This window comes from Anomaloglossus baeobatrachus, chromosome 1 (genome assembly GCF_048569485.1).
Source record: "Anomaloglossus baeobatrachus isolate aAnoBae1 chromosome 1, aAnoBae1.hap1, whole genome shotgun sequence".
Taxonomy (NCBI): Eukaryota; Metazoa; Chordata; class Amphibia; order Anura; family Aromobatidae; genus Anomaloglossus; species Anomaloglossus baeobatrachus.
Window position 1 is genome coordinate 685,589,503 of NC_134353.1, and position 288,358 is coordinate 685,877,860.

The following is a 288,358-nucleotide window of genomic DNA, read 5'->3' on the forward strand; positions in this document are numbered from 1 at the left end:
AAAGATAAGTCGTGTATAACATGTTGGGGTTCTATCAGGAGGTAAGTGCAAATCTGGATATTGGTAATGCAGCTGATGTGATTTATTTAGACTTTGCAAAGGCATTTGATACTGTATCACATAATAGCCTTATACTAAAGCTCCAGAAGCAAGGACTACAGAAACTATATGCAACTGGGTAAGGAAATGGCTAAAAGATAAGAAATAAAGAGTAGTCATACATGGTACATTCTCTCAATGAGCTATAGTGGGGTACCGCAGAGATCGGTAGGACCGATTCTTTTTAATCTCTTTATTAATGACCTTGTGGATGGGATTGATAGTAAAGTGTCAGTCTTTGCTGATGACACCAAACTATGTAGGATATTAAAAACTCACCTTGATAATGCAATATTACAAAACAATCTGGATAACATGTCACAATGAACAGATACTTGGCAAATGAGATTTAATGTTGATAAATATAAAGTAATGCACCGAGGACTGAGTAATCCTATAGCTATGTATACATTAAATGGAAGTAAACTTGGGACTACAGAACAGAAGGACTTGGGTATTCTGATTACAAATAAGCTGAGCAGCAGCACTCAATATGAAGCAGCTAAAGCAAACAAGATTTTAGGGAGTATAAAAAGAGAAATTAGAAGTTAGAGTCAGTTCAAAGGCGAATAACTAGACAACTACAAAGAATGGAAGGCCTCCCATTGGATGAGAGGTTGAAAAAGTTAGATTTGTTTAGCTTAGAAAACAGACATCTCAGAGGAGATCTCATTAAATATGTATAAATACATGTGTGGTCAATATAAAGGACTGGCACATGACTTATTCCTTCCAAAGACAATACTAAGGACCAGGGTGCACTCACTGTGAGTGGAAGAAAAGCGATTCCGACAGCTAAATAGGAAAGGGTTCTTTACAGTTAGAGCAGTCAGACTGTGGAATGCTCTACCACAAGAAGTAGTAATGGCAGATACTATAACAGCTTTTAAAAATGAGTTGGATGATTTCCTCAGTACACACAACATTGTTTGTTGTAAATGACTTAATAACAAAATGTATAATTGGTGGAGGAAGGTTAAACTAGATGAACCTAGGTCTTTTTTAACCTATGTAACTACCGTATTTTTCGGACTATAAGACGCACCTTTTTCCTCCAAATTTTGGAGGAAAGTGGGGGGTGCATCTTCTAGTTTGAATATATGGCACCTGTGGTGGTTTCACATCAGCGGTATTCTGCCGCACTGCCGGATCCGGCACAAATGCAGTACAGTTCAATACAGTTCACTGTCATCGCGGCAAGCTCCAGTCAAATGCTGTTGCATGCTTCGATCACATGATCGCATGTGACTGGAGCTGCTCACCTGTTCGGGTTTTGAACACGTGCACACACACACACACCACACACACACACACACATGAGACAGCACACACACAATCACACTACAGATCGCATCCACACACTCACCACATCCAGGGATATCGCTTGTTTCTCGGCGGCATAAGGACTTATGACGCTGTGCACTGCGTTGACCTTCCAGGACCTGTCCTGCATCACATGGCTGGAAGCACGTGGTATCACAGGATGTGGTGAGTGTGCGCGCGATTGTACCGCTATGTGCAATTTTGTGAGTGTGTATGAGTGTATGCGATCGGATGTGTGTTCTGATGTGTGAGTGTATGTGATCAGATGTGTGTGAGTGTATGCGATCGGATGTGTGTGTGTGTTCTGATGTGTGAGTGTTCTCGTGTGTGTGTTCTGATGTGTGTGTTCTGATTTGTGAGTCGGCCAGACGCAAGGGAAGACGGCGTGCAGCACAGAGATCACAGGGAGGAATGATGCGGAATCTGAGTGTGTGTGTGTGTGTGCGTCTGAGTGTGTGTATATGTATGTGTATATGAGTGTGTTATCTGATGTATGAGTGTATGTTATCTGATGTCTGTGTGTGTGTGTTCAGATGTATATGTGTCGGCCAGACATAGGGGATGATGGCATGCAGCACACCTCCATGGAGCACACACCAGAGATCACAGGGAGATCTGGGAGCCAGACAGACGCTCGGGGCTGGTAAGAATGATGATCCTGGGAAGGAGGGGGGGGGTGTCTGATTTTTGCTTCACATTTTTTTTTCCTATTTTACACTACTAACACCTGGGTGTGTCTTGTGGTCCCCGGTGCGTCTTATAGCCCAAAAAATGCGGTATACAACTATGTAACTATGTAATGTACATTTTACATTTTAATGCCATATATCCCAGACCATAATACAATGTAAAAATAAAAAAAAAATAACTTTATACTCACCGTAATGTTCAACTCTCCAGCCCCTCTGCTCCTCCCCATTGCCTTACAACCAAACGCAATTAGGCTAGGAGTGTTCGTGCAGAAAAACCAAACAGAAGAAATACTCCTAAAAACAATATTTATTAAGGTAAAATATTAAAAATGCTCAAACATACAGAGCATAATAACTCTTATATTATCAAAAGTAGTTTACTGGTCAGGTGAAGTGAGTGGGAGGACAAGAAGGGTACAAAACCAGCTAGTGAGGAAAGGGGCACAGGCAGGGCCGTATTTACCATTAGGCACCCGTGGTCCGGTGCCTAGGGCGGCAGATTGTGAGGGGCGGCACCTTCTGGCAGCAAAATAAAAAAAAAAAAAAAAAAATTTTTTTTTTTTTTTTTTTTTTTTTTTTACATTTTTTTTTTTTGTGGCCGCCGAGCACAGGGAGCTGATTGACCCCGGAACTGCCGGCGCCTGCACTTCCGGGGTCACAGGCGCGCGCCAATCAGCTCCTTCCTCTGTGCTGCGTCCACTGCTGTGTGGACGTCACATGCAGAGCTCACAGCAGGACGCCGCGGAGGACGCCATGATGGAAGCCGGTGTCAGAAGAGGATACTCACGTGAGCCAGGAAGATGGCGGCGGGCACTGGAGCAGGTAAGTGGATTCATAAGGAGCGTGGGAGTGTCTCTAATGCAGACCAGAGATCTGCGCATGCGGGGGGGGAGGCGGCAAAGGCAGATACTGGAGGGAGGCAGAGGCTGAGACTGGGGGGAGGCTGGAGGGAGGCAGAGGCTGAGACTGGGGGGAGGCTGGAGGGAGGCAGAGGCTGAGACTGGGGGGAGGCTGGAGGGAGGCAGAGGCTGAGACTGGAGGGAGGCAGTGGCTGAGACTGGGGGGAGGCTGGAGGGAGGCAGAGGCTGAGACTGGAGAGAGGCAGAGGCTGAGACTGGGGGGAGGCTGGAGGGAGGCAGAGGCTGAGACTGGAGGGAGGCAGAGGCTGAGACTGTGGGGAGGCTGGAGGGAGGCAGAGGCTGAGACTGGGGGAGGCTGGAGGGAGGCAGAGGCAGAGACTGGGGGGGGGCTGGAGGGAGGCAGAGGCAGAGACTGGGGGGAGGCTGGAGGGAGGCAGAGGCTGAGACTGGGGGAGGCTGGAGAGAGGCAGAGGCTGAGACTGGCGGGAGGCTGGAGGGAGGCAGAAGCAGAGACTGGGGGGAGGCTGGAGGGAGGCAGAGTCAGAGACTGGGGGCAGGCTGGAGGGAGGCAGAGGCAGAGACTGGGGGGAGGCTGGAGGGAGGCAGAGGCTGAGACTGGAGGGAGGCTGAGACTGGGGGGAGGCTGGAGGGAGACTGAGGCTGAGACTTAGGGGAGGCTGGAGGGAGGCTGAGGCTGAGACTGGAGGGAGGCTGAGGCTGAGACTGGGGGGAGGCTGGAGGGAGGCAGAGACTGGGGGGAGGCTGGAGGGAGGCAGAGACTGGGGGGAGGCTGGAGGGAGGCTGAGGCTGAGACTGGAGGGAGGCAGAGGCTGAGACTGGAGAGAGGCAGAGGCTGAGACTGGGGGGAGGCTGGAGGGAGGCAGAGGCTGAGACTGGAGAGAGGCAGAGGCTGAGACTGGGGGGAGGTTGGAGGGAGGCAGAGGCTGAGACTGGAGGGAGGCAGAGGCTGAGACTGTGGGGAGGCTGGAGGGAGGCAGAGGCTGAGACTGGGGGAGGCTGGAGGGAGGCAGAGACTGGGGGGAGGCTGGAGGGAGGCAGAGGCAGAGACTGGGAAGAGGCTGGAGGGAGGCAGAGGCTGAGACTGGGGGGAGGCTGGAGAGAGGCAGAGGCTGAGACTGGGGGAGGCTGGAGGGAGGCAGAGGCAGAGACTGGGGGGAGGCTGGAGGGAGGCAGAGGCAGAGACTGGGGGGAGGCTGGAGGGAGGCAGAGGCTGAGACTGGGGGGAGGCTGGAGGGAGGCAGAGGCTGAGACTGTGGGGAGGCTGGAGGGAGGCAGAGGCTGAGACTGGGGGGAGGCTGGAGGGAGACTGAGGCAGAGACTGGGGGGAGGCTGGAGGGAGGCAGAGGCAGAGACTGGGGGGAGGCTGGAGGGAGGCAGAGGCTGAGACTGGGGGGAGGCTGGAGAGAGGCAGAGGCTGAGACTGGGGGGAAGCTGGAGGGAGGCAGAGGCAGAGACTGGGGGGAGGCTGGAGGGAGGCAGAGGCAGAGACTGGGGGGGAGGCTGGAGGGAGGCAGAGGCAGAGACTGGGGGGAGGCTGGAGGGAGGCAGAGTCAGAGACTGGGGGCAGGCTGGAGGGAGGCAGAGGCAGAGACTGGGGGGAGGCTGGAGGGAGGCAGAGGCTGAGACTGGAGGGAGGCTGAGACTGGGGGGAGGCTGGAGGGAGACTGAGGCTGAGACTGGGGGGAGGCTGGAGGGAGGCTGAGACTGAAGGGAGGCTGAGGCTGAGACTGGGGGGAGGCTGGAGGGAGGCAGAGACTGGGGGGAGGCTGGAGGGAGGCAGAGGCAGAGACTGGGGGGAGGCTGGAGGGAGGCTGAGGCTGAGACTGGAGGGAGGCTGAGGCTGAGACTGGAGGGAGGCTGGAGGGAGGCAGAGGCTGAGACTGGGGGGAGGCTGGAGAGAGGCAGAGGCTGAGACTGGGGGAGGCTGGAGGGAGGCAGAGGCAGAGACTGGGGGGAGGCTGGAGGGAGGCAGAAGCTGAGACTGGGGGGAGGCTGGAGGGAGGCAGAGTCAGAGACTGGGGGCAGGCTGGAGGGAGGCAGAGGCAGAGATTGGGGGGAGGCTGGAGGGAGGCAGAGGCTGAGACTGGAGGGAGGCTGAGACTGGGGGGAGGCTGGAGGGAGACTGAGGCTGAGACTTAGGGGAGGCTGGAGGGAGGCTGAGGCTGAGACTGGAGGGAGGCTGAGGCTGAGACTGGGGGGAGGCTGGAGGGAGGCAGAGACTGGGGGGAGGCTGGAGGGAGGCAGAGACTGGGGGGAGGCTGGAGGGAGGCTGAGGCTGAGACTGGAGGGAGGCAGAGGCTGAGACTGGAGAGAGGCAGAGGCTGAGACTGGGGGGAGGCTGGAGGGAGGCAGAGGCTGAGACTGGAGAGAGGCAGAGGCTGAGACTGGGGGGAGGTTGGAGGGAGGCAGAGGCTGAGACTGGAGGGAGGCAGAGGCTGAGACTGTGGGGAGGCTGGAGGGAGGCAGAGGCTGAGACTGGGGGAGGCTGGAGGGAGGCAGAGACTGGGGGGAGGCTGGAGGGAGGCAGAGGCAGAGACTGGGAAGAGGCTGGAGGGAGGCAGAGGCTGAGACTGGGGGGAGGCTGGAGAGAGGCAGAGGCTGAGACTGGGGGAGGCTGGAGGGAGGCAGAGGCAGAGACTGGGGGGAGGCTGGAGGGAGGCAGAGGCAGAGACTGGGGGGAGGCTGGAGGGAGGCAGAGGCTGAGACTGGGGGGAGGCTGGAGGGAGGCAGAGGCTGAGACTGTGGGGAGGCTGGAGGGAGGCAGAGGCTGAGACTGGGGGGAGGCTGGAGGGAGACTAAGGCAGAGACTGGGGGGAGGCTGGAGGGAGGCAGAGGCAGAGACTGGGGGGAGGCTGGAGGGAGGCAGAGGCTGAGACTGGGGGGAGGCTGGAGAGAGGCAGAGGCTGAGACTGGGGGGAAGCTGGAGGGAGGCAGAGGCAGAGACTGGGGGGAGGCTGGAGGGAGGCAGAGGCAGAGACTGGGGGGGAGGCTGGAGGGAGGCAGAGGCAGAGACTGGGGGGAGGCTGGAGGGAGGCAGAGTCAGAGACTGGGGGCAGGCTGGAGGGAGGCAGAGGCAGAGACTGGGGGGAGGCTGGAGGGAGGCAGAGGCTGAGACTGGAGGGAGGCTGAGACTGGGGGGAGGCTGGAGGGAGACTGAGGCTGAGACTGGGGGGAGGCTGGAGGGAGGCTGAGGCTGAGACTGAAGGGAGGCTGAGGCTGAGACTGGGGGGAGGCTGGAGGGAGGCAGAGACTGGGGGGAGGCTGGAGGGAGGCAGAGGCAGAGACTGGGGGGAGGCTGGAGGGAGGCTGAGGCTGAGACTGGAGGGAGGCTGAGGCTGAGACTGGAGGGAGGCTGGAGGGAGGCTGAGGCGGAGACTGGGGCAGGCTGAGGCTGGGGGGAGGCAAAGGCTGAGACTGGGGAAGAGAGGCTGATGCTGAGGGAAGATAGAGGCTGATGCTGGGGGAGAGAGGCTGATGCTGGGGGAGTGGGAGAGAGGGGCTAATGCTAGAGACAGAGGACAAGGGATGAGGGATAGTGCAATGACAAAATCGATTGGGTGGGGGGAGTGTAAGGACTCAGAATAAGAGGGGGCAGCATTGGGAGCTCATTGTGAAGAAGGGGCAGCATGTGTGGGATCAGTATGGAGTGGAGCAATGTAGGGGAGTCAATATCAAGAGTGGGGTAGTGTGTGTGGGGGGGGTCTCAGCATAAGCGTTAGTGTGGTGGTCTTAGCATGAGTGGGGCAACATGAAGGTCTCATTATGGAAAAGAGGAAGGCAGCATTAGGAGCTCATGGAGAGAGACAGCATGCATGGGACATTGTGAGAAGGGGGCAGCATGCATGGGACACTGAGGAGGGGGCAGCATGCATGAGACATTGTGAGAAGGGGGCAGCATGCATGGGACACTGAGGAGGGGGCAGCATGCATGAGACATTGTGAGGAGGGAGCAGCATGCATGGGACATTGTGAGGAAGGAGCAGCATGCATGGGACACTGTGAGGAGGGGGCAGCATGCATGGGACACTGTGAGGAGGGGGCAGCATGCATGGGACATTGTGAGGAGGGAGCATCAAGCATGAGACATTGTGCGGAGGGAGCAGCATTCATGGGACATTGTGAGGAGGGAGCAGCATGCATGGGACATTGTGAGGAGGGAGCAGCATGCATGGGACATTGTGAGGAGGGAGCAGCATGCATGGGACATTGTGAGGCGGGAGCAGCATACATGAGACATTGTGAGGAGGGGGCAGCATGCATGAGACATTGTGAGGAGGGGGCAGCATGCATGGGACATTGTGAGGCGGGAGCAGCATACATGAGACATTGTGAGGAGGGGGCAGCATGCATGAGACATTGTGAGGAGGGAGCAGCATTCATGGGACATTGTGAGGAGGGAGCAGCATGCATGGGACATTGTGAGGCGGGAGCAGCATACATGAGACATTGTGAGGAGGGGGCAGCATGCATGGCACATTGTGAGGAGGGAGCAGCATGCATGGGACATTGTGAGGCGGGAGCAGCATGCATGAGACATTGTGAGGAGGGAGCAGCATTCATGGGACATTGTGAGGAGGGAGCAGCATGCATGGGACATTGTGAGGAGGGGCAGCATGTGTGGGACATTGTGAGGAGGGAGCAGCATGCATGGGACATTGTGAAGAGGGGGCAGCATGCATGGGACATTGTGAGGAGAGAGCAGCATGCATGGGACATTGTGAGGAGGGGGCAGCATGCATGGGACATTGTGAGGAGGGGGCAGCATGCATGGGACATTGTGAGGAGGGGCAGCATGCATAAGACATTGTGAGGAGGGGGCAGCATGCAAGGGACATTGTGAGGAGGGGGCAGCATGCAAGGGACATTGTGAGGAGGGAGCAGCATGCATGGGACATTGTGAGGAGGGGGCCGCATGCATGGGACATTGTGAGGAGGGGGCAGCATGCAAGGGACATTGTGAGGAGGGGGCAGCATTCATGGGACATTGTGAGGAGGGGGCAGCATGCATGGGACATTGTGAGGAGGGGGCAGCAAGCATGGGACATTGTGAGGAGGGAGCAGCATGCATGGGACATTGTGACGAGGGAGCAGCATGCATGGGACATTGTGAGGAGGGGGCAGCATGCATGGGACATTGTGAGGAGGGGGCAGCATGCATGGGACATTGTGAGGAGGGGGCAGCATGCATGGGACATTGTGAGGAGGGGGCAGCATGCATGGGATATTGTGAGGAGGGGGCAGCATGCATGGGACATTGTCCTCACATCATGCTGCTCCCTCCTCACAATGTACAGATCATATTTCATAATCGAGGAAGGTGTGGTGGATATACAGTAGTTTATAAGGGAGGGCAGTGTGGTGTTTATTAGGGGCAGTGTCACAGTCACAGTATATAAGTGGGGACGGTGTGGTGGGAATATTTTATACTCATGCTATGTTTTGATGTGCCTGTGGTGATTCCCATTGGGGGGGGGGGGTTCGTTTCTTATTGATACTTTTTAAAGTGTGCTACAGAGTAGATCTGCCTTAAACAGATGTCGTGTGCGAAAACTCAGTTTTACGTTGTCACTAAGGGGCGCGACCACTTAAAGTGCCTAGGGCAGCACGAAGGCAAAATACAGCCCTGGGCACAGGTTATCTCAACGTTTATAGGTGAGCCCTAGGTAGCATGGCTCCAGATCTTTTAATTGGACATGTGAGTAGCCTATTGTCCTTAGGGATATATAGGGGATGGTCTCTCCCTCCCTTTTAGCTACCTACCAGCGGAGGTGCACCTTAAGGTATTGGGTACCCCCCGCTCCTCGTCGGCTGTCCCTAAGCTGTCCCTTCGACCCGCAAGTCGCAAGAAAACCCACCACCAAGAGTGGAAGTGCAAAATAGTCAATAGGTCATTATCAAATATGGTTACCTAGACAGATTGGTAACCCTGATGCAGCTTATCCTTAAATAAGGGAAGAAAAAGCAGGATTAACTACTGTGTAATATATTTTTTGCATCAAATTTGGGAATCCATACACAGTTCTTTAGTATGCTCCTCATGCAGTAGTAGCCAATTATCACTGTACATATGTATATTCATGCACAGTTAAAAAAGATATTAGATACCAATATACCGATGATGTATAATAATAGCATATAATCCCAGCAGGGAACTTATCTGCTGGGGTCACTGATAACAATCCAAATCCCGACGCGTTTCCCCCCTATATTTATATCTTAGGGGTTCATCAGGGGAAGAAGAACCAAGGATTTCATCATATCCGAACACATCTATTTCATCAGTTTTTATATCTTGGTAAATTTGGCTTTCTTAATATAAGCAGACCGACATCAGTGGCCTAAGATGATGGGCAGGTCGTCTGGCAGATATTCCCAGTTCATGCTCTAGGTACAGTGACCATGGTGTACTGAGACGCAAAAGGCTGATGAACCCCTAAGATATAAATATAGGGGGGAAACGCGTCGGGATTTGGATTGTTATCAGTGACCCCAGCAGATAAGTTCCCTGCTGGGATTATATGCTATTATTATACATCATCGGTATATTGGTATCTAATATCTTTTTTAACTGTGCATGAATATACATATGTACAGTGATAATTGGCTACTACTGCATGAAGAGCATACTAAAGAACTGTGTATGGATTCCCAAATTTGATGCAAAAAATATATTACACAGTAGTTAATCCTGCTTTTTCTTCCCTAATTTAAGGATAAGCTGCATCAGGGTTACCAATCTGTCTAGGCAACCATATTTGATAATGACCTATTGACTATTGACTATTTTGCACTTCCACTCTTGGTGGTGGGTTTTCTTGCGACTTGCGGGTCGAAGGGACAGCTTAGGGACAGCCGACGAGGAGCGGGGGGTACCCAATACCTTAAGGTGCACCTCCGCTGGTAGGTAGCTAAAAGGGAGGGAGAGACCATCCCCTATATATCCCTAAGGACAATAGGCTACTCACATGTCCAATTAAAAGATCTGGAGCCATGCTACCTAGGGCTCACCTATAAACGTTGAGATAACCTGTGCCCCTTTCCTCACTAGCTGGTTTTGTACCCTTCTTGTCCTCCCACTCACTTCACCTGACCAGTAAACTCCTTTTGATAATATAAGAGTTATTATGCTCTGTATGTTTGAGCATTTTTAATATTTTACCTTAATAAATATTGTTTTTAGGAGTATTTTTTCTGTTTGGTTTTTCTCCTCCCCATTGCCCCCTGGTCTTCATTGCATCTTCAGATTGCTACTACATTGAATTCTCTGGCCTAGACAAAAAACTGATGGCACTCCCAAAATGCTGTCTGAACAGGTGAAAAACTGAACATGACATATAATAACAAAAAAGACAGTTGCACTCTGAAATGTTAAAGCATGCAAACAATGAATGCAAGCAAATAGACATGCATTACTTCTTAAGGAAATCTAGGAAAAATTTAGATATTTAGCATACAAAAATGTCCATTTCAATATCTTCCCAGTCACCATGTCAAGGCATATCTTGTTACTAGGAACCTACACTGAACTGAAGCCTCTCTCTGGGTTATAAACCTCCATGTGTATGGGCATGTAGGAACCTGCTACTGAAGAATAAAATTACCTGTGGCTAATGGGGGAGGGGTACGCAGTCAGATGACATGACTCCATAATCTAGACAAAAAGACTGACGGCACTCCCAAAATGCAGTCTGAACAGGTGCAAAACTGAGCATGATATATGATAACAAAAAAAGACGGTTGCACTCTGAAATGTTAAAGCATGCAAACAATGAATACAAGAATATAGAAATGTCTTACTGCATAAAGAAATCTATGTAAAATTGAGATATTTAGCATACGCAGGTGTGTGGCGTAACACATGGGGTTCGTCTGCATCCCCCACATTTTTCACTACCATCTTCATCAGGTCTTTTTATTGTTTGGCAGCAGGTTACTAGTTGCGTCTGCAACACCATAATCTAATCTTAGGTGTTTTTTTTTTCTAGGGGTCCAATCTACCATGTACTATCACCTTGATCAGCCACATGTAATGTTGTTTTCCATTTTGACCCACAGTTTCTTGCCATGCTGTTATTGTTATCATGGGTCCTGTTGTTTGTGATTTTCTTTTTCCAATGGGATTAAAGAGACCTGTTGATGGTACTACATATTTGTGATATTTGTCATTTGCTTGCTTATTGCAATACCATGTATCGTATTGTGAATTTAGTGCATGTTGGGGGATGGCGTGATTTCATACAGTAACACACGTGCTGGAATTTTACCCTGTCTAGGTTTTTTTAAATGTTTTTATATGTTCGTGTTGTCTGGAATTTTGGTGTTTTTTGAATAAAGTATTTCATGATCTCATACATTTGGGGTGATCCCAATTGCTATACTCATATACACCATATTTTGCTTTCTTTTTTCCTATCCACATTGATTGATTTTGACTTCTCACCCTGCATGTTTTAAGAGGGATATGTAGAGATCATGTGTAGTGATGCCCAAATATTTTAGCAACCACGGTCAAAAGAAGACAATCGTGTGCAAGGGGAATTAGTGTCTAAAGCGGTCAACAATGATGAAACATAGTTGCCAACAAGTAATGCTGTTAAGTCAACAAGTCAGGATGAGGATCAGAGTGTGGAAGTGGAAAACAAGGTGGTGGATGATGAAGTCACTCACCCAACTGGGCAAGTTGCCATGCAGTGCATGGACAGCAGTACCGAGGTGGTGGGATCAGCAGCACCATTACTGGCAGGAAAAGGCCGGGGTAGTCGCCAGAGGGAGTGTTATGTTCTTACAACAACTCAAAAAGGGGTAAAGGTAACACACTAAAAAATTGCAACTGACTGTGCTGGTTCCCTTACAGACTAGCGATCCCAACCCTGCAGTCCCTAGGCTTTCCTGCTGGAGTTGGAATAGCCCTAACCACAGACTAAAGGATGGTATCTTGCGCCTATGCTACCTGAATAGCCATAAAGCATTTTATGTTTCTCCTAAGCAGAGATGAGCGATCCTGCCAGAGATTGGATCAATTCAGGATCACCGAATCAGCCTGAGATCGCCAATCAAATCATCTATCCTAGCCGATCCGATGGCCGATCATAGCCAAACCCATTAAATTCAATGAGAGGCAAAAGTGATGTGTTGTAAAATGGTGTAGGAGGGCTGTAAAACAAAGAAAATAAAAAAGGGTTAAAGCAGTACATACTTACAAATCCACCACTGCTGCAGCGCTACTTACAGGGCCGACAATTATCCCTAATGCATATTCACTGCTTACCCCTTCCAAGAGCGTCTCTGATTAGCTACCATTGGACCACGCTTCCACCCTCTGGAATCACAAACACTGTCTGTGTCCTTATACTGGGGATAAATAAATAAATAAAACAATTGGCATAGGGTCCCCCTCTATTGGTAGCAGCACAGATAAAGCCAGGGCTATAGGCTGAAGCCCCCAGCCATGTGCTTATCTTGGCTGTTTATTAAAATAAGACGAATCATTGTGGCTTTTTTAATAAAAATAAATAAATAATTTAAAAAAGAAAACAGCATGACGTTCCCCTAATTTTTATACCCAGCCATGATAAAGGTGAACAGTTCGTGGCTGGTATTTTCAGGCTGGGGAAGCCCATACTTATTGCCCCCTAGCCTAAACATAGCAGCCTGCAGCCACCCATGATTGTCGCATTCATGAGATGTGACAATAATGGCACTTTATTCAACTGTTCCCGATTGCCCTAGTTCCGTGACAATCAGGGTAATAAAAGGTTAATGTCAGTTCACAGCTGCCACTAAGCCTTGGATTAGTGATAAGTAAAGGTCTATGAGACCCCCCACCACTAATCCTATAATTAAAAAGATATAAACATAAACACATAGGAAAATCCTTTATTTAAAAAGATAATTAAAAAAACCTTTCTCTTTCACCAATTTAGTAATCTCCAAAACACTCAGGTCCAACTTAATCCACATGAAGTCCCACTAGGATTCTAGCTCTCCTACATCTAAACTCCTGGCAAAAAAACCTGCATCATTACCGCATCATACCGCATGTTGTAGTGACGCAGTTTTTTGCCAGGTGCTGTAGATTGGGTGCAGGAATATGGTGTAAAAATTTTAGCACCAAATCTGCATCTCTTGCCAAAGAAAACACAGTTTTATGTAAGGAGATGCAGATTTGTGAAGTCAGTGAGAGGTCATTGAGGTCCCCTGAGCTCAGGACAGGTTACCTGCAGTCACATATGGAGTGCCATGGGAACCTCCAGCTCTGCCTGAAGTTACAGCATGCAGACATGGTTTAGTTAGTTCATATGTAGCAGAGCTGGAATCATCGTGGGACTTCTCGTAGATTACGTCAGACCTGGATGTTTTTGGACATTGTTTCTTTTATTTGTTACTTCTGTCATGCGTTTTTTGTGTAGTCGCACTACTAGAACTCTTTCCATCAGTCTCTTTATTTTTTACAACCATGTTTACAACTCCATACATCACCGTACATATTACTCACTTCTACAGATGTGCAAATATCCATCTATCAGCAGTTTACACACTTCCTAGATGTAATCATAGAATCATTAAATGTTTGGAAGGGACCTCTAGTTTCATTATGTCCAACCTCCTACTTAATGCAGGGCTCACTAAGCTATCTCAGTCAGATGTCTGTCCAGCCTTTGTTTGAAGACTTCCATTGAAGAAGAACTCACTGATGGGTTTCCCGAAGACACTGGTCACATCTTTCCCCCGGTATCTAATTATCCCATTCATATATACTATATATTGACAGATGGTAAAGCCCTTTGTGTATTTCCCTAGAAGAAGCTGCATCACATTTATTAATATATTATTAATTTATTTCTGTATTTCTGGGCTCTGGATTCCATATCACGGACCTGATTTAGAACAATTAGAACAGGTGGGAATATAGACTATTCAACTGTAGGAGATTTATATATATATATATATATATATATATATATATACACAGTACAGACCAAAAGTTTGGACACACCTTCTCATTCAAAGAGTTTTCTTTATTTTCAGGACTCTGAAATTTGTAGATTCTCATTGAAGGCATCAAAACTATGAATTAAAACATGTGGAATGAAATCCTTAAAGTGTGAAACAACTGAAAATATGTCTTATATTCTAGGTTCTTCAAAGTACCCACCTTTTGCTTTCATTACTACTTTGCACACTCTTGGCATTCTCTTAATGAGCTTCAAGAGGTAGTCACCGGAGATGCTTAGCACTTCTTGGCCCTTTTGCCTTCACTCTGCGGTCCAGCTCACCCCAAACCATCTCGATTGGTTTCAGGTCTGGTGACTGTGGAGACCAGGTCATCTGGCATAGCCCCCCATCACTCTCCTTCTTAGTAAAATAGCCCTTACACAGCCTGGAGGTGTGTTTGGGGCCATTGCCCTGTTGAAAAATAAATGATGGTCCAACTAAACGCAAACTGGATGGAATAGCATGCCGCTGCAAGATGCTGTGGTAGGCATACTGGTTCTGTATGCCTTCAATTTTGAATAAATCCCCAACAGTGTCACCAGCAAAGCACCCCCACACCATCACACTTCCTCCTCCATGCTTCACGGTGGGAACCAGCCATATAGAGTGCATCAGTTCACCTTTTCTACAAAGACACGGTGGTTGGATCCAAAGATCTCAAATTTGGACTCGTCATCAGACCAAAGCACAGATTTCCACTGGTCTAATGTCCATTCCTTGTGTTCTTTAGGCCAAACAAGTCTCTTCTGCTTGTTGCCTGTCCTTAGCAGTGGTTTGCTAGCAGCTATTTTACCATGAAGGCCGGCTGCACAAAGTCTCCTCTTAACAGTTGTTCTAAAGATGAGAAGGTGTGTTCAAACTTTTGGTCTGTACTGTATATATATATATATATATATATATATATATATATATATATATATATATATAGTGGTTTGGAAAGTATTCAGACTCCTTTAAATTTTTCACTCTTTGTGTCATTGCAGCCATTTGGTGAATTTAAAAAAGTTCTTTTTTTTCTCATTAATGTACATTCTGCCCCCCATGTTGTCAGAAAAAAACAGAAATGTTGAAATTTTTGCAAATGTATTAAACAAGAAAAATTGAAACATCACATGGTCATAAGTAGTCAGACTCTTTGCCCCGTATTGAGTAGAAGCACCCGTTTGAGCTAGTACAGCCATGAGTCTTCTTGGGAATGATGCAACAAGTTTTTCACACCTGGATTTGGGGATCCTCTGCCATTCTTCCTTGCAGATCTTCTCCAGTTCCATCAGGTTGGATGGTGAATGTTGGAAAACAGCTATTTTCAGGTCTCTCCAGAGATGCTCAATTGGGTTTAGGTCAGGGCTCTGGCTGGGCCAGTCAAGAATGGTCACAGATTTGTTCTGAAGCCACTCCTTTGTTATTTTAGCTATGTTATTAGGGTCATTGTCACTGGTGGCGTCACAACATCTCCCTTTTAAATATAATTTCCACTACACTGCCATTTATTAAAATTACACTGCAGGTTGACGGAACCGGGTCCTGTCGTTGTGACATCCACTGAGCAGAACAGAGCCAGCCCGGTAACGAGTAACGGTGCGGGTGTGTCAATTTGGGTTCACGGACAGGATTTCATGCCAGTGACCATGGGTACTGTGTGCCTAGAGACTGTATACTTAGTACTGGTGAACTGAGTGGTCGCCACCAGTAACCACACGGCGCATGCAGAGCAAAGGGGCATGCCATCATGGGCGAAACCCAGAAAAACGCGCAAATAGGAGCCCCGCGGACAGAGCCTGGCAGAGGTTCACTAGGGGGGAGGAACATGTCCAACCCGGAAGGAGATCAGGCTGCTTCTGCAGACGCAGCTGTGGAGCCTGTAATGCCGCTCTCTATGCCGTACATACCATGAGCGGTGTGGTTACCATACTACTCAGGAGACTCGCACATCTTACAGACTTCAAGGAAGGACTGTGTAGTTTGTTTGGCTGTGAGCCAGAAAGTGAGCATCCTAATCGGCCAGTTAACCGGTGCGTCCCAACAGGAGGTAAAGTCCTTGCCGGACACAGATAAAAGAACTATGGCCAGGCCAGGTTAAAGGACACTTTTGATACCCACATGGCAGCAGAGATAAAGATGAAGTTCTTTGGGTGCAAAAAAAGGGTGCAGGACAGTGTTACAGGATTATGCTCTGAACCTTCAGGAGGCGATGAGGGCCATTGAGCAGATGGATCCTGGAAGTGTGCGTGAGGAAGACAGGCTGCTAACCGAGCAGTTTATTGAGGGGCTCTTGTCTAACACCCACTGGACACAGTTGTGCATAATGGCCCTACAAAACCTTGACCTCGACTTTGCACAATTCAAGGATCTGTCCATTCGAGTGCTGCAAGAGTCGTCCCCAACTGACACTACACCCCTCCAGCACCCTGCCATTACGTATACGGAGGAGGTTCCCTCAACCTGGACAACCATGGGGGCAGATAAACAGACCCTGGGTAATGACCCCTTCGCCGATCTAAGGTCCCAGGTTCAAAAACTGACTAAAAGCGTGACCACCCTAACAAAAACTGTGCAACCATTACAGGTGGCCCCGCAGCCCGCAAACATTGAGTTGATCTCTAGTCCGGATGACGTCCCGTGGCAATGGCAGAAGAAGATCCCACCAACCCGGGGAATAGACACTGATCGCTATGACTCATCTAGATGACCAATTTGTCACTGCTGCGACAAGGCAGGTCACTATGCAAGAGACAGTCCCTTAAACAGACAGAATCTGGGGCCAGGGAGCCAACCATCAGGTATGAGAAGATCCAGCTCATCTACTTGGTGGGACAAGTATGTGGGAGGACGACCGGTCCTTTCAATCATGCTGGATGGTTTCAATCATGCTGGATGGCATGACACTGGGTCCCAGGTGACAACAATGCCATATATCCTTTACCAGAGATACTGGGCTGATTCTGACATTACCCATGGCCCAGATAAAGACCTTACCATATTTTCCAGTAATGGTTAGTCCTTGCCTCAAGTGGGGTATAAGAAAGTGATCATTAAGGTGGGGTGAGTAGAATTGAAGGCACAAGGAATGATAATTGTGGATATTGATCGTCGAGAACGTAATCAAATGATGACTGTCGGTACGAATGTAATAGAAAATTGTCTTGCAGAAGTAATTGTCTTGTTACAGCAGGTAGCCGAGACCGCCAGCTCTTGACAGCAGCGTGCTCTGCAAAAGGAAATTAGAGCCCTGATGCAGAGGCAGCAAATAGAACTGTCTGGAGGGGAAATTGGCAGTGTCAGGGTAAGTGACCCCTTCCCCATTGTAATACCCCCAAGAAGTGAAATGTTAATCTGGTGTCGGGTGGCAATAGGCCTCAGGGGTCTAGATTACCAGGCCCTGGTAGAACCTGTATGCTCAGACAGCAGACCCAATGTCCTGAGGGCCAGAGGAGTGGTTGGTGTCTGCAAGGGGAGGTTACTCATCTGTGTTATCTGTGTTCTGAATTGTGGGGAGGAAGAGGTCAAACTACTCTGGTATGCCACTGTGGCTAAGCTGTTCACTGTCAGTAATAACGCAATAAAGACCATGGAACCTTTGACTCCATCTTATCAGGAGGAGGACGGTGCCAAGGGGTAGCTGGAGGATTGGTGTCAAAAGCTACACATAAGCACTGACTCCACACCTTCGCACCAAAAGCATGGGGTATACCGGATATTTCAGGAATATGAGTGGGTCTTTAGCAAACACCCTCTAGATTTCGGGCAGGTAAAAGGGGTTCAACATCAAATCCCCACTGGAAACCATGCCCCTATTAAAGAGAGGTACCGCCCTGTGCCCCCAGCTCATTACCAACGTGCTAAAGAGATGTTATGAGAGATGAAGGAGGCTGGGGTGATCTGGAATAGTTGTAGTCCCTAGGCAGCTCCATTAGTTCTCGTGAGAAAGAGGGATGGCACAATGAGAATGTGTGTTGACTACAGCCAGATTAACAGCACTATACACAAAGATGCCTACCGTTACCCAGAATTGAGGAGTCGCTAGAAGCTTTGAGATCTACTAATTATTTTTCCACCTTAGATCTCTCCATCGGGTACTGACAGGTTCCCGTGGTGAAGACAGACAAGGAGAAGACCACATTCACGACACCCATGGGACTCTGTGAGTTTAACTGCATGCCATTCGGGCTCTGCAACGCACCACAGACGTTCCAGCGGTTAATGGAGTGCTGCCTATGACATAAAAACTTTGAAACAGTCTTACTGTACCTGGATGACGTCATAGTCTACTCGAAGACCAATGAGGACCACCTGCAGCTCATGGCCGAGGTGTTTGAGGCCTTGTCCGGGTTTGGCCTGAAAGTGAAGCCGTCCAAGTGTCACCTGTTGAATCAGAAGGTGCAGTACCTAGGTCAAGTGGCAAGTACTGAAGGTGTTGCACTTGATCCTGAAAAGGTCACAGTCATCAAAGTCTGGCCAAGGCCCACCACAATGAAAAAGATGTGGCAGCTCCTCAGGCTGGTAGGCTATTGCAGGAAGTTCATCAATGGTTTCACCAAAATAGCGGCGCCCCTCCAAGACCTCTTAGTGGGCCAGACCAGGAAGAACAAGAACCAGAGTCCTCCATTTGAGTGGTATAGCCAACAATAGGAAGAAAGAGAAAGTCCAAGCCTACCCTGACTATGGCCAACCGTTTATACTCTACACAGACGCCAGGGATATGGGATTGGGAGCGGTACTGTCTCAGGTACAGGGAGGCAGAGAAAAAGTGATCACCTATGCCAGCAGGAAGCTTCGTCCCACTGAAAGGAATCTTGAGAATTACAGTTCTTTTAAGCTGTAGTTTCTCGCCATAGTCTGGCCTGTCACTGAGCGATTCAACCATTACCTGGCTTCGGTTAAGTTTACAATCTTTACCGACAACAATCCATTGACTCACCTGGGGACCGCGAAGCTAGGTGCGCTGGAACAGCGATGGATGGCATGGCTGTCCAACTATAAATTTACCATCAAATACAGGGCAGGCCACAAGAATGCTAAAGCAGACATGCTTTCCAGGATGCCCCACTTGCCTGATGCAGGAGAAGACCAGGTTGAGCTGATGGAAATAGAGCTGCCAGCCTTCCACCAGCACAGTGTATCCCAGTGCTGGCATCAAGCGAAAGAAAAGCACTTTATCGTACAAGAGGTTTCTTTCAATCCCTTGTCCCACCATAGATGGGAGGAAATGCATGTCAGTGACCGGGCCATCCGCTTAGTCAAAGAGCTGCTGACACACGCTGACTCACGCCCCGGTCAAGATGCTCCACAGGAAGCACAACAGTTATGGAAAGAGAAGGATAAATTGTTCATCTACAAGGGTAAGCTATGTAGAAGATACATCAATCCGCGAACCCACGAACTGGTCGGGCAAATAGTTGTCCCACGGAGAAATGCACCTATGGTCCTAGAAGCGCACCACGATGGAGCAGGAAACTTTGGTTAAAAGAAGCTGGAGGTCTTGCTTCATGACCGTTTCTACTGGGTTGGCATGAAAAAGGCGATTGAGAAATGGTGCCGAGAGTGTGGCCCATGCCACCTCAGGCAGACACACCGCAATAGCCAGAAGGCTCCCCTGCAGCCAATCATCACAAAGCAGCCACTTGAACTGGTAGCCTTGGACCACGTGAAGCTAGCTCCAAGCCGGTCAGGCTATGTCTACGCCCTCACCATTGTAGACCATTACTCCCGATTCCTTGTAGTGGTTCCAGTGAAGGATCAAATAGCCAAGACAACAGCCAAGGCATTCCAAGAATACTTTTGTCGACCCCATGGTTACCCTGAAAGAGTGCTCACTGACCAGGGCCTAGTCTTTGAAACAGAAGTGTTCCAAAAGTTTTGTCACCCGTACAGCTGCAAGAAAATAAGGACAGCGCCGCACCATCCCCAAACCAACAGGTTATGTGAGAAGATGAACCAGATGGGCATAGACCTGTTAAAAACGTCCCTTGAAGAGAGAAATCTGTGGCCAGAGACGTTTCCGGAACTGGTGGACTTGTATATCCCAGTGAACTCCACCAATTGTACCCTAGCCTACTTGCTGCTGGCAAGACCTGGCAAGTTACCCATAGACTTAAGGCCGCTTTACACGCAACGACATCGCTAGCGAGATGTCGTTGGGGTCACGGAATTCGTGACGCACATCCGTTCTCATTAGCGACGTCGTTGCGTGTGACACGTACGTGTGACCGCTAACTATCAAAAATATTCACCTTATCGTTGATCGGAAAAAGAGGTAGAGATCATTCAAAGCATCCTTGGTGACTTTACCAAGACCTGAAGCGGCAGAGACTGAAGACCAACCTGAAGGCCAGTTGGCTTCAGAAACAGATGCCACACCAGCAGAGGAACCAGAGAACCTCCCCCTGGCAGCAGTGAACCTGTCATGCCCATGCTGAGTCAAAGGAGTCGGAGGAGACTGCCCGCATTACAGGTAAGAACTAGCCCTACCCATAATGTAGACATATTAAGCCCGGACAGATCAGTAGACACACCAGACAGTGAGGAGTTACAACCAGTCCTACGTTTTTCACAATGTAGTACCCACGGTCAGATCCCTGTCCATTATCGAGAGTAAGGTCAGTCGAATGTAAAGAAAAAGTTAAGAAATATAAAGTTAATAATTTAATTAGTTTACCTGTTTGAACAGACTGATAAAATGTGGACGGTGAATATCTGAGCTATTTGTAAATAGTTGGCACCCGGTTAGCAGAATTACTTGACCACAGGAGTTAAAACCCTTCTGGCGTGCTGAAGAAATGAAGCGTGCTCCAGAATGCCCTGGGCGAATGTCGCATGCCCAGGGCCTACATTTGGGGTTTGTGGGTGGCGGGTCCCCCATACTGCTGCTTTTACTGCAGGTGACATAGGACTCTTGGAGAGTGCAACACCCTTGACTCCTGAAGAATGTATAAATTGTTAATGTTTTGTTATTGTTTTTGAAAAATGTTTTCCTCAGTCCGGGAGTACTGACTGTAACTAGGGAGGAATGTGGCACCCCAATGGTTTTGTTACCACAGGAATATTGCCCTCCTCACAGGGGGTGATGTTATACATGGAAACAAGAGTGGGGTCTCCCATGACCAGCACTCAATACTTCCTAAATCCAGATCAGGGGGAGCTCAAGAACCCAGTATGAGGGGAGCTTCCCTATGCATTCTGACCTGGAGGAGGGGTTAGTGCACACACACACACACACACACACACACACACACACACACACACACACACACACAGAAGGGAAACTGAAAGAGCAGAACAAGTTATGAGTACACAGAAGACAGTCACTGGGAATGGAGCTGTGCCATAACTTCCTCAGGGCCAAGCGCAGAGGACCGGACACTGGAGTCCAAGGCTGCATGGGTACTGAAGTCCCCGCAGCTGAATCCAAGGGGTAGGAGACTGCAGGTCTTCTGGCCCACAGAGCGTCCGGGGCACAGCAGCATAGTAGAGCCAGGAGCCGTGACCAAAAGAGCAGCACCAGTAAAAGGCTTGCGCTGCCTGCCATATAAGTGAGAACCAGAACAAACACAAGGAAGAGGGTCACAGCGTTGCTTTAAGCTGCAGGGACCCACACATCACAGCGGAAGAAGGAAGGCCTCTAAACCCACCCGGCTAGATCGATCCCTTCAATTGCTTCCAGGCTGATCAGATCTCCATTACCAGGTGAACCAGTCTCCTGGGCCTGTATCATTTACTACCAAGTAAAAGGTAAAGGAAACTACGGCCCCTGTGTTGTCCAGTTATTGCCGGCGTCATCAGTCCTGCACCCCAACGTTAAGTTCCTCCATCATTTGTAAAGACTACTACTCCCAACAGCCCTGGGGTCCAGCTCTACCTGTGGAGAGCCATACCAACTCAGCTGCATCACCACCGACCCCAAGGGAAATGAATAGCGAAACCTATCTTGCCGCACACCAAAGGTGGCGTCACAACATCTCCCTTGTAAATATAATTTCTACCACTACTATTTATTAAAACGACACCGCCGGGGTCATGGAATCGGGCTCTGTCACCGTGATATCCACCGAGCAGAACAGAGCCGGCCTAGTAAAGAGTTACCCCCAGGCCTTGGTGAGTGCATGTCAGATGCTCCACAGGAACACAGAAAATATAGCTCAAAATATTTTAGGTGTGGAGACATGCTTGATTCTTGGCCAGTTCAGCACATTTGCCCTCAGTTTCTTTAACAAGGCAGTGGTCTTCTTGGAGGTGTTTGAGGGCTTTTAATGTTGAAATGCTGTCCTGTGGCTCAGTTTCCAAAGGGAAGAGATCATGTCTGCCTCAGTATGTTACAGTATAGTTTAGCATTCATGGTTCTCTCAATGAACTGTAGCTCCACACAGCCGGCAGCACTCATTCAGGCCCAAAACATGACACTTCCACCACCATGTTTGACTCTAGTCAAGACACATTTGTCTTTGTACTCCTCTCCTAGTTGCCACCACACACGCTTGACGACATTTGAACCAAATAAGTTTATCTTGGCCTAATAAGACCACAGGACATGGTCCAGTAATCCATGTCCTTACTCTGTTTGTCTTCAGCAAACTGTTTGTGAGCTTTCTTATGCATCATCTTTAGAAGAGGCTTTCTTCTAGGACAACAGGCATGAATACCAATTTGATGCAGTGTGCGGTGTATGGTTTACACAGCTATACAAGCTGTACACTGAAAATTTGACATTGTATCAAAGTGACATATCTTCAGTGTTGTCCCATTAAAAAATAAAAAAAAAAAGATATAATACAATATTTACAAATATGTGAGGGGGTGTACTCAATTTTGTGATATTCTGTATATTAGTAATAAGGGAGCATGGAAATGCTTGTGTGCTCATTACTTGAATCGAGCAGGTCGGACACTTGGATGGGCTTAACTCAAGTAACAAATATAATAGAAGTCAATGGGAAACTCGAGCATTTTTTCAACAGACACTCCCAGAATGTTGGGGGGAGGGGCAAGAAACTCACTCTGAAGTTCTGAAATGGATGGAAACACAAATGTAATGGCAACAGCATGAGGAAGATGCCCGGATGCATCACTGACAATGTGGTCAGCGTATTATTCCACTTTTACAGAATGATAATAAAACATACAAAACTGAAGATGAAATTAAATTAACAGGAAATAATGATAGGAAACATTCTTTCCTGTATAATGACTGTATATAAGGCAAATTGAAAAGAGAAAAAAAAAAAAACACCTCCTCCAACGCTTAGGCGGGCTTTACACGTTGCGACATCGCTACCGATATATCGTCTGGGTCACATCATTAGTGACGCACATCCGGTGCCGGTAGCTACATCGCAACATGTATATCCTAGGTGCGACGATGAACGAGCACAGAAGCGTACAATCTCGCTGATCTGTGTAACATCGTTCATTTCCATAATGTCGGTTCGACCGCAGGTATGATGTTGTTTGTCGTTCCTGCAGCTCCACACATTGCTGTGTGTAAGTCCGCAGGAGCGACAAACATCTCCTTACCTGCATCCCGCCGGCAATGCGGAAGGGAGAAGGTGGGCGGGATGTTATGTCCCGCTCATTTCTGCCCCTCCATTTCTATTGGCCGGCCACTTAGTGACGCTGAATGCACCTCCCCCTTGAAGGAAGGATTGTTCGGCAGTCACAGCAACATCGCCGAGCAGGTATGTGTGTGTGAAGCTGCCGTAGCGATAATGTTTGCTACGGCAGCAATCACCACATATCGCATGTGCGATGGGGGTAGGTACTATCGTGCTGGACATCGCTAGCAATTGCTAGCGATGTCGCAACGTGTAAAGCCCGCCTTAGGCAGTGTTCACAGGTAGCGTTTTTGCTGCGTTTTTGCATTTTCTCATTGCTTTCAATGTTGGAAAAACGTTGCAAAAAAAGCTGTATTGACATGCTGCTGCATTCAAAAATGGAGAAGTTATCCATTTCATAAAGGAGAAAAAAAACAATTGTGTGCATTAGATTTATGAAATCTCTTAGCTTTTGCAGGTGCTGAAAAAATCAACTTTTAATTTTTCATAAAACTCATGAAAAAATGCTGCAAAAATGCAACATGTGAACATAACCTTACAAGCTGAAACATTTCTCATTGTATTTGCCTGTTGCCTGTGACTACAGTACATGACATTGAAGAGGGGAAAATAAAACTACACCTGCTAGTAGTCACAATTAAATGTAATTATAAAACTTTAATGTGGTGTGTGTTATATGGTCAAACAGGTCCTGTTTGGTTTATGAAGGAGGCACTCTGAAACACCCAAAGCCTTTGCAGACAATGCAAGAACTGACAAAAATTAGAAGGAAGAGGGACTCCGATACTCGCTGTATTAGACATAAAGGAGGGCCGCCAACATATCCTATTAAATAGTTAGGTAGTGGGACTTCTAGACTTCAAAAGCCTATGTACTATGTGAAAGGGCTGAAAAATATTAGAAAGAAGAACTCCAATACACCCAGAAAGACATGCAGAGGAGGGCCTCAGAATATTTTTTTTCCCATTATTAAGAAGTGAGAGTCCTAGACTAGTAAAGCCTATGCACTCTGTACAAAGTCTGCCAAAATACACTGCAATATACCCTTGAAGAACTGTAGAGGAGGGCCTCAGATTACAATTTTTTCCATTATTAAGAATTGGGACTCCTAGACTAGTAAAGCCTATGCACTATACCTAGCTATAGAATTTATATTGTTCTATCTGCCCGGTTCAATTATGGCATTTTCAGTCATCCACTTTATTTGTAAAACATGTTGCTCACAGTTGATATAGTCACCGCTGGGGTGCCTGTCTGATCACACTTCACATCTGTTCGCCTTGCAAGCAGTATCCGTTAGGGCGGTTGGCAGCTCTATAGGAAACTTTTCTTCTGACCCGCTGCAACTCCTGGAACGCCTCAAGAAAAACATGATCAGCACTCTAAAGGGCCCTTTACACGCTACAATATATCTTACGATGTGTCGGCAGGATCACGTCGTAAGTGACGCACATCCGGCATCGTAAGTTACATTGTAGCATGTAACAGCTACATGCAATTGCGATTGAACGGTAAAACGTTCATCGCATGCACGTCATTCAATTCCTAAAAATTGAACGTCAGGTTGTTCATCGTACCCGGGGTAGCACACATCGCAGTGTGTGACACCCCGGGAACGATTAACAGATCTTAGCTACGTCCTGCGGCTCCCGCCGGCAATGCGGGAGAAAGGAGCTGGGCGGGATGTTTATGTCCCGCTCATCTCCGCTCCTCCGCTTCTATTGGCCGGCTGCCGCGTGACGTCGATGTGACGCCAAAAATACCTTCCACTCCAGGAAATGGATGTTCACCGCCCACATCGAGGTTGTATGGACGGGAAAGTACGTGCGACGGGAGGTTATTCGTTTGTGCGACACGTTCAGCAAATTGAACGTGCAACACATACGATGGGCGCGGTTACGATCGCATACCATATCGCATGCTGGATCGTATGGTGTAAAGCAGGCTTTACACTCCTATATACACTCAACATTTATAAATTTTTACATAGTTACACTACAGTTCAAATGTCTAAGGCCACTTAGATATTTCCTTATTTTTGAAAGAAAAGCAAATTTTTTTTCAATAAAGCTAACATTAAATTAAACAAATACACTCTATACATTGTTAATGTGGTAAATGACTATTCTAGCTTCAAACGTCTGATTTTGAATGCAATATCTACATAGGTGTATAGAGGCCCATTTCCAACAACCACCACTCCAGTGTTCTAATGGTACATTGTGTTAGCTAACTGTGTTAGAAGGCTAATGGTTGTTTAAAAATCCCTTGAAAACCCTTGTGCAAGAATGTTAGCACAGCTGAAAACAGTTTTGCTGATTAGAGAGACTATCAAACTGACCTTCCTTTGAGCTAGTTGAGAATCTGGAGCATTGCATTTGTTGGTTCCATTAAATGCTCAAAATGGCAAGAAAAAGAGAACTTTCATGTGAAACTCGAGAGTCTATTCTTGTTCTTAGAAATGAAGGATATTCCATGCAAGAAATTGCCAAGAAACTGAAGATTTTGTACAACGGTGTGTACTACTTCCTTCAGAAGAGAGCACAAATAGGCTCTAACCAAAGTAGAAAGAGAAGTGGAAGGCCCCGCTGCACAGCTGATCAACAAGACAAGTACATTAGAGTTTGAGAAATCGACGACTCACAGGTCCTCAACTGGCAGCTTCATTAAATATTACCCGCAAAACGCTAGTGTCGACATCTACAGTGAAGAGGCGACTTCGGGATGCTGGCCTTCAGGGCAGAAAAGCAAAGAAAAAGCCATATCTGAGACTGGCTAATAAAAGGAAAAGATTAATATGGGCAAATGAACACAGACATTGGACAGAGGAGAATTGCAAAAAAGTGTTATGGAAAGACGAATCAAAGTTTGAGGTGTTTGGATCACATGGAAGAATATTTGTGAGACACAGAACAACTGAAAAGATGCTGGAAGACAGCCTGACACCATCTGTCAAGCATGGTGGAGGTAATGTGAATAGTCTGGGGTTGCTTTGGTGCTGGTAAAGTGGGAGATTTGTACAAGGTGAAAGGAATTATGAATAAGAAAGGCTATCACTCTAAATGCATACAATGTGAGGGTCACAGGAGAGGCAGTTGGGCTTAAAGTCTGCAATGTGTGCCAGAATTCCAAAATTATAATGCAAGAGGACTGAGTAGTGAATATAATTTACGAAAAAACCTCAAAAACCTAATAAAATTAATTATCTTTATTGAAATATTTTTACAAAGATTATTATAACACCCAGTGTTTACCTTAGAGAGGGAAAGTAGGAACTAGAGATGAGCGAACCGGTCGCGGTTCGGCTCGAGTTCGGTTCGCCAATTGGAGGTTTCGTTTGAGTTCGGTTCGGCGAACCGCTCGAACCGCATAGGAAACAATGGGAGGCAATCACTAACACATAGAAACACCTAGAAAACACCCTCAAAGGTGTCCAAAATTGACAAACAACTCACAACACAACACAAACACATGGGAAAGTGACAAGAACAAATTCTCATGTGAAAACAAAACAGCGTTACGAGGAAAAAGAGGAGGAGACACAGATATATGAGTATATGCAAGGGAACATCGATGCCATTACTGTGCAACTTGAGCCTTGCTCATTTTAGGCTTCCAATCTGGATAAATTGCCTGAGCTCGCCACGTACGCCTTGGGGATCTTGTCATGTCCTGCAGCCAGCGTTCTCTTGGAACCTGTCTTCAGTGCTGCTGGGGGTCTGCTGACAGTTAAGCACACGTGTCTGTCTACTGACAATGTGGACATGGCTCTCAGAGGACTTTTCTTCCCCTGGGACATCCAGGGGAGGCAAAAGGCACGCGTATTTTTGAGAGTGCTTCATGCAAAGAATCTTTTTGATTTTGAAAAGGAGGGTCAACTGATGACAGTCAAGTGGGGTGTGTGTGGCCCAATTAGTGGTAACGAGGGAGACTGTGGTTGGAGTCCCCCTCGCTGTGTTTCTCAAAGAACCAAGATGAACAAGTCATGGCTCTCAGAGGACTTTTCTTTCCCTGGGTCATCCAGGGGAGGCGAAAGGCACGCGTATTTTTGAGAGTGCTTCATGCAAAGCATCTTTTTCATTTTGAAAAGGGGGGTCAACTGATGACAGTCAAGTGGGGTGTGTGTGGCCCAATTAGTGGAAACGAGGGAGACTGTGCTTGGAGTCCCCTCGCTGTTTTTTACATGATTTTCGAAGTGCATGACATGCCTAAGAGGTTTAGTTTCAGCATCTCAAACTTGTTGGCTACAGAAAGGCTGCCTTTACACCCTTTTGTCACCGAGGATTTTCGAGACCTTATGCCTATTTCAGTGCCCCAAGAGCCGATGGCCATTTGCCACTCCTTCTCCAAGAAAGGGGTGCCCGCGCTAACACAGCAGGTCGCACACAACATCACCGCTTCCTTGAGAAACTCTGTGTGTGGCAGGGTGCATTTCACCACAGATACTTGGAACAGTAAGCATGGCCAGGGGCGTTACATGTCTCTGACTGGGCACTGGGTAACTATGGTGTTAGATGGAGAAGTGTCTGCTGTACAAGTCTTTTCGTCCCCACGAGTTGTGTGTTTCAATCATTCCTCTGTATGTACAAGTTCCTCCACTGCTTCTGCCTCATCAACCTCGTGTTGTTCCTGCACCTCAGCCAAAACCCTGTGTGGTCAGGCCACCCTTCCTTGTAACTGCGCCCAAGGAATCCCACACACCTCCTTACTATGCTGGCAGCAGAGCTCCAGGCCATCTGGCGGTCAAATGTTTACTTTGAAATGTAGGGGAAATGTGAGACACCACTGAGGAGTTGTGGACGGTTAGCTCTGTAGAGTGAGACCGAGTTTTATCAATGGTTGTCTCCACTCAACCAGCAGCCAGGGAATGCCGGGTGCGACAATGATGCTAAACAGTCTGCGGCCCTTCTTCAGGGCAATATGACACATGTGCCTTGTATGGCTCACGTGTTGAATCCGAATCTCCAGCAATTTTTAAAACACTATCCCGGCCTACATGTCCTTCTGTCGAGGGCACGGTGTAATGCCTGCCTGGATCGACACACTCAGACAGGCTGTAAAGGATAGAGGGAACCCACTCACCAAGCTGGACCCTCAGAACCCTGAAACCCTTTAACCCCTATACAGTGATTTTGAATGACACAGGGCCCAAGTTGATCAATACCTGTGGAAGGCTGCAGTTCCAGAGAATAATAGTCAGGCAGGCTCAAAACATTAATTGAGGAAGAGGAACAGAATAGGAGGGACAGGACTTAATCAGAAAACAAGCAGAGGTGAAATGCAAATCGGCTAACGAGGTACCTAAACAGCAAGCAGGAAAAGTGGTCAGGTAACAAGCACACAAACTCATAAAACTAAACTGGGGGTAACAGTAACCAGAGGTTCATATCTATGTCTGGCAGTGGTCTTCAGACAGGAGGGTCCTAAAAAAGGGTGTTGTGTCTTCCCATTGGTTGTAGCTGAATGATGGTACTTCATCTGTGAGATACCTACCCACCACCTGCATTCAGCCATTGCTTCTGCATATGTCAAGGTAACGCAGCGCAGAGAGTCAGCATAAGCTCCATCCACCTGCGCCGCTGACGTCGACTCCTCTCCTATCATCAGCACTATGCACGAAAGGAACACGTTGTCACCTTGCGACAGGAGTACAAATTGACATAGCGGACTACGGTGGTGACTTAACAGTCGTGTGCGGCAATGATGCAAACATGGCAGCGTGCCTTCGTCAGGCCAATGTGACACACGTGACTTGTATGGCTCACGTAATTAATCTGATTCTCCAGCAATTTTTAAAACTACATCCTGGCCAACATGGCCTTGTACAGCGGGCACGCTCGCTATGTGCTCACTTCCATCGTTCGCACCCAGTAGCTCAACAACTTTCATCGCTCTTGAAGTCTTAAGGCCTGGCGGTTAAATGTCTGAAATGCGATGTTCCGACATGCAGGAATTTGAATCTGCACCTGTTGCAGCATCTGTGGCAGCACCGCAGAGCCCAGCTGAAATACGTTATGATGTATACCCTGGGCTAACTTGATCCAGAGGTGGTGCAGATCACGCTGCTGGAGTGGTGTCAGATCAAGGACATATGCACCATTCTACACAGTTTACAAATGTTGACACAGATCTTTAACACTGGCGATGACATTCTCAGCGTGACAATTTTGGTCATCTACATGATGGAGCACACTGTAAGCATTATTTGGAGTCAGGTGTTGGTCCAAGAGGAAGGGAGGAAGTACTGGAGGAGTCATATGCAGAAGGGATAACAAGATCTACAAGGTCCAGATGGTCAGCGGCACCTTGGCGGCAGTCATGGTACGGTGGGGGAGAGGGATTATCAAGGGCACATAGTATCAGCAAAACAATTGAGGAAGGTGCAGGAGCCCAGGAAGAAATGGAGGACGAACTGGCGATGGGCATGGAAAACTCAGCAGATTAGTGAGAGCTTGCTCACATTTCGGTTGTGCGAGGTTGTGGGGAGAGGGCAGAGGAAGGAGGCACGTTTCTCACCTCTCCGCCACCAACACACCAAGGACTTGGTCCTCCTGAATGCTCAAGACATATGAGCGCCTTCTTGCTGCACTACCTACAACATGACCCTCGGATTGTACGAATTCCAAGTCATGCTGACTACTGGGTTGCCACACTGTTAGATCCCCGGTACAACACAAAATTTTGCGAAATAACTCCTGCCATAGAAAGGGACGCATGTATGCAGGAGTATCAGCAGAAGGTGTTACGCAATCTTACATCTGCTTTTCCACTAAACACCAGTGGTGCACAGAGTGAATCTCAACACTTTTTCATCGATAGGAGGAAATTGTCTTACTTGTCCACATCTGAGGGACCGAGGGCTGGCTGCTATGCTGAGACGGCGTTGAGTACGGTGTCTCTGCAGAGTTGCATTTTTGGTCATATACAAACTGAGTTGAAAAAGGACAGATGCTGGTGGAAAGGGGAAAAGGTGTGTTGGAAAGGGTAAAAAAGTTTGTGTCCGTGGGTTTGGTGGTTAAGCAACATTAACATTTGCTGAAGAAACGACATCTGGTATGGTGGGACTGGCAGATTTGGATAAGGTGGTATATACTATGCTACCGCTATATAAAAAATATTAAGAAGAAAAGAAAGAGAAAGGTAGATATCCCAATCGCCATTTGGTGTCCACCGTGCTCACAGATGGAAAAGGAGAGGTTGGCAACTGGAAGGTTAGGTAGAGGATACAGAGCAGGTTGACTCTGAAACAAATAGTAGCCTGAAACTAGTTAGACTTTACTCGGATCTGGAGACTGGGAGCCCTGTTAGCGTCACAGGTTCCACACGACCACCCAGCCCCGGAACTCACTGTTAACAACACAGGGGCCATTGGGTACGCTGTCCGTGTGCATAGGGAACACACCTGTGGAAAGCAGGCGCATCAGCAGCAGCAGGCCTGTTTATGCCACTGGGCTGCACTAGCAGGACTGAAAGGACAGGAGCTGTTCTTAAACATTCTGCGTTACCAACTGTGGTGGCGGCCTGCATCGATGCCTTCTCCCTGCCTACCTCTGGCCTAAAGCCGCAATGGGTTCAACACATGGAGGTGTGCTCTTTCGGAGCATAATTAAAGACTGGGCACCTTCTTGTTGGCTATAGCTATATAGTTTTATATTTCGCTATAAAATTTGCGTAGCAAAATGAGCAGTAGGGTGTAATGCAGAGGTGCTAGAAATAGCTTGGCACCAGTGTGGCACAAATGGAGTACAACAGCCACTTTTTGGATGCCACTAACTGGCAGCATTGTTTGCTATTATTATAGCTTATTAAAAACAGATCAGGAGGGTGTAATGCAGAGGTGCTAGAAATAGCTTGCCACCTGTTTGGCACAAATGGAGTACAACAGCCACTTTTTAGATGCCACTAAGTTTCATCAGTGTTTGCTAGCATAATAGCTTAGTAAAAATGAGTTTGAGTGTGCAATGCAGAGGTGCTGCAAATAGATTTGCACTAGTAGGACACTAATGGAAGTCCAACAGCCACTTTTAGGATGCCACTAAGTTTCCTCAGTGTTTGCTAGTATAAGGGCTTAGTAACAATGAGCTTGAGTGTGCAATACAGAGGTGCTGCAAATAGATTTGCACTAGTGGGACACTAATGGAAGTCCAACAGCCACTTTTAGGATGCCACTAAGTTTCCTCATTGTTTGCTAGTATAATGGCTTAAGGGCAGGAGGGTACAGTGGTTGTGGGTAAGTGTAGAGGAAAGGAAGCTTCACTTTCTATCCCTCCTAATGGTGAAATGCAGCAAGGAACTCCCTGACCTTAGCTACACAGACGCTCTTATCTGTAGCTGTTAAAACCTTTTTCCACGGACCTGACTGTCACCTATGGCTCTGAGCCTGCTGTTATTTGCCCTTACAAGGGCTGAAAGAAACTTCTATCCCTATTCTGTATAGCGCTGTGTGTAGAGCATACACAGCAGTATCGGAGACAGGAGCTACGCCAGCGGTGACTGACACCCAGACGCAGAAGGCAGATAATGGCGTCCAGATGGGCAGATGCCCGTATTTATAATGCAGGGACATGTGACATGGACATCCTATCACACATGCCGTTGCTTCTCTGGCTAAACGTTCACTTAGCTGTGTGTGTCTGGGATTGGCTGACATGCTGGCCCGCCCCACTACAAGGAAGGAAGACAAGGAAAAAAAAAAATGGCGATCGCCATTATCCCAGCAGCAGTGATCTGAATGCGTAGTCCCCGCACACTATACGCTGAAATTTCATAACAGTGTGAGTCACAGAGTGACTTACACTATTACAGCGAAAAGCCAGCTAGTAATTAGCTTGGCTTTTTGCTGCTAGAACCGTTCTCGAATGTAACTAGAACTATCGAGCTTTTAGCAAAAAGCTCGAGTTCTAGTTCTATCTAGAACAGCCCCCAAAATCACTCGAACCGCGAACTGGAGAACCACGAACTGCGCTCAACTCTAGTAGGAACCAATCTCTGTGATCCCTAGGAAACCCTAAGGAACCTGTTCCTGCCTGACAACGGAGGGTATGACACCATACGTTTTTGGGCACCTCCTTGTTTGCGCATCGGCTGACCCTCTCTTTTCCCTGCCAATTTAAATGGATCAATTCAGCTGCTTATATGAAGTTCAACACCAGTGTTTATAAAAAACAAAAACACTATGAAAAAGTGCAGGTAACAAAATAGTGGAAATGTCAATACAACCCCAGTTTCAACATGGACAAGGGATAAACAACAAAATGCATGGCCAAAAGATATAAACTATCGTGATTAAAGGCATAATATGCAGTTAAATATCAGAAGCTAAAAACTCATATGCAAATTGGGTATAGATAACCCATATTATCGTCCACTATGGGAAGATAAGATAACCAAGTCTCTCCAAGACTTTATACCTCCCCAGCTTCCTGAGGAACCTTGAATAGAAAAAGGGGAAATGCGTTGAGGCAGGGCGATGTGACATCTTCAAATGGAAGGGTTTTTTTATATAGCATATACTCTTACTTAATGTTGGCAAATTTATCTTATTGTATGGCATTTATACACTGGAGATCAAAATTAGAGAACAATGTATGATCACTTGCTTCTTCAAAAATAATGTAATCTACATTGATCAACATTTGTAGGTTTTTTGTAAGGGGTATACCATGCCACTAAAACAGTGTTTTACAAAAGATACAAAGTATATCAACTTCAAATCTTTTTTTTGCCCTAAACATAATGACCATAATTAGAGAACAGCAATGACTTTAGCACAGAGAAAAATTATAACTAAATTTTCTGAACATAACAAAAGTCACCAATCAGTAGGAAGTGTACAGACCTTTGCTTTGAATGAATTTAGCACATCTGCGGCCAAAGGACATTACTAGTCTCTCACACTGCTCTGGTGTGATCTTGGTCCACTCTTCTTCCAATCTTTCCCACAGTTCTTTAACTGTTGTGGATTTCTTGGCCATAACTTTGTCACCAAGGATTTTCCAGATGTTTTCTATTGGGTTTAGATCAGGACTCTGGGCTGGCTATTTCATTGTTTCAATATTTTCTGTTTCAAACAACTGTTTTACCTGTTTAGCTGTGTGACAGCAGGCATTGTCCTGCCTAAAAATTACTGGCTGATTGAGTGATGAATACAAGTAAGGAGCCATGTGTTGTTGAAGAAGGTTCTGATACACACATGCTTTCCCTCTGCCATGTACTTCAATGGGAGCTCCAACTCCTGATGCATAAAAATTACCAAAACCATGACATTTCCTCCACCACCTTTCACTGACTTCCTAACACACTTTGGGTTCAGTCTTTCCACAGTTTGTCGACAAACATATTGTTTTCCATCAGACCCAAATAAATTAAACTTGCTTTCATCACTAAAATGAACTGTGGACCACTTCTCCTTGGTCCACACAACATGCTCCCCACTAAAGTGAGTCTAGCCTTTTGATTCTTTTTGCTAATGAGAGTTTTGGTCACTTCAGAGAGGGCTTTCAGTCCAAATGCTCTTAAACGTTGTGACACTGTATGACGAGGCAGATCCTTACCCTGTTCAGTGCTGGACTGGTGAGCAATTCCAGCTGTGGTGTTGAAACGATTATCCATGGAGATTCTCCACATTATCCTGTCCTCTCTTGCATTTGTCTTTTGAGGCAGACCAACCTTTTTGAGGGACTTGAAAGAGTTTGTGATGTTGTAAAGAAGCAATATTCTCGAAATCATAGACTTTGAGCAACCTACTTCTTGATAGGATCACCTCTTTGGCCTTCATCCAGACAACCTGCTGCAGGAGGGTTTCAGTCACTTTGGAATAGCACACCTTTTTTGAAAAGTCAGTGCAAACTGGAAAGTTAGGTTGCCAGTTACATAGGGTCAACAGATATTTAAGGAAATGCCAGATGCCAGATTAACACCAATGACTTGTTCTTTTCATTTATCTCATTCACATTTTAAGTATTTGTTTGGAATACATTCAATTTATGAAATTAGCTTAAAATACTGCTAGTTTATGCATGTTAGGATATAATCACATAGAACTACACAATTACCTTAACATTTAAGAAATTGTGTTTTTTCTAATTTTAATCTCTAGAGTATATGCTATGCAAACTGCATTTGCACTGTATTGATTTATTTCAAGTTTTTTCTTGATATTGGTATTCTACCCTCCATCTATATTATTTCCTACATTATTTTTCTCAGGTTTGCATGATTTTGGGGTACACACATATAGAGATAATTATATTATTTATCCAGGGAACTTTGGGATATTTGAGGTCACATTATTACTAATTTGGTCCCTTTATCATTAGCACCATTTTGGATACAAGTGTTATGATTACTTCAGCTTATAAATTATTTTTAATCTGTACATGAATTTTTGTCCATTTTCTCTTGTTTATTGTACTGAAAACTAAATGCGACTCACATCTGAGGGCAGTTTAACAGGGAAAGTGATTACAATTGGTAAGCCTTGTAGGCCCTAAAGTTAGCTAAATAGAAATGAGGAGATCAGGCAACATTTGAATTTACGCGTTCTCCAGGAATTTCCTGAGAAATTCAATTTGCAGAGAAGTTATTCTCTGCAAGTTTAATCTCAAATTAGACATGGCCACCATGAATTTCTAGTAAACAATAAAAAGAAAAACACAACACATAGAATTTATTTTATTAGAAATAAAACAAAAAACATTTAGAGACTCCATCTTTATTATAAAAAATCCTTTGTCTGACATAGTCCACAGGTAGAGCAATGTCAGCTCTGCTTCATTGCTCTGTGCAGACAAGTGTCTTGACAGAGTGAGAAGCAGCCTGACACTGAGGGTATGATTCCACTTGCGTATGACTCTTGCAAGTCTCGCATTGGTATCACCCAGCACAGTGCCCACTCTCCTGCCTGGAGTGCTTCAGTTGCATGGAAATACATGCAGCCAACTCGCTCCTGTAAGGAGAATGTGCGTCATGCTGGGTGAAACCAATGCGAGACTCGCACAGTGACAGTCAAATTTCAATCGAGTCCAAGGCTCATGGACTTGGGTGAACCCTTACGTCACCACGAATATGGCCGAAAAAAGCCAAAAACTGCTGAGTGATGAGCAAAGCAGTATATACCACCTGAAGTTAATGATCGGACCCGGAAGCAGAAGCGGCCGGGAGACAGCGACTGAGTGGTTACGTGTTGCAGGACCTGTAAGTATAATCTTAATGTTTCTTACTAATGTGCTTTTTCTTACAGCCCCTGGACCCAAACTGGACTTGAACTGTAACACGAGCTTCCCAAGAAAACTCGTGTTCGGGATCGTGTGTATGAATACTATGTGTTCGGTACGGACCCCGAACTTTACTGTTCGGGTTCGCCCATCACTAGCTCTAACCTAATGTCTCCTGAGGTCCTCTGGGCAGGTAGTAAAGCCACAGATGGACAAACCGCTGTAAGGCACAGCTTTAGAGGAACATGAAAATAAGAAACACAATCGGCGGTGTTAATAGCACACACACTGAGAGCAGGACCTCTCCTGTTAGCAGCAGAGAAAGTCCCGAGGAGAGCTGTCCATGCACATACGGGCACACCCCAGGACAGCAAGCGCAGCTCAGCTACCACCACTGAGCTGCCACAGAAGGACTGGAGTGGTAGGGCAGAAGCAGAATAACTGGTCCTGACTGTAACTCACCTCGAATCTTGGCGTGACGAGTACTGGATGCCTAACCCTGCCTACCGCATCCAGTATCACACACAGCACTGTCACACACACTACAGTGCTGTAATGGTGCTGAGGCCGCAATATGGGTGGCCCTGCTCTAAGCCAAGCACCAGATGGCAATGGCACCGACAGATAATCAGACATTATTGGCATATTGAAGACAACTTTTTCAAATTTAATACCAGCCTTTGGTATGATTTTTTTCTTTATCCAATGAAAGGTATGTATACTATAATGAAATAAGGGATTATATTTTAAAAGATAAATGTTGATGCAGGATCCATGTATTTGGTCATTACTATGGTATAATGTCACAGAATTACGATAGTGAAAACCTTTAAGCACAATTTGGCTTTTCGTAGTCAAGGTTCAAAATATTTGACTGAACCTAGAAATCTGCATTGCTCAACTTTACAAGACAGTGTATTTAAAAATCTAGAGGTAGCCTTATTTTTATTATCTCTATGTTTGGCTTCAGCATTTGTATTTTGTGAAGTCAAGTGATATGTGAAATTATTTAAATAGCCGGCTCAAATTGGATTGTATAAAGGATGAGCATTGTCTTTCTCTGAAATGTTGACTTTTGCAGTAAAAATTTACATCTCATTAGAATGATACAACTTCTAAATATTTTTCACCACTATAGACATATATTTATTCCAGCATATTTTTTTCTTATCAGCAGTAACATTACTTAGCTTCTTCTTTGCTGTAATTTATGAATACCTTACTCAGAAGCACAAGAACCAGACTTCTTAGTAAACTCTTAACCCAATAAGAAAGGTTACAACATTCCAACACAATGAAGTCACAAAGCAGTAGAGTAGCAGGCTGCTGCCAATCAATTAGATAGTGATAGAGCTAAGACATATTGTGTTTGTGTAGATATATATGTATATATTATATATATATATTTTTTATATATATATATATATATATATATATACATATATATATCACCGAAGTGAAAGCTCACCTTACATTTTCGTAAATATTTTATTTCATCTTTTAATGAGACATCTCTGAAGATAAGACTCATTGATAGAAAGTAAAGTGTACATCTTGTATAACAGTATAAATTTGGTGTGCCCTCTAAATAACTCAACATATAGCAATTAATGTCTAAACCACTGGCAACAAAAGTGAGTTCACACTAAGTGTAAACGACCAAATTGTTCCCAATTAGCCATTTTCCCTCCCCGATGTCAGTGGACTCATAAGTGTTACAAGGTCTCAGGTGTGAATGGGGAGCAGGTGTGTTAATTTGACATTATCAATCACACACTCTCTCATACTGGTCACTGGAAGGTGAACATTGATCCTCATAGCAAAGAATTCTATGACAATCTGAAAAAAAGAATTCTCTGTAGAAGGAATCCTCTGAGAGAAGAGGAGAGTGTTTGATTCTTCTGACCCGGTGTCAGTTTATGGAAATTTGTGATACCTCTGGAAGGAACATTTGGATCGGGGTGAAATGGGTTAGTGAGTTGAGAGGGAGATACCACCACTGGGATACTTTGTCTGAGATGTGTATCCAAACCTGTACAGGCATACTGTGAGTTAAACGGGCTGTGTACCATGAGTGTTCCTTTAAGTTAGAAGAGGCATTATGTGTTACCAGAAATGCCATTTAAAAAACCCTTCTGAACTTTTAAATGGAAAGCATTCCGGTGTGTTAGCTCAAACAGGTAGCTGAGTGAGTAACCCGTAACAACATTTAAATGTTACAGAGTTTTGTGAATTACCTGTAGGTTAAAAATCCTCATTACACCACTCGATGAACTCTTTATAGAGACTAGTTTCCAAAATCGGGTCACTTGTGGGGGGTTTCTGCTGTTTTGACATGTAAGGGGCTCCTTCTCTTCTGTGTTGTGCCATGTGCCGAAACAGCAGTTTTTGGCAATATACAGGTTATCACTGCATTCGGGAAAAAATGCCTAACAAACTATGTGGTCTGTTTTCTCCTATTATCTATTGTGAAAATTACAAATTTGGAGCAAAAGCAACAGTATAATGAAAAAGTTAAAATTTACAATGTGACAACCTAGTTTTATCAAATTCTGTGTAGAAACTGGGGGTTTAAAATGCTCGCTATACACCTGGATATAATCCTTGAGGGGTGAAGTTTCCAAGATGTGGTGACTTATGGAGGGTTTCTCATATTTAGACACCATAGAGGTCCTACAAATGTGACATGGTGCCCAAAATCTATTTCCGACAAATTTGGGTTCCAAAATTCTAATATTGCTCCTTCCCTTCTGAGCCCTCACATTTGTCCAAATATAACTTTTTGACTAGATAAGCGGTATCCACATGCTCATAAGAAAGTAGATAACAAACTGTGCAGGCCACTTTTTTGTGTTATCTCTCACAAAAGTGAGACATACAGTTAGGTCCAGAAATATTTGGACAGTGACACAAGTTTTGTTATTTTAGCTGTTTACAAAAACATGTTCAGAAATACAATTATATATATAATATGGGCTGAAAGTGCACACTCACAGCTGCAATATGAGAGTTTTCACATCCAAATCGGAGAAAGGGTTTAGGAATCATAGCTCTGTAATGCATAGCCTCCTCTTTTTCAAGGGACCAAAAGTAATTGGACAAGGGACTCTAAGGGCTGCAATTAACTCTGAAGGCGTCTCCCTCGTTAACCTGTAATCAATAAAGTAGTTAAAAGGTCTGGGGTTGATTACAGGTGTGTGGTTTTGCATTTGGAAGCTGTTGCTGTGACCAGACAACATGCGGTCTAAGGAACTCTCAATTGAGGTGAAGCAGAACATCTTGAGGCTGAAAAAAAAGAAAAAATCCATCAGAGAGATAGCAGACATGCTTGGAGTAGCAAAATCAACAGTCGGGTACATTCTGAGAAAAAAGGAATTGACTGGTGAGCTTGGGAACTCAAAAAGGCTTGGGCGTCCACGGATGACAACAGTGGTGGATGATCGCCGCATACTTTCTTTGGTGAAGAAGAACCCGTTCACAACATCAACTGAAGTCCAGAACACTCTCAGTGAAGTAGGTGTATCTGTCTCTAAGTCAACAGTAAAGAGAAGACTCCATGAAAGTAAATACAAAGGGTTCACATCTAGATGCAAACCATTCATCAATTCCAAAAATAGACAGGCCAGAGTTAAATTTGCTGAAAAACACCTCATGAAGCCAGCTCAGTTCTGGAAAAGTATTCTATGGACAGATGAGACAAAGATCAACCTGTACCAGAATGATGGGAAGAAAAAAGTTTGGAGAAGAAAGGGAACGGCACATGATCCAAGGCACACCACATCCTCTGTAAAACATGGTGGAGGCAACATGATGGCATGGGCATGCATGGCTTTCAATGGCACTTGGTCACTTGTGTTTATTGATGACATAACGGCAGACAAGAGTAGCCGGATGAATTCTGAAGTGTACTGGGATATACTTTCAGCCCAGATTCAGCCAAATGCCGCAAAGTTGATCGGACGGCGCTTCATAGTACAGATGGACAATGACCCCAAGCATACAGCCAAAGCTACCCAGGAGTTCATGAGTGCAAAAAAGTGGAACATTCTGCAATGGCCAAGTCAATCACCAGATCTTAACCCAATTGAGCATGCATTTCACTTGCTCAAATCGAGACTTAAGACGGAAAGACCCACAAACAAGCAAGACCTGAAGGCTGCGGCTGTAAAGGCCTGGCAAAGCATTAAGAAGGAGGAAACCCAGCGTTTGGTGATGTCCATGGGTTCCAGACTTAAGGCAGTGATTGCCTCCAAAGGATTCGCAACAAAATATTGAAAATAAAAATATTTTGTTTGGGTTTGGTTTATTTGTCCAATTACTTTTGACCTCCTAAAATGTGGAGTGTTTGTAAAGAAATGTGTACAATTCCTACAATTTCTATCAGATATTTTTGTTCAAACCTTCAAATTAAACGTTACAATCTGCACTTGAATTCTGTTGTAGAGGTTTCATTTCAAATCCAATGTGGTGGCATGCAGAGCCCAACTCGCGAAAATTGTGTCACTGTCCAAATATTTCTGGACCTAACTGTATGGGGTTAAACAACATTTTCATGAAAAAAATGAAAATTATTAATATAAGGACCTAATGTTAACTTCTGTGTAGTATTTGTGTGTTAAAAATGTTCACTATTGCCCTGGTTAAAATTCTTGAGTGGTGTACTTTCCAAAATGGAATCGGTTGTTTTGGGTTTGTACTGCTTAAGTACCTTTATGGGCTCAATATAAATGTGACATGTTGCCCGCATTCTATTTCAGCCAAATTTGTGTTCCAAAATTCAAAAGGTGGTCCTTCCCTTCTGAGCCCTGCTGTTTGTCCAAAGAGAGTATCTGACCAGATACTCAACAGAAACTAGGTAACAAAGTGTGCAGTCCACCTTGTCATGCGATCATTTGGCTAAAGCAACATTTAAGAGGTGAAATGATTATTTTTTTCATTCCTATTTGCATTAATTGCTGTGCAGAACCTGAAGGGTTAAAAATAGGGATGATCGAATACCTCAAATATTCGGCTTCGCAAATATTTTCCGAATAGGTTACCGCTATGCGAATATTCGATACGCAATGTAAGTAAACGGGAAGCCCGAATAGTTCTGAATAGTTGTTTTCGGAGTTTCCCATAGACTTATATTGCACATCGAATATTCGCGAATAGTCGAATAGCGGCGATTTATTCGGCAAATATTCGCGAAGCCGAATATTTGAGGTATTCGATCATCCCTCGTTAAAAACTTTCCTGACAGCAGTTTTGACATATTTGAGGAGTGAGGTTTTTAGAAAGCTATCACTTTTGGGGAGTTTACAATATATACGTCCCTCAAACTCCATTTAAATCTGAATAGGTCCCCAAAGACAAACGAGAAATTGCTGTTAAACTTTTAACCCTTCTAATATCCTAACAAAATAAAATAACGTATGAAAAATGATACAGATGTAAAGTAGAAATATATTAAATGATATTTATTAATTATTTGGTGTGACATAACTCTTTGGTTGCAGTGTATAAAAATCGAAAGTTTGAAAATTGCAAAATGATCACAATTGTCGCCACAGTTCTGATATTTTCCCAAATAAATGCAAAAACTATCGACCTAAATTTACCATTAACATAAAGTGCAATGTCTCACGAAAAAACAATCTTAGAAATACTGGGAGTCATTGAAGCGTTGCAGAGTTATTACCTCATTAAGTGTAACATGTCTAATTTCCACAATTTGGCGTGGTCATTAAGGTCAAAATTGGCTCGGTCACAAGGGGGTTAAGAATAAGAATTAAAAAATGCAATCTTAAAGGGGTTTACCACAAACAAAATTAATTTTAAAGTTGATTTTTATCAGCAGATCTTGGAATAATAATAATTTCCACAATTTGATTAAAAAAATGTTCCTGTGGTGAGATAATCTTATAAGTGTGCCCCTGCTATGTACTGTGTAATGGCCGTGTCTGACAGGGGCATGGCCTCATCATATCACAGCTCCTGGGCCAGGGAGGATGCAAAAGAGTATACAGACATTATACCACAGGATCACAGCTGATTCTTTTTGTGAGGTAAAGCATTTCACTGCCGTTTTTTTAAAAAAATGTTTTACCCCAAAGAATTATTTGTGATCCAATGCCATAATGTTTGTATTCTTTTATACTTCCTCCCTAGCCCAGGCGCTGTGGTATGATCAGACCATGTCCCTGTACGGTCAGACACGGCCATTCCAAAGTACATTGCAGGGACAAATATATACGATTATTTCGGCACAGAAAAAAAATTAAATACATCCAATTGCGGAAATCATTATTATTTCAAGGTATATTTATTAAAAATCAACTTTAAAAATAAAATTTGTTTGTAGGAAAACCCCCTTAACTTTATAAACCTTACATGCATTATGTTTCCCAACTTAATGTCTACATTGGTAAAACCATTTATTTATTATGTGGAAAACTTAAAAGCTAATTAATTCCTTTACTGATAACTAAATATATTCTACAGATCTCTAAACAGAATACATTATTTTCAATATGAGGACATATTCAATATTTTTTTAAAAGTTGCTTTTCCACTAGTGATGAGCGAGTATGCTTGTCACTACTCGGTACTCGCACGAGTATCACTGTACTCGGGCTACTTGGCGGGTACCGAGTAATTTCGCGATACTCGTGCTGTACTCGTGGTCTTCATCCCTGCATGTTGGCGCTCTTTTGAGAGCCAGCCCTCATGCAGGGATTGGCTGGCAGACCACTGCAATGCCACAGCCCTGTTAGTTGTGGAATTGCAGTGATTTGCCGGCCCGCACAGCGTGACCGAGCCTTTATACCGGTGGGCGCGCTGTGCTCTGCACACAGCCATCTCATATTCCCTGCTTTCCCCGCCCACAGGCACCTATGATTGGTTGCAATGAGACACGCCCCCACGCTGAGTGACAGGTGTCTCACTGCACCCAATCACAGCAGCCGGTGGGCATGTCTATACTGTGCAGAAAAATAAATAAATAAATAATTAAAAAAAACGGAGTGCGGTCCCCCCATTTTAATACCAGCCAGATAAAGCCATACAGCTGAAGGCTGGTATTCTCAGGATGGGGAGCCCCACATTATGGGGAGCCCCCCAGCCTAACAATATCAGTCAGCAGCCGCCCAGAATTACCGCATAGATTAGATGCGACAGTTCTGGGACTGTACCCGACTCTTCCCGATTTACCCTAGTGCGTTGGCAAATCGGGGTAATAAGGAGTTAAAGGCAGCCCATAGCTGCCACTAAATCCTAGATTAATCATGTCAGGCGTCTCCCCGAGATACCTTCCATGATTAATCTTTAAATTACAGTTAAAAAACACACACACACACGAAAAATCCTTTATTAGAAATAAAAAACAATAACAAAGTCCCTCATCACCAATTTATTAACCCCGACAAAGCCCTCCATGTCCGGCGTAATCCACGGACCTCCAGCGTCGCGTCCAGCTCTGCTGCATGCAGGTGACAGGAGCTGCAGAATACACCGCCGCTCCTGTCAGCTTCACACAGCAACTGAGGTGAGTAGTGCGATCCGCTGCTGTCAGTCAGGTAACTCACGGCCACCGCTGGATCCAGCGGTGGCCGCGATTAACCTCAGTGACAGCTCAGCTGATCTCGATACTCACCTCAGTTGCTGCGTGGAGCTGACCGGTGCGGCGGTGAGTAGCGCGATCAGCTGAGCTGTCACTGAGGTTACCCGTAGCCACCGCTACATCCACCGCTGGATCCAAGTAACCTCAGTGACAGCTCAGCTGATCGCACGGCTGTCTTCAGTTGCTGTGTGAAGCTGACAGGAGCGGCTGTGTATTCTGCAGCTCCTGTCACCTTCATGCAGCACAGCTGGATGCGACGCTGGAGGACTGTGGATTACGCCGGACATAGAGGGTTTGTCGGGGTTAATAAATTGGTGATGAGGGACTTTGTTAGTGTTTTTTATTTCTAATAAAGGATTTTTCGTGTGTGTGTGTTTTTTAACTGTAATTTACAGATTAATCATGGAAGGAATCTCGGGGAGACGCCTGACATGATTAATCTAGGATTTAGTGGCAGCTATGGGCTGCCATTAACTCCTTATTACCCCTATTTGCCAACGCACTAGGGTAAATCGGGAAGAGCCGGGTACAGTCCCAGAACTGTCGCATATAATGTATGCGGCAATTCTGGGCGGCTGCTGACTGATATTGTTAGGCTGGGGGGCTCCCCATAACGTGGAGCTCCCCATCCTGAGAATACCAGCCTTCAGCCGTATGGCTTTATCTGGCTGGTATTAAAATTGAGGGGACCGCACGCCGTTTTTTTTAATTATTTAATTATTTATTTCACTGCACAGTATACACACACCCACCGGCTGCTGTGTTTGGGTGTAGTGAGACACCTGTCACTCAGCGTGGGGGCGTGTCTCACTGCAACCAATCATAGGCGCCGAAAAGCAGGAAAGCAGGGAATACGAGATTGATAAATGAGCGGCCGGCTTTTTCAAAAGAGGAAAAGCCGCCGGAGTTTAGTGAACAGCTGTGCAGCGCCGCGGCAGTGATCGGGGAACGGTAAGTATGAGAGAGGGGGGAGACTGACTGACAGACTTTGAGAGGGGGACAGACAAGACAGAGAGAGACCGACAGACAGACAGAGAGAGATAGACAGAGCGAGACCGACCGAAGGGAGATAGAATGAAAAAAAAAATGACCGACATCGCTAGTAAAAAGCACAAAACATGCGTTTTGGACATCGGAGTGCCACACAATGTTTTTACGTAAAATCTTTCATGTAATAATCTCAAAAAGTAACATACACCAGCTCTATCTCACTATTGGGTATGTGCCCTTAACATTTCCGCCATGAAAATTCATTTTGGTGTCATTTTGGAAGGTTTTCTGGTGAGTCCGTAAAAATGGCGTAAAACTCGGACAAAATTGTTCACAGCTGTGACTTTTGAGTGATAAATGCTTCAAGGGGTCTTCCCCATGCTGTTGCCATGTCATTTGAGCACTCTTCTGAGACTTTTGTGACATTTTTAGGGTTTCTACATGCTGCCGGGGGTCATTTCAGAAAAATACTCGGGTCTCCCATAGGATAACATTGGGCTCGGTGCTCGGGCCGAGTACACGAGTATCTTGGGATGCTCGGCCCAAGCCTCGAGCACCCGAGCTTTTTGGTACTCGCTCATCACTATTTACCACTACTATTTTTTGCCCGAAAAGTGCCGGAAAAAATACAAATTTAGAGCTGCCTGTTAACAGAATTCCTTTCTGCCTAATGGGAATTAGCTGAATGTTCTGTTATTCAACCTTTTGTCCAATAATTGAAACAGTTAACTGATTTCTACACTTCAATATTGTTTTCAATTCAACCCAATTAACCACTTAATCTTGGTCATTCTTAAGGGCCTCAAAGCTTCAGTGCTGTTCTAGCCTGGCTAAAATGAGCTGCTTGGTCACAAAGATAGATTGTTGTAAAAGAGTTACAGAGGCTTGTGTGTGTCAGCCGGACATATGGATGGGGAGCTGGAAGATGGGAAGGATCACCTGAACAGGTTGTGCAGATCCAGGCACCACTCTGATGATTTCAAATTTGAGACTGCAGTACGCATCATCAAAAAAAAAAAATAAAATCTTTATTTTTTATATAGCGCTAACATATTCCGCAGCGCTTTACATACATCAGGAACACTGTCCCCATTGGGGTTCACAATCTAAAGTCCCTATCTGTATGTCTTTGGAGTGTGGGAGGAAACCGGAGTACCTGGAGGAAACCCACGCAAACACGGGGAGAACATACAAACTCCTTGCAGATGGTGTCCTTGGTGAGATTTGAACCCAGGACCCCAGCGCTGCAAGACTGCAGTGCTAACCTCTGCGCTACCATGCCGCCCACATCATCCATGCGCTACCATGCCGCCCCCATTTTATCAAAATGTTACCATTAGATCCTACTGGGGTATATACAGTGCCTACAAGTAGTATTCAACCCCCTGCAAATTTAGCAGGTTTACACATTCGAATTAACTTGGCATTGTGACATTTGGACTGTAGATCAGCCTGGAAGGGTGAAATGCACTGCAGCAAAAAAGAATGTTATTTCTTTTTTTATTTTTTTTTTAAATTGTGAAAAGTTTATTCAGAGGGTCATTTATTATTCAACCCCTCAAACCACCAGAATTCTGTTTGGTTCCCCTAAAGTATTAAGAAGTATTTCAGGCACAAAGAACAATGAGATTCACATGTTTGGATTAATTATCTCTTTTTCCAGCCTTTTCTGACTAATTAAGACCCTCCCCAAACTTGTGAACAGCACTCATACTTGGTCAACATGGGAAAGACAAAGGAGCATTCCAAGGCCATCAGAGACAAGATCGTGGAGGGTCACAAGGCTGGCAAGGGGTACAAAACCCTTTCCAAGGAGTTGGGCCTACCTGTCTCCACTGTTGGGAGCATCATCTGGAAGTGGAAGGCTTATGGAACTACTGTTAGCCTTCCACGGCCTGGACAGCCTTTGAAAGTTTCCACCCGTGCCGAGGCCAGGCTTGTCCAAAGAGTCAAGGCTAACCCAAGGACAACAAGGAAGGAGCTCCGGGAAGATCTCATGGCAGTGGGGACATTGGTTTCAGTCAATACCATAAGTAACGTACTCCACCGCAATGGTCTCCGTTCCAGACGAGCCCGTAAGGTACCTTTACTTTCAAAGCGTCTTGTCAAGGCTCGTCTACAGTTTGCTCATGATCACTTGGAGGACTCTGAGACAGACTGGTTCAAGGTTCTCTGGTCTGATGAGACCAAGATCAAGATCTTTGGTGCCAACCACACACGTGACGTTTGGAGACTGGATGGCACTGCATACGACCCCAAGAATACCATCCCTACAGTCAAGCATGGTGGTGGCAGCATCATGCTGTGGGGCTGTTTCTCAGCCAAGGGGCCTGGCCATCTGGTCCGCATCCATGGGGAGATGGATAGCACGGCCTACCTGGAGATTTTGGCCAAGAACCTCTGCTCCTCCATCAAGGATCTTAAGATGGGTCGTCATTTCATCTTCCAACAAGAAAACGACCCAAAGCACACAGCCAAGAAAACCAAGGCCTGGTTCAAACGGGAAAAAATCAAGGTGTTGCAGTGGCCTAGTCAGTCTCCTGACCTTAACCCAATTGAAAACTTGTGGAAGGAGCTCAAGATTAAAGTCCACATGAGACACCCAAAGAACTTAGATAACTTGGAGAAGATCTGCATGGAGGAGTGGGCCAAGATAAGTCCAGAGACCTGTGCCGGCCTGATCAGGTCTTATAAAAGACGATTATTAGCTGTAATTGCAAACAAGGGTTATTCCACAAAATATTAAACCTAGGGGTTGAATAATAATTGACCCACACTTTTATGTTGAAAATTTGTTAAAATTTAACTGAGCAACATAACTTGTTGGTTTGTAAGATTTATGCATCTGTTAATAAATCCTGCTCTTGTTTGAAGTTTGCAGGCTCTAACTTATTTGCATCTTATCAAACCTGCTAAATCTGCAGGGGGTTGAATACTACTTGTAGGCACTATAGAAGACATAAGAATTTTTAAAATATTATAACTCCAAATCAGATTAACAAAGGTATAAATATGAGCAATGTTGCCAATCAGTAAATTAAGAGCACTGGCACTTTTTTAAATATTGTGTGAAACTATTGGTGGGGCATCTTGAAATGCAAATTTGTAAATGAATTTTTTCAGGTAAATATGATTTTCTAGTCAATTTTACTGGGGAGAGTTTTTTAATTCAGAGTCTTTTGAAATGTCATTATTCCCATGTTATTTATATGCTTTGAAGCAAGTGCAATCTTCAATATGTGGGGCGGACTACTCTGCCCATACACATTAGAATGAACAAGTATAGGTTGAGCATTGACTAAGGCATTTTAAATATAGGCTTTCTAGGCATTTCTTTCAAGTACACGGGAAGGATCCAAATAATTTAGAACTTACTAGAATTGAACAAATTCCACCAAACTGTACAAATAGATTCCAGAGACTGGTTAATAGGGAGTCTTTATGCATTTTTAAATTAGCAACCTTGGCAACCTATGGGTTAAATTAATGTATTGATAATACCTGTTAAATATGATGTACATATATATTTTATTTAATTATTTATTATTGCATTATTGTCAGAATGTAACATTTCATATTGATTATATGGTCTCCGACGGTTTCAAGAAGATGTGGGATTTGGCCTGTAAGGGGTTAACACTAATTGACTTGTACACCTGTTCGATCAACTATAAGAATGTTACTCATTTTGAATGTTTGTTATGCCTGATGAAGAGAGCGGTCTGCTCTAGAAACACCACATTTAAGATAATAAAATCATTATTTTACTTGAGACAGCGCCTCTCCATCGCCAAGTGTTTTACTTTTTCTGCTTGAAAGATAGATTGGTAGGGGAGAAATTAGATAACATGTTTTGTTCTGTACTTTGGGCAGTTTCTGTGTATCTGGCCATTAGCCCAAAAAACACAGCTATAAACAGCATGGTCAGTTGGGATTCTTCTTCTAAATCCCACCTCTCCAATTATTATAGTAACACAATTTACCTAAATATCATATTGGAAGTTAACTACAGTTAAAGGAAATTTGTCAGGTGCAATTTGCACCCAGAACCACGAGCAGTTCTGGGTGCATATTGCTAATCCCTGAATAGCACTCCCAGCCTAAAAGTAGCATAGATAAAAGCATCTTTAGTAAAAATATTTCTAAAGATCCCATATGATATGCTAATGAGGCCAGCGACTGGTTGCAAGGGTGTTAGTTCCCTTGCTAGTTGACCCCCTTAGCATGTAAGCACGTCCCTGGGATGTGTTAACATGCTAATGAATGCGCAGCATCAGAGGATTGTCGCGTTCACCTCTCTGATGCCATCGCATCCAACTCCTGGATTTTGACTCAGTGCGTATGATCCCTGACTTTCAGTCATGCACACTACACGTGTTTGAAGCCTGGACACGTACACCCAGCTTCATAGTACGCATGACCAAAAGTCTGGTATTTTGCGCACTGAGCTGAAATTGAGGAGTTGAGCGCGATGGCAACAGAGAGGTGAGCATGACCATCCTTTGACGCTGCGCATTTATTAGCATGTTAGCACGCCTACAGGGGTGTGATAACATGCTAAGGGGAGAGCCAGAGGAACTAATGCCATTGTGACTAATTGATGACCTCATTAGCATATCATATGGGATCTTTAGAAATACTCTTTCTAAAGATCTCTTTATCTATGCTACTATATACAGGGACAGTTACGCAGGGATTATAGCAATATGCACTCAGAACTGCTCGTGGTTTTGGGTGCATATTGGACCTGACAGGTTGCCTTTAATACAATTCCCCTCAATGCAAGTTTGAGATCCATACAGTTTTTTCAAAACTTTTACTATTTTAATCATGTATATAGTAGCTGATAGGAGTGACTTTTTTGCAAATTACAAATGTTGAAACAAAAGAAATGGGAAATAAGTAATAATGAATACATAAGTTTACCATTCTCTTCTGAGCACAACATAGTACTAACTCTTATATTTCCTCTGGCCAAATGATGGATGGAAGCATAAAGAGACACAGGTGAATTAGAATGAACATGCACAAGCCTGTCAGCCAATACTGCATTTCATAACATCTTCTACCCGCAGCATCCCTATTTCAGCACTTACATTCTCATTCATTGCCATTGTAGAAATAAGAAGAGATAAAGACAGAAACTTGAACAAAGAACATATGCTTAAAGTTAACCACAAAGGCACAACGGAAAGCTGGTTTCTTAATACCTCAGGTCAACATTTGTTTCCAGTTGTGGTCAGGGTAAACCTGTAGGATCAAAACTAATGATTAACGAGAATGTTAAAAAAAACCTTAAGATCAGTGTGGCTTCTGTTAACCCCAGAACCATGGTTCTTAACCTTGCTGATTGTGACCTATGGACTTTAAATAAGCCTTTCTCACTGTAATATTTTTCACCAAATGTTTATCTAAAGTACTAGTTTATATGCATCAGCATCACCATAATGGTTTGACATGAACTATGTAAACAATAAAAAAATATATAAAACATTCTAAAAAAAATATTATAATATAATGAATATTGGGATTATAGGTCCTTGTGCAAGTGCAAATAAATTGCACTTAATGAGCACCAATGATACAAGTCAATTTTGTTATATTTAGTTTAAATATTGCAATTATCATTTAATTTTTCATACATATATACCCTATTTATACAAGAAAATGTGCTTCTGACAAAAAATAATTGTTTTTTCCTGATTGTTTGTTTATTGCATTGTTTATACAATCAATGACAAATTTGCCTAAATTTCATTTATCAGTTGAACATTTAACATATATTTACACTGGACAATGACAGAAAACTAATTTTTGTTGAAACCATCATTCATAAAAACCCAATGTAAGAGACATGTTTTGCCACTTTTAACATGTCATAACCTCTAAAAGCTTTTATTTCAAAGCGAACAGGTGGGGAGTACAACAGAGCTGACAGTGCTCTGAGATGAAGGCTGGAAGAGGTGATTATAATAACTTATACCTTTGATGTAATTTACAAGGTAGTGCAGAGATCATGAATGGGAGCAGGGCTCTGTGTCATTACATGTCTCACACAGAAAAAGATTGTTCTAAGCTTATCTAGGTATGTTATTTTTTTTTTACCCTGCTTGACAACTCTTGCCTAGGACTAGTCAACTGCATACAGTGGAAAAAGTACACCCCCCCAAATTTGAATCTTGTGCAATATGCCTTGTGCTTAGCATAATATAGGATCTACATTTTACAAGCTAATATCTCTGCAACAGAGATGAACTTACCAGACCGTTTTTCTGGTGACTGCAAGACATTTTTTACATTTAAGGGGAGCTGTAAACTGTATTTTCATCTCATCACACACTCATCATGCTCAAAGAATCAACGTGTATAACTTGTGATTTTCTTGCTGCAAAAGGCCCCCCAGGTTTGAGTATTCTCCCTTCTTCCTGAACCTCCCTAACTTTCAACAACAACGACTTTTTTGGGGCCCTTTTTTATTATGCAACCCTGATCTAGTAGCATTTGCTGAAAATAAGCTTATAGCTCTACACCAGAGACCGCATGCGGCAGAGGAATGCTACACTAAGTTTTGGCATTGGGCTACAGACTCAAAAAGGAATGACCAAGCCTTATGGCATCAATTGTGTATTTGACTTTCTGATCAGATGACAGATCTTTTGGTTCAATTTCCAGCACTGGACTCTCTTGATTCAGCCACGTCCCTGGCAATCTGTGTGGATCGGCGCCTTCGGGAGCATAGATGAGATTGCCAGATTGACCCAGTTATACTCTCTGAAATACTGGCCACTGCTACATCTCCAGAGGAACCTACTTAGTTTGGGGACACTCAGTCACATCTGGAGAGGTTTAAGCAGCAAGAGTTAGGCCTTTTTTATTTTGAGGGAAGCTGGACAACAAATTTGTGTCTGCACAAGATGACCACAGTCGGAAAACTCCAGCGCAAACGGGGTTCCGGGATAGCTACCTAGGCGCACAGATATCTTCCTTTCATTTTTCTAAAATATTGCATTCTGTTTGCTTCTCTTATCTTAATAAAAACATGTGGCTTGAAACCTTTAATAATTGTATGTCTGTTGTCAATTTTATTGATGCCAAATCAGCCAAAAAAATGGATCTTCCCTTACTGAAATTATCTGTCCCTAGTAAGGTCATTGCCATTGATAACACATCCCTTTCTGAGGGAGTAATACAGCATCCTCAAGGAAGTATCTCTCCTCATTGGTACCCTGTATAGAGAGTCCATTTTTCATTTTTTTTGTTCCTGAAAAATGTATCCGTAGCTGTAGTCTTGGGCATGTATTGGTTACATAATCATAACCGGTCATTGACTGGCACTTGGGAAATTGTACGTAGGAGTCCTGAGTGTCAAATGAAATTTATGCCCTTATCTGTCATGTCTAAAACCATACCCAGTGATTTACCCTTTGGGTTTTTTCCCTTTCTGAATAAAAAAAATTGCCCCCCACACACATAATTGTCCTATTGATCTTCTATATATTTCCCATCTGCCAAAAGGTACGTTATATAATCTTTCTGATCCAGAATATCAGGCCATGAAAAATTATATAACAGTGTACAAAAGGGATCATCCTCCAACTTCATCACCAGTATGGACAGGTTTCTTTTTGGTGGATAAAAAATATGGTAGTCTAAGTGAAGGAGATGAGTGGAAGATGGCATGCAACGAACCTTAGGGTGTGTTAAGCCTTTTAATCTAAGTAACACTCCAACAGGTTTTTCAAAATTTAATTAATTAAAATTTCAGAGATATGGTGGTCAATTTGTGGCTGTCTATTTAAATTTCTTGGATATTTTTTGAGTATGAATCCCACATCCATCATGTATGTACTTTACTTGAAAGAAGTCACCGTATTTTTTGTTTTATAAGAAACACCGGAGTATAAGACGCACCCCAAATTTAGAGGAAAAAAAGGCTAAAAAAAGAATATGGTTTTTGCCTTATAATCCGGTAGTGTTTTACCTAGTGGGGGAGGCAACGGTGGTGGAGTAAGGTCACAGGAGGCAGAGGCAATGCTGGTGTAGGACGATGCTGCGTTCGTTGCGGTGAGTGTCCCAAATGCTCTCTGAGAGTGCTGTGATGCAGGAGCAATCAGAAACTGTTGGGGGTGTGGGCTTCAAACAAATGGTGCCTGGAGTCAGCGTGTGCGCAGATTGAGCTATAGGCTCAATGACAAGCCGAGATCTCATCTGCGCACGTGCCACTTCTAGGCACCATTTTCCTTAAGTCCGCTGCTGGGAGATCAGTGGACCGGAGACGGTGCGTGCGCAGATGAGATCTTGAGTCGAGAGATCAATCTGCGCATGTAACGACTCCGGGCGCTGTTATTTAAGGCCTGCACTGCTGACAGTATCAGGATGGTCCCTGCCTCACCTCACGCAGTGAGCACAGCCTAACATCAGCATCAGCACTTCCTGCAGCATTACCACCATCCACAAAACAGTGCACAGCCCGTAGCTTTGCCCCTGCCTCCTGTGACCCCTCTTCACCAGTCCCCGGTAAGCTACATTCGGCTTATAAGACACCCCCCCATTTTCTATCCTTCTTAGAAAGAAGGCTCTAAACCTGTTCCTGTATTACATGTGGGAATAGTTGTACCATCTGTCTCTCTGGACTTAGTTGAGTAGATCCGTAGATATAAAGCGTTATTGTCATTCGTTGCCATGGCGAGTTCAGACTTTGTTCACACTTCAGAGTCTGACATGCCAACTAGTGTTTCTGGGTTGCTTAGTCAGAGCTGTGCATTGACTAGTTTTGTGCTCACTGATGATCGGTCTAGCAGAAGTTAATTCCTGCTAGCCTGTGAATTGCTGTTGGGAACACAGGTTACTGAAGACCTATCAAGGCTGCCTCCGCCCTTTAAAAGATGAAGGATCCTGCTCCTCCATGACGAATATAGTGAAATCAATATCGATCTTGGACCATTGTGATTCAGCTGCTGGAGCACTGTTGTATGCTATTGGGATGTGTTGTCGAGATACACTTGTCATTGTGTATTTTCTTCCTGTTCTTTATTTAGCCCCTGTGCACATATTGTCTTTATCTCTGTGATTGTGAGTTTTAGTTCCTCCCTGCCTGTCTATTTGTGTGGGGATTTGTCACTCCAGTCCCAGCCCCCTCCCAGGGTGGGGGAGAGGGAATATAAGATCAGAGCTTCTCAGAAGTTAGGGTTACGCTAGGGTCCAGACTTTGCCACCATCAGGCGTACCTCTGGGATGAGGGATAGTTAGGGTCTCCCCTAGCCTGAGGGTCAGTTTAGGAGTCCTGATTCCCAGTCATTCCATTACTATCATGACAGTTAGCAACAGACAATATTCCTACCCAGAGGTTGTATGTTTATTCCCAGTTTCATCCATGAGACCCACTGTTACGGTTCGGGGTTCTGTTGTGCCTCAAACCGGTCTAGTCCAGTCATTGACTCCCACATTGGGGCCAGTTAACTCTGCAGTGCCACCTGGCTGACGCTTGAGGCATCAGATGGCTAGAGTTTTGAGCCTAAGTGCTCATGCAGCCACACTGAGCATGTGTGTAATGTCATTGATGACAAGACGGCCACTGATTGGTCATCAGTGACATCAGCGATGATGTGGCAGCCCCTGTATGGCTGCAGCCGATGCAATTACCACATGCCATGTGGCCTGGGCCAGGGTGGCGGCTATAAAAGGTCTGTAGCTCCGCCCATCAGGGTACGAGCGTCATTATGCATGCTGACAGCAAAGGCTGTATTCCCGGCTGTCAGAGTGAGTGGGTTCCACCGCCATTTTAGTCTGCAGTGTTTGTGGCAGACTTGTGTGTATGTGTGTTTGCCAGCCCTGGGTACTCAGTGACACTAACTGGGTGGCCTTCATGGTCTGACGTGCCCCTGTACGCACGTGACCGGCTCAGTGGTTACATTCCAGGTTTCCCAGTAATGCTAACTGGGTTACCTTTCGGTTATTGACGTGTTCCTACACACATGACCGTTCTCTGTTGCGTTTTCGTTGGGTTTGACATGTTCCTACACACGTGACCATGTCTTGTGCACCTGTGAGGTTAACAGGGACACGCTACACGTAGGAGTGTGCCTTTACAACATCTCCTTCATTTCCGTTGTGGTTTCCTGTGTTGCTGTAATTCGTCCTTCTGTCCTTAGTGGCTTTAACACCTGCCCAGCGGATGTGGGGCAACGATTGATTTCATATTATTTTTATATTTAATCGACTCCTCCGTAACACCCACAGGAATCCCATGATTCAGTAATTTCAGGCCATCCTGGGAGTAATAATATTGTCCTATTAATAGCCAGGAACTTTTGGTGTCCTACCACCCATTGCTAAGGATTGCAAGGCATATGTTAGGGCATGTAAAGTCTATGCCCTAGCCAAAACACCCCCAACCTGCCTTACTAGACTTCTTCAGTCCCTGCCCATCCTCAAAAGTCCATGTATTCACCTCTCCACCTATGAATTTCAGTACTCACCATTCTATGAAGGGAAAACCACTATTTGGGTGGTGGTTGACAGGTTTAGTAAACTATGTCATTTTCTTTCCCTAGTTGTCTTCCCCAACTCTGAAACCTTAAGTAAACTGTTCATTTAACACATTGTGTGCCTACACGGCATTTCAGAAAATATTGTCTCCAACCAGGGGACTCAGTTTGTATCTAGATTCTGGAAGACATTCAGTAATAAGATTAAGATTGAATTGTTCTTTTCTTCTGCTTACCACCCAGAGGCAAATGGTGAGACTGAATATACCAATCAGAGACTTGAAAATTATCTCCAATGGTTTGTCACTGACCATCAGTCTGAGTGAGTGGAATATTAGTGGTTAGTTGAGTTTTCTTTCAGTAATATTTTTCATGATTCTATTAAGACTTTGCCATTCCTTGTAACTTCAGGTATCACCCTCCTTTTGTTCTTTTTCATCCTCTCAGCTAGATACTCATGAGGCTATAACATTTGTGTATAAGTTAAGTATCTGGTCTGAGGTTAGTGAAAATCTAAAAAGAGTGCAGGTGCAACAGACCTCTTCTGCTACTAAGAGGCGCAAGGATGGACAAGATTTTAAGGTGGGAGACAAGATTTGGCTATCCACAAAGAATATCAAGCTCAAGGTCCCTTGTGCTTTGTTGGGTCCAAGATTCATTGTTCCATATGAAGTCACTGAGGTCATTAACCCCGTAGACTTTCATCTAAAGCTACTACCTTCATTCAGGATACCTAATGTATTCCATAATTCCCTGCTTATGGTTTACCTTTCTCCTGTCTACTATCTTCCTTCTCCCATGCATTATTATCAAGGACAGTCTGGAGAATTAGGTGCAGAAAATTTTGGACTCTCGGGTGGTGAGTGGGTCTTTACAGCATCTTGTGAACTGGAAACTTAAGTGCACAAGGAGAGATCTTGGGTTTTGGCAAGTAACATCAATGTGGTGCACCCCATGGTGTCTTGGAAATACTCATCACTGGACCGGTGAGGGTCAGGGGGTTGTCACGGGTGGCCCTGCCCGGTTTCATTGTGCCGAGGTGTCCAAGCAAGGGAAAGTGGAGAAGGATGAAGGGATTGAGGATATTAGAAGGAGTAGTTGTCTCATGACACCACCTGTGATACGCAGCCAGGGATTAGCCACCGCTGTGGGTGCTGTCCTCCTGGGCGGATAAGGTCGCAGCCAGGATACTTCAGCCTCAGGGAGGATGATGGGGCGGCAGTGGCCATTGGTGCCAGATCGCGGGGTGATGGCGACGGCAATGAGGAGCTGACTCAGTGGTTGCAGTTCAAGGTCTTTTACTCACAGTCCCGTTGTCACCCTTGGAGTGCCAGTCTCTGCCGTGATGGGTCCCAGCCGATCCCGGATAATTCAGAAGTCACCACCGGTGTTCCTACTGTGTGTCCTTTCTGGTCAGGGTCCCTCCAATCCCATGGATGGAATGTGTAACGGACTGTGGGTGTTTCCTGCACTCTCCGCAGACCCTGGAATCCCCTCTAGCTGTGTAGAGCCAGAGGTGAGCTACCTGCTCCAAGCCGCGGGTCTTGCAGTGCTCCGGAAATGTGAGGAAGAAAATGTCTGGACTGAGGTCCTGACTGTGCTCCTTACCCCAAGCTGTGCCCGGGGTTAACTAACTAATTGTGAAGATGCTCCTTGCTTTTCCCCCCATGGTGCCTGCCCACCCACAGGTGTTTGTCCTAGTGACCGAGAAAGTCCCATGCCTCGTGATGGCCACCCTCCTGCCTACCCTAGGCCAATCCCATTGGGAAAGCACCTGACTGTGTGTGGTTTGTAAATGTGGTGAACACCAGCAATTAACCTCTTCCTTACCTGGGATGAGTTCTGCACCTTAAGTGAGATGCAGTACCCTATGGTGGCTAAAGCCTCAGGGGCGCCAAAAATGCCCATAAGTTCATCAGGAAATTCCATCAGTTATTTCCTGATAAACCTGGTTTTAAGGGTCCAAAGGCCCTGGATGTATTGTAACATCCATGTGTGAAACTCACTCATGTCACATTGGCCAGGTCCACCAGCCAGCACGGCATCATTTCCACAGTTGCAGCTGGGCAACCTAAATGTTGCTCAGCTGAAACCTAAACTGGCCAAACTTCTGTCCTTCATTTCTGTAGGTACTTCAGGAGTTAAGAATTAGCTACTGCTAGAGCCATGGGTGGGGTTTTTCCTATTTAAATCCTCAGCTACCTGTCCATGGTTGCTAGATATAGGTTTACTTTTGCCTTGTTGCTGGTTGCTTTATTCTGTTTTTGTGATTATGATGCTTGTGACCCCAGCTTTTTTTTAACCATCCTTTTGTCTGTCGATTTTGCCTAATTCCTGGTTTGAAGTGGCTTTCCTGACCTCCTTAGGTCTGCTAATACTGCAGGCCTGATACCTGGCAGTATGGACCCATAACATATATATTCTGTTGACGAATCATACAAGTGCATAAGAAGCAAAATACAGAAATTTAAAATAGACATACAGTAAATTGAAACCTCTCCAAGATTACATCTCTTTGAGAAGTCCACCAAGTTCATGTGATGTACAATCATATCTGTGCATAGGGTGAAAATCTTTGCCAGGACTAACCCCTCAAAGTCATTATATGTGGCTTTACTTAAATTGTAAACTATCTCCTTTTTATAGGGGCTCACTTTTAAACTTGGTACAACCCCTTTAAGTGCAATTTTTGGTGGTAATCTCAAAGAGGCCACATAATGTTCAATTTAAGTAGCAAGTCACATGCAATAGTATAACCGGCAGAATTCAGTAAGAAAGAATGTGGAATTATTGAAAATAGAGAAGACTATATAAAGGGGTTTCCCTCAAACAATGTTCAAAATGATCTGTTTCTCTATATAGCTCTAAGGCAGATATGTTAATAGCCTCTTCCCTGTGCATGTGTTGGCAAGGAAGAACAGGGAAATCATGTCCTGTACAAATGATTAGTGGAGGCACCATAATTGAGACCTCCAGCAATTAACATTTGGACAGATACAATTTTCGGGAAGCAAAAAGGATTAGAAAATGAATTTCTGATTTTTATAAAAAAAAAATATTGACGTTGTATATCTGACAATTATACTTTTTGGTTGTTAAAACATAATGAAATAAAAATTTGGAATAAAAAGAAAGGGTTTTTTTTAAATTTTACAGAAACTTTCTTATACTTTTCCAAATAGTGGTGCAACTATAGTCCTTTCTCCTTTGGACCCCAGTGCAAACTTTGGAACTTTTGAAATGTAAAGTCCCTTGTAGTAATGTACTCTGTCTGTTGTGAATGTTAGTTATGTCTTGGCTGCTGGGAGGCTCCCTCTGGTGGCCAGGAAGGGTTTGGACAGAGACCAGGTGTGTTGTGCAGTGGGTGTTTCCTTTCCTAACTCTCTGCTTATTTAAGTCCTGGTCTGATTGCAGGCTGTTGCTGGATGTCAGTTGTTCTTTGTATCTCTAGCCTGCTTAATCCTGCTCTACACCACATCCACTCCAGATAAGTTCTTGCTCTTTATTTATTGCCTGGTTCTTTTGCTTATCTGGGTTTGTCATTTGTTGTGGTTGGTTTCAGTTTATTTCCTTCCAGGGATTTTCCCCCTCAGTGGATTGTTGAGGAACTCCCTGCAGTTCTGTGTGGAGTATAGCTCCTTTGGGTCCATGTGTTTATGGCTTGTTGAATTTGTTATAATTCTTGTTTTCTGTTCATTGGTATGACAAGGGCACCTGGTATAGAACGGAGTTCAGATCGAGCGATCTGAGGGCCTTTTTGTACTATCAGGAAGTTGGTATTTTGCAGGTTTTTCTCTGGCTACCATCAGTCCCTTTCCTGTCCTTTCCTATTTTAGTCAGCGGGGGCCTCACCTTTTGCTAATCCTGTCATCTACCTGTGTATTGTGTTTTTCCTATATCACCGCAGTCTTTGAATGTGGGGGGCTAGCTATTCTTGTCTATTTTCTGAGGCAGAGAGTTATTCATCTTTCCTACCTTTAGGATAGTTAGTTCTCCGGCTGGGTTTGCGGTGCACAGGATGTTAGTTCACCCCTCGGCTACTTCTAGTTGTGTTGGTTAGTAAGGGGATGGCGGCCAGATTAGTTGCCAATGCTCTTGTCACCTTTTTGCCAATGATTTGTGGTGATCTTCCATGGTTCCGGATCATAACACTGTCCTATGAAAATGTCCCCGTTCTGACCCCTTCCTGTAATAATATCCCCTGTCCTATTGGTCTCCTTTAACATATATTTAAAAAAATATTCTTACCTTTCAGTGCAGTGTTCTCTTCCTGCTCTATAACTAGCACTGGTAGATGGGCAACGCATGGTAGTGACATAATGTGCTGCCAGCGATGCACCCACCGATGTCAATTGCCATTGGCCTATATTGCCTTTGCAGTGCACTCTCTGCACCACAATACATTTCTCCTGAATGTGTATTCAAGGACACAAATACTCAGCTAGAAATGGCACTGGTGCCATTAGGCTCATGAGTTCATGGGCTCGGTTGCTGTTGCACCAACACTCATCATCCTCTGCAACAGAGATTATTGTAGCACTGTTTCCAAGCATTATGCAAGGATTTTTAGACTGAATTCGATTAGAAAAAGGTGCTGTACCACATGCAACAATCGATAAGAGTGTCTCTGTTTGGCGAAATAAGCATATGCTGTTGCCTGATGTCAGATAACTCATCATGGCTGGAAACAAATATAGTGTTTTTGTTGATATTTTAAAGCCTTTTTTGTGCTAAAAATAAATAATAAATATATTCATTTAACTCATGCTAAATATTTGTTTTAATTATTTTTATAATTTTGGGGATACATACAGTGCCTAGTTTTTTCATTGCCATTTATATAGCATATTTTTGGTTTGTGTTTTTCTTGTTTTGTTATGTTTTTCAAAAAGTAGCATGGTAAGGGTAAAATTTATTCTAGTATTTTGCTGCTTAGTTTGAATTAAATTAGAGTATAAAGTGGACATGGTGTGGTGTGGTAAAGTGGTGATCACTTTAAGGTAAAATAAAAATGCATGCACACAAACATGTTAGATCTGTTCTCAATGCCTAAATTACAGTAGTATTTTGCAGATTTTACTCTTCATGGGAAAGGGACCAATCTTAGTAAATTCTATTATAAGTTAGAACTATACAAATAAAAGGATATACTTATATTAGTGTCAATATAGTTATGGATCAGAACAATGAGAATTGTTTTCTGTATTTTCAGCTGACCGAGGTTTGTACCGAAATGCAGTAAATTCCTCATTCCATTTGTTAAAATATGCATTTTAACAAGTTAATCACTTTTAAGGTACATAAACCAAAATATGTTCTTCTCACTCAAAACTGGTAAAATAACATCAATTTAGTGCTCTAAGGGATTTAGTGTTGTCTTTTTTTTAATTTATTGGCCCCCAACTTAACCTATCCAATATCTCTAAAGGTTATGCCATATTTCCTTTCCTGTTCACCTTTCGTCTTCCCCAGTGCTTTGTTTTTGTCCTTAGTCTCTCTGTGCTGACCTCTGACCTAAGGGATTATACATACCAGTTGCAAAAACAAAGCACAACTTTTCCTGAGATGTGTGAAGAATTGGCTCAAATCCCCAACAATTTGATCATGATCAGCTGAAATAGAATTATACACTTAGGCACATTGCTAGGTCTACTAAGCTATGTTCAGTAGTAAATCAATTGTACATAACAGAGCAATAGGCTTAAGTAGAATACAAAGATGTATACACCCCCTAAGGCACCCCATACACAATTGACAAAGATCAGCAGAACCCAACTGGCCAACAGTCTAATGTTTATGGGGGCTCCTCCAACAAATAATGCAGGTGCAGACAATGATCCAGCCTGTTCATTTCTTGAATTTCAATAGATGAATCTTTTGTTCTTCATAGAGATAAGCCATTGTAAGAGGTCAGGCGGAGAGAACACAGAATGGATCAGCGGAGCCAAACGGTCCTGTGTATGGATGAGTTTAGAGAAAAAGCTGCTGTCCAAAAGCTATCTACTGTGTATTGGGTGCTTTACTTTTTTATTTGGTTAAGGTCTCTAATTTCTCTCTAAATATATTCAGTACAACATTGCAAAATATGATATGTAGCTATCATCGGAACCATTGGGTGCCCACATATAGAAACATATAGCCAAGCCACTTTATGACAGAGTATTAAGAAATCTTTATTTTTGTTTCTTCTGTCTAAAAAAGATTTCTTCTGACTTCACAAATGTAACTCCAAGAAGAAAGGTAGGGTAGAACACGTGTGGGCCAATTTTGCTTTGATAAAGAATTTGTTTATCTACTCAATAACAGTGCCAATTTTTCATTGCGATAACTATGATTATGTGGATGGACACTCATCTCACCTGATTTTATAACCTAACTGTCAGAGTGCTGTGTATATTTTCTTCCTACCATTCGATTGGCAGGTATCCATATTATGTGAATTTCAATAAAATTATAGCCATATGCTCCTTTGCTTTATTTGGATCGCTATTGATCATGGCATTTTGGGGGTTAAACACTGAGGGTTGGTGCATAGGTAGGGAACAACTTCCAGAACATAACATATATGAACGTCAAAGGGGGTTAAGTGGTTAAAGTTGATAAATTTCTCCAAATCTAGTAAACACTTAACAACTATCAAATAACTTTTACTGTATTTAACTTACATTCTACAAAAAAAATATTTTTGCTCTCCATGAAAAGGTTATTGCTTTTCAGTAAATGTTAAGGCCACTTTCCACACTGCAATATCGGTACCGATATCGCCAGCGTGCGTACCCGCCCACATCGGTTGTGCAACATGGGCCAATCGCTGCCCGTGTCGCACATCGCCCGGACCACCTTCCTTGCGACGTCGCTGTGACCGGCGAACCACCTCTTTTCTAAGGGGGCGGTTCATTCAGCGTCATAGCGACGTCACTGCAGCATCACTGAATCGCCACCCAATAGAAGCGGAGGGGCAGTGATGAGCGGGACGTAACATTCCGCCCACCTCCTTCCTTCCGCATTGTGGCCGGGACGCAGGTAAGGTGAGGTTCCTCGTTCCTGTGGTGTCACACGGAGTGATGTGTGCTGCCGCAGGAACGAGGAACAACTTCGTTACTGCTGCAGTAACGATATTTGAGAATAGACCCCCATGTCACCGATGAGCGATTTTTCACGTTTTTGCGACGATGAAAAATCGCTCATAGGTGTCAAATGCAACGGCATCGCTAAAGCGACCCGATGTGCGTCACAAAATCTGTGACCCCAACGACATCACTTGAACCATGTCGTAGCGTGTAAAGCCTGCTTTAAAGCACCATTTCAGCATTGTTTTGTTTCATTTCTGGAGTGGTGCTTTAAATCTACAGTGGCGACCAAAAGTTTTGCATTTTTTTTTAAAGTGTAATTACTTCTGTCTGATTGTAGTGATGCCATTTTCCTGGAGGTGAATTGAAAGTGCATCAAGTTATTATCATTCAAGGCTTTAATTGTGCCCAAAATGCTTTGGAATATATGTATGGTCATTTAATTAAAAAAAGCTGACTGCTAAAAGTTTGGTATATATTATTTACTAGAAGGTGGCCCGATTCTACGCATCGGGTTTCTAGAATTTATGTATTGTGTAGTTCATGTATGATTTTTGTTATATATATATATATATATATATATATATATAGATGTTGTTGTGTGTAGTTACCAAGTGTTTGTGTAGGGCGCTGTACATGTTCTGAGTGTCGCGGGGGGTGAGAGCGGTGTTGTATGTGTGTTGCGTGTGTTGCGTTGTTTGTGGAGCGCTGTGTGTCTGTAGCGTTGTGTGTGTGTGTGTGTGTTGTGCGGTTTGTGTGGGTGTGGTGTGTTTTGGGGGGAGGTATGTTTTGAGCAATGTGTGTGTTGTGCAGTATGTGCATATATTTGTGTGTGCAGCGTTGTCTGTGTGTGTGGGTGTCTGTGTAGGGCGTTGTTTGTGATTCCTAGTGTGTGTGTGTTGTGCAGTGCGCGTGTGTGTGTGTGTTGGGGGGAGGTGTGCACCTCCCATCGTGCTCCATCCCCCATGCTGCGCACCCCCCATCGTGCTGCATCCCCCATGCTGCGCACTCCCAAACGTGCTCCATCCGCCATGCTGCGCACTCCCAAACGTGGTCCATCCGCCATGCTGCGCACTCCCAAACGTGCTCCATCCGCCATACTGCGCACTCCCCATCGTGCTGCATCCCCCATGCTGCGCACTCCCAAACGTGCTCCATCCGCCATGCTGCGCACTCCCCATCGTGCTCTATCCGCCATGCTGCACACTTCCAAACGTGCTCCATCCGCCATGCTGCGCACCCCCTATCATGCTCCATCCGCCATGCTGCGCACTCCCAAACGTGCTCCACCCGCCATGCTGCGCACTCCCAAACGTGCTCCATCCGCCATGCTGCGCACTCCCAAACGTGCTCCATCCGCCATGCTGCGCACTCCCAAACGTGGTCCATCCGCCATGCTGCGCACTCCCAAACGTGCTCCATCCGCCATGCTGCGCACTCCCAAACGTGCTCCATCCGCCATACTGCGCACTCCCCATCGTGCACCATCCGGCATGCTGCGCACTCTCAAACGTGCTCCATCCGCCATGCTGCGCACTCCCAAACGTGCTCCATCCGCCATGCTGCGCACTCCCAAACGTGCTCCATCCGCCATGCTGCGCACTCCCAAACGTGCTCCATCCGCCATGCTGCGCACCCCCCATCATGCTCCATCCGCTTGGGAGTGCGCAGCATGCCGGATGGTGCACGATGGGGAGTGCGCAGTATGGCGAATGGAGCACGTTTGGGAGTGCGCAGTATGGCGGATGGAGCACGTTTGGGAGTGCGCAGCATGGCGGATGGACCACGTTTGGGAGTGCGCAGCATGGCGGGTGGACCACGTTTGGGAGTGCGCAGCATGGCGGATGGACCACGTTTGGGAGTGCGCAGCATGGGTGATGCAGCACGATGGGGAGTGCGCAGTATGGCGGATGGAGCACGTTTGCTCAGCCTCTCTCCTTCCAGCCTCCCTCAGCATCAGCCTCCCCCTCCCAGCCTTCCCCAAGATCAGCCTCTCTGCTCCCAGCCTCCTCCAGCACGCCGTGCTCCTCTGCCGACACTCACCCACACCCGATCGCATCCACTCACCCACACAACCGATCGCATCCACTCACACACACCCGATCGCATACACTCACACACACAGACACTGACGATATTGCACATACGCGCTGATACTCACAACATCCGGGGATATCACATGCTTCTGGCCATGTGATCCTCCGTCAGGTCCTGGAAGCTCACAGCACAATATCGCCGCCGAGAAGCAAGCGATATCCCAGGATGTTGTGAGTATTTGGATGCGATGTGATGTGTGTGTGTGAGTGAGTGTGATCTGATTTGTGTGTGTGTGTGTGCTGTTATGTGTGTGTGCTGTTATGTGTGTGCTGTTATGTGTGTGTGCTGTTATGTGTGTGCTGTTATGTTATGTATGTTCCGCAGCTGCAGGACCTTGATGTGTGGATGCGATGTGATGTGTGTGTGATGTGTGTGTGAGAGTGAGTGGGAGCCGGTGTACACTGGTAACTATGATACACATCGGGTAACTAAGGGACCTTAGTTACCCGATGTGTATAATGGTTACCAGCTTTCACGGCCTCCGTTAAGATCCCAGCATCGCAAGGTTATGTGTGGCGCTGCTGGGATCCTGACGGAGCCGGTGTAGAAGCAAGCGATATCCCAGCATGTTGTGATGTGTGAGGTGTGTGTGAGAGTGAGTGTGATCTGATGTGTGTGTACTCACCTGGGAATCGGAGCCCCGTGTCAGTTGGGCCACAGCGAGCGTGCATTGCGTGAGGGGGGCGGGGCCTGCAGAGAGCCGGGGCGAGAGGCCAATCCGTGTGGGGGGGCGGGGCCATGGCGAGCCCAGCGGCCAATCAGCTTTGTGTCACCGTAAGGACACAATTTCGGAGCATGACAGACAGACAGACAGACAGATAGACAGACAGATAGACAGACAGACAGACAGACAGAATAAGGCAATTATATATATAGATTGATCACAACACAGAGAGTAACTTATTGTCTACAATGCCATAACTTAGTATTTCGTAGCACAACCTCTTGCTTTAATTACTGCACCATGCCAATGGGCATTGAAGCCACTAGGATATTTAAATAATCTTGAGGGATCTTGCTCTATTTCATTTGCAAATCTGCAAACAACTCATCTTTATTGCTATGAGCACAACTCAGTCACCCTAACTCATCGCAAAGGTGCTCTAAAGGGTTTAAATAAGGTGATTGTCTTAGAAATTGCAACAAGTAAATATTTTTCTTTGCTAACCAATTTTTTACTAAATTGGATATGTGCTTAGGATCATTGTCTTGCTAGCATTTCCAGCTCCTGCCCACTTTGGTTTTACCATGTGGCAGCATTGCATTGTCCAGTATATCCTTGTACATAGCAGCATTCACATTTTCCATCAATTCTATGCAAAGTGTCAATGGCAGATACAGAAAAGCTGCCCCAAACCATGACACTGCTACCACCATGTTTTACTGTAGGTGTTTGGCACCTTACATCATTACATTTTCCAATTCGTTGGTATACAGTGTTGGCCAAAAGTATTGGCACCCCTGCAATTCTGTCAGATAATACTCAGTTTCTTCTTGAAAATGATTGCAATCACAAATTCTTTGGTATTATTAACGTCATTTATTTTGCTTGCAATGAAAAACACAAAAGAGAATGAAACAAAAATCAAATCATTGATCATTTCACACTAAACTCCAAAAATGGGCCAGACAAAAGTATTGGCACCCTTAAACCTGCTTTACACGCTGCAATGTATCTTACAATGTGTCGGCGGGGTCATGTCGTAAGTGACGCACATCCGGCATCGTAAGTTACATTGCAGTGTGTGCGATTGCGATTGAATGTTAAAATGTTCATTGCATACACATCGTACCTTTCTCTAGAATTGCACGTCAGATTGTTCATCGTACCCGGGGTAGCACACATTGCAGTGTGTGACACCCCGGGAACGATGAACAGATCTTACCTACGTCCTGCAGCTCCCGGCCCACAATGCGGAAGGAAAGAGGTGGGCGGGATGTTTACGTCCCGCTCAGCTCCACCCCTCAACTTCTATTGGCCGACTGCCGCGTCACGTCGATGTGACACCGAACGTCCCTCCCACTCCAGGAAGTGGACATTCGCCGCCCACATCGAGGTCGTATGGAAGGTAAGTACGTGTGACGGGGGTTAATCATTTGTGCGGCACGTTCAACAAATTGAACGTGCCACATATACGATGGGGGCGTTGCAAATCACATACGATGTATGCGAAATTGCAACGTGTAAAGCAGGATTTAGCCTAATACTTGGTTGAACATCCTTTAGCCAATAATAGCCAAACTGCGAACAACCGCTTCCGGTAACAATCAATGAGTTTCTTACAATGATCTGCTGGAATTTTAGACCATTCTTTTTTGGCAAACTGCTCCAGGTCCCTGAGATTTAAAGGGTGCCTTCTCCAAACTGCCATTTTGAGATCTCTCCACAGGTGTTCTATGGGATTCAGGTCTGGACTCAATGCTGGCCACTTTAGTAGTCTCCAGTGCTTTCTATCAAACCATTTTATAGTGCTTTTTAAAGTCTGTTTTGGGTTATTGTCCTGCTGGAAGACCCATGACCTCTGAGGAAGACCCAGCTTTCTCACACTTGGCCCTACATTATGCTGCAAAATTTGTTGGTAGTCTTCAGTCTTCATAATGCCATGCAGAGGCAGCAAAGCAACCCCAAAACATCAGGGAACTTCCACCATGTTTGACTGTAGGGACCGTGTTCTTTTCTTTGAATGCCTCTTTTCTTTCCTGTAAACTCTATGTTGATGGCTTTTCCCAAAAAGCTCTACTTTTGTCTCATCTGACCAGAGAACATTCTTCCAAAACATTTTAAGCTTTCTCAGGTAAGTAAGACAGTTCTTTGGTCTTTTTTCTTTTCTCCATGCTCAATGTGGTACACACAAGGACACAGGACAGAGGTTGAGTCAATTGCAATCCATGTCAACTGGCTGCAAGTGGGATTTAGTTATTGCCAACAGCTGTTAGGTGCCACAGTTAAGTTACAGGTGCTGTTAATTACACAAATTAGAGAAGCATCACATGATTTTTTAAACAGTGCCAATACTTTTGTCCACCCCCTTTTTTATGTTTGGTGTGGAATTATATCCAATTTAGCTTTATGACAATTTTTTTTTTTTTTCATAGAAGACAATTAAATGAAGATAATAATACCAAAGAATTTGTGATTGCAATTATTTTCAAGAAGAAACTGAGCATTATCTGACAGAATTGCAGGGGTGCCAATACTTTTGGCCAGCACTGTATATAGTGCCAATGCTACACAGAATAAACTTGGATTCATCCAACCACAACACTTTAAACCAATCTGTCCTTTTCACTAGCTTTGTTCTTTGGCAAACGTAAGTCAGACCTTCCAGTAGTTGCAGAGATGAAAGGCTTCTTGACTGGAACTCATGCATTCAAGCCTACTATTCTTAGTTGTCACACCAGTTTGGTGACTCACTTTGACCCCATATTCTTTGTACATTTCATGCAAAATCTGTATAGCATTTTTATGGACATCACATACAGACTTTTTCTTAAAATTAGGAATGAGCGAATGTATTCGCCACTATTCGGTATCCGACGGATAATGGGGTGTTCGCACTATTCACTATCTGATGAATAAAACAGTATCCGCTCCAATACTTTCATTTTCATTTCTGACTTCCTGGTGCCTGTTTTCCAGCCAATGAACACATCTGATGTTGTTTGCCATCACAGTAGCGCCACAGCCATCTTTCTTGTGGTGCTACTGTGATTGGCTTGGCCGCACGGCGTCATCGGAACTAAATAAGCCAGTGATCATTTTGGTCGGTCGGTCTCTCCCATTGTCAGTCGGTCTCTCCCTCTCTCTTTCATACTCACCAATCACCGGTGCGGTGCTGCACAGCTGTCACACTGCTATGGCGGCTTCTCCAGCTTTTGAAAATGCCGGCCACTCATTATTCCATCTCATATTCCCTGCTTCCCCCGCCCACCGGCGCCTATGATTGGTTTCATTCAGACGAGCCCCCACACTGAGTGACAGCTGTCTCATTGCAACCAATCACAGCCGCCAGTGGGCGCATCTATGTAGTGCAGTAAAATAAATAAATAAATAATTTTTAAAAAAACAGCATGCGGTCCCCCCCAATTTTGATACCAGCCAAGATAAAGCCCCACGGCTGAAGGCTGGTATTCTCAGGATGGGGAGCCCCATGTTATGGGGAGCCCCCTAGCCTAAAAATATCAGCCAGCAGCCGCCCGGAATTGCCACATCCATGAGATGTGACAGTCCCGGGACACTACCCGGCTCATCCAGAATTGCCCTGGTGTGGTGGCAATTGGGGTAATAAGGAGTTAATGGCAGCCCATAGCTGCCACTAAGTCCTAGGTTAATCATGGCAGGCGTCTATGAGACACCCCCCATGATTATACAAATCAGGAGGACAAGAGTTTTTTAACATTAACATCTGTGCAGCAACATTTTCCTGATCTACACAGAGACCTGAGAATGGACTTCCGATATGGTGTACTTCTGTGACAATGATATGATATTGCGGGACTGTTATGCTGCTAACATTACATATACTATAGTATCTTTGTTTCATACAATACGGTCGTCTCTGTGCGCGCGCGCCATGCCCGGGGTGGTTCGCTCGTAGCTGCCGCCGTCTGAGCGTCGCGCGCATGCGCGGGAGCCTTGGTGACGCGTCCCCGCTCCCGCGCATGCGCGAGCACGGCGTGACGGCTGGCATCTCGCGCGACTTCCTAGGTCACCTGACGCGCGCGCCGACAATGGGACTTCCGGGTTCGGCATTAATTGTACCGCTACTTAAAGCCTGGTGTCAGGGGGGAATGGTAGGAGATGCCTCTTCCCTGACGAAGATTTAACCAAATCGAAACGTACGTAGGCTCTTCTGAGGCTCCTTTTCCACGGACCCCCCTTTTCCAACTATTCCACCTTCTTATGTGTATGGTTCTGGGGTTACTATCCACATTCGGCCTGCGCAGGGGTCCCTTTGGGACCGGGGGCAATGTGCTTACATGCAACACGAGTATGGCCACATTTTGGCCTTAGGCTATGTTGTACTATAGAAACTTACATGTTATGAATTTGATATGTAACCTTGTCTTTAATCTTATGCATTGCATGTGTGTTTGTGCTAAATGCTATTTTACACTGCAGTAGCTCGCTTGTGCACTAATGTGGTTTGCTTGACACGCAGGCTTTGCATTTTGTCTCCTGTGACTCGCAGTGCATGACTATATGATTATGAACCAACATGGCAGAGATGGTTTGATTATCTACTATTTATAGGGGTTGTCCGTGTACTATTTTTTAACATGTTTTTATGATGTCCCGGATGTTTATCCTCACAGTGTGTTTGAATAAACTTTTGTATCTTTTTGCATCTTAAAAAACTCTTGTCCTCCTGATTTGTATAATATATTGAGTTGGTGCCTGGGGTGGGGATCCAATATTTTTTGGACCCACCTTTCATCCTATAGTATGGTTTTGTGGAGTTTTCTCCCTCTAATTACCCCCCATGATTAACCTGTAAGTGAAAGTAAATAAACACATACACCCAAAAAATTCTTTTATTTTGAATAAAAGACGAAAAAAACACCCTCTTTCACCACTTTATTAAAATCCCCAAATACCCCTCCAGGTCTGGCGTAATCCAAATGAGATCCTACAACGCATCCAGCTCTGCTACATAAAGCTGTCAGGAGCAGCCACAGACCATGACTGCTCTCTGTGAGCTCCACAGAGCAACTGAAGCGAGTCGCGCTGTCAGCAGTGACATCACTCAGGTTACCCGCAGCTACAGCTCTCGGGTGGAGGACTCCAGCTGGCAGCGGGTAACCTGAGTGACATCACTACTGACAGCGTGACTCACTTCAGTCACTCAGGGGATTTGCGGTCACTGGTGAGTCCGTCACCTTTGATTGCAAATCAGACAGCGGCACACAGACAGAGCTGCGTGATGACAATGAAGTCGAGTGAAGTTCATCTGAGTTCATTCTAATTGGGCGGCTCTGTCTCGCAGCCAGCCATGCTTCTATGGGGATGTAGCAGAGCCGAGTGGAGTGGAACCGCACTGTCAAAAATGCATCCAAAATGCATTCAAAATAGATCCAAAATGCAGCCTTCTGGATGTTTTTTGAAACGCACATGCAGTGTAAGGTATGAGGAAGGGAATGTGAATGAGCAGAGCTGCAGTGTAAACCATGGGAAAGGAAATGTGAATGAGCAGAGCTGCAGTGTAAAGCATGGGAAAGGAAACGTGAATGAGCAGAGATGCAGTGTAAAGTATGAGGAAGGGAATGGGAATGAGCAGAGCTTCAGTGTAAAGCATGGGAAAGGAAATGTCAGTGAACAGAGCTGCAGTATAAACCACGGGAAAGGAAATGTGAGCGAACAGAGCTGCAGTGTATAGCATGGGAAAGGAAACATGAATGAGCAGAGCTGCAGTGTAAAGCATGGGAAAGGAAACGAGAATGAGCAGAGCTGCAGTGTAAAGCACAGGAAAGGAAACATGAATGAGCAGAGCTGCAGTGTAAAGCATGGGAAAGGAAATGTGAATGAGCAGAGCTGCAGTGTAAAGCACGGGAAAGGAAACATGAATGAGCAGAGCTGTAGTGTAAAGCATGGGAAAGGAAACGTGTATGAGCAGAGCTGCAGTGTAAAGCATGAGGAAGGAAAAGTGAATGAGCAGAGCTGCAGTGTAAAGCATGAGGAAAGAAATGTGAATGAGCCGAGCTGCAGTGTAAAGGGAAAGAGAGAGAGAGAGAGACCAGGCATGATTCCAGCACAGCCGTTCTCAAAGCAGGAAGCTGATCTCACAGCCGCTCTCTGCTCATGCAGCCAGCATTTATTGTGAAGGAGGAGGGATCGCGGGGATCAACGCTGTGCCAGGTACAGAGACACCGGGGGACACCAGGGAACACTGGGGGCATGGGGGGTGATTTAGCTGGACCCGGGGAGGAGTTTTCTCTTGCATATGTCATGGCAGAGGAAGAGGTTGAATGCGCACTGCCATCTTGGATGATCGGGAGGGGGTTGGAGGTTGAGGGGGGCAGAAATGCAGTCACGCACCTTCTATGGGCTGTGCCCATACTGTTTCTGCCTTTTCCCATCCATTTCAGCCTTTTCCTCAGTCACCACAGGTCGCCGTTAGGTCCAACGTGAAATTATTCAAGTTTCCCATAGACTTACATTGGGAGTCGAATATTCACGAATACGCGAATAGTGGCGAGGTATTCATCGGATATTTGTCGAAGCAGATATTTTGGTATTAGATCATCCCTATTAATAATGTGATCAACTTTGGAGGACGTTTTCCATGGTCGACTCTGAGAACAGATAAATCCCATAACTACCTCTTTTTGGCTTTTTCTCAGAATAATAAGCTTCTTGACATCTGGTGATAAATTTGGCTTTGTCTTTTCCATGTGTTATTTGCTAAACACACACACACACACACACACACACAAAAAAAAAAATAGGCAAAATTGGACAACCCATGACAAAATATGCAAATCATTTGCCGCAGCTAATGTGGAAAACTAACACATAAAGGAATAAAGCAATGTCAAGCACAATTTTCATCCTTAGAGCTTCTGGTTTACTAAAATCACCAGGAATATGGCATCACAACAAGTAGACAGAAGTAATCACACTTTTAATAAAATTGCTAAACTTTTGGTTGCTACTGTAGATAGACAGACAGACAGACAGACAGACAGACAGACAGACAGATAGACAGGCAGATAGATAGATAGATAGATAGATAGATAGATAGAGAAAAGTAAAGGTGAGTTTACCATACGTTTGGTAAAAAAAAATCAAGACATCACAAAACCATGTCTCAGTGGGTGCTGGACAGGATTAGACTGGGGTATCTGGGGCCCACAGGAGGAATTGACCATCTAGGTTGGTTAGGCGATAACTTATTCATTGGTGGAAGCCAACCATTGGAAATTGAACCAATCGGAAGAATGGAGAACTTTTATCCCTGAAAGGGGACTTTTAGCTCCAGTTTTAAATGGAGTGGATGTGTAACCGCAGCTCTGTTTATCTTCTTTTGGGCTGGAAGCAAATGCCAGGTACAGTGCTCGCAGTCACTTAGGTAATGAATGGATCAGTACTAGTCAAGTCAAACATGAGCTCAATTCTAATGGGCGATAGAAGTTGGACATTCTGCCAGTTGATGCCCTTCCCATCAATTGGACCCCCACTAATCAATACCTTATTTATCATTTATCCTTAGACAACATTCACAAGTTCAGCATTTTGGTGGGTTTTTTACCTCAGTATTTGTAGCCAAAACCAGGAGTGGAACAATCAGAGGAAAAATATAATAGAAACCCGGGCACCACTTCCATATTTATCACCCACTCCTGGTTTTGATTACAAATACTGATGTAAAATACTGACCAAATACTGAACGTGTGAATGTGGCCTTAGAAGAGTTTATTTCTTGTTTTCATCAGAGAACCTCTGTAAGTGCATATTGATTACTGTGTAATAGTCATACAGAGTAGGCAAGTGGTCATTTTAACATCACTTTTATGCACCGCTCGCTGAAAAGCGCAGCCTCTGATTGGCTTGCGGTCATTCTACTGACCATGGTTGCTGGCGAGCCCATTCTATATCCAGCATGGGCACCCACCGGGGATGCGAGACCCTCAGGAGTACTGTCCAGTCTCCTGCCGGGTCTTTCCAACACAGGTTCTGGATTCTGCTGGTGAAAATAAGCAATGATGTAGAAAAAAAGAAAAAAAGGATTTTTTTATCACAACAACTGGTAAAATCAAAGTCACTTTATTTGAGATCCATTAAAAAATAAATCCAACATAATAGGAAAAGCATTTTCTAATACATTTCTGAGACACAAGGAACCCTTATATACTTATATATACTTTATAACTAAAGGTTCCTTGTGCGCCAGAAAGTATCAGAAAGTGCTTTACTGATCATGTTGGACTTTGTTTTTAATGGATCTCAAATACTCAAATAAAGCAACTTTGATTTTGCAGATGGTTGTGCTAAAAATACTTTTTCTCTTTTTTTCTGCAAATGTAAAGAAGGTTGACCTGAAATACATTTGTTGGAAGGAAAGAACTGTGACATGCAAAGAGTAATTTGCTATTTATTGACATCTCAGTACCTGCTTTCCGTCTGTACTTGATGACATGTCTGGGGCAACAATATGAACTGGTCAGTTAAAGGTGTTGCAACATGAGTCTCAAGAGAAAATGAACAAATGTTAAACAATATTATCAGCCAGGGTCCGACTTCCCAAAAAATGATGTTTCAATGCCAATGTGTTATCTCAGTTATAATTATTCACCTTTTATTGGCACTGTATATGCACATCAGTAAAAACAAAGCAGTAATTTATGGACTGTATAACACATATTAAAATCAGAATGCTCAAATATCCTTAAAGGGGTTTCCCAGGCTTTGGGCGGAAGTCTGCAGTCACTCTATTTGACTGCAGACTCATGAAGCCTCACAGCGTGCACAGTGTGCACTGTAAGGATTCTCTGGTGCTGGGAGTGAACAATTATAAGTCTTTAACTATGTGATTTGCATACTTGAGGCTACATTCCTGCTAAATGTGTCTGGTCTCAGTCAACTCACTTGTATTAATTGAGGCTATGCATGTCTAGTCGGCATGTGATCACATGTATACAAATCACATACAGACCCTGGAGAATCCTCACTATGTGCACACTGCACATTATGAAAATTAATGAGTTTGCAGTTACATTAAGTTACTGCAAACTTTATCCCCAAGTCTGGACAACCCCTTTAAGAGTAATATGCATGGTGTGTGTATATGCCGACTATTTGCAGCAAATCTGTACTGTATCTTTGGCATCTCATCAGCAAAATCTGTATGTGCAAAAAATATCATCAAGGAAAAAGTTCAGTATTTAAAATGCTTTTTTAGTTTTTTAGCTGCAGACATTCCATATACAGTAGAAAAATCAGCACAAGATATCTGCACATGCACTTATTGTAAAAAAGGAATTGTATTTGAAACTATCCTACTAGCTCCTACTGGTGAAACTTCACAAGTATTTTAAATGAGAAAGGGGTTCAGAACATTGGCCAAGGCTAAAGGCCCCTTTACACGCTGCGATATCGGTACCGATATCGCTAGCGTGGGTACCCGCCCCCATCTGTTGTGTGACATGGGCAAATCGCTGCCCGTGCCGCAAAACATCGCCCAGACCCGTCACACTACTTACCTGCCCGGCGACGTCGCTGTGACCGGCAAACCGCCTCCTTTCTAAGGGGGCGGGTCGTTCAGCGTCACAGCGACGTCACAGCTGCGTCACTGAACCACCGCCCAATAGAAGCGGAGGGGCGGAGATGAGCGAGACGTAACATCCCGGCCACCTCCTTCCTTCAGCATAGCGGCCGGGGGCAGGTAAGGAGAGTTCCTCGTTCCTGCGGTGTCACATGGAGCGATGTGTGCTGCCGCAGGAACGAGGAACAACCTCTTTACTGCTGTAGTAACGATTTTTCTAGAATGGACCCCCATGTCACCGATGAGCGATTCGGCACATTTTTGCAACGATGCAAAATCGCTTATAGGTGTCACACATCGCTAATGCGGCCGGATGTGCGTCACCAATTCCGTGACCCCAACGAGTTTGCATTAGTGATGTCGTAGCGTGTAAAGCCCTCTTAAGTCTATATATTACGTAATGAAAGCACAAAACCACACACAAAGGTGGCATTGTATCCCTGAGGAATCGCATTTTATTGTATCGTACAGGCCTGAACAATCTCCGTGCCATTTACAAGTGCTGCTCAACAATCTGAGTGTTCAGTAAAAATCCTCTTACTCTACCACAGAATCTCAAAAAAAATAGCAAACGAGGAAAAAAGGTACAAAAAGGTTTTTTTTTCTTTTATTTGTTTACACGTCTCCAAGGTCGGGAAAAACACCATTTACACCTCACTGCGATCGAGAAAAGGAAAAAAAACAAAAAACATAGGCAATGGAAAAGGAAAATCCAAGAGAAAAAAAAAAATTCTCACACCTTTATGGTGCCTAAAGTCAGAAGAGACGAGCAGAGAGGAGAATGATGGCTGAGTCCAAACACTTTAAACAAAATAACATAAAAAAGGAACATTTTACAAGAATAGCTAGTAGAGCAGCACAAGAAGTATGAAAACGGCAAGCCAGAGGAGGAGGTGGCAAGGGAATTGGTCAAGTGCACATAGGGATACAGGAAACCACCCAGCTCTGTAGACTGGCATTGTCACTAGAACCACTTAACTGCCACACAGCATCATCAAGTCCATGAGATAATGGAAGGATAGTTTCAAATAAAAACACAAGAAACATGAAAAATTGAAAAAAAAAGGAATTGTAAGGTGAAACTATAATTGAAAGCCCTTTAATTCATAAGAGCATTCAGAAGCATTTGCATGTATTCACAGTCCTGTTATAGAGATTTGCCAGTTTCAGGAAAGTAGACCCTAAAAGTTATCAACTGTCTAAAGTAACAGAGCAAGCGCTCACCTGGTTCAGTGTGAGTGTTTTGGCTGCAGCTGTGAAATCATCTTGATAATGCTCTCCAAGGGTGTATTCAATATCTGAGCTCATCGGTTCATGCTGTCTATATAAGGATAGATACTAAGCTCAGTGATTGGCTACTGTGGGTGATGTGCACTATCAACCTGACATCACCACTAAAAAATACTATGATCCGAATAACGGGGTCAAGACAGTGCTGGACCGGTGTGGGTGAGTGAAGCTCCTTTGTTTTTTATTTTAGGTATTTTGGAGCATTTTTGATCTTGTTTCCACAAAGTGGAAAACCCCATTAAAGGGAAGGTCCACTACTGGGACAACTCCTACTCATTCCCTTTGCTTGCCCCGGTAAAAATAAATAAGCCTACACTTACCTCTGGTAACTATCATGGTTTCAGCGATGTCTGACTCACGTTCTCGGGGCCAATGAGACATTGTTATGACACGCAAGCCCCGAGACCAATCAGAGAACTGCACTGACTTCCTGCTTAAATGTTCAAAGGCGGGGAGAAGGAAGCCGGCGCTCATTGATTTGCAGGTCTTGTGTATCATAACAATGTCATGTGGGCCTCGGGAACGTGGCTTCAGACATCGCTAGAACCACGGCTGCACCAGAGGTGAGTATGCGCTTATTTATTCTATGGGGGCGAACAAGGGGAATGAGTAGGGCCATTTTAAACATATGCATTAATAAGGAAAGTTTTTTGTTTTTACCATTTTTCACTGGTTTGACTTGTGATTGTTTTGCTCATGTTTTTTGAAGTTCCATTTAATTCTTTGGCTGGGCACTGTGGTCCGCACCAGTTAACCCTAGCCATTTTTTATGGACTTTTACCTTCCGTGACTCTATTTGGATATTCGGAGTGACTACACTCATTGTGGTATTTGCTTTGGCTACTTTGGTTATTTAACCCCTCACAGTCAAATCTTCATTTTGGGAATAACTCTTGGTATGGTCAGGTTCTAGTTTAGTAGTTTAGGGAATCCCAGGGAGAGTCATCGGTGAGTGGGGGCACCATTTGTGCTTTTTAGGGTGCTGACCTTGGCAGTAAGGTAGGGCCATCCCTGAGGGACATTCATAGGGCCCTATAGAATTCGTATTTGTATACGCTTACTCCCTTACTGGTCTCCTGTCTGTTACCTTATTTAATGGAATTTTTCTATGATATCCTCACTTATTGTGGTTTTAAAGCATATTAACTAAAAGCTTTAGGAATATTTTTATCTTAATCATACATACCATCTTAGTGAAAAACTAGTGTTTACTTGCCCTTTCATATTTTACATATGTTGCCCAAGAAAATGTTCATTTTAAACATAACTGAAACCATTTTGATTTTAAATGTTTTGTTGGCTGTTACCAGAAATGTCATGTGCTGAGACAACGTGCAAATATGGAAAAAGATTTCTTATTCCTTATCAGGAATTATTACAATTTCACCAAAATGACCAGGGGTCACATTTTCCCAGACACCTAAAGTTAAATTCAAGCAAAGAAGGAAATACCTCATTTCCCACAGACTAGTACATATAAACTTAGACACAATAGGGTCAAGCTAGAGCCTGTTGCAGTGTTATCCTATCAAATCCAGTCTAGTGGATTGTTTTTTTAGTCTTAACTATTCTGTTACAACAGCTGAAAGGACCAAATATATAGAGCAGCTGTAGAATTTCTTCCCTTCTAGAACAAGTACTTCATTGTAAAGAGATCCAATCAACCCCTACGAAGAATACAACATTTTTGAAATCTCTTGAGGAGACGTAAATTCTCCAAAGCCCCCCTCCTTCTTTAAGACTAATTAACTAAATATTTTATTACTTGCTGTTCATGACTCTTAAAACACACATTTTTTGTGGTTGTTAAAGAAAAATGACACCAACCAAAATGTGTTAACTGACTTTAATTAACATGTTGATGTTCTTGAAGCCATTTTTTGTGCAGCTACAAGTATCTAATGAGGACACCAGTAGTACCGATATTATTAGTCAGCATAGAAGCTCTTTTCTACTGTAGATATTTTCTTTCCAATATGATGGTCAATTAAATTTATTAGTCTACTGAGAGCTTCACAATTGATAACATTTAAGGCCGCTTTACACACTGCGATATCGGTACCGATATCGCCAGCGCGTGTACCCGCCCCCATCGGTTTTGCGACACGGGTAAATCTCTGCCCGTGTCACACAACATGGCCCAGACCCGTCACACTACTTACCTTCCCTGTGACGTCGCTGTGACCGGCGAACCGCCTCCTTACTAAGGGGGCGGTTCATTCAGCGTCACAGCGACGTCACAGCAGCGTCACTGAACCGCCGCCCAATAGAAGCGGAGGGGCGGAGATGAGCGGGACGAACATCCCGCCCACCTCCTTCCTTCCGCATAGTGGCCGGGAGGCAGGTAAGGAGAGCTTCCTTGTTCCTGCGGTGTCACACGGAGCGATGTGTGCTGCCGCAGGAACGAGGAACAACTTCGTTACTGCTGCAGTAATGATATTTGAGAATGGACCCCCATGTCACCGATGAGCGATTTTTCACGTTTTTGCGACTATGTAAAATCGCTCATAGGTGTCACACGCAACGGCATTGCTAAAGCGACCGGATGTGCGTCACAAATTCCGTGACCCCAAAGAGATCACTTGAGCGATGTCGTAGCATGTAAAGCCTGCTTTACATTATGTTCCACCTTTTCTGTCTAATTTTTATTGCTTTTAGATGTGCTATGTCATATGCAGCTAATGTTAAAGGCTTGTGTGCCATATTTGTTTATTCACTGTAGACTCACAATGGTTTAAAGCAAAAAGTACTGCTGTTACTCACCCTACGCAGCTCCAACACTTCCCCTTTGCCTCGGCCTTTTTTACAAGATGTAGCAGTTGCTTTACATCTACAGCACACCTGATTGTTGTAGTTAAACACTGGGCTCAATGTCAGATGACATATACCTAGGAATAGCCACTGAGCTCAGTCATCGGCTGCAGTGGTTCCATGCACTATAATTGTGGTTTCCCTGTTGTAATCTGTCAACAAAGTGATGTAGAAGCATTCATATAAGCATATAAATTGTATATCTTTTTTAAAAATTCACCATGGACTGTATTTATCTGTTTTGCAGACAGAAAACACCCAATGCTCATGTTGCAGGCAGGGGTGACTGACCAAGGCAGGGAAGGCTACTAGAGGCGCTCAGATCCAGGATCATGACTGTGGCTCGAGTGGCAGCCGGATCCGGGGCTCGCGCAGCAGCCCACTGCCCACAACGCAATAAAGGGGGTATTTGCAGGGGAAGAGTTTGTCAGTGATGCCACCCGTGGGTTGCGGTGATTTGTTGGTGGCACCGCCGCTGCCTTGGTATGAGATGCCCGGGGCTGATGGAGTGGGGCAGCAGGATGGTATCCCCTCCACGAGTAGGGGAGGTGTTGTCCTGGGGCCCAGGTGTAGGTAGGGTTCAGTGCTGGGGCGCCACCTGCAAACTTGACCGGGTGACACCGGTGTACTCACTGTTTAGAAATAAACCCCACAAGTCCAAGTAGTAAACCAAGTGCCGGATACCGGTAGCCTCCGGAGGGGTGTGCTCGAGTCCCGCACACCGGTTGAAAGGACAGGGGCCCTTCCTCCTGCACTTCAGTGTTTTGTCTCCTGTGTTGATTAGTCCGCATGAAAAGTCCACTCCCTGTGTCTTTGCTGCGGGAGCTGTGGCCCGCGAGATCTGACCCTTGGGGATTTTTGTAGGCACATGCAGACGCCCTATCCCCCACATTGGGCTTCCGTCTCACTCTCTGGGCTTACTGATGGGACAAGACGTGGAATCTTGTCCCCTGCTTGCTACTTGACAAGGGGCTTGAAGCTGTCCTCGCCCTAGGGTCCAGGCACCCCGACTGTGCACGGCCTCCAGACCGGATTCCCGCTGTCGACACTGGTGGGCTACAACCCTGCCCACTTAAGGTCTCCCGCGACCGGATCTCCGTTGCCTGTGGCCATGCTCTACCGTCTACCACCTAGTCAGTTTCAGTAGTCCGGTAGTCTGGGAGCTACAACTCCAGACTACCACTTCACTCCTCTCACTTCCTCTGTCTACTCAGTTCTATCTTCTTCCATCCATATAGCCGAGCAGAAAGGTATAGAAAAATGTGGTAACAATTAAAATATAACCTTTAATAATTATCGTTTTTTTAAAAAAATATATAAACCACACTACATAGATGGTTTGTAAAACCAAACCAGATAGGAGCAGTTGTTTATTGCTCCTAATAATGCCAATACAGGACAATTTCACTAAACAGCGGGGGAGGGGTAAATTCCTCCCTCCGCAGTGATAATTATATAGACAACACAACACACGTTGTCAAACACAATCACAATTGTTCAGCGGGGTCATATAGACAAAAAACCTTACTGATACCTCTCTAGAAAAGAGGAAACCAAAATACTGTTATCCAATATATACAAGGGGGGGGGGGCCAGAATTATAGCCACACATTACCCCTCAATTGGTAACCATCTGACCTTAGATGCTCCAGGACCTCCCAACGCGTTTCATAATTCGCTTATTCCTCAGGGGATTATGGTCATGAGGGAGCTGTAAAAATGAGCACAGATAGTCAGAGTAGTAACTGAACTTGTAAAAAGGATCTAGCACATATAGTAAAAGTAAAAGCCATATACTAATAGACCATAGTTGTAAGGCACCCTAGGCTAATTAGCTCCTCTGGGTGACAGTAAATGCACAACCGTGTAATAAAGAGGTGGACAAGTAGGGGCTAATGGCAAGATAATGGCAAGATAAAGTTATGCAGAGTGGGGTTAACATAAGATGTGCAATTTATAGGACGGGGGTCATTTAACAAGGCCTTATGTTAACTGGAGTATCCATGAAGGTATTTATTACGATATGTGCTAGACAAGATTTGTCCTAAGTTGAAATAAATGGACACCAATGGAATTTACGGCAGGCATCCCCAAGATTGCCACCACTGGACCACGGGGAAGGAGGCGAATGTACACCTAAAATGAGAAAGAGGCTCCTTATTCTGGGAGTTTTGCCCAGTTGGGGGCGTGCACTTAACCTCATTGGGCTAGTTTTGGCCACCCCCATATACTTCTATGACATTTAAGGATGGTTTTTTGAAAGCTCTGTGCTTAATGCCAGGCCCAGACACACCAGGCTGGAGGTCCATTATATTAAAGGTAAAGACAACGTTCTTTTACTATATGTGCTAGATCCTTTTTACAAGTTCAGTTACTACTCTGACTATCTGTGCTCATTTTTACAGCTCCCTCATGACCATAATCCCTTGAGGAATAAGTGAATTATGAAACGCGTTGGGAGGTCCTGGAGCATCTAAGGTCAGATGGTTACCAATTGAGGGGTAATGTGTGGCTATAATTCTGGCCCCCCCCTTGTATATATTGGATAACAGTATTTTGGTTTCCTCTTTTCTAGAGAGGTATCAGTAAGGTTTTTTGTCTATATGACCCCACTGAACAATTGTGATTGTGTTTGACAACGTGTGTTGTGTTGTCTATATAATTATCACTGCGGAGGGAGGAATTTACCCCTCCCCCGCTGTTTAGTGAAATTGTCCTGTATTGGCATTATTAGGAGCAATAAACAACTGCTCCTATCTGGTTTGGTTTTACAAACCATCTATGTAGTGTGGTTTATATATTTTTTTAAAAAAACGATAATTATTAAAGGTTATATTTTAATTGTTACCACATTTTTCTATACCTTTCTGCTCGGCTATATATATGTGAATTGGTGGAGCATACGACACTTATTACCATTATCTATCTTCTTCCATCCCCTGACACCTCAGAACCCCTAGGTGGGTGTAACAATCTGCCTGGCCCAGCCCACTGGTGTGTCCCTAAAGTCCTGGGGGGTGACTAGGCTTTATGGCTGGTGTTAGTACGTGTGTGTGGGTTGTGTTGGTAGGTAAGGAGGAGAGAGTCCTGCATCTGTAGGATGGATGCAGTCTCCTGTGACAACCTGGTTTTCACATTCAAAATACAGATACACTGGTATTTCTTTCTGCATAACATATCTGTTACATCACTGAATATGTTTTAAAAAGGTTGTCTTATGATTATAACTTTAAATTAATTCCTAAAAGAGCTCATTAGCTCTAGGGATTTGTAATATCGACACAATAATGATGACATTCTGATATCTTGAACTGTTAAAGGAGTTGTCACCTACTAGTAAAACCTCTTCTAATTTCACGTGTCCCCAATTAAAATAAAAAAGGTCACCTCCGGTGGTGCGTAGTTCCAGCGCTGTTTGGGCTTAGGTTCCCAGGGTTCACGTGAGGTTGTGACATCACTCAAGACCTCAGCCCAATCACCGCCGGTTTTTCTCTTGCCACCTTGAGATATATAAGTCAATCAACAGGAAGTGGGGGCAGCCGCAACGCTCACTATCACATGTGTTCAAGTGACATGCTTGATTCCCCGCCACGCATGTTTTGTGTCTGTTTTTCAGTTGCTAAACATGCCTGCAAATCATGGTAAGGCCACATCACATCATCGGGTTTTAAATGAGGCCTGGGGGTGCAATGCTTGGTGCACAGCAGTTCAGTGAGAGTTGATGTAGGAGGGAGAGCTTAGATTAAAGCAGGAATAGGCAAGTTTGTACACTTGCACCCTTTAGTGCCATTCATGTGGCACTAAAGAGTATTTTTAACCTGTTTTAAAGTAATAATTAAAATAAATCATTTTAAAAAATGATGCAAGATCATCCCTATTTTCGATAACCAGCCAAGGTAAAGCAGACAGCTACAGGCTTCATCCCGCAGCCCATGGGTTAATAATGGAGAGGTATCTATCATAGACCCCCATTACTAACCCAATAAGTGTACAGTAAAGAAACACATGCAGGAAAAAATAGATTATTTGAATAAAGACTCCCCCACAATTCTGGCGCTTTGCCCCGGCTCTTTCAGATTTCCTTGGTGATGTGGCAATCAGGGTAATATTTTGAGATGTCAGCTGTGATTTGCCAACTGGCATCAAGACCAGGGGTTACTAATGGAGACTCATCCATCAGACACCCCCATTACTAATCCAGTTAGAGTAAAGTAAAAAAAAAACACACAGGAAAACTCTGTTTTATCTGAATAAAGACTACTCCACAATATCCCTCATTCACCAATTATTTTTTTTTCAAATATTCTGACATAAGCCATGATGCTGTGATCCAGCAACGTCCCCCGAATCCGTACTCTAACTTATAGAGCCTCTTTCTCTGAACAATAGTTGATAGAATGGGGGAGTGTTTATTCAAATTAACTATTTTTTCCTGTATGTGTGTGTTTTTTTTAACTTTACACTTACTGGGTTAGTAATGGGGTTGTCTGATAGACGCCTATCCATTTCTAATTCTTGGGCTTGATGCCAAATGACACCCCAATAAATACTACCCCGGTTGCCTTATTTTTTTTTCAAATTATTGAATTTTTCACTTCTCAACAGCGACTTGGGAGTCAGAGATGCAACCAGGCGTCTTCCCAAATGATGTTCCAATTACACGTCAGTGCTGTTTTTCATCCATTTCAGAGATTTTCCAGCTTTCACATCCCTCCTAGTGGGGGTCTGGTGGAAAATTCTTGAGTTCCCGATAGACTTCTACTATACGCGTTACTCAATTGGAGCCCATCTGAGCATTGGATCTGCTCATTTCGAGTAACAAGCATTCGAGCACTTTAGTGCTACCTCCTCACTTTTAATACTTGTCTGATGTATGCAATGTCCTTAATCAGTGCCTGTAAGTGGATTGCAGGGTTACAGGATGGTTTGAGGCTCCACTCTATGTGACTGAGTAACCTGTGCATTCTGATGACTAGTGATCACTGAAAAAATGATTGAGTTTCCCATAGATTTCTATTATAATTGTGTACTCGAGTCCCACCCAACTGAGCATCCAACTGCTCATTATGATTACCGAGCACCCGAGCATGGTAGTGCTCGCTCATGACAACTGATGACTACTCAGCTGATGCTTTCTCTTAAAGAGGAGAGCACGGTGCATGTGTGGCAAAAGTATTCCTAAGGTGCAATATAAAATAGAAAATGCATGTGCTACAAGTAACACTGCTGCTCGTGCGCAACTGCATGGTGCTCTGTGTTAGCTGTTAGCGATTCACTTGGTAAACCAAGAGTCCCAGATGTGAAGAGGCTAGTAAACTACTGCTAAGAAATGGAATTAAATGTGTAATACAGTTCTTTTACTGAGCTTTATTATGCATTATAAAATATGTTTTCTTTTAAACCATTGGTATAACCCATGATGTCTCATTGTTAAGCAGTTACGGGTTCACCATAGCACATCATAGCACATAGCACATTGCCAGGAATATTTTTCAGGTTTCCTCACTAATAAAAAAAAGATTTTGAATTACTTGTACAACCCGTGAATTTATTATGTACAGAGTCAAAATAGTAAAATAAGGATTAACACCGAAGTAATTATTTCTGCAGGAATACTAGCATGATTTTGACTTTTTTCATTATTATATTTTTAAAGAATCTTCTATATACAGTACAGGCCAAAAGTTTGGACACACCTTCTCATCTCTAGAACAAATATTAAGAGGAGACTTTGTGCAGCAGGCCTTCATGGTAAAATAGCTGCTAGGAAACCACTGCTAAGGACAGACAACAAGCAGAAGAGACTTGTTTGGCTAAAGAACACAAGGAATGGTCATTAGACCAGTGGAAATCTGTGCTTTGGCATGATGAGTCCAAATTTGAGATCTTTGGATTCAACCACCGTGTTTTTGTAGAAAAGGTGAACGGATGCACTCTACATGCCTGGTTCCCACCGTGAAGCATGGAGGAGGAGGTGTAATGGTGTGGGGGTGCTTTGCTAGTGACACTGTTGGGGATTTATTCAAAATTGAAGGCATACTAAACCAGCATGGCTACCACAGCATCTTGCAGCGGCGTGCTATTCCATCCGGTTTGCGTTTAGTTGGACCATCATTTATTTTTCAACAGAGCAATGACCCCAAACACACCTCCAGGCTGTGTAAGGGCTATTTGACTAAGAAGGAGAGTGATGGGGTACTATGCCAGATGACCTGGTCTCCACAGTCACCAGATCTGAACCCAATCGAGATGGTTTGGGGTGAGCTGGATCGCACAGTGAAGGCAAAAGGGCCGACAAGTGGTAAGCATCTCTGGGAACTCCTTCAAGACTGTTGGAAAACCATTTCTGGTGACTACCTCTTGAAGCTCATCAAGAGAATGCCAAGAGTGTGCAAAACAGTAATCAAAGCAAAAGGTGGCTGCTTTGAAGAACCTAGAATATAAGACATATTTTCAGTTGTTTCACACTTTTTTAAGTATTTCATTCCACATGTTTTAATTCATAGTTTGATGCCTTCAATTTGAATCTACAATTTTTAGAGTCATGAAAATAAAGAAAACTCTTTGAATGAGAAGGTGTGTCCAAACTTTTGGTCTGTACTGTATAATGATTTGATCAATGCATGGGGACAGTCCATGTGACTAAAACATGACCACCAGTTTTGTATGTAATTGCAAATGTAATCTGGTAGACATTTGTAATGTATAACACCCTTTTATTAAAAAAAAAAAAGCTAAGACTCCATTAGTCAAACTAGAGCCTCTCTTATTGATTTACCCAGAAAAACTCAATCTGAGGCTGGGTACATTTCATATTTGAGCCCACAACTGGGCAATTGTAATATAAAATGGCCACTGCCATTAATGCCTAGACATCCATCCACTGTATGTACCCATTGTAAAAAAATAAATATATGAATTCTGCGTAGTACACATTTTTGTGCAGCGACTTTCTTTATAGGAAAACACAGTCTGCTACGCTTTCCTATACAGTAAAACAAAAAATGGTAAGAAGATGCATTCCTGCCAGACGGAGGCTGAGATAACACAATGTGAAGTCCTTGAAGAACATTTCAATATACGTAGGGAAAAGTTCCTGTTGTATAATGTAGATTAAGTGCAAAGAGGAGTGTGCTATTGTTGTGGGCAGGGGGACAGACCGTAGCAAGGGCGGAGGGCTGCTCGAGACACTCGGATCCGGTGTTGTTGTGGTGGCTCGAGGGGAAGCTGGATCCAGGCCTGAGCACCCGTCTGTCGCCCGCAAGTAAAAAAGGGGTTTATATATATAGGTGAGGTTTGTCAGTGACGCCACCCGTGGTGTGCGGTGATTGTTGGTGACACTGCCGCTGCCACTGGAGGTGATGCCCGGGACCGATGGAGTGGGGCAGCTGGATGTTATCCCCTCCTCAGGTAAGGGAGGTGTTGTCCCGTGGCCCAATACAGGTGGGATGGTGCTGCGGAGCGCAATTTGCAGGGTCGGACCAGATGGTGTTGGTGTACTCACAGGTCCTGAATAAATTTGCACAGAGTCCAGATGGTAAACCAAATTGCCAATGACCGGTGACCTTCAGCGGTTGTGTTCGGATCCCACACCCTGGTACAGCAGACAGAAGTCCCTTCCTCCTGCACTTAGTGTTTGTGTCCTTTTTGTTAACTACTCCGCATGAAACGGGGAAGTCCACTCCCGGTGATACTTTGTGTTGGGAGCTGTGGCCTGCGAGAACTGACCCGTGGGATCTTAGCAGGCAATTTTGAAGCCCTATCCCCCTCGTTGGAGTTCCGTCTCGCTGTATCTGGGCCTCCTGTTGAACAAGATCTGAAATCTTGTCCCCGGTTGATCAATTAGTAAGGTGCATGAAGCTGTCCTTGCCCTAGGGTCCAGGTACCCTGCCGTGCATGGCTCCAGACTAGATTCTTATTGTCGGTACCGGCGGGCTACAACCCTGCCCCGGTCCACTTAAGGTCTCCCGCTACCGGATCTCCGTCGCCTGTGGCCCTGTCTGCTGACTGCCACCTAGTCCGTTTGTCAGTAGTACAGTAGTCCAGGAGCTCCAACTCCTGACTACCCTGTCACTTTCAACCGTCACTCTCTCTCCGTCTCTCTCCCGACTCTCTCTGATTGACTGACTGACTGCCTGACTGTCTGTCACTGGCCCCTGCCACAACACCTCAGAACCCCTAGGTGGGCATCACCATCTGCTTGGCCCCGCCCACTGGTGTGTCGCAATTGTCATGGTGGGTGACTAGGGTTTGCTGGCTGGTGTTATGTACCTAGATGGAGATTGTGATGGTGATTCAAGGAGGAGGAAATCCTGCACCTAGAAGAGGGGTGCACTCATCTGTGACACCCTGATTTTGTCAGGGCGTCACACTATTAACCTAAGCAGTCCTAAAAATGTGGACTATATGCTTTTCTGATTTGCTGACTTGAGAAAACACTGAAATATATCCTTAACATAATATCCTTCACGATATTTGCCTTACATGTATGGCCCAATTTGGAAGCAGGTGTATGGAGTGGGGTCATGGGGTGAGCTCGCTCAATACTCCATAGGTAATGGTTGTGTGGTATAGCCAAGACCTGCTTCTATCAATCATAGGTGGGGCAAAGTGGGTCGCCAATGGGTTGTTATCACAGCCGGATATGATGAAGACCCCCATGTTGGTCATTACTGAGCTCCCTTGCAACCCAGCCTGTGGTTGGGCTTCAAAGAAGACAGTTATTTTTCCTATATACAGCAATGCTATTGCTGTATATAGCCCAAGCAATCATATGACCAGAGGTCATAGTCCCCTGAAGGGACTAACAAATCTTGTGAAAATGTAAAAAAAGGTTTTTTAAATATATGGAAAAAACATAAAAGTTCAAGTTACTACCCTTTTCCCCTATGAAAAATAATGATAATAAACAACATACACATTCAGAAAAGTCTGATCTATAAAAAAATATAGAAATCATTAACTCCATCGGTAAACAATGTAAATGGAAATAATTGAAGAATGCCAAAATTTAAAAAAAATTTTGGTCACTGCAATACTTATCATATCTATAAATACCTATACCTATCATATCTATCCCAAAACAGTATCAATAAAAATGTTGGCTCGCTTAGCAAAAAATAAGCCATCACATCTCCATTGACTAAAAAATCAAAATGTCACGGGTCTCGTAAAATGGCGACCCAACCCCCAATTTTTTTTTTTTACAAACTCCTGACTTTTTTCACCACTGAAATAATAAAAATGGGCATGTTAGGTACCACACAATGTACACTGTAAATACAACTCCCAAAAAACGTCAGAATTGCGGGTTTTTCCACAATTTCACTGCATTTGCAATTATTTTTCCATTTTCTAGTATACTAAATGAATGGTGCTGTTTTAAAGTACAACTTGTCCTTCAAAAAACAAGCCTTCAGATGTCTATGTGGAAAGAAAAATAAAAAAGTTATAGCTCTGGGAAGAAAGAGAGGAAAAAACAAAAAATACAAAAGCGGAAATTGGCCACGTCGTGAAGGGATTACGAGGTGTACACCTCCTAATGTATCACAAGCATCATACAACTGATGTGCACCTCTGTCTGTGCCTCACCACAAATCTTACCCCAGGTGGATACTGATTTGAGACGTAAGGAATTCCACCGCTATCAAGAATTTGATGAGTGGGGGTTGCCAAACCCCATCCCAACCCAGCTCTGCCCACTTTATCGGAGATGGGTGAAAATGGTGTAAGAGTACCATAATGTGCTACATTTTAGGACAACCTTGCATTGTACCAACATTTTCCAACATTTCAAAGCTTTTATGCCAGCATTCCGGTAAGAAAGCTTTCAGGAATTAGGTCGTATATGTGGGCTACCTAGTAGTGGAAATACTACTAGTGCAACCAGTGCAGCCACACAAAGGCCCAAGAGGTAAGGGGGTGGGAGCAAATTTGCCTTCAAAGAAGGAGAAATTGAGCATTATAATGAGCTTTTGGACTGCAATAGGCCGATATATTGTATTATTCTTGCACAAGGGCCCTTTCTTTGCTAGTGTACGGTAGTGGTGCATGTTTTCTGATCTTTCTTGTATCATATCCTATCTTGAAGGTACAGGGCAGAGGAAATATTCCATATGTTCCACACTTCTTACAACCATCTAATATACACAATGCAAGTAATAAATAGTACAGTTTCAGTAAGGCCGTGCGTTTCCCATAAAGCCTGTGGTCATGTCATAGATTTTACTACACTGAACAGGAAACTGAGAGACGTCCAGGAAAAATATGGCGTCTGTTGAAACAAGAAGTTGCTTTAGTTACAAAACAGAATATATAGCACAAACCATGTCCCAGTGATGTAATCTAAAGAGAATATAATTTTGTATAACACTCAGTGATAGTTTAAATGTTTCTAATGCCATGTTGATGAATACAATTTCTAGTACAAACTTTATATCACTTTCTGATGTTGAACCTGATGATGATAAAAAGATGAGTGGTGGTCACAGGCGCTGCTTATCTCTTCCTGCAGAAACAGTGTGTCACAGGTAGCATTTGTAGGAAGTTCCTGCTAAAACATAAAGCTCCATCTCGCTCTTAAAAGAAATCATTTTTAGCAGCTCTAACACAATACCATAATTCACACACCTTAGAAGTCCCAGATGTTTTTGAAGAGGATAAAAAAAGATTAAAAAATATATAACTTTTTTTTACACATAGGACAATTCTAACCACTGAATAATAGTAAAATACAATGTATAACTTGAAAAAATGTAACATAATTAGGCAAAGTACCCCAAAAGAAAAATGTACAAATAGCAGCAGAACAACTCTACATGAGACTTTCAAATTAATATAAGCATATGGACAGGAGATAAAATTACTTGTTCAGGATCAATACATTCAATTTGAGGTGTTTCTCAATAACAAAGGTACCTCAGGTGTTAAATATTGGGGTCTGAAAAAAGTGCAATACCTAGCTTCCTCAAATAGGCTTCTGTGTGTAGTGTGTGTGTAATAACATGCTCTGCTGTTCATAAGAGAAGGCTCTCTCTGTGGATGGCTTACATGGATCTCAAATGGATGGACATAATAAAAAGAGGCCAACTGGGGAGACTGAGGAAATACTGCAAAGTAATAAATTACTTTATACTCACCTATTAAAACCCTACTGTTCCAGTGGTCCCTGATGATCATTGCTTACTTGTATGTAGTGGTTAACAGATCACTGACTGGCTACAGTGGTTATCTGTGTTGACATGATGTCTTCAATGCAACCAAATGGCGTTTCAGAGAAAAATTGATTAGACGATCTAGCTGGGGACCATAGCCAGAGACCTGACTACTCCGGCCTCACCTCGGATGGCTCTTAAGGCCCAGTCACACTAAACAACTTACCAGCGATCCCAACAACGATACAACCTGATAGGGATCGTTGGTAAGTTGCTAGGAGGTCGCTGGTGAGATGTCACACTAAGCAACGCTCCAGCGATCCTACCAGCAACCTGACCTGGCAGGGATCGCTGGAGCGTCGCTACACGTGGAAGCATGCTGCGCTTGGTAACTAAGGTAAATATCGGGTAACCAACCCGATATTTACCTTGGTTACAAGCGCACACCGCTTAGCGCTGGCTCCCTGCACACCTACCCACAGTACACATCAGGTTAATTACCCGATGCGTACTCTGCTACGTGTGCAGGCAGCAGGGAGCCGGCTTCTGCGGACACTGGTAACCACAGTAAACATCGGGTAACCAAGAAGCCCTTCCCTTGGTTACCCGATATTTACCTTTGTTACCAGCGTCCGCCGCTTTCACACTGCCAGTGCCGGCTCCCTGTTCCCTGCACTCCTAACCACAGTACACATCGGGTTAATTACCCAATGTGTACTCCTGCTACATGTGCAGGGAGCAGGGATCCGGCACTGACAGCTGAGAGCGGCGGACGCTGGTAACGAAGGTAAATATCGGATAGGGAAGGGCTTCTTGGTTACCAAATGTTCACCGTGGTTACCAGAGTCCGCAGAAGCCGGCTCCTGCTGCCTGCACATTTAGTTGTTGCTCTGTCGCTGTCACACACAGCGATGTGTGCTTCACAGCGGGAGAGCAACAACTAAAAAATGGTCAAGGACATTCAGCAACAACCAACGACCTCACAGCAGGGGCCAGGTTGTTGCTGGATGTCACACACAGCAACATCGCTAGCAAGTTGTGCCTCAGCAGCGATGTTGCTAGCGATGTTGCTTAGTGTGACGGTACCTTTACAAGTGCTCGTACAGGTCATAGACAGATCTTTATCTTATGTGCACAGGGGAGAGACCTGTCAATTTTATCTGGCAGTGCTGAGAGAAGCTGGCCGGGACAGCAGCAGTCTTGTCTCCAGCTATGGTCCTAACTGGATCTTCTAATTATATTTATATATATATTAAACATACCTGGCTGCAAATGAGCAACTAGACTGGGATTCATGGTACCTGCAGCTTGGATCAGTTAACAGTTTTCCTTTAAGAGGTAAGTAATGCATTTTTTGTTATTATTTTACTTACATAGCACTATTAATTTCACAGCGCTTTACAGATATGATCATCACTGTGACCTTTGGGGCTCACAATTTACATTCCTTATCACTATGACTTTGGAGTGTGGGAGGAAACCTAAACAAACACAAGGAGAACATACAAACTCCTTGCAGATGTTGGCCTTAAGGCCACGCCTCACTAAGCGACATCGCTAGCGACATTGCTGCTGAGTCACGTTTTTTGTGACGCAAGAGCGATCTTGCTAGCGATGTTGCTGTGTGTGACATCCAGCAACGACCTGGCCCCTGCTGTGATGTCACCGATTGTTGCTGAATGTCCTGGACCATTTTTGGTCGTTGCTCTCCCACTGTGAAGCACAGATCGCTGTGTGTGACAGCGAGAGAGCAACGATCTGAATGTGCAGGGAGCAGGGAGCTGGCTTCTACGGACGCTGGTAACCAAGGTACACATCGGGTAACCAAGCAAAGGCTTTGCTTGGTTACCCGATATTTACCTTGGTTACCAGCGTCCGCAGCTTCTAGAAGCCGGCTCCCTGCACACGTAGCCAAGGTACACATCGGGTAGCTATAAGCAAAGCGCTTTGCTTAGTAACCCGATGTGTACCATGGTTATGAAGCACAGTGTCGTTACACGAGTCGCTGGTGGCTGGTGGCTGATCTCTGATCGCTGTGGAGATCTGCCTGTTTGACAGCTTACCAGCGACCATGTAGCAACGCTCCAGCGATCCCTGCCAGGTCAGCTCGCTGGTGGGATCCCTGGAGCGTCGTTAAGTGTGACGGTACCTTTAGAGGGATTTGAATGCAGGACCTTAAGGCTGCAACACTGCAATGCTAAGCACTGAGCCACCATGCTGCCCAATATAAACTCTCTTAGCTCATTTTGTAATTATTAAAAACAACTCTTTAACACTCAACACTATGTATATCTAATTCTAATAAGAGATAACTAGTCTCTGCAATAGTTAACTTATACCATGGTGAAGGATGTGATGATTTAAATGCTTTGACTGCCCACTGACTTCTAATAGATTAGAAAAAAGAGAAAAGAATATTAATAGGCTATTATTGATATAAAGAGCCGAGCGTCGGAAGCCAGGAGGTATCGTCAGGAGCCAGAGGGGAACAGAGTCAAGATCAGGTAACAAAATATACATCAACGTGAAAATAAAGATCTGATTGCAATATAAGATTAATTTATTGAATTTACGCATTTCTAAAATGTTCTATAACTTGTGGACACTATATATATATATAGTAGTAAGTATGCACGTAAAAGCTAAAGTGTAATACATATAATATGAGAGGGAAATTTACCGTATGTAATCTGCTGTAAGCAAAATGGCACATTCCATCTCTTCATTTACTAAGAATTCTGAGTAAAGGGAAATGCTTGGTTTCTATGGCAAACCAATCATGAATAAATCTAACCTTGTAAATATTTTTATTTTTTTTAAAAATTAATGTGAATTTAAGTAATTATGAATAAATTAATCTTCTGGATGCAAAAATAAATAATTTCAACTAATATATGTATGTGTATCTTGGTCATGAAACATGTACAGTATATGAACCTATGGGATGAAAATGAGCTTTTTGCTGTATTTTATCCTAATATTCATTAATCTGCATATTTCATAATGAAACAAACAAAAGTATCTCATCAGACATTGATGTTTACATGCACGAGCCTAAGGGCATCAATTTAATGGCTTCCGAAGTGCAGTGGACTAAAACTGTACACAGTGGCTGCTTCTAAGCTATTCCTTTGTTGCCATATTGGATAGGCTTCCTGTTGGTTTGTTTGTTTATTAACATATAGGAATGTTATCTGTAGTAATACTCTGAGTCTTCCTTTCTCAAGACAGGAAACCAGAGGAACCTATTGATTAGCATATAAGGTTGGAAAGAGCACAATGATGAGGTTATCAGGCACTTACTGTAGATGTACTTAGCAGGGACATTGCATAGCCTTTATTTGTATACCCACACCACAAAAGGGGTATTTTTGCTTCTAACATAATACTTTCCAGAATAAAGAATGTCAGTCAGTACAGAATCAAATCCTCAGGGGTCAAGTAGGCCAGCTTTGATAAATAACAAGATTAACTAAGTACTTAAGGTTAAAGGTAGAAGTCATGCCCTATTTCTGTATTGTTCACAAGGAAAACTAAAAAAATTTATGGAATCTCCAATCCACAACTAGTAACCCTCCAGGGGAAACAAATGTTTTCTGACCCCTTCCAAGTATGTCTCCTGAAACTATGTTCAACTGTGAAATATATTTTGCACCATTACACCATTAGAGAAATGGCTCACTCAACTGTAAGAAACATGTTTGGGTTCCAAAATATACTGAAAGACAAACATAATTGATACTCTCATTGAATGATCCCTTTTTCTATATATTTCCATAACCCAAGTTCAAGATCAGCTCTGCTCAAGTTTTCAAATGTTAACTCTATATAATACTAAAATAATAATATATGCATGCCCATGATGGCTTTTCTCATGGATTCTGTATGAATCCATGCTGTATCTGTCAGAAATAAAATCATGACATGCTTAATTGGATGCTGTATTATTGAGGCAATTAAGTGCCGTGTTCTACAGAAAATAGTTCCTTGGTAGATATCCACATTGTGTTAATTTTTAGCATATTATCATATTTTGCAGACTATAAGACAAACTTTTTTCCTGTAAACTTTGGAGGAAATTTGGAGGTGCATCTTATAGTCTGGATGTACCTGACTGTGGCTGTGGGGGAGCAGCGGCAAAGGAGTGGGACACAGAAGGCTCGTGTGAAGCTACCACCAGGGGGAGCCTGTACTCTGGCAAGATGTGGAGCCACTACGTGTAGTTTGGTGTAACCCACTAGATGTCACTAGCATCCAAGTAAGGATGCAATAGAATGGTCGTACAAGCCGAGGTCACAGTCGGGAATAAGCAGAGCTTGAGTCACATGAGAGCTTAGGGTTAGAAGCCAGAAGGTATCGTCAGGAGCTGGAGGGGAACAGAGTCAAGATCAGGTAACAAGCCGAAGTTGAAGACTGGAAGGGCAAGTCAGTAGGGCGAGGGAACGGTGATGAAGTCACTAAACTGAGACTTGGTCAGGGAGACAGGGAGGACAGATGAGATGGGGAGGATGGAGGTCAGGTAACAGAGGACTGGGTAGGGGGCAGGATCAGAACAGACCTAGAGGGGCTAGGAGTGCACACTGCAAAGCAGGAACTATAACTGGCGCCATACTGAGGGAAACAGAACCCAGATAAGGCAGCGTGACCCCCAGGAACGAGGCATGACAGGATTGGCTCCTCCTACCAGACCTGACCCCAGAGAATACAGACAGCAGGACCATAAACATATACATTAACTCTGCAAAGCAGAGTCATACGTGGATCGTGACAGCTGGAGCTGGCACTGGGGTGAACACGTGTGCTGGATAATAAAGAAAATTAATATTCATTGCTTCTCATACCCATAATCCAACCAATCTCCTAGCACTAATGTCGGCACAAAGAGGTGGGCGGGATTAAGGGCATGAAGAGTAGTGAATATTCATTCTCTTTAAAAGGGGGCCATGTGATTACCCAGCTGCTTGCTCCCTGCAGTGGCTAGGTGATCATATGTGTCCGCTTTTATAGCGAATGAATAGTCACTGCTAACCCTAATCCTATTATGGCAGCTGACTTTGATATGTAACTGGGGGCGCATGGCAGTGAAGTCATGTGTTGCACCACTTACACTGTGCAGTCAGTTACCGGCATCAGAAGAGGACACCACGCACTGGGGAAGCAGAGGGATGGTGAGTATAATTGTTTATTTTTTTATGTGTGCATCATGATGGGGGACACATGTATCAGGATGAGGGACATATATACCTGGACGGGGGTAAAATTTACCTAAATAGGGATCATAAATGCAAAGTTGAAGGACATATATACCAGAATGAACCAAAGTGGGGATCATATATACCAGGATGGGCCCCGGATGAGGGCCATATATACCAGGCTGGAGACCTATATACCAGGATGAGGGCCATATATAGCAGGATGAGGATCATATAATCCAGGATGGGGCAAGCAGTGGAACATATATACCAGAATTGAATACAAATACACAGGGATGAGGGACACATTTACATGGAAGGGGCCCAGGATGGAGTACATTATTACAGAGCTGGAGGACATTACCCCTATAAAAGTGTCAGCAGTGTCTTATTTTCCTCTTCTAAATCCTAGGTGCTTGTTATAGTCCAGTGCGTTTTATAGTCCGTATTTTATGTATATGTACTGCCCCGGGGCTCGGCCAGCTGCCGAACTGCTCGGATCCATGCTCGTCGGTGGGTGGCTCGAGCTCCTCATGGACCCGGGGGTCACATCACTTGAAAGGGAGTTGCTGGCGCTACGTGAGGGGTGGTGTTCGGTGGAGAGGTCCACGGCCGGGGCCGCGGTTGTTTGGGGGTTAAGTTCGTGACGCCACCCACGGGTTGTGGTAAATGGATGGACACCACCGCTGCCGTTGACTAGGCTCCCGGGGATGGTGTTGCTCAGCTTGGTGTTGACCCCCTCCGTGGGTAGGAGGGTAATGGTCCCGAGGGAGGTGCTGAGGCGGGGGAATGGATGAATGCTGGCGTGTCGGTGCAGAGCGGCACGGTGTGCGGCCCGAAGGCACGGTTCTACTCACTATTACAAACACGCTGGAGTCTCTGGTAAACCAAACAAGATGGTGGATGGTGCCCGCAGCCGGCTGCGCTTTTCCCCTTTTCAGGTTGGTGGTGTCCGCCTTTCTCCTGCACCTCAATTTTGTAGAAAATGATAACTCCTATGCCTGAGCAATGGTAATCCGCTCCCCAACCTGATGTATGCCAGTAGAGCCTGTGTGCCCACAGACGCTGGCCCGTGGGGTCTCGATGCCTGGGCGGTGGCTTTCTACCCCTATCGTTGGGCTGTTGTCTTCAGTCGGGTGTTAGGTGGAAAAGTTTGATGGGATCTATGTAAACCTGTAACCTCCTATACTCTCTTGCTGACCGCTAGGTATACTATAATTTTATTGGATTTATATGAAAAAACGTCGATGGTTTTAAATCTACATTCTGAGGACTGCGCTGGACTTCTTTTTCTCCTTATCGTGCAACCGGGAGCCAAGCCTTCCCTGCGCTGGGTCCAGTCTAACAGTGGTGAACAGCAATTTGGTGAGCTGAACTTTTTTCTTTTTTCAATGGCCTAAAGTCCAGTCCTCAATCAGTTGATTCGACTCGGTCCAGTTGTTTCTGGGCCTCGTACTGGGTCTGGTTACCCCTCCTGGTGCTCCGGTTTCCAATCGGTTCCCCGGTTCAGTACCGGCGGGCCACTACCCAGTCCCGGTCCCTTACGGTTCCACCAGCTGTAATCCCAGCTCCTGCAGGCGGCCACCACCGTCTGCCTCCTTGCCACGGTACCAGGGCTACGACCCCGACACCGGTCAGTGTTAACGCTGCAAGCCTGACACCTCAGGCCTGCTGCACTTGATCTTGACTCTCCCCTTCCCAGTCCAAAACTCAACTACTGTGTGTCCTGTCTCAGGCTCTCTGGACTCCTATGTGGGCGTGGCCAACTGCCTGGCCCCGCCCCCTGGTGTGCCCATTGACCCCTGAGAGAGGTGACAACTGTTTTGTAGGTTGGTTGCTGTCACCTTATTAAGGGGGGGACAAGGTGTTTGTGTAAGGGCCAGGGCGTCACATATACAGTAGTCAGCTTTCCTATTATAGTCTTTTTCTTATACTGGTTGTGGTTTTCACTCTATATTGATAGATTTTTAATATTTTGTTACCATTTTATTGGGACATTAAAAATCTTTAGGTAGACAAACTCATTTTTATCAATGCCCCAGTGTTTAGCACTTTTGTCATTCATGGCAGGGAACTAGAGCTGAAATTCAGCAGAGGAAAATATTTACATGGAGTTTCTGTGTTTTGTTTCCAGTTACATAGTTTCCTCCCACACTCTTAAATTGGTTGTCCGGTTTTCTAATAAAAGGCTATAGTCACTCAATTTGACTGCAGAATTCTGAATCTTTAATGTGTGCACACCATACACTGTCAGGATTCTCCAAAGCTGTCAGTGAGAGCAGTGGGTCAAGTGACAACAAGCATGCAAATTCTCTTGTATTGAGTATTGCTCAGTATGTTTAAGCAGGGCATGACTGCATGTATACAAATCACATACTTGCTGTCATATGAGCAGCAGCTCATGCTGGCAACACCGGAAAATCTTAGTGTGTGGTGTGCACATTGTAAGGATTCAGGAGTCTGCTATCACATAGAATGACTCAAGAACTTTCATCAGAAGACTGGACAACTTTATATATATACTTTAAATGGAAGCGATCATCACAAAATGACCTACAGTTTATAACAGATTTTTGTGTTATATGGTTTCTTAAAAAAAACTTTATTTTTACACACATATATATATATATATATATATATATATATATATATATCACAATCTTTATTTAAAAATTAGATAACTAATCTTTCAATATTCACACTGGTCTCTGGAGATTTTGGATACTCATATTTCCTGTCGTTTCATGGAGGGTTTCAACATACTCATTATCAGCAGGGGCAGGATTACAATGTCAGGCAATAACTCTATATTTATCTAATACTAGCTGTACTACCCGGCTTCGCCTGGGTTAATAACTGTTGTTAACAAAATAGAATGTATTAACATTCCCGGAATAGAATGTATAAATAGAATGTATTAACGCCCGGGATAGTAACTGTCTCTCTGTTTCTCTCCCATTCTCTGTCTGTCTCCCCCTCTGTATATATCTCTCTGTCTCTCTCTATCTCTTTGTCTGTCTGTCTCTTTCCCTGTCTGTTTCTCACTGTCTCTTTCTCCGTCTGTCTCAATCTCTTTCGCTCTCGGGGTCCAGACGTGTGAGTGTGCAAAATTTTGTGGCTGTAGCTGCAACGGTGCAGATGCCAATCCCGGACATACACACATACATACATACATACATACATACATACATACAGACATGCACACATACACACATTCAGCTTTATATATTAGATATAAAGCTGAATGTGTGTATGTATGTGTGTGTGTGTGTATGTCCGGGATTGGCATCTGCACCGTCGCAGCTACAGCCACAAAATTTTGCACACTCACACTTCTGGACCCCGAGAGCGTCATAGGCTATGTTTTGAGGGGAAATTTTAACCCCGCGCTTTACAGTTATTCACCAAAAAACCTGCATCCATTAAAGCAAATGGAGCTGGGAGCCACAGTGCAGCCAGAACTTAAGAAGAATGCACAGCCACGCCCTTAAATGGAATGTTGGCGTTTCACAATGCAGCCAGGGAAAGAGACAGACACAGACAGGGAAAGAGGCAGACACAGACAGTGTAAGAAACAGACAGAGACAGGGTAAGAGACAGACACAAAGAGACAGACACAGACAAAGAGACAAACTGACAGGGAAAGAGACAGACAGGGAAAGAAAGGGAAAGAGAGAGACAGGTTAAGAGACAGACATAGACAGGTAAAGAGACAGACACAGACAAATAGACAGAGACAGACACAGGGAAACAGACAGACAGGGAAAGAGAGGGAAAGAGACAGACAGGGTAAGAGACAGACAAAGAGAAAGACACAGAGAAAGAGACAGAGGGAAAGAGACAGACAGGGAAAGAGAGGGAAAGAGACAGACACAGGGAAAGAGACAGAGGGAAAGAGACAGACAGGGAATGAGAGGGAAAGAGACAGACAGAGAAAGAAACAGACAGGGAAAGTGACAGAGATATATAGACAGACAGGGAAAGAGATAGATAGACAGACAGACAGAGAAAGAGATTGAGACAGATGGAGAAAGAGACAGACAGTCAGAAACAGACAAAGAGCTAGAGAGACAGAGAGATATATACTGAGGGGGAGACAGACATTATAATTACATTTATATCTATTTGTTTTGTAGTTTTTGTGTGCAGAATACATTTTTGTTAATACATTCTATTTTGTTAACAGCAGTTATTAACCCGGGCAAAGCCATGAAGTAGTACAGCAATCTAATATATAAAGCTGAATGTGTGTGTGTATGTATGTATGTATGTCCGGGATTGGCATCTGCACCGTCACAGCTACAGCCACAAAATTTTGCACACTCACACGTCTCGAGAGCGTCATAGGCTATGTTGTGAGGTGTAATTTTAACCCTGCATGTTCCAATTAAAGTAAATGGAGACTGGAACTATAGGTTATTAGTAGGATCTGTGATTGGTTGCTATAGGAACAAAAGACATTCATAGTATTAGAAGCTTATATGTGAGGTAATAAGATATCGGTGGGGAGATGGATAGAGAGAGACAGACAGAGAGACAGACACACAGACAGACAGAGAGAGACAGAGAAACAGACAGGGAAAGAGACAGAGAGCTAGAGACAGACAGGGAAAGAGACAGACAAAGACAAACGGTGAAAGAGACAGACAAAGACAGACGGTGAAAGAGATAGACAGAGACAGATGGGGAAAGAGACAGACAGAGACAGACCTGGAAAGAGACAGACCTGGAAAGAGACAGATGGGGAAAGAGACAGATGGGGAAAGAGACAGACAGACAGGGAAGGAGGAGACAACCAGAAAGACAGGCAAAGATAGATGGTGGAAAGACACAGACCTTAATAGAGACAGACGGGGAAAGAGACAGAGAAATAGAGACAGACAAGGAAAGAGAGAGACAGAGACAGGCAGACAGGGAAAGAGACAGACAGGAAAAGACACAGACAAAGAGACGGGGAGACAGATGGGGAAAGAGACAGACCTGGGAAAGAGACAGACCTAGAAAGAGACTGATGGGGAAAGAAACAGAGAGATAGAGACAGACAAAAAAAGAGACAGACAGAGACAGGCAGACGGGGAAGGAGACAAACAGGGAAAGACACAGACGGGGAAAGAGACAGACGGGGAAAGAGACATACCTGGAAAGAAACAGACCTGGAAAGAGACAGATGGAGTACATTACTTGGCCAATTTAGTTAAATCTGTGTGGAATATCTGTGGTGTTGAAATATATGTTGTGAAATGCTTCTTTTAGCTTAGTTTTTGCCTTTTAATAACTACATTTCTATCTATTTGTTTTGTGGTTTTTGTGTGCAGAATACATTTTTGTTAATACATTCTATTTTGTTAACAACAGTTATTAACCCAGGCGAAGTCGGGTAGTACAGCTAGTATATATATATATATATATATATATATATATATATATATATATATATAAATGTGGCGCCCTGGACAAGCCAGATCGTCACAGGTACTACACCAACACAACCCACACCCCGGCTAGGCACGCCTAAGTCAAACACAAATCCTTGTTGCCTTCCTCCAGGGGCTGATGTCCACACCAGGGGGTGGGCCAGGTGGTTGGTCCCGCCCACCGAGGAGTTCACAGTCCTGGAGGCGGGAAGAGTTTGAGATGAGTTTTGGAGAGTGAAGTGGTAGTAGAGGAGACTGACAGTGTCCTGGTGTGTGGCCCGGGCACATACAGCAAGGTTGGCAGACGGTGGTGACCGTCTGCAGGAGAGACTGATTGAAGTGAACCGTACGGACCGGGGACGGGCGGTGGCCCACCGGTACCGGATCGGGGAGTGAAGAGAAGCCAGCACCATCCGGCAGGGCCTACGGACCCCGACCAGGCTAGGAGTCGCCGTAAAACCGGTCAAATCCGTTAGCGAAGGGAACCTCTGGCGTTTCCCAGCAGTCAAGACCCGATTGAAGGCAACAGCTCACACCGTAGAGGGAAACACAGTCCCCGCCAAGGCTACAGTTCCCAGGGCCACAGCCTGTGGGCAAAAGGGGCTCCCTCAGCATCCATCCAAGCTGGGGAGCGGGTTACCGGTGGGAAGCCATTGGAACCGTACAAACAACACAGGTGCAGGGAAAGGCAGTCACCATCAACCTACCGGGAGTAGAACAACCGCAACTGCCTGTGGGACCCGTTCATCCAGCCGTTTGTTTGACCAAAGACTCCGTGTGAATTACTGGCTGAGTGAGTACCACCGTACCGTGCGGCATAGCGCTGCCCCCGCGACCCTGCACCTCACCAGGCCCTGTAACCCGCCTGTCATCCCCAAACCCTCACCGAGGCCCCGGGACAACCAACCCCCTACCCACGGAGGGGAGAACCAACATCCAAGCTGCTCCCTGTCATCGCTCCTGGGATCCCCGTCCAGAGCAGCTGTGGTGTCACAACTTCACCACAACCGTGGGTGGCGTCACGGACAATATCCCTAAACCACACACCAACCCCCCCTTTCACTCACGGGCAAGGAACGCCGCTTGAGTCCCCGGGATCCTGCCCACCGCTCGAGCCACCACTGAGCAGCAGCAGTAGCAGCCCGACCCGAGCAGTGGGTGAGCGCAGCGTCCCCTCCTCCGCCCGCGACATAAGCAACGGATAATACAGGATGCACAATTCAGAATAGGCAATGTCTCCCTTCAAAATGACCTTCGCACATGCTCATTACATACTTCAATAAAAAAATAAGGTCAGAATGTCTGTCTAATGTATCTGAAAATATTCTTAAACAACAGATAGTTGGAGTCTACAAAAGCCTTAGTAGTCAGTGTGAAAATCACAAGATTTGAGATTAGGAAAAAAGACTTTGGAAAAAAACTAAAATTTTAGGGTGTATAAAAATAGAGATTAGATCCCAAAATCCCAATGTCTTGTTACCCCTCTATAAATCACTTGCAAGGCCACATCTGGAATATGGGATCCAGTTTTGGGCTCCACATTTTAAAAAGCACATTCAGAAGTTAGAATCAGTTCAAAAGCAAAATGGTCACTGTCATTCTAGACGTCTCCTGTGTCTCCCTCCTGCATTTTTAATGTACAGATGACATAAAAAAGGTTTTTAAACAGGGTGGGTTTTTTCCTTCTTTTTGTTGGATGTGTAATTCATTGCTATTCATTTGAGGCGTCAGTATGTCCAGTCTCCTGTTGAGGTATAGTTAGTAGGGATGATTGAATACTTCGATTATTCAGCTTTACGAATATTTTCCGAATACTTCGCTGCTATTCGACTATTCGCGAATACTCGATGCGCAATGTAAGTCTATGGGAAACCCGAATAACAACTATTCGGAACTATTCGGGCTTCCCATAGACTTACATTGCGCATCGAATAGTCGAATAGCGGCGAGATATTCGGAAAATATTCATGAAGCCGAATAATCGAAGTATTCGATCATCCCTAATAGTTAGGCTTTCAGATGATTACTAGTGATGAGCGAGTACGCTTGTCACTACTCGGTACTCGCACGAGTATCACTGTACTCGGGCTACTCGGCGGGTACCGAGTTATTTCGCGATACTCGTGCTTTACTCATGGTCTTCCTCCCTGCATGTTGGCGCTCTTTTGAGAGCCAGCCCTCATGCAGGGATTGTCTGGCAGACCACTGCAATGCCACAGCCCTGTTAGTTGTGGAATTGCAGTGATTGGCCGGCCCGCACTGCGTGACCGAGCCTTTATGCCAGCGGGCGCGCTGTGCTCTGCACACAGCCATCTCGTATTCCCTGCTTTCCTCGCCCACAGGCGCCTATGATTGGTTGCAGTGAGACACGCCCCCACGCTGAGTGACAGGTGTCTCACTGCACCCAATCACAGCAGCCGGTGGGCGTGTGTATACTGTGCAGTGAAATAAATGATTAAATAATTAAAGAAACCGGCGTGCGGTCCCCCCAATTTTAATACCAGCCAGATAAAGCCATACGGCTGAAGGCTGGTATTCTCAGGATGGGGAGCCCCCACGTTATGGGGAGCCCCCCAGCCTAACAATATCAGTCAGCAGCCGCCCAGAATTGCCGCATATATTAGATGCGACAGTTCTGGGACTGTACCCGGCTCTTCCCAATTTGCCCTGATGCGTTGGCAAATCAGGGTAATAAGGAGTTAATGGCAGCCCATAGCTGCCAATAAGTCCTAGATTAATCATGTCAGGCGTCTCCCCGAGAAACCTTCCATGATTAATCTGTAAATTACAGTAAATAAACACACACACCTGAAAAAATCCTTTATTAGAAATAAAAAACACAATCCAATTCCCTCGTAACCAATTTAATAAGCCCCAAAAAGCCCTCCATGTCCGGCGTAATCCACGGACCTGCAGCGTCGCTTCCAGCTCTGCTGCATGGAGGTGACAGGAGCTGCAGCAGACACCGCCGCTCTTGTCAGCTTCACACAGCAACTGAGGTAAGTAGCGCGATCAGCTGCTGCCAGTCAGGTAACTCACGGCCACCGCTGGATCCAGCAGTGGCCGCGGATAAGCTTAGTGACAGCTCAGCTGATCGCGCGGCTGTCTTCATTAGCTGCGTGGAGGTGACAGGAGCGGCGGTGAGTAGCGCGATCAGCTGAGCTGTCACTGAGGTTACCCGCGGCCACCGCTGCATCCACCGCTGGATCCAGGTAACCTCAGTGACAGCTCAGCTGATCGCGCGGCTGTCTTCATTAGCTGCGTGGAGGTGACAGGAGCGGCGGTGTCTGCTGCAGCTCCTGTCACCTTCATGCAGCAGAGCTGGAAGCGACGCTGGAGGTCCGTGGATTACGCAGGACATGGAGGGCTTTTTGGGGCTTATTAAATTGGTTATGAGGGAATTGGTTTGTATTTTTTATTTCTAATAAAGGATTTTTTCAGGTGTGTGTGCTTATTTACTGTCACTTACAGATTAATCATGGAAGGTTTCTCGGGGAGACGCCTGACATGATTAGTCTAGGACTTATTGGCAGCTATGGGCTGCCAATAACTCCTTATTACCCTGATTTGCCAACGCACCAGGGCAAATCGGGAAGAGCCGGGTAAAGTCCCATAACTGTCGCATCTAATGTATGCGGCAATTCTGGGCGGCTGCTGACTGATATTGTTAGGCTGGGGGGCTCCCCATAACATGGAGCTCCCCAGCCTGAGAATACCAGCCTTCAGCCGTATGGCTTTATCTGGCTGGTATTAAAATTGGGGGGACCGCACGCCGTTTTTTTTAATTATTTAATTATTTATTTCACTGCACAGTATACACACGCCCACCGGCTACTGTGATTGGGTGCAGTGAGACACCTGTCACTCAGCGTGGGGGCGCGTCTCACTGCAACCAATCATAGGCGCCGAAAAGCAAGAAAGCAGGGAATACGAGATTGCTTAATGAGCGGCTGGCTTTTTCAAAAGAGGAAAAGCTGCCGGAGTTTAGTGAACAGCTGTGCAGCGCCACGGCAGTGATCGGGGAACGGTAAGTATGAGAGAGGGGGGAGACTGACCGACAGACTATGAGAGGGGGACAGACAAGACAGAGAGAGACCAACAGACAGAGAGACCGACCGACGGACTGATGGAGATAGAATGAAAAAAAAAAAATGACCGACATCGCTAGTAAAAAGCACAAAACGTGTGTTTTGGACATCGGAGTGCCACACAATGTTTTCACGTAAAATCTTTCATGTGATCTCAAAAAGTAACATACACCAGCTCTATCTCACTATTGGGTATGTGCCCTTAACATTTCCGCCATGAAAATTCATTTTGGTGTCATTTTGGAAGGTTTTCTGGTGAGTCCGTAAAAATGGCGTAAAACTCGGACAAAATTGTTCACAGCTGTGACTTTTGAGTGATAAATGCTTCAAGGGGTCTTCCCCATGCTGTTGCCATGTCATTTGAGCACTCTTCTAAGACTTTTGTGACATTTTTAGGGTTTCTACAGGCTGCCGGGGGTCATTTCATAAAAATACTCGGGTCTCCCATAGGATAACATTGGGCTCGGTGCTCGGGGCGAGTACACGAGTATCTTGGGATGCTCGGCCCGAGCCTCGAGCACTCGAGCTTTTTGGTACTCGCTCATCACTAATGATCACCATCAACCAATGCATATAGCAGGTTCCACTAGTTTTAATCTAGGAAGGGGGGGAATATCCCAAATCTCTTTTTTAGATTTCTTTTTAACCCATTAGGATCTACTTATGATAGTGACTAAAAATTCTGCATTAAAAACTGCATCAAAACTTGTGTGCAAGTGTTCTTAAAAATGATAGCTTTCTTTATAATGATGATGATGATTTCTTTATATGCTTGTAGAGGAGCCCATATAGATCTACATTAGATTGCAAGAAATGCAACATAATTCACTTAGTAATTCTGTGGGAATCTATAAAAAGTGACTGGAGCACCGCAAGAGATAAGGTAGTTAAAATGTAAAAAGCGTAACACATTTTGCATTTAATTTGGTCCATTTACAATGACATGTTAGCAATGCAATTACGATATTTTGTAGTATAAACTACGCTTTTAACAGCTTTTAACAGCTTATTTAGCTTTTGAAAATTCGACTCATTTTTTTAAGAGCGGCCTTAACGGTGTGTGCATTTATGTTTTGTTTGTTTTTTTTCATTTATGTAGAAAAATAAAAAAAACACAATTTATTGATGTAGTATGTTTTATTGTCTGAAATATTTGCATCTCTCATTTGTGAATTAAATGCAATTTTATAAATTTAACATTGCAAGAGTTAAAGGAAATGCATATGCCGGTGCCAAGCGCTAATTGTCTCATAACTAAAAAGGGTGTAATTATTCAATTATCGCCCTTCACTTTTGCAACCAATCAATAAGTGCTACTCACATGACTATAGTGCTCACAATGTATTCATTTAATATATAATTATTTTTTTTAAGCAGATTAAATTTACACAGTCCGTTAACACTTAACACCTTTGTAAAAGCCAGTGCCGCGGAATGGAAATCTTCTGTCCGCTAAAACATAATTGTTTTATTTCAACTAACACAAAAAGAAAACATGTCACTTTGTAGCTTCTAATAATAACACAGCCCGCTGCACATCCATCCAGTCATATTGTGTGAGCTAAGCCTTGGAAAGATAACAGAGTAATCTCTTCTTGACTGAACTTCCTAAAGCATTTAACATGTCTAAACTTTGTGGGCAAGTAAAACAGTGGCTTATTTCCACAGCCAAAACCCTATGTTTAGCTAATAAAATGGTACTTTGGGATATATAATGTGACAGTTTTATGCACACGTAAATGAACTCATTGCACATGATGCCATTGAATGAGAGGGAAACAACACAGTAGGTAAACAGTAACTTTACATCAAAGAGTCAACCATCAAGATGCCTGTTCCTAAGTCACAATTATTACTCATTAGTCACCATTAGTCATTTCCTATGTGGCTGCTGAAATGTGAAAGATAAGAACAATTTGCTAGAGCAACAACAAATACCATTGCTACTGCACCGAAATCTTCTTCAATGGTTAGTTACATATTTGATCTTATATAAATATTATAGAATTAAGTATTGCTAATTTAGCAATACTTAATTCTATATTATTTACATAAGATCAGATATGTAACTAATCATTGAAGAGGATATCGGTGCAGAAGCAATGTTAAATTAATGCTGTGGACCAGTCTACCATGCGGGCTAAAATTACATGTCATGCGGTGACATACTACTCTCCATAATGTAGTATTAGCATTAATTTACCCATTATATGTACGTACCTGAAGCTCAAAGCGTATTGGCCTCCAGGCATGGCACAAACTTCATAGATACAATTAATACAGGAGAAACTGAAGTATAAGCACCAGAAAACATTACTTAGAAAACAAATCCTGTTTATTAAAGATAACAAAAGATAACAAATCCAAAAAAAAAAAAGATCCATGGAAAAAAAGTAAAAATTAACTTTAATTGTATTTTTAAAAGTCTATAGTGACACTAGCTATCCATACTGACAAGTTATTATGGCTTAAAGTGAGGACAACATGTTTCAGCGGTAAAGACCCCAGGGAGGCTTTACCGCCAAAGCCGAAACACATTGTCCTCACTTTAAGCCATAATAACTTGTCAGTATGGATATGCCAATGTCATTATAGACTTTTAAAAAGTACAATAAAAGTTATTTTTTACTTTATTGCCATGGATTTCCAGCTAAACCTTTTTTGCCTTTTTGGATCTATACTGTGCGATTTATACTGTGCGGCTGGCTACTTTGCTACCATGCCTGGATCCTGGAAAGATTGCGAGATTCACTCCGGCATACCTTAAGAACGGTGAGCGGTTTCAAGTGTTTTTGTTTTGCATGTTACTAAAACATAGCAAAAATTCAAAACACAAAACTATCCAATATGACAATTGTCCTCCTTGAGCAAGCTGCCAGTCAGGGCAGCAAAGCTTGCGTTGGGGCACACCCCTCCATTGGTGACATAGACTAAAGGGCCATTTACACGCTGCGACATCGCTAACGATATATCGTTGGGGTCACGGTGTTTGTGACGCACATCCGGCGCCGTTAGCGACATCTCAGCGTGTGACACCAAGGAGCGACCTTAAACGATCACAAAAGAGGCAAAAATCGTTTGTCTGTGAGAGGTCGTTCACTTACTATTTATCGTTGTCTGGTCAGTAGTAATGTTGTTTGTCATTCCTGCGGCAGCACACATCGCTATGTGTGACACCGCAGGAATGAGGAACAACATTGCACCTGCGGCTGCCAGTAATGAGGAAAGAAGGGGGTGGGCGGAATGTTACTTCTGCTCATCTCCGCCCCTCCGCTTCTATTGGGTGGCCACATAATGACGTTGCTGTGACGCCGAACGAACCGCCCCCTTAGAAAGGAGGCGGTTCGCTGGCAACAGCGACGTTGCTAGGCAGGTAAGTATGCGTGACAGGTGTAAGCGATGTTGTGCGCCACGGGCAGCGATTTGCCCGTGACGCACAACCGACGAGGGTGGGTACGCTCACTAGCGATATTGGTACCGATATCACAGCGTGTAAAGTACCCTTTACTCTCCCTCACTGCCACGATATGCTATCCTGACAGGCTAACAGCAGTACTTTCTCCTTAGATGTAATGTGCAGATGACATTACTTTTTCTCATGCATACCTGGCGTGAGTAACTCAATACAAGATTGGTCTTCCTTTTTCATTTATATACCATGTGGTTTATTATTTATGCATAGTGATGAGTGAATGTATTTGCTACTATTCACTATTAGCAGATTAGTATGGTATTCGGGCTATTTGTTATATAGTGAGAAATGGCGTATTCGCCTCGCTATATTTGGATGTCCCGCCCAGCATGTTTGCTGCCTGATTTGAAGGCACCAAACATGTTGGGCTTCTTTAGCAATCACAGAAATGCCACAGTCATCTTGGTTGTAGCATTATTGTGATTGGCTGTTCGCCGCCATTTTGTGCATATTACATTGCCAGCGTCTCTCCAAGTGCTTCATACTCACCGATCACGGTGTGGCAAAGCTGTCACACTGGTCCAGCTGCCTCTTTTCTTCTTCCTACCCGCTCGTTAGCCTTATTACATATTCATTGCACCTGCTCATTAGTCTCTTCTCCGTCTCCTCTCACTTCCACTTATGGACTATCTGACCCCTCCTCCCTGGTTGTCGTCTAGTAGACTAGATGGTCTCCACCCCTAGGTGGCCATCCATTGGGTCCAACCGTAATCTGTCACCAGTCTTTGGGAAGGGAAAAACAGGGATTAAAATGTGTTTTGCTATTACCGGCACTGGTCATCTGGGTCCCTGGGGGTAGGCCCTGCATCTTTGACAGGATGCAGTACCTTGCAGCTCCTGATGGCTTCAGGGGTGCTACACAATTTACTAGCATTCTGAATATTTCTGGCACCAGCACATTGAACTCCTGTTACCATTTGGGTTTCAGTCATGGAGGAGTCACCAACGCGGCTTCAGTCACCGCTCTGTGTATTGAGACGGGCAGCTATAACCATGCTTCCTGCACTGACTGACCACTTCCTCTAATGCAAAGAGGCTGTCAGTCAGTGTGGGGGGGGGGGCAGTTTCAGCCTCCACTTTCCACACACAGAGTAGTGACTGAACCCGTGCCAGTGCTCCTCCATAACTGAAACCAGAACGCTTACGAGAGGGTTCAAATTTAATGTGCAGGTGTGGGCAAGTTCAGAACACTATTAACCTACAGATTAACCCTATATCTGCAGGTTAATAGCATTTTTTCCACATGCCAGGTTCTCTTTAATATACATATTGGCAAAACTGCTAGAAATGCTCTATACAAGTCATATTGTGTCACACTGACAGGAATAGTGTATTGCCATTAATGTGCATGGGAAAGCATTATACCAGCGATCAGACTATTAAAAGTTAATGTCCCATAGAGGGACTTGGTAAAAACAAAGTTTTTTTTTTTAAAAAATGTAATACTATTTTTTAAAAATCCCAAAATAAATAATACACTAAATTAAAAAATATTCTACAAAAAATATGTATATTTATGTAAAAACAAAAATAAAGAAAAAAAACTACACAAGCATGGTTTATAAACCTGTCACACCCGTTAACCTTTTCAGAAAACACCATAACAAAAATAAATAAAACAAAGTGATAAAAAAACTATGCTTTATCATCACACTGCCAAAGGCCTAAAACACACTTCCGCATAAGAAACGTCCGTGTGACACGGTCCGTTTTTCGGGTCCGTGTTCCGTTTTTTTGGGGCGTTTCTCTGGTACGTATGGCATCTGTGTGATGGCATATGCGAGCCGTGTGTACGTGTAAAATGTCCGTGTTTGTGTGTAAAATGCCCGTGTATGTGTACGTAGAATGTCCGCGTGGAATGTCCGTTTGTGTGTTGCACAATGTCGTTGATACATGTCGGCTGACAGCAGACAGAGTTGCGCAATGAGAATGAACTCGGGTGAACTTCACCCGACTTCATTGTCATGCCGCGGCTCTGTCTGTGTGCCGCGTACTGATTTTCGGTCACCTGTGAAGGATTCACCAGTGACCGCTAATCCCCCGAGTGACTGAAGTGAGCAGCCCTCTCTCATACTTACCGCTCCCCGATCACCAGCGCGGCGAGGAACAGCTGTGCAGAGAATACGCGGCAACAATTACTTTGAATATGCCGGCCGCTCATTAATCAATCTCGTATTCCTTGCTTTCCCCACCCACAGACGCCTGTGATTGGTTGCAGTTAGACACGCCCCCCACGCTGAGTGACAGCTGTCTCACTGCACCCAATCACAGCAGCCGGTGGGCGTGTCTATACTGTGCAGTAAAATAAATAAATAAATAATTAATAAAACCGGCGTGCGGTCCCCCACAATTTTAATACCAGCCAGATAAAGCCATACAGCTGAAGGCTGGTATTCTCAGGATGGGGAGCCCCACGTTATGGGGAGCCCCCCAGCCTAACAATATCAGTCAGCAGCCGCCCAGAATTGCCGCATACATTAGATGCGACAGTTCTGGGACTGTACCCGGCTCTAAAGCGGGTCCATGCCTGCGTGCTGCCGGCCAGAAACGGACATGTCATCCGTGTAGAAAAGCGCACACACGTACTTACGACACGGTCACACGTTCCATGTGATTTTACGTGTGTGTGCCATCTACCATTGAATAACATGGGTCTCCGTGTGTACGTGTCTCCGGTACGTGCAAATACGTACCGCACACGTACAAATTAAACGGATGTGTGTTGCGGGTCAAAAAAGAAGTGGAATAAAACATGATCAAAAAGTTATATGTTAAAATAAAAGTTTTGGCCAAAAAAAAAAAAAAGCACCATACAGCTCCATCAGAGGAAAAATTCAAAAGCTACAGCTCTCAAAATAATGAAATCCTTACAAGGATTTCAGGATGTAAAGCTTTCACTGCTCATACAAACTGTGACATACTCGGGGTAGCACACATCGCAGTGTGTGACACCCCGGGAACGATGAACAGATCTTACCTGTGTCCCGCGGTTCCTACGGAAGGAAGGAGGTGGGTGGGATGTTTACATCCCGCTCATCTCCGCCCCTCCGCTTCTTTTGGCCGGCTGCCGCGTGACGTCGATGTGACGTCGAACGTCCCTCCCACTCCAGGAAGTGGACGGTCGCCGCTCACATCGATGTCGTGTGGACGGGTAAGTACGTGTGACGGGGTTAATCGTTTGTGGGGCACATTCAACAAAATTGAACGTGCCGCACATAAGATGGGGGCGGTTATGATCGCATATGATATCGTATGCAGAATCGTAACATGTAAAGCAGGCTTTACTTTCAGTGCAGCAAACTCAGTTCAGAAGTTCATTGAGGATCTTTGAATGATCCAATGTTGTCCTAAATGACTGATGATGATAAATATAAGCCACCTGTGTGTAATCAAGTCTCCGTATAAATCCACCTGCTCTGTGATAGTCTCAGTGTTCTGTTTAAAGCGCAGATAGCATCATGAAGACCAAGGAACACAACAGGCAGGTCTGTGATACTATTGTGGAGAAGTTTAAAGCCGGATTTGGTTACAAAAAGATTTCCAAAACTTTAAACATACCAAGGAGCACTGTGCAAGTGATCATATTGAAATGGAAGGAGTATCATACCACTGCAAACCTACAAAGACCCGGCCGTCCATCCAAACTTTCATCTTAAACAAGGAGAAGACTGATCAGAGATGCAGCCAAGAGGCCCATGATCACTCTGGATGAACTGCAGAGATCTACAGCTGAGGTGGGAAAGTCTGTCCATAGTATAACAATCAGTCGTACACCGCACGAATCTGGCCTTTATGGAAGAGTGGCAAAGAGAAAACCATTTCTGAAACATATCCATACAAAGTGTCGTTTAAAGTTTTCCACAAACCACATGGAAGACACACCAAACATGTGGAAGAAGGTGCTCTGGTCACATGAAACCAAAATTGAACTATTTGGGCACAATGCCAAACGATATGTTTGGCGTAAAAGCAACACAGCTCATCACCCAGAACACACCATCCCCACTGTCAAACATGGAGGTGGCAACATCATGGTTTGGGCCTGCTTTTCTTCAGCAGGGACAGGGAAGATGGTTAAAATTGATGGGAAGATGGATGGAGCCAATTGCATGACCATTCTTGAAGAAAACTTGTTGGAGTCTGCAAAAGACCTGAGACTGGGTCAGAGATTTGTCTTCCAACAAGAAAATGATCCCAAACATAAAACAAAATCTACAATGGAATGGTTCCCAAATAAACATATCCAGGTGTTAGAATGGCCAAGTCAAAGTCCAGACCTGAATCCAATTGAGAGTCTGTGGAAAGAGTTGAAAACTGCTGTTCACAAACGCTCTCCATCCAACCTCACTCAGCTCGAGCTATTTGCATAGGAAGAATGGGCAAAAATTTAAATCTCTCGATATGCAAAACTGATAGACACATACCCCAAGCGACTTGCATCTGTAATTGCAGCAAAAGATGGTGCTACAAAGTATTAACTTAAAGGGGACGAATAATATTGCATGCCCCATTTTTCAGTTATTTATTTTTTAAAAAGTTTAAAATAAGCAATAAATTTCGTTCAACTTCACAATTGTGTCCCACTTGTTGTTGATTCTTCACCATAACATTTCAATTTTTATCTTTATGTTTGAAGCCTGAAATGTGGGAAAAGGTTGAAAAATGCAAGGGAGCTGAATACTTTCGCAAGGCACTGTACATGTAAATCTATAAAATACGTGACTCAAATTAAATTCCCGACAGAAGATTCCCTATAATCAGGCAAAGAGAGTCATTTTGGATTCTTTCTGACCTATGGTCTGGCAGTGTTCATCTTTTCAGTGGTGCATCATCCAGTTTTGTACACTTCTGAAAAAGAAACAGCTGAACAGAGGCCAGATGGAGAAACTTTGCTGACTCATTATGGTGAATGGATCCCTCGAAGGTGCCATCTGAATCATGTCTTTCAGAAATTTTGGTGGAAACTTCGATGTGAGTGGTCACTGTGAAGCTCAGGTTAAATGCAGTCTGAAATTTTATGTAGAATGTTCCCAATAAAAGCTTCAGCTCAGTCCACAAAAAAAACACACACCCCCTGACTTGGGTCCATCATCTCTCAATGGAAATGTAGGGGGTTTTCACATTACTGGAAACACAAAGAGTCTGGCACTATGGCTCCCCCAAAAGAGATTCAGCAAAACTTGAGCTTCCAAATGCCCCCCTTCGTTTGGAGCCCCACAGTACGCCTAAACCACATTTACCATCCATGTTTGATATTACTGTACTGAGTCGAGCCCACCTACTTTACAGGGTGTGTGTCTTCAGTAGGACAGGCAGTGTATGATGTGTGGGCATTACAATGTACTAGGCACTACAAAGGAAGATTTTCAATTTTCACTCAACAACATTAAATGCTGTTTGATTCTGGAAAACACCCATGGAATCAAAATCAGTACTACACCTGTAGATAAATTGTGAGAGGAGCGTAATTTCCTAAATGGGGACACTTGAGGGGGATTCTGCTTTTCTGGCACTTAGGGCCAGAAAACACTGATTGTCAATTTGAGTCTAAGCCCACATATAGCCAGATCCCTTCCAGGAGGGGTGGGTTGGGTTTTTTCATTTTTTTTTTGGTGCACACTACATGTGATGATTCTTTTGTTACTCCCAGTGAGTGCCATTCAAACACTGCAAGCGGCTCACACAGGGCTGAGCACCAAGCGTACCTAAGCACAGCGATGCTCATACAAGTGAGTTTTCATGTAAAGCCTGAGAACTCTGATCCCAAACTTTGTTTTTTTATGTTGGTGTTTGGTTTGAAAAAAAACCTTGGGTTCCCTCATCTCTACTTGAGAGGTGTAGTTTCCAAAATGGGGTCACTTTTGCGGGTTTCTGCTATTTTGGCATGTCAGCTGTTTTACAAATGTGACATGACATCTGCAATCTATTTCAGCCAAAATGGCACTCCAAAATTGAAATATTGCTCCTTCCCTTCTGAGTTCTGCTGTATTCCCCAAAAGTGGTTAGCACTGTACTCAGAATGATTTGCACAACAAATTGTATGGTCCTTTTCTCCTGTTACTCTTTTGAAAATAAAAAAAATGGGTCTAAAGCAACATTTTTGTGGCAAAAATATCTTTTAGCATTTCCACAGCTCAATGTTATAGCATTCTGTGAAGAACCTGTGGGGTCAAGGTGCACCATACACCTATAAAAAATTCTGTGAGGGGTCTAGTTTCCAAAATGGCATCCTTTTATAGGGGTTTCTACTGTTAAGGCATGCCAAGGGCTCTGCAAACGCGACATAGCATCCACTATCTATTCCAGACAAATTTTCACTCCAAAAATTGAATGGCGCTGGTTCCCTTCCGAGCGCTGCTGTGCCAGTTGAATTTACACAGCTGATATCAACCTCATTAACCTATTATCTTGATTGCCATTGCACCATGGCAATAGGGAATACCTGGGCAAGGTGCCAAAATCGGTGCATCTAATGTGATGCACCAATTCTGTGACAGCTGTAGGCTACTATTTTTAGGCTGGAAAGCGTCCAATAACCATTGACCTTCCCAGCCTTATATTACCAGCTCACAGCTGTCTGTTTTACCTTGGCTGGTTATAAAAAAATGGAGGGATCCCACCCTTTCTTCTAAATTATTTAATTTTTTACTTCCTAGTAGCAATCTGAGAGCCAAATATGTATTTAGGCATCTTCCCCATTCATTTTTTCAACCTCCTCTGCCTTTTAGTGGGGTCTGCTGGAAAAATTCTCAAGTTCCCCACAGACCTCCATTATACGTGTTACTCGAATGTGAGCATCGGACCCACTCAATTTGAGTAAACGAGCACTTTAATGCTCTCTCATTACTATTTTAAGGGATTTTCACTAGATGGATTATTTGTACTGATTCACCTAACAAAATAATTTGATTGTCACTGAGTGTGCATGACCAGGCTTGCATTACTACCTTTTTTTCGGGGGGGGTTGTTAGTTGCTACACTATTAAGGTCTCTTACAATAATTCGCCATCAGTTTTTAAACAGCGTTTAGTGAAATAATTTCCTGGTTGCAACTGTGCAGCCAGGATCTGATTCATACTGTCCGTGCTTCAAGCAGCTTGAATCCAATGACGGGTTTCCTTTGGCTTTGGAATTGTTAGAAGGACAAACATTGAGCAGCCAAATTGTTAGTGGGTTCCTACTATTTAAGGAACGCAAGACTTTATTTAAAAAATTTTGGAAAAAATTACTTTTGTTATACCTATGGAAATATTTGAGCTAGGTAAGCCTTTATTTTAACATTGTATTATTCATTTACAAAACTTGTAAAATTTTCTTATCAGCGTATTATCTTCCAAATCATTGACTACATTGCTGTTGAATTTATTGCATATATTATTTTCCTATATGCTATGTTTGACTTCAAAATTAAAATAAGTGTATTTTATAGAGCTCGCTGCAGACCCTTTTCCAGTGTGCTGATTATAATTCAGTGAACACATTTTACAACATATTCCATTACTAAGTATAAATCACATTCTTCAAAATTTTCACAATTTTATTCAACATGTTAACACTGTCACTATTAACAAAAGGATATTGTAAAGGTGTCTATTTACAGAATGGTTTCACTGTTACTCAGTCATGTATTGAAAATTTAGTGTGCGTGTCTAAACATTTTTACTGTCTGAACAAAAAAAAAGTTAAAGCCTTGTACAAACTTGTATTCAATTTTCATCAATGGATGACCTTTTTTAATCATGGTTTTTGCCTGTGGGCTTTTTTACATAAAGATAATCTATTAGATTAAAAATATGTCATTTCTGTACATTCAGAAAATACAAAACACGTAGAAATGTAGGAAAAAAGGCGTTTTCTCCTTTTTTCCCTTTACTGCAGCATTTTATTTTTATATTTAACATTTCTCATTACATTTTAAACAGATCATTTTTTTCCTTTATGATAAAATGGAAGCAATGACTAATGCAGACTGATTTAGAGAGAAGCTACCCATTAAAATCAATTTGCCACAGAATGCAATGTTGAAAAACAATACATCTGTCCATTCCATTAAAGGGAACTAACCACCAGGATTTTGCAATATGAAGTAAAGGCAGTGCCATACAGACACTAAATGGGGCTTTACACGGAGCAACATTGCTAGCGATATCGCTAGCGATGGCACCCGTCCCCGTCGTTTGTGCTTCACGGGCAAATCGCTGCCCGATGCACACAATCTCGCTTGTCCGTGTCACACGTACAGCCCTCCCTAACGACAAAACGACTAAAAGGGGGAAGTTCATTCAGCATCACAGCGACGTCACAGAGCGGGCCGCCAATAGAGCGGAGGGGCGGAGAGCAACCACATCTCCATTACTCCCCCCTCGGTGCTCGTTGAGGACACAGGTACGCTGTAGTTCGTCGTTCCCGAGGTGTCACACATAGCAATGTGTGCTGCCACGGGAACGACGAACAACCTGCGTCCTCAACAACCAACGATTTTTTGAAAATGGCCGACGTGTCAACGATGGACGATTTGGTGAGTATTTTCCATATTAACGGCCGCTCATTGATGTCACACACAACGACGTCTCTAGCGATGCCGGATGTGCGTCACGGAATCCGTGACCCCGGCGATATATCGTTAGATACATCGTTGCGTGTAACGGGGCCTTTAGATGCTGAATCCAGGCATATCTGTTGTAGAAAGATCAGATGCTTATTTGCAGAAATATCTTTAATCAAATTTGCAGAAATGCCCTGCTCTTTGATTGATGTGTGCAGCAAAGAACTGGTGGTGATGTTCTTCCAGATCATGATATTTACACCCACAGTGGGCACGATCACATGATTAGTGGGATGACTGTTCCTGGGAAACTAACAACCTCACTACTATTGACCCACTAATTAGCATATTGCCAAAACAGGTATTATTTTTTGAGTGGGCCATATCCACCAATAAATAAGACAATAAAAAGGGCTTCTTAGGAAGGATATAAAGGCAGAAATAAATACATGGTCGTGGCTTGGAAGTCCTGGAGAAGTTGTCAGGTTCCTTTTAATTTAAAGGTAATACTTATTTGTATTTGACAATTTAGATTAATTTGTTTCGAAAAATACCAAATTAACTTTACTGCAGCTACTATTCCAATGTTTTAGGTTGTGTTCACATCTGCATTGGAGAAATTATCAAGACCTTCTGTCTCAAAGTCTACCATATTTGATGGAAAAAGTAGCACCGCAAAATGATAGACACAATGAAGGACTATTGCAAGTCTATGGGTCTCTCTGATGCTGATGATGTATGAGGGGCAAAGAATCCAGCACTAGAGTTGAGCGCGGTTCGCGGTTCGAGGTTCTCCAGTTCGCGGCTCGAGTGATTTTGGGGGCTGTTCTAGATCGAACTAGAACTCGAGCTTTTTGCTAAAGCTCGATAGTTCTAGATACGTTCGAGAACGGTTCTAGCAGCAAAAAGACAAGCTAATTACTAGCTGGCTTTCCGCTGTAATAGTCTAAGTCACTCTGTGACTCACACTATTGTCAAATTTCAGTGTATAGTGTGCGGGAACAGCACATTCAGATCACTGCTGTTTGGATAATGGCCATTTTTTTTTTTTTTTCCTTGTCTTCCTTCCCTAAGCGCGCGCGTGTAGTGGGGAGGGCCAGCATGTCAGCCAATCCCAGACACACACACAGCTAAGTGGACTTTTAGCCAGAGAAGCAACGGCATGTGTGATAGGATGTCCATGTCACATGTCCCTGCATTATAAAAATGAGTATCTGCCCGTCCGGATGCCATTATCTCTTCTGAGTCTGGGTGTCAGTCACGGCTGGCATAGCTCCTGTCTCCGATACTGCTGTGTACGCTCTATACACAGCGCTATACAGAATAGGGATAGAAGTTTCTTTCAGCCCTTGTAAGGGCTAATACCGGCAGGGTCAGAGCCATAGGTGACAGTCAGGGCCGTGAAAACAGATTTTAACAGCTACACAAGATGACAGCGTCTGTGTAGCTAAGATCAGGGATATCCTTGCTGCATTTCCCCATTAGGAGGGATAGAAAGGGAGGCTTCCTTTCCTCTACCCAGACCCACAACCCTGCCACTGTACCCTCCTGCCCTTTGCACACTCAAACTCATTCTTACTAAGCCATTATACTAGCAAACACTGAGGAAACTTAGTGGCATCCTAAACGTGGCTGATGGACTTCTGTATTGTCCCACTAGTGCAAAGATATTTGCAGCACGTCTGCCTGCATTGCACACTCAAACTCATTGTTACTAAGCCATTATACTAGCAAACACTGAGGAAACTTAGTGGCATCCTAAAAGTGGCTGTTGGACTTCTGTATTGTCCCACTAGTGCAAAGATATTTGCAGCACGTCTGCCTGCATTGCACACTCAAACTCATTGTTACTAAGCCATTATACTAGCAAACACTGAGGAAACTTAGTGGCATCCTAAATGTGGCTGTTGGACTTCTGTATTGTCCCACTAGTGCAAAGATATTTGCAGCACGTCTGCCTGCATTGCACACTCAAACTCATTGTTACTAAGCCATTATACTAGCAAACACTGAGGAAACTTAGTGGCATCCTAAAAGTGGCTGTTGAACTTCTGTATTGTCCCACTAGTACAAAGATATTTGCAGCACGTCTGCCTGCATTGCACACTCAAACTCATTTGTTACTAAGCCATTATACTAGCAAACACTGAGGAAACTTAGTGGCATCCTAAACGTGGCTGTTGGACTTCTGTATTGTCCCACTAGTCCAAAGATATTTGCAGCACGTCGGCATCATTGCACACTCAAACTCATTGTTACTAAGCCATTATACTAGCAAACACTGAGGAAACTTAGTGGCATCCTAAACGTGGCTGTTGGACTTCTGTATTGTCCCACTAGTGCAAAGATATTTGCAGCACGTCTGCCTGCATTGCACACTCAAACTCATTGTTACTAAGCCATTATACTAGCAAACACTGAGGAAACTTAGTGGCATCCTAAAAGTGGCTGTTGGACTTCTGTATTGTCCCACTAGTGCAAAGATATTTGCAGCACGTCTGCCTGCATTGCACACTCAAACTCATTTGTTACTAAGCCATTATACTAGCAAACACTGAGGAAACTTAGTGGCATCCTAAACAGGGCTGTTGGACTTCTGTATTGTCCCACTAGTGCAAAGATATTTGCAGCACGTCGGCATCATTGCACACTCAAACTCATTGTTACTAAGCCATTATACTAGCAAACACTGAGGAAACTTAGTGGCATCCTAAACATGGCTGTTGGACTTCTGTATTGTCCCACTAGTGCAAAGATATTTGCAGCACGTCTGCCTGCATTGCACACTCAAACTCATTGTTACTAAGCCATTATACTAGCAAACACTGAGGAAACTTAGTGGCATCCTAAATGTGGCTGTTGGACTTCTGTATTGTCCCACTAGTGCAAAGATATTTGCAGCACGTCTGCCTGCATTGTACACTCAAACTCATTGTTACTAAGCCATTATACTAGCAAACACTGAGGAAACTTAGTGGCATCCTAAACAGGGCTGTTGGCCTTCTGTATTGTCCCACTAGTGCAAAAATATTTGCAGCACGTCTGCCTGCATTGCACACTCAAACTCATTGTTACTAAGCCATTATACTAGCAAACACTGAGGAAACTTAGTGGCATCCTAAACGTGGCTGTTGGACTTCTGTATTGTCCCACTTGTGCAAAGATATTTCAAGCACGTCTGCCTGCATTGCACACTCAAACTCATTGTTACTAAGCCATTATACTAGTAAACACTGAGGAAACTTAGTGGCATCCTAAACGTGGCTGTTGGAATTCTGTATTGTCCCACTAGTGCAAAGATATTTGCAGCACGTCTGCCTGCATTGCACACACAAACTCATTTGTTACTAAGCCATTATACTAGCAAACACTGAGGAAACTTAGTGGCATCCTAAAAGTGGCTGTTGGACTTCTGTATTGTTCCACTAGTGCAAAAATATTTGCAGCACGTCTGCCTGCATTGCACACTCAAACTCATTGTTACTAAGGCATTATACTAGCAAACACTGAGGAAACTTAGTGGCATCCTAAACGTGGCTGTTGGACTTCTGTATTGTCCCACTAGTGCAAAGATATTTGCAGCACGTCTGCCTGCATTGCACACTCAAACTCATTTGTTACTAAGCCATTATACTAGCAAACACTGAGGAAACTTAGTGGCATCCTAAAAGTGGCTGTTGGACTTCTGTATTGTCCCACTAGTGCAAAGATATTTGCAGCACGTCTGACTGCATTGCACACTCAAACTCATTGTTACTAAACCATTATAGTAGCAAACACTGAGGAAACTTAGTGGCATCCTAAAAGTGGCTGTTGGAATTCTGTATTGTCCCACCAGTGCAAAGATATTTGCAGCACGTCTGCCTGCATTGCACACACAAACTCATTTGTTACTAAGCCATTATACTAGCAAACACTGAGGAAACTTAGTGGCATCCTAAACAGGGCTGTTGGACTTCTGTATTGTCCCACTAGTGCAAAGATATTTGCAGCACGTCTGCCTGCATTGCACACTCAAACTCATTTGTTACTAAGCCATTATACTAGCAAACACTGAGGAAACTTAGTGGCATCCTAAACGTGGCTGTTGGACTTCTGTATTGTCCCACTAGTCCAAAGATATTTGCAGCACGTCGGCATCATTGCACACTCAAACTCATTGTTACTAAGCCATTATACTAGCAAACACTGAGGAAACTTAGTGGCATCCTAAACGTGGCTGTTGGACTTCTGTATTGTCCCACTAGTGCAAAGATATTTGCAGCACGTCTGCCTGCATTGCACACTCAAACTCATTGTTACTAAGCCATTATACTAGCAAACACTGAGGAAACTTAGTGGCATCCTAAAAGTGGCTGTTGGACTTCTGTATTGTCCCACTAGTGCAAAGATATTTGCAGCACGTCTGCCTGCATTGCACACTCAAACTCATTTGTTACTAAGCCATTATACTAGCAAACACTGAGGAAACTTAGTGGCATCCTAAACAGGGCTGTTGGACTTCTGTATTGTCCCACTAGTGCAAAGATATTTGCAGCACGTCGGCATCATTGCACACTCAAACTCATTGTTACTAAGCCATTATACTAGCAAACACTGAGGAAACTTAGTGGCATCCTAAACATGGCTGTTGGACTTCTGTATTGTCCCACTAGTGCAAAGATATTTGCAGCACGTCTGCCTGCATTGCACACTCAAACTCATTGTTACTAAGCCATTATACTAGCAAACACTGAGAAAACTTAGTGGCATCCTAAACAGGGCTGTTGGCCTTCTGTATTGTCCCACTAGTGCAAAAATATTTGCAGCACGTCTGCCTGCATTGCACACTCAAACTCATTGTTACTAAGCCATTATACTAGCAAACACTGAGGAAACTTAGTGGCATCCTAAACGTGGATGTTGGACTTCTGTATTGTCCCACTAGTGCAAAGATATTTGCAGCACGTCTGCCTGCATTGCACACTCAAACTCATTTGTTACTAAGCCATTATACTAGCAAACACTGAGGAAACTTAGTGGCATCCTAAAAGTGGCTGTTGGACTTCTGTATTGTCCCACTAGTGCAAAGATATTTGCAGCACGTCTGACTGCATTGCACACTCAAACTCATTGTTACTAAACCATTATAGTAGCAAACACTGAGGAAACTTAGTGGCATCCTAAACAGGGCTGTTGGACTTCTGTATTGTCCCACTTGTGCAAAGATATTTCAAGCACGTCTGCCTGCATTGCACACTCAAACTCATTGTTACTAAGCCATTATACTAGTAAACACTGAGGAAACTTAGTGGCATCCTAAACGTGGCTGTTGGAATTCTGTATTGTCCCACTAGTGCAAAGATATTTGCAGCACGTCTGCCTGCATTGCACACACAAACTCATTTGTTACTAAGCCATTATACTAGCAAACACTGAGGAAACTTAGTGGCATCCTAAAAGTGGCTGTTGGACTTCTGTATTGTTCCACTAGTGCAAAAATATTTGCAGCACGTCTGCCTGCATTGCACACTCAAACTCATTGTTACTAAGGCATTATACTAGCAAACACTGAGGAAACTTAGTGGCATCCTAAACGTGGCTGTTGGACTTCTGTATTGTCCCACTAGTGCAAAGATATTTGCAGCACGTCTGCCTGCATTGCACACTCAAACTCATTTGTTACTAAGCCATTATACTAGCAAACACTGAGGAAACTTAGTGGCATCCTAAAAGTGGCTGTTGGACTTCTGTATTGTCCCACTAGTGCAAAGATATTTGCAGCACGTCTGACTGCATTGCACACTCAAGCTCATTGTTACTAAACCATTATAGTAGCAAACACTGAGGAAACTTAGTGGCATCCTAAAAGTGGCTGTTGGAATTCTGTATTGTCCCACTAGTGCAAAGATATTTGCAGCACGTCTGCCTGCATTGCACACACAAACTCATTTGTTACTAAGCCATTATACTAGCAAACACTGAGGAAACTTAGTGGCATCCTAAACAGGGCTGTTGGACTTCTGTATTGTCCCACTAGTGCAAAGATATTTGCAGCACGTCTGCCTGCATTGCACACTCAAACTCATTTGTTACTAAGCCATTATACTAGCAAACACTGAGGAAACTTAGTGGCATCCTAAACGTGGCTGTTGGACTTCTGTATTGTCCCACTAGTCCAAAGATATTTGCAGCACGTCGGCATCATTGCACACTCAAACTCATTGTTACTAAGCCATTATACTAGCAAACACTGAGGAAACTTAGTGGCATCCTAAACGTGGCTGTTGGACTTCTGTATTGTCCCACTAGTGCAAAGATATTTGCAGCACGTCTGCCTGCATTGCACACTCAAACTCATTGTTACTAAGCCATTATACTAGCAAACACTGAGGAAACTTAGTGGCATCCTAAAAGTGGCTGTTGGACTTCTGTATTGTCCCACTAGTGCAAAGATATTTGCAGCACGTCTGCCTGCATTGCACACTCAAACTCATTTGTTACTAAGCCATTATACTAGCAAACACTGAGGAAACTTAGTGGCATCCTAAACATGGCTGTTGGACTTCTGTATTGTCCCACTAGTGCAAAGATATTTGCAGCACGTCTGCCTGCATTGCACACTCAAACTCATTGTTACTAAGCCATTATACTAGCAAACACTGAGGAAACTTAGTGGCATCCTAAACAGGGCTGTTGGCCTTCTGTATTGTCCCACTAGTGCAAAAATATTTGCAGCACGTCTGCCTGCATTGCACACTCAAACTCATTGTTACTAAGCCATTATACTAGCAAACACTGAGGAAACTTAGTGGCATCCTAAACGTGGCTGTTGGACTTCTGTATTGTCCCACTAGTGCAAAGATATTTGCAGCACGTCTGCCTGCATTGCACACTCAAACTCATTTGTTACTAAGCCATTATACTAGCAAACACTGAGGAAACTTAGTGGCATCCTAAAAGTGGCTGTTGGACTTCTGTATTGTCCCACTAGTGCAAAGATATTTGCAGCACGTCTGACTGCATTGCACACTCAAACTCATTGTTACGAAACCATTATAGTAGCAAACACTGAGGAAACTTAGTGGCATCCTAAACAGGGCTGTTGGACTTCTGTATTGTCCCACTTGTGCAAAGATATTTCAAGCACGTCTGCCTGCATTGCACACTCAAACTCATTGTTACTAAGCCATTATACTAGTAAACACTGAGGAAACTTAGTGGCATCCTAAACGTGGCTGTTGGAATTCTGTATTGTCCCACTAGTGCCAAGATATTTGCAGCACGTCTGCCTGCATTGCACACACAAACTCATTTGTTACTAAGCCATTATACTAGCAAACACTGAGGAAACTTAGTGGCATCCTAAAAGTGGCTGTTGGACTTCTGTATTGTTCCACTAGTGCAAAAATATTTGCAGCACGTCTGCCTGCATTGCACACTCAAACTCATTGTTACTAAGGCATTATACTAGCAAACACTGAGGAAACTTAGTGGCATCCTAAACGTGGCTGTTGGACTTCTGTATTGTCCCACTAGTGCAAAGATATTTGCAGCACGTCTGCCTGCATTGCACACTCAAACTCATTTGTTACTAAGCCATTATACTAGCAAACACTGAGGAAACTTAGTGGCATCCTAAAAGTGGCTGTTGGACTTCTGTATTGTCCCACTAGTGCAAAGATATTTGCAGCACGTCTGACTGCATTGCACACTCAAACTCATTGTTACTAAACCATTATAGTAGCAAACACTTAGGAAACTTAGTGGCATCCTAAACAGGGCTGTTGGACTTCTGTATTGTCCCACTTGTGCAAAGATATTTCAAGCACGTCTGCCTGCATTGCATACTCAAACTCATTGTTACTAAGCCATTATACTAGTAAACACTGAGGAAACTTAGTGGCATCCTAAACGTGGCTGTTGGAATTCTGTATTGTCCCACTAGTGCAAAGATATTTGCAGCACGTCTGCCTGCATTGCACACACAAACTCATTTGTTACTAAGCCATTATACTAGCAAACACTGAGGAAACTTAGTGGCATCCTAAAAGTGGCTGTTGGACTTCTGTATTGTTCCACTAGTGCAAAAATATTTGCAGCATGTCTGCCTGCATTGCACACTCAAACTCATTGTTACTAAGGCATTATACTAGCAAACACTGAGGAAACTTAGTGGCATCCTAAAAGTGTCTGTTGGACTTCTGTATTGTCCCACTAGTGCAAAGATATTTGCAGCACGTCTGACTGCATTGCACACTCAAACTCATTGTTACTAAACCATTATAGTAGCAAACACTGAGGAAACGTAGTGGCATCCTAAACAGGGCTGTTGGACTTCTGTATTGTCCCACTAGTGCACAGATATTTGCAGCACGTCTGCCTGCATTGCACACTCAAACTCATTGTTACTAAGCCATTATACTAGCAAACACTGAGGAAACTTAGTGGCATCCTAAACGTGGCTGTTGGACTTCTGTATTGTCCCACTAGTGCACAGATATTTGCAGCACGTCTGCCTGCATTCCACACTCAAACTCATTGTTACTAAGCCATTATACTAGCAAACACTGAGGAAACTTAGTGGCATCCTAAAAGTGGCTGTTGGAATTCTGTATTGTCCCACTAGTGCAAAGATATTTGCAGCACGTCTGCCTGCATTGCACACACAAACTCATTTGTTACTAAGCCATTATACTAGCAAACACTGAGGAAACTTAGTGGCATCCTAAACAGGGCTGTTGGACTTCTGTATTGTCCCACTAGTGCAAAGATATTTGCAGCACGTCTGCCTGCATTGCACACTCAAACTCATTGTTACTAAGCCATTATACTAGCAAACACTGAGGAAACTTAGTGGCATCCTAAAAGTGGCTGTTGGACTTCTGTATTGTTCCACTGGTGCAAAAATATTTGCAGCACGTCTGCCTGCATTGCACACTCAAACTCATTGTTACTAAGCCATTATACTAGCAAACACTGAGGAAACTTAGCGGCATCCTAAAAGTGGCTGTTGGACTTCTGTATTGTCCCACTAGTGCAAAGATATTTGCAGCACGTCTGACTGCATTGCACACTCAAACTCATTGTTACTAAGCAATTATAGTAGCAAACACTGAGGAAACTTAGTGGCATCCTAAACAGGGCTGTTGGACTTCTGTATTGTCCCACTTGTGCAAAGATATTTCAAGCACGTCTGCCTGCATTGCACACTCAAACTCATTGTTATAATGGATAATGGCGATCGCCATTTTTTTTTTTTTCCTTATCTTCCTTCCCTAAGCGTGCAGGAAATGGTCTGCAGTGATGCCCAGAACCTTTGTGACTCTGACTCAGGCCGTGAGGACCAAGTTTCTGAGCATAATGTTGACCCTTTTTCACAAACTGTAACACCTGTTGTTATAGACAATTAGGAACATACTGATGACGATGAGACGCAGATACCAGATTGGGATGATAACTTAAATATTCGGTCAGGGCAAGAAGAGGCTCGGTCTGAGGGTGAGGGGAGTGCAAACACAACAATTGATGAGGAGGTTCTAGATCCCACCTACTGTCAACCCAAAGTCAGGCACTCGAGGAGGTCAACAGAGGCGGTGAAGGAGGATGCAACCGACGACGAAGTTACCTTGCGCCTTCCTGGACAGAGTCGGAGCACTGGTAGCACGTCTACAACTGCATCCTCAGCCACCACTCTGCCTCTGAGCACTAGTCGGGGGGGCTCAGCAGGTCGCATGCCCTCTAAGCCTTGCCTAGCCTGGTCCTTTTTTGACATAGTAAAAGATTGCTCAAATTATGTGATCTGTAAAATTTGTCGTGATTCTGTTAGTAGAGGGCAAAACCTCAGCAGTTTGCAACTTCTTCCATGAATCGTCACATGAATAAATGTCATATGTCCCAGTGGGAAGCTCACCGTGCTGCAATGCGGCTTAGCGGAGCAAACCATCCACTGCCTGCCCCTTCCAGTGCATCCGCGCGCTCTTCATCTTCTAGGACTGTGGGGACAGCTGTCACACCTGGTTTTCTACGCACAACTTCCACCACTGTAACCGCAACAGGCAGTTTGCTTGGTAGGTCGTCAGTTGGTTTGGTAGGGGAAACATGTACGTGTGTACAGCTCTCTCAGACATCGATAGCACCAACGTTGGATGAAGGCAACATCATGTCTACGCCTGCACTTTCCTTACAAAGCTGCATTTTTCCAGGGACACCCTACTCAACACCGTCTACACACAGGAGCCAGATCTCTGTCCCTCAGATGTGGACAAATAAAAGGCCATTTCCTGCAACCCATGACAAAGCTAAGAGGTTGACTTTATCCCTCTGTAAGCTGTTGGCTACCGAAATGCTGCCTTTCCGCCTGGTGGACACACAGGATTTTAGAGACCTTATGTCTGTCGCTGTGCCCCAGTACCAGATGCCCAGTCGCCACTACTTCTCTAAGAAAGGTGTGCCTGCGCTACACAAGCATGTTGCACACAACATCACCACTTCCTTGAGAAACTCTGTGTGTCAACGGGTGCATTTCACCACCGATACTTGGACCAGTAAGCATGGACAGGGACGTTACATGTCGCTGACTGGGCACTGGGTAACTATGGTGATAGATGGTGAAGGGTCTGCTGCACAAGTCTTGCCGTTCCCACGACTTGTGTGTCAATCCTCTGTCTGTCCAAGTTCCGTCAGTGCTTCTGCCTCCTCCACCTCATCTGGGTCCTCCACCTCCGCCCCAAGCCTGCCTGGTCAGGCCACCAGCGTTCTCTCTGCGCAGAAGGAATCACGCACCCCTCATTACTATGCTGGCAGCAGAGCGCAACGGCATCAGGTGGTCTTTAGCTTGACATGTCTTGGAAATAGGAGTCACACAGCGGCTGAGTTGTGGGCAGCTCTGGAGACTGAGTTTAATAAATGGTTGTCTCCACTCAACCTGCAGCCTGGTAAGGCCATGTGCGACAATGCTGCAAACCTGGGTGCGGCCCTTCGCCTGGGCAAGGTGACACACGTGCCTTGTATGGCTCACGTGTTGAATCTTGTTGTCCAGCAATTTTTAACACACTATCCCGGCCTAGATGGCCTTCTGACCAGGGGCTCGAAAACTGTCTGCTCACTTCCGCCATTCAACCGCCGCAGCTGAGCGACTTGCATCGCTCCAGAAGTCTTTCGGCCTGCCGGTTCATCGCCTGAAATGCGATGTGGCGACACGCTGGAATTCGACTCTCCACATGTTACAGCGACTGTGGCAGCACCGCCGAGCCCTGGTGCAATACGTCATGACGTATAGCCTGGGCCAACGAGATGCAGAGGTGCGGCAGATCACCCTGATGGAGTGGTCTCAGATCAAAGACCTATGCACCCTTCTGCACAGTTTCGACATGGCGACGAATATGTTTAGCGCTGACAATGCCATTATCAGCATGACAATTCCAGTCATTTACATGCTGGAGCACACGCTAAACACTATTCGGAGTCAGGGGGTGGGACAACAGGAAGGGGAGGAACTACAGGAGGATTCATATGCGCAAGGGACAACAACATCACCAAGGTCCAGACGTTCATTATCACCAACACGGCAGGCATGGGACCATGGGGGACAGGGATCAACAAGGGCGCATGGTAGCAGGCGAAATGTTGAGGAAGGTGCAGGAGAACATGAAAAAATGGAGGACGAACTGTCCATGGACATGGAAGACTCAGCGGATGAGGGAGACCTTTGTCAAATTTCAGTTGAAAGAGGTTGGGGGGAGATGTCAGAGGAAGAAAGAACGGTTAGCACCTCTATGCCACAAACACAGCGTGGACTTGGTCCGCATGGCTGCGCAAGACACATGAGTGCCTTCTTGCTGCACTACCTCCAACATGACCCTCGTATTGTCAAAATTAGAAGTGATGATGACTACTGGCTTGCCACACTATTAGATCCCCAGTACAAGTCCAAATTTTGTGACATAATTCCAGCCATAGAAAGGGATGCACGTATGCAGGAGTATCAGCAGAAGCTGTTACTCGATCTTAGCTCGGCTTTTCCACCAAACAACCGTGCAGGTGCAGGGAGTGAATCTCCCAGTTGTAACTTGACAAACATGGGACGGTCTCGTCATCTTCAACAGTCTACCCGTACCTGTAGCACCGTATCTGGTGCTGGTAACAGCAATTGTATTGAATCTTTTCATAATTTTTTTAGACTGTCCTTTGCAAGGCCACCAGAGACGACAAGTCTGACACATAGTCAATGGCTGGAGAGGATGATACAGGAGTATCTCCAAATGAACATCGATGCCATGACTTTGCAAATGGAACCTTGCTCATTTTGGGCTTCTTGAAAAATGGCCAGAGCTCTCAACTTACGCCTTGGAGATTTTGTCGTGTCCAGCTGCCAGCGTTGTCTCTGAACGTGTCTTCAGTGCTGCTGGGTGTGTGCTGACAGATAAGCGCACGCGTCTTACCAGTGACAATGTGGACAGACTAACGATCATCAAAATGAACAAGTCATGGATCCACAAGGAATTTACTACCCCTGTGTCATCCTGGGGAGAGTAAATGACTGTGGATTTGGAATGTGCTTGATGCAAATCAAAACATCCTGTTTGCAACTAGGGCACAAGTGCTGCCACTGATGGGGTGTCTGTGTGGCCCAATTTTTGGAAAAAAAGGGAGACTCCGCTTGGAGTAACCCTTGCTTGCTGTGTTTTTTAAAAGGAGCCAAGATGAACAAGTCATGGTTCAGCAAAGACTTTATCTACCTACCCCAGGGTCATCCTGGGAACGGTTAAGTATGGCGTATTTTTGAATGTGCTTGATGCAAATCTAGCTGTGAAGTGTACAACTGGGGCACAAGTGCTGCCACTGAATGGGTGGGTGTGTGTGGGGCCCAATTTTTGGAAAAAAAGGAGACTCCGCTTGGAGTAACCCTTGCTTGCTGTGTTTTTTAAAAGGAGCCAAGATGAACAAGTCATGGTTCAGCAAAGACTTTATCTACCTACCCCAGGGTCATCCTGGGAACGGTTGAGTATGGCGTATTTTTGAATGTGCTTGATGCAAATCTAGCTGTGAAGTGTACAACTGGGGCACAAGTGCTGCCACTGAATGGGTGGGTGTGTGTGGGGCCCAATTTTTGGAAAAAAAAGGAGACTCCGCTTGGAGTAACCCTTGCTTGCTGTGTTTTTTAAAAGGAGCCAAGATGAACAGAGCTGGGATCAGGAAAGACTTAGCTACCTACCCCGGTGTCATCCTGGGGACGGTTAAGTATGGCGTATTTTTGAATGTGCTTGATGCAAATCTAGCTGTGAAGTGTACAACTGGGGCACAAGTGCTGCCACTGAAGGGGTGGGTGTGTGTGTGTGTGGCCCAATTTTTGGAAAAAAGGGAGAACTCCGCTTGGAGTCACCTTGTGGTGTTTTACATGATTTTAGAAGGACGTGCCATGCCTATATCTGTGTCTCCTCCTCTTTTTCCTTGTCCAGCTCTTTTGTTTTCGCATGAGTATATGTCCTTGTCACTTTCCCATGTGCTTGTGTTGTGTTGTGAGTTGTTTGTCACCTTTTGGACACCTTTGAGGGTGTTTTCTAGGTGTTTTTGTGTTTGTGATTGCCTGCCATTGTTTCCTATGCGGTTCGAGTTCGGTTCGTCGAACGTTCGCCGAACTGAACTCGAACGAGACCTCCGTTCGACGAACCGAACTCGAGCCGAACCGCGGCTGGTTCGCTCATCTCTATCCAGCACTATATACTGGTTTCTGTTTTAAATTAAAACTATAGCTTAGATTTAAACTAAATAATGTGACAAAGTTATATTTATTATTACTCATTATTATCGTGACATTTTATTCCATGGCGTTTTACATGTAAAAAAGGTTATACATAATAAAAAACAAGTACAATACTCATGAACAGTACAAGTCAACGATTGGTACAGGAGGAGATAAATGCAAATAAATAAAAAAATTCCATCTCCTTAGATATTTTATTTTATCAAAAAATGATTAAAAGTTCCATGATGTGATGAAAAATGATCAGATCAAAGCAATGTTTTTCAAATGCTTACAGGTATTCTTTTTCAAAGTTGACAAACAATTGATTAAATGTTACCTATATACAAGAAACCGACCAATAGAATTACAACATACATGTCATATAGGTGAAAGATCAAGTAAAACCAAACAGAGAACACAGAAAATGTTACAAAAATAAAAATACAATGAAAAGGTGTGTTATTTAATAATGAAACATGAACTCTTTATGGGCATTCAGACCATTTGGATAATAATTATTAAGATTAAATATACAAAATGCTTCATGTGTCAAAACATCTCTTCCCCTACCTGGTTTAAACACCCTTTTAATGCCAAAGGCTTTAAAGGAAGCAGTCCAACGTGCATGGAGGAAAATGAAATGCTGGGACGCATGAGAATTAATTTGGTGTAAACTGGAAGGACAAAAATTATCAGTTAGATGTTCTGAGATATGAGTTTTCAACCTCCTAGTAGTACATCCCACCTACATGTTGTTACAAGCATCAAAATAAATAATATAAACCATGTTCTGTATGTTATAATTAAAAAATTGTTGAATTTAATATTGCTGTGTTCCACTAAGATCACTAAAACTGTGGGTGATGGTAGAATGTTGACAAGTTCCACATCAATTAGAACCATATATATATATAGCCCACATGTTCAACTCAGGTTTTAAGTTGTATTTTAGGTGTGAACAAACTAGAAAATAAAATATTGTCTAAAGTGACAGCTTTTATGGCTACAACCAAACTGATTGAAGCAGAGAAGGAAAAGAATCATCATATAAAATGGGTAAATGTTTTAATATGATTTGTTTGATTTTATGCAGTTGAGTATTATACCGCAGGGATAGCACAGGTTTACCAAGTTCGTGGCACATAGTATATGTACTATACAAGATAATATCACTCTTTTCCATAGATTGCATGATTTGGTAGCTCTTTCAAGACACTACTGAGAATAGCCTCTTTTTTAAAGTTTGTTGGAAGAATGTACGTCTTAAGCTGAAAATGAATTCACATTACTACAATTTCATTAATGTGCAAAAATTGTTCCATGGATATGTACTTCACCTTGCATTTGGGCTGACTACTGAGGGCAAACAAAATAGTATTAAATGAGAAAGGTTTTGAAAAAGTAGAAGTTTGAATAGTTCTACCGCACATACCCTCCAGTTGTAAATCAAAGACTGAAATACTGGTAGAATGAACCAGCAAAGTGAAAGACAAATTAGAATGATTATCATTAAGATACTAAACGAAATCTGGTATGGCAGATACATCGCCCCTCAAGATGAAGAGCAAGTCGTCGATGTATCTGTCATACCAGACAACTGTAAGATAAATGGATTGTCACTATAATAGAAATAATTCTCCTCCCAAAATGAAATTATCAGGTTAGCAAGGGAAAATAAATAGTTTACTCCTATTGACACCTTCAGATTGGTGGGGTGAGAGAGTGTTAGAAGCAAGGCCACAAAGAAGGAGGTTTCAGTAATCAAGGCGGGAAATGATGAGGACATTTTTTTTGAAGATTCTTAGTTAAGAAATGTACGGATCCAGGAAATTTTTTTGAGTTGAAGTTGGCAGAAGGTGGAAAAGGCTTGGCTATGTGGTTTGAAGATGAGAGTAGAGTCAAGGGTTACCATGAGGCAGCGAGTTTGCAGGACTAGAGAGAGTAAGCAGCCATTGACTTTGATGGATAGGTCTGAAGAAGGATTGAGTGAGATAGGGAAAAGATGATAAATTCTGTTTTGTCCATGTTACGTTTTAGAAATCAAACAGAGAGGAAGGATGAAATAGCAGATAGACATTATGGGATTCTGGTTAGTAAGGAGGTAATATCAGGTTCAGGTAGCTGGATCTGTATGTCATCAGCATAAAGATGATATTGAAAGCCATGGGACTCTATGAGGTGTCTCAGGCCAAAGGTGTAGATGGAGAAGAACAGGGGTCTTGGAACTGAACCTTGCAGGATTCTGACAGACAGGGGATGAAATTAGGTGGTGTGTTAGTGGAAGATATTCAATATCCATGTATAAAGCAATCCAGGTTATAACCAAATCTGTGATGCCAAGAGATCAGAGAATCTGTAGTAGATAATGGTCTGCTGTGTCAGAGGTAGAGAACAGGTCTAGGAGGAGGACAGAGTAATGTCGCGGGGCTTTGGCAGTTAGTAGATCATTAGTGACTTTACTTGGGGCTGTCTTGGTTGAATAATGCAGTTGGAAGCCAGATTGTAATGGGTTAAAAGGAGCTAGAGGAGAGGTGGTAGGACAGTTCAAGATGGACATGCTGTTTTAGTAGTTTTGAGGCATAGGGGAGTAGTAATATGGGGCATTAGTGAGACACAGAGGATGGGTAAGGCTTTTTAGGATGTGTGTGATTTAGGCATGTTTAAAGCATGAAGTTAATACACCAGTTGTTAGTGATAGGTTGAAGAGATGAGTTAGGCCGACGTCACAAGCTACGATATATCAGGCGATATATCGTCGGGGTTACGGATTCCGTGACGCACATCCGGCATCATTAGAGATATCGTAGCATGGGACAGCTACGAATGACTTTGAACGAGCAAAAATATTTACCTTATCATTGCCTGTTGACACGTCGTTCATTTTCATAATGTCGTTCCTCCTTCTGCGCGCCAGTTGTTTGTCACTTCCGAGGCAGCACACATTGCTCCGTATGACACCCGGGAATGATGAAGACAGCTTACCTGCATCCTGCCGGCAATGAGGAAGGAAGGAGGTGGGCGGGATGTTACATCCCGCTCATCTCCGCCCCTCCGCTTCTATTGGGTGGCCGCTGTGTGATGTCGCTGTGACGCCGAACGTCCCTCCCCCTTTAGAAAGAGTATGTTTGCTGCCCATAGCGACGTCGTCCGGGAGGTAAGTCCATGTGACAGGGGGTTAACGACTTTGTGCGCCACGGGCAACTAATTGCCCGTGATGCACAAACGACGGGGGCGGGTGCGATCGCTCATGCGATCGCACATTAGATCATACCGTGTGAAGCCGGCCTTAGTGTTGGTATGAATACTGGGGTGAGATATGGCATGAGCTAATACAGGATTGGGTCAAGTGCACAGGTGGTAAGATATCCTCTGAAGAGTAGAGAAGAAAGTTTATCTTCTGTAATGGCTGAGAAGCTGGTTTTGGAGGAAGAGGGCTGAGTGATTATGAGGAGGGGCTTTGTGGACTATAGGCAAAAGCTTTCTCTGATATTGTCAATCTTCTGCTTGATGAATGAGGCAAAGTCTTCAACTGAGATCAGAGGAGAGAGCTGGGGATGGAATAGATAATTGAAAGTGTTTATTGTTGTGAGACAGGTAGGATAAGTGATATGAGAAGTAGGTTTCTGTTGCAGCAGTAAGTGTGGACTTGAAATTGGTAAGAAATTGTTTCTATGTTCTGAAGAGCTCATTGGAATGGGATCTCTTCTATCTCGGCTCAGCAATCCTAGAAGCCCTCCTCAGTTATATAGTCAGGCTGGTGTGCCAGGGTTGCCCATTGATTGTGCGAGTTTTTGTATGTGTGACTGGGGTGACCAATTAGAGAGCTGCAGCTATTGTGGTTTTATATAAAGCAGCAGTAGCATATGCATCATGTAAGGAACCTATGTCTACAAGAGGGTGAACAGAATAAAAAAGTGAGTGGAAATCAAGGTGTTTGAGATTTCTACGATAGTGTGTAAGTATGTTTAGTTTTGTAAACTTGGAAAGGAGAGGAAAGAGAATGTGATTAGGCTGTGGGCAGACAGGGGGAGATAAGTTAGAGAACAGAAACGGGTGAAGATTAAATCCAATGTGTGGCCATCTTTGTGAGTTACTGTGGAGGACCATTGAGTGAGGCCAAAGGAGGAAGCGAGTTTTAGAAGCTTATAGACAGCTGAGTGGGAAGTGTTAATGGAGATGTTAAAGTCACCGATGATGATAGAGGGGATGTCAGCGGAAATGAAGTAGTCAGGTGGTGAAGTAGTAAGAAAAGGTGGTTGTGGGTGGCCATGGGGCATGGTAAATTACTTCCATTTGGAGGCTGGAGGGGGGTAGATGGGGCAGAGTGCACCTCAATAGAAGGGAGAGTAATGGAGGGTGGGAGTGGAATTGGAGTAAGGGAGCAGTTATTTGACAGGAGAAAAACAATATCTCTGCCATGCTTGTTGCTGGGGTGGGGGTGGGAGGTCGTGAAAAATGAAATCCACCGTAAGAAAGTGCAGTTGGAGAGGCTGTGTCAGCGTGGTGAGCCAGGTTTTGGTAAAGCCAAGGAAAGAAAGTTTGTTATTGATGAAAAGATCATGAAAGTATGAAAGTTTGTTACAGACAGCCTGAGAATTCAATACAGCTCCTGGTAGAAGGACTGGGCAAGTGGGGGCTGAGTGAAATGGTAAAAAATGAGAAAGGTCGTGGAAGTCAGGGATACATCATGGATGGAAGGTAAAAGTGACTGTGGGAATGAGGTGCTGAAGGCCCAGATTTGCAGAGATATCACCAGCAATGAGGAGAAGGAAAGAGAGTGTTGTTAAGTGAAAAGCAGGAGAGGGCATGAGATGGCTGTGTGTGTTTTGAGACAAAGGATTTTATGCTGAAGATGGATGAGGAGGATGATGTAAGAGATGACCAGTTCATTACAAGGTGAAGGAATTAAAGGGGTTAGTAGGAAGTGAAGGACTATAGGTGTGATACTTCAAAGACACAGAAACATTGTTTACAGTAACTATGTACCCAGTTATCTTCAGTTTCCTTCTGGTTCAATTCTGGTCTAATTCATTATAGTACACTTATACAATGCACTTAGATGATGAATCAACAGCCTAAAGTCTATACAGCCTTGTTACTCACAATATATATGCTTAAAAGTACATTCAGGTGTGAAACAGAGGGGTATGGTCCTGTACTCATCTTAATCAGTTAATCAAAGCTGAGCCAGATGTAGCATGTCATGGGCAGAGTAATCAACCAGGTCATAAAGAAAAAAGAGGCAACGTAGTGGAGTGGGCAGTTTTAGTTTCAAACATACCAGGTACAAGCACTAGAGACAAGGGATAACAGATGTTGAAAAAGCTGGGTAGCAGTTTCAAACATACCTGAGGCAATAGTAGACAAATAAATATGATTAGATGATAATTAGAAAGCAGCAGTGGTTGATGACCAAGTGTATGCCATGTACATCATATTACTTTCTGGTCTACTTCATTATAGTACACTTATGTGATGCACTTAGATGTTGCTCAAGCAGACTAAAGTAAATAAAAGCAATCTAAAAAAGTTATATACTTGTGATTTACTATCCTACTACTGTAAATCCTATTTGGATAGAGTCTTGGGTTTCAGAGATTATAAAACTACAATTTTGTTGAAATTATAATGTTTATAATCCTGGAACTGTTCTCAATTCTGGCCAGCATGTCTTTTTCTATAGTCTTTATAACACCTTCAGTATAAAAGGCTTCAATGTCTTGCCAAAAGTACAAATAAATTGGAATTGAAAAAGCAACATACGTTTAAAGCCACCAGGATTAAAATAAAAAACTTCTTAAAATGTATATGCAAAAAAGGTGGCAAAAAGGAACTTTATTGGCCTATAATTGTGGCAACATTTTGGTTCAAAACCTCAGAGCCTTAAGAAGAAGAAATGTATAGGAATATAAAAGTTGTTATGGCAGGGAGTTTCATTTGTAGGATCTTGTTACAAAAAGAAAGTAAAAAGAGCAATCTTACAATGCCCTTTCATGTTCACAGATGACATAGACATAAACATATCACATTCCCAGGTGCACATAGAATCCATTTTCTTTGGAAACAAGAAAATATCCATGTGTTTTCTTCCATTAAACACTGGACAATCGAAAAGCCTAAACGTAATTTCTCTTTGTACACTTTAGATGTAGTAAGTGTTGGTGGACAGTTATGCTTATGACTATTTTATAATACGGTTCATTAAACACTAAAATCCAATTAGGAGGAAAGTATTAATAAAATTATGGTTAGATTGCCTTTATTGGTGCCAGTAATCCTAATGGTAAAAAGATTGCTATTCAGGGTCATTTCATATTACACAAAGCATCAGTCAGCAGTGATGGGAAGAAAGTTTTGTTAATGTGGTTCACTTTGTGATTTTCTTGCATTGAAACTTTATGATTTTAACATTTGTTTTTGGAAAAGTCAAACTGTAATTTTATACCTGTTAATCTCATAATGATAGAAAGGCATTTGTAGCCCCTAAGGTGCTGTCGTACAGCATCAATTATAATGAAATGAGAGTTTGAATGTCGAATCGAAATATGTTTAACATTAAACTATAACATAATAAATCCCCTTTTATAAAAGCTCTTTCCACAGGAAGATTAAAATGTACATTTCTGTGATAACATGAGCTTGTAACGAGGTTACAGAGACACTGTATACCGATACTGTTTTCGCTTTCACATGTTCAGATGACACCCATGCTTTTTGACATGTATAAGCATATTTATTTACCTTATGCGTTGTTTCCTAGAAGTAAAAATGGGCCTTTTTACTACATATTGGCCTTTGTTATGCATAGTTTCAGTATGTCCTGAGGTGTCCTACATTAAATATCATAAATAGATGTCTTTTTTACTCAATCCAAAAGGGTGGGAACTATCTCTCCTTCTTACATCTGAGACCTAGTCTCCCGGTACTTCCCTGCACATAACCTTCGACTCTCACAAGATCTTCTTCTCTATTCTCCTTGCATCTCCTCTTTCCACAATCGCATGCAAGATTTTTCCCATGCATCTCCCATACTCTGTAATGCTCTGCCACAACATATCTCATATAACATACCATACTCTTGCCTACCTTGACTAGCTTCAAAAGGAACCTGAAGACCTACCTCTTCCAACAAGCCTACAACCTGCCGTAACCCTCAGTCTGATACAGCGCCGCACAACCATCTCTACCCTCACCTACTATATCCTCACCCATCCCATGTATACTGTGAGCTCTCGCAGGCAGGGTCCTCTCTCCTCCTGTACCAGTCTGTGCTTTGTATTGTTCATGATTATTGTACTTGTCCCTATTATGTGTACCCTTTTTACATGTAAAGCACCATGGAGTAAATGGCGCAATAATAATAATAAGAATAATAATACTAATCTCTGTACCTAACTACTGACAGTAGTTCAATTTCAATGACAGATATGGGAATATCTCAGCAGTCAATGTCTATGGAAACATTTACAGCATTCCCAAACTTATGTTTTGTTGATAGATAGGCATTGTTAGAATTGTGTAGCCGCAGCTTATCATGGTAATACTGGAAGTGATATTAAATGTAATTAGCCAACCTAAAAGTATCCCTCAGTCATACAAATCATTCTTCAAGTTCTCTCAGGTAGGCTTTCTCAGGTTGTAAAGCATTAATGTCCTTATAGGATTCATTTGATGTATCTTCTTCATATGTGATTGCAATAGATACATGTAGAATGAAGAACAGTTGAGACGATAGAGCTCTTACATTTTTCAGACATTAATTCAAACAATTGGAAAGGTCAAAATTGAAGAATCTGAGAACAGGTCATCATCTGGATACTCCATCTTAGCATATTGGGATACTGCACTCCCTTAGTAATCTCTCATGATGGAAAGTAACCTGTGATAAATAAAACCATTGGTTTTATTTATAAAGTCAAAGGCTTCTGTCTTAGAAATAACTATTCATTGAGAAAAAAATGTAAATGACCTAAATTACCATTATGACTGTTCAAAACATCTAGCTATTTCTGAACCAGGAAAAATATATCTTTGTACTGTGTTATCCAGTAAATAGAAAAATAGTTAAAACTGAGTCTAAGTGAAAAAGTGATGACAAATAGAAAGTTTTTAAGACTAGTCAGATCCTTCTTCAGAAGTAATATAACAAAATATCTAAAGAGTCACATATATAACAGGACCGTATGGGACTCTTCAGATTTTGTGCTAAGCTATGCATCATGTACAGACCAGCTTAGTTGCAATAACTTTCTATATGTGATAATTAGGGATGATCGAACACCTCAAATATTCGGCTTCGTGAATATACGACGAATAGATCGCCGCTATGCGAATATTCGATGCGCAATGTAAGTCTATGGGAAGCCCGAATAGTTCCGAATAGTTGTCATTCGGGTTTCCTATAGACTTACATTGCGCATCGAATATTCGCAAATAGTCAAATAGTGGCAACCTATTCGGCAAATATTCGTGAAGCTGAATATTTGAGGTATTCGATCATCCCCAGTGATAATGCTTTTTGTTAGCCATTTAAGGTATCAACTACTGGGAACTATCAATTTTTACTCTATTTCTAGCAATTTCTGGTCAACTTATAATTAGCAACTTACTAGAACCAGATTCTAACCATAAGGATCCAACTTAAAAAAAAAGAACATTTAAACGCTAACAAAAAAAATTAATTTCATATTCCTAAAGGCTTAGTCACTCAGAAGAAAGTGTTTGCACCTAGACATGTCACAACTAAAAATCTATTTCCTTATCCTTTTATTCCAATGATTTATACCAATGATGATCAGTCATAAAAAATAGCATACAGTTGATATATATACCCAATGGTGCACATGTCAGGGTTAAATTGGTTTTCTCCCCTAGTCATTGAACTCTTATGGGGACAAAAAGCTTCTCTCTATGTCTGACTATGAATAGCGTATAATCATTTTGAAAGCTTTTTTACTATTTAGGCATAGATTTTCAAGCCCAATCTCTTCCTATTTTTCTATTCCAGAGACATTTTTGAAAGAAAATACCTCTTCAGCTTGATGTGCTTAATGATGTTCACAGGCTTAAATGTAGCTGAGATATATTATTCAAGCCAACTAATACCTTTTAATAGACTCATTTTATGTCTACACTAGTTTAATTTGCTTATAGAAAGAGTGAGGTTGAAGAGAAGAATCCTGACAGTTTGTCCCTCTTGGTAGTAAGTGACATAAGTTCTTTGATGATATCAGACACTATTTCATCAAAAAGTTCTCTAAATACTTTGTTGTCATCCAGCATATCTTGTTATGCATTGTCTCTGTATGCTGTGAACTACATGGGAAGATGACACTTCTTTGAGAGTATTTTGTAACTACGTCTCTTTTCTCTTGGGTGGTGGCATGACATGATGTGACATGATCTTTTTTTTCCAGAGTGACTGCCCTGAAAAATATCTTATGATGTAGAATTCCTTTGATAGATAACTGGAATCACTCACCACTCTATATATGTAATATTTGGATGGGAGTTAAGGTCTTCTCATACTGGCCAATAATTATGTCTAACTATGTCTCTAACTAATTATAGAGATAATTAGCCAGTGTGAAAAAAGATCAATGATGTGATGTTGCCAAAGTTATTGTTATTTTAGACATTTACAATATTTATTACTTTGCACAAATGACAACAGGATGAATGTTGTCATAGTGGAAATGCATTGCTTTTTAAGCCATTATTATCATGTGAAGATCCGAGGTTGTGGGATGTATTAATTACCTAGGAAGGTTAATGATGCAATTATTTTTATTCTTCCATCCACAGTCTTTACAGCAACTACTGGGTAGATGGCCAAAATAAGATGTCCCCAGTCCACGAGATCCCAAACTGGGGCTAGTAGCTACACTGCCCCATACCATGCGATAACCACTGTCTCCCAACTTTGGGTTGGCGCACAACTTTAGTATCTTCCACAAGTAAGGTATGCAGTCTCAGTCTAAGCTTCTACAAACAACGGATAACATGCCCATAGCGCGTGTATCCAGCTCCAGCCAGTAACAACCCTCCTCCTCTTGTCAGAGTCCTAAGTACCCCAAGCCACCCCCTGGGTTCAAGCCCAGCCCCTGTTAAACACCCTCCCCAATGCTCACTGTGCATTGGTGGAAGCATTTTTCTGAGGCTGAGCCCCTTACTACTAGGATGGTGAAAGTATGTTTGAAAATATAGCCGTCATATTATTCTATTAGGAGTTTTCTGTGGGAAAATATCACATAACTTAGAATTTTGTCTTTGCACCACTATTTCCTTGCACCCAGTTAGCCATTCTCTTCTTACCTAACCACCAAGAGATGTGAGGGCAGAGAATGAGACCCTTTATAACATCTCATACAGAAAACTAATTCGGTCAGGTCTAGGAGAGTTATAAATTGTAGGTATGTCCTAATTTTTGCTGTGATGTCCTCTGCAAACAATGGCTTTGTAATTTAATTTGAGTCTTCTTTATTTAGAAGAAAGAAGAAACATCCAGCTCTTCAGGCGAGGAAAGCCATGGTCTTTATTTTAGCATGCAGACAACGGAGGACATGACCAGCACAGCACTACGCGTTTCAGGTGAAACAATCACTCTTACTCATGAACTCATAATTAAGGGTGATTGTTTCACCTGAAATGCGTAGTGCTGTGCTGGTCATGTCCTTCATTGTCTGCATGCTAAAATAAAGACCATAGCTTTCCTCGCCTGAAGAGCTGGATGTTCCTTCTTTCTTCTATTTGCAATATCGGGCTGTGGCAGTGCCTGTCCGTGCTCCAGGGAGAGGCCAGGAGTGAGCGTGTACACGGTGAGCTGATATACATAAATTGGATTACAATCCTTCTTTATTTACCCTTTTTCATTGCCAACAGTTTTTCCTTGTTTTGTATGTCTTTTTGCTATTTTACCATTTTGTAACTCTAAAAAACACCATACTTTTCTTTGAATATTAATTCTAAAATTTAATAAATGTATTCCTTGCAGCTCTAAATGTACCCACAACCTTGAAGAGGGAAATATAGCCTTGTTGTGTGATCCTGTGTATGGAAGAGTGCAAGAAATGAATCAATCAGGTGCTTGGGATAGTTGGCTCTGTATGTATTCTATAATGTCACACAGGGCAGGCTTTTGGTTAGAATATCAAAACGGGGAATAGTAGCAGCAAGAATGCAGCATACGATGATCTTAAAGACATCTGAAGTACAGGTGCTGAGGATGCAATGACACAGAAGAAGGCATCACAGTAGTGTAAGATTTATTACACAAATGGGAGTATGGCACATTACAGAAGAATCAATGCAATAGATCACAGGATAAGAAGGTTGCACATAAAGTATACAGAAACTCATAATAACTGAATAGCTTTTAATAAAGATAACCAAGTTGTATCTACTTTGCCACTATGCAAATGGCAACCACAGGTTAAATTATCATTGGATACCTACAAATGCATCTCACTACGTTAGAATATCATCAAAAAGTTAATTTATTTCAGTAAGTCAATACAAAAAGGGAAACGCATATATTATATAGAGTAATTACAAACAGAGTGATCTATTTCAAGTGTTTATTTCTGTTAATGTTGATGATTATGGCTTACAGCCAATGAAAACCCAAAAGTCATTATCTTAGAAAATGAGAATTTTATATAAGACCAACTGAAAAAATGATTTTAAACTCAGAAATGTTGGCGCTTACTGAAAAATCTGTACAGTAAATGCACTCAATACTTGGTCGGGGCTCCTTTTGCATGAATTACTGCATTAATGCAGCGTGGCATTAAGGGGTTCAGTCTGTGGCACTGCTGAGGTGTTATGGAAGCACAGGTTGATTTGATAGCAGCCTTCAGCTCGTCTACATTGTTGGGTCTGGTGTCTCTCATCTTCCTTTTGACAATACCCCATAGATTCTCTATGGGGTTAGATCAGGCAAGTTTGCTGGCTAATTAAACATAGTAATACTGTGGTTATTAAACCAGGTATTGGTACTTTTGGCAGTGGAGACAGGTGCCAAGTCCTGCTGGAAAATGAAATTTCCATCTAAAAGAAAAATTGTTGGCGAGGGGAAGCATGCAGTGCTCTAAAATTTCCTGTGAGATGGCTGCGCTGACTATGGTCTTGATAAAACACAGTGGGCCTACACCAGCAGATGACATGGCTCCCCAAACTGTTACGGGGGGACCGGCAGATTAGGACCAGGGGGTATATATCCCAATCGCCAGTCGGAGCCTACTGTGCTCCAGATGTCAATGGAGCTGCTGGCACCCTGTGGGTTAGGCGGAGACTATAGAGCTGTTGACTCAGAGATAACCCAGGAGACCTGGGAACCGGTCACATGTGTAGGGACACGTCAAACTGGAGGACAACCCAGTTTTCGTTTCGGTGGAGCGGGCGCTACTCCGACCACGTGTGTAGGGAACATGTCAGGCCGGATGGTAACCAGTTAGCATTGACCGAGAAGACCGCTGTGACAGCGCCCTGTCGGCCACGTGTGTAAGACACGTCAGGCCGAGCGGTCCTTCGATTAGCGTTTATGGTCACCACTCGACTGGCCACGTGTGTGAAGTACACATCAGACCACGTAGTCACACCAGTAGCATTTGACTGGGAAGCCGAGGAGAGAAATAGGGTTCACACACCCAATCCAGGAACACCCTGGTAACTCTACAGGGATTCTGGAATATGCTGTCTGTGCACGTAGTGGGCACAACCGGACAGGTGACGCAGCAGGTATGCTGTCTGTGTGAGTAGAGAACACAACCGGACAAGTAACGCAACAGGTATGCTGTCCATGTGTGTAGGAGGCACAAACGGACAGGTGACACAGCAGCGGCAGTCCAGTTAACGCCACTGGACTGCTATAGCACAACTGGAACGGCAGCAAGGAAGCACAGCGCCTGACCCTGATGTGCCAAGCCACGAATCTTGACGTGACAGGCACCGTTCGCCTAGCCCTACCTACCGCTTCCAACAAAGCTTATGCCACCATGAACTCTAAATGAAGACTGCGCACCTCCATGTTGTCTCCAGCCCCTTTAATAACCTGGGTCCACCCCAAACCTAGGGTGGAACCACCAAGGTCCAATAGCAGAGTGCCATGTCAGCAGCGACGTCACCAGCGGCCTATCCGGAACCGCCACGTCATTGATGACCTCATGGCAGCCACGCCCCAAACACTTCACCAGTCATCATCTGACGACCAATGGTGAGATGCAAGATCATAGGGGCGGGCCTCTGCGAGCCAGTCTGGAGTGGCTACATCATCAGGACACCTGACACTCTCTGCCCTATCAGGACCTGCCACCTCACAGACATGCTCAGTGAGGTCCTTACCGGACCTAGCCTCTGATGCACTAAGTGCCTGAGCATGCTCAGTAGCCTGAACAACAGACTCAGAAATCAGACTATCTGCCTGAGCATGCTCAGTAGGAACATCCCAGAACTTAGACACAGCACGAAGTCCAAGTACCTGTGCAAAGAGGCCGCTAAGATTAATTGTGGGAGCATGCTCAGTAGCCTGAACTGAGGACTTAAGCGGGCTTTACACACTGCGATATCGGTCCCGATATCGCTAGTGTGGATACCCGCCCCCATCTATTGCGCGACACGGGCAAATCGCTGCCCGTGCCGCACAACATCGCCCAGACCCGTCACACATACTTACCTGCCGGCGACGTCGCTGTGACCGGCAAACCGCCTCCTTTCTAAGGGGGCGGTCCGTGCGGCGTCACAGCGACGTCACTGAGCGGCCGCCCAATAGCAGCGGAGGGGCAGAGCTGAGCGGGACGTAACATCCCGCCCACCTCCTTCTTTCCGCATAGCGGCTAGGAGGCAGGTAAGGAGAGCTTCCTCGTTCCTGCGGTATCACACGGAGCAATTTGTGCTGCCGCAGGAATGAGGAACAACCTCGTTACTGCTGCAGTAACGATTTTTGAGAATGGACCCCCATGTCACCGATGAGCGATTTTGCACGTTTTTGCAACGATGCAAAATCGCTCATCGGTGTCACATGCAACGGCATCGCTAATGCGGCCGGATGTGCGTCACCAATTCCGTGACCCCAACGAGTTCGCATTAGCGATGTTGTAGCGTGTAAAGCCCCCTTTAGTCTCAGAAATGACACAATCAGGCTGAGCATGCTCAGTAGGCAAAACACCAGACTTAGACTCTGGCTGGGGTAAATCGGCGCACGCATGCGCACTAGCCGCGTCTCCACACTTAGACGTGGTGGAAGGAGCAGCCAACTGGATGACCCGAGGCACGGCCAAGAACGGCAGCCGGCTCCTGGGTGCAACAGGAACCGCAGCAGGCTGCTTGCGACTATGGTGGCGCCGGTTCGTAACACAAACCATCACTAATTGTGGACACTCCACACTAGACCAAGTAGCTTGGATTGTGGCCTCTCCCCTTTTCCTTCAGACTATGGGACCTTGATTTCCAAATGGAATGCAAAATTTACTTTCATTTTAAAACAACACCTTGGACCACTGAGCAATATCCAGTTCTTTTTCTTCTTGGTCCAGGTAAGACGCTTCTGGCATTGTCTATTGGTCATTAGTGGCTTGACACAAGGAATGCGACAGTTGTAGCCCATGTCTTGGATAACCATGGGTTTTCCCTGCTTTATAATACCAGTCAGCAGCTGTCTGCTTTACCTTTGCTGGTTATCAAAAATAGCGGAGACCCCACATATTTGTTTTCATTCAGTTATTTATTTAATAACAAGTACGGTAAACTACACCTGCAATGCACATAGATATCGATCAGATATATAATTTATACTTTGTCTGTGTAGTTTACTCTACTTGTTAATAAATAAATGAATGAATGAATGAATGAATGAATGAATGGAAAAAATATGGGGTACCCCCTACTTTTGATAACCATCCATGGTAAAACAGACAGCTGGGGGCTGATATTATTAGGCTGGAAAGTTCATGGATATTGGCCCTTTCTCAGCTTATAAAGACAAGCCTGCAGCCATCACAGAATTCGTGCATCTCTTAGATGTGACAATTCTGGCAGTTTACATGGCTCTTCCAATTGCCCTGGTGTGATGGCAATTGGTGTACTATTTGGGGGGCTGATGTCAAATGTGAAATGTCAGCTAGCATTGTGGCCAGGGGTTAATAATGAATAGGTGTCTACCAGATATCCCCATTTCTAACCCATTAATAAAAAGACACACGGTACAAAAATAGTTTATTTGAATAAAGACTCTCCCACACTATCCCTTGTTCACCAATTTATTATTAAAAAGGTTCCCATAAAGTTACTCCATCATACTCCACGTTTCCTGAATGCAGCTCCACCAACTGTGAATAGCAGTAAAGTGCAGCTATTCACAGGCGCCGGGTAGTAATGACAATGCTCATCAGCATTGCCAGGTCTTACTGAGCACAATGTTGAGCCGGCGGCTCTGATGAAAGTTATTGTGACTAACCAGCACCTTTTAACGACTGTACCTTGTTGTTTAATATTTTGTAACATCTACTGGCCCCATGACAATATGTATACCAATTCATTATCAGTATATACAGTACAGACCAAAAGTTTGGACTGGACACACGTTCTCATTCAAAGAGTTTTCTTTATTTTCATGACTCTGAAAATTGTAGATTCACATTAAAGGCATCAAAACTATGAATTAACACATGTGGAATGAAATACTTAACAAAAAAGTGTGAAACAACTGAAAATATGTCTTATTTTCTAGGTTCTTCAAAGTAGCTACCTTTTGCTGTGATTACTGCTTTGCACAGTCTTGGCATTCTCTTGATGAGCTTCAACAGGTAGTCTTGGTCTTCCAACAGTCTTGAAGGAGTTCCCAGAGATGCTTAGCACTTGTTGGCCCTTTTGCCTTCACTCTGCGCTCCATCTCACCCCAAACCATCTCGATTGGGTTCAGGTCTGTTGACTGTGAAGGCCAGGTCATCTGGCTTAGCACCCTATCACTCTCCTTCTTAGTCAGATAGCCCTTACACAGCCTGGAGGTGTGTTTGGGGTCATTAACCTGTTGAAAAATAAAATGATGGTCCAACTAAACGCAAAATGGATGGAATAGCATGCTGCTGCAAGATGCTGTGGTAGCCATGCTGGTTAAGTATGCCCTCAATTTTGAATAAATCCCCAACAGTGTCACTAGCAAAGTGCCCCCACACCATCACAGCTCCTCCTCCATACTTCACGGTGGGAACCAGGCATGTAGAGTTCATCCGTTCACCTTTTCTGCATCACACAAAGACACGGTGGTTGGATCCAAAGATCTCAAATTTGGACTCATCAGACCAAAGCACAGATTTCCACTGATGTAATGTCCATTCCTTGTGTGCTTTAGCCCAAACAAGTCTCTTCTGTTTGTTGCCTGTCCTTAGCAGTGGTTTCCTAGCAGGGATTTTACCATGAAGACCTCTTGCACAAAGTCTCCTTTTAACAGTTGTTCTAAAGATGTCTCTGCTGCTAGAACTCTGTGTGGCATTGACCTGGTCTCTAATCTGAGCTGCTGTTAACCTGTGATTTCTGAGGCTGGTGACTCGGATAAACCTCTGCAGCAGAGGTGACTCTTGGCCTTCCTTTCCTGGGGCGGTCCTCATGTGAGCCAGTTTCTTTGTAGTGTTTGATGGTTTTTGTCACTGCACTTGGGGACGCTTTCAAAGTTTTCCCAATTTTTTGGACTGACTGACCTTCATTTCTTAAAGTAATGATGGCCACTCGTTTTTCTTTACTTAGAATTTGTATTATGGCAATAAAAAAACAGCTAACAGTCTATTCAGTGGGACTATCAGCTGTGTATCCACCAGACTTCTGCACAACACAACTGATGGTCCCAACTCCCAACCCCATTTATAAGGCAAGAAATCCCACTTATTAAACCTAGATAAAAAGAACCTGCAGACAAAAAAGCGCAATAGGGTCTTACCCTGACAGACAGGGGGTGATAAAGGAGATGATCCTACTCACCAAAGATGGTTGTGAAAGGCACAACTCCTGTAACAGCATAAATCCGGATCAAAGGCAGCAATACCCCAAGTGGCTGATAACAGAGAGAAATCGTAGAAAGGAGCTTTGTAAACCGCACCAAAGATCACTGAGGAAATCTTGGATTAATGTAAACTTTTTATTCTTGCACAGGTCTACGCGTTTCAGGAGACTCTGCTCCCTTCCTCAGGACCAAACAGGCATAAGTTACATCATTTGATGTAACTTATGCCTGTTTGGTCCTGAGGAAGGGAGCAGAGTCTCCTGAAACGCGTAGACCTGTGCAAGAATAAAAAGTTTACATTAATGCAAGATTTCATCAGTGATCTTTGGCGCGGTTTACAAAGCCCCTTTCTACACTTATTAAACCTGACAGGGCACATCTGTGAAGTGAAAACCATTTCTGGTGACTACCTCTTGAAGCGCATCAATTTTCATACCTGCACCACTTGAAGATCAATATATGAATGGGTCCAGCTTAAAACATGTAGGCTCAGTGGTTAGCAGTGCAGTTTTGCAGTGCTGGGGCCCTAAGTCCAAATCCCACCAAGCACACCATCTGCAAGGAGTTTGTATGTTCTCCCTCTGTTTGCTTGCGTTTCCTCTGGGTTTTCCAATTTCCTCTATCTATAAATCCCATATAATGCCACATCTTGGATATGAAATGCAGTTTTGGGCTAATCATTTTGAAAAGGATGTTAAAAAGTTAGAATGGGATCAAAGGAGGGCAACTAGATTATTAAATGGGGTGGAAAGTTTCACTTATAATCAGACAGTATAAAGTTGGGCTTGTTTAGCTTTGAAAAAAAGAGAATTAAAAGATTATCTCACTTATTTGTATGAATACATGTGTGGTCAATCGAAAGGACTGGCACATGACTTTTTATTTCCAAGGATCTCATGAAGGATCAGAGGACATTCAATATGTGTGGGGAAAAGATGACTCCAGTATCTAAATAGGAAAGGTTTCCTTACAGATAGAATAGTCAGACTATTGCATGCATTACCAAAAGAAAAAGAAATGGCAGATACTATAAGAGCATTTAAGTAAAAGGGCTGGATTTTGTTTAATAACCAATGGCATTGTGGGTTATAAGTATTCTAATGATAGCTAATGTACAATTGCTCAAGAAAGATTGAACTCAATATACCTATGTGTAGTTATTACGGTAATATACACCTTTTATTGTGTTACTTTTAGAATTTGTTTTATACTTATATTAGGTGAAGAAATCAAATAAAAAATACAGTTAAAAAAACATTTTATATAATGTTTCTTTACTTTTTCATATTCCTAGATAACTTCTGCAATAAATCACTTAGATGCTGCTATTATAACCACTTTACATTACATTATGTGTTACTTTAGTGTTGTCAAAGACATAAAGCAAGATAAAACAAAGATAAACGATAAATACCGTCTTGTGTTTGACCACTACTAAAATACAAAGGACAAAAAAAAATATATCCAGGGATAGATTTTTATATACTTGAACTGCTGGAAATTAGGGACATCATGACAAGACAGATTATATGAGAACATATAATTTGTCATGACCTCTAGTCACATAATAGTCAAGCTGAACATTATTTTCTCTCAAGATATCAGTGCAATACATCTGTTCTAGGAACAAAAGAAACCAAGAGAAAAAGAAAAGATATTGTTGCAGTGTGTGATGAAGAAAGCCATAACATGATAAGAATATGGTATTTACAGTTTTGAAATCACAAGATTTTTTTTTAGCAAATAAAACACTAAATCATAATTTTAGACATTGAATGATTTCTGCCGTTGCTTGACAAAAATAAAGAAGGGAAGTGAAATCATGATCTGATAAATCACATACTTAACCTGATACAGAAGACAGAGTCCTGACCTGTCAACATGTCAACACCGGGGCTTCTAATCTGATTCTGTGTTGGGGAAAGCCAACAGCCTTAAAATAATTGCACAAGTCTCCTGCTTATACTCTGGCAGAAAAGATAATGCTGCTGATCTAAGGTGACACTAAGGGAGTGGGAGAAACACTTTCTTGTCTAACCAGCTGCTGAGGAGATAGTGACTCTACTTCCCAATGGAGTGGCAAACCTCAAAGGAGATAATAACAAGTCAGTAGAAAATATTCCTTTACTGCAAAGATGGTCTAAGAACATTGTACATCTACAGAGGTATCAACACATCACCAAAAGCCTAAAATCAGTGAATTATTTATCACCAGCCATGAATAACATAGTATATGATTTTAACAAACATGGATGAATGACTTGGTGGGTCAAGTCCCAGTTTCTGTTACTCTTTATATATTTTAGTTTCTAAGCTGCATCCCTACAGATGAAATCAAGCTTTTCTTATCATTACATCATAGGCCACTAAATTGGCAGTCTGAACAACCCTCATGTAATACTGTAATGCGGAAGGGTGGGAACAGACCCGCTGCATGCTAGGAAGTGCAATGTGTCGGTCGTACTTGGCGCTAGCCATCACACTGCTGCACACTCTTAAGTGTCGGGGATATACTTCACATGCCTGTCAGTCTTGGTGAGGGGGAACTTTAACAGAGTCCTTCCCAGGAAGCAAAAAGGGCAGTGGCTGGCGACTGGCCACACAATCACAGGTGGGACAGTCACACCAAGAAAATAACTAAACAGAAAAAGGGAAGAAACCTTAGGCTGTTACCACAGCAGAAACAAAAAGGAAGATGAACCCAGCTGTAATCAAAGGAAAGCTGAACCCTACAGCAGGAAATGTACAAGGAAAACCTCAGAGAATCAGCACAAGCCAACCAAGCAAACCACCCACACAACTGCATTAATCAGTAACTAAGGAAGGCAGATTGCAGGTTTAAATTGGCCTCCTAGAACTCCTGTGACTCGCTGAAGCAACGCCCATTCCCTACCTTCTGTGCACAGAACATCAGATGGAGAGGAGGAGAGTGGAATGGAGGGAACTTCCCACCATCTGACTGTGTCAGAGGATACAGCATCCATATCCACTGGCAACAGCTCACATCAGGGGACCCAGCATCCAAGGGCTCCTGAGTGACACCAACACTGGAAGCAGCGGCATCCCACCTCCCAGCGACCCCTAGAGTATGACGTGCACGGTCAGAGCAAGCACTTGTGCAAGCTCCTCCCTTCAATGATAACACCCCAACCCTTGTAGCCAGCGAAGGGTGATAGGTGACTCCCTTGGAGAGCCCGATAGACCAAGTCAGGTAAAGAACCACCAGACCTGACAAATACCATATTTTGCCTGCACCTAGATATGATCAAACTTATTTGCTGCGAATCAACAACAAGTCGAATCTCATGAAATTTGCAGGTTCTGGCAACTTAGAACTATTTGTGATTTGATTCACATAGATCCCCCCAAAAAAAAATAAGCACAATTTTAGACATAGCTAAAGACTGCATTAGCCAGATTGTGGGCGCATGTGAAATGAGGTGTGGCCAAACGGGCTTGTAGTTATCACATTACATGATCTACCATTGGAAAATCAAGAGGAGCTATCATAGGCACTGTATATGAAGAGTACAGGGAAACCAGTTGCCTTTTCACCCTAAAGATAGGAAGTCAGGGTGCACATGTTAGCATTACCAATAGGGATAGAAAGGCCTAAACTTGAGTGTGGTGTACTGCTGAAGTACATAGAAAAAGAAAGTGATCATATAGATAAAATTGCCCCAAATATTGCTAAAAAAATGTTATACAACAGTTAACAAAAAGACCTCAAAAGAAAAAGTGGAAACTGTTCAGGACAAGGAAAAAAATGCCAGTATTTCCTCCAGCAGTTTCTTCTTGAAAAATTTAGAGTATGTTCATACATTAGTATATTCCTCATTTTATGAAGAGTTTTTTTTAGTAGAAATTGAGTAGAATTCTACAAATCCTTCTCAGAAGCTGAAAACTCCTCAAAAACAAGGTTTCTGATTAGTGTCAGCTAAGAAAACTCAGGGGGGATTTTTTGTATAAACACACCCTTGGATTTGACCATTTGTTCCCCATCAGACTTTAAAACATGTCTGGTGGGAAAAAAATAAGTGCATGTCACTTCCTTGAATTGTCTCCCAATGAAATGCACTAAAAACTTAGCAGAGTACAATCAAAAAGCTGCAAAAAAACCTTCTTCTTCGAGTTCAAACTGAGTTTTCTTCAGTTTAAAAAACTCAATTTCCTAAAGTAGTTATAATGAAGTTTTTTTTTAAAAGAAAAGAAAAATTTGGAAGATTTTTTTTCAGAAGCATTTTGCAGCCTTTTGATTGAAGAGTGTCTAGTTTGGAGAGATTTCTTTCATGATCTCCTTAAAGAAGTGACATGCACTTTATTTTTGCCACCGGGTTTTTTACAACCTCTTCAGGAAATAAAATGTAATCAAAACCTCAAAAACTCATGGACAGCAAAGTGTATTTACAATAAAAATCAACTAGGAGAGTTTTTCAGTTTTTTAAACAGTTTTAATAAGGAGTTTGGAGAAGATCTGTTAAAAACTAACCCTCTAATATAAACTTAATGTCATCATACCACAAAAATGCTTCCAAAACTTTTCAAAATTGTATCAGGAAACAAAAATTTCTTCAAAAACCTTCTCAAAGACAGCGATTTCTTAATCAGTTTTGTCTGTTTAAAAATAAATTTCTATATTTTCCGAAATGGGGACTTACGCAGTTACTTTGGCTATGGGGGAAATATTTGTACAACAAACATGGAACGGAAGTTGTTGGGCGATGCTAACTGCACCCGGATGATAGGGACTGTGGTAGCCGGGAGAATGGAACAGTGGTTGCCTGGCAATGTCTGCTGTCTGTCAATGATGGGGACTGTAGTGGCAGAGAGCTGAGTCAGGGCAGGTGTAAAGAATATGGTTGATATCATGACCTGCCAATCATCTGCAAGTCATAGATGTAACACATCTTGACATGCACCTTAAAGTCACCCTAAAAGCCATCCTATTCAGGGTAGATATAGGCTTCCTCCATCTAAAAACAAATGGTGAGGTGATAAAATTAATTAAGTGCATAGTGCAATTCCTCTCTGACAGGATGGAGCCCCTGATGTGAGCCCGAGCTTCACAGACATTCTTCAGAATGACAGGAGACGTAATTCAATAGCGAGTAATGGAATTACCGTATATAGTAGCATTACACTGATCATATTTTTGCGCACACACCTGGGTCCCTATACGTCCTAGTACCCTGTGGTGGGGAGATACGGAGAATGACTAGCAGAAGCCACGTAGGGGAACCATGTTTGGTCTCCAACTGAAAAGGGGACACAGATTGTACGGCACCAGAACCATTTCCTTCGGACCTCCCAGTGGGGAGTTATGACCCATAATAGCTTTTTGGAATCTATCAGCCCAGGATCAAGGGGACGGGAATCAGGGACAAGCAGGGGGTGGAAAGGGAGTGACAGACCAAAGGGGTTAAAAAGTACACACCATTTTTCTTCATTGTTTACTGCCAAGGAGGTCACATCACATGTCTGGCGTTACCAAGAAATCCTCTGGCTTTGTATCGCCTCCATGTGGCTGCCAGCAACCAAGGAATGGGTAACTGATTCACATGTGTGTGCACATAACTCTTGTACTACTACCTTTATTTACATACCTTACTGTAATACCTGTAAATCCATGGTGTATATATTGTTATGTAGTGTGCCCTTAAGGGAGTTAAATATATAATTTAATCCTGGGTTGCTTTTTTATCATGATCCATATTCTCATATTAATATTACATGCTTCCTGAGCTGGTTTATGGTCCAATATAATCTTGTTATTTGACCAAGCTTATATCTAATGAGTACCTGGTGGCAGTACTACTGGACTGGCTGGAATCTGTTTTACTGGGACTAGTGAAAAGGTTTTCCTAGCCTGTCAAGGATGTGAGCGAGTGTGGTGCCACACTGGAGGTTGAGAAGATCTCCCTCTCTCCCTCCCCATGCCTCCCTGTGCCTGTCTGGACAAGGGGTGTCTGTGGAAAACTGGCAAGCTGACCTCGCATATCCCCATGGGGTGCGGAACGTCATGTGTTGGCGAAAGTGACAAGACTGTATCGCATGATCCCAGTGTATGAGAGACTTCAGGGTGGGGCTGCGAGGTATGGTTCGTCACAGCAGGTAACCAAACATGGACTCTGGAAAAATATTCTCAAGTCACCCATTAACTCTTATTGTGCTCAATATTTGAGCTGATCATTTCCGAGCATCCAGCATGCTCAATTTAAGTACCGAACACCCGAGCACTTTTGTGCTTGCTTATTACTAGTCACCCCCTTTACAGAGTAAGTGACGATCACTTTCAGTATTCGATAAAACTTTAGTTAAGCTAGCTATAGTGAACCCTAAGGATAACTCACAAAGAATTGAGTGCAATTATCTATAATAACTCACATCACTGAGTATCACACGGCTAAGCAGGAAGCAATGGCTGGGTCACTCAGAATGCCCACAGGAGTTGGCCTTCACTCTACAGTACTTGACCACGTAGTCTGGTCTGGGGGTTTTGACCTGCAATATCTGGTCTTCTCAGCTTGTCCACGTATTCTGGGCTCTGGATCTTGATCAGTGGCATCTGGTCTTCTCAACTTGACCATGTAGTCTGGGCTCCAGATTTTGAAGAGTGACATTTGTGCTCAGGAGTAGATAAGAGTGATCCTGCCAATGATCAAATCGGCTCAGGATCACCGAGCCCACCTGAGATCACCAATAGGATCAGTGATCCTAGCTGATCTGATCGTTGATCCTAGGCAGACCCATTAAATTCAATGGGAGGCAAAAGTGATGTGTTGAAAAACAGTGTAGGGGGGCTGTAAAAGAAAGAAAATTAAAATGGTTTAAAGCAGTACATACTTACCAAGCCTCCCCAAGGCTGCAGCATTACTTCTAGGGCTGACAATTATACCTCATCAATATTAACTGCTTTCCCCTTACACCAGCGTCACTGATTGGCTGCCATTGCACCACACCCCCACCCTCTGAGACAGTGTCTGTGATTGGTTGGAATCACAAATGCTTTCTGTGTCCTTATACTGGTACTATATAAATAAATAAATAAAACAATTGGTGTTGGGTTCCCCCTTCCAGTATTGATACCAGCACAGATAAAGCCACGGCTACAGGCTGCAGTTCCCAGGCATGCACTTATCTTGGCTATGCATCAAAATAGGAATAACTGCATGTGGCTTTTTTAAAAAAAAAAATATTTAATTAAATAAATAAATAATTTTAAAAAATGGCTTGTGGTCCCCCCTAATTTTGATACCCAACCATGACAAAGCTCGACTGCTGGGGGCTGGTATTCTCAGGCTGGGGAGACCCATGCCTATTGGGCCTCCCCAGTCTAAAAATAGCAGCCTGCAACCACCCAGGATTGTCACATCCATTAGATGTGATAGTCCTAGCACTTTACCCAACTCTTCCCAATTGCCCTGGTGCATTGGCAATCAGGGTAATAAGGGGTTAATGTCAGCTCACAGCTGTCACTAAGCCCTGTATTAGTGATGAGTAGGGGTCTAGGAGACCCCCACTACTATTCTTCTAAGTAAAAAGAAATAAACACAAACACACAGAAAAATGCTTTATTTAAAAAACTTCCCTTTCACCAATTTATTAACCCCCAAAACATTGAGGTTCAAAGTAATCCACATGATGAGAACCCACAACAATTACATCTCTGCTATATCTGAAGGCACGACAAGTGGCCATAGAACAATCATCGCCCGCTGTGAGGTTCAGGCAGAGAATGTGTCTGCACTCGATTTCAACACCAAATTTGCACCTCCTGGAAGAAAACTGCACTGAAACAGTGTCAAAACAGTTTTTCTGCATTTTTTTGCCAAGAGATACAGATTTGGTGCTGAAATTTTTACACCATATTCCTGCACACAATCTACACCTCCTGGCAAAAAAATGGCATCAAACCACATGCGGTAATGATACTTTTTTCCCAGGAGGTGTAGATTGGGTGCAGGAATATGGTGTAAACATTTTAGCACCAAATCTGCATCTCTTGTTAAAACACCCCCAGATTTTGATAGGAGATGCAGGTCTGTGAACTCACTGAGAGTTCATTGAAGTCCCCTGAGGTCAGGTTACCTGCGGTCACAGGTGGAGGGCAATGGGAACCTCCAGCTGTGGCTACAAATTGAAATGATGTTACCACTGCTCGCTGTGGCTCAGTCCCTGCCTGAAGTTAAAGTGTGTGGACATATTTTATTACCGCACGCTGTTTGTTTAGATATAGCAAAGCTGGAATCGTCGTGGGACACAGTTGAAGTGTCACACAGAGATTTTGTCTAACTTTGCCGACTGTCATAGGAGCGTCGAGTCCTGTTCAAATTGCTACTTCTCACACTGCGCCAGAGAGATTCTTTGGTGTAGGCAAGCAAGCAAGAGCTAGTCTTTTCTAGTCTTCTTGTCTGCTCTCTTTGATCATCTGTTATGAGGGACTCTATCACATCTGCTCCCTGAATATATATACTGGCTGGGTCTTTCATCCTATGCCAGCTACAGCATGTCTTAGTTGGTCTGCTGTGGTGTGATGTCCTTGACTTTCTGGAGCTTGTAGTTGTTGTTGCCTTGTGCGGTTGTGGAGTTTATTCCAGTTGTCTTTTGTAGTTTCCTTCCTGATCTTATTTTCTTCTGGAATCTCTTAGTGTCCTATCGTGTGTGTGCGTGTGCGTGTGTGTGCAGTGTGTCACAGTTTTGTTTTTCTCTTGTATGTCTTCATTTGTGTGTTAAATCACACTCTTGCCCCGTCCTTCCCCATCTGGTCAGTAGCAAAGCATGGAATTGAACCTTGTGACATTAAAGCTGGCTATACCTTTTACATTCCAGCATGGACCTGGGTTCTTCCATAGTGAGACAATTGCAGACTTTGTCTCTTCAGGTGGCTGAATTAAATTGGGTGGTGCAGCAGCAAGCTCAGTCTGCCACATTGGAGCAATCTGTCATGGTCGCTGGATCATCTGAACCCAATTTGTCTCTGCCAGAAAGATTCTTGAGAGAGCACAGCCGGTTTGTTACCTTTAAAGAGGCGTGCAAATTATACTTCTGTCTACGTCCCCACTCCTCTGGTAGTGATGCACAGCGGGTGGGAATTGTTGTCTTGCTTTTGAGTGGGGACCAACAAGCATGGGACTTTTCCTTGCTCCCTGATTCATCTTTTTTTTTTACTGTGGATGGATTTTTCTCAGTACTCAGTGCCATCTAGGAAATTAGGGGCCCCCTAGCATGTGGGACAGCATAGGTGTCTCTATCCTTTATTATCCAACAAGTCCCATTGTAACAACAGGCTTAAATATGGTATCAATAGGTCCAATTGCTTCCTCAGCAAGATGGTGAATGCTCCGTTTGGCGCAAACTCCTCCCCTTCTCTGATGTACTGAGCTTTTAGAATTGCTTGCTGCACCACAAGTAGCACCTGACCTGATGTCTCGCTGAATCCTTTCCTTTAAGGAAACAGTTGTGCTGCTCAATAGTTCCAGGTAGTTTTAATGACCAGTAGATGTCGATGTTCTCCCACTGACACTGCTATATTCACTTAAATGTGTCTGCTACTTCTCCAATTTCACTACATTGGCTCTCATAGAGATGCATTGAGACCTTGTGAGGTAATGTTTGACTTTCAGCCAGAAGTTATGGGCACAAGATAGCACCACAGGACCAGAGAGGTGTCAATAAAAGATGAAGCCGCTGTAAGGTGAGTGGGGGCACGAGACAGATTTAAAGCACCATTCCATTTAAAAAAACAAAACGCTGGAGTGATGCTTTAATTAAAAAACTGCACTGGCACTTTCTCTTGCGTTATTAATAAGTGCCAGAAAATCAAGCCCATAAGTCATTTAAAAAAAAAGATAAATTTGACAATCCATTTAAGCAAGGTGAAAACCTTTATGTATATACAGTATGTGACTAGTTGGAGGATAAATATTTGTCCTAAAGCAGAATATTTCTTTTTTTGTCCCAAATTATAAATTAATTTTCTTTTTTTCTTTTTTTTTATTGGATGGCCACTAAATTCATTTTACAGCTGTCCTATGGTCATAATACTTATGACTTTTTAGTACAAAAATATACAGTACATTGGATTCTATTAAAGCAGTGATGTATATACATTTTGTATGGCCACAAAGACATAAAAATGTACATGAAGGATTATTACTGTACGTTTTATATGTCCTTTTATCATTTTTCATTTTTTTTTATATTTTTTAACAATGTTCTTTTAGACTATTCTTTCTTTGTGCCACATTATAACATTTCTGTACCAGAGTACTATGAATATATCATTTCTAAATGCATCATTTTTATCTTTTGGAAATATGTTACATTAACATGAAAAAGAAAACTCAAGCTTAGACCACCCAAGAAATTGGCACATAACTTTTTTGATACAAAATTGGTCACTTTATAGAATAAAAATCTGGACACAATAAGAATAATAAGGATAACAAAGCATTCAAGCAGATATTGTAAAAAGATCTCTTCTGAAACCATCCGTGATTAATCTAAGGCTTGAATTATACCACACGAATGAAAAGCACTCTGTCTAATAGGTTTTTAAGTCAATTCATTGTATTGTTTAGTTTTGGGCTTGCATTTAACCCTTAAAGGGCCTGGAGGATTTTTCATTTTTCACTTTTGTTTATTCCTCTCCATGTTTAAAGAGCCATAACTTTTTTTTTTTTCCATTGATCTAGCCATATAAAGGCATGTTTATTGTGGAATGAGTTATAGTTTTGATAACACCATTCATTTTAACATTTAACATAATATGAAATTGTGAAAAAAAATTCCAAGAGGGATGAAATGGTGAAAAAAACCCACAATTTTTAGGTTTTGTTTTTACTGCATTCATTTTGTAGTAAAAATTACTAGAGATTTTCCAGTTTAGTACAATTAAGGTGAAATGAAATATAAAGGGTTGTTTCTACATTCTAAGAGACCCCCTGCAGACCCGTTGCTTACCCGCGTGTGCCAGCATTAAGGTTTGAACAACAAGCCGAGTCAGCAGCAGCAACAGCTGCTGTTTATTTGACATGATGGACCAAATGTTTTATTTGTCATTGTCCCAACATGATACACTTCAGCAAACAATCAGATTCAGTTGTACTTAGGGTACCTTCACACTTTAGCGATGCAGCAGCGATCCGACCAGCGATCTGACCTGGTCAGGATCGCTGCTGCATCGCTACATGGTCGCTGGTGAGCTGTCAAACAGGCAGATCTCACCAGCGACCAGTGACCAGCCCCCAGCCAGCAGCGACGTGCAAGCGACGCTGCGCTTGGACGGAGCCGGCGTCTGGAAGCTGCGGACACTGGTAACTAAGGTAAACATCGGGTATGGTTACCCGATGTTTACATTAGTTACCAGCGCACACCGCTTAGCTTTGCTCTCCTAGCTACAGTACACATCGGGTTAATTAACCCGATGTGTAATGCAGCTACATGTGCAGAGAGCCGGAGCCGGCAGCACAGGCAGCGTGAGAGATGCGGAGGCTGGTAACTAAGGTAAATATCGGGTAACCACCTTGGTTACCCGATGTTTATCTTGGTTACAGCTTACCGCAGCTGCCAGATGCCGGCTCCTGCTCCCTGCTCGCTTAATTTCGTCGCTCTCTCGCTGTCACACACAGTGATCTGTGTGTCACAGTGGGAGAGCGCCTTTGAAGAAAACGAACCAGGGCTGTGTGTAACGAGCAGCGATCTCGCAGAAGGGCCAGATCGCTGCTCAGTGTCACACACAGCGAGATCGCTAATGAGGTCACTGCTGCGTCACAAAAAACGTGACTCAGCAGCGATCTAGGCAGCGAGCTCGCTGTGTGTGAAGCACCCCTTAGACTATGTCCCTTTTCAAACAGTAACCCTGAGCCCTGATTTCATGGACTTCTGGGTCAGAATATTGGTCAAGTAGCAAGAACAGTTTGGATTACATCAGATCTTCAAGGAGTTTTTTTAAATTAATACATTGGTGAATCAGTCAGTGTGGGGGGACTCTTTATTCAAATAAACATTTTTTTTCCCAGTGTGTGTGTTTTTTTAACTGTACACTTACTAGTTTAGTAATGGTGGGGTCTTATAGACACCTCTTCATTTCTAACCCCATGGTTTGATGCCAGCTGTCAATTCACAGCTGACATCAACCCCAAAAATATTTCACTGATTCCCACTGCACCAAGGGAAATGGTAAGAGCCAGGCAAGGTGCCAGTATTGGCGCATCTAATGGATGTGCCACTTCTAGGGCAGCTGTGGGCCTTCCCAGCCTTATATCAGGCCCTGTTTTACCTTAACTGGTTATCAAAAATAGGGGTGAGCCGACAACATTTTTTAAATTATTTATTTATTTATAAATAATTAAAAAAAAATCAGTGTGGCGTCAACCAGCCAAGGCAAATCAGACAACTGAGAGCTGCAGCAAACAGTTGTCTGTTTTACCTTGGCTTGTTATAAAAAATAAGTGGGACCCCAAATCATTTTTTTTATTTATTCCCTATCCACATTTGTTTGCATGGCAATAGCACTGCTCTTACCCAAATTTTACTTCATTTAACAGTCCCCTAGCCATTACTACGACCATTTTACTGGCATTTTACAGCATCAAAGTTCGGGTCCCCATTGACTTATATGGGGTTTGGGTTCCGGAGTCAAGTTCAGGTCAAGTCCAGGGGACAAACCAAACTTTTAACTAAAATCCGGCTGAAAATTGCTAACTCGAACATCCACGGGTCATCCCTAGTTAAGAAGACAAAATACAGAGGCGCTCCAATGGGTGAATCAGTTCACCTGGGTACAATGGAAATACCTTCTTGCGAAGGCTCACCTGGAATACTTGTGCAGCAGGCTCAACTCTGTTACAAACATAAATTAGCCCAATTGCTGCTTGGTTGCTCAGTCTCCAGACCAGATTCAATGTAATATCAATAAGAAAATTGAAGCAATTTCCAAGCGCTGTCAGTGTAATCTTTAACCTTTATTTCATTGAATAAAGGTTAAAATGTACATGGACAACGCTTGGAGATTGCTTTAATTTTCTTATTGATATTACATCCCTAGTTAAGATTACTTAGACATTAATAAGGCTATCTTTGAATTAAAAGCTCAAAAAGGGTTCTATAAAGTCTTAGGGGTCCTTTGCACACTACGACATCACAAGCCGATGCTGCGATGCCGAGCGCGATAGTCCCCGCCCCCGTCGCAGCTGCGATATCTTGTGATAGCGGCCGTAGCAAATATTATCGCTACAGCAGCTTCACATGCACTTACCTGCCGTGCGACGTCGCTCTGGCCGGCGACCCGCCTCTTTCCTAAGGGGGTGGGTCGTGTGGCGTCACAGCGACGTCACACGGCAAGTGACCAAGAGAAGCGGAGGGGCAGAGATGAGCGGGACGTAAACATCCCGCCCACCTTTTTCCTTCCGCATTGCAGATGGGACGCAGGTAGTAGATGTTCCTCGCTCCTGCGACTTCATACACAGTGATGTGTGCTACCGCAGGAACAAGGAACAACATCATACCGTAGCTGCAGCCAAAATAATGAAAATGACCGACACTACACCGATCATACGATACCGACGCTTTTGCGCTCGGTAATCGTAGTTAAAACGATTTACACACTATGATGTTGAGAGCGATGCCGGAAGTGCGTCACTTTCAATTTGACCCCACCGACATCGCACCTGCGATGTCGTAGTGTGCAAAGGGCCCCTTAGGGGAATTCTGAGTGTTATACACGCATTTTCTGGAAATTGGAGGCTTTGCAGAAATATGATTTGGGGTGAATTAATCAAATTTTAAGGAAAAACTCGGCAAAGCTGAAAAATTTCAGTTTCAAGTAATCTGCTCATTTCTACTTTTTGGTCTGTGTTCCTTAACGTTTACTCCCCAACTTTCATCCAAATCTTCCAGTGCTGCATAGGCCCCACTTGATCATGTGGGGTGTACCATACATCAGTAACTGTACTAAAGACTAGAGATGAGTGAACCGGCCGTGGTTCGGCTCGAGTTCGGTTCGTCGAACGGAGGTCTCGTTCGAGTTCAGTTCGGTGAACATTCGACGAATCGAACTCGAACCGCATAGGAAACAATGGCAGGCAATCACAAACACATAAAAACACCTAGAAAACACCCTCAAAGGTGTCCAAAAGGTGACAAACAACTCACAACACAACACAAACACATGGGAAAGTGACAAGGACATATACTCATGCGAAAACAAAAGAGCTGGACAAGGAAAAAGAGGAGGAGACACAGATATAGGCATGGCACGCCCTTCTAAAATCATGTAAAACACCACAAGGTGACTCCAAGCGGAGTTCTCCCTTTTTTCCAAAAATTGGGCCACACACACACACACACCCACCCCTTCAGTGGCAGCACTTGTGCCCCAGTTGTACACTTCACAGCTAGATTTGCATCAAGCAAATTCAAAAATACGCCATACTTAACCGTCCCCAGGATGACACCGGGGTAGGTAGCTAAGTCTTTCATGATCCCAGCTCTGTTCATCTTGGATCATTTTTAAAAACAATGTAAGCAAGGGTTACTCCAAGCGGAGTCTCCCTTTTTTCCAAAAATTGGGCCACACAGACACCCCATCAGTGGCAGCACTTGTGCCCCAGTTATACACTTTACAGCTAGATTTGCATCAAGCACATTCAAAAATACGCCATTCTTAACCGTCCCCAGGATGACACCAGGGTAGGTAGCAAAGTCTTTGCTGAACCATGACTTGTTCATCTTGGCTCCTTTTTAAAAACACGGCAAGCAAGGGTTACTCCAAGTGGAGTCTCCCTTTTTTCCAAAAATTGGGCCACACAGACACCCCATCAGTGGCAGCACTTGTGCCCCTGTTGCAAACAGGATGTTTTGATTTGCATCAAGCACATTCCAAATCCACAAGCATTTACTCTCCCCAGGATGAAACAGGGGTAGTAAATTCCTTGTGGATCCATGACTTGTTCATTTTGATGAACGTTAGTCTGTCCACATTTTCACTGGACATACGCGTGCGCTTATCTGTCAGCACACACCCAGCAGCACTGAAGACACGTTCAGAGACAACGCTGGCAGCTGGACACGACAAAATCTCCAAGGCGTAAGTTGAGAGCTCTGGCCATTTTTCAAGATTTGAAGCCCAAAATGAGCAAGGCTCCATTTGCAAAGTCATGGCATCGATGTTCATTTGGAGATACTCCTGTATCATCCTCTCCAGCCGTTGACTATGTGTCAGACTTGTTGTCTCTGGTGGCCTTGCAAAGGACGGTCTAAACAAATTATGAAAAGATTCCATAAAATTGCTGTTACCAGCACCAGATACGGTGCTACTGGTACGGGTAGACTGTTGAAGATGACGAGACCGTCCCATGTTTGTCAAGTTACAACTGGGAGATTCACTCCCTGCACCTGCACGGTTGTTTGGTGGAAAAGCCGAGCTAAGAATGAGTAACAGCTTCTCCTGATACTCCTGCATACGTGCGTCCCTTTCTATGGCTGGAATTATGTCACAAAATTTGGACTTGTACCGGGGATCTAATAGTGTGGCAAGCCAGTAATCATCATCACTTCTAATTTTGACAATACGAGGGTCATGTTGGAGGTAGTGCAGCAAGAAGGCGCTCATGTGTCTTGCGCAGCCATGCGGACCAAGTCCACGCTGTGTTTGTGGCATAGAGGTGCTAACCGTTCTTTCTTCCTCTGACATCTCCCCCCAACCTCTTTCAACTGAAATTTGACCAAGGTCTCCCTCATCTGCTGAGTCTTCCATGTCCATGGACAGTTCGTCCTCCATTTCTTCATGTTCTCCTGCACCTTCCTCAACATTTTGCCTGCTACCATGCGCCCTGCGTCTGAGAATGCTGAACACACGTACTTGTTTCCCCTTCCAAACCAACTGACGACCTACCAAGCAAACTGCCTGTTGCAGTTACAGTGGTGGAAGTTGTGCGTGGAAAACCAGGTGTGACAGCTGTCCCCCCAGTCCTAGAAGATGAAGAGCACGCGGATGCACTGGAAGGGGCAGGCGGTGGATGGTTTGCTCCGCTAGGCTGCATTGCAGCACGGTGAGCTTCCCACCGGGACATATGATATTTATTCATGTGACGATTCATGGAAGAAGTTGTCAAACTGCTGAGGTTTTGCCCTCTACTAACAGAATCATGACAAATTTTACAGATCACATAATTTGGGCGATCTTTTGCTATGTCAAAAAAGGACCAGGCTAGGCAAGGCTTAGAGGGCATGCGACCTCCTGATCCACCCCGACTAGTGCTCAGAGGCACAGTGGTGGCTGAGGATGCAGTTGTAGACGTGCTACCAGTACTCCGACTCTGTCCAGGAAGGCGCAAGGTAACTTCGTCGTCAGTTGCATCCTCCTCCACCGTCTCTGTTGACCTCCTCGAGGGCCTGACTGTGGGTTGACAGTAGGTGGGATCTAGAACTTTCTCATCAATTGTTGTGCTTGCACTCCCCTCACCATCAGACCGAGCCTCTTCTTGCCCTGACCGAATATTTAAGTTGTCATCCCAATCTGGTATCTGCATCTCATCATCATCAGTATGTTCCTCATTGTCTATTACCACAGGTGTTTCAGTTTGTGAATAAGGGTCAACATTATGCTCAGAAACTCTGTCATCACGGCCTGAATCTGAGTCACAAAGGTTCTGGGCATCACTGGAGACCATTTCATGGTCTGTACTCACTGTAGCTTGGGAGCAGACCTCTGATTCCCAGGCTATAGTGTGACTGAACAGCTCTGCAGACTCAGCCATCTCAGTTCCACCATACTGTGCAGGGAGGATGGAGACTTCAGAGCTGTGAGAATGCAAGTGTGATTGGGCTAACAACTCAGAGGACTGGTGTTTTTTGGATGCAGTAGTTGAAGTGGCGGAGAGGGCACTTGTTGGACCACTTGAGATCCATTCAAGCATTTTCCTTTTTTGGCCATCATCTACCTTTGTTCCAGTTGTTCATGTCCGTAAAAAAAGGAGCACATCGGATTGTCCATGGTAAGTAGTAGACATCTTACTTTTGCTGGAAGATGGTCTATCTTCAGCAGATGTTAATGGAGCTTTGCCACCTTCCCCACGCCAAACCCTTTTTTTCCTTTTCCAACACGCCTCTTCCCCTTTCCACCAGCATCTGTCATTTTGCCACTCATTTTGATTGCGACAAGATTGTGCACTTAAAATGTGGTAGTAAAAATTGAGAGGTGGTGTAGATTTCAGCGGTGGTCCAGCTTTATTAACAGCAGAATAAACAACAATAATTATCCCTGACAATGCAACTACGGCCCTTAAACTGGCAGCAGTGTTTGCTAGTATAATGGCTTAGTAACAATGGGTTTGAGTGTGCAATGCAGGCAGACGTGCTGCAAATATCTTTGCACTAGTGGGACAATACAGAAGTCCAACAGCCACTTTTAGGATGCCACTAAGTTTACTCAGTGTTTGCTAGTATAATGGCTTAGTAACAATGAGTTTGAGTGTGCAATGCAGGCAGACGTGCTGCAAATATCTTTGCACTAGTGGGACAATACAGAAGTCCAACAGCCACGTTTAGGATGCCACCAAGTTTACTCAGTGTTTGCTAGTATAATGGCTTAGTAAGAATGAGTTTGAGTGTGCAATGCAGGCAGACGTGCTGCAAATATCTTTGCACTAGTGGGACAATAATGAAGTCCAACAGCCACGTTTAGGATGCCACTAAGTTTACTCAGTGTTTGCTAGTATAATGGCTTAGTAACAATGAGTTTGAGTGTGCAAAGGGCAGGAGGGTACAGTGCCAGGGTTGTGGGTCTGGGTACAGGAAAGGAAGCCTCCCTTTCTATCCCTCCTAATGGGGAAATGCAGCGAGGAAATCCCTGACCTTAGCTACAAAGACGCTGTCATCTTGTGTAGCTGTTAAAATCTGTTTTCACTGCCCTGAATGTCACCTATGGCTCTGACCCTGCCGGTATTAGCCCTTAGAAGGGCTGAAAGAAACTTCTATCCCTATTCTGTATAGCGCTGTGTATAGAGCGTACACAGCAGTATCGGAGACAGGAGCTATGCCGGTGGTGACTGACACCCAGACGCAGAAAAGATAATGGCGTTCGGATGGGCGGATACTCGTTTTTATAATGCAGGGACATGTGACATGGACATCTTATCACACATGCCATTGCTTCTCTGGCTAAAAGTCCACTTAGCTGTGTGTGTGTCTGGGATTGGCTGACATGCTGGCCCGCCCCACTACACGCGCGCGCTTACGGAAGGAAGACAAGGAAAAAACAAAAAAAATGGCGATCGCCATTATACAAACAGCAGTGATCTGAATGCGCTGTTCCCGCACACTATACACTGAAATTTCATAATAGTGTGAGTCACAGAGTGACTTACCCTATTACAGCGGAAAGCCAGCTAGTAATTAGCTTGTCTTTTTGCTGCTAGAACCGTTCTCGAACGTATCTAGAACTATCGAGCTTTAGCAAAAAGCTCGAGTTCTAGTTCGATCTAGAACAGCCCCCAAAATCACTCGAGCCGCGAACTGGAGAACCTCGAACCGCGAACCGCGCTCAACTCTACTAAAGATGAACGAGCGAAGACTGATCTCAGGCTAGCAGAGGACCAGGAGGGGAGCTGTAGCAGAAAGGCAAGCGAAGGGCAGGCGTAGTACAAGTTAGTTTCATATTTTAGCATTTTTAAAAAACCTTTCAGTGCTATAAAGAGTTCAGCAAAATGAACAAAACAAATTCAGATTCTTGCACTTCTGATTTTTTTTTTTTAGGTAAATTTGAAGCAAATTTGATTCTTGGCAAATCATTTTACTCATCAAAACGGTATGCTATAGAATAATCTTCGGTTTTGATTTTTTTAGTCTGACAGAAATATTGCAATAATTTTTTATAGCAATACAACAGAGAAATTCGTAAAATTGATAAAACAAAGCATCAGTATGCTAGAGAATTTCTGCTGTTTATGACACCGAGTCAACTGAAATTGTGCATTTAAGTAGTGGTAATGTTTTGTTTCTTCTTTTTTTCTTTTCATTACACAGATGTTTGCAAATAAATACATTGTAAAAGTGTAGATAAAATCCGAAATGTGCCTTGAGAGTTATATGAGGAAGATTTGAACAAGACATAAGAATTTTTACAATATTTGCTTCTGATGTAAATACTGTGAATGGAAAAATGCTGTAAATTCTATCATTAAATTTCAACTATTTTAATACAAAAATAATCAAATAAGAAGCATATGTTTCACTTTTTTACAACCTTAAGAAAAATATACAGTATGGTGCAATACAATGTCCTTTCTAATATACTTTGTTTATATACAGTGCTTTCAATGTCTCCTGTTGCTCTCTAAAGTATAACAAGTTAAAAATAATCAATATTTCATTATTTATGTGTAATGGTATGTTCTACAATAGTCATCAGCTAAGGACAGATACCATGTCTTGTGAAACAGATATATAAGGAACATATACACATATATGTATATCCCCTTAGTAGAAAGAAGGGCAGCAACCACCATGCTTCTGTGCGTGCAAGAGAATTTTTTATTTTTCTTAGTGGAGCAGGTACATCAAGGTAGCGGGGAGGTTAGGAGAGGCAAACGGAGGACAACGGAGGCCGTTTCGCACGCCTGTGCTTTGGTAGGTCCTGTGGATTGTGCACCCGTGGTGTCTGCAGGATTGCGAATGTTTGGGGGATCTAGCGGCACACGGTGCTCTCTTGTTATGAACATATGTGTATATGTATATGCACATACAGTATACACGTATAAGAAGGCCTCTAGCAAAGATGTGCAAATTGATTTGATGGCAATTGAATTTGAGTCAAATTTTTATCAATTTGCTAAATGTGGCAAATTTCAACAATTTCCAATTCATGGGTGGTACCAAAGAAAAAGAGCGCAAAGTGCTACCTATGTGCTCGGAAACTGGGGATAAAGAAATGCCCCATATCGACTGGTGCCTGCCTCCAGTGGGTTCACCAGAGACAGAGAGACAATCCTTCCCAAGAAGCTGATGGGGAATGGGCAGTGGCTCTGAAGAAATAGGGGGAAAATCCAAAAAAGACCCCAGCCCAGATGGTGCAGTCCAAAAAATGGAAACTCCCCCAACAGCATCGGCCAGTGCCATTCTTGTTCTGGAGAATGGAGAGAATGGACAGAACCGAGTTTACCAAAACTTTCCTTGCCCAAGACGACCAGTGGTACAGGTTGCAGGCCTGAAGTTATCACAGCCATCTGGACTGGCAAGAGTGGGTTGCACAGCTGATGGTAAATGCCAAAGAAGGATGCTTCGGAGTTCTGCAAATCTGGAAGAGGGTCTTAGAGGACTGGGACCCCTGGCACAAGCTGGCTGTCACATCAGACATGGTCCAATGATCCAAAGCAGCCCACAGTGACGGTTCCGGGATAATCCCTTATTCGGTGGGAACATGTCTGACAATTGGTGGAGGCCTGGTCAGAAGAGAAGTCAGGAACTTGAGACCTGTTGACAGTTCTTGCGGTGGCCCAGGAGACCAAACTACCAAAATCTACAGTCATGGTGAGTCTTTTCCAGGTCCGGAAACCTTTGCCCTAGAGCATCTTAGTGGAGAAGCCTCCAGCCTTGCACCCTGCAGAAACAAAGTGAGCGCTCTGGTGATTATGAGTAAGAAGAGGTGGAAGGCCTGGATGCGAGGACAGCTGGCACTCCTGGATGGCAGTGTTGTTGATGACCATGTAACCCATGGGGTAATCTGGCACATCAATCAGAAACATGGCTACATGTTCATCTAGGAGGACGGGACTGGAGTAAAAGTGTATGTCAATACCACCTCCGTGTAAAAAGATCCTGCTTTGAACTGGGGGAATCGAGTATGTTTTGTGAAAGAGGATGGGCCCCATGGGTGGTTTTTGGTGGCCATGGTGCACACAATGGTTGAAGGGTGACTTGCAGCGTTGGGGTCCTGGGTTTGAATCCCACCAAGGACAACATCTGCAAGGAGTTTGTATGTTCTCCCGTGTTTGCAAGGGTTTTCTCCGGGCACTATATAAAAATTGAGATTTATATATTTTTTTAAAAGGGATTTCCATGATATATTGCAAACAGAAGATGCGTGCCCCAACAAAGCCCTGCTGTGCACTCACCACTCCAATGGAAAGACTGAGGACAGTATCCCAGTATCAGCCATTGGACCTTGGCAAGGGGCTGGGTTAACGGTTACCTAGGTCTATAAACAGCTGCTAGTCCTGTGGCACAGTTAAAATGTCGGATCTTGATGCCCCCAATGGTGCTTTTGCACCTTAAGTAAGGGACTGTTCTGCATTCCATGGGGACCGGTTGGGAGATCCGGCCCCTGAAGTTGGCATAGAGCAGCCAAAGGTACTGTATTTATTTATCCCCTCTTCCTAAGATGTTTTGCGCTTGTTGTGCTCCCCTCTGCTGGAAATGTTGAACTGTGGGGCAGGTGACAAACTGCTCATGCTCTGCACTGGACACTGCCCTAGCCCCTTCTTGCCCAAGGACCTTGTTTTCGCCCTGAGGACATTGCCCCGTGCCCCATGAACTTTGCCCTTAACACGAGGACATTGCCCTTTTGTCACAAAGACTTTGCCCTTGCCCCCAAGAACTCTGCACCATGGGATCCTACTCAGACTCGATGCTTCAAGTCAGTATATGTTTTAATTGGGGACTTGAATCTGCAAAGAGGGGAGCAGATGGAAAGAATTGCTATTATTTATTTTTTACAAAAAACACCATCTTTCACTAATTTATTAACCCCCAAAAGACCCAGGTCTGACGTAATCCACACGAGGTTCCACACAGATTACAGCTGTGCTACACTTGACCTGACAGCGAGAGGCCATATAACATGACCGCACGATGTAACTTCAGGCAGAGACTGACTCCAGTGATCAGCGGTGACATCATGGTACCCCTCCGGTGTTTGCAGGAAACCTGACCTCAGGGGACCTCCATGAACTCAGATACTTCACCTCAGGTATGTTGTGCTTTAAGCCTTTTGCTTCCTTTTTTTTTTTACAGTGATTACCCTGGCCAATCACAGCCATGCCAATACTTGACATGGGTGTGATGGGGCTGGGAGTGGGTTCACTGCAAAAGAACACTTACCAAACTTTGCCAACTTTTGAGAAAAGTGTACATAAGCCCAAGCCCAAATGAACCGGCCAAGGCTCATATCGAATCTGAAACTGGCCAACATGAACAGAACAGTTTCGCTCATATCTAGTTAAAATCCCCTATATTTCCAGATGAGGGACCTGCGTGGGACTTGTTGTTTTTCTGGATTGACTTGAACCTTTTATTGGGAACATTTTACATGACATATTGTATTAAATTTATCCTGTGCTCTACACTGAGCACTTATATAGCAGTTTCCATCTAAATCTCCGAATGACGGGATTCAGATAACACCCCCAAGGGAAACATTCACTATAATGAGGGAGCAGACTTAGGCTGGGGTCACACGTAGCGACGCACCAACGATCCCACCAGCGATCCAACTTGGCAGGGATCGTTGGTGCGTTGCTACATGGTTGCTGGGGAGCTGTCAATCAGGCAGATCTCACCAGCGACCAGCCACCAGCCACCAGCGACTCCTGTAACAATGCTGCACTTGGTAACCAGGGTAAATTTCAGATAACTAAGCAAAGCGCTTTGCTTGGTTACCCGATATTTACCCTGTTTACCAGCGTACATTGCTTACAGGCTGGATTCCTGTATACGTAGCTAGGGTACACATCAGGTTACTAAGCAAAGCACTTTGCTTAGTTACCCAATATTTACCCTGGCTACGTGTGCAGGGAGCCAGCGCTGGCAACCTGTAAGCAGCATATGCTGGTAACCAGGGTAAATATCGGGTAACCAAGCAAAGTGCTTTGCTTAGTTACCCGATATTTACCCTGGCTACCAGCGTATGCTGCTTACACTGAGTCGGTGCTTGTTGGTCTCCCGCAGTCAAACACGCCGATGCGTGTTGCACAGCGGGAGACCAACGAGCAAAAAATAAACCAGAACAGTGTGTAACGATCAGCGATTTCACAGCAGGGCCAGGTCGCTGCTTAGTGTCACACACAGCAAAATCGCTGATGAGGTCACTGGTACGTCACAAAACCTGTGACTCAGCAGCGATCTCGCTATGTGAGAAGTACCCCTTACTCTGTACTCTATCTCTCCTCTGTTCAGCTGTGCCCTTTTCAGAAGTGCACAAAACTAGTTGACTGCACATTTATGCACCACTAAAATAACGGACACTACTGGATCATAATGGGGAGATAAGGTATGCACACCAGTGACTATGTAAGGGGAATACATGAAATAGCAGAAACTGCTGTGTGAATACTGACTTGAAAAATTCAATAGCTATATGTAAGAGTGAAAATGTGAAAAATGGAATCTGCATTACTGACATGAACATATGAATCAAGAGAAATTTAGCTACTGAATTGATCAATGCAATAGAGCCCCAACACTACGCCAAAGTATTTCTCTACGTTGGGGTCCCTAGTAGCGAAATTTCTCTTGATTCATATGTTCATGGCAGTAATGCAGATTCCATTTTTCACATTTTCACTCTTACATATAGCTATTGAATTTTTCAAGTCAGTATTCACACAGCAGTTTCTGCTATTTCATGTATTCCCCTTACATAGTCACTGGTGTGCATACCTTATCTCCCCATAGTGATTTTTTTTAGGTTTCTGCACCAAGTTCAGACTTAGACTGGTGTTCCAAACGTTATTCCTTATTTGTTAGTAGTTTTTCGTTTGTGAACCCTCCCCAACCACACCTATTGCCAATCCATATCATACGCATAAATAGCCTGGGTCTCAGCTTCCCATACACGGTAAGTTTTTTAACTGCATGAGAGGACACACACAAGCTAAGGACCCCAACGTAGAGAAATACTTTGGCGTAGCGTTGGGGCTCTATTGCATTGATCAATTCAGTAGCTAAATTTCTCTTGATTCATATGTTCATGGCAGTAATGCAGATTCCATTTTTCACATTTTCACTCTTACATATAGCTATTGAATTTTTCAAGTCAGTATTCACACAACAGTTTCTGCTATTTCATGTATTCCCCTTACATAGTCACTGGTGTGCATACCTTATCTCCCCATAGTGATGTTTTTTTAGGTTTTTGCACCCAGTTCAGACTTAGAATGGTGTTCCAAACGTTATTCCTTATTTATTTATTTACCACTGGATCATAGGCAGACACAGACCAAAATAAATCCCTCTACCTCATTATAGGGAATATTCTGTCAGGAGTTTCTTCTGAATCATGTCAAGCCTTTCTGCAATCTTTGGGAGGATGAATAAATAAATAAATCAACAGCAGGTCAAGAATTCCTATTATTTATTTTTTATATCGTTCACCATGCGGTATCAGTGATTTGGCAGCTTTATTCTTCAGGTTGGTGTGATTACAGCGATACTAGAGTTATATAATCTTTTTTATGTTTTTCAACATTGTCACACACCAAAAACACGTTTTTGGCCAAAAAATTATAGTATCACCATATTTTCAGTGCTATAATTTTTCAAGATTTTTGCCGACAGTCATGTAAAGACTTATTTTTTGAAGAACGAGTTGACATTTTTATTGGTGACATATTTGGGCAAATGACATTTTATGGATCATTTTTTTATTCCAATTTTTGTAAGGCAATATGAACATGAAACAGCAATTCAAAAATCTTTTTTTTGTTGTTTTTTTTACTACATTCACTGTTTGGTAAAGTAATAAGTTCGGTTTATTCTTTGGGTCAGTATGATTACAGCAATACTACATTTATATAATTTTTTTATGTTTTGCTGCTTACATACAATAAAAACAACTTCATAGAAAAAATAATTGTTTTTGCATTGCTGCTTTCTGAGAGCTATAGCATTTTTATTTTTCCACTGACTTGTATGCAACTTGTTTTTTGTGGGACAAGATGACGATTTCAAATATATAATTTTTATTTACATTCAACTTTTTGATCACATTTTATTCCACTTTGGGGTGGGGGCAAAATAAAAAAAGCATAATTTTTTGTCACTTTTTTTAACTCTTTTTACTGAAGGAGTTAAATATTGTGACAGTTTTATAGATTGGATGTTTCTGGATGTGGCGATACCAAACACGTAATTTTTATAGTTTATTTTTGTTTTTACATAAATAAACATATTTATTGGTATAATATGTATTGTTTTTGTTCTTTATTTTGTGATTTTTAAATATAGTTTTACATTTTTTTTACTTTGTCCCTTTATGGGACTTTTAACTTTTATTACTCCGATCGCTGGTATAGTGTAATGCAATGCACAAACATGGCAATGCATTACACCTGACCAAGCCAGACCCATGCTTCTGGCTCAATCTAAGGCTATGTTTGCACGTTGCGTTTTTTTCCGCGTTTCTGCAGCGTTTTTAGCAGCAGCGTTTTTGCGCTAAAACGCATGCGTTTTTGATTGCCAGCAAAGTCTATGGGAAAAGCAGAAATCCTGTCTGCACTTTGCTTTTTTTTCTGCAGCGTTTAATTTGCATATTTGTGGTCAAAAACCATGCTGAAAAAGAAGCAGCATGTCAGTTGTTTTTGCCATTTCTGCAGCGTTTCCTTAACATTGGAGTCAATGAGAAATGGCAAAACGCAACCAAAATCACAATTCCTGCGTTTTTCATGCTTTTTACCTGCTTTTCCCCTGCGTTTTTGGCTCCAAAAACGCATGCTTTTCTGGACAAAAATTAATGGGTTCTAATGTTCCTTTACACACACACAATAACCGAAAATTTAAATGTTAAAAAATTAGAAACTTCACCTATTTTTCTGATAAAATGTGCATAACCACTATTTTTTCATTAAAATTGATAATTTCCCATATAGTTTTATTAAAAGTTAATTTTATACTTTTTTTCTCTTTTTTCATTCTTTTTGAGTAATTCAACTTTATTTCTCAGTGTCTTGATCTAAAAAACGCATCTGCAGAAACGCAGGTGAAAACGCAGGTAAAAGCGCTAAAAACGCACTAAAAACGCGGTAAAAATGCATGCGTTTTTAGCGCTAAAAAATGGACAAAAGCCATTTGGTCAAAAACCAAGGGAAGGAAAACGTGCAGAATAAACTGCAGGTACTCCGACGCAACGTGCGCACAACGTGCGCACATAGCCTAACAGGTCACCAACTCACTGTACATCATTTGACCTTCCGCTTTCATGACAGCCCTCAAATCCCCCAAGATCATATCACTAGAGGGTTGAGAGAAATCCCACCCTTTCATAAACTTCTATTTTCTGTGATTGCAATTGATTGCTGCATATGGAAGATAACAAAGGGTTTCCATCATTGGGATCTGATTCAATTAGATTTCGATGATGTTGCCTGTCAGAACTAGAGTTCTGCCTGAAAATATCAGCATTTGCAGCATTCTGGGGGTCATTATCCAAGCCTGACCGCAGACGGTAGAGAAACGTTGGTGCTGCGCAAAGCCCAGGAAGAACCAACATTTATCTACAGTAGGAGGTCAGGAAAAAGTTCAAATTGCTGTTGGTAATAGTCACCCTTCAAATATTAGAGGCCTGAGTAAGTTTGCAAAAGAAGAGTGGTTAAAAATTTCAGCTGAGAGGTGTGTTAAGCTTTGTGAAGGTTATAGTGTGCAATTGATTGCAGTTATTTATTGCAAGGTGAGCAACCAAATATTAAGGTACATTGTTACATAGGTTGAAAAAGGACCTACAGTCAAAACCAGAAGTTTACATACACTAATCATTAAGACACATATGCATGTTTTTCTCACTATCTGACATGAAATCAGAATAAACCTTTCCCATAACAAATATTCCATCATTAAATCTCCAGTATAAGGTTGGAAAGCATTTTACATTTTTTATGATACTCAATTTTTGAAGCTATGAATTTGTCTATTTCTGTTACTACATCTGGCGTCACAGTAAGGGATTAGATTACTATATGCTGTCACCCAGAAAAGTGCTACATCCTAGGACTCCTGTATGACATACACAAGTAAATGGGAAACCCAGCTTCCCATTATCTTTCTTCAGCATTATAATACATCCTGTGACACCTTCCTCAATGTACAAGTTAATAGTTTTTGTCTGTAGGGTTGTTGATCCCTAAAGAGTTCATTCACATAGGCAATCTTGTACATTTTGCTGCTAATGTGTTAAATGAGCTGTTCACTGAACTGATTGATGAGCTCTAGCACAATGGAGAACCCTACATCAAAGAACATACAATGTAGACCTTACATGTATATGTTTACAAGGACACACCATTCTAGTATTTAAAACAAGGTAAAACCTTTCACAATCTTCATGATAACCCTGCACTTCTCTTTAGTTGAAGCTTACAAGGACAGAAGTACAATATATGTTGGAAAACTGAAGGAGAAAAGTATAAGTACTACTTTTGAGGATATATTATTTTTTAATTTTGAAAAAACAGCATTATTTAAAAGAAAAAAAATGAACCAAAATTATTCTTTGCTGTAAAGAATATTTAACACTTGGATATTGATCCCACAAATAATGAAAAATGGGAAGAGAAGCTGGATGCTGCTGGATGCTTTGGGACAGTCTAGGTTCTGATGATACAGAGGCTCTAGAGAAAATCTCTGACTTAATAAATTAGACTTAGTTTCATTTTTATAGTATGTAAACCGCTGTGGAATTAACAGCGCTATATAAATGAATAAATATTATCTATATATATAATTGCCTTATTCTGTCTGTGTGTCTGTCTGTCTTGCTCCAAAATGACATAATTACAGTGACAACCATTGCATTGGCCACTCAGCTCAGCCGCCCGCAGACATTGGCCGCTAGGCTCAGCCCCGCCCCCGCACACATTGGCCACTCGGTTCAGCCCCGCCCCCACACACATTGGCCGCTTGGCTCAGCCCAGGGGTGGGATTCAGCCGGTTCTGTCCGGTTCGGGCAAACCGGTTGTTAAAATAACAGCCGGTTTGCCGAACCGGCAAGAATCAGCGTCGGCGATCCGGTTCCCTGTATTCATTATTATTCATCATCATACGTGTCACGGCGTTCCACTGATGGGAAACAGAAGTGGTGTACTTGTGCAGGACAGGAAATGACTGTGGATGCATGTACATGGTAAGGGATATTTAAGAAATGGCTTATTCTGTAGACAATGTGCCCCTGTTTGTTTGCACACACCACAGGTGTGCTGCAGACTTTATTTTGATCCCTGCCACTGCAGGTTGAAATTACTCCTTATCTCCCCTGATTAACTCTCTGAATAGAGAGGGAAACTTGTTGGGAGGGCTGTATTTGTTTATTGGAACAGCCATCACACTTGGGTGCTGCCCTTGTTAGGGCGGACGTATTTGCATGGGGCACGACAGGGGTTAGTCACTATCTATGTCCTGTTGGACTTGCCAGCATACCTTCTGCCTGGACTACATTACTGGATCAGTATGTACAGTGTACTTACTCATGGAGAAGGATCGGGTGAGATCGGAGACAATTATTTGCACTTTATTATTATGCACTGCACTTTTTCTATGTTTTATGTCGATTTTAGATATAATTACCAACATTAGACACATCAGACTTGGGTAATTCCTCTAAACTATTTTACTACACCTTTCTGTGAATAATATATTTCCTATAAGAACTTATAAATTGATGAACCAACTTGACTTAATCAACTTCTATTCTATATTCCATGTGCTAGAGAGACCAAATCTTTTGCAGAAATATATGAAACCTAATATTACTAAAGAATTCATCAGGTGATAAATGATGCTGGAAAATTATATGACAGAAAATGTGGAGTTAAAATATTTATGGGGAATATGAGATTGTTTTAAAGTAAATCTATGGGGTTTGCTATTTTAGTGATGACAGACCACATTCAACTTTTTCAACAATGTCTTACAAAATTCAGGTGTCATGCTATACAAAGGCTAGAAAGACGCAGTACAGTGTAATCCCCACTAGGTGGCAGCAGAGTAGTGAAGGAGAGACAAGGAAACATTGTAACGGAAAGGCAGCTGAAGTACAGTAGAGTAACTTCAGCAATGTTAACAGGCAAGCCACCAGGGGGCAATAGAGTAGTCAAACAGTCAGAGTCTAGCCAGGAAAGTCAAGTCACTGCAAAGGGAGGATCAATAGCAAAGTCAGAAAACAGAACCGAGGCAGAAGCCGGGAGATCAGAGCAGAGGGAAACACAAACAACAGACAGGAGCAGGAAGACAGGCGGACGAATGGGGGAGGGTCAAAGTCAGGACACAGTAGCAGGGAGGCAGAACAGATCAGGAACACTCACCAGAGTCAGTATACAAGCTGCAAGGCAGAAATATCACTGGCACTGAGCCATAGGTAGAGAGGCAATATACAGTCAGGGCCAGAAATGTTTGGACAGTGACACAAGTTTTGTTATTTTAGCTGTTTACAAAAACATGTTCAGAAATACAATTATATATATAATATGGGCTGAAAGTGCACACTCCCAACTGCAATATGAGAGTTTTCACATCCAAATCGGAGAAAGGGTTTAGGAATCATAGCTCTGTAATGCATAGCCTCCTCTTTTTCAAGGGACCAAAAGTAATTGGACAAGGGACTCTAAGGGCTGCAATTAACTCTGAAGGTGTCTCCCTCGTTAACCTGTAATCAATGAAGTAGTTAAAAGGTCTGGGGTTGATTACAGGTGTGTGGTTTTGCATTTGGAAGCTGTTGCTGTGACCAGACAACATGCGGTCTAAGGAACTCTCAATTGAGGTGAAGCAGAACATCCTGATGCTGAAAAAAAAGAAAAAATCCATCAGAGAGATAGCAGACATGCTTGGAGTATCAAAATCAACAGTCGGGTACATTCTGAGAAAAAAGGAATTGACTGGTGAGCTTGGGAACTCAAAAAGGCCTGGGCGTCCACGGATGACAACAGTGGTGGATGATCGCCGCATACTTTCTTTGGTGAAGAAGAACCCGTTCACAACATCAACTGAAGTCCAGAACACTCTCAGTGAAGTAGGTGTATCTGTCTCTAAGTCAACAGTAAAGAGAAGACTCCATGAAAGTAAATACAAAGGGTTCACATCTAGATGCAAACCATTCATCAATTCCAAAAATAGACAGGCCAGAGTTAAATTTGCTGAAAAACACCTCATGAAGCCAGCTCAGTTCTGGAAAAGTATTCTATGGACAGATGAGACCAAGATCAACCTGTACCAGAATGATGGGAAGAAAAAAGTTTGGAGAAGAAAGGGAACGGCACATGATCCAAGGCACACCACATCCTCTGTAAAACATGGTGGAGGCAACGTGATGGCATGGGCATGCATGGCTTTCAATGGCACTGGGTCACTTGTGTTTATTGATGACATAACAGCAGACAAGAGTAGTCGGATGAATTCTGAAGTGTACCGGGATATACTTTCAGCCCAGATTCAGCCAAATGCCGCAAAGTTGATCGGACGGCGCTTCATAGTACAGATGGACAATGACCCCAAGCATACAGCCAAAGCTACCCAGGAGTTCATGAGTGCAAAAAAGTGGAACATTCTGCAATGGCCAAGTCAATCACCAGATCTTAACCCAATTGAGCATGCATTTCACTTGCTCAAATCCAAACTTAAGACGGAAAGACCCACAAACAAGCAAGACCTGAAGGCTGCGGCTGTAAAGGCCTGGCAAAGCATTAAGAAGGAGGAAACCCAGCGTTTGGTGATGTCCATGGGTTCCAGACTTAAGGCAGTGATTGCCTCCAAAGGATTCGCAACAAAATATTGAAAATAAAAATATTTTGTTTGGGTTTGGTTTATTTGTCCAATTACTTTTGACCTCCTAAAATGTGGAGTGTTTGTAAAGAAATGTGTACAATTCCTACAATTTCTATCAGATATTTTTGTTCAAACCTTCAAATTAATTGTTACAATCTGCACTTGAATTCTGTTGTAGAGATTTCATTTCAAATCCAATGTGGTGGCATGCAAAGCCCAACTCACGAAAATTGTGTCACTGTCCAAAGATTTCTGGACCTAACTGTATAGCGTCCTGGGATCCAGAATGAGGCAAGGGAAGTTAACCCCTGACATGACCAGGCCAAAGCTGGATGTAACCAGCAGCAGGGAAAAGCCAGCCTGGATCATGACATCAGGTAACTGTATCTAATTCTTCCCAATAGGGGGAATGATTTTGTGAAATCTATTTATTACATTTAGATTAATTTGTTAACATAGATTTAACTTGTGTTGACATAGAAGAAGAACATTCTATAATAAAAAGAATATATATTAAATATATCAAGCTCCTCAGGCTTCTATGTGTAGACATAATTTCTCTGCTCATTACATATATGTAAATAAGTAAAATAAAAACAACTATTAAGCGCTTATCTCTCTCCTAAATCACTTGTTCATCTCTGATATTCTATTATGGTTACTAAAATAAATCATCACACTGGAAGATTTTAATTACACTAACCAGGTTTGTGAGGTCATTATTTACCCTGTAACATTTTATTACTGTAACCAGGTTGATGAGTGCTTTATTACTATGTGGCATAATGTCAAAATATCTTGGCTCCTGGTTCAAATTAATTCTGTTATATTACATCTATTACATTTATGTTAACCTCTAAGTTCTAAAAATTAGACAAAAAAATCATTTAAATTACTTTGTAGTTTTTGTTGTTTTTAGATTCATGTATATATTTAAAAGATTATATTTTAGAATTATTAGCATAATTTTAAGTTTATATGTTATTTAATTTTAAAGAGACAGTTATTTATTTTGAATGATGGAAGTGACAAGTAATTATATTAGAAAGAATCAGTGATAAATTGATAAAGTTGAAATAGTAGATATTCATTATCTGGTTTTAATATGAAATTATCAGTAGGTATTTGCTATAAAAATATGAGAGCAGCATAATGTAAAGTTAGACAGCCTGATTCCAGGGATGTGTCACTTGCTCAGCAGCTTGCTGTAGTTTCAATATAATCAGTGTTTTATCAGCAGTATTATTACTGCTAGACTAGGTATTGAACGCAAGTCAGACCAGCTAATTTGTGTAACCCTGCCCTACCGGTGAATGGCAGATTACCGACGGGAAGATGGCAGTCATGGTTGTGGGTGAGTTAAATATAGAACAGCTTTTTGAGCACTGCTAGATCTACAATAGAAAAACAGGATGCACTTCTCAGATTACATAGCAAAAACCTGCTCACAGATTCCCTTTAGGCGAATGGCTGTTTAGCCATAATATCAGAGATATTTTGCAGATTCAGGAGCTGAGCTTGCCTCTATCCAGTAGATTATGGCTGTGATAGACAGTTGGCATCTGCCTTTACCAGAAGACATCAGAATTTGCCTGAGTCCCTGTTGTATTGTCCCTAAGTATTTAATTGCCACTAACAATTAGTGACAATGGTATTTAAATAGCATAATGGCTAGAGTATGGTGCATAGAGTTTGCAAAAAAACACATAAAGGACTCCCAGACTATGAGAAATAAGATTTTCTGGTCTGATGAGACGAAGATAGAACTTTTTGGTGATAATTATATGCAGTATGTGGGAAAAAAACAAGCATTTCTTATCACCTGCCCAATATAATCCCAACAGTGAAACATGGTGGTGGCAGCATCATGCTATAGGGGTGTTTCTCAGCTGCAGGGACAGGACGACTTGTTGCAATTAAAGGAAAGTTGAATGCAGCCAAGCGCAGAGATATCCTGGAAGAAAACCTTTTCCAGAGTGCTCTGGACCTCAGACTTGGCCAAAGGTTTACCTTCCAACAAGACAATGAACCTCAGCACACAGCTAAAATAACAAAGAAGTGGCTTCAGAACAACTCTATGACCATTTTTGACCTGCCCAGCCAGAGCCCTGACCTAAACCCAATTGAGCATTTCTGGAGAGATTAGAAAATTTCTGTCCACCAACATTCACCATCCAACCTGACGGAACTGCAGAGGATCTGCAAGGAAGAATGGCAGAGGATCCCCAATCCAGGTGTGAAAAACGTGTTGCATCGTTCCTAAGAAGACTCATGGCTATTCTAGGTCAAAAGGGGTGCTTCTACTCAATACTGAGAAAGGGTGTGAATACTTATGACCATGTGATATTTCAGTTTTTCTTGTTTAATAAATTTGCAAAAAATTATATATTTCTGGAGGGTTTTTCTGTCAAGATGGGGTGCAGAGTGTACATTAAAGAGAAAAAAAAGAACTTTTTTGAATTTACCAAATGCTGCAATGAAACAAAGAGTGAAAAATTTAACTTTTCAAGGCACTGTAAATTTGGTATCCCATCACATAGTAGTCTTAATTTTTAAATGCTTTTTAAAACACTATGAATTTCAAGTATTCTTCATATTGTTTTTCAAGTATTTTTTGGCTTGGTTTTTTTTTGTAACATTTAAAATATTCTTCTGAAGTTTTTTGACAGTGCTAGAGAAAAGTCTATGGGAAAAAAAATACAGAAAACATGATACTCAAAGCATTTTTCTTTTAAGTTAATGTTATAAATCCCCCAAATGTTTTCTTGTATTGTTACTATATTTCAGTTTCAATTTTTTCTTTTACCCACTGATAGTGTCAATGTGCTAAATGCCATGTGTAGCTTTGACTCACATAGTTTGTTGGGCAATGTTGTACAAGGAATTAAAAAATGCAATCAAAGCAGGGAATGTGATAAAATAACAAAATAATATAGGCACATGCTCAATTCCCTGCTTTTCATGCTCTGGTGGTACTACCAATTGTGAACTGTTCTGCAGTGATAACATACTGATCAAGTGGACTCCATTGAACTTCTTACCCATCAATAACATGCCAGTACTGCTCCTATTATCAATAAGGACAGTGATTATTATTATTATTATTATTATTATTATTATTATTATTATTATAGCACCATCAATTCCATGGCGCTTTACATGTGAAAGGGGTATACATAATAGGGACAAGTACAATAATCATAAACAATACAAGGCACAGACTGGTACAGGAGGATAGAGGTCCCTGCCCACGAGGGCTCACAGTCTGATTCTGATGCTTTATTAGAAAAACGACACTGACTCAAAGTACAATAGACCCAATATAAGACACTGAAAAAAGCAGGTTAATAAGAAATGTTCTCCCCCATCTGAGTTGTACAAAACAGGTACAGCCCAGGAAAACAGATTAAGCGAGTATAGTACTGAGAAACATACGTTGAATGTCCCTGGGGGCTCCCTCCTACCGCTTGCTTGCTCCAGCACTGTCACCCTGACTGGTAAATATACCTCTCCGCTTTCTCCTTCTCCCGCTGGGATCTACAGTTTAGCCATTTCGGCTTTTCCAATTGTTGGGAGGGTATACTCCAGGAGTGTAGAGGCGGTGCATTTTTCAGCGCTGGTCCAAGCCTAGCGCAGCCCACTTCTCCTCACACTGTTGTCATTTGTATGTAGGTCTTATTGTAAAAACACTATTGTATTTATGTACAGTCATATCAAAAAGTTTGGGCACCCCTATTAATGTTAACCTTTTTTCTTTATAACAATTTGGGTTTTTGCAACAGCTATTTCAGTTTCATATATTCATATATCTAATAACTGATGGACTGAGTAATATTTCTGGATTGAAATGAGGTTTATTGTACTAACAGAAAATATGCAATCCGCATTTAAACAAAATTTGATCGGTGCAAAAGTATGGGCACCTCAACATAAAAATGACATTAATATTTTGTAGATCCTCCTTTTGCAAAAATCACAGCCTTTAGTCGCTTCCTGTAGCTTTTAATGAGTTCCTGGATCCTGGATGAAGGTATATTTGACCATTCCTGTTTACAAAACAATTCCAGTTCAGTTAAGCTTGATAGTCGCCGAGCATGGACAGCACGCTTCAAATCATCCCACAGATGTTCAATGATATTCAGGTCTGGGGACTGGGATAGCCTTTGCAGAACATTGTATTTGTTCCTCTACATGAATGCCTGAGTAGATTTGGAGCTTTTTTGTTTGTTTGTTTGTTTGTTTTGGATCATTATCTTGCTGAAATATCCATCCCCTGCGTAACTTCAACTTCGTCACTGATTCTTGCACATTATTGTCAAGAATCTGCTGATACTGAGTTCAATCCATGCGACCCTCAACTTTAACAAGATTCCCGGTGCCGGCATTGGCCACACAGCCCCAAAGCATGATGGAACCTCCACCAAATTTAACTGTGGGTAGCAAGTGCTTTTCTTGGAATGCCGTGTTTTTTTGCCTCCATGCATAACACCTTTTTGTATGACCAAACAACTCAATCTTTGTTTCATCAGTCCACAGGACCTTCTTCCAAAATGTAAATGGCTTGTCCAAATGTGCTTTTGCATACCTCAGGCGACTCTGTTTGTGGCGTGATTGCAGAAACGGCTTCTTTTGCATCACTCTCCCATACAGCTTCTCCTTGTGCAACATGCGCTGTATTGTTGACCGATGCACATTGACACCATCTGCAGCAAGATGATGCTGCAGGTCTTTGGAGGTGGTCTGTGGATTGTCCTTGACTGTTCTCACCATTCTTCTTCTCTGCCTTTCTGATATTTTTCTTGGCCTGCCACTTCTAGGCTTAACAAGAACTGTACCTGTGTTCTTCCATTTCCTTACTATGTTCCTCACAGTGGAAACTGACAGTTTAAATCTCTGAGACAACTTTTTGTATCCTTCCCCTGAACAACTATGTTGAATAATCTTTGTTTTCAGATCAGTTGAGAGTTGTTTTGATGAGCCCATGATGCCACTCTTTATAGGAGATTCAAATAGGAGAACAACTTGCAAGTGGCTACCTTAAATACCTTTTCTCATGATTGGATACACATGCCTATGAAGTTCAAAGCTCAATGAGGTTACAAAACCAATTTAGTGCTTTAGTAAGTCAGTAAAAAGTAGTTAGGAGTGTTCAAATCAAGAAATTGATAAGGGTGCCCATACTTTTGCACTGGTCAAATTTTGTTTAAATGCAGATTGCACATTTTCTGTTAGTACAATAAACCTCATTTTAATCCAGAAATATTACTCAGTCCATCAGTTATTAGATATATGAAACTGAAATAGCTTTTGTAAAAACCCAAATTGTTATAAAGAAAAAAGGTTAACATTAATAGGAGTGTGCAAACTTTTTCATATGACTGTATTTGTATTTTTTTTATTATTCTACATTAATAAAGACTTTTATATTTATCCTGTAAAACTCCTTTCCTCTTTGTTTCAAATGATTGATGGAGTAGGCAGTGAGCCTTTTCTCTTATGGAATTGCATGGCCACATTTATATCATTAAAATGTGCCATAAGTTTTTTGTTTTGTTATTATCAATAAGGACAGTGATTATTATTATTATTATTTATTATTATAGCGCCATCAATTCCATGGCGCTTTACATGTGAAAGGGGTATACATAATGGGGACAAGTACAATAATCATAAACAATACAAGGCACAGACTGGTTCAGGAGGAGAGAGGTCCCTGCCCGCGAGGGCTCACAGTCTGATTTTGATGCTTTATTAGAAAAATGACACTGAGTCAAAGTACAATAGACCCAATATAAGACACTGAAATAAGCAGGTTAATAAGAAATGTTCTCCCCCGTGTGAGTTGTACAAAACAGGTACAGCCCAGGAAAACAGATTTTCACTATTTGAACTATTTTCTACAGAGTACATGTCACAAGTAGGGATGGGCAAACCCCCCGATGTTCGGTGTTCGGGAAACTCAACCGAAAGTTTTGTAAAGTTCGCGTTCGGGTTCTTATATAATGCGAACTTGCGGCCGAATACTGAACTTGGACTTTACAATTATGGGATGGGGCGGGGGGCTGTAAAATAACGAGTATAGTTAATAATAAACATTTTCATTATACTTACAAGTCCCGCGACGCGTCCTGCACTCTATATCCCGCTGCTTCTCCTTCTGAGTACGATCATCGCTGTGCCGCTTGGTAACCAAAGGACCTTTCGTGACGTCATAGCATGTGACCAGTCACGTGTGAATTTTGTATTATTTCATTGGCAAACTGGTCACATGGCTATGACGCCATGCTAGGTCCTGTCAGTGCATCTCGCCGGTACTCGGTACTCGCCCAAGCATCTCCGTACTCGGTATACTCGGCGAGCGCCGTGTACCGGCGAGATGCTCATGCACATGGTTGGTTCCCCATCCCTGCATGTCGGCGCTCTTTACAGAGTCAGCCCACATGCAGGGATTGGCTGCCACAGCCGGTGAATCACGGAGCCCGGAATCAGTTGCTATATTAACCTGCCGGTCAGGTTACTATGGCAACGGTGGCAGCGGTGACATCACCGCATACCAACCCGCAGCCTCTGCTCACTCATTGAGTGATTACACAGCACAGGAGAGGAGCAGCATTCTTCCTCCCCTGTGCTGTCTGATATTGCAGAGCTGCATGGGTTGAAGAAGACAGAAGACCAGGATCGTGGAGGGGTGAGAGGGAGTAATAAAGATGGATTATCTAAGTGTGTCTGTGTATCTATTTCTAATAAAGTGTCTGACTATTTATTTCTAATAAAGTATTTTTTCTCTGTGTGGTGTCTTTTTTTAACCCTTTATTGAAGATTCCTAATGGCCGGGTCAAACTTGCTTGACATTAAGAATCTCTGGATTAATACTAGCTGGTAAAACAAAGCTGGTATTAACCCCTTATTACCCAGCGTGCCACCCAACATCAGGGCCATTTTCCGGGGCGGCTGAGGACTGCAATTTGCAGCGAGGGGGCCCAGAAAACTTGGGCCAACCTGTGCTGAAGATTCCAATCCCCAGCTGCCTAGTTGCACCTGGCTGGACACAAAAATGGGGCGAAGCCCATGTTGTTGTTTTTTTAATTATTTCATGAAATTCATGAAATAATTAAAATAAGGGCTTCCCTATATATTTGGTTCCCAGCCAGGTACAAATAGGCAGCTGGGAGTTGGGTGCAGCACGTACCTGCCTGTTGTACCTGGCTAGCATACAAAAATATGGCGAAGCCCATATCATTTTTTTTTTGTTTGGCACAAAACAAAAACAAAAGGTTTCCCTAGATTTTCCATTGCCAGCGAAGGTAACACCAAGCAATGGGGGTTAGCAGCTAGTAGTTCGAATTACCCTTAGCTAGCAATACAAAAAATGCAACGGGATCCAAAGCATTTTTTTTTAATTATTTATTTAAATAACTTAAAAAAAAATTGGGCTTCCCTGTATTTTGATTGCCTGACATCACAGTACTGTAAAAAATAAATAAATCATTAAAACAAATGCCGTAGTGTATTTTTGATTCTCAGCGCAGATATAGCAGACGGCTAGGGGTTGCTACCCCCATTTGCCTGGTGTTACCTTGGCTGGAAATCAAAATACAGGAAAGCCCATTAATTTTTTTTAATTTAAAAAAATAATAAAAGAAAAAAAATGCGTGGGCTCCTGCCGTATTTTGATCACCAGTCAGGTAAAGCCAGACAGCTAGGGGCTGGGATTCTCAGCAGCCTGCAGCCGCCCCTGGATATGCCACATTGTTTCTTAGCGCCATTTCCAGATGCTTTACCCAGCTCATTCAGCGGCCGTGATGGCGGTGGCTCACTGGGTAATAAAGGGGTTATTACCAGCTTTGTATTCTCAGATGGTACTAAGCCCGAAATTCATGGTGTCACGCCAAATTAGACATGGCCACCATGAATTTCTAGGAAACAGTAAAAAAAAAAACACAACACAGAGAAATAATTTTTATTAGAAAAAAATCAAAAAACATTTAGAGATTCCATCTTTATTATAAAAAAAATCCTTAGTCCGACGTATTCCACAGGGACAGCCATGTCAGCTTCGAGTGTACAAGAGCTTCAGGGGATTTACCAGGTTCCTAATAGTTTTTTTTACTATTTCATTATATTGTAATATTTATTATATTACATTATTACACTTGATACATAAATCTACTGTACATTAAAAATGTAACTATGTGAATATGTTTAATAACTTATTTTACACTGATCCTGAATATTAAAGCCCAGAGGTACAAATTGGTCTGGGTTTTTTTGTCATTGAAAACAGTCGAAAAGCTTATAGTGGGAAACATTTCCAACAACTAAAGCCAAATTAGCAAAAAGATTTTTGACAAACTAAGACCAAAGCTTCATATTATTAACAGAAGAAATTAACTTTCAGATTTTATTCAGATGTATAATTATAAAATATAATCTGATAAAAGGTATTGTTGTGTAGTCGTAATGTTGACTGTGCCAACCAAAATTCTTTACCAGAATAAAGGCAAAAGCAAAAAATTAATTATTTTAGGTTTTTTTTTCTTTTTTCATTATCTTTTTTTTTAGAACATCATTTATGATATTTCTACTTTTCAATTAAGGTAAATGAAAAAACTGTATCAAAATACATTAGAATATATAGGAGAAAACAAATTAAGTCCAGTTGTTTGCATTTCACGTACTCAGTTGCTTGTAGAGAAATTTGGTTCTTTATGCTACAGAAAGAGAACAGGTAAGAAATGGCAAGAAAGTAGAATAGATCTTCCACTGGAGTTACATGGCATTTCATTTGTTTTTAAAGATTGTCAACATTGGTGTTTCCCTTAATGCAAATCATTTTTAGTTCCTGTCTGGAAATCAGGGGGATCAATATACCAATATTTTTTGATCAATTGACTTTCTTCTCTAGAACAGCTTGTGTCAGCAAACCATTGATTTTATGCATTTTTCTGAGCACTTAAAAAAAATCTATTAGTTCAAGAAACATCTTAACAAAATACCTGTTACTCAGAGTTTACCTATTTTTCATCCAAAGTTTAAACTGTGGAAAAAAATTGAAAAATCTTAAACATTGCATATTATGTTTCATAAAAAGTTTTTTGTTCTTTTACAAAAAAAGTATATTTTATTGGAGAAGCAAAGAAAATAAGTACAAGACAACTAAGGCTATATTTAACTACTTCACGACCGAGGACGTAACAGTACATCTTAAATCATGAAGGGGGGATCACCATCGGCTGCTGCGGTGAGCCGTTGGTGATCCCCGCACATGTCTGCTGATTTGTACAGCAGACATGTATGCCTCGCAGGCACAGGTGGATCCACGATCCACCAGCGCCTGTTAACCCCTTAAATCGCGCTGTCAAAATGTGACAGCACAATTTAAATAGCCGCAGCTGGAAACGCGCACTAACCCGCTGCCATCAGAGGCCCCATGATGTGAACAAGGGGAGCCGATGATTGTCATGGTAGCACAGGGTAATGTGATGACTGCTGTCACTATCATAACTCAGTTACTGTTACAGCTGGTAGAGCACTAACTGTAACAAAACACAAACATTTCTGCAAATTTAAGAGGTGCAGCTCTAATCAAGAGTAGAGATCAGCGATGTTCGAGGTTCGCCAATTTCATGTTCAAATGATTTTGGGGGGTGTTCGAGTCGTTCGACGAACTCGAACAATTTGGTAAAAGTTCGGTAGTTCGAGTTACGTTAGAGAACGGTTCAATCAACAAAAAGCATAGCTAGTTACTAGCTGGCTTCTCACTGTAATAGTGTGAGTCACTGTGAAGCATGATACTATCAAAATTCAGCGTATAGTGTGCGGGGGGGACGGGGTTTAGATCAGGGCTGCTGCTGAGTGCTGAAAGAATGGCGATCGCCATTTTTTTTTCCTAACCACGTGTACAGTGGGGCGGGCCAGGCTGTCAGCCAATCACAGACACACACAGCAAAGTGGATTTTTGCCAGACAAGCAAGGGCATGTGTCATAGGCTGTGCATGTCACATGTCTTTGCTCTTTAAGATCCGGCCATTTTCCCCGTGTCCGCCATTATCTCTCTACTGCGGGTGGGTGACAGTCACTGCTCCCGCTGCTGCTGCTGTTTGTGCTATAGACATATAGTGCAATCTACACAGCGCTTTAGGGATTAGAGACTACTTGTAATTTCAGTCCTTTTCAGGGCTGCATTACAGCCATTCATAGGCATTGTTGCTAGGCAGGTCCGTGCCAATGCTGTGCAGGGCTTTAGCTAACAGCATCTAGCTACATCAGCTCAGGCAATTCCTTGCTGCATTGTTTCATTGGCAGGGGTAGAAACTGAGGCTTCCTTTGCTGTCCTGCTACCTACAGCTCCTGTGCATTCTACACACCTGACCATTTTTACTACGCAATTTTTATAGCAAACAGTGCTGACACTTACTGGCATACTAAAAGTCTCTGGAAAACTAACTTAGTGTTCCTCTGGTGCCAAGCAAGGTACACCACCTCTGCATTCTACACACCTGCCCATTTTTGCAACGCAAATTTTATAGCAAACAGTGCTGACACTTAGGGGCACTTTGCACACTACGACTTCGCAGGTGCGATGTCGGTGGGGTCAAATTGAAAGTGACGCACATCCGGCATCGCAGGCGATATCGTAGTGTGTAAAGCCTTTTTGATATGATTAATGAGCGCAAAATCGTCATAATCGTATCATCGGTGTAGCGTCGGTCATTTGCATAATTTGGAAATGACCGATGTTACGATGTTGTTCCTCATTCCAGCGGCATCACACATCGCTGTGTGTGAAGCTGCAGGAGCGAGGAACATCTCCTACCTGCGTCCTGCGGCTCATGCCAGGTATGCGGAAGGAATGAGGTGGGCGGGATGTTTACGTCCCACTCATCTCCGCCCCTCCGCTTCTATTGGCCGCCTATCGTGTGACGTCGCTATGACGCCGCACGACCCACCCCTTTAATAAGGAGGCGGGTCGCCGGCCAGAGCGACGTCGGAGGGCAGGTGAGTGCATGTGAAGCTGGCATAGCGATAATGTTCGCTACGCCAGTTATCACTAGATATCTGCAGCTGCGATGGGGGCGGGGACTATCACGCTCGGCATCGCAAGCATCGGCTTGCGATGTTGTAGTGTGCAAAGTGCCCCTTAGTGGCATACTAAAAGTGTCTGGGATACTAAGTTAGTGTTCCTCTGGTACCAAGCAAGGTACACCACCTCTGCATTCTACACACCTGCCCATTTTTGCTACGCAATTTTTATAGCAAACAGTGCTGACACTTAGTGGCATACTAAAAGTGTCTGGGATACTAATTTAGTGTTCCTCTGGTGTCAAGCAAGGTACACCACCTCTGCATTCTACACACCTGTACATTTTTGCTACGCAATTTTAATAGCAAACAGTGCTGACACTTAGTGGCATACTAAAAGTGTCTGGGATACTAACTTAGTTTTCCTCTGGTGCCAAGCAAGGTATACCACCTCTGCATTCTACACACCTGCCCATTTTTGCTACGCAATTTTTATAGCAAACAGTGCTGACACTTAGTGGCATACTAAAAGTGTCAGGGATACTAACTTGGTGTTTCTCTGGTGCCAAGCAAGGTACACCACCTCTGCATTCTACACACCTGCCCATTTTTGCTACGCAATTTTAATAGCAAACAGTGCTGCCAGTTTTAGGGCCATAGTAGCATTGTCAGGTATAGTCAGTGTTGGATTCTTCAGCTGTCAATAAAGCTAGACCACCTCTGCATTGTACACCACCTCTCCATTTTTGCTACAACATTTTAAGTGTCCAATCAGGTCACAAACGAAATGAGTGTCAAAAGGACAGATGCTGGTGGAAAGGGAAACAGGCGTGTTGGAAAGGGAAAAAAAGTGTGTCCGTGGGGGAGGTGGTAAAGCTACAGTAACATCTGCTGAAGAAAGGCCATCTTCAAGCAAAAGTAAGATGTCTACTACTTTCCGTGGACAATCTGATGTGCTCCCTTTTTTACAGAACTGAACTACTGTAACAAAGGTAGATGATGCACAAAAAAAGAACATGCTTGAATGGATCTCAAGTGCTCCAACAAGTGGCCCCTCCTCCACCTCAACTTCAACATCCAAAAAACAACAGTCCTCTGAGTTGTCACCCCAATCGCACTTGCTTTCTCCCAGCTCTCAAGTCTCCACCCTGCTGAGTATGTTGTAACAGAGATGCATGAGTCTGCAGAGCTGTTCAGTCACACTATAGCCTGTGAATCAGAGGTCTGCTCCCAAGCTACAGTGAGTACAGACCAGGAAATGGTCTGCAGTGATGCCCAGAAGCTTTGTGAGTCTGATTCAGGCCCTGATGACCAGGTTTCTGAGCATAATGTAGATGCTCATTCACAAACTGTAACACCTCTTGGTGGAGACAATGAGGAACATACTGATGACGATGAGACTCAGATACCTGATTGGACTGACAACTTAACTATTCAGTCAGGGCAGGAAGAGGTTAGGTCTGAGGGTGAGGGGAGTGCAAACACAACAGTTGATGATGAAGTTCTAGATCTCATTTACTGGTAACCCACAGTCAGGCACTCGAGGAGGTCAGCAGAGGCGGTGGAGGAGGATGCAACTGACGACGAGGTTAGCTTGCGCCTTCCTGGACAAAGACGGAGAACTAGAAGCACGTCAACAACTGCATCCTCAGCCATAACTCTGCCTCTGAGCACAAGTCGGGGTGGCTCTGCAGGTCGCATGGGCTCTAATAGTTGCATTGCCTGGTCCTTTTTTGAAATCACAAAGGATCACCCAATTCATGTGATCTGTAGGCTTTGTCTCCAATCTGTAAGTAGAGGCCAAAAACTCACTAGTTTGACTACTTCGTCCATGAACCGTCACATGAATAACAAGCATAAGTCCCAGAGGGAAGCTCACTGTACTACAATGCGGCCTAGCGAAGCGGGCCAAACACCGTCTGCCCCTTCAAGTGCATCCACGCGCTCTTCATCCTCTATGACTGTGGGAACAACTGTCACACATGTTTTTCTACGCAGACCTTCCACCTCTTTAACCGCAACAGGCAGTTTGCTTGGCAGGTCATGAATTGTTTTGGGAGGGGAAACAGGTGCTGTTGTAGAGCTCTCTCAGACATCGAGAGCAGCAACTATGGATGAAGGCAATATCATGTCTCCGCCTGCACTTTCCTCACAGACCAGCAGTTTTCCAGGGACAGCCTACTCCACACCGTCTCCGCACAGCAGCCAGATCTCAGTCCCTCAGATGTGGACAATTAAAAGGCCATTTCCTCCGAGCCATGACAAAGCTTAGAGGTTAACTTTCACCCTCTGCAAGCTGTTGGCTACAGAAATGCTGCCTTTCCGCCTGGATTTTCGAGACCTTATGTCCGTCGCTGTGCCCCAGTACCAGATGCCCAGTCACCACTACTTCCCTAAGAAAGGTGTGCCTGCGCTACACCAGAATGTCGCACACAACATCACCGCTTCCTTGAGAAACTCTGTGTGTAACAGGGTGCATTTCACTACCGGTGAACAGGGGCATTACATGTCGCTGACTGGCCACTGGGAAACTATGGTGCGAGATGGAGAAGGGTCTGCTGTACAAGTATTGCTATCCCCACGACTTGTGCGTCAATCCTCTGTATGTCGAAGTTCCTCCACTGCTTCTGCCTCCTCAACCTCGTCTGGGTCGTCAACCTCCGCCCCAAGCCTGCCTGGTCAGGCCACCCGCGTTGTAACTGCACACAAGGAATCCTGCACACCTCCTTACTATGCTGGCAGCAGACATCAACGGCATCAGGCGGTCTTTACGTTGAAATGTCTGGGAAATAAGGATCGCTACTTCCAATAATTGGCGCTGCGCTAGAGCTAATTTGAGTATTTCTCAGAGGGGTGTGGCAGCTATAAGTCTCCTTACTGGCAGCCAGACTGACTTGCAAAGTCTCCTTAAGGAGAATACTGTTCCCCCGTGGTCCCCACAAAGCTTCTTATGAGCCAGATCAGACACCCCATACTTTGCACTGACGAGGGGCAAGCACCCCGAAATACCGCGTTTGCAAATTGGGTTTCTGATCTGGCATATATATCCTACCTCATATGCAAAGGATTGTTAAAAATCCACATTTGACTTTTAGGATCGCTACTTCCAATAGGTGGCGCTGCGCTAGAGTTTGTCTCCATTCCTGGAGAAATAATTGGGAAATAAGAGTCACACAGCTGAGGAGTTGTCAGCTCTGGTGACCGAGTTTAGTAAATGGTTGTCTCCACTCAACCTGCAGTCAGGTAAGGCCGTGTGCAACAATGATGCAAACCTAGGTGCGGCCCTACGCCGGGGCAAGGTGACACACGTGCCTTGTATGGCTCACATGTTGAACCTTGTTGTCCAGCAATTTTTAACCCACTATCCCAGCCTAGATGGGCTTCTGCACAGGGCACGGTCACTCTCTGCTCACTTCCGCCGTTCAACCGGCACAGCTGACTGACTTGCATCGCTACAGAAGTATTTCGGCCTGCCGGTTCATCGCCTGAAATGCGATGTGCCGACACGCTGGAATTCGACTCTCCACATGTTGCAGCGACTGTGACAGCACCGCCGAGTCCTGGTGCAATACGTTATGACGTATAGCCTGGGCCAATGAGATGCAGAGGTGAGGCAGATCACGCTGCTGGAGTGGTCTCAGATCAAGGACCTATGCACCCTTCTGCACAGTTTTCGACATGGCAATGAATATGTTTAGCGCTGACAATGCCATTATCAGCATGACAATTCCAGTCATTTACATGCTGGAGCACACTCTAAACACTATTCAGAGTCAGGGGGTAGGACAAGAGGAAAAGGAGGAAGTACAGGAGGATTCATATGCAGAAGGGCTACCAAGATCTGCAAGGTCCAGACGTTCTGCATCACCAAAGCGGCAGGCATGAAATGGTGGGGGAGAGGGATTAACAAGGGAGCATCGTAGCAGCCAAACTGTTGAGGATGGTGCAAGAGCCCAGGAAGAAATGGAGGATAAACTGGCGACGGGCATGGAAGGCTCAGTAGATGAGGGAGACCTTGGTCAAATTTCGGTTGTTCAAGGTTGGGGGGAGATGTCAGGGGAAGCAAGCATGGTTATCACCTCTATGCCACAAACACAGCAAGGACTTGGACCGCAGGGATGGGCAAGACACATGAGCGCCTTCTTGCTGCACTACCTACAACATGACCCTTGGATTGTCCGAAATAGAAGTAATGATGACTACTGGGTTGCCACACTCTTAGATCCCCGGTACAAGTCCAAATTTGGCGAAATAATTCCAACCATAAAAAGGGACACACGTATGCAGGAGTATCAGCAGAAGCTGTTACGCAATCTTAGCTCGGCTTTTCCACCAAACACCAGTGGTGCACAGAAAATCTCCCATTTGTAACTTGCCAAACATGGGACTGTCTCGTCATCATCAGTCAATCCGTACCAGCAACATCTGGTGGTAACAGCAATTTTATGGAATCGTTTCATAATTTTTTTAGACCATCCATTGTAAGGCCATAAGAGACAAGAAGTCTGACACATAGTCAACGGCTGGAGAGGATGATACAGGAGTATCTCCAAATGAACATCGATGCCATGACTGTGCAACTGGAGCCTTGCTCCTTTTGGGCTTCCAATCTTGAAAAAAGGCCTGAGCTTGCCACTTACGCCTTGGGGATCTTGTCGTGTCCCACAGCCAGCGTTGTCTCTGAACGTGTCTTCAGTGCTGCTGGGTGTGTGCTGACAGATAAGCGCACGCATCTGTCCAGTGACAATGTGGACAGACTAATGGTCAGTAAGATGAACAAGTCATGGAGCAGCAAGGACTTTGCTACCCCTGTGTCATCCTGGGGACAGTTAAGGCTGGCGTATTTTTGAATGTGCTTGATGCAAATCAACACATCCAGTTTGCAACTGGGGCACAAGTGATGCCACTCAAGTGGTGTGTGTGGCCCAATTTTTGGAAAAAAGGGAGACCCTGCTTGGAGTCCCCTTGCTGTGTTTTTAACAATGAGCCAAGATAAACAAGTCATGGATCAGCAAGGACTTTGCTATCCCTTTGTCATCCTGGAAGAGTAAAGGCTGGCATATTTTTGAATGTGCTTGATGCAAATCAACACATCCAGTTTGCAACTGGGGCACAAGTGATGCCACTGAAGTGATGTGTGTGGCCCAATTTTTGGAAAAAAGGGAGACTCTGCTTGGAGTCCCCTTGCTGTGTTTTTAACAATGAGCCAAGATGAACAAGTCATGGATCAGCAAGGACTTTGCTACCTACCCCGGTGTCATCCTGGAGAGAGTAAGGGCTTGTGGATTTGGCTTGTGCTTCATGAAAATCTACCTGTCAAGTATGCAACTGGGGGACAAGTGATGCCACTAAAGTGGTGTCTGTGGCCTAATTTTTGGGAAAAAGGGAGACTGGTTGGAGTCCACTTGCTGTGTTTTACATGATTTTAGAAGAGCATGACATGGCTATATCTGTGTCTCCTCCTCTTTTTACTCGTCCAGCTCTTTTGTTTTCGCATGAGTATATGTCCTTGTCACTTTCCCATGTGTTTGTGGTGTCTTGGGAGTTGTTTGTCACCTTTTGGACACCTTTGAAGGTGTTTTCTATGTGTTTTTATGTGTTTGTGTTTGCCTGCCATTGTTTTCAATGTGGTTCGAGTAGTTCGTCGAACGGTTCGTCGAACGTTCGTCGAACGGAGCCTCTGTTCGACGAACCGAACCGAACTCGAACGCAAGGGGGGTGGCTTATCTCTAATCAAGAGAAATAAATGAGCAATCAGATTGCTGATCCTTATAGTCCTCTAGGGGGACTAGGAAAAAAAAAAGTAAAAAACAAAGTTTTCAAAACGTAAAAAAAAATAAAAAATCCCTAAAAGTTCAAATTACCCACCTTTTGCCTCATTGAAAATTAAAGGATTACAAATATATACACATATTTGGTATGGCCACACTCAGAAATGCCATATATATCACAATATAAAATCAATTAATCTGATCAGTAAGTAGTGGCAAAAAAATTTCAAAAGCTAAAATTACGTTTTTTAGCATCGCAAATTATGCAAATGCAATAACAGACAATCAAATCGTAGCATCTGCACAAAAAACTGTACAATTCAAAATGTCAGCTCGAGACGAAAAAAAATAAGCAGTCACTGAGCCCCATAGCCTGAAAAATTGGAACGCTACGGGTCGTGGAAAATGGTGCAAAAAGTGGGCCACTTTTTTGGACAAACTTCAGAATTTTTTAATACCTTACATAAAAGTAATCCTATACAGGTTTGGTGTCTATGAACTCGTACCAATGTGAGGCATCACACTAACCCACCAGTTTTACCATATGGTGAATACAGTGAACAAAATATCCCAAAAACAATCAAGATATTGCAGTTTTTCTGCAATTTTTCTACACTTGGTATTTTTTTGCCATTTTACAGTACTCTATATAGTAAAACATATGGCTTTGTTTAAAAGTACAACTCATCATGCAAAAACAAGCCCTCATATGGCAAGATTGACGAAAAAATAAAAAAGTTACGGCTCTCGGAAGAAGGTGAGCAAAAAACAAAAATGGAAAATTGCCTGGGGGTTAAGGGGTTAAAATTGTTGCCAAATAATAAGCAATATAACTGAAGCATAAACTATGGTTTCTAGGTGATATTGGTTAATTCTTTCAAATCTAATGGATGGTATGGATTGAGAACAACAATGAAATATCTCTTTCTGCTAGAAACTTATAATATTTAGCATCATTAACCGTCATAATTAAGTTAAACACTTCTGTTTATATATAGTCTGCTTGTATAGTCTGCTTGACCGTCTAGGATGACCATGTATGGTCCACTTGTCTTTATCAGAAGGTTTTCAATTAAGAAGCAGCAACAGTTTTAGAGATTTCATGGATGTTACCTCAATAAAGGCAAAGATTTTATAATTTTAATGATGGTGCCATTTAAGCACACAGTAAACAAGAAAATAAACTACATAGCATAAAACTTCTGGTTTATTATTTTCATTATTTGAAATATACTTCTATAACTGTTATATGTTTCCAGTGCTGTGAAAAACTATTTACTATTTACTCAAAGTTTTATACTTTAGCATATTTGTTACAAAATGCTGTTTTTAAATGAAAAACATGGAAATATGTTGTTGAGTCCTACCTGTAATTGCCCCCTTTGCTATTAAATCAAGCCAATAGCCAAAATGAAAAGACAAAAGTTTTTAAATTCATTAGCCAAACTCAGCCAGGACCACTACCAGACTTGTTGGATCAAGTTAATGGAATTTTCTTGACAATGTGATGGAACTTAGAAAGTCTCAAAAATCAGCACATGTTGCCACGTTATAGGGAAAATTAAATAGATATGTACAAGAAAGTAAAATAAATCTGAAGGAAGTCAGTAAAGTGTAAAATGAACACAGAGAGAGCCTTTATTGCAAAATGAAGAAAACGTGGAGGGGTGATGATTAGGGTTGAGCAAATGTATTCGCCACTATTCGGTATCCAACGGATAACAGGCTATTCGCACCATTCGGTATCCGACGAATAAAACAGCATCCGCTCCGATACTTTCATTTTCATTTATGGCTTTCTGGAGCCTATTTTCCAGCCAATGAACACAACTGATGTTGCTTGCCCTTACAGTAATGCTGCAGCCATCTTTGTTGTGGTGTTACTGTGATTGGCTTGTCCGCACAGCGTCATAGTGGCTATATAAGCCAGCAGCCATTTTGTGAACTCATTGGGGAGCTGGCGGTGTAGATAGACTGTATTGTGTGTGTGACACCCTGGCCTTTCAGGTCGTCATAGGGTATTGTGCAATCTGCTTTTCTGTGCAATATCCACCTCCTCCTTGGTTACGGGTCCCTAACTTATGGTGTTGCCAAAACCAGCTAATCAAAATCCTAGGAACACTGCACCACACCCACCAGACACACCAGTGGACTGCCTCAGTGGAATAGGGTCGCCCACTTGGGGGGTTGGTAAGGGGAGGTCAGGAGTGTCAGGAGTAGGCGAGTGTAGTGTTGGAAGTGAAGGATAGAGGAGGTCAGGAGCTGGGCTCCTTGGAAGTTACTAGGTAGCAGTCGGTGGTCTGGGCCTAGTAGGAGCTGGACCCCCGGTTGCAGAGGATCGGGACAAGGGGCATGGTATTGTTGTGGAGGACAGCCGGCTGCCTTGTACCATCACCGGGCTGGGACCAGGGCACGACGGGGTACGTGGACCCTAGGTCAGGGAGTAGCTTCAGGAAACTTGACAATTCACCCAACGAGAACGGAGCCTTTAAGATCCACTCTCCACCTGCTCCAAAATCGGGGCACTAGTGCAACGAGGAGGATAGGACTTTCCACTAAAACGGTCCAGGAAATTCCAAGCGTGAACCCTGAGAGCAAGCTCCCTTGGTTAGCCATACTGGGGAGCGGGACCCAACTAGTTTAAAGCTATAGGGGCCAACTAAGAAGAGAACAAGGTGCCAAGGGAAAGGTCACAGATCATCAGGCAACACCAGCAGGAACAGGACCCAAACGTGCTCCCCTCAGTGGCAGCGGTGTCCAGAACTTTGGTTTACTAAGTTATCGGTGTCAGCTTTATGGACTGAGAAAGTACGCAAGTGACCCTTACCTCCCCAACGGCACATCCCCGTCACTATCACCGAGTTCCGGGGTGTTCCCCCTACCTGTGGAGGGGTTAAGCACCTAGCTGCCCACTCGGGCACTCCCAGCTGCAGCGGTGCTACTCCACCTTACCACACACTACAGGTGACGTCATGAACTGTAGATACACTATCCCCTGTAAATATCCCCTTGATTTGAGTGGCCGCATGACCCCCCGGGTCCGGACGCCCCTCGAGCCATCGTGGATCCGGATCTGAGCAGTTCGGCTGTTGATGTGGGGGCGGCACATGTGCGGGAGAGCGTTTGTAGATCCAACTAATAAATAGTAATTTTAAGGGCCAAAGACAGTGTCCAGTAGCTGCTAGCAGCTCCACAAATCGCCAGACCGCAAATCTGTGAATGCGAACCCAGCTATAGGGTTCTCTCTGTCTGTCTGTCGGTCTCTCTCTGTCTGTCTGTCTCTCCGCCCCTCTCTCATACTCACCGATCACTGACCGATCACCGGAACGGCGCTGCACGGCTGTCACACTGCTCCGGTGGCTTCTCCAGCTTTTGAAAATGCCGACTGCTCATTATTCCATCTCATATTCACTGCTTCCCTCGCTCACCAGCGCCTATGATTGATTGCATTCAGACAAGCCCTCACACTGAGCGATAGCTGTCTCACTGCAAACAATCACAGCCGCCGGTGGGCGGGTCTATGTAATGCAGTAAAATAAATAAATAATTAAAAAAAGTGACTTGCGGTCCCCCAAATTTTGATTCCAGCTAAGGAAAAGCCACATGGCTGAAGGCTTGTATTCTAAGGATGGGGAGCCCCACGTTATGGGGAGCCCCCAGCCTAAAAAGGTCAGCCAACAGCCGCCCAGAATTGCCGCATCCATTAGATGTGATAGTCCCGGGACTCTACCCGGCTCATCCTGAATTGCCCTGGTGCGGTGGAAATCGGGATAATAAGGAGTTAATGGCAGCCCATAGCTGCCACTAAGTCCTAGGTTAATCATGGCAGGCGTCTATAAGACACCGCCATGATTAACCTGTAAGTTAAAGAAAATAAACACAAAAAAACCCAAAAAGCCTTTATTTGGAATAAGAGATGAAAAAAAACACCCTCTTTCACCACTTTATTAAATCCCCAAATACCCCTCCAGGTCCAGCGTAATCCACACGAGGTCCCAAGACACATCCAGCTCTGCTACATGAAGCTGACAGAACACCGCCGCTCTGTCAGCTCCATGCAGTAACTCAAGTGAGCCGCGCAATTAGCGATGACGTCACTCAGGTTACCCGCGGCCACCGCTCTCAGGAGGAGGACTCGAGCTGGCGGGTAACCTGAGTGACAGCACCGTTGATCGCGTGGCTCACATCAGTCACTCAGGGGATTTGCGGTCACCAGTGAGTCCTTCACCTGTGATCGCAAATCAGGCTGCGGCACACAGACAGAGCTGCGCAATAACAATGAAGTCGGGTGAAGTTAATCCGAGTTCATTCTGATCAAGCAGCTCTGTCTGACAGCCAGCCATGGTCTATGAGGATTTAGCAGAGACGAGTGGGACCACACTATCAAAAATGCATCCAAAATGCATTCAAAAAGCATCCAAAACGCAGCGTTTTGGATACTTTTTGAAATGCACATGCAGTGTAAAATATGAGGAAGGGAACTTAAATGAGCAGAGCTGCAGTATAAAGCATGAGGAAGGGAACGTGGATAAGCAGAGCTGCAGTGTAAAGCATGAGGAAGGGAACGTGAATGAGCAGAGCTGCAGTGTAAAGCATGAGGAAGGAAACGTGAATGAGCAGAGCTGCAGTGTAAAACAGGAGGATGGAAACATGAATGAGCAGAGCTGCAGTGTAAAGCATGAGGAAGGGAACGTGAATGAGCAGAGCTGCAGTGTAAAGTGTGATAAAGGGAACATTATTGAGCAGAGCTGCAGTGTAAAGCATGAGGAAGGGAACGAGAATGAGGAGAGAGAGAGACTAGGCATGATTCCAGATGATTTCCAACCTTCTACAGGCTGTGCCCATACTGTTTCTTATCAATTTCCCCTCTTTTACTTTGGTTTGAGAGCTGTTCTGGCAACTACATAAAAGCCGCTCATCCCTAGTGATGATCCTAGTAACAAGTTGGCCTACTGAAACTTTACCAAGGACAAATCATCTCAGAGTTCACAAAAGCACCCAAACAAAAATCTAAAAGAATGCAGGCCCTACTTGCCTCAATTAAGGCTGTTGTACATGATTCCACAAAACAAAGTCACTAGGCAAAAACAGCATGTATGGAAGAATTGAAAAGCACCAAGGCTTGCCTCTCCTGTCTTAACTTCACCAATAGAACAATTTGATGACCCAAGACAATTAAGGCGGCATCACACGCGCCGATATATTGTGTGATCGCATGAGCGATCGCACCCGCCCCCGTCGTTTGTGCATCACGGACAATTTATTGTCCGTGACGCACAAAGTCGTTAAACCCCCATCACACGTACTTACCTCCCTAACGACCACGCTGTGGGCGGCGAACATCCTCTTCCTGAAGGGGGAGGGACGTTCGGGGTCACAGCGACGTCACACAGTGGCCGCCCAATAGAAGCGGAGGGGCGGAGATGAGTGGGATGTAACATCCCGCCCACCTCCTTCCTTCTGCATTGCCGGCGGACGCAGGTAAGCTGCACTTCATCGTTCCCGAGGTGTCACACGGAACGATGTGTGCTGCCTCGGGAACGATGAACAACTGGCACGCAGAAGGAGGAACGATTTTATGAAAATGAGCAACGTGTTAACGAGCTACGATAAGGTGAGTATTTTTGCTCGTTAACAGTCGCTCATGGCTGTCACATGCTAAAATATGTCAAACGATGCCAGATGTGCGTCACGGAATCTGTGACCCCAACGACATATCACCCGATATGACGCCGCCCTTAGGATAATTTTCTGTACATTTATTAGTCAAAGTTGTAATGTTTAGAATATATGAGAAGTGTAAGGAATGAAGATATAGCATAAAGCTAACACCACATTTGTCAATTCACGGAACCGTGAATTTTGCGCTTTATTAGAAAATTCTGAAATAGAATGTCCTGTCATCAGTTTTTGACCTAAAAGTTTAAGCACAATTGTGTTATGCAGCATGGCTTCATGGCTTGAAACAAAAAAAATAATATTCTGCAATTATTGGGTCAGAGTTCTGACTTGATTCTGAATGAGATTTTGTTGCAATTCCTTAAACTGGTAGTTTAGCATTGAAAACCTTCCAATTATTTCAGCATGTGCAATGTTAGGATTCATAAATCTGCTGTCACATAGAGTGACTGCATACTTGTGGATTTAGGCTGGATAACCCCTTTAAGGTTCCTTTAAATGAAATGAGATAACAAGCAACCACCAAAAAGTCACTTGTTTGCTGGTTTGCGGTCATTTAAAACTTGTTTACCCAGGCAGACTATTCTCTTAACCCCTTCATGCCTTATGACATACTGGTGCATCATAGGTCATGTTCCTTGCTTTGATTGCATCATTCCCTGCATATGTTGACTGATCTGATCAGCCGACATGTGCCTCTAAAGGCCCCGTCACACTAAGCAACATCGCTAGCAACATCGCTGCTAACGAACAACTTTTGTGACGTAGCAGCGATGTTGCTAGTGATGTCGCTGTGTGTGACATCCAGCAACAACCTGGCCCCTGCTGTGAGGTCGTTATTTGTTGCTGAATGTCCTGGGCCATTTTTTAGTTGTTGCTGTCCTGCTGTGAAGCACAGATCGCTGTGTGTGACAGCAACAACTAAATGTGCAGGCAGCAGGAGCCGGCTTCTGCGGAGGCTGGTAACCAATGTAAACATCGGGTAACCAAGAAGCCCTGTCCTTGGTTACCCGATATTTACCTTTGATACCAGCCTCCGCCGCTCTCACTGTCAGTGCCGGCTCCTGCTGTGTGCACATTTAGCTGCAGCACACATCGGGTTAATTAACCCCATGTGTGCTGTAACTAGGAGAGCAAGGAGCCAGCGCTAAGCATTGTGCGCTGCTCCCTGCTCTGTGCACATGTAGCTGCAGCACACATCGGGAAATTAACCCCATGTGTGCTGTAACTAGGAGAGCAGGGAGCCAGCGCTAAGCATTGTGCGCTGCTCCCTGCTCTGTGCACATGTAGCTACAGCACACATCGGGAAATTAACCCCATGTGTGCTGTAACTAGGAGAGCAAGGAGCCAGCGCTAAGCAGTGTGCGCTGCTCCCTGCTCTGTGCACATGTAGCTACAGCACACATCGGGAAATTAACCCCATGTGTGCTGTAACTAGGAGAGCAGGGAGCCAGCGCTCAGTGTGCGGTGCTCCCTGCTCTCTGCACGTGTAGCTCCGTGCGGTGGTAACCAAGGTAAATATCGGGTTGGCTACCCGATATTTACCTTAGTTACCAAGCGCAGCATCTTCCACGCGGCGCTGGGGGCTTGTCACTGGTTGCTGGTGAGCTCACCAGCAACTCGTGTAGCCACGCTCCAGCGATCCCTGCCAGGTCAGGTTGCTGGTGGGATCGCTGGAGCGTCGCAGTGTGACATCTCACCAGCAACCTCCTAGCAACTTACCAGCGATCCCTATCGTTGTTGGGATCGCTGGTAAGTTGCTTAGTGTGACGGTACCTTAACATGTGCCTCTTACATGTGCCTCTAACATGTAACTTTGTTAACCAGTTAAATTTCTCACAGTGGGATTTAACACACGCCAGCGGAAAGTGATACATTCCACACTCCCGTCGGCGCTCCAGTGTCATCACAACCTGGGGTCAGCTGATGACCTCTATGTCTTCCTGTGAATGTCAGCTGCAAGCCTGCATTTACAGAAGATCGTGAATTCAGCTATACAGAGCAGTACAGTGATTGCAGCTTTAAGTCCCCCACTGTAAATGGTCCCTTATTTACTGTGGGAACAAAGGATTACTCCACACTTTTGTCCCTAACAAAACAAGGACTTTAAGGCTGCTTCGCAATATTTTGTGGGATCAATTTTCTTATAATTTGAAAGATAAATGAAAGTGTCAGGCTACCACCATGGGGAGCTGGAGCCCTGCAGGAAAAGACACTACGCAGAGCTGAATCAGCATGGAGTTGAACACACAGTGTGTGCTGGAGCACTGCCCTGCAGAGTCAGCCAGGATACAGAGGCCACGGGGCGTGCGGGGGATGGTCAGGAAGGACAGATCATGCACAGTACAGTGAGAAAGAAGACTGGAGGAACGAGCAAGTGAGGTCGAGGTCAGGCCAAGGTCAGTAACAGAGGAAGCAACCGAGTAAGGAGGTAGGAGAAGGGGGAACGACCGGGGCTATTGTGGGAAGGAAGGAGGTGGGACAGAACACAGACAGAGAACATGGGAAGGACGGATCAGGAAACACTTACAGGGACCAGCAATTACAGGCAAAGCAGTGCTAAGCTTATAGCCGGCGCTGGTTCACCAGAGATGACAGAATTTAAAGCATCCAAGCTCCGGAAGTGAGGCCTGAGAGAAGCCTCTGCCCCATAGCCATGTGGACGGGGAGGTGGAACCATGACAGAAAGACAGCATATGTGACAAGATGAGAAATGTAAAATAATGACAGTAAATAAGGAGTAAATATGGAGTAACATCAAGATGTGGTATATTATCACACGAAGCAAAAATATAAATGAAACACAAGTCTTCCTTACAACAGTAGGTAACTTCACATCAATGTAAATGGCTTCCTGATTTTACCAAGTATGCACCATCGTATATGACCCTTAATGTTTCCTGAATTGTATTTACAAATTGTTAAGAGACCGATTTTATACAAACTTGCAACCTTCAGTAAAAAATCTTCATTAACTATTTAATTTTTTTAACATAGAATCTTCTGTGTGATACATACCCAAAAGATAAAATACTTCAGAGGCATTTGTCACAGCCATCCTGTAAAAATGCACAAAATAAATGTATACTTTTTTTTTTTTTTTTTAAATGGCAACCTATGGATAATGAATGTCAAGGAGATGACATCAGTTAGTGCCATGCTAGGTACAGGGAAGTACCAAGTGAATGGCGAAAGGGAAGGGAAACCCTGTGTTGGGAAGGGGAGATGGTGACCCCTAACGAAGCATACTGTTGAGCCCTGGCTTCCCTTATTACCCTAGATAGGTTCTGCACCTATGAGCAGAGCCAGATACCAGACCCTGACTGACCCTGAAGTGGGCCCTAGGTATGGAGCAGATAGGATGAGCGCTTAGTCAACCCCACTACGCACTAAAGAAGACACAGGAAGAACAAACTGGGGGAAAGTGAGTGAACAACTTATTTCCAGATGACTCAGGAAAAGGAACTGCAACAATCAAAAAAATTCTCCTTATGTATACAAGCTGACTGCTTACACTGAAGACTTTCTAAGGCTATAAGAGGTATCACCAGCACCGAGTAATAGGAAGTGAAGGTATATAAAGATACCAAGGGAAGAACTCATGAAAAGCAGCTGAAAGGCTGAGGAACTCTACAGGGTCCTAAAAGGAAAGGGATGAAAACCAAGCAGAAATCATAACAAGTTAGGGAGCAGGTGGCGCAGCCAAATGCTGTGACTGACTATAGCCAGTCACTACCGGACTGTCTGTCACCTGTGACACACCCGTGAAAATTAGAGGCATTCATCACAACCATTCATTAAAAAACCTATACCATAAATGTATTCTTTTTGGAACAATAAAGCTTAGTACTGATGAGTAGTCAAATGGTATCATGGAATAGTTCGGGTTTAGTGACAAGCTAAGGAAGGACACCTGAAAACTCTTAAGCGGGCTTTATATGCTGTGATCTCACTAGCGAGATCGCAAGCGATTGTATCCGCCCCTGTCAGTTGTGCGACACAGGCAAATCCCTGCCCGTCACGCACAACCTCGCTTACACCCGTCACACTACTTACCTGTCCGGCGACGTCGCTCTGGCCGGCGATCCGCCTCCTTTCTAAGGGGGCGGGTCATGCAGCGTCACAGCGACGTCACATGGCAGCTGTCCAATAGAAGCGGAGGGGCGGAGATGGGCGGACGTAATCTCCCGCCCACCTCCTTCCTTCTGCATAGCCGGTGGAGGCAGGTAAGGAGATGTTCCTCGCTCCTGCGGTGTCACACACAGCGATGTGTGCTGCCGCAGGAACAAGGAACAACATCGCTAATAAGAGGTAAACGATTTTTTGTTTTATGACGACCTCTCCGCGGCAAACGATTTTTGCCGCTTTTGCGATCGTTTTAGGTCGCACATAACTGTTAAATGCTACGATATCATTAATGGCGCCGGATGTGTGTCACAAACACCGTGACCCCAATGATAATTCATTAACGATATCGTAGCGTGTAAAGCCCGCTTTAATGTAAGGATATCCTAAAGTACAAAGTATATAGTATTATGTATTGAAGTCAATGCTTTAGGTATAGACCTCTAAATCCAACCATCCAAGAGATGTCTCCCAAACTGTGTGATTGCTATGATTCAACCTAAAAAGCATGTTGAAATCAGTAATGGCCTATCTCCTGGAAAGGACAAAAGAGTTTGCAGAAATCCAACGTACCTAATTATTCATTAACCTACAGGTAGATGTCGGAGGACTATCATGCTTTCCTAATTCCCATTATACAGTCATATGAAAAAGTTTGGGCACCCCTATTAATATCAAAAATAGCAACAAAAAGAGGAGATAAAAACTCCCCCAAAAATGTATTATAAAATGTACTCACAGCAAAAAAGGGGCAACCAGTCCAGTTAGCCCAGGCCAACACATCTAATGCACAAACAGGATGCAGACAAGCCTCTCAACATGATGGACACTTCACAGGTGCAAGGTAAATTGCACACCAGTGGCGCGCATAGGGCACTGTTCACACTTGTATGCGCATGGTGTCCAGCCAGCAACCTATTACCACGCCCTTACTATTAGATTAGGCGGGTTACTCGGACACTACTCACTGCAGCACGCAAGGGACAGAAATTCCACTATGCACGGCCGTATTAAGAGGCCCGGCTGCACCCCGCATAGTCAAAGTGCAAAAAATACATATAAAATATATGTGAGGTATTAGTTTGTAAATTGGCCAATGTACGTAAGCCCACAATCCTCATCACGGATCCTCACGCTTGCGGGTCCCTACACTGATAAATATCAAAAATAGCAACAAAAAGAGGAGATAAAAACTCCCCCAAAAATGTATTATAAAATGTACTCACAGCAAAAAAGGGGCAACCAGTCCAGTTAGCCCAGGCCAACACATCTAATGCACAAACAGGATGCAGACAAGCCTCTCAACATGATGGACACTTCACAGGTGCAAGGTAAATTGCACACCAGTGGCGCGCATAGGGCACTGTTCACACTTGTATGCGCATGGTGTCCAGCCAGCAACCTATTACCACGCCCTTACTATTAGATTAGGCGGGTTACTCGGACACTACTCACTGCAGCACGCAAGGGACAGAAATTCCACTATGCACGGCCGTATTAAGAGGCCCGGCTGCACCCCGCATAGTCAAAGTGCAAAAAATACATATAAAATATATGTGAGGTATTAGTTTGTAAATTGGCCAATGTACGTAAGCCCACAATCCTCATCACGGATCCTCACGCTTGCGGGTCCCTACACTGATAAATATCAAAAATAGCAACAAAAAGAGGAGATAAAAACTCCCCCAAAAATGTATTATAAAATGTACTCACAGCAAAAAAGGGGCAACCAGTCCAGTTAGCCCAGGCCAACACATCTAATGCACAAACAGGATGCAGACAAGCCTCTCAACATGATGGACACTTCACAGGTGCAAGGTAAATTGCACACCAGTGGCGCGCATAGGGCACTGTTCACACTTGTATGCGCATGGTGTCCAGCCAGCAACCTATTACCACGCCCTTACTATTAGATTAGGCGGGTTACTCGGACACTACTCACTGCAGCACGCAAGGGACAGAAATTCCACTATGCACGGCCGTATTAAGAGGCCCGGCTGCACCCCGCATAGTCAAAGTGCAAAAAATACATATAAAATATATGTGAGGTATTAGTTTGTAAATTGGCCAATGTACGTAAGCCCACAATCCTCATCACGGATCCTCACGCTTGCGGGTCCCTACACTGATAAATATCAAAAATAGCAACAAAAAGAGGAGATAAAAACTCCCCCAAAAATGTATTATAAAATGTACTCACAGCAAAAAAGGGGCAACCAGTCCAGTTAGCCCAGGCCAACACATCTAATGCACAAACAGGATGCAGACAAGCCTCTCAACATGATGGACACTTCACAGGTGCAAGGTAAATTGCACACCAGTGGCGCGCATAGGGCACTGTTCACACTTGTATGCGCATGGTGTCCAGCCAGCAACCTATTACCACGCCCTTACTATTAGATTAGGCGGGTTACTCGGACACTACTCACTGCAGCACGCAAGGGACAGAAATTCCACTATGCACGGCCGTATTAAGAGGCCCGGCTGCACCCCGCATAGTCAAAGTGCAAAAAATACATATAAAATATATGTGAGGTATTAGTTTGTAAATTGGCCAATGTACGTAAGCCCACAATCCTCATCACGGATCCTCACGCTTGCGGGTCCCTACACTGATAAATATCAAAAATAGCAACAAAAAGAGGAGATAAAAACTCCCCCAAAAATGTATTATAAAATGTACTCACAGCAAAAAAGGGGCAACCAGTCCAGTTAGCCCAGGCCAACACATCTAATGCACAAACAGGATGCAGACAAGCCTCTCAACATGATGGACACTTCACAGGTGCAAGGTAAATTGCACACCAGTGGCGCGCATAGGGCACTGTTCACACTTGTATGCGCATGGTGTCCAGCCAGCAACCTATTACCACGCCCTTACTATTAGATTAGGCGGGTTACTCGGACACTACTCACTGCAGCACGCAAGGGACAGAAATTCCACTATGCACGGCCGTATTAAGAGGCCCGGCTGCACCCCGCATAGTCAAAGTGCAAAAAATACATATAAAATATATGTGAGGTATTAGTTTGTAAATTGGCCAATGTACGTAAGCCCACAATCCTCATCACGGATCCTCACGCTTGCGGGTCCCTACACTGATAAATATCAAAAATAGCAACAAAAAGAGGAGATAAAAACTCCCCCAAAAATGTATTATAAAATGTACTCACAGCAAAAAAGGGGCAACCAGTCCAGTTAGCCCAGGCCAACACATCTAATGCACAAACAGGATGCAGACAAGCCTCTCAACATGATGGACACTTCACAGGTGCAAGGTAAATTGCACACCAGTGGCGCGCATAGGGCACTGTTCACACTTGTATGCGCATGGTGTCCAGCCAGCAACCTATTACCACGCCCTTACTATTAGATTAGGCGGGTTACTCGGACACTACTCACTGCAGCACGCAAGGGACAGAAATTCCACTATGCACGGCCGTGATGAGGATTGTGGGCTTACGTACATTGGCCAATTTACAAACTAATACCTCACATATATTTTATATGTATTTTTTGCACTTTGACTATGCGGGGTGCAGCCGGGCCTCTTAATACGGCCGTGCATAGTGGAATTTCTGTCCCTTGCGTGCTGCAGTGAGTAGTGTCCGAGTAACCCGCCTAATCTAATAGTAAGGGCGTGGTAATAGGTTGCTGGCTGGACACCATGCGCATACAAGTGTGAACAGTGCCCTATGCGCGCCACTGGTGTGCAATTTACCTTGCACCTGTGAAGTGTCCATCATGTTGAGAGGCTTGTCTGCATCCTGTTTGTGCATTAGATGTGTTGGCCTGGGCTAACTGGACTGGTTGCCCCTTTTTTGCTGTGAGTACATTTTATAATACATTTTTGGGGGAGTTTTTATCTCCTCTTTTTGTTGCTATTTTTGATATTTATCAGTGTAGGGACCCGCAAGCGTGAGGATCCGTGATGAGGATTGTGGGCTTACGTACATTGGCCAATTTACAAACTAATACCTCACATATATTTTATATGTATTTTTTGCACTTTGACTATGCGGGGTGCAGCCGGGCCTCTTAATACGGCCGTGCATAGTGGAATTTCTGTCCCTTGCGTGCTGCAGTGAGTAGTGTCCGAGTAACCCGCCTAATCTAATAGTAAGGGCGTGGTAATAGGTTGCTGGCTGGACACCATGCGCATACAAGTGTGAACAGTGCCCTATGCGCGCCACTGGTGTGCAATTTACCTTGCACCTGTGAAGTGTCCATCATGTTGAGAGGCTTGTCTGCATCCTGTTTGTGCATTAGATGTGTTGGCCTGGGCTAACTGGACTGGTTGCCCCTTTTTTGCTGTGAGTGCACCCCTATTAATGTTAACCTTTTTTCATTGTAACAAATTGGGTTTTTGCAACAGCTATTTCAGTTTCATAGATCTAATAACTGATGGACTCAGTAATATTTCTGAATTGAAATGAGGGTTATTGTACTAACAGAAAATGTGCAATCTGCATTTAAACTAAATTTGACAGGTGCATAGGTATGGGCACCTCAACATAAAAGTGACATTAATATTTTGTAGATCCTCCTTTTGCAAAAATCACAGCCTCTAGTCACTTTCTGTAGCTTTTAATGAGTTCCTGAATCCTGGATGAAGGTATATTTGACCATTCCTGTTTACAAAACAATTCCAGTTCAGTTAAGTTTGATTGTCGCCGAGCATGGACAGCACGCTTCAAATCATCCCACAGATGTTCAATGATATTCAGGTCTGGGGACTGGGATGGCCATTCCAGAACACTGTAATTGTTCCTCTACATGAATGCCTGAGTAGATTTGGAGCGGTGTGTTGGATCATTGTCTTGCTGAAATATCCATCCCCTGCGTAACTTCAACTTCGTCACTGATTCTTGCAAATTATTGTCAAGAATCTGCTGATACTGAGTTGAATCCATGCGACTCTCAACTTTAACAAGATTCCCGGTGCCGGCATTGGCCACACAGCCCCAAAGCATGATGGAACCTCCACCAAATTTTACTGTGGGTAGCAAGTGCTTTTCTTGGAATGCCGTGTTTTTTTGCCTCCATGCATAACGCCTTTTTGTATGACCAAACAACTCAATCTTTGTTTCATCAGTCCACAGGACCTTCGTCCAAAATGTAACTGGCTTGTTCAAATGTGCTTTTGCATACTTCAGGCGACTCTGTTTGTGGCGTGCTTGCAGAAACGGCTTCTTTCGCATCACTCTCCCATACAGCTTCTCCTTGTGCAAAGTGTGCTGTATTGTTGACCGATGCACAGTGACACCACCTGCAGCAAGATGATGCTGCAGGTCTTTGGAGGTGGTCTGTGGATTGTCCTTGACTGTTCTCACCATTCTTCTTCTCTGCCTTTCTGATATTTTTCTTGGCCTGCCACTTCTGGGCGTAACAAGAACTGTACCTGTGTTCTTCCATTTCCTTACTATGTTCTTCACAGTGGAAACTGACAGTTTAAATCTCTGAGACAACTTTTTGCATCCTTCCCCTGAACAACTATGTTGAATAATCTTTGTTTTCAGATCATTGAGAGTTGTTTTGAGGAGCCCATGATGCCACTCTTCATAGGAGATTCAAATAGGAGAACAACTTGCAAGTGGCCACCTTAAATACCTTTTCCCATGATTGGATACACCTGCCTATGAAGTTCAAAGCTCAATGAGGTTACAAAACCAATTTAATGCTTCAGTAAGTCAGTAAAAAGTAGTTAGGAGTGTTTAAATCAAGAAATTGATAAGGGTGCCCATACTTTTGCACCAGTCAAATTTAATTTAAATGCAGATTGAACATTTTCTGTTAGTACAATAAAGCTCATTTCATTTCAGAAATATTACTGAGTCCATCATTTATTAGATATATGAAACTGAAATACCGTGTTTTTCCAAAAATAAGACCTCCCCGAAAAATAAGCCCTAGCAGGGATTTTCAGCATTTTCGGAGCAAGGCTTAAATATAAGCCCTCCTCTGAAAATAAGCCCTAGTCACGGATCTACTGTATAATGAAGTGTCCGTGCAGCTGAAAAGGTTACAAATGCTGCAGGACACTTCATTATAGACAGCGGCACCCGGCAATTACACTCAGCCGACACTGAGCGGCAGGACCTGCAGTGATCACACACCCGCACACAACAGCTCTCACACACACACACACACACACACATACAATCAGATCACACACACACCAAATCTCACACACAAACATCAGATCGCACACAATCAGATCGCACACACAAACATTGGATCACACGCAAACATCAAATCACACATATAGACACATTGGATCGCACACACATCGGATCGCATACACACTCACCTCATCCAGTGACACCAATCTCTTCTCGCCGGCAGAATTCTGAGAGGCAGTGCGGTGCAGCGCAACGAACAGGACCTGCGGCGGGACACGTGACTTGCTTCATTCCCTGCAGCCGTAAGCGCTGGATGTGATGTGATGTGTGCGCGGCGATCGGCTGTTTGTGTGTGTGTGTGTGTTTGTGTGTGTGTGTGATCTGCTGTGTGTGTCTGCAATCGGCTATGTGTGTGTCTGCGATCGGCTGTGTTTTCTGCGATCTGCTGTGTGTGTCTGCGTTCGGCTGTGTGTATCTGTGATCAGCTGTGTGTGTCTGCGATCAGCTGTGTAAGTCTGCGTTCGGCTGTGTGTATCTGTGATCGGCTGTGTGTGCCTGCGATCTGCTGTGTTTGTGTGATCTGCTGTGTGTGTCTGCAATCAGCTATGTGTGTGTCTGCGATCGGCTGTGTTTTCTGCGATCAGCTGTGTGTGTCTGCATTCGGCTTTGTGTATCTGTGATCGGCTGTGTGTGTCAGCAATCGGCTGTGTAAAGGCTACTTCACACACTGTGATATCGGTCCCGATATCGCTAGTGTGGGTACCCGCCCCCATCTGTTGCGCGACACGGGCATATCGCTGCCCGTGCCGCACAACATCGCCCAGACCCGTCACACATACTTACCTGTCCGGCGACGTCGCTGTGACGGCCGAACCGCCTCCTTTATAAGGGGGCGGTCCGTGCGCCGTCACAGCGACGTCACTGAAACGTCACTGAACCACCGCCCAATAGCAGAGGAGGGGCGGAGATGAGCGGGACGTAACATCCCGCCCACCTCCTTCCTTCCGCATAGCGGCCGGGAGGCAGGTAAGGGGAGCTTCCTCGTTCCTGCGGCATCACACGCAGCGATGTGTGCTGCCGCAGGAACGAGGAACAACTTCGTTACTGCTGCAGTAACGATTTTTAAGAATGGACCCCCGTGTCGTCGATTAGCGATTTTGCACGTTTTTGCAACGATGCAAAATCGCTTATCGGTGTCACATGCAACGGCATCGCTAATGCGGCCGGATGTGCGTCACCAATTCCGTGACCCCAACGACTCTGCATTAGCGATGTCGCAGCGTGTAAAGCCCGCTTTAGTCTGCATTCGGCTGTGTGTATCTGTGATCGGCTGTGTGTGCCTGCGATCTGCTGTGTGTGTGTCAGTGTGTGTGTGTGTGTGTGTGTGTGTGTGATCTGCTGTGTGTGTCAGTATGTCAGCTAGCAGCAGGGTAGGACGGCGTGCAGCACCGACCGGAGATCACAGGGAGGACCTGGGAGCCACGCAGAAGTCCTGATCTGGTGAGTATGAGTCTCCTGAGAAGTGGGGGGTCTGCTTTTTTGGGCTGGTAAGCTTACCCCCAACCGTGTTTCTCCAAGAATAAGACCTCCTCCAAAAATAAGCCCTAGTGCTTTTTTGGGGGCAAAAAAAATATAAGACAGTGTCTTATTTTTGGAAAAACACGGTAGCTGTTGCAAAAACCCATATTGTTATGAAGAAAAAAGGTTAACATTAATAGGGGTGCCCAAACTTTTTCATATGACTGTATCTTTGGACCACCCGTGATAATGTGGAGGTTCAAAGAACATACATATCCAATGTGTATGGCCAGCCTAATTTTAATAGTGATTTAATGGTGATCATATGTACTGTAATATAAAAAAAAGTTTACACTTTCCTTGGCCTGAAAAAGGTACCAAATCTAACTAATTTTACACACAAAAAAAGTCCCTGATTTAAAGTACACATGTTTAGGAGCAATAATAATTTACGGATCATAAAGCTATGTTTTTGATTTACTGCTAATGATGCCTCAAAGCCCCAATGGAAATACTGTAACCAAATGTCTAAATTAGCGAATGCTCTTTAAAGTTATTTAGCAGCAGAAGATGGTAATTTTCTTAAGTATACTTTGAATAATATGTTTACCTGTCAATATTGTCAGAGGGATAGCTCTGTCGCAGCATGTGTTAGGAACATTTCAGGATTACCAATAAATATGCAGACACAGAGTGTGCTCGCGGAGCACTGTTGGGAGATGCACAAGCTTCTCCTGGCACACCTCCAGTTATAGCATATAAATATGACAAGTAAGTGCATCAACAGGGAATTTTTTAATATCTCCCAGTTCTTAAATAATTAATTACAGTATTCTTAGACACAATTACATGCAACTTGCATTTGTTTAAATATGTGTGTTTTAAATATATTCTACTAAAAGTAAAAATATTGATTTCATTTTCATATGTTTAAATAATAATATTATAATGTTGTGTATCACAATATAGGCAGAAGAATAATTAACCTAGCACTCAGACTAATAAATACAGAACTTTTTCTCTTCTACAAGCATTCATTTTAATCTGTACTGGCTGAAATATGTGTGACAATGTATTAATGAAAATCGAGATATTATGGTCTAGAAAAGGGAATCTGTCACCAGGTTTACGTTTCCCAATCCAAGAGGAACATACAAAAAGTACAGAAACCCTGATTACTGCCACATTTCTCTTAGGCCCCCTTCACACGTCAGTGATTCTGGAACGTATGTTGCTGATTTTACACTGTAATGGACAGGCTAGAGGGAAGCCACTCACCAAGCAGGACCCCAAGAACCCTGAAACCCTTTAACCCCTATACAGGGATTTGGACTTATACAGGGTCTTGGAGATCACTACCTGTGGAAGGCTGCAGTCCGAGAGAGTAGTCTTCAGGCAGGGTCAAACCAGGAATTGCAGAACAGGGACAGAATCACGAGTCAAGGGCGTAATCAGAAAACAATCCGGATCGGGCAGCGACGTACATAAGCAGCAGGCAGGAGAGGTAGTCAGGAAACATGCAGAGATCAGCACACAGGAATCACTATACAAATAACACAGGAACCAAGAATAGAACTATCTCTGGCAGTAGTCAGATGACATGAGGAGGAATAAGAAGGGTGTGGTGTCTTCCCATTGGCTGCAGGTGACTCATGGCAACTTCAGCTGGAAGACACATGCCACCTACAGTCAGCCAGTGGTACTGCAGGCTCCAGGGAAACCCAGCCTGTGGATGAGCAGACCCTGCGCTCAGCAGCGCCACGGGCATCGACTCCTCTCCCATCACCTGCACTATCCATGGCGGGAACACGGCGTTGCCTGGTGATTGGAGTAGAAGTCGCAGGAGCGGACTTCGGTGGGGACATGACAGTACCCCCCCCCTTCACGAGGGGCCTCCGGAGCCTCAAAACCCAGCTTGTCAGGGAACTGGAGGTGAAACCGCCTGACAACACCTTTAACATGAACCTCACTTGCTGGGACATATGATCGCTCCTCAGGGCCATAACCCTTCCAATGTACCAGATACTGCACCACCCCTCTAACAATATGAGAGTCAAGGATTCTCTGTACTTCATACTCCAGGTTACCCTTGACCAAAACAGGAGGAGGGAGGGGCCTGACTGGGTGAATGGGAAAACGATACAACTTGAGGAGGGATTTATGGAACACGTTCGATATTTTGAAGGACTGAGGGAGGTTCAGGTGGAAAGCTGTGGGATTGATGACCTCTACTATCTCGTAAGATCCAATAAATCTGGGACCCAGCTTAACAGAAGGGACTTTGAGTTTAATATGATGAGTGGACAGCCATACCTTATCCCCAACTCCTAGGCTTGAGTCCTTGGAATGCCTCTTATTAGTAGCTGAGGCTTGACCACCCAGTGCCCTCTTCAAGTTCTCATTCTCCTCAGACCAGATAGCTTTCAGTTTGTTCACAGTGCTGTCAGCCTCAGGAGTATCCACAGTAGCGGAAGAAAATGACCCAAAACGTGGATACAACCCAAAACTGCAGAAAAAAGAGGTAGTCTGGATAGACTCCTGATACTGATTATTGATGGCAAACTCAGCTAGTGGTAGATATTCCACCCAGTCAGACTGATGGTCGGACACATAACACCGGAGATATTGTTCTAAGATCTAATTACAACGTTCAGTCTGACCATTGGTCTCTGGGTGGTAGGCAGAAGAAAAAGATAACTCTATATTAATCTTTTTACAAAAGGCCCTCCAGAATTTCGATGCGACCTGTGTTCTTCAGTCAAAAACAATATTCTCTGGAACCCCGTGTAACCGCACAATATGCCTAATGAACAACCTGTTTATTGCCATGCTAAAAGCCACAGATGCTGTAAATTAAAAAAAACTTCCTTTTTATTTTACAGTTCTACGCGTTTCAGAGACATCTCCATCTTTCCCTCCTACAGTGTTAATGAACAACCTGCTAAGAGTTTCAGAATTAGGTAATCCGGACAATGGAACAAAATGACACTGTTTGCTGAATCTATCCTCTACTACCCAGATACAAGTCTTCCCTTCCGAGGGTGAGAGGTCAGTAATGAAGTCCATGGAGAGATGGGTCCAAGGACTTTCCGGAATAGGTAGGGACTGGAAAAATCCAGTGGGACAGGTACGAGGTGTCTTGGCTCGAGCACAAGTTTCACAGGCCAGTACGCATTCCTTACAGTCCTTTGCTACAGTTGACCACCAAAAGTTCCTAGTTACAAGTTGGAGGGTATTGCATATACCAGGGTGATCTGCAAGGGCAAAATTATAAGATTCCTGAAGTACCCGTAGGCGAAGTGTTAAAGCGACAAACAGTTTACAAAAATTGTTTAAAAGAACAGAGAGTCCTCAGTGGTTGATACCTTTTAAACAGTTTACAGTCAAGAGTTGTTTCAGGGGTCTGGTCTTGGACATCACGGATCTGTTCTATCAAATCTATGGATACTGATGATACAACAATGCCTTTAGCTAAAAAAGGGACTGGTTCAATGTTTTCTGACTGAGAGGGACAGAAGCTACGGGAAAGTGCATCAGCTCTTGTGTTCTTGGTACCGGACCGGAATGTTACCACAAAATCAAATCTGGAGAAGAATAAAGCCCACCTAGCTTGTCTAGGATTGAGTCTCTTAGCAGATTCCAGATAAGTGAGGTTCTTATGGTCTGTGATGACTGTGACCTTATGTTTGGCACCCTCGAGGAAGTGGCGCCAGTCCTCGAAGGCACATGTAATGGCCAACTGCTCACGATTACCAATATCATAGTTTCTCTTGGTGGGAGAAAATTTGCGAGAAAAGAAGGCAGAAGGACGAAGTTGAGTGAGAGACGGAGTACCTTGAGATAGCACCACCCCCACTCCAACCTTGGATGCATCGACTTGTACAATAAATGGACGCATAAGGTCAGGCTGAACCAGAATCAAGTCTGAGGAAAAACATTGTTTTAATTTTGAGAAAGCATGAATTGCCTCTAGCTTCCAATTAACTACATCAGCCCCCTTTTTAGTCAAATCAGTGAGGGGTTTGGCAATCTTGGAAAAATCCCAAATAAATTTGTGATAATAATTAGCAAACCCAAGGAAACACTGTAAGGCTTTCAGAGACTTGGGTTGCACCCACTCCTTAATCGGTTGAAGCTTAGAGAGATCCATGCGGAAGCCTTCTGCAGACAATATATAACCCAGGAAATTAACCTCATCAGAAAAAAAACCCCACATTTTTCATACTTAGCAAACAGGGAGTTCTCCCTGAATCTCTGGAGTACAGTGCGGACATGTTTGACATGTGACTTAGCATCAGGAAAATAAATCAGGATGTCATCCAGATATACCACCACATACTTACTACAGATATCTCTAAAAATGTCATTGACAAAGTTCTGAAAGACAGCTGATGCATTACTTAACCCAAAAGGCATTACAAGATACTCATAGTGTCCCTCTGGAGTGTTAAATGCCGTTTTCCACTCATCTCCTTCTCTAATGCGGATTAGGTTATATGCTCCCCTGAGATCCAGCTTGGTGAACCACCGGGCTCCTGTGAGCTGGTTAAAGAGATCGGGGATGAGTGGCAGAGGGTACTGATTCTTTACAGTAATAGCGTTAAGTTCGGTAGTCAATACAATGTCTGAGGCCACCATCTTTTTTTTCCACAAAAAAGAATACAGTGCCGGCTGGTCACCTGGATGGTCTCATAAACACTCTCTGCAGACTGTCTGCTATAGAATCTTTCATGGCCTGATGTTTTGAACCAGAAAGATTATAAATCCTACCCTTGGGGAGTCGGGAATTGGGGACCAAATCTATGGGACAATCATAATCTCTGTGAGGAGGTAATTTTTTAGAGTCAGAAACAGAAAACACATCAGCAAAGTCCCTGAATGCATGAGGTATGAAGACAGGTTCAGCTCTAGTCATGTTAGTAGATAAAGACATACATGTATCCTGACACTCAGGGCTCCAGCGTACAATCTCACCCTGGTGCCAGGTGACCGGGTTATGTTGCGCAGCCATGGCATGCCCAATACCACTGCTGATGTCAGGTTATCAAGAACAAAGAACGACACAGATTCTACATGCAAAGCTCGAACAAGCATGGAAACCTGCTGAGTTACAAAATTAACTACACCCTGGGTGAGAGGAGTATTATCAATGGCAGAGATTTTAATGGGAGAGTTCAGTCTCAGCAAAGGCAAACCCAGCTCTTTTGCTACATTAGAGTTTACGAAATTGGTTGCAGAACCACAATCAACAAAGGCCTGCAGCAACAAAGATTTTCCCTTGTGGGTCAATGAAACAGGTAACATTAGCTTTATAGGGTCTGCAGGGAAAACCTGGGCACCTGAGAGAGTATCCTGGAGCTCACTCAGGTGCTGTTATTGCTCTTGAAGCGATTGCCTCTGAGATCCAGGCTCTCCATGATGGGGATGGGGGAGGAGCTGCAGGAGCTTGAACTTGGGCAGACTGGAACTTTTGCACTTACTGTGCAAGACCTTGAAGCAAGCCAGACAGGGTCAATACCTGGTTTATCACAGCTTGGAGAGGATCCATTATATATATATATATATATATATATAGTTTTGTTAGTTGGCCAGAGATAATGTAACGCCTGTCTGGATCCACAGACTCAGACGGGCTGTAATGGACAGGCTAGAGGGAAACAACTCACCAAGCAGGACCCCCAGAACCCTGAAACCCTTTAACCCCTATACAGGGATTTGGAATTACACAGGGCCCTGGAGATCAGTACCTGTGGAAGGCTGCAATCCGAGAGAGTAGTCGTCAGGTAGGGTCAAACTAGGAATTGCAGAACAGGGACAGAATCGGCAGGCAAGGACATAATCAGAAAACATATGGTATGCACACCAGTGACTATGTAAGGGGAATACATGAAATAGCAGAAACTGCTGTGTGAATACTGACTTAAAAAATCCAATAGCTATATGCAAGAGTAAAAATGTGAAAAATGGAATCTGCATTACTGCCATGAACATATGAATCAAGAGAAATTTAGCTACTGAATAGATCAATGCAATAGAGCCCCAACACTACGCCAAAGTATTTCTCTACGTTGGGGTCCCTAGCTTGTGTGTGTCCTCTCATGCAGTTAAAAAACTTACCGTGTATGGGAAGCTGAGACCCAGGCTATTTATGCGTATGATATGGATTGGCAATAGGTGTGGTTGGGGAGGGTTCACAAACGAAAAAATACTAACAAATAGGAATAACGTTTGGAACACCATTCTAAGTCCGAACTGGGTGCAAAAACCTAAAAAAACATCACTATGTGGAGATAGGGTATGCACACCAGTGACTATGTAAGGGGAATACATGAAATAGCAGAAACTGCTGTGTGAATACTGACTTGAAAAATCCAATAGCTATATGCAAGAGTGAAAATGTGAAAAATGGAATCTGCATTACTGCCATGAACATATGAATCAAGAGAAATTTAGCTACTGAATTGATCAATGCAATAGAGCCCCAACACTACGCCAAAGTATTTCTCTACGTTGGGGTCCCTAGCTTGTGTGTGTCCTCTCATGCAGTTAAAAAACTTACCGTGTATGGGAAGCTGAGACCCAGGCTATTTATGCGTATGATATGGATTGGCAATAGGTGTGGTTGGGGAGGGTTCACAAACGAAAAAATACTAATAGCCTGGGTCTCAGCTTCCCATACACGGTAGGTTTTTTAACTGCATGAGAGGACACACACAAGCTAGGGACCCCAATGTAGAGAAATACTTTGGCGTAGTGTTGGGGCTCTATTGCATTGATCAATTCAGTAGCTAAATTTCTCTTGATTCATATGTTCATGGCAGTAATGCAGATTCCATTTTTCACATTTTCACTCTTGCATATAGCTATTGGATTTTTCAAGTCAGTATTCACACAGCAGTTTCTGCTATTTCATGTATTCCCCTTACATAGTCACTGGTGTGCATACCTTATCTCCCCATAGTGATGTTTTTTTAGGTTTTTGCACCCAGTTCGGACTTAGAATGGTGTTCCAAACGTTATTCCTATTTGTTAGTATTTTTTCGTTTGTGAACCCTCCCCAACCACACCTATTGCCAATCCATATCATACGCATAAATAGCCTGGGTCTCAGCTTCCCATACACGGTAAGTTTTTTAACTGCATGAGAGGACACACACAAGCTAGGGACCCCAACGTAGAGAAATACTTTGGCGTAGTGTTGGGGCTCTATTGCATTCATCAATTCAGTAGCTAAATTTCTCTTGATTCATATGTTTATGGCAGTAATGCAGATTCCATTTTTCACATTTTCACTCTTGCATATAGCTATTGGATTTTTCAAGTCAGTTTTCACACAGCAGTTTCTGCTATTTCATGTATTCCCCTTATATAGTCACTGGTGTGCATACCTTATCTCCCCATAGTGATGTTTTTTTAGGTTTTTGCACCCAGTTCGGACTTAGAATGGTGTTCCAAAAGTTATTCCTATTTGATAATCAGAAAACAAGCAGGTGGTCAAATCAGGATCGGGCAGCGAGGTACATAAACAGCAGGCAAGAGAAGTAGTCAGAAAACAAGCAGAGATCAGCACACAGGAATTAAATGCAAATAACACAGGAACCAGGAACAGAACTATCTCTGGCAGTGGTCAGATGACAGGAGGGGGAATAGGAAGGGTGTGGTGTCTTCCCATTGGCTGCAGGTGAATGATGACAACTTCAGCTGGAAGACACATGCCATCTACAGTCAGCCAGTGGTATTGCAGGTTCCAGGGAAACCCAGCCTAGTGGATGAGCGGAGCCTGCGCTCAGCAGAACTACAGGCACCGACTCCTTTCCAATCACCAGCACTATCCATGGCGGGAACACGGCATCGCCTGGTGATCGGAGCAGAAGTCGCAGGAGAGGACTCCGGTGGGGACATGACACACACGTCATTAATTGACAGCTTTATGCTTACACTGTGTATAAGCAAAAAGCTGCCAATCAATGATGGTGAGTAGGCGATAGATAGAGCTTTTGAATATCAAGGACACCATAGCAGAAAAAAATCACTAAGAGGATTTGCAGAGATACAGTATATAAGACAGTGTTTTATCAAAACTAAAGCAAAACATCCAATAAGGAACTGAGCATTTGATTTAGGGGTGCTTCACACACAGCGAGATCGCTGCCGAGATCGCTGCTGAGTCACGCTTTTTGTGACGCAGCAGTGACCTCATTAGCGATCTCGCTGTGTGTGACACTGAGCAGCGATCTGGCCCCTGCTGCGAGATCGCTGCTCGTTACACACAGCCATGGTTCGTTTTCTTCAAAGGCGCTCTCCCGCTGTGACACACAGATCGCTGTGTGTGACAGCGAGAGAGCGACAAATGAAGCGAGCAGGGAGCAGGAGCCGGCGTCTGGCAGCTGCTGTAAGCTGTAACCAAGATAAACATCGGGTAACCATGGTGGTTACCCGATATTTACCTTAGTTACCAGCCTCCGCAGCTCTCACGCTGCCTGTGCTGCCGGCTCCGGCTCTCTGCACATGTAGCTGCATTACACATCGGGTTAATTAACCCGATGTGTACTGTAGCTAGGAGAGCAAGGAGCCAGCGCTCAGTGTGCACGGCTCCCTGCTCCCTGCACACACAGCTAAGCGGTGTGCGCTAGTAACTAATGTAAACATCGGGTAACCATACCCGATGTTTACCTTAGTTACCAGTGTCCGCAGCTTCCAGACGCCGGCTCCGTGCAAGCGCAGCGTCGCTTGCACGTCGCTGCTGGCTGGGGGCTGTTCACTGGTCGCTGGTGAGATCTGCCTGTTTGACAGCTCACCAGCGACCATGTAGCGATGCAGCAGCGATCCTGACCAGGTCAGATCGCTGGTCGGATCGCTGCTGCATCGCTAAAGTGTGAAGGTACCCTCAGGTTCCCAGTCCCTACTTAAACTGCTCTGAGATGAGATAGCATAAACCTGGTGGCAGATTATCTGTAATTACGATTGTCCCCTGCAGATTCACTTTATTACCCAACGTGCTTATTCTTTTGTGGATGAGCACTGGATAGTTTGTCAAGTCTTGAAATAATTATTTTAAAATGAAATAAAAGATTTTTGATAATAGGGACAATAATTCTATGTTTGATAATAATAATAATAATAATAATCTTTATTTCTATAGCGCCAACATATTCCGTAGCGCTTTACAATTCAGGAGGATCATATACAAACAAGTAACAGTTATAGAAATACAATATTTAGAGGGGAAAAAAAATACAACCCTGCTCGTGAGAGCTTACAATCTACAATGAGATGGGGGGAGAGGCTAGGTTCAAGTGCTTATTTACAATGACAATCCAACCATCTCACGGAAATGGGGCTGGATAATGGTTTCCTGGACCAGTGGGCCCGAGCCTTGAGATGCCTTTGGGTGCCATGGAGTTTGATGTGGAGCTATGTTGTGAGAGGTTGTAGAGGGACTATGTGAATCGAATCTGATTAGGGAGTGTGATAGGCCGCCCTAAAAAGATGCGTCTTTAGGGTGCGTCTGAAGCTGAGTAAGTTGTGACTTGTCCTAACTTCTTGGGGTAGAGCGTTCCAGAGGGTTGGTGCAGCTCGGAAGAAGTCTTGGATCCGGGAGTGGGAGGTTCGAATTAGTGTGGATGTTAGTCGAAAGTCGCTTGCAGAGCGTAGAGAACGGGTGGACTGATAGACAGAGAGGAGGGTGGAGATGTAGGGGGGTGCTGCACTGTGGAGAGCTTTGTGGGCGAGAACAAGCAGTTTGAATTGGATCCTATGATATATGGGCAGCCAGTGCAATGACTGGCACAGAGCAGAGGCATCCGAGTAGCGGTTAGCCAGATAGGTGACCCTGGCTGCTGCATTAAGGATTGACTGTAGAGGAGAGAGTCTAGTTAGGGGGAGACCAATTAATAGAGAGTTACAGTAGTCCAAGCGAGAGTGGATCAGGGCCACGGTGAGGGTTTTTGTCGTTTCCATTGTGAGAAAGGGGCGGATTCTAGAGATGTTCTTGAGGTGCAAGCGGCAGGTGCGGGCAAGAGATTGTATGTGGGAGGTGAAGGAGAGATCAGTGTCAAGTATAACCCCCAGGCAGCGGGCTTGCGGCCTAGGACTTATCGTTGTGCCACACACAGAGAGGGAGATGTCAGGTTGAGGAAAGTTGGAAGATGGAGGGAAAAGAAGAAGTTCAGTTTTGGAAAGGTTAAGTTTCAGATAGAGAGCAGACATGACATTGCAAACTGCAGTCAGGCAGTCACTGGTGTTCTGTAGTACAGCGGGGGTGAGCTCAGGGGAGGAGGTGTATAGCTGTGTGTCATCAGCATAAAGATGGTACTGAAAGCCAAATCTGCTGATGGTCTGACCAATTGGGGCAGTGTAGAGGGAGAAAAGAAGAGGGCCAAGGACTGAACCTTGAGGGACCCCAACAGTGAGAGGAAGAGGAGAAGATGTGGAGCCAGCAAATGATACACTGAATGAGCGGCCAGAAAGATAGGAAGAGAACCAGGAAAGAACAGTGTCCTTTAGGCCGATAGAGTGGAGCATAGAGAGAAGGAGATGGTGGTCAACAGTGTCAAAGGCAGCAGAAAGGTCAAGAAGAATAAGCAGAGAGTGGTCACCGTTACGTTTTGCTGTCAATAGGTCATTGGTCACTTTGACAAGGGCAGTTTCTGTTGAGTGTAAAGGGCGGAAGCCAGACTGTAAAGGATCTAGAAGAGAGTGAGAGGAGAGGTAGCGGGTGAGGCGAGAGTAGACCAGGCGCTCCAAGAGTTTAGAGATGAAGGAGAGATTGGAGACTGGTCTGTAGTTGCTTGTGCAGGATGGATCGAGAGAAGGTTTTTTTAATAATGGAGTAATGATAGAGTGTTTGAGGGAGGAGGGGAAGATACCCGAAGAGAGAGAGAGATTGAAGATTTTAGTTAGGTGAGTGGCGACAACCGGAGAGAGGGACTGGAGTAGAGGTGTGGGGAAGGGATCAGTAGGGCAAGTTGTAGGACGAGAGGAGGATAGGAGCCTGGAGACTTCCTCCTCTGTGACTGGGTCAAATGTGGAAAGTGAGCTGGATGGAATATGGGGAGGGATGGGATTCACAGGGCTTGGTGGCTGGGAGCTGATCTCTTGGCGGATGTTTTCTATTTTCTCTGTGAAAATGTTTGAGAATAATGCCATCACTGCTCTGTGTCATTGTAATTTGTATAAAAATTCTGAAACATTTTATACTTAAATATTCTGCGATGTTCCAATCCTGTTTCTGTTTAAGTTACTCAACATTTCCAAGATCATATTTGTGCACATGCAGAAAGTAATAACCACCCCTGAGTCACTTTTCTCATATATTGACCAGCTACCTCCATCATGACCCTGAAGAAGAACAACAGCTGCTTTATCCTAAGAGAGTTGTATAACCATGAAGAATGACGAGGAAGGTAAAGAAGGAACAATTCTCCACACTACTAGATCGCTTTTCTAAACCATTGTATTAATGCATCTCAGACAAGACAATTTATGATCCTTCATTTAAGTGTCCTCTGATTTATCCTGAACAAATAGTTATGGAAAAGAAAAATGTAATACTAAACCAGAAACAAAATGTGAAAGCTGGTTGTTGCCTAGTTGCTAGAATAAACTTCATGGGAATGTCAGTATATGAGTGCTGCTGTATTTATTTGTTGATTTCTTCATCTCTATGGATAGGATTCACAAGTAGAAAATATTCTGTGGATTTTCCTTTCAGGTTTGCAGGAAGAAAATCCACAGCATATTAGATTAGGAAATAAATCTAATCTTTATTGTATTTCTCAGCTATTCCAATATTTATTGAGATGGACACAACCTTAAGATGAGCACTTTAGGCTTCATCTAGGCTGTCCAGAAGCCCAGCCAAGTGTGAAAATGCAGCAGGTGGTAAGAAGATGTGTCGGGAACATTGAGCGGCGGAGGTGAGCGGATTGGTTGTTTTTTTCTTGCTACATCTGATACAGGACACTTCATGAATTTGGTTGAAAGCAATCATTTACAATAGAGGTATATATTAGATACTGTGTTCATGACACAAAGAAGGTGAGTAAAGGGGTTGTCCACTACTTGGACAACTGCTTCTCAATCTGTAACACTAAAGGCCCTGTTGACACGTCGTTGAAAATGAACGACGTGTCAACGATAGATGATTTGGTGAGTATTTTCCATCATTAACGGTTGTTTGTTGGTGTAACATGCAATGACGTCACTAACGATGCTGGATGTGCGTCACGGAATCCTTGACCCTGGCAATATATCGTTAGATATGTTGTTGCGTGTGACTGGGCCTTTATACTCACCTCCAGTGATGTTGCCTCTCCAGCAGTGTCTACGCTATGCCTTCAGAGATCATGTATCAGTCTTATGTCATGTAATCCTGACAGCCAATCAGTGGCTACTTCACTCTCCATGCTTTCGGACAAATCTCTTAAATCCAGAGGAAGTTAGCGCTGCTTCTCTCTCTCTCTTCCTCCAGGTGTATTTCATACATCTGAAGGTGGGCAAAGTGAAGTGGCCCCTGATTGCCCGCTTGGATACTGTGACATAACACTGTTCTGGAGAGACAGTGCCAACACCGGAGGTGAGTATAAGTGTTCTAATTTTAAATGTGGCAAACATAGATTTTGAAGGCGTTGCTCTAGTAGTGGACAACCCATTTAAGTTTTCACTCGACCCTATGGAAGAATGAAACTACTACAATGTCCTGTCCTGTTCTTGTTTAATCTCTTTTAAGCCGGTTTCACACATTCGGCTTTTCGCCGGTTTGCCGGATTCGGCGCACGCCAACACAGTGTATATAGTAAAATGGCAGCACCGAAACTTCCGAGTCACATGCTCCTGTCACATGACAGCATGTGACCGGCGCTTGTCGCGCTGCCATTGTACTGTATACACTGTGCTGGCATGCACCAAATCCGGCAAACCGGGGAAAATCTGAATGTGTGAAACTACCCTTAGTCGTTCTTTATGCCTCACTGATAGCACTGGTGGCGTAAAAGAGTTAAGGTCCCGTTACATGCAACGACATCGCTAACGAGATGTAGTTGGGGCCACGGAATTCATGACGCACATCCGACCTCGTTAGCGACGTCGTTGCGTGTGACACGTATGAGCGACCGCTAATGATGCAAAATACTCACCAAATCGTTGATTGTTGACACGTCGTCCATTTCCCAAACATCGCTGCTGGTGCTATGTGTGACACAACAGGAACGCCGAACAACACCGTACCTGCGTCCTCCGGCAACGAGGTGGGCGTGACTTTCATGCGTGTGCTCTCCGCCCCTCCGCTTCGATTGGACGCCTGTTGTGTGACGTCGCTGTGACGCCGCACGAACCGCCCCCTTAGAAAAAAGGCTGTTTGCCGGCCACAGCAACGTTGCTAGGAAGGTAAGTACGTGTGATGGTTACTAGCGATTTTGTACGCCACAGGCAGCGATTTGCCCGTGACGCACAAACAACGGGGGCGGGTGCTTTCACGAGCGACATCGCTAGCGATGCCACTGCATGTAAAGCCCCCTTTAGGATTGCTTATCTTTATCTGTGTATATGTGACATGGATATAGTTTCCTAATCTAATACAAATTATATTTAGTTTTTGGTCCAACGAAAATGTTTACAGGTAATGTAACATTCATGGCTATTAAAAATATATTTGTGTTATTTATAGTATAGCATTTAATAAAACTAAAATTCCTTATTCATATTTTATTCTTAATTTTCAGAAAATTGATTTTCCATTGACATTACTGCACAGAGCTAATTGCCAATACATGACATAGAACCACACAATGCTGGGGCTCAATTACATTATTTCAGATTAGATTCAGGAAGTTCATATTGTATAACATTTTATGTTCATTATTCAAAGGACATTTTTCTATGCAAAATCAATTTTTATCTCAGAAAATCTGTACTAATATTAGAACTTATAGATTGATCAATTTAATGTAAAGTTTTAATCTTCTGTGGACTTTATTAGCATAATTTCAATATCATTTACAAGAAATATTTCTTTCTCGATTTAGACATTTCTTTTTATAGATGGTGTTTTTTTTATTAAAGCAATAAGAAAATTCAATGCTACAGCAATTATTATTTAATTCATATTTTAAAGGAAAAATCAAAGCGAAAAGATGGTTGAGGTCATTTATTTTATGCATTATGGCTATTTTCTCAATGCTATGAGTGTTCTGTCTGCACCTCATTTAACTCCTTAAAGGGACTCTGTCACCAGGTTTTTGCTCCCCCATCTCAGAGCAGCATAATGTAGAGACAGAAACCCTGATTCCAGCGATGTGTCACTTACTGAGCTGTTTGCTTTCATTTTGATAAAATGAATCTTTTCTCTGCTGCAGATCTCGCAGTTCTCCAGAGCTCATAAATATACTGGACTACCTGCAGCACCCCAAGTAGTCCAGTCAAGATAATCTACTGCTGATTAATCAGTGATTTTATCAAAACTACACTAAGCAGCCCAGTAAGTGACATATTGCTGGAATAAGGATCTCTGCCCCTACATTATGCTGCTCTCAGATTAGTTAACAAAACCTGGTGACAGATTCTCTTGAATGTCCAGGACTGAAAGAGCCGTAGTGACCAGCAAATTCTTTTGTTTGTGTTCTTCTACTTTTTAGCAACCAGAACTTTTTTTTTTTTTTTCACTGAAGAGGCTACATGAAAAAATGCATGACAAATTGTATAATTTTTCAGCATTGGGGGGCATATAATTTAATATGTACGCAAATATATATATATTCCCAGAGATGCTTAGCACTTGTTGGCCCTTTTGCCTTCACTCTGCGGTCCAGCTCACCCCAAACCATCTTGATTGGGTTCACGTCTGGTGACTGTGGAGGCCAGGTCATCTGGCGTAGCACCCCATCACTCTCCTTCTTAGTCAAATAGCCCTTTCACAGCCTGGAGGTGTGTTTGCGGTCATTGTCCTGTTGAAAAATAAATGATGGTCCAACTAAATGCAAACCGGATGGAATAGCACGCCGCTGCAAGATGCTGTGGTAGGCATGCTGGTTCAGTATGCCTTCAATTTTGAATAAATCCACAACAGTGTCTCCAGCAAAGCACCCCCACACCATCACACCTCCTCCATGCTTCACGGTGGGAACCAGCCATGTAGAGTCCATCCGTTCACCTTTTCTACAAAGACACAGTGGTTGAATCCAAAGATCTCAAATTTGGACTCATCAGGCCAAAGCACAGATTTCCACTGGTCTAATGTAAATTCCTTGTGTTCATTAGCCCAAACAAGTCTCTTCTGCTTGTTGTCTGTCCTTAGCAGTGGTCTCCTAGCAGCTGTTTTACCATTAAGGCCTGCTGCACAAAGTCTCCTCTTAACAGTTGTTCTAGAGATGAGAAGGTGTGTCCAAACTTTTCGTCTGTACTGTATATTATATATAAAAGAGCAGCAAAATAACAATAACCCCTGTGGTGCAAATCCTCCTATACAAGATACAATTCATCCCCTAAATAGTAAAGAAAAAAGTAGACAGCACTGAATTATAAAATGCATAAAGAAAGGACATATGCACTCATCATTAAGAAATGACAAAAGGGATATATCAAAGCACTTATACAGCAAATTTCACACTTATTCCTTTTACACGATTCTTTCTCCTCTCAACATAAACAACTGCCCCCCCCCCTTCATTGCTGAGGCAGATACTTAGTGTCAATTATGCAGAATAAAATAACCTGGGCCCTTTAATGTCCAGTGTTCCCATATAGTGCAAAAAGGTTTATACAGTTTAACGAGACTATTATTACACACAAAATGTAAAAGTATATACATGAATCCCTTGTCATGAGATTCATTTTTTGGAAAAAAAAGGGGATAAAGAATTGGCAGAAAAGCTATACAGATATTAATTAAAAAAATAAAAGCTAAACATATACATTGATGATGGATATGACTTCTTCTTTATGTCTTTTAGTGAAGAATATGTAAAAAGAAGTTAAAATATAAGTCGAAAGGGATTAGGAAATTCCTCATAAGGGGAAAACACCCCCCCTAAAAAATAATCCAAAAACCTGCAGAAAGTAAAGAAGGGAGTACAGCTAAGAAAGTGTCTTGTGGACAGATGAGACCAAAGTAGAGCTTTTTGGTAAAGCACATCCTTTTACTGTTTATTGAAAATGAAATGAAGCCTACAAAAGAAGAAAAAACACAGTACCTACAGTCACATATAGTGGAGACTGAAAGATGCTTTTTGGTTGTCTTGCTGCCTCTGGCACTGGTTTCCTTGACTGTGTTGCACTGCATCATGAGATCTGAAGATAACTAAAACATTTTGGGTCATTTTGTAGTGCCCAGTGTCAAAAATCTGGCTTGCTTACTAGGTCATTTGGCTTCCAGGAGGACTATGATCCCAAATATACTTCAAGAAGCACAAAGAATTGGATGGAAACAAAGTATTTGGGAGTTTTGAAGTGGCCAGCAATGAGTCTGGATCTAAATCCCATTGAACACCTGTGGGGAGTTTTTACAATTGTTGAGGGAAAGCACCCTTCATATATGAGAGACATGGAACAGTTTGCACAAGAAGAGTGATCCAAAATTCCAGCTGAGAGGTGTAAGTAGCTTGTTGATATTTATATGAAGAGATGGATTCCAGTTATTTATTCCAAATATAATCCAAATATTAAGTTGAGGGTGACAACAATTTTGTCTGGCCCATTTTTGGAGTTTTGTGCGAAATTTTGTCCAATTTGCTTTTTTTTCTCCGTTTTTTTGTTGTTCCAGTACACACATAGGAAACAAACAGGTATAAATGCAATCATTTTCTGTGAGAAATACTCATTTTCTGGAACAATTTCAAGGGTGCCAACACTTTCGGCAATGACTGCATATGTATTTTATGAATATTATTATTATTTTATTGGGGCAGCTGGGAACATGTTATCAATCAAGATGATGCAGTAACGAAGAGTGAGGACTTTTAAAATGCTTGTGTGCTCTTTAATTGAATCATCGGACACTTGGATGGGCTTAACTAGAGCAACAAGCATAATAGAAGTCATTGGAAAACTCAAGCATTTTTCCAGCAGAACCTTCCAGGAGGTCTCGATGGCAGGAAATGGATGAAAACAGTGCTCAAATAGAATGGGAACAGCAAGGGAATAATGCCTGGATGCGTCTCTGACTCTCAGGTCACTGCTGAGAACAATATTGTCAGAGAATTACACCACTTTTAGGGAGTGACAATAAAACATACAAAACCGAATATAAAATCGATTTTACAGGAAAAACTGTTAGGAAACATTTTTTCCTTTACAATGACTTTTTATATAGGGCAAATTAAAATAGAAGAAAAAAATAAATGCCTCTACCCTTCTCATTGCATTCAAGGGTGAAAAAAAAAATGTACTCGTAAATGTAATTTTATCATTTTACTACCTTATCTTGGCATGTGGTGTGTGACATGGTCAGACACATACTACCTAATTTATGATGGAGGGACTGTAAAATTTACAAAGCCTATGCAGTCAATGCAAAAACTTCTAAAAATTAGAATGAAAAGGCAATCTTATATACCTTGCTTTGAACCTAAAGGAGGACCTCATACACATTCTGTCAAAAATATTAGGTAGTGGAACTCAAAAACTCATAAAGTCTATGCACTAAGGGACGCTGAAGCCAGCCAGATCCTGAAATGATGATGAGCCTATTGGAAGAAAAAGAAGACCTGGAGGTGACAGGTGACCCTTTCATTTATTCCTGTTGGCTAGTTTCAGAGTGCCCCAACTCCTAAGAAGGAGTTAGGGACAGTAAGTCCCTAAGGGTACTATCGATGAAGGCGAAAGAGCCTTATTCCAGATGGATTATTTGGGAGATTTTTATTTATTTATTTACTTATTTTTTGCCTATGGACTTTGCCCAAATATCCCATGGAATTTGCTCCAATTTAACAACTATGGACTGTGTCCAAAAACCTGATTTTGTTCCTCTGGATTGCCACCTTGTCCTATGGACTGTTGGAAGAGGATGGGGAGACTGGAGAACCCAAGGCAGTGACAGGTTGAAGAACAACTCTGGAATCTCATGTTGGGGAAGGAAGGCACAAAAATAAAGAAAACAATAACTGTATAACCTTGTTTGAATCGAAAGCACCACAAAAGAAACGAACATTTTAGTGGACTTTATTATCTTCTGCTGTCATCTGGTGAGGTTGATAAGTCTTGGCCAATCCAGGCCTTGTTCATTTTGATGAGTCTACCAGTGAGCATTTTCTTTTGACAGACAGATTTACCTATCAGTTATAATGCCCCCAGTGGCACTAAAAACGCACTGTGGCAAAATGCTACTGGCAGGGCAGGCTGGCACTTCCAAAGCATAGAGAAACAGTGTATGCTACGTGTCCTGCTTTGATACCCAATGATTGTACAGCACAGAGGAGTCACAGAGAATGCTGGAATGGTAGGCTAGGTACTCCTTCACCATCTTCATAAACTTTTCCATTTTTTGTTAGAGTACCCTGACAATTAGAGCCTGGGCCCTGGGAGGCTCTAACAAACCTATCAAAGACCTTTAGTAGTGTTCCCCTGCCTCTGATGGACTTGGTGTGCGTCTCCCGACTCACTACGCCTTGTTTGTTCAAAGTACTATGATGTCTGAAGCCAGATGGGAATTTTTTTAACAATTCTCCAACTTTGGCCTTGTGGTATTGGACCATTTTAGTAGCCCTCTCCAATACTGGAGGAGAAATGGAAAATTGTTCTTGTAGTGTGTGTCGAGAAGGGTGAACAATCAGTGATCAGTATTGGCCAAAATGCATGTAACGCGAGGGTCACAGGAAAGACAGTGAGACATAAAGTCTGCCATGTCTGCCAGATGCCCAAAAGGCAAGACTCTCCATCTTATCCTTCTGCTACCTCTCCTCCTCTTCAGCCCATCCACGCTATACAGATGATAAACTGGTGTTGAAACCAAAACCACTTGTGTTGTTTATGTGGTTTTGGTGTGTTTTTTTCCAGGAGATGCAGATTTGGTGCAGAAATATATACAACCAAATATTCTACGTGTGCGCATAGCCTAATCCGGTAATTTGACATTGAGTTCAATGACTTTCCCTGATGTCACAGCTGGGGCATGGTACCCTAGCTATGACCTCAGGTGAACTGACCGGAAGGGAACTCATTGAACTCAATAACCTCACCTCTGGTGAAGTCATTGAAATCAATGCCAAATTACCGAATTAGGCTTTGTGCACACATTGAGTATTTAGTTGCAGGTATTTCTGCACCAAATCTGCACCTCCTTGCAAAAAAATGCACTGAAACAGCAATTTTTATGTGGTTTTGGTGACTTTTTCTGCCAGGAGAAGCAGTGAACTCACTGAACTGACCGTATGGGAACTCAATGAACTTAGCTGAGGAGGTGAGTTCACTGAGTTCATTAAGTTCATCTGAGATGAGGTCACTGAGTTCATTGAGTTTACCTAAGGTTACAGCTGGGGTAATGTGGAAAACACCAGCTGTGACCTCCGGTGAACTCACTAATGTTACCACTCTCACAACTGCGGCTCCGTCAGTGTGTCTCTGACACCGCAGTGCTTGGTCATGTGTTCTAATGTGACTGCACACTGCAACCTCAGATGTAAAAGAGCCAGGATCATCACGAGATGTTGTGTCACAGGATTATGTAGGACCTGCAAGGGTGTTTTTGGGGCTAATAAATTAGAGAAAGAGGGTGTTTTTTGTTTTTTTTTAAATATTTTTTTATCTGTGTTGTGTGTTTATTTCTTTTTACTTACGTGATTAGTAATGGTGGGTCTCATAGATCTCTCCCCATTACTAATCTTGGGCTTGATGACAGCTGTGATTATTTTTTTTTTACAAATCACAGCTGTCATTAATCCCTTATATTGCCCCGATTGCCACTGCACCAATTGGAATGAGCAAGGTAAAGCGCCAAGATTAGCGGATCTAATGGATGGTCACTTCTGGGGTGGCTGTGAGCTACTATTTTAGGCTGGGAAAGGCCCAATAGCCATGACCTCAATAGCCTGAGAATGCCAGCCCCCAGATGTCTGCATTACCTTGGCTGAATATCAAAATGGGGAGATGGCACCCTGTTTTCTTTACATTTTTTTTAAATAATTTTAAAAAAGATGCATATGGTCTCTCATATTTTGATACACAGCAAAGTTACAGCACACATATGGGGACTACCGCCTCCAGTATTCTGTTTTATTTGTGCTGAGTGTCAAATATGGGGGACCCTACACCAATTTTTCCAATTACTTATTTATTTTTACTCTATACTTCCTGACCCAGACAACTAGGGTGAGGGCAAACAACCACAGATGCCAGCACGAAAGGATGGGCAGGGGAAGCAGAACTTCAACTAATCACAGGCAATGATACAGAAGGTGGGCAGTGGAAATAGTGAATATTCATGAAGGTTAATGATCGGACTCGGAAGCAGTGTAACTGCAGCAGAATGTTTGTAAGTATAATTCTCCAGATTTAATGACGATGCATAATATTTTGTTTTGACTGCGCCTGCCAATCCCAGTAATGTCATTAGCAAAGATGGCTACAGCATTCCTGGGATCAGTAAATTATCCCCACATGTTTAGTGGCTGAAAATTAGGCACCAATAATGCGGGGAGGAGACTCGAAACTCATGAGGTGAATACCAAAATACTCGATGAGTAACGAATATCCCAAATATCTTAATATTCGTGTGAGTAATGAATAGTACCGAATATATTCACTCATTACTATTCATTTAATTTGATCAATTAATCAAGCAACTTTAGGGGCAGATACTCATTTGATGGAAATCCGTTACTAGCTGATATACTAATGTATGTAGAGATCTCCCAACTCTCCCCTGAAGACAGACATAAGAGAAAATGAAGGAGAATAGATATGGATTTGTTTATTAAGATTCCCTTTCTCAAAAAATATTTTTTGGGAGAAAGATCAGAAAAGATTAAGTGGGGTAAATATGTAATAATATGTGCCATGTGCATGGGAGCAAATACTTTTCACAGTACTATGTTGGTTTAGGCACAAATACTGTAACCTAATTTGATTTAGGATTTGGAAGTAGGAATTCTAGGCATGTTGGGGCTTAGTACATTAGATCCATATTATAGCCATCCTAAAATCCCATTTGATTTATGAACATACGAGAAACACTTTCTTTAAAAAGAAGTGAAGATTTTCTCCTGAATTTCATACATCTGGATCAAATTTCTCTTTAGGTATTTTGAAAACATAAATGGATAAAAATGACCATAATTGAATCATAGAAAAAAAATCTTGTTAAACACTATATGAAATTTAGAGTCAGCAACTTAATATGAAGAGTATTATGTTCATGATAGCATTATTGATAGATTAGTGTGAGTAAAAATATATTACAAACTGCAGTATGGTTTAAAAGGATGGAAATTGCCCTCAGATATTGAGGTCATCTTGTTTTGCCCAAACACCTGAGACAAATCGTTTCTTTTCTTCCACTTGGATGTTTAAACAGTTACAGTTAGGTCCAGAAATATTTGGACAGTGACACAATTTTCGCGAGTTGGGCTCTGTATGCCACCACATTGGATTTGAAATGAAACCTCTACAACAGAATTCAAGTGCAGATTGTAACGTTTAATTTGAAGGTTTGAACAAAAATATCTGATAGAAATTGTAGGAATTTTACACATTTCTTTACAAACACTCCACATTTTAGGAGGTCAAAAGTAATTGGACAAATAAACCAAACCCAAACAAAATATTTTTATTTTCAATATTTTGTTGCAAATCCTTTGGAGAAAATCACTGCCTTAAGTCTGGAACCCATGGACATCACCAAACGCTGGGTTTCCTCCTTCTTAATGCTTTGCCAGGCCTTTACAGCCGCAGCCTTCAGGTCTTGCTTGTTTGTGGGTCTTTCCGTCTTAAGTCTGGATTTGAGCAAGTGAAATGCATGCTCAATTGGGTTAAGATCTGGTGATTGACTTGGCCATTGCAGAAGGTTCCACTTTTTTGCACTCATGAACTCCTGGGTAGCTTTGGCTGTATGCTTGGGGTCATTGTCCATCTGTACTATGAAGCGCCGTCCGATCAACTTTGCGGCATTTGGCTGAATCTTGGCTGAAAGTATATCCCGGTACACTTCAGAATTCATCCGGCTACTCTTGTCTGCTGTTATGTCATCAATAAACACAAGTGACCCAGTGCCATTGAAAGCCATGCATGCCCATGCCATCACGTTGCCTCCACCATGTTTTACAGAGGATGTGGTATGCCTTGGATCATGTGCCATTCCCTTTCTTCTCCAAACTTTTTTCTTCCCATCATTCTGGTACAGGTTGATCTTTGTCTCATCTGTGCATAGAATACTTTTACAGAACTGAGCTGGCTTCATGAGGTGTTTTTCAGCAAATTTAACTCTGGCCTGTCTATTTTTGGAATTGATGAATGGTTTGCATCTAGATGTGAACCCTTTGTATTTACTTTCATGGAGTCTTCTCTTTACTATTGACTTAGAGACAGATACACCTACTTCACTGAGAGTGTTCTGGACTTCAGTTAATGTTGTGAACGGGTTCTTCTTCACCAAAGAAAGTATGCGGCGATCATCCACCACTGTTGTCATCCGTGGACGCCCAGGCCTTTTTGAGTTCCCAAGCTCACCAGTCAATTCCTTTTTTCTCAGAATGTACCCGACTGTTGATTTTGCTACTCCAAGCATGTCTACTATCTCTCTGATGGATTTTTTCTTTTTTATCAGCCTCAGGATGTTCTGCTTCACCTCAATTGAGAGTTCCTTAGACCGCATGTTGTCTGGTCACAGCAACAGCTTCCAAATGCAAAACCACACACCTGTAATCAACCCCAGACCTTTTAACTACTTCATTGATTACAGGTTAACGAGGGAGACGCCTTCAGAGTTAATTGCAGCCCTTAGAGTCCCTTGTCCAATTACTTTTGGTCCCTTGAAAAAGAGGAGTCTATGCATTACAGAGCTATGATTCCTAAACCCTTTCTCCGATTTGGATGTGAAAACTCTCATATTGCAGCTGGGAGTGTGCACTTTCAGCCCATATTATATATATAATTGTATTTCTGAACATGTTTTTGTAAACAGCTAAAATAACAAAACTTGTGTCACTGTCCAAATATTTCTGGACCTAACTGTATATGGTTCCTAATGCCTCACAATGGGCAGCAGGAGCAAGCATTAATTATATAAAATTAACCAATGATCCACTGCTACATTTGCAATGAAAGTGATTTCTCTGAATAAGGATATAAGTTAGGGATAATCGAATACCTCAAATATTCGGCTACGCCCATATTCGACGAATAGATCGCTGCTATTCGACTATTTGTGAATATTCGATGCACAATGTAAGTTTATGGGCTTCACATAGACTTACATTGCGCATCAAATATTCGCATAGCGGCGACCTATTCATCGAATATTCGTGAAGCCAAATATTGCCGAATATTTGTGATATTCGATCATCCCTAGTATAAGTCACTCTGTAATGGAGGGTGCTTGGATAGGATAACACTCCATATACTCAATAAAAAAAGGAAAATCCGGCACTCTCAAATGTGCAAATTAAAATTAGCTTTATATGTAATGCAATCCAACATATGTGACCTTTCGTTATAACACTAGGACCTTCATCAGATGAATTGCTATTGTTAAAGGGGCTGCCTCGATAGTCAAGGCAGAGCCTACTCTTCAACTGCCGTGCAGCCCGGTGGTTTTCCTCTGCACTCCAACTGCCATTTAGAGTAATACAGTAATAAGCATACTTTTTCTTCATATGTCAAAACCACTGATACTGTCACAGATTCTTTCAACCAAACTTCTTTGCTTGCCAACTTCAAACACAGTCTTTTATCTCACTTGAGGAGGGCATATTCTTGTTCCCTGAAGCTGTTACCATTAGCCACGGATAATTCATACATTTTGCCGGTCAACCGCTTCCCTGGTACTCGGGCTCCCGTGGGGGTCCCTAAGCGCCTCATCCTCTCCTTCAGCTTCATTGTTCACAGCAGAAACAATAGTCTTTCCGGCCAGTCAGGCCCTACGCTCTTTTCAAACCTTCGGCTGACTGAGGGGGTTCGTTAGGTATCCGCCAGGGAATGTCCACCACCCAGGCCCCACTGCGTGTCCGACACACAGATTCAACGCAGAAGGTCACGCCAAATGAAAGTTATTGGGGTTTTCCTCCACCATGTCTCTCACAGACACAGTCTGCTCCTCTCCCTCAGGGACTCTCCTCACCGTAACTGACTTCTTAACTGTTATTTTTCAAACTAAGCCCCTCCCCTTCCCAAACACCCTTTAGCCCGGGAGTACCAGGGAAGCAGTTTACATATTGTGGCCACCTAGTGGCCGTTTAAACACATTACACTATAACATAAACTTTAAACATTGCATTTCATACACAATGAATTTTCCAAGTCTGGGGTGGCCGAGCCTTACACTCCCTTACATTACTGAGATAGTGGGACAATAAATGGCACCATATAGAAAAGGGTAACAGCTCAAATGATATGACCACTCCCCATGATTGACAAGTCTCTCCCTACGTATGTGTATAGGAAGAAACCTGTCAGTTATAGGGAGCAGTTCAAGGAGAAGTCATTCTGCGACAGACTAGTCAGCTGAGACACATAGTCCCAGATGGCTTTTCAAAGTATTTTTATTCCAAAATGTCACCGCATGGAAAAAAAAATCATAGCTGGTTGCAATTGTGCAGCCAGTTTCTGATCCATGCTGCCCGTGGTTTGGTCATAAATGGATCTCATAACAGGTTTCCTTTAAAAGTATTTGACAATCTGAAATATTTTATTGTAAAATTATACAAAACAAAAGGAAAGTTGGAAAGGGCAAACACTTTTCCCTTGCAATGTACCTGTAGAGCATTAGTGTTATTTATCTTGTTTACCTGATAACTGATCCAATTTCTTTTTAAATAAAAAGGAAACTTTGTAAACAGTCTTTATTAAAAAAATACTCCATCATTTGTGTAGAATTACAGTGTGTACAAGATTATTCTAACAATCAGCATTGTACTGGCCCACCAAAGGAACACAGGACTTTTCAATGGTCAATAAAATGAAAGATCCCTATTACAAAGTCTCAAAGGTGTGTTCCATATCACGTTTGTGGCCTGTAGAGCATGAGTGCTCATTTATAGCACCATACTCATTCTTTTTTTCTCTTTATTGAAAATTTTCCCTAATGAACCCCTAAACACTGGAGAAGAGGGAAATGCGTCAGGCCTTAGAATGATGGACAAATATGAAAATAATTAAGCTAAGTACTTCCCTAGTGGCACTTACCTTGATGGCTAAAGCTATTTTCTATGAGTATCACAGGCTATTGTGATATATGTAGAGATTTTTACACTATAGTGATTGTCTGCAGGCATCTTACTATTTCTATAATAGATACTTGTTTGTAGTTGTGAAGTAGCTATACACTTGGACTTTATTTATTTGTTGGATCCTAATATATTACATTAGTAGGAATTATCCTCCTTCTTAATTTGTTTTATAATATGTCTATTATTTTCATGTCTGCTCATATAGCGTATTCTCTCATTACATAATATAGAGCTATTCAGTTTATTCTCTTCTTGCACTGATGGAGTGGCTTTTTTGTATAGTTATGAGATCAGATTAGATTTTTTTTAGTGTTAGCTAGGGATCGTAAACAGTGAGCACATTATAATATTTGGGTGCCAACCTCCGCGGTCAGGTAGGGATTTATTAGAGTGAAGCCAGGTCTATCGGACTTTCCATCCCCTATCTCTTTGTCTATTCTCCCGATTTTTTATATTTTTGTCAATCTGGCATACATTGTACTTGTTTTGAAAGATCTAATAAAGTCTTCTGTTCAGAGCCGTATTGAATGGGAAAATGGAGCCTGAAAGTTAAAAGTTCACAACATTGTTACCCTTTTGCTTGTCAGTGTATTCTCTATAGATGGAGGATGGCTCCTCAAAGTCATTTCCGAGGGCCCAAGGAGTCTCCATTCAGTGCTACAATGCAGAATATTGATTCAGTAATCTGTGTCAATCTATCCTATGTCATATTAGGAGGGAGGAAAGTATTTTTCCTCTGGCTCAAATGGGTTCAGTTCAGAAATAATCAATAAATGTAATTCCAATTCCATGTCTTCTACAATTTTTATAAGATAACTATTTATGTAACATAAATTAATGGAGATATTTAACCTCATTTAGACACTTTTTGGGTTCTTTTTTGCAAAAATTAAAAAAAGGCTTAAGATTCCAAAGGCTAAGTTTATTTCTTACCACATCTGCAAGTTGATATCGAATTACTTTATTTTACAGTCCCTGCTCCTTTAGATCCTCTCTCCTTTTTATGCCTTGATAGCTTCGGCACTGTGTAGTTAATATGCTTTCGGAGCACTCTCCACACTAATAAATGAAAAAAGGAGTAGCAATAAATTTATGAACTGCGGATTTGAACAAGACTAGCTCCGTTACTGGTTATGCACTAGCAAGCTTTACAGCTCATTAATTACCATCTCTAATAAAGTTTGACAAAATTATAACCTTACAGTGCAAAATGCTTTAATATATGCATTTCTCTAACTTTGGAGTCTTTCTGCATGTCTGCTCTATAAACCTATAGAATGGTTCAGTAACTTGTTGTTAAGTTTCTTAGTCAAGTAGGAAAATCTTAGATCTATTTTACAAACCAATGAAAGAGATAATTGATCAGCTAAAGCCTACTTGGGCTTAGTGCTTATTTAATTGTGACATACAGTATATGTTTATGTTGGCCGATAATTCCTAATTATATTATTTTACTTTTGTCATAAACAGAATAAACAGAAGTACAATCCTATGCTGTCAATATATATCAACATCTACTGTATATTACTAGATTGAATGTGAGGATTTGCGCTTGTGTAACCAGATAGGACATATGAAATGCTTTATGAAATATTTCCTAAGAGACACAAAAGTTTATAGCAGTTGTTCAGGATTTCAAAAAGACTACCACTTTAATCCAGAGACGGCCCCACATCCATTGGTTGCATGTGGTAAGACTGTACTGTACAGTTGGCACCTGCCTAAAACAACGGCTACGCTCTGATTGCTTCAGTTAACCCCTTAAATACCTCTATGAATCTCTGATAGCAGCATTTAAAGGGGTATTCTCAGGTTATGAAATTGATTTAATTACAGTTAGGTCCAGAAATATTTGGACAATGACACACATTTTGGCATTTTACCTGTTTACCAAAATGTATTCAATATATACTTATGTAATCGATAGGCACTTTTAAGTGCATATTCTCAGCTTTATTTTGAGGGTATTTACATCCTAATTTGGATATCGGTTTAGGAATTACAGCTCTTTAATATGTACAGGTGCATAATAATAAATTAGAATATCCTCAAAAAGATAATTTATTTCAGTATTTCAATACAAAAAGGGAAACACATATATTATACAGAGTCATTACACACAGAGTAATCTATTTCAAGTGTTTATTTCTGTTAATGTTGATGAATGTGGTTTACAGCCAATGAAAACCCAAAAGTCATTATCTCAGAAAATTAGAATATTATATAAGACCAATTGAAAAAAATGATTTTAAACTCAGAAATGTTAGCTCCTACTGAAAAGTATGTACAGTAAATGCAGTAAATACTTGATCGGGGCTCCTTTTGCATGAATTACTGCATCAATGCGGCGTGGCATGGAGGTAATCAGCCTCTGGCACTTCTGAGCAATTATGGAAGCCCAGGTTGCTTTGAAAGCAACCTTCAGCTTGTATGCATTGTTGAGTTTGGTGTCTCTCATCTTCCTCTTGGCAATACCCCATAGATTCTTTATGGGATTTAGGCCAGGTGTGTTTGCTGGCTAATCAAGCACAGTGATACTGTGGTTATTAAGCCAGGTATTGATACTTTTGGCAGTGTGGACAGGTGGCAAGTCCTGCTGGAAAATGAAATTTCCATCTACAAAAAGCTTGTCGGAAGAGGGAAGCATGAAGTGGTCTAAAATTTCCTGGTAGACGGCTGTGTTGACTTTAGTCTTGATAAAACACAGTGGACCTACACCAGCAGATGACATGGCTCCCCAAACCATCACTGATTGTGGACACTTCACACTAGACCTCAAGCAGCTTGAATTGTGGCCTCTCCACTCTTCTTCCAACTCTGGGACCTTGATTTCCAACTGAAATGCAAAATTTTATTCCTATGAAAAACAACACCTTGGACCACGGAAAATCAGTCAGGTTCTTTTTCTCTTTGGTCCAGGTAAGACGCTACTGGCGTTGTCTATTGGTCATGAGTGGCTTGACACAAGGAATGAGACAATTGTAGCCAGGGTCGGACTGGGGTGTGAAGAGCCCACCAGGCAAATTGCCTCTAGGGGCCCGTACTATATCTACCGTAAACGTTTTTATTACTTGATCATTTTCAGCTTCTCTCAGTATAACGTGAGCATATTTACAAACTATACAGTGCGCAGAAGAGACCTATATTGTGCCCTGCGTATAGCACAGGATTTCTTGTAGCATCTTTTTTTATTGTAGTTAATAATGCAATCTGTTATTTACAGTCAGTTGCAGTTTTACTCACACACGGACGTTCCTTGTCCTAGGAAAACCACCGAGTCCATCAGCCAAATAATATTCGCAGTGAAGTAAAATGTTATCCAGCAACTTCACATGGAAAGATTACTAAAATTAATCCACCAATGCCGCCATCTATCTGGGAAATCCCCTATCAGGCTGTGTGCCCACGATCAGTGTTTGCAGCATGTTGGATGTAGCATGATTCAGCTGCATCCAAAATGCTGTGTTGTACAGTACTAGCATAGTGGATGGTTTTCTAGAAATCCCGTGCCCAATGTGATTCTTTTTTCCGCAGCAAACACTGATCTGCGGAGCGTCTTTCCATACCGCAGTATATCAATTGTTTGCTGTGGAATCGCATACTCCTCCGTAGGGAGAACACAAGCATGAGACCGCAGCGCAGTGAACCCTGATCGTGGGTACAAGCAGCTACGGTCTCCTCCGGTCTCCTGCAGAGAAGACTCACGGTCCCGTAGGTCTGGATCTGCTACGCGCAGGGTGCAGTGAGTCCTGATCGTGGGCACATACCCTAAGAGTCAATACATGATGGTGTGAAGCATTACCACCCAATACACTTTACCATTTAGAGACTCTGGTGAATATTTGTCTTCACTATGGTTTCCAAACTAGTCTTACATGCTGGATAAACCCCTTACTAGTCCTGTATATTCTGACAATACTGCTCTATGGGCAGATCAGGCTTTTTTTTTTCACATATACAGTATTTATACTGAGGCTCCTCCTGTACTATCATCACATATAGAGGCCCCCTAAAGAGTAATTACATATAGCCTAAGATAATGACACTGACACTGGAGGTACAGGATAATGACACTGACACTAGGGGTACAGATTGAATAAAGACGCTGACACTGGAGGTACAGAATAATGACACTGACACAGGGGGTACAGGATAATGACACTGACACTAGGGGTACAGGATAATGACACTGACGCTGGGGGTACAGGATAATGACACTGGGGTACAAGATAATGACACTGGGGGTTCTGGATACTGACACTGGGGGTACAGGATAATGACACTGACAATGGGATTACAGGATACTGACACTTGATACTTGGTACAGGATAAAACACTTGGGGTACAGGATAATTACTCTGGACACTCGGTTCTTTTCCTCAGAACCCAGCTTTTCTATGTTCTGTCTTCAGCACCTAGCTTTCCTATGATATCAGAGAATGGGAAAGCTGGGAACTGGGGAGCTGAGGACAAGATGGATATCAGAACACTGAAAGGCTGGGTAATGAGGAAAATAGCCTCTTTCTCTCAGCTCAGTACCCAGCTTTCCCAATCCCATCCCATGCTCTTGTCGCGGGTGGGAAGGACTCCTGCAATCCCTCTTTCCCTAATCCCTACTGATATATGGTTACTGTATGCACTGCACTCATGTCACACAGCAGGGACTGGTGCACACACCCTGCACGTGCCAAATCACACACACCCTGCATCCCCCAAATCACACACACCCTGCACCCCCCAAATCACACACACCAAGCACCCTCATGCCCTGCATATCTCAGACAGACTGGCTGTACACCAAATTACCCCTCTCTCAAACACACTAAAACCCCATATACCACACACACAGTATCCCTTAAAACTCCTGCGTCACAGTCTAGACCCCTCCTATGCCACTCACCCTGCACCCCTTCCCCATCATCCCTCATTATCGTGCTCACATCTTCTTCAGTCGGCACTCGGCAGCTCCTGCCTGGCTCCTCTGACATGGTCACATGAGCATGACATCACCGTAGGTCCTGCTGATCCACCACTGAATGCATCTTCTACTTCTTGGAAGCAGCTTGTGCTCTGCCCCTGCTGCACTGCAGCTGATAAACTCCGGACACCCTCCTCCAAGTCAGGACCGCCCCTCCCCCCTCTAGCTACTGGCGCTGTCATAATCCTACTGCTACATAGTGTCATCACCTGCGGCGGCGGCCCGATGGTCTAAGGAGCCGCGGCTGCAGGTGATGTTAATACACCTGACGGGGTCCCCTGCAGGCTGCCGGGGACAGCTTAGTTTGACACAAATGTCAGAGCATACTGGCACGCCAGACCGACGCTGGCTATACCTGATCTAGTTATCAAAAAAAGAGGGACTCCACGCCTCTGGGTAAAGAGCCCCCCCCCGCACACCTCCCCCGGGTCCCCGTGCCCCCAACCTGGGTCCTTTGCTCGCCCCCCTGGGCCCCCGCCTTCTATACTCACATGCTGCTGCTCCTGCAGCCTGGCCTGGGGCGACGCCGGGTCCGTCCTCCGCAGCGCAATGCTGCCGGCACCCACACAGGAAGGAAGCAGTCATCGCTCTGTGACTGCCTCCTCCTGCAGTGTCGCTGTGCAGAGGAGTCAGAGCGGCACTGATAGTGACAGCAGGCAGAGCAGGGAGATCACTCTCCCTGCTTGCTGCTGCAGAGGGAATTGTATTGTCACTAATCATATCGTCAATGTGCCGATATGATTAGTGAAATTACTGGCCTGGGGGGCCTCTCTCACATATCCATAGGGGCCGAGGGGTGGTTAGGGGGGCGGCGCCTAGGGGCATGGCCATCAATTGCAGGGCTCCACCGGGGGTTCACCTGACCTCTCCTGGTGGGCCAGTCCGACCCTGATTGTAGCCCATGTCCTTTGAATATGTATGGTATTTATTTGCTGCTACACATGCCACTCTATTGTATTTGGTCTTCAAATCTTCCATAATTGAGCAGGGTTACAATGTGTTTTTAATATGTATATACATGAGATGCCCTTTTACTGTAACATTATCAATGATTTTTTTTAATAAAGTATGTTCATTTTTTTAACTTAGTACAGTTTTCTTTGTTTGGTTTGTATGATTTGGTTCTGTAAGGTCTTCCATGTGTTCACCATCGACACTCTCTAACTAATATGTGTATCAACACTGGCTATAAATATATTTACAATCTATAGGATGTGTGGCTAAAGTGGGTGTTACATGCTATACATCGCTATCGATATCGCTGTTGAAAGCACCCGCCCCCGTCGTTTGTGCGTCACAGGAAAATCGCTGCCCGTAGAACACAAAATTGTTTGGACCCGTCACACGTACTTACCTGCCTAGCGACGTCGCTGTTGCCGGCGAACCGCCTCCTTTCTAAAGGGGCGGTTCATGCGGCGTCACAGCGGCATCGCTAAGCGGCCACCCAATAGAAGCAGAGGGCGGAGATGAGCGGGACGTAACATCCCACCCACCTCCTTCCTTCCGCATTGCCGGTGGCCGCAGGTAAGCTGCATTTCGTCGTTCCCGAGGTGTCACACGTAGCGATGTGTGCTGCCTTGGGAACGACAAACATCCTGCGTGCTCAACAATCACCGATTTTTTAAAAAGGAATGACGTGTCAACGATGGACGATAAGGTGAGTATTTTCCATCGTTAACGCTCGTTCCATGCTGTCACACGCAACAACGTCGCTAACGATGCCAGATGTGCGTCACGGAATCCGTGACCCCGGCGATATATCATTAGATCCATTGTTGCGTGTAATGGGGCCTTTAGATTGCATGTTCTTGATTTAACTTTACCGTTCAAACACTGTATTGGGCAGAGGACCAACGTACCTGAGCACAGCAATGCTCACGCGAGCGGCTTTCATAAGTAAAGCACCCAAACTCCAAACCCAAACTCAGGTTTTTTTGTTAAGTCTGTGTTCAGTGCGATCAGAGAACCTTGGGTTCACTCATAACCCTAAATTTATTTGGGAAGATTCCTTCAAATCATATGGCAGAATTGATTCACACTCAATAAAACTTTCAGACAAATTAAATACGTAAAATGTCAGATTCGACAATTGAGAACAGAAGGGAAAGATTAGCTCTTTTGGGGCAGACTGGATCATACATTATGATTGTATATATACCTCATTTTCTTTATCATTTCCATCCCTCGGTTGACCTTGATGAACATTTGTCTTGTGTCAACCATATTGACTGTGCGACCATGTAACTATGTGAAATCTGACATTTTCACGAAATTCAAATTCATAATTAATTCAGTTCATTATGAATCAATTTGCTAATATCTACTGCTAAGTGTTCATTGTATGCTAACTTTTACGTGAATAAATGGGGTGTAGAACAACACTTCCCCAACATGCTTCTACTGAGATAGCTACTGGCTTTTCAAATTATGACACTTTTTTTTTATTTCACAACCCCTATTTGACTCTAAAATGAGTCCTTCCTAACGTATTTATGTATGCCTCATACTTGATGTAATCCTAAATTGCTAACGCCTTTCCATAAATAGATCAAGGATGGAAAAGAACTTTCACCAAGTAGATTGCAATAAAAGTCCTCTCTGCTCCGGTTGCCAGAAGTGTCACCTTTATATTAGAGAATCCAGGGAGGGTGTCAGCGGGGGTCATCTAGAGTATTTACAATTTGTCAGCTTGAAATAAAGTCAGTTAAATGAAATGTGGATCAGTGAGAACGTTTCTAAAGATCTATTAATTCCTTCCACATATCGCTTGAAGAGCTTGTTATATGGGTATGTATTATTATGCTATGTAAAATACATGACATTCATAGCTAAGAAAAAAAGGCAAGACTAATAAAAGCTGAAAAACAGTAGAAAGCTTTATATTTTACAGTATATAAAAATACAATCTTGGGACAATGTCTTCCCAAGCATGATGAGTTATCAGCAAGAGAATAGGGCTGGTTCTTATTTTATAGGAAATTAAAATAGATTGAATGGCCCAATCTTATCAAGGGAGACACTGTAGAGTTTTATAGAAATGATCCAGTCTTGTCTGCTCTTGTGTATGGGGCAACCTGAGCTATTTACACACAGCCTGGCACACCCATACTGTTTGTATTTTTCAATTACATGTCCTCAAGCTCTCTAATGATGTCTTCAGTCAACAGATCCATCACTTTTTCAATTTTGCACACCCTGATTGATAGAGGCCTTGTAATTTACTGATATATTAAAGTTTTTCAAGCCCCAAGCTCCGGTCTGTGGAACAGTCATATGCTCTGAAACATAAATGAATGTCAGACATTTGCGGAATAATTAAATGTCACATACAAAATGAATGTCAGACACTTCAGTGGAATTTCCGTGTAATAGTTAACATCAAGTGATATTTAGATTTCACATTAAACTCTGGTTGTGTTTGACTTAACTGGTTACATGATTATCTTAAGCAATTAAATCCCTTCCTTTTTAACTCTTTGGTGTATGTCAGAGCAATATTACAATACAGATTGTTCACCTTTGGTCAGGTACAAAGTTATTGACTCCATACCTTAACGTGTTTGCCGATAGGGAACTATATGTAATAGTAATTTAAATCTTTGAAAAACACAATATTAAAGCATTAGAATAGCAAAAAATAAACATGGAAAGATTAGCTATTTATCTCTCAGTGAGAGCCAATGCAAGCCCCAGAAGTCTGATAGAGCAGAGGTCCCCAACTCCAGTCCTCAAGGCCCACCAACAGTGCAGGTTTTTGGGATTTCCTTAGTATTGCACAGGTGTTAATGTAATTACCTGCCCAGGTGCTGGTTCCAACAGCAGTGCAATGCTAAGGAAATCCTGAAAACATGCACTGTTGGTGGGCCTTGAGGACTGGAGTTGGGGAACCCTGTGATAGAGACTTGGGGAGAATTTACAAAGGCCTAGGCTTCTTCAGACATCTGCTGGATTAATCTTCAATTTTATTAACAGGTGTATCTTGGGGTTGTTGGTACAGAAACTGGAAAATAGTGGAATTGTACATCAGCTATTTCATTTTCTCACATAAATATGAGAATTGCAATTGGCTTCACCACCTGCTACTAAATTTAGGTTAAAAAAACTTTAGGTTAAAAAATGTAGGTTAAAAAACATCAAGAACGACATTAAAACATTTTTAAAAAAAGCTGATTTTGTTTTTCTCTTTTCCTGATTTATTCTTTATTACCAGGAATTGTATATACCAAAAGTGGTAACTTTTTGTGTAGAAAATTGATGATCACACTTTGGTAAATTCCAAAATTATCTCCATTACACTGGGAAACAATTTGAAAAACAATTTCTGTTGAGTTAGGTTTTTGAGCTGATTTATAGTAAAATTGGCATGCTGATTCCAAAAATGTAGTCAGTTTTTTTCTATCACGTCAAGTTTTTCCTCCTCAACTTACCTGCCATAGAAGCACAATTGCACTGATTTCTGTGATAAGACTTGTTATCTGAGTACAATTCGACTCATATAGAGCTACGTGGCAACTTGTAAGAGTAGTCACAACTGAGACAGTGTGGTAAGAGGTGTATGCAGCTCCCAATACGTCATAATTATCAATATCTTTACACAAAAAAGGTATCATAGTAGGAATAAATAGGATTTGTGATAGCTTTTCTCTTTACATTGGGCGCTTAGTTGTAATTTATATATCTTTTATGATTTTTTTCTTTGTTAGTTTTCAAAGCTTGTAACTTTCCATCTCAGTGTTTTATTTACTTATGTACATATTTCCTTTGTTTCAGATCATGTCTGCTCCTTCTTCCTCTCGTCGTGAATGCCTAAACAACCCTGACTCCTTCTGCTATATTTGTGGTGTTTTCACCATTCCAATTCAAAGGGCAAACATCAGTGCATTTGTCAAACAAGCATAATTTGGATATTTTAAAGTAAAACTTGGTGATCAAGATAAGCCATGGGCCCCTCACATAGTGTGCAAGCAGTGTGTCGAGAGTTTACGGATGTGGACCAAAGGAACATGTGAAAAGTTGGCATTTGGTATCCCCATGGTGTGGAGAGAGCAAAAAAGTCATTCCACAGACTGTTACTTCTGTTTAGTGAAAACATCAGGATTTAACAGGAAAAATAAAAGTAAAATAGAATATCCAAATCTACCGTCTGCTATCAGACCAATGCCTCATTCAGCTGAAATTCCAGTGCCAGTTTTCAAACAGCTACCATCTCTAGAAGTTCTGAGTGATGTTGACGAACACAGTGACAGCAATGATGCAGAATTTGAAATTCACAAGGATTCAGTTCGTAAGGGATTTGATCAGCACGAGTTAAATGATTTAGCACGTGAATTGGGCTTATCAAAAAAAGCTTCAGAATTACTAGCATCAAGGCTGAATGAGAAACAGTTACTTGAACAAGGAGCGAAGGTATCATACTTTCGTACTAGAGAAAGTACATTTTTGCAGTACTTTCGGTGTGACAGCGGTTTTGTGTTTTGCCATAATATTCCTGGTTTACTACAAGAATTAGGGCTTTCAATGTACAATCCAAATGAATGGCAACTGTTTATTGATAGCGCAAAGCGGAGTCTTAAGTGTGTCCTCCTACACAATGGCAATTTATTTGGTGCAGTCCCTATTGGGCATTCTGTCTCTCTTCGTGAAGAACATGGAGATGTAAAGAGAGTTATTGAGTTATTCAAATATGACACACACAATTGGATCATCTGTGTTGACCTTAAAATGGTTTGCTTCCTTCTTGGTCAGCAACATGGGTACACAAAATATCCCTGCTTTCTCTGTATGTGGGATAGCAGAACTCGAGAAAAGCATTGGGTTGAGTCGAATTGGCCTCCAAGATCTGGTCTTAAACCTGGAGATCCTAACATTCTACATCAGCCACTTGTTGACAGGAAGAATATACTATTCCCACCTCTGCACATAAAACTAGGTCTCATGAAGCAATTTGTAAATGCATTGCCAACTGACGGCGACTGTTTTAAGTACATCATGTTGGCACTTCCTGGACTGTCCATTGAAAGAATCAAGGCTGGTGTGTTTGATGGTCCACAAATTCGACAGCTCATCAAAGATGAACATTTCACTGGGACTATGTCAGATCTTGAGAAGAATGCTTGGTTATCATTCAAAGACGTCGTCAAGAACTTTCTTGGAAATACACGTGCAAGTAATTACAAAGAAATTGTTCAGAAACTATTGGAGAGCTACAAAGCGCTTGATTGCAACATGAGTATTAAACTACATTTTCTGCATTGCCATCTTGCTACCTTTCCGGAAAATTTTGGTGCTGTTAGCGATGAGCAAGGTGAACGATTTCACCAAGATTTGAAGGTTATGGAAGACCGTTACCAGGGTAGATGGGATGTACATATGATGGCTGACTATTGCTGGAGCATCAATTGTGATTGTCCTCAAGTTAAACACTCCAGAAAAAGCTATAAATGTACATTTTTACCTTAAATACTTGCATATATATATATATATATATATATATATATATCCTTTGTAAAAAAACATGATAGTGTTAAAAAACATTTGTCATGCCTATTTCTTATATATTTCACTTTTTGTTCATATATGTACTATTTAAAAAAAAACAAACACTTTTTAGGTACAGTAGTTTACATATTTTTGAGAAGACAAAAATCCTATAGTTCAAAAACTTGACGTGATAGAGAAAAACTGAGATCATTTCTGGATTCAGCATCCAAAAATTAATTAAGAACAGTTGTCTGACCTAACTCCTAAAAAATTGCGTTCCCTAGTGTTATTAGCTAGCATCTCAAAACAAATAAGGCTTTGTTAATCATAAGTTGAGGCAACTGAATTGATCTGCAGAGGATCGAGTTTGTGATGAATTTCTTGAATTTCACAGTTTCATGCAAAATTTTAACATTTTGAGATTGATTCGCGGGCTCGCAAACCCCCCCCTCCCCCACAAAAACACTTGGCAATCACCATTTCCTACTCTGTTGAGGCGTTAGATGATAGGCTAACGTAATGTATCATACCATGTACGATGGTGGTCAGTATCTGGACCATCACAGATCAGCGAATCCCAGTGGAGCACAGTGTGTGCGCAGAGTCTTTTTCCATCTCCAGAGTCACTGGGTAAGTCTCTCTCTTCTATACAGCTCTTATGTTCATCGGGGTCCTCTCTCTTTCTGTCTTTTTCTGTTTTCCAAGGTTTTAAGCTCTAATGGTCTGCAAGGTACTCTCTCTCTCTCTCTCTCTCTTCACTGTAGAGTTTAAGCTTTTATGGCCAGGGGGTGCTCTCTATCATATAGAGTCAAAGCTCTTATGGTCAGAGCGTGACCTCTCTCATATAGAATGTAAGCTTTTATGGTCAACAGAGTCCTCTATCTCTCTCTCCTAAAGAGTTTAAGCTTTTATGGTAAGTGGGGTTCTCTCTATCTCTCGCTCTCTCTCTCTCTCTCTCTCTCTCTCTCCTCTCTCCTCTGAGTCACATGTGTTATTTTCAGAGCAATTACAAGCTTTCCAGTATTGAGACTCATGTAAATGTATTAGTCCCAAATCTAATTTTTGGGGAAAATTTTGCAAATAAAAATTTCACATGATCCACTCATCTGTTGTCTTAAGGTGCAATTATACTGCTTGAATGTCATGAAAGTTCTTCATAATGCTCATTTTGCAATAATCCTGCATCTAAAAGGCTGCTGATCACCTGATGATTATACCAAACCTTTGTTCATTAGGTGAAATGACCTTTTGGTTTGCACAACAGATTATAATCTTTGGCATTGCACATCCTGTGCACATTGGATCTGTTCTACTGAAAACAATGTAGCCTATGCGCACTGAGTAATCTAATATTACTGATCTTTCAGTGTGTATCTGAAAGGGGGTCGACCCATGATAATAGTTTATTTAAAAAACACCGACCGGTAAACTGTTGCCAGTGGCTGCTCTTACACAATGAAAATTCCTCTGTGCAGAGCATCTTGCCTTTGGAGATGCTCTGCTGCACTTTCCTGAGTTACTGAGCTAGCAGCTTGATTGGCAGAACAGTATTTCATGTTGGTACTGATTGCTCAGGTGTTCCACCTTCCTCGTAATTGCTCACACTTCTTTACTGAGCATGCTCGCCCAGAACCTTGCCAGCTGTATTCTCTAGTTCTGCAGTTGTGCTGCTGGCTTGTGTCTCTGCTGGTGTTCTGATCTTTGTTTGCTGATACCGGACTGTTATTTGACTCCTCTCTGCCCGCTCCCTGTTCTTGTCATGACCTCCTGCCTTTTGTCCTCGGACCGTTACCTGACCATTTCTCTGTTTTCTCACTGAACTTATTTCTCCTGGATTTCTGAAGCTTGGATATTGACCTGACTACACCTCTGTTTACTCCTTGTGCTCATACGTGTCTTCACATTACCAGACCCCGGCTTTGCTGAATACTCATCTGCCCTTCCTTCCCGTAACTGGTGGCAAGCATCACAGAAAATTATTCACAGGCCACTCAGGGGTGCAAAGGAGAAAAAGACTAAATTCATATCTAACGATTAGTGTATACCTAGGATAAAGTATGTTTATGGACAGATAAACTGCTAAAGAGGCTTTTGTCTATTCACTTTAATGATAGTTAGAGATCTCCAATATAGACATTATAGGGACAAAAGTAAAGAATTCCTGTCACATTGAGTGAGGTGGACAATGCAATGATTGTGTAGAACATTTTAATGTATTAATACTGTGATACAGATATACAACTTTAGTATGCATAGCAGGAATAAGAGATTGTGTCCTTAAATAACTTGGAAAATCAACCTATTAAGATGCAGGTAGAGACTTTATAAAACTGTTATTCATTGCAATGGTTCTTCTTATCCTTTTAGGCAAAACATTCCATATCGAAGTGTCAGAACATGACTCTGAACACGTCTCACCATCTCATGTATACCTCTAAAGTTGGGTTAAAGTATATAGAAGCAGAAGTCACCTCTAACTATAGTCAACCGACCTGACTAAATTAAATGAATCAGATTCTAAAGTGCTCATTTGCATGGATATAGGTTATATTAGCATGGCTTTAGTTTAACAGTGGTAATTTGTGATGTATGAGAATATCCCCCTAGGACACTGACCTCACCAGTCTAAAGGAAAAGGCTTTAGAAAAAATCAAATTAGACTTCTGTTTCAAAGAAAAGTAGTGCTTTTGTAATGCAAGCTTTCGTGAGCGTGTCATAATTTACATATTTAGCTGAGGTTGAAATCTGCCCGAACGCTAAAACAAAAATCAATAGTGTTTGATGTTAGCCCGATAAAGCAGAGAGAAGTCACAGCCCAATCAGGTACATGGCATGATTTGTTTTTTTACCAGTGACTTCTACTATGAAGAAACACCCTATACCAGCATGTACATTGCAGCCCCATAACCCGGAGGCATATCATGTGCCTTGGCATTGCACGAAATAAGAACTTAGAGCATATTATTAAAACAAATAAATAGCACCCTTGATGAATGTCAAAGTAACATAATGTATTTAGTCTGTCCTTATACTTAAAACCACATCACAATAAAAAAAAATGCATTTTTTTGTGCTGGGAAAGTGATAAGCTAATAAAGAATATATGCAAAAAGTGGAATCATCTAAAGCAACAGAAAAAATCTTATACAAATGTATTACAAGTCCTGCAAAGAGAACTGGGGAAGTGTAAATATGAAGCATGTTATATATCCATCTCATGTGAGGACATGGCTCACTCGGCTTCTTATTGTGGTGGAGGCATGAACCATTTATATTTAAATTCAATCTTCATAAACAACTTCAGTCTTTTCCTGGTAACGAACAAGAAAAAAAATAAGTTCATAGGGTACTGCGGGGTACGCCTGCTCAGGATAACGTCCGACACTTTAACCATAGTGTGGCGCCCTGGACAAACCAGGTCGTCACAGAACAACACCAACACACCCCACACTCCCGGTCAGGCACACCAAAGTCAGACAAAAACCCTTGTTGCCTTCCTCCAGGGGCTGATGTCCACACCAGGGGGTGGGCCAGGCGGTTGGCCCCGCCCACCGAGGAGTTCACAGTCCTGGAGGCGGGAAAAAGAGTCAGTTAGAGTTTGGAAGTGAAAGTGAGAGGAAGGAGAGTGGTAAAGGAGCAGACTGAAAGTGGTCCGGGTGTGTGGCCCGGACGGATCAGCAAGGTTGGCAGACGGTGGTGACCGTCTGCAGGAGTGGCCTATTGGAGCGACCCGTAAGGACAGTGGATGGGCGGTGGCCCGGCGGTACCGGACCGGTACGCAAAGAGAAGCCAGCACCATCCGGCAGGGGCTTACGGACCCCGGCAAGGCTAGGAGTCGCCGTGAATTTGCCAAATCCGTTAGCGAAGGGAACCTCCTGGGTTTCCCAGCAGCCAAGTCCCGACAGAAGGCAACCGTCCAACCGAGAGAGGGAAACACAGTCACAGCCAAGGCTAAAGTTCCCAGGGCCAGAGCCTGCAGGCAAAAGGGGCTCCTTCAGCAACCTTCAAGCTGGGGAGCGGGTTACCGGTGGAAACCCATTGGAACCGTACACACTACACAGGTGCAGGGAAAGGCAGTCACCATCAACCTGCCGGGAGGAGAAACACCGCAGCCGTCTGTGGGACTCGTCTATCCAGCCGTTTGTTTTACCGGAGACTGTGTATTCATTACTGGCTGAGTGAGTACCACCGTGCCGTGCGGCACAGCGCTGCCCCCGCGACCCTGCACCTCACCAGGCCCCGTCACCCGCCTGCCATCCATCCCTACCCCCATCACCGGGCCCCGGGACAACCAACCCCCTACCCACGGAGGGGAGAACTAACATCCACACTGCTCCCTGTCATCGCTCCCGGGATCCCCGTCCAGAGCAGCGGTGGTGTCACCAATCTCACCACAACCGTGGGTGGCGTCACGGACAATACCAAATCCCCACAATCAAATCCCCCTTTTCACTCACGGGCGAGGACTGCCACTCAAGTCCCCGGGATCCGGCCCACCGCTCGAGCCACCACCGAGCAGCGGCAGCAGCAGCAGCCGTACCAGAGCAGTGGGAGAGCGCAGCGTCCCCTCATCCGCCCGCGACAACTGTAACACTGCTGGGGGACTGCACATCTCCACACACAGACCGTGACTGAGATTACAGGTCTCCATTTTACCTGAAGTACCACATCCCCAGGGTGGGGATTTGTGAGCACTCATTTCCTCCCATCTCTCTGACTGCTTGTAAACCTGGCCCTGATACGTCCTATTAACCTTCTCAGCATTTAACATGCTCGAGCTGCTTACAGGCTTACATCACCAAGGTTATCAACCTCAATGATACATATCTACCTTCCTGGACTTTTCTGGTGGCTATCTTACATATCCCCCCTCTTGCCAAAGCTGGGGAGCTTGGCACTTTCTGACATTAAATAGTGAAGTTTTGAAAGAGCATCAGCAGTACCATGGAAGTTAAAGTCTTAAAGCACAAAAAATCATAAGGTCACTCGGGAATTCTTCCCCTTATTATCCCTCATTCACCTGAGTAGGGCATGGTCTGAGACTTACCTAAACTGTCAGCCTAAAATGTAACACTGTAATGTGTCAACAGCCCATTTAATGGCTAAGCACTCCTTCTCCACGATGGAATAGTTATTTTTGCCGGATAACAGTTTACTACTCATGTAGAGTATTGGGTGTTCTTTTACATTTACTTTCTGAGATAAAACAGCCCTTAATTCAACTCCTGAGGTATCCATTTGGACCGCAGATTTCTTCTTCAAGTTGGGTGCCATCAAGACCAGCTGTTTACAATGAGCTAGCCTTAAGTCTCCACTTCTGACGTCCACTTGGCCATAGCTGACTTAGTTCCTTTAAGGAGATTGATCAGGGGTGTGGCAATCATGACAAAGTTTGGGATAAACAGTTGATTATAGCCAACAATCCCAAGAAACGACCTTACTTCTTCAAGAGTGGTTCCTGCCAATTTTAGACTGCATCCACTTTGTTTATTTGAGGCTTGATCCGCTCCTACCTATAACATAGCCTAAGAATTTGACCTCATACATCCCTATAGCACACTTCTTTGGGATTATAAAAAAGAGCACCTTTCTTAGCGCATCAAATACAGCCGGAACCTTTCTCAGATGACGTCCGCACTCTCGGTTGAAAATCACATTGATTTCTAGGTATGCCATGCCATCGCTGCTCCCTCTGGAAAATGGTCAGAGATTCTTGCATCCTGAACGGCATTATTGTATAATGAATGCACCCATCAGGCACAGAGGAGGCCGTCTTCTCCTTAGCTTCTTGGGCAAAGGGGATTTACAAATACCATTTCATTAGTTCATTAGGTCATGGGTGGTAATATAGCAAGCCGGTCCTAGCCTCTCAATTAGCTCATCGACTGTATCGGATATGCATCGAATTTGGAGAATTAATTCAACTTCGTATAGTGATTTCAAAATCTCCAATCACCATCAGGTTTTGGCACTAAAACAATTTGGCTAAAACAGCCTCTCTTAGACCCCTCAATGATGCTCAGGCTCAACATTCGTTTCACCTCTTTGAGATCAGCTGTCGGCGGGCCATGGGGATCTAGTGCGGCTTCAAGTTCACCCGCACATGAGGTTTCCGCAAGAATCTCATTTTCCACGATCTGCGTACATCCCGAAAATTCTTAATGTAGGTGTCAGTTTCACTGAAGCAATTCTGAGCACTGCAGTTTCTGGGACCATGACAGTATCTTTGCCATTCTCGATGTCAGCTTTAGGATTGGCCGCCAGACACTGAGTTTCAACTTACTCCCTATTTCGCCATGGCTTGATCAGGTTGAAATGGTATACTTGATAGGGCTTACTTCTTCCTGGCTGGTGGAGTTTATAGTTCACCTCCCAAAGTTTTTCTACCACTTTGTAGGGGCCTAGTCACTTGGCCAGAAACTTGTACTCCACCACTGGTGGGGGAGTGTGGCTCTTACCAGGGTCTACATGCACTGTACAAAGAAGAGTCCAGTCCTTGATACACCATTTAATGTCACAGGACATTCCTGCGGACCTTCATTAGGTTGACAGTATATACTGCAGGCTAGTTAGGAGTATTATAAGCAGCGTCACCCTAGGTTGCAGTCCATCTGCTCAGTGGTCATGAGACAATGGGCAGCTATGTTCCCAGGGCCATGACACCACCAACAAATAAAGTCCTTAGCTTAGGCCTTTCAGCAACCTCTCAGCAGCCCCTTGGATATCCCGTATTAATGGCTCTAGTACCCTTCTTTCGATGCTCGGCCTCCATTTGGAAATACCAGTATGGAAATAGTATAACTCCAAGGTTTCCTAAGGACTTTTAAACCACATGGTACCTTTTCACTAGAAAAACTAGGTTAACGGCATTCCAGGGATCTTCCTGGGCAACTCAGGTCTGCTTCGGCCTTGGAAGGGAGTGAATAGATCAGCCGATAACTAGAGATGAGCGAACCGGTCGCGGTTCGGCTCGAGGTGGTTCGCCGAACGGAGGTCTCGTTCGAGTTCGGTTCGTCGAACGTTCGACGAACCGAACTCGAACCAATAGGCTATACTGGGAGGCAATCACAAACACATAAAAATGCATTGTAAATGTACACATACAGTAAATAAACATTGCCATAACACTTACCGGTCCCCGCGATCCCTCCTGCACTCTGTCTCCTGCCGCTATTCCATCCGATGATCGCTGAATCCTCCCGGTGACCGGCACTGCCAGCAGAGAAGCAGGACCTATCGTGACGTCAAAATAGCCATGTGACCAGTCACGTGGCTATTATCTCATTGGCTACAGACTGGTCACATGACTATGACGCGTCATGTAGGACCTGCGAGTGCATCTCTCCGGTACACGGTGCACATTTGTGTATCACCGTATACCGGCGATATACTCTAGCATACGGTCGACTCCCCGTTCCGTTAGGGACCGGCTGACACAGCCGGTCATTAACGGAGATCACCGTTGCCATAGCAACGCAGTTAGCGGTGACGTCACCGCTAACCGCGGCTCCGGGAGCACCGTTGCTATGGTAACGCGTCTGTCAGCATTACCGCTGTTACCGCTAGCAGCACTGATCACTCACGGAGTGAAGGCTGCACGCTGCTTCCCGATTGTAGTGAGGATTGTAGTGAGGATGAGGTGCCCCAGCCCATCAAGTGATGAGCTGGGGCACCTCATCCTCACTACAATCGTCACTACTGCTACACTAGTGAGGATTGTAGTGAGGATGAGGTGCCCCAGCCCATCAAGTGATGGGCTGGGGCACCTCATCCTCACTACAATCGTCACTACTACTACACTAGTGAGGATTGTAGTGAGGATGAGGTGCCCCAGCCCATCAAGTGATGGGCTGGGGCACCTCATCCTCACTACAATCGTCACTACTACTACACTAGTGAGGATTGTAGTGAGGATGAGGTGCCCCAGCCCATCAAGTGATGGGCTGGGGCACCTCATCCTCACTACAATCGTCACTACTACTACACTAGTGAGGATTGTAGTGAGGATGAGGTGCCCCAGCTCATCAAGTGATGGGCTGGGGCACCTCATCCTCACTACAATCCTCACTACAATCCTGAAGTGCAGTTTCTTCAAATTCATTTAAAGGCACTTGGAACGCTGAAATTGCTGCTTATAATTTAAGCCTCTATTAAAAACCTCTCATCAGCGCTGGTTTATTGGGGATTTATTGAGCTGACAGGGGTAATAAAGATGGAGTCTCTAATGTGTCTGTGTATTTATTTCTATTAAAGTATTTTTTCTCTGTGTGGTGTCTTTTTTTTAACCCTTTATTGGAGATTCTTAATGGCCGGGTCAAACGTGCCTGACATTAAGAATCTCTGGCTTAATACTGGCTAGTAAAACAAAGCCAGTATTAACTCATGATTACCCAACAAGCCACCCGGCTCCAGGGCTGTTGGAAGAGTTGGATACAGCGCCAGATGATGGCGCTTCTATGAGAGCGCCATTTTCTGGAACGGCTGCGGACTGAAATTGGCAGCAGAGGCGCCCAGAAACCTCGGGCTAACCTGTGCTGCGGATTCCAATCCCCAGCTGCCTAGTTGTACCTGGCTGGACACAAAAATGGGGCAAAGCCCACGTCATTTGTTTTTTAATTATTTCATGAAATAAGTGAAATAATTAAAAAAAACGAGCTTCCCTATATTTTTGGTTCCCAGCCGGGTACAAATAGGCAACTGGAGGTTGGAGGCAGCCCGTGGCTGCCTGCTGTACCTGGCTAGCATACAAAAATATGGCGAAGCCCACGTCATTTTTTTGGTGGGCAAAAAACGTCTGCATACAGTCCTGGATGGAGTATGCTGAGCCTTGTAGTTCTGCAGCTGCTGTCTGCTCTTCTCCATACAGACAGATAGCAGCTGCAGAACTACAAGGCTCAGCATACTCCATCCAGGACTGTATGCAGAAGTTTTTTGCCCCCTGAAAAAATTATGTGGGCTTCGCCATATTTTTGTATGCTAGCCAGGCACAGCAGGCAGGTACGGCTGCCCCCAACCCCCAGTTGCCTATTTGTACCCGGCTGGGAACCAAAAATAAAGGGAAGCCCTTTTTTTATTATTTCATGAATTTCATGAAATAATTAGAGAACAAATGACGTAGGCTTCGCCCCATTTTTGTGTCCAGCCAGGTACAACTAGGCAGCTGGGGATTGGAATCCGCAGCACAGGTTGGCCTGAGCTTTCTGGGCCCCACTGCTGCGAATTGCAGTCTGCAGCCGCCTGAGAAAATGGCATTTTCATAGAAGCGCCATCTTCTGGCGCTGTATCCAACTCTTCCAGCACCTGCCTGCTATACCTGGCTAGCATACAAAAATATGGCGAAGCTCACGTCCTTTTTTTGTAGTTTTTTGGCAAAAAAAATAAAAAATGCTTCCCTGGATTTTCCATTGCCAGTGAAGGTAACACCAAGCAGTGGGGGTTAGCAGCCAGTAGCTGCTTGGATTACCCTTAGCTAGCAATACAAAAAATGCAGCGGGAGCCCATATATATTTTTTTTAATTATTTATTTAAATAACTAAAAACAAAATGGGCTTCCCTGTATTTTGATTGCTGGACATCACAGTGCTGTAAAAATAAATCTTTAAAAAAAATGACGTAGCGCTCCGTGGTATTTTTGATTCTCAGCGCAGATAAAGCAGACAGCTATGGGTTGCCACCCCCATCTGCCTGCCGTTACCTTGGTTGGCAATCAAAATACAGGGAAGCCCATTAATTTTTTCTATTTAAAAAATAGTTAAAAAAAAAATGACGTTGGGTCCCCCCATTTTTGATAGCCAGCTAGGGTAAAGCAGACGGCTGTAGCCTGAAAACCACAGCTGGCAGCTTTACCGTGGTTGGAGATCCAATGTGGAGGTCCCCCCAGGCTCTTTTTTTATAATTATTTTATAAATATTAATAATTACTCAAAAAAAGTAGGGTTCCCCCCCAAATTGGATCACCAGCCAAGGTAAAGCGGACAGATGTGGTCTGGTATTCTCATGGTGGGAAGGTCTATAGTTATTGGGCCTTCACAGCCTAAAAATAGCAGGCCGCAGGCACCCCAGACGTGGCGCATCCACTAGATGCGCCAATCCTGGCGCTTCACCCCAGCTCATCCCGTGCCCTGGTGCAGTGGCAAACGGGGTAATAAATCGGGTTGATACTAGCTGTAAAGTCACCTAAGATCAAGCCCAGCAGTTTGTGATGTCATGGCGTCTATTAGATACCCAACATCATAAACTGTCAGTACTAACAAAAAAAAAAATCGACAAAAGAAATTTATTTGAAAAAACAGTCCCCAAAACATTTCCTCTTTCACCAATTTATTGTAAGAAAAAAAATAAAGGGGTCCCACAACGACTCTGGACCGTCTAGAATATGGGGGGGAGACACTCAGGGAACGTATCCCCCATTTTCTAGGAGTGCGGACCCTTCATGTGAGGAGTGTGGCTGCAATGAATCTGCACTCACTCTCCCCGGGTCCACAGCAGCAGAGTCCATGTCGTAATGGTTGCTACCAAAGCTGCAATGCCCTGCTCATGAGGTAAGGGCATGCCTAATCAGGAGAACTACTGTAGAGGAAGCTCTGCTCACTGGTATATAGGTGCTCAGAGGTAATAATAGATAAAATTAGTGAGTAACCTTGGCACTCTAAATCTCCCAGACTAAGTCAGTAAGTCACAACGGATAGTAATGCAAAATCACTCTTTATTGGTCCGTATTAAGAAAAAAAATTTTTTCATAAGCATATATGTTTTTGTCCAAAACAAGTTACAAATGACGTTTCGGCCTGAGCCTTCGTCAGATTGGACTTATCTGCATGTAATCCTGAAAAATGACAATAATTAGTATCACATAAGAGTGAGAGAACAATAACATAAACTCGAACAATGTAGAGGTACAATTGGGATGCAGCAAAAAAATTGCAACACAACAAGAAATGAAACACATGATACAAATGTCATAATACAGTACAAGGACAATATAGTAATGACAAATATGGGGTCAGAGTAGGCTTAGACAGCTCTGGTACGAAAGATATGTCAATCATAAAGTAACATGTGCAGTAGGTGTAGAGCTACACTATGCATGGCAGAGCTAATGGGTAGACCGACCATAGAAAAAGAACGGAGAAAAAGTAAAAAAAAAAGTGGAGAAAAAGTGGAGAAAAAAATGGAGAAAAAGTGGAGAAAAAGTGGAGAAAAAATGTAGAAAAAGTGGAGGAAGAGTGGAGAAAAAATGGAGAAAAAGTGGAGAAAAAGTGGAGAAAAAGTGGAGAAAAAGTGGAGGAAAAAAATGGAGAAAAAGTGGAGAAAAAGTGGAGAAAAAATGTAGAAAAAGTAGAGAAAAAGTGGAGACAAAGTGGAGAAAAAATGTAGAAAATGTGGAGAAAAAGTGGAGAAAAATGGAGAAAAAGTGGAGAAAAAGTGGAGAAAAAGTGGAGAAAAAATGGATAAAAAGTGGAGAAAAAAATGGAGAAAAAGTGGAGAAAAAGTGGAGAAAAAATGTAGAAAAAGTGGAGAAAAAGTGGAGAAAAAATGGAGAAAAAGTGGAGAAAAAGTGGAGAAGAAGTGGAGAAGAAGTGGAGAAAAAGTGGAGAAAAAGTGGAGAAAAAGTGGAGAAAAAATGGAGAAAAAGTGGAGAAAAAGTGGAGAAAAAGTGTAGAAAAAATGGAGAAAAAATGGAGAAAAAGTGGAGAAAAAAATGGAGAAAAAGTGGAGAAAAAGTGGAGAAAAAGTGGAGAAAAAATGTAGAAAAAGTGGAGAAAAAGTGGAGAAAAAATGTAGAAAAGGTGGAGAAAAAGTGGAGAAAAAATGGAGAAAAAGTGGAGAAAAAGTGGAGAAAAAATGGAAAAAAAAGTGGAGAAAAAGTGGTGAAAAAGTGGAGAAAAAGTGGAGAAAAAGTGGAGAAAAAATGGAGAAAAAGTGGAGAAAAAGTGGAGAAAAAGTGGAGAAAAAATGTAGAAAAAGTGGAGAAAAAGTGGAGAAAAAATGGAGAAAAAGTGGAGAAAAAGTGGAGAAAAAGTGGAGAAAAAATGGAGAAAAAGTGGAGAAAAAGTGGAGAAAAAGTGGAGAAAAAATGGAGAAAAAGTGGAGAAAAAAATGGAGAAAAAGTGGAGAAAAAGTGGAGAAAAAGTGGAGAAAAAGTGTAGAAAAAATGGAGAAAAAGTGGAGAAAAAGTGGAGAAAAAATGGAAAAAAAGTGGAGAAAAAGTGGTGAAAAAGTGGAGAAAAAGTGGAGAAAAAGTGGAGAAAAAATGGAGAAAAAGTGGTGAAAAAATGTAGAAAAAGTGGAGAAAAAGTGGAGAAAAAATGGAGAAAAAGGGGAGAAAAAGTGGAGAAAAAGTGGAGAAAAAGTGGAGAAAAAATGGAGAAAAAGTGGAGAAAAAATGGAGAAAAAGTGGAGAAAAAGTGGAGAAAAAATGTAGAAAAAGTGGAGAAAAAGTGGAGAAAAAGTGGAGAAAAAATGGAGAAAAAGTGGAGAAAAAGTGGAGAAAAAGTGGAGAAAAAATGGAGAAAAAGTGGAGAAAAAGTAGAGAAGAAGTGGAGAAGAAGTGGAGAAAAAGTGGAGAAAAAGTGGAGAAAAAGTGGAGAAAAAGTGGAGAAAAAATGGAGAAAAAGTGGAGAAAAAGTGGAGAAAAAGTAGAGAAAAAATGTAGAAAAAGTGGAGAAAAAATGGAGAAAAAGTGGAGGAAAAGTGGAGAAAAAAATGTAGAAAAAGTGGAGAAAAAGTGGAGAAAAAATGGAGAAAAAGTGGAGAAAAAGTGGAGAAAAAATGGAGAAAAAGTGGAGAAAAAGTGGAGAAAAAGTGGAGAAAAAATGTAGAAAAAGTGGAGAAAAAGTGGAGAAAAAGTGGAGAAAAAATGGAGAAAAAGTGGAGAAAAAGTGGAGAAGAAGTGGAGAAGAAGTGGAGAAAAAGTGGAGAAAAAGTGGAGAAAAAGTGGAGAAAAAGTGGAGAAAAAATGGAGAAAAAGTGGAGAAAAAGTGGAGAAAAAGTGGAGAAAAAATGGAGAAAAAGTGTAGAAAAAAATGGAGAAAAAGTGGAGAAAAAGTGGAGAAAAAATGTAGAAAAAGTGGAGAAAAAGTGGAGAAAAAATGTAGAAAAGGTGGAGAAAAAGTGGAGAAAAAGTGGAGAAAAAATGTAGAAAAAGTGGAGAAAAAGTGGAGAAAAAATGGAAAAAAAAGTGGAGAAAAAGTGGTGAAAAAGTGGAGAAAAAGTGGAGAAAAAGTGGAAAAAAAATGGAGAAAAAGTGGAGAAAAAGTGGAGAAAAAGTGGAGAAAAAATGTAGAAAAAGTGGAGAAAAAGTGGAGAAAAAATGGAGAAAAAGTGGAGAAAAAGTGGGGAAAAAGTGGAGAAAAAGTGGAGAAAAAATGTAGAAAAAGTGGAGAAAAAGTGGAGAAAAAATGGAGAAAAAGGGGAGAAAAAGTGGAGAAAAAGTGGAGAAAAAGTGGAGAAAAAATGTAGAAAAAGTGGAGAAAAAATGGAGAAAAAGTGGAGAAAAAGTGGAGAAAAAATGTAGAAAAAGTGGGGAAAAAGTGGAGAAAAAGTGGAGAAAAAATGGAGAAAAAGTGGAGAAAAAGTGGAGAAAAAGTGGAGAAAAAATGGAGAAAAAGTGGAGAAAAAGTGGAGAAGAAGTGGAGAAGAAGTGGAGAAAAAGTGGAGAAAAAGTGGAGAAAAAGTGGAGAAAAAGTGGAGAAAAAATGGAGAAAAAGTGGAGAAAAAGTGGAGAAAAAGTTGAGAATAAATGTAGAAAAAGTGGAGAAAAAATGGAGAAAAAGTGGAGAAAAAGTGGAGAAAAAATGGAAAAAAAGTGGAGAAAAAGTGGAGAAAAAATGGAGAAAAAGTGGAGAAAAAGTGGAGAAAAAGTGGAGAAAAAATGGAGAAAAAGTGGAGAAAAAATGGAGAAAAAGTGGAGGAAAAGTGGAGAAAAAGTGGAGAAAAAATGTAGAAAAAGTGGAGAAAAAGTGGAGAAAAAGTGGAGAAAAAATGTAGAAAAGGTGGAGAAAAAGTGGAGAAAAAGTGGAGAAAAAATGGAGAAAGAGTGGAGAAAAAGTGGAGAAAAAATGGAGAAAAAGTGGAGAAAAAGTGGAGAAAAAATGGAAAAAAAGTGGAGAAAAAGTGGTGAAAAAGTGGAGAAAAAGTGGAGAAAAAGTGGAAAAAAAATGGAGAAAAAGTGGAGAAAAAGTGGAGAAAAAGTGGAGAAAAAATGTAGAAAAAGTGGAGAAAAAGTGGAGAAAAAGTGGAGAAAAAATGTAGAAAAAGTGGAGAAAAAGTGGAGAAAAAATGGAGAAAAAGTGGAGAAAAAGTGGAGAAAAAGTGGAGAAAAAGTGGAGAAAAAATGTAGAAAAAGTGGAGAAAAAGTGGAGAAAAAATGGAGAAAAAGGGGAGAAAAAGTGGAGAAAAAGTGGAGAAAAAGTAAAGAAAAAATGGAGAAAAAGTGGAGAAAAAATGGAGAAAAAGTGGAGAAAAAGTGGAGAAAAAATGTAGAAAAAGTGGGGAAAAAGTGGAGAAAAAGTGGAGAAAAAATGGAGAAAAAGTGGAGAAAAAGTGGAGAAAAAGTGGAGAAAAAATGGAGAAAAAGTGGAGAAAAAGTGGAGAAGAAGTGGAGAAGAAGTGGAGAAAAAGTGGAGAAAAAGTGGAGAAAAAGTGGAGAAAAAATGGAGAAAAAGTGGAGAAAAAGTGGAGAAAAAGTTGAGAATAAATGTAGAAAAAGTGGAGAAAAAATGGAGAAAAAGTGGAGGAAAAGTGGAGAAAAAATGTAGAAAAAGTGGAGAAAAAGTGGAGAAAAAGTGGAGAAAAAATGGAGAAAAAGTGGAGAAAAAGTGGAGAAAAAATGGAGAAAAAGTGGAGAAAAAGTGGAGAAAAAGTGGAGAAAAAATGGAGAAAAAGTGGAGAAAAAATGGAGAAAAAGTGGAGAAAAAGTGGAGAAAAAGTGGAGAAAAAATGGAGAAAAAGTGGAGAAAAAGTGGAGAAAAAGTGGAGAAAAAATGTAGAAAAGGTGGAGAAAAAGTGGAGAAAAAATGGAGAAAGAGTGGAGAAAAAGTGGAGAAAGTGGAGAAAAAGTGGAGAAAAAGTGGAGAAAAAGTGGAGAAAAAGTGGAGAAAAAATGGAGAGAAAGTGGAGAAAAAGTGTAGAAAAAGTGTAGAAAAAGTGGAAAAAAAAGTGGAGAAGAAGTGGAGAAGTGGAGAAGAAGTGGAGAAGAAGTGGAGAAGAAGTGTTTATTCATGCCAGATGGGAGATAAATAATTTTTTATCGGCGCTGTCATTTACTGTAACGTGATCATCGTTGTACGGTGTATACCTGTGATCACGTGAGCGGAGACCGGAAAAACCGTCCTGAATCATGATCTCCAGGGTCTCAGCTAGCCCTGAAACCCCGGAGATTTTCTGACGCTGGGGGGCGTTATTCACTTATTTCTGCCTGCTGTTTATAAACGGCAGATCAGAATAAGGCTACATTAACACGACCGATCCATTTTTGCGGTCTGCAAAAAACAGTCCGTTTTTTTTCACGGGTGCATCCGTGTGGCATCCGTTTCCGTTCCGTAGACGGTCCGTATGTCATCTGTTTGTCATCCGTGTGCCTTCCGTTTTTTTTGTGTACTGCAAAAAAACTGAAGGAGGGTAAATGCATAAATTTACCCAGGATCCATAGCTTCATCCTACATGAGGCGGTCACATATTCCCTCCAGTGCCATTTTCTACTGCCTTTCACAGCGTAGAGCGCTCTGGTGATTTTCTTGTGCTTGTGCACTTCATATCAGTCTTTTCTGTCATTATAATGGCAGAAAGACACATAATGTTCCACTCTCCTGCATTTTGTAATTTTGCACCCTTTGGTGCCTTTCATGTGGCACTAAGGGGTGCTTAGCTTTGTATTTAGCCAAAAAAAATGAAAAAAAAAAATGACGTAGGGTTCCCCCTAGTTTTGTAGCCAGCTAGGGTAAAGCAGACGGCTGCAGCCTGCAGACCACAGCTGGCAACCTCACCTTGGCTGGTAATCCAAAACTGAGGGCACCCCACGCTGTTATTTTAAATTAAATAAATAATTAAAAAAAAAAACCACGTAGGGGTCCACCCAAAATTGGATCACCAGCCAAGGTAAAGCAAACAGCTGGGGTCTGATATTCTCAGACTAGGGAGGTCCATGGTTATTGGACTCTCCCCAGCCTAAAAATAGCAGGCCGCAGCCGCCCCAGAAGTGGCGCATCCATTAGATGCGCCAATCCTGGTGCTTCGCCCCAGCTCATCCCGCACCCTGGTGCGGTGGCAAACGGGGTAATATATGGGGTTAATACCAGATGTGTAATGTCACCTGGCATCAAGCCCTGGGGTTGGTGAGGTCAGGCATCTATCAGATACCCGACATCACCAACCCAGTCAGTAATAAAAAAAAATAGACGACAAACACATTTTTATTTGAAAAAACACTCCCCAAAACATTCCCTCTTTAACCAATTTATTACAAAGAAAAACAAATCCAGGTCTGGTGTAATCCAAGGGGTTGCCATGACGATCCACACTGTCCCAGTCAATGAAGAGCAGAATGTTCCCCATTGGCTGGGAGAGCAACGCAGTGACCTGAGCTAACATCAATGGGTCAGCCCAGGTCACTGCAGGGGATGACAAGTGCTGCTGTCAGCGAGGTACATTACCTGTGCTGACCTCCAGCACTGCCGACAGCACCTGTCACTGAGTTCAATGACCGCCGCCTTCACAGCCAAATATCGCGAGAGGCCCGTGACGTCACCGCTAGTCAGTCTCGGGTCGGAAGCGAGAGGTGATGTGACAAGCGGCGGCCATGGAGGACAGTGACAGCGCTGAGGTCGGGATGGCGGGACTTCATCACCGCAGGTAAGCCGAGCGGGACCATGTGTGCAGAGTGTGTGTGTGTGTGTGTGTGTGTGTGTGTGTGTATGTATGTATGCGTACATGCCGCGGGTAGGAGGGGGCGGAGCGAGCTGAGCGGGGAAGTGTGGGCTTCCTGCACGTAACTAGGATAAACATCGGGTTACTAATTAAAGCGCTTTGCTTGGATACCCGATGTTTATCTTGGTTACCAGCTTGTGGCAGGCTGCCAGCGATGGCTCCTGCACACTGTAGCTGTAAAAAGCCCTGCTTTTTGCTGCTAGAACCGTTGTCGAACGTATCTAGAACTATCGAGCTTTTAGCAAAAAGCTCGAGTTCTAGTTCGATCTAGAACAGCCCCCAAAATCACTCGAACCTCGAACTGGAGAACCACGAACCTAGAACCGCGCTCAACTCTACCGATAACATTGTGCTTGACGATCTGGGCTGATGTAGAGGACTCTGCCTGCAACCACATATGGACAAGATGTATCAAGTCAAACATTTGGGAGTGAGGGGGTTGACACTGTAATATACTCAGAGAAGGTCCTCTTCTTCCCTGACTGTCATTGTCACTTCTAAGAGCGCCAATATTTTGTTTTTTAGTCTGGCATATTCTTTTGCATCCTCTAAGGCCAGGTCATAATAGGCCATTTGTGGATCCCCAGTAAGAAATGGCACTAGCACCTCGAACTACTGCTTCAGCAGACATTTCTCCCATTTGGCAACCATTTCAAACACAGTCAAAAAAACCTCAATATTGTCTCACAGAGTCATTTTTTACATGGCTCTCCTTACTGCCTTCCTGACGTTTGAGTCGTAACCTTGACTTGGAGGTGGGGTGATTGCGCTGCCACAGACTGCCTCTGCAAGGAGATCCATCTGCCACTCCAGTGCCTGCTGTTGTTGCCACTGTAACAGCTGCTACTGTTAGATCTGCTGAATCAGTAACCAATTAGTCTCCAGCTGTGCTTGTGGCTGCAGGATCAGTTATTTGACATCCTACTCCATTTCATCTGAACGTACTTCCACGCTTAATGCCGCCTTCACCCTGGACATGCATTTTATCCACAAAAGTCACACGTGTTCCTTGGGAATGTTGCCCGCATTTTCCACCAAATGTGAGGATATAGTTCAATCCACTGCTTGAGGTAGACAGGAATCGTTTCTATTTATATTTCGGCTGGTTTATTCAATCTTCATAAACCGCTCCATAGGATAAACACAAATAGCTTTTTTCCAGGAACAAAGTAATGAAACAGGAAAACAAAATAACAAGTTTTTAGTGTACTGCATGGTCCAAACCCTCTGTATAATGTCTGATAACACCGCTGGAGGTCTGCACACCTCAACACACAGACACTGTCTGAGATTACAGGTGTCCTTTTAACCTAAATTATCGCAACCCAAGAGTGAGGATATGTGCGCAGTCATTCCCATCCATCTGTCTGACCGCTTAAAAACCTGGCCCTGTCATGTCCTATTATTTAACATGCTGGAGCCTGCTTCAAGGCTTACATCCCTGAAACTATCAACTTTAATGATACAGATCTCTCCGGTGATATTCTTATACTCAGTAAACGTTATACAGCAATATATGCAGCAATATATTGTAATGGCTTCACTCCGAGTTTCAAACTGATCTTTGGTTGTTTGTCAGTTTCCATCTTGGTTGGATCACAGCCTGTTTTGTGTTGGTCCAACTGCTGAAGTATCTTTTGTCTTTATTTCTTATGCTTTGCCTTCCTGTTTCACATCTATTCAGGAGTGTTTACTTTCTCGTTTATTTTACCCAATCACATTTTGGGAGTGGCTATGCATCCTCACTACTCACATGCCTCAGGGCTGGCTATACTTCTGCATGGTTGTCTGGAGTCTCAAGTCCTTGGCTAAGGTTTTCTTATTGAAACATTGCAATTGCTATTCCTTGCAGTTTGTTTTATGTGAATCTCTTTCCAGTTATGTCATATTTCGTTTCATTTAGGTTTGGGAGGGTTTCCACATTCTGTTATTCTTTTGTTGTTGTTTTTTTTTCAATTCTATCATTCCTGTACGACTGTGTTTGCATGTTCCTAGCCCTGTGTCTCACCCACTGCCTGTGTGTACCTCATGTATGTTTATTGTTATTTTTCTTTTACACTTGGTTTATAGCTTAGGGGCTTAGGGAGCAATTGGGGACACTCAGGGTGAGCAGTTGATGAGTGGGGGCACCATTACATGATTTTAGGGTGCCAATCTCCACTGTCAAGCAGGAACAAATCAGGGTCAGGTCTAATGCAAGTACCAGCCTGTTTTGGGACCTGTGAATTTCTGGTTATAAATTTCACCTGGTTTGTCCAGGGGAGAGTGTAAGGGGTACTTTGCACACTACGACATCGCAGGTGCGATGTCGGTGGGGTTAAATCGAAAGTGACGCACATCCAGCGTCGCTGTCGACATCACAGTATGTGAATCCTTTTACATACAATTAACAAGCGCAAAAGCATCGTTATCGTATGATCGGTGTAGGGTCCGACATTTCCATAATTTCGCAGCAGCGACGGTACGATGTTGTTCCTCGTTCCAGCAGGCAGCACACATAGCTGTGTGTGAAGCCGTAGGAGCGAGGAACATCACCTTACCTGCGTCCCAGCTGCAATGCGGAAGGAAGAAGGTAGGCGGGATGTTTACGTCCCGTTCATCTCCGCCCCTCCGCTCCTATTGGCCGCCTGCCGTGTGACGTTGCTGTGACGCCGCACGACCCGCCCCCTTAGGAAGGAGGCGGTTCGCCAGCCAGAGCGACGTCGCAGGGCAGGTAAGTGCGTGTGAAGCTGCCGTAGCGATAACGTTCGCTACGGCAGAAATCATAAGATATCGCTGCTGTGACGGGGGCGGGGACTATCGCGCTCGGCATCACAGCATCGGCTTGCGATGTCGTAGTGTGCAAAGTACCCCTTAGAGTTAAGTCGTAACATATATATTTACTTTATTACAGTTAAAATGAACTGCTTAAATTGATGACTCTGGAAACGTATACAGGTAGAATGAAGCACAAAATACTTACAATATATTATACGTTTCTCTGATCGTGGTGCAATCCAGACTGTCAGATTAGGTTTCATCAACACTGGATATTGTAGATAGACAGCTATAAATCAGTAAACATGTGTAAAGAGCAATAAAAAGACAGATAATATAATTTATAAATAATAGATACTGTACACTGAACAAAAATATAAATGCTAAACATTTTTGGTTTTGCTCCAATTTTTAATCAGCTGAACTCAAAGATCTAAGGCATTTTTCTCTCTAATATTGTTCACAAATTTGAATAAATCTGTGTTACTTAGCACTTTTCCTTTGCTGAGATAATCCACCCACCTCACAGGTCGAGTATATCAAAATGCTGATTAGACAACATGATTACTAAACAGATATGCCTTATGCTAGCCACACTAAAAGGCCACTTTAAAATGTATTAGAACACAGCACAATGCCACAAATGTCAAAAGTTTTGCGAGAGTGTGCAGTTGGCAGGCTGACTACAGGAATGTCCACCAGAGCTGTTGCCTGTGAATTGGATATTCATTTCTATGCCATAAACCATTTCCAAAGTTGTTTCAGAGAATTTGGCAGTCCATCCAATCGACCTCACAGAACACGTGTAACCCCACCAGCTCAGGACCTCCATATCCAGCATCTTCACCTCCAATATCATCTAAGGCCAGCCACCCGAAAAGTTGCTCAACATTCGGTATGCATAATCAAAGAATTTCTGCACAACTGTCAGGATGGCTCATTTGCATGCTCATCTTCCTCTGACTGCATTTCATCATTGTAACTGACGTGAGTGGACAAATGCTCATATTAGATGGTGTTTGGCATTTTGGAGAGGTGTTCTCTTCATGGTTAAATGCTGGTATTCACTGTCCTGGGGAGATGGCAGACTGCGTGTTCGGCATCATGTGGGTGAGCGGTTTGCTGATGTCAATGTTTTGAATCGAGTGGCACATAGTGGCGGTGGACTTATGGTATGGGCATGTTATGGAGAATGAACACTAGCATTTTTTATGCCATTTTGAATGCACAGAAATACTGTGACGAAAACCTGAGGCCCATTGTTGTGCCATTAATCGACAACCATTACCGCATGTTAAAGCATGGTAATGCATGGCCCTGTGATGCAAGGATCTGTATAAGTTCCTGGAAGATGAAAACATCCTAGTTCTTGCATGAATAGCATACTTACCAGGTATGTCACCCATTGAGCATGCTTGGGATGCTCTGGATCGGCATATACAAAAAAGTTTTCAATTTCCTTCCAATATCCAGCTACTTTACAATGTTATTGAAGAGGAGTGGGCCAATATTCCACAGGCCACAATCAACAACCTGATCAACTCTATGCGAAGGAGATGTCTTGCACTGCGTGAGGGAAATGGTTGTGACACCAGCTACTGACTAGTTTAACTGACCCCCCCAGACCCCCCAAATACTATAAACTGCACATTTTAAAGTATCCATTGTTTTGGCCAGCCTAAAGGCCCAGTCACACTAAACAACTTACCAGCGATCCCAACAATGATACAACCTGATAGGGATTGCTGGTAAGTTGCTAGGAGGTCGCTGGTGAGATGTCACACTAAGCGACGCTCCAGCGATCCCACCAGCAACCTGACCTGGCAGGGATCGCTGGAGCGTCGCTACATGTGGAAGCATGCTGCGCTTGGTAACTAAGGTAAATATCGGGTAACCAACCCGATATTTACCTTGGTTACCAGCGCACACCGCTTAGCGCTGGCTCCCTGCACACCTAGCCACAGTACACATCGGGCTAATTACCCGATGTGTACTCTGCTACGTGTGCAGGCAGCAGGAGCCGGCTTCTGCGGACGCTGGTAACCACGGTAAACAGCGAGTAACCAAGAAGCCCCTACCTTGATTACCCGATATTTACCTTCGTTACCAGCGTCCGCCGCTCTCAGCTGTCAGTGCTGGCTCCTGCTGCCTGCATTCCTAGCCACAGTACCCATCGGGTTAATTACCCGATGTGTAGTCTGGCTATGTGTGCAAGGACACATTCAGTTGTTGCTCTGTCGCTGTCACACACAGCGATGTGTGCTTCATAGCGGGAGAGCAACAACTAAAAAATGGCCCAGGACATTCAGCAACAACCAACGACCTCACAGCAGGGGCCAGGTTGTTGCTGCATGTCACACTAAGCAACATCGCTAGCAAGTTGAGCCTCAGCAGCGATGTTGCTAGCGATATTTTTTAGTGTAATGGTACCTTTAGGCGCACCTGTGCAATAATCATGCTGTCTAATCAGCATATTGATATGCCACAACTATGAGGTTGATGGATTATCTTGGCAAAAGATAACTTCTCACTAACACAGATTTAGACAAATTTGTGAATAATATTTCAGAGAAAAATGTGTTTTGTGTACATAGAAATAGTATTAGATATTTGAGTTCAGATCATGAAAAATGGGAACAAAAACAAAGGTGTTAAGTTTATATTTTTGTTTAGTGCAGATATACAGATAGATAATATACAGATGAAATGATAGATACGATAGATAGATAGATAGATAGATAGATAGATAGATAAGCACACAAAATGAGATACATAGATACATGATAGAAGAAAATATATAGATATATCTTAAACTGGATAGTGTAAATCCATTCAGAGTCTTAAGGAGGTTTCCATAGCAACTGTATGTGTCTCTTCATTTTTCCTCAGCATTTATCGCCATCTACCCTGCAGTAGGTAACGAAATTTGATAGTGGATCAAACCCTTGTGTCAGTTATAGGATGCTTTAGTCTCTTGGTTTGTCTATTTTTAAACAAGCATATGTCACTGTTACTAATGTTGTCCGTGTGACTAAAAGCTTTTTCCAATAGAAACATAGTGATATAAAAATAGCTGTATTACTATAAAGGTATATAGCTCCAGTCCAAGACAGTGTATGCACATTACGTAACATTTACATGTAATGACACGTTTTATTTCCTGTGCGTTTGTATGCCTTATTAAAGTCAATGATAAAAAATATGAAAACCAAGGGAGAGAGAGTTAATGAAAAAGAACTATTGTATTTCTTCTACAGTACCAAAATATATATAAATTAATACAGCGGGTAAAATCAATATTGAACACATCACTAATTTTCTAAGTAACTCTATTTCTAAAGTTGCTATTGAATGAATTTCTCACCACATGTCTGTAACAACCCATCCAATCCACACAGGCAAATAAACCGAACCATAGCTGTTCATAAATTTAGTGATGTGTAATAATGACAAATGACACAGGGAGAAGTATTGAACATGATTACTGGAATTTATTTAATACTTCGTACAAAAGCCTTTATTGATAGTGACAGCTTCAAGACACTTCTGGTATGGAGAAACTAGTCACAAGCATTGCTCAGGTGTGATTCTGGACCAGTCTTCCACACAATCACTCTTCTAATCCTGAAGGTTCCGTGGGCTCCTTCTCTGAACTCTGAGATTTGGTTCCATCCATAAATTGTCTATTGGATTTAGGTCAGGTGACTGGCTGGGCCATTCTAGCATTATATTCTTTCTCTGAAACCAATTGAGAGTTTCCTTGGCTATGTGTTTGTGTTCATTGTCTTGCTTAAATATCCACCCTCATTTCATCTTCATCCTCCTGTAGATGGCAGCAGATCAAGAATGTCTCAATACATTTGCCAATTCATCCTTCCTTCAATAACATGAAGTTTGCCAGTGCCATATGCTGAAAAACAGCCCCACACAATGATGCTCCCACCTACAAACTTCACTGTTGGTATGGTGTTTTGGGGGTGATAAAAATGCCTTTTGGCCTCCTAACAGGGTGTGTATTATGGCATTTAAAGAGTTCAACTTTGGTCTAATCTGATTAGACTATATTCTCCAGGTATTTCCCAAACTTTTCAAAATGTTGTTGAGCAAACTTCAAATACACTTGAAGATGCTTTTTGTTCAGCAATGTTTTACGTTGTAAGCGTGCAATCTGGCCATGGAGGTGGTGGAGGTGGAGTGCATTACTTTTTTCTTAGAAACAATTGTACATACTTATTTTGGGTCTATCAGTAGCTTTCCTCAAGTGATTATTGGCTCTTGAAAAACCTTTTTGATAATTTTTTATACTCTGAAATCTTACAGAGACACACTTGGTTATGACCAGTTTCTCTTGAAATTATGTTCCATCCACTTCTGTACTATGGCCCCAACAGTGCACACTGGACCCTTCAAAAGTTTAACAATTCTTCTGTAACCAATGCTTTCAGTATGTTTTGCAGGAGTAAGATTGCAAAGGTTTTGAGATTGCTTACTGGTAATACCCATCATGAGATGTTTCTTGTGTTGCACCATAGTAATGAAACACCTTTGTGTGGACCATAAATTGAACCAGGAGATATTATTTTTTGTGGCAGGATTGCTTTCTAACTACTGATAGATTTCAGCTGGTGTCATGACTTTCCATTGCTTTTTGTACCTCTTTTTCTTCATGTGCTCAATACTTTTTCCCTGTGTCATTTTGCATTACTGCACATAATTAAATTTAATTTATGGAAATCTATGGTTTGATTTCTTTTGCTGTGTGGATTGGATGGGTTTTTACCGACATCTGATGAAAAATTCATGTCAATAGCACCTTTAAAAATATATTTATACTGAACAAAAATCTAAATGCAACACTTTTGTTTTTGCTCCCATTTTTTATGAGCTGTACTCAAAGATCTAAGACTTTTTCTATGTACACGAAAGGCATTTTTTGCTCAAATACTGTTTACGAATTTGTCTAGATCTGTGTTAGTGAGCACCTCTCCTTTGCCAAGATAATCCATCCACCTCACAGGTGTGGCATATAAAGAAGCTGATGAGATAGCATGATTACTACTACAGATGAGCAATCTTGATCTGTAAAGATCAAAAAAATGTCAAAATCACATGTTCCTTGATGGGATCGGTTCAGGATCAGAAATCCGGAAATTTGCCTTAAAAGTCGGTGATGTTCGGTTTGGATCAGTACATGTTCACGGCTTTTCTAAAACTGTAATATTACTTTGGCTGCTAAATCTGCTATTTCTGTATCTAAATAGTGCAAAATCTATAGTCCAGCTTCAAACTGCTAATTCTGTATCTAAATAAGTGCAAGACATGCGAGACATGCACAGGGCCTGGGAGTTGGGTACAATTGCAGGAGGCAGCACACGTGGAGGAGAGCCTGCTGGCCAGCCGCAGCAGTGAGTATGTTGGCAATCCTGATGAGAGGAGGGAGAGGTAACATGCAGGAACACTGCATTACAGTACCTGCCTCCTACACCCCATTCTCTCAAAGAAAGAAAATAAATTGTATTTTAAAATTAACAAAAAAGGAAAATAGGCCGATGAAAACTTTTGGGCACCCTTGGAAATTTGTTTAGTCAGGTAATTTTGAACAAGGTTTCAGACCTTAATTAGCCTGTTATGGTTATGGCAAGTTCACAGCTTTATAAAATCCCAGCCTCTTCTAACCTTGTGCCAAAATTCAGATTCTGGAGAAGTACTTAGTGAGAGCATCGGCTGCATGGATGCCAGAAGTGGTAGTCACTGGAAAGAAAAAATTGGGTTGTTGACCATACAAAATAAAGAATTGAGAACATGCTGATGCCTTACTTTCATGATTGATATATGAGAAGTCCACAGAATGCAAAAGTCTGAGCAAGTCATGAACGGCACTCTGCATGTGACCGCAGGTAATGTGACCTTAGGGGACCTCAATGAACTCTAACTGAATTCACAGACCTGCATCTCCTGGCAGAAAACTGTATTTTTTGCCAAGAGATGCAGATTTGATTCTAAAATTTTTACACCATCTTCCTGCTCCAAATGTACACCTCCTTACAAAAATGTATGTGGTTTGATGCGATAGTGATGCCATTTCTTTTGCCAGGAGGTGTAGATTGGGTTCAGGAATATGGTGTAAAAATTTCAGCACCAAATCTGGCTTTGACACCCTTTCGGTGCAGTCTTCCAGGAGCTGTAAATTTGGTGCTGAAATCTGGTGTAGCTATTTCAACACCAAATTTGCACCCCCATCGTGCTTGGGAGGTTTTAGCCTATATGTAGACTGAAGGTATACTCGTACCAGCTTTATGTGGTCAGTGGAAATGATGACGGGGTCGACAGCACCTTTGAGTAGATAATGCCACTCCTCGAAAGTCATCTTAATCACCAACATCTCATGATAACCAATTTAATAGTTTCAGTCAGGCATGAAAAGAACTTGGAGAAGAAACAGCATGTAAACATTCACCTGGAGGAAGATTTCTGTATGAGAAGTAACTTAGCCCCCAAGGAAGAAGCATCCACTTCCAAAAAGAATTGCTTGTTAATTTCTGGTTCATGCAGCATAGAACCAGAAAAGAAGTCCTGTTTCAGGAAGAGAAATACATTCTCAGCCTCTTGAGTCAAAATTTTCAGATTGACATTCTTGCGGACCATCGTAGAAATCGGAGCAATACGAGATGAGAAGTGTGGTATAAATTGGTTGGCAAATCCCAGAAATTACTGGATTACCGTAACGCTATCCAGATAAGGCCATCTTAAAATTGCAGATAACATCTCAGGATCCATTCTCAGTCCCCTGTCAGAGATAATAAATCCAACAAAAGGGAAGCTACGTCTGCTCAAAGATACACTTCTCAAACTTGGCATAGAAGCAATTTTCTCTGAATTTCTGCAAAACCGGGTGAACATTCTTCCTATGAAATCAGGAGAGAAGACCAGGATGCGATCGATGTCATTTACAAATTCTTGTAAGACTGCTGGGGTATAGCTGAGCCCAAATGACATTACATGGTACTCATAGTGCACATCTCTGTGTCAACCCCTTCATCAGCCAGCGATTTTCCAGTTTTCAATTTTGTTTTTTCTGCCCTTTCTTCCAAGTTCTGTAACTTTTTTATTTTTCCATCAATATAGCCATATGAGGCTTTGTTTTTTGTGGGACAAGTTGTACTTTTGAATGACCCCATTCTGTCTGCCACATATTGTACTGAAAAATGATAACAAAAATTCCAAGTGCGATGAATCTGCAAAAAAAAGTGCAATTCCACAATTATTTTCGAGGTTTTTTTGTTTACATGCTCACTATATGGTAAAACGAACCTGGATTTATTATTTTCCAGGTCAATCTTAGTTTGTAGATACCAAACGTGTAGTTTAATTTTTATTTAGGTGATGAAACAAATTCACAAATTTGTAAAAATAAAACTATTGCGCTTTTGTCGCCATTTTCCAAGACCCATAGCGTTTTCATTTTCAAGATGTGGGGCTGTGTGATGGCTCACTTTTTGCTTATTGAGCCGACGTTTTTAATTATATCATTTTTGGGTAGATGTGATGTTTTGTTCGCTTCCTATTGCATTTTATTTCTTTTTTTATTTTTTTCTCGTTATGTTTTTTACTGATCAGGTTAATTTATTTTAGATTTTGATAGATTAGGCATTCCTGAACACGGCAATACCAAATATGTATCTGTTGGTTTTCTTAAAAAATAAAAAAAAAATATATATATATATATATAAATATATATATATTTTTTTTCTTTTTCAATGAGGCAAAAGGGAGGTAATTAGAACTTTTATGGGTTTTATTTTTTTAAATTTGAAAAAACTTTTTATTCACTTTTTTTTGCTTTTATGAGGCTGAGATACTGCAATCACGTCTGCTGCTCAGAGTGATGCTTCAGCATCGCTCTGTACAGTAGAAAAGCTGATCTCCTGTGAACGCCGGTGCTCCATGCATTCTTGCTAAAGTTTCTACTAACTCTCTATCTCTGATATTTTGCCTTTTTTCAGCTTATGGTTAACCTTCTTCACTTGAATCGACACCTTTTAGGACCTTTAATGGTTTGCAGCATTTTGGAGGCAGTGTGTTTTTGCTGCGTCCAAACCGCTGCATGGTACAGTACCACCACACAGTGAATGGAATTTCTATAAATCATTTCTATAAAATGCATGTACGGCTCGCAGCGAAAACTGACTTGTGGTGTGGCTTTCGGAGCTACAAGCATGCCAATTCTTTGCTGCAGGGTCCCAAGCGTTCTCTATAGAACCCTGATCGTGGGCATGGACAGCTGTAGTCTCCTGCATTCCCCTATGGAGGAGACTCACGGCCCCACAGGTCAGAACCCGCTATGTCCAGGATGCAGTGGGTCCTGATCATGGGCATGTACTCTTATTTAGAATTTCCATGAACAACTACCAATAGGAAATGCAATCATTTGAATCAACGCCCAATCCTTTATCTTCTTACATTACAATGAAAAAAGATTGAGTAAGAGGACACACCAAAACCAAGTCCAATTACTTTTGAAAATAGGCAATAATGTAGAATAAATCACTTTATTAAATTAAAAAAAATTTTGTTTAAAAGAACAGAAAGTCCTCAGTGGTTGATACCTTTTAATGGCTAACTGAAAAGATGGTAATAATTGCAAGCTTTCGAGACTACTCAGGTCTCTTCATCAGGCATGGTATAACACAAAATCTGAAGAGTCACAGTAACACACAGTAACAGTTGTGACTCTTCAGATTTTGTGTTATACCATGCCTGATGAAGAGACCTGAGTAGTCTCGAAAGCTTGCAATTATTACCATCTTTTCAGTTAGCCATTAAAAGGTATCAACCACTGAGGACTTTCTGTTCTTTTAAACAATTTTTTTTTTATCTCTACTGGCTAACACGGTACAAAGATATATTTTACTTTTATTAAATTAATACAGTATATTTAAAAAAAAACAAAGAACACATAAGAACACATACTTAGGTTAAAAAAGGGGGGTGAATGTGCTATAATAAAGAGGAAATTTTTAGAGGGGCCGTGGCCTGCACGCTTAAGGCAATGGCTGCTTGAGAATGAAGTTCTGTGCTGAGGCTGTACAAACTGGCTCAAAGCTGCTTCAAATCGCTGAGAACTCTCCTCTGAAACAGTGAGTAACCCCCCCTGCACAGTATGCCAAAGGGTAGACCCCGGAAATCTAGCCCCCCGGCCAAGCTTACTGAGTTTTATCCCAGGGATAGGGGATCCCGCTCTCCTCGGAAGATGTCTCCTGCTGCAGTGTCTCCCTTACACCAGGAAGAGACGGGGGGGAAGGAGTTTCACAGGCACTCCTTCACCGACGAAAGGCTGCAAGCCCTGCTCAGTTCTCTAAGGTCATCACTGCAGGATGATTTCAGGGATCTTAAGAACATGATTAAAGAAGTTAAAGAGGAAATCAAATCGCTGGGGGACCGTACAGACCATGTGGAGTCTAAAATGGCTGAACTTGCTCAGTCACACAATGATCTGATTGATGCTAACACAGCGTTAGAGGAGGAGGTGGGAATACTGAAAAACAAGCTTGGGGATCTGGAAGATAGGTCCAGAAGGAACAATATTAAAATTAGGGGCATTCCTGTGTCAGTAGCTGATAAAGAGCTGCCTGATTTCTTTCACAAGTTTCTTCAACTACTGCTCCCAGAACACACAGAAAGAGATCTCATAGTGGATAGAATTCATAGAATCCCTAAACCTAAAGGTATCGACCCCACTCTGCCCAGGGACACGCTGGCACAACTGCATTTTTATAAAACAAAGGAAGCAGTGCTCCAGATACTGAGGGATAACCCTATCCTCCCAGATGAATTTAATGATTTAAAGGTGTTCCCGGACCTGTCTGCTACAACTCTGACAAAAAGAAGAGAATTTTCCCAGTTCTCCAGAATCCTAAGGGAGCATGACATACACTATAAATGGGGATTCCCGGTGAAATTGATTATCTTCAGGGATTCTAAAACACATGTATGCCAGTTCCCTGCTCAACTGAGCAAACTACTTGAGTCCTGGGGATTACCCCTTACAGTGCACTGAGACTCGTGCCGGGATCAGGGGGATGCTCAGAACAAAAAGATCAATCCTGAGTGGGAACCAGCTTGAGGGACTCTCGCCAGCCGCAGGCGTGTGTAGCTCTCGTGTGACCTGTGATGTCACTTAAGCCCTCTGTTGTTCTCGCCTATGGCGAGCAAGTACTTCCCAGCTGTCCGGTAAGGATGAAGCTGAAGTATTCAAGTTTTGTTTCTTTTTTTTTTGTTGTTTTTTCCCTCCACCCTTGCACCGTCCCTAACTGGTCCTCCTTGTCTGCCTCTGCCTGCCCTATGCCTCTCAGTTGGCCTGCCTGGAAACATCGTCCTTTCTGGGATCCGCCATGAGTATTAAGTTTCTGTCTCTCAATCTGAATGGTCTCAATTCTCCTGCAAAAAGATCCATGCTGTGGAGAGAAGTTATAGCATCCAAATGTGATATAGCATGTATTCAAGAAACTCACCTTCTTACTGATGACAATAAAAGGCTACTACATTCAAGATTTCCACATATGTTCTTTGCAAATGACTCTAAAAAAAAGGAGCAGTGGCTATCCTGATTAAGAACTCTTTGGCTTTCAAAATGATTGATGTAACCTATGGTGCAGACGGTAGATATATTATTCTAATGTGCCTCCTGAATGGGCTTTTGTATACCTTGGCATTGATTTACGCTCCAAACTCATCTCAACTAACTTTTGCCCGGAAATTTTTCCAGATGTTTAGGAGCACCGCACAGGGGTCAGAGATCATCTGCGGGGACTTTAACACTCCAGTTCTTCGATCTATTGACTGCTCGGCGAGGTCCGCAAAGTCAGGAAAGGAACTGAAACAGTTGGTCACAGAGTTTCATCTAAATGACATATGGAGATACCTCCATGCATCGGAAAGGGACTATACTTTCTTTTCCCCAAGGCAACAGTCATACAGCAGGATCGACTTCTTCCTGATGTATAGTAAGACAGTTCACAAGTGTACGGGTGCTGAAGTGGGTCTGATAGCATGGTCGGATTACGCTCCGATAACTTTGGTTGTACAGGACTTTACTAGTGGTTTTATGGTGCCTCAGTGGAGACTTAATATTAGTTTACTGAACCAAAAGAATATTCAGGAGGAGGTGGCGGCAGGCCTGTTGGAATACTTTGGGCTTAATGACAATGAGGAGGTCTCTGACGAGACCTTGTGGGCTGCACACAAATCAGTTGTTAGAGGGCAGTTTTTAAAAACTGCTTCATTCTTGAAAAAGCAAAGAGAAGCAGAAATTAAAGAAATTATAGCCCATATTCAATATTTAGAAACTATTAACAAGGCCTCCCCGTCGTCTACACTGTCCAGGGAAATTCTTACTTGCAGGTTTCAACTGCGATCCCTCCTGTTGTATAGATATGAACATAATCTTAAAAAGAGTAAATCAATTTTTTATGTGATGGGGGATAGAGCCAGCACCTTACAGAAGAAGAAAAAAAACGGGAAATTAAATCTAAAATTTAATTTTTGAAGGGCCCAGACGGATCACTTATAAGGCACCCTAATGGGATAGCAGATGCCTTTGTCAAGTATTATGCTCTCCTGTACAATTTAAGGGATGACCCGCAAACCCCTCAGCCAACACCAGAAAAAATTCAGGCATTTTTGGACGGTCTGGAATTGCCTCGGGTCGCAGACTGGCAATTCGAATCTTTAAATCTTCCCTTTACTATATAGGAAATTTTGGACACCATTGGAGCTTCTAAACCAAACTCACCCTTAGGCCCGGATGGGCTTCCCTATAAATATTATCAGCAATTTGCCTCTATTCTAGCCCCTTTTTTACTAAAGACCTTTAATTTGTGGCAAACGACCAAGACTATTTCCTCAGAGAACCTAGAAGCAGTTATCACTACACTACCCAAACCGGGGAAACCGGCGAATACCACTGGGAATTTCAGACCAATTTCATTGCTCAACTGTGATTTAAAAATGTATTAAAAAATGGTAGCCACCAGACTCCATAAAATAATCCCCTCCTTGGTAGCCCCGGATCAGGTGGGTTTTGTGGTGGGCAGGCAATCCAAAGATGGCACCAGGCAGATGCTGGATTTAATTGGGGTGACGGAGCAGTCGGGTGTCCCTGGTGTATTCTTGTCACTCGACGACGAAAAGGTCTTTGATAGGGCGCACTGGGGATATCTAGAAAGAGTGCTCAAGAAATTTGGGTTTGAAGGAAGAATTAAGTCATCTGTTTTGGCCTTGTACTCTCACCCAAACGCTTCAGTTCTAGCCTCGGGTTTTCGCTCATTAAAATTTTCTACAACCAATGGCACCCGCCAGGGGTGCATGCTGATCCCTATTGTTTTTCCTCCCTCCCTCTTAAAATTCCATATAGATATTTGATAAAATTACAGTCGATGACCAATACGTTTATTTGGGGTAATAAAAGAGCTAGAGTTGCTAGTAAGATTATGCATCTGCCATATGGAATAGGAGGTCTGGGTACTCCTAATGTGATGGCCTATTATAAAACTTCTCTTATAGAATCACTCAAAGAATGGTGGAACACGGAGAGCTCCCATAGGTGGGTTCAACTTGAGAACTCTCTGACAGACCAGGGTTCGACGAGGAAACTGATGGAGGTGGAATATCTGAAACGTTCTAGGTCCACCCTGTATCTCTCTACTATGACAGCATCGATAGCCATATGGCGCAGTGAGATGATCCCTAAGGACCAGGTCCCGCTGTCAGAAATTTTGCTCAGAGCATTAGAATCCTACATTCCATATACAAATTTGAGTAAATGGGAGGCAGCGGGTTTTGGAGTTTTGGTGGACTTTTACGATGGTGCAGAGATTAGACCCTTCAACGATATACTTTGGAAGCACCCCTCCCTACAGGGGTGTTTTTATCAACACCTGGAGATTCTCCATTTTCTAAGCACAAAATTTCCCCCGGGATGAAACCCAACCTTACCCACTGTTAAGACGCTATTGTTTAAAAAACTATTGATGCAACCGGGAATCTCTTTAACCTACAAATCGTTGAACAACCCCCCTGACGAGCAAAAGCTCCCATACATGTCTAAATGGGAGTCAGATTTAGACACACATTAACACCTCCCCCTCAGCGTGGCATACTGCAACACAGTGGGTGCAAAGATCCTCAAAATGCATTAACCATTTGGAACAGCTGAAAAAGGTGCATCTACGTTGGTACCTCATGCCGGCAAAATTGGTGCATTACATCCCCAACTACTCACCGCTCTGTTGGAAGGGCTGCCTCCAGAGGTGATCACTGGGACACTGTTGGTGGCACTGTCCGAGGATCCAACCTTTTTGGATAGCAGTTTTCAGACTCATTAGCGAAATGACAGGTGTGCACACCAACCCCAACCCAGGGCTGGCAGTTCTGAGTTTGGGCAAAGACTCGTACCCGCAGCATTTTAGGGGACTGATTGTGCAAATTCTAATAGCTGCCAGACAGTGTCTGAGCCATTCGTGGAAGGCCACTGAAGCTCCCTCTGGAGCGGAATTATATAGTAGGATCGACCAACAATGCCAATATGAATACTGCCTTGCCCACTCTCTAAAACAAAAAACTAGAATTCTTACAATATGGGAACCCTGGCTGTCATCATGCAACATTTATTACACAACTAGTCTCCAGGCAAAGGGCACCTAGATGAGATAGAGCCGTTGGAATTATAGCCCTGGCTCGGCTAGCCAGGGGGCTAAAGCATTGAGACCCTGACTGAGCCAGCAGTTTTTGAGAGAAATCTAGGAGGAGGTGATGGCCCTGGCTGGTGGATTGAGGTTGGTAATGCAGGCAGGTATCTAAACCTCTACCCTTACTAAACCCCCCTCCCACTCCCCCCAACCCTACCTACTTCCCATCCCCCTTTGTTCTTGCTCCCCTTTACTTGAATGAAGTCCCCATCTTTCCTCCCCCCTCCTTCCTCCCCATGTCGTTGTGTGGTTAAAGTGTAAGGCAGAGGAATTGTAACTCGATTGTCTTGGAGCATACTAATGTATGGAGTCCTCATGTGCGGGCAGTTGACAAATGTAATCTTCATTTACCATGTATGATTTTGTATCTGCCGTGTTTTCAATAAAACCGAATTGGATTAAAAAAAAGAGGAAAATTGTACAATTGATCAAAAAAATTGGTAATAAGGTGCACTGTGTATACAATTTCATAATATGTACATAAAATTAATAGATGTAAGTTATAATTATTAGAATTGTGTAGTGACACAAGAAAAAATACATTTTCAATACATAATAAATAATGCACAGTACATCAATATTAAAGTCCCATTGTGTGAGTTTAGGCAAATTAGTCAAAAGACTAAACCATAACAATGACCAATAATAGCACCCCACAGCCCCCTAACACTACTCCAACGCACATTTCACTGTCACTTTGTCATGGAGTCAGGGACTTCACATTATCAGGTGTTACTGACCGCGCATGCGCATGAGATCAATCCCCCATCAGCAATTTAAAGCATCACCCCAATACTGAAAAAAAAAATCTGGTGTGGTGCTTTAAGGGGTTCAAATAAAATTAGATTTTAATTATATATTGAACTGTACAACTTTTCCATCTACATGAATGTTTTTCTACAAACCCTTGGATTAAAGCTGAAACTCTTGGAGGGGGCGTGGCCTGCTTGCTAATGGCATCGGTCACCTAGCTGCTGAGCTTCAGCCACCTCGACTCCTAACCGGCTCACTGCGGCTCACCAGTGGCACCAATCTCTCTGCACACGGGGGGAAAGTGCTGCAGAGGTATCCAGGAACGGGGCATGCCAAGGGGAAAGTTCCAGAAGAAGCTGTCCCCGGCGAAAGTCACAGACTTCTTCTCCAGCACAGGGCGAGGGAAAATGGCGGCGGCGTCCTCCTCCACAGCTTCCTCACGCTAATCCAGGAGGGGATCCACAGCAGGCCCAGACTTGGACACGGACACAGATGCTGCAGATATACCGCTTACCAAAGGTACAATGCAGAAACTGCTCAGTGCCCTCCGCTCATCACTGCAGCAGGATTGGAAAGATATGGTGGCTGAGCTGAGGGGAGATATCACTGCCATAGGCAGTCGCACAGCACACATTGAAACTAAAATGGAGGAGCTGACAAAGTCACACAATAGCCTCATTGATGCCAATGCAGTACTGGAGGAACAAGTGCAAAAGTTCCATACCAAGGTCTTGGATTTAGAGGACAGGTCCCGCCGTAACAACATAAGAATCAGAGGAATTCCAGAGGCCATACCAGACAAGGGGCTGCAGAGTTTTCTAGGCTCCTTGCTGCAGGAGCTTCTCCCAGACCTGTCCACAACTGATTTCTTGGTGGACAGAATACACAGAGTCCCTAAGCCTAATTCCCTCAGTGCTGATGTCCCCCGGGACACTTTGGCTCGCCTGCACTTTTACAAGACCAAAGAAACCCTGCTGCAAGCCCTGAGAAAGAGGCCCCTTCTGTCTGAGCAATTCCGGCACCTGTCCATTTTTCCAGATCTGTCTGCAGGAACCCTGGCAAAAAGGAGGGAATTTGCCCCCTATACCAAAATTCTCAGGGATGAAGCTATATCCTATAGATGGGGTTTCCCTGTAAAGATCCTGCATTTCCGAGCAGGAACCACCCACGTCTGCCATTCCCCACAGCAATTGGCAAGGCTCCTATCCTCATGGAACATGGCAAATCTCCCGGCCAGATCTCCAAGAGCCACAGGATCATCCCAAAGGGATAAAGTGAATGAAGATTGGTCCGTCGCGTGAGTTATGTGATATGTTTGAGTCGCGGCTGAGACTTAGTTGCTACTTTTAAGGTCCGTTGGTTCTGTTCAACCAGGACCCTGAGCCCCCATGGCGGTAAATTTCCACCATACCGCAGGCCCCCTTTTTGGGCTTTTTTCTATGTGGACTGATGCTCCCTACATCAGTAATGTTAGTGATGTCAATATTGTTAGTGTTATCTCTTTCCTGCCTAACCTTCCTTTCTCCCCCCGCAGCTCTAGGCAAGAGACTTTTTTTCATGTACAATGGTACTGAACTGTATGTCTATAAATGTTAGGGGCCTGAACTCGCCAGCCAAGAGATCCATGTTTTGGCGGGAAGTGGTTAAATCCAAATGTGACGTGATATGTGGTCAAGAGTCTCATCTCCTCCAAGGGGACTCGCACAGGTTAAATAATGATAAATTTCCTTTCATACTGTTGGCTTGTGGGAAAAAAAAAAAGGCTGGAGTATTCATTTGTGTAAAAAATACTGTTGCGTTCACACTACATTCACAACATTTAGACCCTGAAGGTAGATACGCCATTATTAATTGCTCCATAAATGGATCTAAGTATACTATTGCAACCGTTTACGCCCCCAACTCTGGTCAGATCAGCTTTTTGAGGAGGTTTCTTTCCAAGCTTTCATCCGTTACAGAGGGTAAGCAAATAATCTGCGGGGATTTTAACATGTTAATGTCCAGCACTCTGGATTGCTCCAATACTGCTGTAAAGAGGAAGGAGATGAGCACAATAATTTCAGAAAGGCATCTCCATGATATATGGAGATGCCAACATGCAAATGAGAGGGACTAACATTCTTCTCACCTCGGTTCACCTCATACAGCAGATTGAACTACTTTCTGGTTCAAAGCTCACTTATTATGGATTGCTCAGATTCAAAAATTGGACTTATAGCTTGGTTGGACCATGCTCCCATATACCTGACAGTCCAGGAGCAAAACCGCGCGCCTGTTTTTACCCGGTGGTGCATGAATGACTCCCTCCTAACCTGTAGACAAATCTCTGAGGAGTTGCAGGCCGACCTCGCAGAGTTTTTTAAATTTAATGACAACAAGGAGGTGACAGAGGAAACGCTATGGTCTGCACACAAGGCCTTTATTAGTCGGTCATTCATCAAAATTGCCACTAGGGAGAAGAAGAGGCGTCAGGCAACTTCCACAGCTCTACTGTCCCACATAGCGCTTTTAGAAGCCCACAATAAATCTGCCCCAAAATTGTCGACATCTGACGAACTCAGGAAACTAAGAACACAGCTCTGCCAATTGTTGATGGTAGACTATGAGAAAAACTTAAGATCTCTCAAACAGCGGTACTATATGATGGGTGACAGGGCGGGTGCCTTACTAGCCAGGAGGGTTAAAAAATGAGAATTGCAAAATAAAATTGAATACCTCGTGACGGGTTCTAATGCCACAATACGCAACCCAACGGAAATAGCCAATGCATTCGCTGATTTTTACCAGTCTCTCTACAACCTTAAAAATGACCCCACTGCCCCAAAGCCTACCCAAACGGCAATTAATTCCTTCTTAAACAATATTAATCTTCCTCGGTTATCTACAGTACAGCTAGAGCAACTAAATTCCCCTTTCTCTCTGGAAGAGGTTCGCCAGGCGGTGATCACAGCCAAAAGAAATTCAGCTCCAGGCCCAGACGGCCTCACTAACTCCTATTATATGCAATTCACTGAAACCTTGTCTCCATTTCTCCTGAGACTTTTCTCCTCTTGGCGAACCACAGCAGATATTTCACCAAATAATCTAGAGGCCATTATAACTACCCTGCCAAAACCAGGAAAACCCCCTATTTCACCAGGAAACTTCATGCCAATATCCCTCCTAAACTGCGACTTAAAATTGTACGCCAAAATAATCTCAGCTAGAATACATAAAGTTCTTCCATCCCCGATTTCCCCGAATCAAGTGGGGTTTGTGGCGGGGAGGCAGGCGAAAGATGGGACGAGACGTATGCTGGACCTGATGGCGGTGGCTGAGGGGAGAAAAATCCCCAGTGTATTCCTGTCCCTGGATGCAGAGAAGGCGTTTGACAGGGTGCACTGGGGATATCTGAAATCTGTACTGGCCAAGTTTGGATTTGAAGGCCCCATACTTACCACCATAATGGCGTTATACTCTAACCCTAACGCCAAAGTTCTGGCATCCGGATTTATATCTCGGAGTTTTGAATTAACCAATGGGACACGCCAGGGGTGTCCGCTCTCCCCTATCATCTATGCCCTTGCTATAGAGCCTCTGGCGCAGACTATCCATGAATGCCTTCGGATCTCAGGGATTCGAGTGGGGAGTACAAACCATGTGATCAGTCTATATGCGGATGATGTGATTTTATCCTGCACTAATGTAGAGGTGTCCCTAAAACACGTAATGGAGATCCTGTCCTCCTTCGCTCAAGTCTCGTATTACAAGCTTAATATTACCAAGTCCTTAATTTTTCCGCTCTTCCTGCCCACCTCAACTAGAGCCATTCTTTCTCATCTTTACCCTTTCAAATGGGAAGACGAGGGTATCCCCTACCTGGGTATTATACTGGCCCCGCTACACTCCATGATCCGGAAAAATCTGCTGACCCTGCACACCTCACTGGATAGAGAACTTACTCGCCTTTCTCTTCTCCCACTCTCTTGGGTGGCGAGAATGCAGACCTTTAAAATGATCTGCCTCCCAAAAATTATCTACTTACTTCGGTGCCTGCCCCTAAGAATTCTGCAACAGTATCTCACCAAAATTCATTCACTAATGAGTAAATTTATATGGGCTGGGAAAAAACCTAGAATAGCCCTGAGAAGTATGCATGCCCCGTTAAGTGGTGGAGGAATGGGTATTCCTAATATTCTAACATATCACAGAGCTGCTATCCTGGAACTGGCTCGAGATTGATGGAGGAACGATTCAGACTTAAGATGGTTACAGATTGAGTACACCTGGGCACAGGTCAACTCCCCTAAACAATTCATAGACTCCCTGCTCCTAACCCCTTCGCCCCCCCGGCGATCTTCTACCCACCACAGCAGCTCTAAAGAAAGCTTGGTCCTTGTGGAGCAAGCCAGTGTCACATGCTTTAGGTCCCAGCATTCCCCTCAGATCGCTAGAAGCCTTCATTCCGAACTTGAATCTTGCCGCCTGGACACGTGGAGGTCCAATCACCCTAGCAGATCTCTATAGAGAAGGCGTCCTACTCCCGTACTCAGAAATGTGTGATAAATTTAACCTCCCCCGGCACAGTCTATTCCAGTTTTTTCAAATACGTCACTTTCTTCAGTCCGCTCCTCATCTCCCGGTTCCCACGACAGCCGACCACGACTCATTTAAAAAATTCTTTCAAAATAGCAAAATCAAAGGCCTTTCATATATCCATAATATGCTAAACTCCCCACAACCGGACAAACAATTGCCGTATATGCTCAAATGGGAAAAAGATCTAGCTTCTCCGCTTCTGTCGCAAGAATGGGTCAAAGCCTCAAAATGGATCTACAAATTCTCTTCTTGTCTCAATCATATAGAGCAATTAAAAAAGGTTCATCTGAGGTGGTACAACTCCCCTACTAAACTGGCTTCTTTTTCCCCACATATGTCGCCATTGTGCTGGAGGGGCTGCAACCACAGGGGCACATTCTGTCATATGTGGTGGTTTTGCCCTAAGTTATCTAACTTCTGGCAGGAGGTGTTCAATCTAATCCAAGAGGTTACTAGTCTCCGCCTTTTCCCAAACCCAACCTTAGCGGTGCTACACATTGAATTAGATGGGATCCCGGATCTTTTAAAAAACATCATTTCTCACATTCTCATAGCCGGCAGGTACTGTGTGGCATACAAGTGGAGGTCGGTGAGCCCCCCTACAAAAAGAGAACTAATTGAGAGGATCAACCTACACTGGCTATACGAAACCAACTTGGCCCCTGACCTAGAGAAGAGAACGGTGAGACTTAAACAATGGCACCCGTGGGCCACTTCCCTTTATGCAACGGCCCTCCCCCAGATACAGACACCTACACCATAAATAAATTGTTTATGCCAAAGAATGCCTTGTAGAGCTGCTTCCCCCACCCCCTCTCTTCCCCCCCTCCCTGCTCAAGTTGTCATTGTAAGGGGT